This window comes from Microcaecilia unicolor, chromosome 2, assembly GCF_901765095.1.
Source record: "Microcaecilia unicolor chromosome 2, aMicUni1.1, whole genome shotgun sequence".
In the NCBI taxonomy this organism is placed as follows: domain Eukaryota; kingdom Metazoa; phylum Chordata; class Amphibia; order Gymnophiona; family Siphonopidae; genus Microcaecilia; species Microcaecilia unicolor.
Window position 1 is genome coordinate 452,951,683 of NC_044032.1, and position 235,320 is coordinate 453,187,002.

The following is a 235,320-nucleotide window of genomic DNA, read 5'->3' on the forward strand; positions in this document are numbered from 1 at the left end:
GGGCTCCCTGTTGCATGGCCATGCATTAAGAGCTCTCTTACCACATGGCCATGTGTGCCTAGACTCTTTTTACCCGCTGGCAGTAGCGCAGGGCCCTTTTTCCCGAACCTTGGTAAAAGGATCCCTAAATGATTCCTAGAAGCATGTGGTGTTCTTACATTAGTCAACAACTAGAATAGAGGAACTTATTTGATGAGACTGGTAATGCTCCTTTTTTGGATTATTATTTTTAATATATTGTGATTTTGTGTTATATATATAATTTAATGTTTAATTCCCGATTGTAAAAGATGGTATATAAAATTAAAAAAAAAAAAATAATCAATAAATCAAATCAAACAGGATTGTTTTTTAAATAACATTTTATTTTAGAACATTCAACTCCTTCTGGCTCTATAGCTTTATTTTCCGTTGTGCCAGAATACCGACTACTTCTTCTTCAACAAACAGCAATGGGCTCATCCTACAGTCCCCCTTCTCATATCCTCACATTTAGTCTGCAATCCTCTCATGAACACTGAGCAAAAGTAATTAAGATATCTGCGTTCTTCCGACTCAATTTGACTAATGCTCCATCAACTCTATGGTGAAGGACAGCAACAAGGCTGGTTCAGGAATTTAACAAAACATACCACAAAAATTATTTAGCAGAATCTAAGGAATCAACATGACCAGTAACAAAGTGAAACTGGAACAAGGCTGCAGGAATATCAGAGTCAGAAGATGATTTTACTGGCTGTTAAAAATAGGAATCAGCCAAGATGTAGTGCCATCAAATAGCATGACACCTCTTTAAAATGTGGGCCAATATTATCAGCATATTGGTGCAACAGCAAGAACAGAAGTGCTCAAATTCAATCCTTTGTGTTCTTAATACTACTGACAGAGTAAGGATAAAGTGCCAAATCTCCTTACAACTCTTAACACATATGATTTCTATTTGTCAAAACAAATTATAAACAGATGTGAACAGTTTAAATTTGTGTCTTGTTTAGAAAAAAATCCAATAAATAGAGTAACCAATTTAAGAGGTATTCCTTTCCATCAGCTTAGAAATGCTACAGTGTATGATGGGGTTAGGATGCCAGTGCTATGCATGAAACAAGTATCCTACGACTTTTTCTGGATGTTTAGCTTGTTCAAATGAAATTTTAAGTGACCTGGTTTTAATTAGTGACTGTGCCCCATTCTTAAGCTTAAGACTGAAAAATGACAGTTTTCAGTGGTTATGGGGTCTACCCCTGCCTCTGCCAGCTGCAGGAGCATCTACAGTTGACCGAGGGTTCTTAATGGTTTCATCCACAGACATGATGAGGCAAGCAGCCTCAGATGCAGCAGTTAACGCATTAATTCGTACAATGGCAGGCTCCCATACACAAGCTTCAAAATTATCTGCAATATCTTCATTGTTGACATCAACTCCATACCACATTTCACCCTAAAAACAACACAAAAATATAGTATTTTAAAACAGAGCATAAAGGATCAGTTCAAATTAGAGACAAAGATCAATTCTTACACTACAAAGATATGACCTGATCTAAGTAACTTTGGTAATAATCCTCACTTGGCAATCTGCAAGCCACAAACCTGGTTAAAATATTACATCTTGAACTTACCCACCCATTAAGAGGCACATCAAAAAATAAAGAATTTCGTTAAAAATACTTGAATTTTTTTCTTTTTTGTTACATTTGTACCCCGCGCTTTCCCACGCAGGCTCAATGTGGCTTACATGGGGCAATGGAGGGTTAAGTGACTTGCCCAGAGTCACAAGGAGCTGCCTGTGCCGGGAATCGAACTCAGTTTCTCAGGACCAAAGTCCACCACCCTAACCACTAGGCCACTCGTCACAACAGCTGACCCTAATCCATAAACTAGGCTATATCTATTTTGTAAAACTAATAGATCTTAGGACTTCTGGAAGAATCAGTAGGTAAATACATCAGTTTGCAGTGTGCATTCTCACCTGGGCATCTGTAAGTGGAAAAATCCCCTGACAAGCACAGTTGTTTCAAAATGATTTAAATTAACAAAATATGATAAAATGATAAAAATCCCTTAAGAACTACTATGCCAATTTAAGTTAAATAAAGCTTCACTCTATGTACTTCCCAAGCAGCATATGTAACAATGAAGTCTATAAAATACTAAGTGGAGTGGAACAGGTAGATGTGAATTGCTTGTTTACTCTTTCCAAAAATACTAGGAGTAGGGGGCACGCAATGAAGCTATTAATTAGTAAATTTAAAACAAACCGGAGAAAATATTTCTTCACTCAACGTGTAATTAAACTCTGGAATCTGTTGCCAGAGAATGTGGTAAAAGCAGTTATCTTAGGATGGTTTAAAAAAGGTTTGGGTAATTTCCTAAAAGAAATGTTAATAAGCCATTATTAAGATGGACTTGTGAAAATCTACTGCTTATTTCTAGGATAAGCAGCATAAAATCTGTTTTACTGTTCTGGGATCTTGCCAGGTATTTGTGGCATGGACTGGCCACTGTTGGAAACAGGATACTGAGCTTGATGGACCTTCGGTCTGTCCCAGTATGGCAACGCTTATGTTCATATGGCAGAATATGCTGGTTTATACTTCGCTGGAACTTTTTATGCATTATGCTCATATCAATGTAGACGCTTAGATGCTTCCAAGAAGTTTTATAGGGTTTATGAAGTATTACACCCAAGTTTATAGAAATACAAAATTTAATTCTCTGAGAACACATACTAGCTTTTTTTTTGGGGGGGGGGGGAATTTTGGACTCTAGAAAAATTTATGACAGTAATTCACTGAATTTGGGAAAAATTATCGGATCTCAAGCAAAGAGAAACATAAGACTTTTCCTCTATCTTTTCTACTTAATAGAGCAAATAAGTTTCTCTGTTTTGGATCTGAGCTTACTGGAGAATAAATAAAAGTACTAACATAATGAAGTAAATGGCATGGACAGGACCCCATGATGAAAAGGATTGGCTTGCACTGTGAAAGGGTGTATGGTACCAAAATGGTCTAACAGGATAATTGATTCATTGATTGCAGAGCACAAAATGCTATAGCATGGTGGTTATTGGTGCCTCACTAGTGGTCACTAGTTTTGCCTTTATAAAAACTTACACCAACTCCTGGCGAGAGCATGAATGCAATTTAAGATTTTGTTCTTGGTCTTCAAGTGATGCAAGGGAATTGCCCACAGTATTTGGCTAAGTGAGTCGTATATACCAGATAGGCTTCTGTGGTCTAATACAAGAGCACAGTTATCCCCTCTTTGAAGGACATTTAAAAAGAGGAAGACTTGGTGGACAGGCCTTCTCAGCAGCAGCCACTAAATTATAGAACAGTCTCCTGAAGGGCATAAGATAAGAAGTAAACTGTAAAATCATTCATAAAGGGTTGAAGATATAGCTCTTCCCATGACAAGTATGGTATCAGTTGTCACTATGTAAAGTTTGCTGTATTTTTGTTGACCAGCAGTCAGTCCACTGGATTTCCTTCATTTCCCTCCTTCCTAAAAATGAACTGCTCATTCACTACTGCCCACTAGAAAACTGGTATCTTACCCCCCCCCCCCCCCCCCTCCTTCTCGCTGACAGAAAAAGTAGTGCTTTCTACATATGTGCCTCTTCTGGCTTCAATCTGATGTCCAAGCATAAGGTCCTAAAATCTTGCAGGATATATTCAGACAGTACATTGAAACTAGCAGAATGAAGCATGAAGTTTAAAAAGCAAAAAAATAAAAAAATAAAATAAATGCTGCTACCCTTCTACTGGTAGGAAGGAGTGAGTTCACACAAAATTTGGTTTTATGTGCCTTGAGGACTGAAGGGAAAAAAGAAAAAAAAGGTTGTGACGTACAATGTCCAGCTTCCTCATGAACCACAATATTTGATATTAGTCATGGTCATATGCTGATTAAGCTATGCCCTTTTGGAAGCTTAATGAAGTCTTACCACTATTTGTGAGGGTTAACTGTTCTATATATAGCTTACAATGCAAAACTTAACATTTTAGATCTGTAAACCCATCTGACAGAAGAAGGAAACAGCTCACCTGTGCATGTTTGGCTCTCAGTTTGTTCAGAATATTGGTGGCATCAAAGCCTGCGTTGTCACACAGCTGGCGTGGAATGATCTCCAGGGCCTTGGCATAAGCACCAATGAGGAGCTGCTGTTTACCAGGAATGGTCCTGGAGTAATCTCTTAAGTACTTGGATAATTCCATCTCTATAGCACCACCACCTGCAACAACCGAGTCATTCTGGAGGAAGGCATTCAAAGATGGGAGAGAATGACTGAGAAAGAACTATAAAAATGCCATATACATTTTAATCAACAGAAGGTGAAACTTTAGGATTACCTACCAAATTCTAATCTCTTTCTGCACTGCATAAATGACTATTAGCATCTCAGGTCTGCAACTCCCCTAGCCCTGTGGCAAGAACCCTCCTTGACACTTTTTAAGTCATACCTTAAGGCCCATTTGTTCAATCAGGCCAAGTCTCACACTGCCTAGTGACCGCTGGCTTGGCTGGTCCATCTGATGGTGTTCTATTCTCCTCTTCGCTCTTGTACTTTTATCCCCTCCCTCCCTCCATTTCTAAGACAATTACTCCTCTATTTTTCTTGCTGTCCTGTCTAATGGAATTCTTTTATTTAACTACTTTTTATATATTGTGCAAACCGTTTTGATAGTTCTACCATAGGTGGTATATAAAATCTCTAATAAACTTGGAACTCTTTGAATCTTGTCAGATCACTCTAGACACCTGAGTTATGTCCCCCTACCAGCAGGTAAGGGCAGAGAACTAAAAATGCCACCACTGGTATCATTACTATATAAAGGAGTGGTACCACTGAACAAATCTGAATATATTATTCCCAAAGGTAAAAACCCACCACAAGTCTTAAAAACAACCACAAGATAAAACAGGAGAATATCTGAACTCAAAGCGAGGTTACTTAAATGTAACCAGAGGTTCTCTATGGACAGAATAATTCAGCCACATATATGGGTGATGTCATTCTTGATGGTGCCAGGAGGGATCTACTTTATCAGAGCCCAGAAGAGTCTGGAAACACTCCTGGCTTGTGCAAGTGCTCCCTCTTGTGAGACTGCTCCTCCTTTCCCTTAATCTATTCCATTGCTTAGACAACTTCAACCAAAAAGGGACGTGGGAAGGACTGTATGGCCGATTTATCCTGTGGTCTACAGAGAACCTCTGTTACAGGTTAAGTAACCCCATTTTCTCCACAAACAAGCAGAATATAAAAATCAAATCAACCACACACAAGCTAAGGATGCAAGTAGTTCAGTCTTTGAATATGGGCAGGTGACCCTTGCAACACTGGTGTAACTGCGGTGGTAGGCTGAATTAGGAAAAAGTGTGAACATAAGAGATATAGCTAAAGCTCAACTGAAGCCCTTTAAGAGGAGACTATGTAAAAAGAGGGGAAGCAGACTGAGCTCACTGGTTCAGAGAAAGGAGATTCTGCAAAATACGTACGTTTCACAACCAATGGTACGAGTTTCAAGAAATCATTGTTGTGATATTCTACATGGAATACAATTTGAAGTTGTTTTACAAAAACAAACAGATGGATGATTGTTAAGCATATGATCCTGATCCACATAATGTGTGTACTACCATCCAGATGTACTGTAAAACAGCCATTTAATAAGTGATATCCTTAGGTCATGAACTGCAGAAATCTCTATAATGCTGGAAATAGACGTGGATGTGAACTCTGCTCACAAGTAATGGATTGAGACAAGATCTAGAGATGAGGCACTAGATGTCTCAGAACCAGAGTCAGTGCCACTGTGATATTAGTAGTCTGTATGTTTAGACTGATATGTTGCTGTGTTAGTGTACAAGAAAAGGCTAATGAGTGCCAAGACTAGCCAGCGGATAAGAGCAAAGTCTTGGGAAATGAAAATCAGAAAAGTATCAAAGACATGAATGATTTACTTAGATGAACACCTAACACCCCCTTCCCCCTCCAGGTTAAATCTTCCCGTAAGCATGGAGCTGTACTCCAGACAGGAAGAGTCCTGTGACAGGAGGAATGTGAGGAGTTGAACTCAGTGTACTCAACTGGATAGAAAAGAGCAAAGAAAAGGAAAAATGAGCAGAAAAAGACATTTTAATGAAGACTGAATCCGAGTCTCTCAGCCTTAACTGTTGAACCCAGTACCCCACTGAATTGTGATTAAGAAAGCTGCAGATAAGTTGTGTAGTTAAAGTTTGATATACCGCCACTGGAATTACCATCAGAGTGGTTTACAATTAGTAATCTAAAAAATAAATCAGAGGAGGACAGTGGGAAGAGAAAACAGGGGATGATGAAAGAAAAAAAATGGGGACAGTGTTTACATTATTCATAATATTAAATCCTGACAGTAATCGTATCCATCTCAGAAAGGATTTAAGATCCTTCCTAAATTTCTGATAAGAATGGCTCCATCCTTAAATACAATAGAATTCAAACCTGTGTGTTGACAAGATGATACCAAGAACAGATTCTTTGTTGTGTAACAGTAAGGTATAAGATAGCAAGATAAGGAGACTAAATACTATCCTATGCAAAACTGGGAACTAGTGTTTTGCTTGCATCAGAAGAGTAACATGATCCCACTTTCTTACCCCTAACATAAGTTTCACTGCTGTATTTTGGAGCAGATGATGACAAAGATCAACTGGAGTCCTTTTAAACAGTGAATTATAATAATCAAGATTACTTTACGGTAAAGACACATAGGAATTTGATTATTTCTACAGGGATCAATAAAGGCCTTACTGAACAGATTTAAAGAAGCATTTCTTTGAGAAGAGTAAAGCAAAGTTACTTACCTGTAGCAGTGTTCTCAGAGGACAGCAGGCCAATCATTCTCTCGACTGGGTTATGTCATCAGATGGAGCCTGGTACGGATACTTCTCAGTGCTTTCTCTTTAAGAGGCCTTTAGGAAGGCAACAGTGAAATTAAATGCGCCAACATCAAAACCATGACCTCTTTTCCACGGAAAAACAAAGACTGCTGATCCCACGCTTGTATATCGTGTGGGAAGGCACCTGCATGTGGGATGCAGCCAAAGCCCTCTTAAAGAGATCGAGTGGTGGGAGTGTTCGCATCAGGCTGCATCAGATGACACCACCCAGTTGTGAGATGATATGGCCTGCTTGTCCTCAGAGAATTCATGTTGTCTAAAAGAAATCATCATCTAAAACTACCCCCAAGGGTTTTGAGGAATGAAACTCATGTTATTAAAGACCCAGATATACAATGTGGTAAAAATGGAATGTCAGATTTTCATCTATTGAATATCCTTCCTTTGGTTTTCTCTGGGTTCAGTTTCATCCTGTTCTAGGACAGCTGATCTGCAACTTTATTATGCAACAGTTAATCTCCATCAATAAAGAATCTACAGTTTTCAAGATCTGAAATTCATCTGCATATGTGAAGGCTAATGATTTTGAGAGATTGTATATGTGTACTAGTAGTGGGGACATGAAAATTTAAATAATACAGGAGCCATCAGACAACCTTGAGGGATGCCACCTGTAATTGTATAGGAGTCAAATGTTATAACTACTATTTCGACCATTAATTTTGAAATAACTCAAATATATTCTTTCGCAAAGTCTTTTTTTCAATATACATGTTATTGCTTTTTATTTTTATGCATGTCATATCTCAAAACAAATTTCCCAGTGCTCACTGTCACCAATAAGAAATTCATAATTTTATGAAAAATTAAACATTTAAAAATCACCCTTCAGCACTGTAACTGCAACATATGGCACAGGTGGCTTTTATTCATCCTCATTTAACAAAAATAACAGTGCAGCAAGTAATTCACAATAAAGTTTACTTATTTTCAGCTATGCTTCACATATCCTCAAAGAAAAAATGTTAACATCTTCTTCTGAAGTTTTCTCAAAAAGCAATGATGATGAAAAACACTTTGCTGCAAAGTTGCTGTCCCATAGCATTTCTCACCAATATTAGTTTGAGGGAATTTTATTTGACAATATCGACATTCTCTCGTTGAGGATATGTGAAGCGTAGTTGACATAGGGGGTATACACCACACATCTAGACTGATCTGACAGAATAAAGAAATGGCGATTTCTATGCAAACAAGGTATAATTTTGTGTAGTAAGCTCTGAACAGCTGATTCAAGTACCTTGATAGCTCTCCTGACAATCATGATGGCATCGTGGAGGGACCTTTCAGTCTCTTCCATGAACTGCTCTGCACCACCTCTTAATATGATAGTGCATGTTTTTGCTTTAGGACAGCCTGTGAAAAAGTTATACCTGCCAAAGTGAAAGTAGAAAACAGCAAATTAATTCACACCATATGGAAAGACAACAGAGCAGTAAATGTTTTCTTTCTAGAAGGACATAAAAATTGAATTTTACTATTAACAGCTGTCTGTTAACTTGTTTTCATATGTTTAGTGATGTTTTTCTACTCATCCTTAAAAACACAATTCCTAGGTTCTGATTCAGGAATTATGATGTGCTACATGCATTCCTGACACACCACTGTTGAAAACTGCAGCTGTGCATTATTTAAAATAAACAAACAAAAGCCTTTGGCAGTCCCGACTGTGCATGCGCACGTGCCTTCCCACCTACCTAACTCACATAGGATTAGCAGTTGACTTCTAAAAGTTCAGAGAAAATTCCTCCTATGGGAAGAGGTTGAGTCTGTGATAATACATATCCTGCTGTCCTAAGAGAACACCAGCTATAGATAACTTCACTTTAGAGGACAAGCAGGACATTGATTACAAGCAGGACATCGATTACCACAGTTGGGAATCCCTAGCTATGAGGCTCACGGAAAACAATGGCCAACCAGAAACTAAATTAAACTTGTATATACATCTCTGTAAATGGAGATGCAGTTGGATTGTAGATACCAAACGAATTCTGCATAACTGCCTGACCAAACTGGCTGTCGCATTGGGAATCCTGCTCAAAGCAGTAGTGTGATGTGAGCGTGTTGACTGAAGACCATGTTGCATCTTTGCAAATCTCCTCAATGGAGACTGATCTGGTGCACTACTGACACAGCCAGGGCTTTGACATTGTGAGCTGTGAAATGACCCTTCACAAAGTCAGCCCAGCCTAGGCGTAAGTGAAGGAGATACAATCTGCTAGCCAACTGGATAAAGTGCATTTACTGATGGCTGCCTCCATCCTGTTTGGGTCAAAAGAAGCAAAAAGCTGGGTGGACTATCTATGAGCTTTAGTCTGCTCCAGACAGAAGGCCAAGGCTTGCATACTGTCCAAGGTGTGCAGTGTGCTTTCACCAGGATGGGCATGAGGTGTTCGGAAGAATGTTGGCAAAACAATTGACTTAAGATAGAATTTTGCATAAATGTTTAATGCAATATTAAATACGTTAAGCCGCCAAGCTTGGCAGTGGAGAAACGTGTTTCATTTGCTAATAATACTGGAAGCCAGACTAGAAGAGGAGGTTTCTTACCATTTGGGAACTATTATCTTCAGAACCTCTCACATCGAGCAAGAAGTCTTATTATGAATGACTTGAACAATTAGTCATTGGCGGGGAGAGGGAGGGTGTTGATTTTTGGACGCATGATAGCGGTTTGGGGGGGGGGGGGGGGGGAGTCATAAGAATCCAGACCTTTGTTTAGCTTTGTGCAAAAGGGGGGGTTGATGGGGTACAGATGTATAAACCTGATGCATTTTATTGTTCTACGAGTTGTCTGCACCCTTAGATTTGACTGAAGATAGAATTCAGACACCACCTTAGGAAGGAACTTAGGATGGGTGTGGAGAACAACTCTTATGATGAAACCTCGTGCAAGGTGGATCAGCTAGTAGGGCCTCAAGCTCACTGACTACATGGTGAAGTGACCGCTACCAAAAACAAAACCTTCCAGGGCAGGAACTCCATGTGGCAAATGTCAAGCAGCTCAAAAGAGCTTTCATAAGCTGGACAAGGATAACATTGAGGTCCCATGACACTGAGAGACATTTCAGTGAGGGCTTTGTCAAAAACAAACCTCTAAAAAAAAAACAAACTAGAGGCTATACAGAGATGGGCTTACCCTCCACATAAGCCTTTTGGAGTTGTTTTTTTAACCCAGACTCTGAAAGGTACAGAAGGTATTCAAGCATTTTTTCGGTAGGGCAGGAAATGGTGTCTAGGGCCTTGCCCTCACATCAGACAGCAAACCTCTTCCGTTTAAAACTGTAAGACCTTATTTAAGGGAATCTTTTCTGGAAGCAAGCAGGACCCGGGAGACAACCTCATGAAGTCAGAGGGTTTCAATTTCTAAGCTCTCAACATCCAAGCTGTGAGAGCCAGGGACTGGAGGTTGGGATGTACAAGAGATCCCTCGTTTTGAGTGATGAAGGTTGGAAAGCAATCTAGTCTCCACGAATCTGGAGAATAACTTCAGAAGCAGAGGGAACCATATCTGCCTCGGCCAGTAGGACGTAATGAAGATCACAGACTCTGGTCCTGTTTGAGTTTCAGCAAAGTCTTCCCCTTTTTTGGGGCATTACTTTCTGTGGCAACATTTCTAATCGAGCTTTAAGTAACACAGAAAGTTAATGTCCTAAAGAAGGGTCTGTCCCTTCATACCCACTCCTAGCTATAATGCCTTCAAAACCTGGATAGAGCTGTTTAAATTCACAAGCTAAAAATTATTGACTTTTTCTCCAACAAAACAAAATGCAGTGAAGATTATTCTATTGCTAAAAAAGACAGTAGATGGAATCCTCCAGGTACTGTGAACCCACTCATACAAACATGTGAGACTGTGGCTTTAAGTGAGATCACCAAACTAGAGTAGAAGAGTAAGGTGTTTTACAACATGACAGAAGAGAAGTCATCCATTCACTAAATAATGACTACTCCAATCATCAAATCCGCTGACAAGGGAGGTGCAATTGTGAAATCAATAGACAACTCTGGTGACACCTCCTTTTACAGAAAACTTAAGATAAACCCTACTCCACAAGTTACAGAAAAGAACACAGATCTCACTGGAATAGTTAGGCAAGCAGGACTCATCACCCCTACAATATATATTCTACCAAAAATTCATAAAAACCAGAGACCACCAGGCAGACCCATCACTGCCAGCACTAGGTTCTTTGCTTGAACCTCTTTCTATGTTTGTAGATCAGTTTTTATGACCCCTTGTTTCAAAAATACCTTCTTACACTCAAGATTCAACTCATATTATCAATATTCTTGCAAATGTCCAATGTGAGAGAGAAATCTTTGTTGGTTACCCTTGATATGGAATCTTTATATACTAGCATACCACATCAGGAAGCAATAGAAATCATTATAAGGAACAATTTGGTACAAAGAGAAATCCATTTAAGGGTACCAACAGAGATCACCGTAGAAACTGGCCCCAATAACTCGTACAGAGAACTTTTTTCCCCGTTTCAAAATACATTTTACCAACAAAATCAAAGGCACTGCACTGGGTGCTACTAGTGTAGCAAACTTATATGTTGCGAATTTTGAAGAAAAATTCTTGTCTGACCACCCAAACAGAACATTTTTCTTTGGAAAAAATATATAAGATTAAGTTTTTATGATTTGGTGTATCACTACTGATGATTTGAAAGAATGTTACTAGTGGCTAAATGGCTAGGATGGAAACCAGAAATTTCAAACGTAATCAAATGATAGAAGCATTCTACTTTTAGATACCTTAATGGGATATGATGACAGCAAATTTATTAACGACTATTAGTTTGGGAGGCCTGGTGTCACGCTTCTACCGGAACTTCTAGGTAGTGAGCCCTTGGGCCACTGCCGAGGAGCGGCAGCAGCAGGAGAATCACCCAAACGCAGGACAGGCAGAACAGACTTCCCAGTACCCCGGCCCGGAACTTGCAGACAGAGGCTGCTGCCGAGGCAGCACAGGCTGGCACCAGCTGGACCAGAAATAGCCCAAACTTCACCTGCACCAGACCACCGTTCCTCAGGCGTTGAGCCCCAGAGTGCAGGCGGTCTGCAGGACTTACCGGACAAGGCAGGAAAGCAGAACTGCAGGGACCAGCAGGATAAATGAACCGGAAACCCAGCTGGAGCAGGGCAGGCAGCAGACGGCAGAGTAGGCCAGGAGCCAAGCCGGGTCTGGGCAGGCAGCACACAGTAGAGTAAGTCAGTAAACAAGCAGGGTCAAAACCTAAATCAGGAAAAACTCAGCAGCACTGCAAACGACTTCCACCAAAGGAAACTCCTCTAAGGACCTCTGTTGCAAGGCAACTAGGGACCTTCCCAGGTGGTTAATAAAGGCAGTCCACAAGGGAGTCCAGGCACGGGTACTGCTTAGTTCCAAAAAACTCCCAAAACAATCTGGAGGGCTGGAAGATCCGGACCGGACCGGCATATCTTCTGGAACATGGGAAACGGTAAACCATCAATTTGCAGCATTCCCCGGGTCTAACCCCCGGGGACCGAGGGACTGCGAGCCAGGAACCTGGACACAACCGTGACACCTGGGAAACACATGGCTCATTAAAAAACGCTTTCTAATGATTTGGGACAGTTATTTAAACACATATCACCACGGGCCACGGAAGGAGTCAGATTGGCGATTTAACTCTGATCTCATAATGCAATACCTTACCTTCTGTTTTTGAATCACCAGAAGCCATAAGAAACCAGGCTGCCAGTAATGCTAGCTTTGTTAATTTGGGATGGTGGGGAGAGGGGTAAAGATAAAAATGACGAGACGATTTTGATTATTTCCTGTTCTCTTATGTCTTTAGTACTGTATCCACATTAGGTTCCATGTACTTTACATACTTTGTACTACTTTGCTGTCTCTTCAATAAAAATTGTTTAAAATTCAAAAAAACAAACAAAAAGGCACCAAAAAAGCATGCACACAGCCAGGCTTTTCAGTGGCCACAGAAGGCAAAGGACAGTCGCACGCAGCACTTGCCACCGACTGCACTGTACAGCACAACCAATGGGAGCACTGAATACGTCCGACCCCTGCCCCCTGCAAAACAGAAGAAACGCCATACAGCAATCGGCTCCATATGAAGCTGCACTCCATGCTGTTCCTGCTTGTGGGACACAAACTGCAGACAGCGTTCATGCAACTTAAAGGACAGAGTGGAGGAGTGGCCTAGTGTTTAAAGCACCGGTCTTGCAATCCAGAGGTGGCCGGTTCAAATCCCACTGCTGCTCCTTGTGATCCTGGCCAACCCACTTAACCCTCCATTGTCTCAGGTACAAACTTAGATTGTGAGCCCTTCAGGGACAAAGAAATACCCAGTGTACATGAATGTAACTCACCTTGAGCTACTACTGAAAAAGGTGTGAGCAAAATCCAAATAAATAAATAAATACATGAGGTAAGACAACATAAACAAGAGGAAGTAGAGGCTGACCAAAAGACGAGCTGCCACAGGAAATGTTGCTTAATTATGCTTTATTTAGAGCACCAGTAGAAGGCACAACCCGCCTGCCTCAGGAGTCACAATCAACCTCTCTATGGTCAAAAAAGGTATGTAAAATGCTGGTATAAAAAAAAAAACTTTAAAAACACAGGAAAGCAAGGGTTGTCCCATATTGGGTCCTTCTACTGGTGCTCTGAATAAATATTTTCTGTGGTTCTTCATTTTTTTGGCCAGCCTCTATTTCCTCTTATTTGTGCTGATTTCTCATAGAGGTTCTTCCCTGTTTGCTGTGCCTGCGTGATGTAAGACAACCCCAGAGGAAGGTGAGAGGCCGCCAAAACACCTGATTGTATGCATGCTTTTTGGGTGACTTTTGTAAGACAACTCCGGAGGTAGATTCATAAGTACATAAGTATTGCCATACTGGGAAAGACCAAAGGTCCATCAAGCCCAGCATCCTGTTTCCAACAGTGGCCAATCCAGATCACAAATACCTGGCAAGATCCCAAAAAAGTACAAAACATTTATACTGCTTATAAGCACACCAATAGTACGAGGTTCCAAGCTTTCTGCCTCCTGTCTACCACGTACTATCGGTACTCCAACTGTATAGTTTTTTTTTACCTACTACTACTACTACCTTCACAAGTAGTTTTATAGTAGTGCCCATATTGTATGATTGTTTTAGTTGAATTATGGAACCTGAATTAGTGTTTTACCTTAAATACAGAATGTACAGTTTTTAGAGTTGACAAGGTGTTTTTTTTTTTTTTTTTGGGGGGGGGGGGGGGGGGTAGAAATACCCTTATTGGATCTAATGATTCTTAGTCTTATATGTTCATAGTGAATTGGGTGTAGCATTCTTAATGTTTATTTTTAGTTAGCATGTACTACTTAATTTGAATTGTCCTATGAATTTTAATGGTAGTTTTCTTATAGAATTTTATATATTATAGCTGATACAATAGCACAGTGACTGCTCCTGTACACTATGAGGCTCATCTGCAAAGCACATAGACTTACAAGATTATATATGTTACTATGTTAACTTTGTAAGTCTATGTGCTTTCAAAAAGAGCACCTATGTGTAAAGGTTTTAATGCTGTTTTTATTTATTTATTCATTATGATTTATATTTGTTTTTAACAGTTGGCTAAGTGGGGCATCAATTCATCCCTCGAGTTTGTTTTTGGACTAATCTGGTCTACATTTTGTCTTTTACTTGTGTTCACTGAAGTTCCCCCAGGGCAGGTTTGGGAACCCCTACTTTAATGTGTCCACTACTTTTTAAACTGTTCATCAAGCTCTAATGCTTTAGCATGTAAAGTTAAAATGCACATTAAATCAGAAGCAAAGCAGACAGCATGAATAAATTGCTAATTCACATACCTTTCTCCTCCAACTTGAACTTCTTCAAAGAGCATACACTGCCCCAGAACATCATCAGTTAAGGCACTAACACTAGTCTGGATGGAACCACCACAGGCCTGTTATTGCAAGGGAAAAGGGGGGGGGGGGGGGGGGGGAGAGAAGATAAGAATTCATGTCATTTCTAAATGTACCTCATCCTATATAATAATTCTCACCTCCAACGTTCTGTCTTGCCTGAGACCGTGCCTCCCTCGGAGGTGGTGCGGTAGTCTCCATAGACCAGACAGAGACGTCACTGGCAGCATTATGATGTGGTCCTAGCAGACCAACTCCGAGGTAGTCACGGTCCCAGGCAACACAGAACGTTGGAGGTGAGAATTACTGATAGTGCTGCTGAAGGAGCTCCATGAGGAAAATGTGGAGCGCAAGTCGAACATAATGGCGCCGCAAACACCCCCCTCCCCCATTCCCCCACTGTCGTTTCAGGACCCCCCTCCCACTCCCTGGCCCTCCCCTTCGTAAGAGCCAGCTGCTTAAAAGTTTTTACCTCCTGCATGCAGGAACGCCACTTCAGACAGCCTCTTCTTTCGCTTGTGTTTCAGCTGTTCCTGTGGTCCAGCCCTTGAGGGCGGGACCACAGGAACAGCTGAAACACAAGCAAAAGAAAAAGCTGTCTGAAGCGGCATCACAGCGTGCAGGAGGTAAAAACTTTTAAGCAACAGCTGGCTCTTATGAGAGGGAGGGCCAGAGAGGTGGGGAGGGGGGTCCTGAAACGACATGGGGGAAGGGGATTCCTGGAAATCCACTGGAAGGGGAGGGGCAGGTCCTGGAACTGGAAGGGGGTCCTGGATCAGGGGGTAGCAGGGGGGATGGGGAAGACGGAGGAGGGGGGTCCTGGAACTCAGAGGGGGGGAAAGGCGGAGCAGGAAGGGGAGGGGGGATGGGAAGTGGGAGGGGGTCCTGGCACAAAGATGGGAAGAAGTGGGAGGGGTTTCTGGAACTCGGACAGGGGTGGAAGGGGGGAGGGGAAGAGGAGGGGGAGGGGGTTCTGCAAACTCTGTCTCATACACTCTCGGTCTCACAAAGAGTCTGTGTTATCGCACATACTCTCACACACACTGTATCTGTGTGAAACATACTCTGTCTCACACACACTGTATCTGTGTGAAACACACTCTCTCTCTCTCACACTCACTGTGTCTTACATATGCACGCGCACACTATCATTCTGACACACACACATTCTCTCACAGACACACTCACGCCCAGTCTCACTCTCACACACACTGTATCTGTGTGAAATATACTCTGTCTCACACACACTGTATCTGTGTGAAACACACTCTCTCTCTCTCACACTCACTGTCTCACATATGCACGCGCACACACTATCATTCTGACACACACACATTCTCTCACAGACACACTCACGCCCAGTCTCACTCTCTCTGTCACACACACACACACTCGCACAGTCACTCTCTCTATCTCACACAGTCACTCTCACACACTCTCAAACATACACACTAAAAAGGAAAACCTTGCTAGCACCCGTTTCATTTGAGTCAGAAACGGGCCTTTTTTACTAGTTTAATATATTTTCTCAACATCAGATGGGTCAAACATTTAGCCTATGAGCTATATACAGACCAAAGTGCCAAGGCCTAGCTGCTCTAGTAACTTATGCTGCACATTAAGTTAGTGCACAAAAAACACTCCCTAATTTCACAAATTCCTTCGCTGCTATTAACACAAGTTTGCACTGAAGCACTCCATATCCTAAAAGTATTTAAATTTTTGGACCTGGGATTTGTAGTTGAATACAGCAACCCAATCCCATTCCAATACTTCTAAGTTTGTTCCTAGGGAGTTAGTTTAATTTACTAGAGAACATAATTAAGCAGATTTTCTCTGTAGTAAGGTAAAATATATTCTACAAATGTTTCAACATTTATACTTTTTCCTTTTGTAAGCTTAAAATGGTTAGAATTTATCTAATAGGTGGGAAAATGTGGGATACAAATGTAATAAACAAGCAAATAAATAAAAATCTATTTTAAAATTTCATTTTCTTAAACAAATAGCTCCAGAAAAATAAGTCATACATTTAAAGTTAAAATGCATGTCATGAAACACCTAGCCACCCACCTGGGGTTATCCCATAGCCAATTAAAGGGTCTATCCCCAGCACAGCTCAGGTCCACCTGCACTCTACACTAGCACCCTCTTTCCACCGACTCGGTCAAAACCGCCTCTGGGCGAGTCTCCCGCTCTCCAATTATCCCCAGTGATTTCTAGGTTACTGTAGGCCACACTCCCAGTTGTCCCTCAGTTCCCCGAAAGCACTCACAGACCCAACACACAAACCACCAGGATTCTTTATCAGTCCAGACAAACAGGGCGAACAAACAATTGTGTTTATTCTCTTTAAAAAAATATTGAACAGTGGAACAAAATAGAGCAAATAGCAAACAATAACAGGCAACTGAAATATGGATGAATAAAAACACTAACTAAACATCTATATACTGTCCAAACAGTACCCAGGAAGGTCAGGACACATAATTCTCCGAGCATCAGCAAAAGGGATCTGTCTCTCTTTCCTCCCGGGCAAAGACTGAAGCAACAACCAGCAACAACTTCTGGGTAAATTCAAACTCCAGGCCAATCAGACCCCAGTCAACAAGATTTCAAATATATACTGCTTCTTGCTTCCTGTTTGTGTCAAACTAAAGAAAAAACACTGTTCTCTATAACAGCTGTACAGTAAAGAAACACCACCTGCTGGCCAAATAGGAGAAATACACTTCAGAACATAATCAATGCAGGAAAATATTCAATACATTTTACAAGCTTAAAATACTGTTTCTTCGCAATGCACAAAAAAGCGTATTTTATACATTTCAAATTCCCTGTTAGCAATATGAGTTTGTACTGAAGCACTTCAGGTCTTAAAATGTTTTTAAATTACAAATAAGCTTCCTTTACAGCTATATTTTTCAAAAGTAGCTGTACAAGATGGCAACCACCATCAACTTTCTAAACTAGACTTCTAGACATCTCTTTTCTGCATCTGACAATCACAAGTTTACAAAGTATGCCTCTGTTCATAATCTGGTACATAACCTATACATTTCATATGGAATCTTCATAAAAATATCTATAAACAACTGATTTTGAAGATTATATGCAAAATAAACTTATGCATTAGACCTCAGGACACTTTCTTCAATAACTGTCACCAGATCAACTAAGGGCTCTGTGACAGAACAGTATGTTTTAAGCCTGTGACAATTGTTTTGATATTTTCCTGCAATGTATTTCTCTAGTTTGGCAAGTATGTGGTGCATGTTTATACTTAATGCTGTTACAGAGAACTGACCATTCCTTCTTTTGTTAAAACAGAGAAAGGGGAAGTGCCTGCAGTGATGTAGCCAGTTACTTTTAAAACGTTGTTGTTCTGGGCTCTGATTCGCCTGGAGTTTGAAGTTGCCCAGGAGCTACTGGCTTTTGCTCCACTCCTAGCCAAGATAAAAAGAGTAGGATCTCTTTGCTGACGCAAGGGAACAGTTATATGTACTGATCTTCCTAGGTACTAATTAGATAGTACTCAAATGTTTAGTTAGTCTTATAATTGATCCATATTTCAATTACCTGTGATTCTGCTGATTGCACTTTTTCTGTTTCACTGTTCCTCTATGACAATAAACACTATTAGTTTGATGACTCTGTTTGTCTGGACTGATAAGAAACCTGGTGGTTTGTGTGTTGGGTCTGTGAGTGCTTTCTGGGAACTGAGGCAACTGGAAGTGTGGCCTCCAGTAACCTAGAAATCACTGGGGATAACTTGAGAGCGGGAGACTCACCCAGAGGCAGTTGTGACCCAGTCAGTGGGAGGAGGGTGCTAGTGTACAGCACAAGCAGCAGGTGCAGGCGGACCTGAGCTGTGCTGGGGATAATGTGGAGGAATAGCTTACCGGTTAAAGTAACCAGATGAGCACCAGAGCTGTGCTTTGGATAGACTCTCTAAGTGACCGTGGGGTAACCCCAGGCGGGTGGGCTAGGCGTTTCATGACAGGCTCCTTTTCCAAAGCTGCGCTACCGATTAGGGAGCTCTGAATGCGAAGAAGCCCATGGGAACAGAATGGCTTATTTGCATTTAGCGCACGCTAATCGTTAGTGCCGCTTTGTAAAAGGAGCCCTAAGTTACTTTCCTGTAGTAGGTGTTCTTGGAGGACAGCAAAGCCTTTTGGGAAAAATTGCTGGGGTTAGTGTTTCCCGTACTGGGTTCCGTGACATCACCCGTGTATGGATTCAAGTCCTCGCCAGCTACCTTCACCTGCCCTAGTGGTCTAGTTGCCTCACCTGAACTACATCAGTCCTCTTTGGAGCAGTATTCTACTACTACTACTATTTATCATTTGTCTAGCGCGCTGTACACCATACACAAAAAAGACAGTCCCTGCTCAAAGAGCTTACAATCTAGATAAGACAGGTAAACAGACAGAACAATTAATAGTAAGGGAATAATAGGTGAGGTTGAAAGACAGGACATGAGTAGTGGTTAGGAGTCAAAAGCACTGATAAAGAGGTGGGCTTTAAGTTTGGACTTGAAAACGGCTAATGACGGGGCTAGACGCACAGGCTCAGGAAGTCTGTTACAGAATTACCCTGATGTGTGTGTGGATGTGCCCCCTTGCATCCACACTATGTTTTTTTTCCCCAGCCCCCTTGCAGACACACCATATTTTTTCCCCAGCCCCCTTGCAGACACACCATATTTTTCCCCAGCCCCCTTGCAGACACACCATATTTTTCCCCAGCCCCCTTGCAACCACACAATGTTTCTTTTCCCTGTCCCCCTGCATCCACAACATTTTCCCCCCCCCCCCAGACCCCTGCATCCACACCATGTTTTTTCCCCAGCCCCCCTTGCATCCACACCGTTTTTTTCCCAGCCCCCTGCATCCACACCATGTTTTTTTGCCCCCTGCATCCACACCATGTTTTTTTGCCCCCTGCATCCACATCATGTTTTTTTCCCCAGCCCCCCTGCATCCACACCAGGGGGCGGAGCACCCTCACATCACAAACAAAGGTCTGGAGAAGACCCTGTAGGCCCAGGCCTCATCGTAGGAGGAGGGTGATCAGCCCTCAAGCTCCAGCAAGGGAAAAAGGTCTGTGGATCAATCCTTGAGAGCACTCTCAGGGAAGGTTTTCTTCAATCATTTTCCTGCACAAGACCACCTGCACCATCTGCTGGAAGCATGGAATACTGGCAAGTTCCAAGACTGCACCACCTCTTACTCTAATCATGTCACTGAAAAATCAGTGCTTTCTGCCTCTATCTGCTCGTTGGGAGATATATCAGTCCACTTGTCTGGACTGATCTAGCAGGATGACAGGGAATAAAAACTTTACAAATTTAACAAAAACTCTAAGAAGCTATCAGGGAACCCGCAAAAGTAAACTAAACAACTTACTGTAAATACAAAGAGTGAATATTGCACAATTTCAGGCCAAGACAACCATGACAAGAAGGTCTGATGAATGCCACAGAAAAGTTAAGATTGAGGAGGTCCCGCATGACAGAAAGAGGCAGGCAGACATATGCAGTGAGCTTACATGAAGGCTTCTTTAAAAAGTGCTGGTGTAGTTCATACTCCACTGGGCTTCATCTGTATTGTAACCCATATGTGAAGATTTAGCAGTTCTATTATGTTAAGGAAAAGCAGTTATTACTAAATACTGAAATTAGTCTGTATATACAATGCCCAGTGTGTAAAAAAAAAAAAGTCTTGTTTCATTCTGCTCTCTAAAAAATAACATTTAAAAGCAGCACACATTTTGTTTCAGTGATATATATAAACATACTCTTAGAATAGACTACAACAAGGAAGAAATCACATAAAATATTCAAAAATGAGTAAGAAATCAAGAAGTGTTGACTGCAAACATCTTCACACACTATCACAGCCAAGCCAAATTACCTCTGGTTCCAAAAATGCCTTAACAAGGTCCATACTAACTTGAGTCCAATCAGAGTGCTAGAGCTGAACTGAAAATCCCAGGATGAAAAATTAGGCTGTTGACTTCACTCAGGCTACTATTAAAGAAACAAACACACGATGTGCATCTTAACCTTTGCAAAAAAAAATACTTGAAATAACCCAATGCACATGGGAAGTTTTGTGGTCTACTGAGATCAAAATAGAACTTTTTGGTTTCTGTGCTAAGAGATGAATGTTATAAAAACAAATGGTTTCAGATTCAGGATGCTAGTTCCAATCCCAAAATGGTGGCCGCCATTTTTACAACACAGCCAGCAGGGGCAAGAGCAACTCAGAATGCTCCTGCCCCAAAGAGGCCACTAGACCACCAGGGTTTTTAAAAGGTAGGCCCGGGGAGGGTCTATGGGCGGCAAGGGCCCGGGGATGGGTTTTCTGGTGGTGGAGGGGCCACAGTTTCGGTTTCTGGTGGGAAGAGACAGAGGGGAGGGGTCACAGTTACAGCTGAAACCAAGCAGCAAAATTTCGGCCATGGATTTGGTTTCAGCCAAAACCAAACCACTAGTTTTTGTCTGCCTCTAAAGTTGACTGGTGCAACGTACAGGCAGATCCTAAGAAAATCTGTTTCAGTCTGCCATAAACTTCAGACTGGAGATAATACCCACATTATAGAACTGCTTAGCAAAAAGTTAATGTGGCCAACTCAGACCCGAACCAAACAGAAGGTGACTACAGTCCACAGACAATTCCCAGCAGACCTGAAAGACCCTGGGTAATTTTACCAATAGGAATGGGTACAAACTGCATCAACTCACTGTGAAAAGCTAGAAGACACTTTTGTGCCAAATGGTTTGAGGCTGTTGTTGCTGCAATAGGGCTACCCACTGAGTCATGAGGTGTGAAGACTAATGCAATCAAACTTTTGAATTCTTATTCTGAATCATGTCTTGAATATTCCTTTCACATTGAAAGTGTAGGGTATGTTGCGCAGATCAGCAAAAAAAAACTCATACAGCTCAAAATGCATTAAGTTATATTGCAGATTGCATAATGTGATAAAATGAACAAGGATGTGAATATTTTTTTTATTAAGGGACTGTATTTAAATGCAAATATTAAAAGATGTGATGTTAGCACTAAATCAGTTTCGTTCTCAAAGACTTAAGGGGAGATGAATTATGCACATTAACCTAATTCTTAAACCAAACATATCAATATTAATTGCTCTTATTATCCTAAAGACCAGGTTTGTCCGTAGCCCTTCAAATAATGAGTTGTGTATTCCCTCAGTTTATCCATCCCAATTCTATACGTTTGAGTTCTACCTGTAGAGTTGTGGAACTCTACACTAAACACTAAGTACAAGGATGTCATTTCTTCACCTCTAATCCCACCAATTGTCAACTTTGTTTTGTAAAATGCCTCTGGTCAAGCTTGTGAACGAAACAATTGTTATGTTTCAAAACAAACTCCCCTTTTCCTCCTAAAAAAAAGGAAAGAACATTCATTCTACTCAAGCTTTTATGCCCCAATGATCAATTTCCCCAAACTATTCCAAACAGCGCTGTAAAATTAGTGCTGGAACAGCATGGGGAAATTTAGGCATGCTATTAGCTCTGATCACTGGGGTACTTCTGAGGGAGTACTGTGCCTGGGCATGTGCCCAAGGCACAATCCTCCCACAGAAGTTGATTAACAGGTCTGGGCTATCAAAAAAAAAAAAAAAAAAGAAAAATAAAGAAAAGCCCAAACATTGCCAATGCAAGGGACTAGAGGTCTAGTGGACCTCCAAACTGCCCACCTTGGACAGGCTAGAGCCCTCCACTCTGGAACTGCCCCCCCCCTGAACTCCAACCTGACCCCACCCCACCCAATGGAAGACCCCCAGCTCCCTGACAAGGTTTGGTGGACCTCTAGCCCCTTAACCCCCCCCCCCCCCCCCCCCCCCCGAAACCAAAACAAATGTCTCTGGTGGCCCAGTGGACAAACTTAGCCCCACTCCTTACCCGCTCTGGTGGTCTAGTGCCCCCAACCCCCCATAGCTTGCAATGAGAAAGGAAGGAGTAACACTCCCTTCCCCTTTCAGCGCCGCCTCCAAAATGGCAGCACCATGCACTGGACAGTAAGGGAGTTTCTCCCTTATGTGGTAGGGAAGCCTCACCCAGCACATCCCAGGATGCACTGAGCAGAGCAGGGTGCTGGAAGGAGGAGGGAGTGCTACCCCCTCCTCCGTCATTACAAGGCATTGGGGGTGGGGGGTGGGGAGGGGAGGTAGGTTGGCCCACTGACCACCAGGGACATTTTTTTGGTGTTGGGTGAGGGGGGATTTAGGGAGGATAGAGGTCCACCGGACCTCCAGACACTTGTGCCCTTAGGGTCTTATCCACTGAGGGGGTGGGGGTCCAGTTGACACCCAGGACCGATGATGACAGCCCGGACTGCCTGGCTTGGACAGAGAGGGGTGCGGGAAAGAAGAGAGGAGCCTTAACCCAAACGTCAGCTCCAAGCTGGCATAGGGTTAAGGCAGTATTCCGCCTGCACAGTCAGAGCACAGTGCTTTGATCATAAGGGCAGATACTACACAGCTTACTTAATATCATTTAAATAAACTCTGCAGTATTCCCTAGCACGCTCGTTGTTTGCTGCACCAGGGCCCTTTGTTCATACTGCGCTGGTAAATGCAGGCGCTAGTTGGCATCTAGTACTCGCATTTACCTTTGATCATTGGGGCTTTATTGAGGAAGATTAGATAGCTTTCTTTAAGACTGGAATGGCTGGTTTGGAAGCAGAGAGATGGTTTTGATGGAGCTTTTTATTTGCACATCTATGTTTGCACTGAATGTGGTTAATGTGTTATTTTAATTTGACAATGTGTTAATGCGTTTATGAACTATAGTTTATTATGAATGTTTTTAGTTTACACTATATAGTACATTTTTGTGGATTAGGATAGCATAAAAAATAAAGGAAATTACAATTTCTTACAGTGAAATTAGGTTAGTCTTGCTTAAGACAGCATGTAGGTTTTATCAAAATATAAAAAGGTTACCATCATGGTCCTTTTCAAGTCTTCTTCAGGGACTCTACCAGCACAAAACAGATCCCTGTCAGCAAAGTACTGAGTCGCAACATCGCCAATGGGTAGTTTAGACAGGACAACCTTAGCACCCGATTTGTAGATTCTTTCCAACTTGTCATACAAGATGTTCCATTCTGCATCAACAATGGCTTGATAGTCCTAGAGAAAAAAAAGACACATAGTCAGTTCAAATTTAATACTCGATACATCTTACATGGTACAACAAAAGCAGTTGGCATTGCTGCACGAGTATTGAATATGCTCCTAAAAGAAACTTATTTTCTCAAACAGAATAATAGCTTTTAAACACCCTTCTTTCTGGAAACTGGAACCCCCACTCATGAGTAACTCCACAGTGCTGGCCATGCATTTCCAACTGTAAATAATCTGGAAAATATTTTTATCTTCCTACACACTGAGAGGCCCCAGAAAGACTTACTATTCTTGTTCACAACATAGTAAATGATAGCAGATAAAAGATCTGCACAGTCCACTGTCTGGGGAAAACTGAAGTGTCATGCTCACTATGGCCAGAATGAGCTGGGCCTCTGCAATATACTATGGGGGTAGTTCTAAAAAAAAAAAGTCAACTAAAGTTAGGTGACTAAAGTGTGTAAGCCAAGCACAAATTCTATTTTACATGTGCAATTGCCATTACAGAATACTAGCGTAAATCCGCAGTTAGGCACCTAACTTTAGGCTTCAGCACAAACTAGCTCAATGGCACGTAACTGATAGTATTCTATAACCTGAAAGTGCTAGGTGTGCCGCTGACACTCCATCCACACCCCCTAGCAGTTGTGCACTAAGGTTATAGAATACTAAATAACTGCAAATTAGCACCAATTAACTCCCAATTATAACTAGTAACAATTAGCAACTAATTTTAACATTTAAATTATATGCATAACTGGCAAAAATGGGTATGCAAGCTTATTTAACTAGGAGGAATGAGTTAGCTACATATCACTGATAAAACAACTAATTTTAAACAGCGACATGTGCCAGAAATGCAAGGAGGGAACAAGCACACATTATGCTAGTTCTTATTCCACATCAAATTCTAAAAATCTAAAGTGAGTCTAAAGTGAGCCAGAATAAGCCCAACTAAGAGCAAAAAGTAAAGCACCTTCACATTTACCCACTGGGCCACTTGTAATTAAAAGTCAAATGCCCCGACACAGACATTTGAATTTAGAAAAAGGGTCCTTGAATTTATTTTCAGTCTATCCTACTCCATTTCACTGCTCTCAATATATCAGTATGTGAACCAGCTAACTCACCTCTACACTGTTGACTCTAACTTCAGCATTATCTTTCTCAGCTTTGAGCTCCAGCTCAATGTTCAGTAGGGCAATCTTTGGAGACTCATACTTTTTAGGCTGCATCTCAAAGCCAGCATAGGAAAATGTTTTCTTGAAAGCAACTCCAGCCACCAACCGAGATTCCTGAAAGAAGAATTTTGGTATTTTGAAATCTGTCTTATGCAGACTTCTAAAGGCACCATAGTATCTCTCAAATCCTAAAATATTTTTTTTTATTTAGGAGTACAATAAAGATAATATTTATGACAGATAGTAACCCTAATTAAATTCAATTAACAAATGCCTTTTAACATGATCAACAGAATAAAATACAATACAGGTGGATCAAAACTATAATCTAATAATCAGTACAATAGGACTATGTACTTTAACCACTTCTAAGACACTGAAGAAAATCTGGACTTTCCTGTCTGTGTGTGTTGAGAGGCATCCCTGAGACATTCCTAAAAATGTAAAACAATTAATCTCCAAAGACCCATTTTGCAAAGGTATTTCAGACGCTCAAGCCACTCAGACAATTTCTAAATTCAGATATAAAGTACAAAGGGGGGGAGGAACATACTTCCAGAGCACCTCCCTGAACCTTCTTGATGCCAATCATTTTGAGCTGAAGAAGATCATCAAGCATGGTGACTGCATCTACCACCATGTTGGAAAAGAAATCCTTTTGTAAGGCAATCAACTTGGAGCTCAGGGCTGTGGCTGCACATTTCTCCAGCAGACGCCTCTGTTCTCTGAGAAAGTTAGTGAAAATAGTAAAGTTTAGACACTTATCAAAAGTACTTTTCATCATAGGTAACAGAAAAATTAAAGTACAAAGCTTTTTGTCTGCCCAGAAAGAACAGAAAACAAGTCCAGCAATTATCCAGAGCAGATGGACATACTTGGACTTATTTGTTCAGATTCAAGATTTACTAACTCTCTTAACTTGAGAGCTGTGGCGGGGCATTTTCAAAAAGGGACACCCATGTTTTGATATGGACGTCCTTGCAAAATGTCCCGATCCAGGGCGGGGAAACCCGTATTTTCAAAACAAGATGGATGTCCATCTTTCATTTCGAAAATACCATCAGGGACGTCCAAATCCTTAAATTTGGTCGTCCCTAGATTTCGTCATCCCTAGACTTGGTCGTTTCTGATTTTCGGTGATAATCGAAACCAAGGATGTCCATCTCAGAAACAACCAAATGCAAGCCATTTGGGCGTGGGAGGGGCCAACAATTGTAATGCACTGGTCCCCCTCACATGCCAGGACACCAACCGGGCACCCTAGAGGGCACTGCAGTGGACTTCATAAATTGCTCCCAGGTACATACAGTGGTGGAAATAAGTATTTGATCCCTTGCTGATTTTGTAAGTTTGCCCACTGACAAAGACATGAGCAGCCCATAATTGAAGGGTAGGTTATTAGTAACAGTGAGAGATAGCACATCACAAATTAAATCCGGAAAATCACATTGTGGAAAGTATATGAATTTATTTGCATTCTGCAGAGGGAAATAAGTATTTAATCCCTCTGGCAAACAAGACCTAATACTTGGTGGCAAAACCCTTGTTGGCAAGCACAGCGGTCAGACGTCTTCTGTAGTTGATGATGAGGTTTGCACACATGTCAAGAGGAATTTTGGTCCACTCCTCTTTGCAGATCATCTCTAAATCATTAAGAGTTCTGGGCTGTCGCTTGGCAACTCGCAGCTTCAGCTCCCTCCATAAGTTTTCAATGGGATTAAGGTCTGGTGACTGGCTAGGCCACTCCATGACCCTAATGTGCTTCTTCCTGAGCCACTCCTTTGTTGCCTTGGCTGTATGTTTTGGGTCATTGTCGTGCTGGAAGACCCAGCCACGACCCATTTTTAAGGCCCTGGCGGAGGGAAGGAGGTTGTCACTCAGAATTGTACGGTACATGGCCCCATCCATTCTCCCATTGATGCGGTGAAGTAGTCCTGTGCCCTTAGCAGAGAAACACCCCCAAAACATAACATTTCCACCTCCATGCTTGACAGTGGGGACGGTGTTCTTTGGGTCATAGGCAGCATTTCTCTTCCTCCAAACACGGCGAGTTCATGCCAAAGAGCTCAATTTTTGTCTCATCTGACCACAGCACCTTCTCCCAATCACTCTCGGCATCATCCAGGTGTTCACTGGCAAACTTCAGACGGGCCGTCACATGTGCCTTCCGGAGCAGGGGGACCTTGCGGGCACTGCAGGATTGCAATCCGTTATGTCGTAATGTGTTACCAATGGTTTTCGTGGTGACAGTGGTCCCAGCTGCCTTGAGATCATTGACAAGTTCCCCCCTTGTTATTAGGCTGATTTCTAACCTTCCTCATGATCAAGGATACCCCACGAGGTGAGATTTTGCGTGGAGCCCCAGATCTTTGTCGATTGACAGTCATTTTGTACTTCTTCCATTTTCTTACTATGGCACCAACAGTTGTCTCCTTCTCGCCCAGCGTCTTACTGATGGTTTTGTAGCCCATTCCAGCCTTGTGCAGGTGTATGATCTTGTCCCTGACATCCTTAGACAGCTCCTTGCTCTTGGCCATTTTGTAGAGGTTAGAGTCTGACTGATTCACTGAGTCTGTGGACAGGTGTCTTTCATACAGGTGACCATTGCCGACAGCTGTCTGTCATGCAGGTAACGAGTTGATTTGGAGCATCTACCTGGTCTGTAGGGGCCAGATCTCTTACTGGTTGGTGGGGGATCAAATACTTATTTCCCTCTGCAGAATGCAAATAAATTCATATACTTTCCACAATGTGATTTTCCGGATTTAATTTGTGATGTGCTATCTCCCACTGTTACCAATAACCTACCCTTCAATTATGGGCTGCTCATGTCTTTGTCAGTGGGCAAACTTACAAAATCAGCAAGGGATCAAATACTTATTTCCACCACTGTAGCTCACTTACCTTGTGTGCTGAGCACCCCAAAACCCACTACACACAACTTTACACCACTACCATAGCCCTTACCGGTGAAGGGGGGGCACCTAGATGTGGGTACAGTGGGCTTCTGGTGGGTTTTGGAGGGCTCGCTGTTTCCTCCACAAATGTAACAGGTAGGGGGATGGGCCTGGGTCCGCCTGCCTGAAGTGCACTGCACCTACTAAAACTGCTCCAGGGACCTGCATACTGCTGTCATGGACCTGAGTATGACATCTGAGGCTGGCACAAAATATTCTAAAAGATATTTTTTGAGGGTGGGAGGGAGTTAGTGACTACTGGGGGAGTAAGGGGAGGTCATCCCCGATTCTCTCCGGTGGTCATCTGGTCATTTCGGGCACCTTTTTGTGCCTTTGTCATAAGAAAAACACGACCAGGTAAAGTCATCCAAGTGTTCGTCAAGGACGGCCTTGTTTCTTTCGATTATGGGTCAAGGATGTCCAAAGTGTTAGGCACGCCCAAGTCCCGCCTTTGCTACCCCTCCAATACGCCCCCTTGAACTTTGGTCGTCCCTGTGACAGAAAGCAATTGGGGACGTCTAAAACCGGCTTTCAATTATATCGATTTGGATGACCCTGTGAGAAGGACGCTCATCTTCCAATTTATGTCGAAAGATGGGCGTCCTTCTCTTTTGAAAATGAGCCCGATAGTGTCCTCCACCAATACAGCAGTCAGTTTTTCTCTAGGCATATCTTATAAACTGCCAGTGAATGCAGATCTATAGTAAATTTTATATAACACTTAACTCACTCTTTATCTTCCTTCTTCACAGTAACAGCAATTGCTTTTATTTTGTTTACAGCCTAATAAGAGAAAAAAATTAAATTACCATTTAATACTACATTGGTGAAAAATAGTTTACCTAGCACTAATCTAAAACACATTTTAAACAGATCAAATATCCCACAAAATAAGGACTGCTGAAATTTATGTGATCACAACATACATAAACTAACATTTAGTCTACCTTTTGACATGCTCTCTCCTCCCCAATTCTACACCATACCATGATCAGTACCTCAGTCCATGTCGGAGGCATAGCCACGGCTGTGCCTAGGCCCACCCAGCATCGGAGAACCCTTAACATCACCAGAGGAAGCATGCTGGGCTCCCACAATCCAGCATCTCCCTCCCTATCTCCACTCCCCAGTAGTGGTGATTCCCACAAGCTGCCTGCCCCTAACCCGGAAGCCCCCCCCCCCCTCTGCAGCATTCCCCCCCCCCCCCCCCCCATGTTGCTACTTCTTGTTTCTGCTGGGGCAGGATGCGGCAGAGGGGAGGCTTCCAGTTAGCACACTGCTGCTGTTGGGGAGAGAGGGAGGCAGATAAAGGATTGCTGGGAGTCCAGTCTGCTCCCTCTTGACACCAGTGCTGTTAAGGGTGCTCTACTGCTGAGTTGAAGTGAGAGGGAGAGTTGGGGGGGGGGGGGGGGGGAAGGGTCTTTTTCCAAAAGAGAGATTCTGTAGGGGAGGGGAGAAAGGGAGAATCGTTGGACATGGGTGGAGGGGGAGGACGGGAGAGATGAACCAAAGGGGTGGAGAGGGGCAATCAAGGGAAAAATCTTGGATATGGGGATTGGGGGGGGAAAGATGCTGCATGGAGGGGGAGAGGTGCGAGAGAGGAAGAAATATTGGACATAGGAGTGGTGGGGAGGGACGGAGGGAGAGATGCTGCTGTATGGGGCACAAGGGAGGAAGGGACATGGTGGACAGTGGAAGAGAGGCAGAAATGTTGGACATAGCAGAGGAAGAGAGAGAATGCTGTATGGGGGGAAGGGGAAGAGAGATGTTAGACCCAAGGCACAAGAGAGGGAGAGAGAAAGATAGTGAGCAATGGGAGACAGGGATTGACGTTGAACATGAGGGTGGATGAAAGAGAGGGAGAGATACACAGGAGGTGGAGAGGGAAGAAAGGAGATGTTGGATCCAGGAGCAGAAGGGAGTGATGGAAAGAGGCCAGACAGTGGGAGCAAGGGGAGAGAGAGAGAGAGAAATGTTGGACCACAGGGAAGAGGGCAGGAGAGAGAGATGTCAGGCTATAAGACTGGGGAGGGGAGAAACAGGGAGCAGATATTGGGCTAGAAAGAGAGGGAGGAAGAAACTGGGAATGGTGGAACCATGTGAGGGTAAAAAAGACAAAATGGACAGCATCTGCTTGAAGAAGAATTAGCAGATAGAAAGCAGAAAAGAGAAACTGAAACCAACATGATACAAAAATACAATGTCCAGACCACAAAGGTGGAAAAAAGCATTTTATTTTGAATGTTTTAAATGGAATATGTTAGCTTTGGGAAATGTGCATTGCAAATGTCTTTGTATTGTGTTCAGCAGAAAAGGAAATGCATTTGTTTTTATTTCTCCAGTGTTGCAGCACATGCCAAGTTTAAGTTCCCAGTTCAACTTTTGTCTAAACATTTTTATTTCTAATTTGTAATCCCTTGTTCTGTATTTGGTGAGGGTCTGTCAGTGTAATAGTAATGGCAGATGGGGAAATCAGAGGGAAGGCAGGGAAAAAAGGGGATCGTGGAGGGGGTCCTTCCTTTTTCTGACCTGGGCCCTAGAATATCTAACAATGGTTCTGACCCTTGTAGCTAGTAGGAATCCCAAGCCTCTCCAGCTGAGGACCTCCTCCAAAGATGGCCAGAACTCCCTTCTAGCAAGCTCTGCAGTCAGCGACAGCATCCTTGAGCTACCGACAGCTAAGCATGCATGGGGTGCCAGGATCAGTGGCTTAGGGATGTTGCTGCTGCCTGCCAAGCTTGGTAAAAGGAGACTTTGGCCACCTTCAGAGAAAGTCTTCAGCTGACAGAGCATGAGGATCATTATTAGTCAATGTACTTATATTTTGAGGTGGGGGTAGGGCAGGCCAGAGAAAATGTTGTGCCTACCCACTTTTCACCCAAGCCCAATCAAAATTCACTGTCTGGCTACGCCACTCGTCCATGTTCTCCTCCCACATCCCTGAATTTCCATTCTGCCCTCCTCATCCCGTATCTCCCCCACTTTCCACTCAACATCCCATTCTACACCTCTCCACTGCTTTCCCACTCAGTTCCATTGCCCCCATTTAATCATGCCCCACCTAAGGCACCTCTCCCTCAAGTAGTACATCAGGCCTCCAGTGCTGCTTTTCTCTCAGCCCTCCCTGTCACCTCCTGCCCATAATGATGATCAGATTACCCTCATTCCCCACATTGTAGCTACTACTATAGGCACTGGAAGAGCAGCTGGCTCCATATGCTGGCACTGTACTGGTCTCAAACCAATAAGCTCAACAGCAAAAGAAAGGTGAGGAGTAGGAAAGTAATCTGTCTCAGGGCCCCTATCAAGGCAGTCCATGGGCTCTGATGCCTACAGATAGCCCTGGGAACAAGGACTACTGGCTCTCCCTCCCCCCATAAAAACATCTAGCTCTGACATCATGATGCACCATTTACATAATGTGTCACTGGTCAGTGAAACTAAAGGGAATCTCCATGATATTGCTGAGGGCACACATCACCTATGCTCAGACAGGGTGATACTGGGGCAGGGAACTGGGAAAGTGTTGTGGGCATAGCTTGCCAGGCACCATATTTTATATCCTTGTAGTAAATAATAGTACTAAGAACTGCATGCATCAGGTACTGGCATGTCCTACTAAACTCACACTAGGATATTAGTGAATTCTGCATTCCCCAAAGAGACCAACAAGGAGCTCAATACCCCAAAACCTGCCAAAAATGTATGAAGATTATAGGTTCCCATACAGCATAATTCAACTGACATCTAGCCTGCCATTTTGACATGCTGCTTTACAAACCACATATGTGACAGTAGAATGCCGACATACCAGCTGGGTTGCAGTATGAAATGCTCTGATGATAACCTGAGGATGCAAGCCTTCCTCTACATAGGGTTTCACCTGTTTCAAAAACTCAGATGCGAGGAGAGTCACAGATGTAGTGCCATCACCAACCTGAAACAAGAATTTCACTTTTAGGTAGAATACTTACATTGATTTTGCAACAGTGGAGAATATGAAATATTGAGTTCATATTAATCAAAAACCAGCATCCAATTTCCATTAATATGAACCCAATATTTCATACATGATTTCACAAAAATCCAGAAAATAAACCCTCATTCCCAGTAATTCTATATGGACTACAAGATACTAGTATCACTGACAAAGCCCTTGACTGGTTAAATCCTATTATAAAATAGAACCTATACCATCCAATAGCAAGACACAAAAACAACCCCCTACTACCCTGGATGCAGTGTTCCCCAAAGTTCAATACTCACCCCTCTTCTATAACATTTTTATGATCTATTATCTCTAATATAGTCTCTCAAACTCATGCCCTATGTCTATGCAAACAATATGCAGGTACTTAACACTGACAGCACCAACCCCAAGATATTCACACACTTAACAGCAAAATAACTTGATTCACGGATTGGCTTTAACTTCACTTCCTTAAGCTGAACTCAGAAAAATCAAAAGGCCTCCTTCTAGAGCCCGCCCCCCCCCAACACTGTCCACTCCAGTCCTCATAGCTGACAGACTGATAGGATCAACCCAAAATGTTTTAGAAAACATCCTAAATAATAAAACGCACCTCCAACGTTCTGAAGCCGAGAAAGTGAAGCCTTCAAGCCTTGAAGCATTCCTGCAATGTTCTGGAACTTTTAGAAGGCTTCACTTTCTCGGCTTCAGAACGTTGGAGGTGCGTTTTATTACATAGGATGTGCTCGGTGCTTTTCTGTAGCACATGGGGGAATTTAATATATGTTGATTAAGTGGAGGAGTGGCTGGAGTGGGGCAGGGGAGAGAGGAGAATTGTTGGGTGGCTGGAGGGGAGCAGGGGAGAGGGGAGCATCAGTGGGTGGCTGGAGGGGGGGGCAGGAGAGAGAGGAGAATCGCTGGGTGGCTGGAGGGGGGGCAGGGGAGAGAGGAGAATGGCTGGGTGCCTGGAGGGGGGACAGAGGAGACACACTCGCACCCAGCAGTCTCACTCTCTCTCTGTCACACACACACACTCGCACATTCACTCTCTCTCTCTCACAAACAGTCAATCTCACACATACTCTCTCAAACATTCACATTCCGAGGAAAACCTTTGCTAGCGCCCGTTTCATTTGTGTCAGAAACGGGCCTGTTTTACTAGTTAAACAATATTTCAAATTTCCACCATCATTTCTTTAATATAGTCAAAGGCTCCTTCAAGCTTAAAATGATAATATTTGTCACCTTTTCTCTATAGCTGCTCTCCGTATTCTCACTCACTCTCTCTCATGGTCTCTAAACTGGACTACTGTTAACGCCCTCCTACAAGGTACTTGAGCCAGTGAAATCCAATGCCCACAAACTGCCTAAAATATAGCTGTCAAGCTGATCACTAGAGCAAGAAAATATATCCACATCACCCCACTTCTTCATGCAGACCACTGGCTCCTCATCTCTCACAGGATTTCATTCAAGATCCTCACTCTGACCCATAAATGGTTGCCTGTGTAACATGATTCCAGGCTTCTTTCTGCATATGTAGGGAATCCAACAGTGATAGATTACGAGCCAGTTCAACAGCACATTTATCCTTGCCAGTCTGGTCATCCATAATGCTCATCAGACAACGTAGCACAAGAGCCCGAAAATGTTGTTTGAAATTGGCTATTATGCCCTGATCCATAGGTTGGAGAGAGGTAGTGTTTGGTGGCAGGAAGACCACCTTGACGTTAGACAGCCTGACATCATCCCTGTGTGCAGCACAATTATCACAAAGCAACAAAATCTGACGCTTTTGTGCCCGCATTCTAGTGTCTAACTTCTTTAGCCACTGCTTCCAAATTTCCCCAGTTATCCATGAATTTGCGTTAGCCTCGTATGACACAGGAAGTCGCTTAACATTCTTGAAGCAACGGGGCTGTTTCCTCTTTCCAATGTCATGGGGTTCCAACTTCTCACTCCCATCCATATTGCAGCAAAGGAGGATCGTCAGTCGGTCCTTCGATGTTTTACTTCCTTTAGTTTCGGCTTGTTTGAATGCAAGTGTTCCACCAGAAATCGCTCGCCAGTAGAGCCCCTTTTCGTCAGCATTGAAAATGTCACGAGGTGCAAACTCGTTCAAGATGGTAGGAAGAACTGAAACAGCCCAATTTTCAGCACCAAAGTCATCAGCTTCTTGTTTTTCACCATGCTGTTTCTTGAATTTTATGTTGTTCCTCTCCTTCCATCTTTCCAACCATCCAACAGTGGTTTTGAATTCAGTTAGTCCAAGACTTTCAGCTAGCTAATTAGCTTTCTCCATAAGCAGTGGACCACTGACAGGAAACTGTCTGCTCCTGACTTGAGAAAACCACCGAAGAAGAGCATCTTCTACATCCTCAGCTTTTCCCGTCCGTTTGCGTTTCCTGTGTGGATTTGTATTGTTTTGCCAGTCTTCCAGAAGCTGGTCTTTCTGCTTCAAGATATGTGAAATGTGACTGGGATTGACACCATATTCTTTAGCAATAGATGCTTGACTTTGTTTGTTTTCTAATTTTTTAAGAACTTCTATTCGTTCAGCCAGTGTTAAAGTCTTACAGTTGCGTGACGATGACGACTCCTTTGTACACTCTAACAACATTCTTTCACTTATTCTGCCTGTGGCAGTTAACCGAGATTTTAAATTTACCACCCCTTTGTTACGCGCCAATCAGTTTCCATATACCGTGCGTGCGATTATGCAGAGTCTTTCCTGCAGAGGAGCGGTCTTAAACCATGCATATAAGCGAATTTTGCACTTATCAGTGGTGCGCTAAACCGACGTTTGTCCCCATAGAAATTGATGGCCATGCTCTTATCCGACGTGCACTTAAATGGAGTGCACTGTATGTGTGTGTGTGAATATATACATATATATATATATATATATATATATATACAGTGGTGGAAATAAGTATTTGATCCCTTGCTGATTTTGTAAGTTTGCCCACTGACAAAGACATGAGCAGCCCATAATTGAAGGGTAGGTTATTAGTAACAGTGAGAGATAGCACATCACAAATTAAATCCGGAAAATCACATTGTGGAAAGTATATGAATTTATTTGCATTCTGCAGAGGGAAATAAGTATTTAATCCCTCTGGCAAACAAGACCTAATACTTGGTGGCAAAACCCTTGTTGGCAAGCACAGCGGTCAGACGTCTTCTGTAGTTGATGATGAGGTTTGCACACATGTCAGGAAGAATTTTGGTCCACTCCTCTTTGCAGATCATCTCTAAATCATTAAGAGTTCTGGGCTGTCGCTTGGCAACTCGCAGCTTCAGCTCCCTCCATAAGTTTTCAATGGGATTAAGGTCTGGTGACTGGCTAGGCCACTCCATGACCCTAATGTGCTTCTTCCTGAGCCACTCCTTTGTTGCCTTGGCTGTATGTTTTGGGTCATTGTCGTGCTGGAAGACCCAGCCACGACCCATTTTTAAGGCCCTGGCGGAGGGAAGGAGGTTGTCACTCAGAATTGTACGGTACATGGCCCCATCCATTCTCCCATTGATGCGGTGAAGTAGTCCTGTGCCCTTAGCAGAGAAACACCCCCAAAACATAACATTTCCACCTCCATGCTTGACAGTGGGGACGGTGTTCTTTGGGTCATAGGCAGCATTTCTCTTCCTCCAAACACGGCGAGTTGAGTTCATGCCAAAGAGCTCAATTTTTGTCTCATCTGACCACAGCACCTTCTCCCAATCACTCTCGGCATCATCCAGGTGTTCACTGGCAAACTTCAGACGGGCCGTCACATGTGCCTTCCGGAGCAGGGGGACCTTGCGGGCACTGCAGGATTGCAATCCGTTATGTCGTAATGTGTTACCAATGGTTTTCGTGGTGACAGTGGTCCCAGCTGCCTTGAGATCATTGACAAGTTCCCCCCTTGTAGTTGTAGGCTGATTTCTAACCTTCCTCATGATCAAGGATACCCCACGAGGTGAGATTTTGCGTGGAGCCCCAGATCTTTGTCGATTGACAGTCATTTTGTACTTCTTCCATTTTCTTACTATGGCACCAACAGTTGTCTCCTTCTCGCCCAGCGTCTTACTGATGGTTTTGTAGCCCATTCCAGCCTTGTGCAGGTGTATGATCTTGTCCCTGACATCCTTAGACAGCTCCTTGCTCTTGGCCATTTTGTAGAGGTTAGAGTCTGACTGATTCACTGAGTCTGTGGACAGGTGTCTTTCATACAGGTGACCATTGCCGACAGCTGTCTGTCATGCAGGTAACGAGTTGATTTGGAGCATCTACCTGGTCTGTAGGGGCCAGATCTCTTACTGGTTGGTGGGGGATCAAATACTTATTTCCCTCTGCAGAATGCAAATAAATTCATATACTTTCCACAATGTGATTTTCCGGATTTAATTTGTGATGTGCTATCTCTCACTGTTACCAATAACCTACCCTTCAATTATGGGCTGCTCATGTCTTTGTCAGTGGGCAAACTTACAAAATCAGCAAGGGATCAAATACTTATTTCCACCACTGTACATACACATACACATATATATACATATATATATACATACACACATATATACAAATACATATACACACACATCACTTTTTTAGTTTATTTTTCAATTTACTGTTTAAGTTCATATTTTGTATCCTAGACCATTCTTTCTTATGAATAAATTTATATAATTTTTCAGATTAAAAATTCCCCCTTTGGATGTATCTCTCATGCTTTTCAACCAGTAGGCTATTTTTATTTACCTTTTTTTTTTAAGTTTTTTTTTTCTGCTACTGTGACAGGCTCCGTACTATGAGCAATTCTCGTGAGACTGAGAACTATCTTAATTTGGGATGGTGTCAGTGTTACACCATCTTGTACACTGTTCACTGAGCTGCAGGTTTTCCAATAATGGGTGAGACACACTGAAGTCCTTTGAAGAAGACATTTAGGGGGCCCTGTTTACTAAAGCTCGCTAGCGTTTTTAGCAGAGCTAACGCTAGAGACACCCATATATTCCTATGGGTGTCTCTAGTGTTATCTTAGCGCGAGCTAAAAAAATTAGCACGTCTGGCTAAGTAAAGGCTTTTAATCTATTATTGTATTTAAGTGCTTTCCTTTTTCTATTTGGTAGTTCCCTAAAGCAGCCTTTTCAGGCTAAACAAGGCACCCTTGTCGGGACACCTGTTAGTGCAACAGGTTGCAGTGATTGGAAATGGCTCTGAGTGTTGAATTGCTTCCTATTTTTGTTTTTTTTTGCAGTGCTGGATTGCCACAGTGTTTTGGAAGAACTTTTCCTGAAAAAAATAAGTGTATTTTTTAATTTTTACTTTGAAGAACAATTTTTTCTGAGACTGTGTTTGACAAAAATTGTGTTGTGAGACTACTACTGGATGTAATGCTACAGCACGTTAAAATTATGGCGTTTTTTAAGGATCACTGAAGTATGTTTGTTAGTGGTACCCTGTTTTTTTTTAATTATACTTTATTAAAGTCACAAAAGAAAACAATGAAATATGCATAGCATACAATACAGAAAAATTGCCCAACGATTTGGTGAACACCACATTCCCCCCCCCCCCCCACCGACTCCCTGCACCCCACCAAACCTAAAGCTACCACCCACCATATCTGCACAAAAACAAATACCATCCCAACCTGAGTCAACTATTCCTTCACAATGACCCAGAGGACTAAACAGCTGGTGCACATATAACAAGTCCCTCCCACCCACCCCTTCAGAAAATATGCTCTATGTTACAAATTCAATAAAGAACTCCAGGCTCGATGTAGTAAGTAGTCTCAAAACAAAGACCAGCTTTGTTGAAATTTGCACCAGGCCATCAGAGAGCCAAACCTGGCATCCAACTGTTCCAGTTTCAAACAAATAAAATAGTTAATTCCTCCAGAAAGTCATTGACGGTGGCTCTTGTTGTTGCCAATGAAACAAAAGACATCTCCAGGCCACAAAAAAATGCCTTATGGAACAACAGATTAGGTCCCCTGGTTATGCATCCCTCCCTTTAAAATACATTACCTCTGCATCCTGGGATTTAGCAATGTCCACCAAAGTTTTAGCAGCAGGATGCACAACATCAAGAAGCTTCAGTATAGTAGCACCATCATTGGAAATTGTTGCTTTACCTAAAATTATGAAATTAAATCAGTGAAACACTTTACAAGACTAAACTTCCATTTATGTAGTCAAGGATCTTCTTTTAAAAGATTATGCCACATTTTGTCCCCTTCAGAAGTTCGAGATAACAGCTGATCAACTTCCTGCATGCAGTTAATTACCTCAATTTATGGGAAAATAAAATCCAGACAAAAGATTCTCTTCTAGGATCACACACTAAATTGTCTGTGGGTCCTATGATACCTTTGTGCAGTGAGAGACCTCCACAATTTGTTCAGATGCACAGCTGGCATCATTAGATGCAGGACCAAGTGTTTCTGGATTCAGTTTTCAGGTCTTATGTCCATCACCAGCTGAAACATTGAGGGGCTCATCTCCCACTCTCCAAGGTCCAGAAGCTGCCAGCTAAGAAACTCCACCTCAATATTTTTAACACCTGTGATATGTGCCACCAAAATTACTAGCAAACTAGTGTTTTTAGTGTGCGCTAATATTTAGGGCACACTAAACGTTAGCGACGTTATTCTCAGATCTAAGACTACATTATCTGTCAACTTCCATTCAAATAAAGGTGCCCCAAATTTTAGTACAACTGATTACATTTAGTATGTCTTCTCTTGCAAATTTCAGGATACAGAATTTGCTCCATTTTTACTTTGGAAGCCATTATAAAAGGGCTTCCTAAAAACAAAACAAATTTTAAGCTATACCCTGTGAAATAACTTGCTGAATCATTTTAGGGAGGCAGGATTTCCTATTATGTCTTTCTAGGTCCACATTCAAGGATAGGCAGATCTGCAGATGTCTCCAAGGTCCTAGTTCCCTTTCAGTTTCTGTTTGAAGCGGGGAGCCTCTGGCGATGGGGCCTGTCCCTTCCCTCGCTCGCCCCCGCTGGGGCTTGGTGCGCATGCCCGTCGGGGCACGGCGCCATATTATTTTTGGCTCCGTGCACCCTACGGGGCACTGCGCCTTGCATTTAGTCCACTCTTAAAGGTAATCAATAGAAATCAAACAAAATTAAAACATGGAAAAGAAAATATGATGATACCCTTTTTATTGGACATAACTTAATACATTTCTTGATTAGCTTTCGAAGGTTGCCCTTCTTCATCAGATCAGAAATAAGCAAATGTGTTAGCTGACAGTGTATATAACAGTCCCTCATAGATGGTCTAGCAGGGTGGGTAGGAGATGTGCATGGGGACTTCAAAGCATTCCATAGTCTAGCAGGATGTTTGTGGGGAGGGGAGGGGAGGGGAGGATGATCAGCAGTGAAGTGGGCTAGAAAACCCAGATCCTTGTTAAGTCCTGTCCGTTGGGTGTCAAAATATTCAATCATTCTGATCAGAATGATTGAATATTTTGACATCCAATGGACAGGACTTAACAAGGATCTGGGTTTTCTAGCCCACTATAAACCATAAGTTGTATTTCACTGCTTATCACCCTCCCCTCCCCACAAACATCCTGCTAGACTATGGAATGCTTTGAAGTCCCCATGCTTTGAAGTCCCCAGCTAACACATTTGCTTATTTCTGATCTGATGAAGAAGGGCAACCTTTGAAAGCTAATCAAGAAATGTATTAAGTTATGTCCAATAAAAAAGGTATCATCTTATTTTCTTTTCCATGTTTTAATTTTGTTTGATTTCTATTGATTACCTGTTTGAAGCAGTAAATCTGCTACATACTCTTTACAGGAGGCATAGGTATCTTAGAAGTGTCCCTTTTAAACCATCGCTTGTGGCAGAAGACAGCACCTCCAAGTTTATACTTTAGGATTTGGTTATTTAAGCTCCCTGTCACACGGTTTAAAGACACTGAAGTCAAATGAAGTCACTTCCTATCTCCGGAAGTCTTAAGACCCAGACAGAATTTAATTGCCAGCATAATAATTACATGTCCATTCCTGGAGAGTACCTATTTAGACTGTCTCCATCCCTTTAAAATCAGCACTTATTCTAATGCCTTAAGAGAAAATATTCATGAGATCACTCCTCTCCTCACAACACAATGATTCCAGATGTCAGTTGTGAGATCGTAGGGCTCAATTTCGAAACAGAAAAATGTCCAAAAATAGCACAAAGCAGCAGAGACTTTTTTTTTTTTTTTTTCAAACACCCAAATCGCTATTTATAAAAATAATTTTTAAGGTTTTTTTCTGTGCAGTTCATCTAAATCTCAAGGGGGTGTGTTGGAGGCGTGTTTCGGGCAGGACTAGGTGGGCTTACGATTTGGATGTTTTTCTGCAATAATGGAACATTGTAAAAACATCCAGGGCAAAGAACAGAACATTTTTAGCTAGACCTGTTTCAAGAATGACTAAGTGCCAAAAAGGTGCCAAAAAATTGACCAGATGGCCACTGGAAGAATAAAGGCATGACCTCCCCTTAATCCCCCTGTGCTCACTGACCCCCTCCTACCCCACTAGGACATAAAAGTCATGCACACCAGGCTCTATGACAGCTGCAGATATAAAGGCCATTCCTCAAACAGCAAGCAGGTCCCTGGAGTAACCTAGTGGTCTGTGCAGTGGATTGTAGAGAGAAACCTGGGCCCAAATCCCACTCTAACAGGTACACTTGTAGTGGAAAGTGCGAGCACCCCAAAAGGTACAAAATACCAACTGAACCTACATATAGGTGACACCTGCAGGCATAAGGGAAAATTAGGTTCTTACCTTGGTAATGTTCTTTCCTTTAGTCACAGCAGATGAATCCATTAACTGATGGGTTATGTCCACCTACCAGCAGGTGGAGATAGAGAACATTGAAAAACCATAGTGCTCTATGGACAGCTAGCTCCATCTGCCTTCAGTATTTGAAACTTCCAAAGCAGAGTGTACCCTCAAAGTAGAATAACATGAACTTTCTTCACAGCGAACGAATGCCCCAGAACAGGAGCAATAATCACACAAAGGAGGGACGATCTCAACCTCCTGTAACAGAACAGAAATCCTGAAGACTGTTTTCCAACTTCTCCCAATGAGGGAACATGTCTGCAGGAAACAAATGAACAAATAAACAAACAGGGAGGGATCATGGATTCATCTGCTGTGACTAAAGGAAAGAAAATTACCAAGGTAAGAACCTAATTTTCCGTTCCTTGTCATCAAGCAGATGAATCCATTAACTGATGGGATGTACAAAAGCACTCCCTAGTTAGGGCGGGAATCTGTCACTCCCCGAGCAAGCACTTGCTCTCCAAACTGCGCATCCCACTTCGCTGCAACATCCAGCCTGTAATGGCGGACAAAGGAGAGCTTAGAAGCCCAAGTAGCTGCACTACAGATCTCCTGAAGAGAGTATGCTCCTGTTTCGGCCCACGAAGAGGAAATCGCTCTCGTGGAATGCGCTTTAAATGCATCAGGCGGAGACTGTCCTGACAGCAGATACGCAGAAAAAATGATTTCCTTGAGCCAACGGGCTATAGTGGCCTTAGACGCCGGAGACCCTCTTCGAGGACCTGACAACAAGACAAAAAGGTGATCAGAGGTCCTGAAGTCATTTGACATTTGCAGATACTGCAAGAGAGCCCTGCGAACATCCAGAAGATGTAACTGCCCCAAAAGATTCCGGAAACTCTTCCCTAGTAAAGGAGGGCAGATAAATGGGCTGATTTAGGTGAAACACTGAAACCACCTTAGGCAGGAAGGAAGGCACAGTATGCACCTTAACTCCGGACTCTGAGAATTGCAGAAAGGGGTCTCGACAGGACAGAGCCTGGAGCTCAGACACACGTTTCGCCGAGGTTATGGCCACCAAAGACTGTCTTTAGAGTCACATCCTTCTCTGAAGCTCGCCTCAGCAGCTCGAAGGGTGAACAATGGACAGCCTTCAACAACAGCCCCAGGTTCCAAGCCGGACACGGCAGCCGCACTGGCAGGCGGAGCCAGAGCACCCGTCTTAGAAATCGGGCAACGTCCGGATGAGCGGCCAGGGAAAGGCCAGAGACCTTCCCTTGAAAGCATGCCAATGCTGCCACTTGCACTCACAGGGAATTGTAGGCCAAGCCTTTTTGTAAACCATCCTGCAAAAACCCCAGTATCGGTGAGACTGTAGCCCTCGTGGGTGTTATCGGCTTTGAAACACACCACACCTCAAATTGGCGCCAGATCCAAGCATAAGCAACGGAAGTGGACCGCTTGCGGGCCTGCAAGAGAGTGGAGAGCCCTCTCAAGAGCCATGCCATAAGACCAAAGCGGCAGGGATCCTCCATGGTCACCGGCCCCTGAATCAACCAGAGGTACCAGAGGCAAAGGAAGAGGGGCCTCCACCAGCATCCGCCGGAGGTCCGCATACCACGGCCGCCTGGGCCAATCCGGGGCAATGAGAATTACCACTCCTTGATGTAGCCGAATTCGCAGGAGGACTTGCGCTATCAAGGGCCAAGGAGGGAACACATACAGGAGGCCCGGGTTAAACCAAAGGCATCCAACCCCGCCGAGCGAGGATCTTTCCATCTGCTGAAAAAGCACGGGACTTTGGCATTTGCACTTGACGCCATTAGATCTGCTACGGGCATTCCCCATTTGGCACAGATCTGAAGAAACACTTCGTCTGCCAGTTCCCACTCCGCTGGGTCGATTTGATGCCTGCTTAGAAAATCGGCTTGCACGTTGCTCTGACCTGCTATGTGAGCTGCTGACAGAAGCTGCAGATGTAGCTCGGCCCAGTGGCAAATCTAAGCTGCCTCCACGGCCAGTGCTCTGCACTGAGTGCCGCCCTGTCGATTTATGTAGGCCACAGCTGTCGTATTGTCCCACAGAACTGTGACAGCCAGCCCCTCCAGAGTCTTGTGAAAGGCCAGAAGAGCCTGGAATATCGCTCTCAGTTCCAAGCAATTGATGGACCACCCCAATTCCGCGGGTGTCCACAGGCCCTTGCAATGTGCTCCCCAGCCGACCAGGCTGGCATCGGTTATCACCAGGCACCAAGAGGGAAGCGCCAGCGGCATTCCTTGCCGCAGCATGCTGTCGGAGAGCCACCACTCCATACTGAGCCGGGCCGCAGGGAGCCACGTGAGTCTGCGTTGATAATCCTGGGACACTGGAGACCATCGTTGAAGCACAGCAATCTGCAGAGGTCTCAAGTACGCTCTCGCCCATGGCACTACCTCCAAAGTGGCCGTCATCGACCCCAGCAGCTGGACAAAGTCCCAAGCTCGCGTGTGAGGCATCCGCAGGAGCAGATGGACCCGATTCTGAAGCTTGCACCGCCTTTGATCGGGAAGAAATACAAACCCCGAGGCTGTGTCGAACCAGACCCCCAAATATTTGAGAGATTGAGAGGTGGTCAGGTGACTTTTGGGTATATTGACGACCCAGCCCAGAGATTGCAGTACTGAGACCACTCTGGCTGTGGCCAGACGACTTTCGTCTGCCAAACCCGCTCTGATGAGCCAGTCGTCGAGGTACGGGAGAACCCGGATACCCTGTCGCCTGAGAAAAGCAGCTACTACCACCATAACCTTGGAAAAGGTGCGGGGAGCTGTGGCGAGGCCAAAAGGCAAGGCCCGAAACTGGAAATGCTTTCCCAACACCGCAAACCGGAGAAACCGTTGATGCGGGGGCCAAATAGGAAAGTGCAAATAAGCTTCTTTTAGGTCCAGAGAAGTGAGAAACTCTCCTGGCTGTACCACCGCAATGACGGAGCACAGGGTTTCCATGTGAAAATGTTGCACTCTTAGAACCTCATTGACTGACTTTAAGTCGAGGATCAGTCGGAAAGACCCGCCTTTTCGAGGCACCACAAAGTAAATGGAGTAGCGACCGCAGCCGCATTCGGCGGGAGGCACAGGGATCACCGCTCCAAGATGCAACAAGACTTGTAAGGTCTCCTCTACCACCGCCCGTTTGACGGCAGTACCGCTTCGGGATTCCACAAATACTTCTCTCATCGGGGCGCTGAATTCCAATCGGTAACCTTCTCTGATGAGGTCCAGGACCCACTGATCAGAGATAATCTTGGTCCATTCCTCAAGAGGGAAAGACGTCCTCCTACTGCAGGAATCGAGGAATGGACCGGTGCCCCGTCACTGAGGGGGCCGCCCCCGAACCGGCCGCTGCTGAAAACGAGCACGTTGAGAAACCCAGCAGAGCGCCCCGGGCGATACTTGAAAGCTTCACGGAAGCGAGGTCTGGAAGAGGAGGGCCACACAGAACCCTTGGAAGAAGGCCTCGGCCTTTCCTTGGGTAAGCACTGGGGTTTAAGGTCCCCCAGGTCTTTCACAATCTTCTCCAAATAACAGGTAGCCCCAAAAGGGAAGCTTCACCAGCCTGTTCTTAGAGGCCATGTCAGCCGCTCAATGCCGAAGCCATAGAAGGCAGCGGGCCGCAACCGCCACAGACATCTGTTTAGCCGAAACTCTGACCTGATCATAGAGGGCGTTAGCTAAAAATGACAGGGCCGACTCCATCTGCGGTGCAACCTCAGCGAGGGACTCCGCACCATCTGCGGGCTGTTCCACTGCCTGTTGTAACCAAGAAAGGCAGGCCCGGGCAGCATAGGAACTGCATATAGACGCCCTAAAGGCGAGGCCCGAGATGTCAAAAGACCGTTTCAACGTGGATTCAGCCGCTGGACCTATATGGTTTTCAAGGCAACCCCTCCCTCTACGGGGAGGGTGGTCCTCTTAGTCACCGCCGTGACCAAGACGTCCACTTTAGGCATCCCCAAAGGGACCAAGTGCTCCTCACTTAAGACAGTAAAGCTGACCCATAGCCCCCTGCTTGTTCATATAATACATCACAACCTGACTGTCTGTTTGAATTAGGATAATTTGATTGGACAACCGATCTCTGAAAGCCTTCAAGCACATTCCAGATCACTCGCAATTCCAAAAGGTTGATCTGTAGATACGTCTCCTGGAAGAACCAAACTCCTTGAGTGTGGAGCCCATCCACATGAGCTTCCCACCCCAGAAGGGATGCATCTGTCGTCAGCACTTTTTGCGGCTGAGGAATTTGGAATGGTCGTCCCAAGGTCAGATTGGAGCGAATGGTCCACCATTGAAGGGAATTGCAAAAATCGGTGAAGAGATGGATGACATCCTCTAGATCCCCCGTAGCCTGACACCCCTGGGAAGCTAGAGTCCACTGAGCTGATCTCATGTGTAGACGTGCCATGGGAGTCACATGAACTGTAGAAGCCATGTGGCCTAGAAGTCTCAACATCTGCCGAGCTGTGATCTGTTGGGATGCTCGAGCTGAGGACACTAGGGCCAGAAGGTTGTCTGCCCATGCCTGGGGAAGATAAGCTCGAGACGACCGTGTGTTCAACAGAGCTCCTATGAATTCTAATTTCTGTACGGGAATCAGATGGAACTTGGGATAATTGATGACAAACCCCAGCAGCTCAAGCAGTTGAATAGTAATCTGCATGGATCGTAGAACTCCTGCCTCCGAGGTGTTCTTCACCAGCCAATCGTCGAGATAAGGGAACACATGCACTCCTAGTCTGCGTAGCAATGCTGCGACAACTGCCAAGCACTTTGTGAACACTCTGGGCGCAGATGCGAGACCAAAGGGCAGCACGCAGTACTGAATATGCTGAGTTCCCAGGCGAAATCGAAGGTACTGCCTGTGATCTGGAAGCACCGAGATGTGAGTATAGGCATCCTTTAAGTCCAAAGAGCATAGCCAATCGTTTTCCTGAATCATGGGGTGCCCAGAGAAAGCATCCTGAACTTTTCTCGGACCAGGAATTTGTTCAGGCCCCTTAGGTCTAGGATGGGACGCATCCCCCCTGTTTTCTTTTGCACAAGGAAGTACCTGGAATAGAATCCCAGCCCTTCTTGCCCTGGTGGAACGGGCTCGACCGCATTGGCGCTGAGAAGGGCGGAGAGTTCCTCTGCAAGTACCTGTTTGTGCTGGGAACTGAAGGATTGAGCTCCCGGCGGGCAATTTGTAGGTAGCGATTCCAGACTGAGAGCATATCCGGACCGGATTATTTGAAGAACCCACCTGTCGGAGGTTATAAGAGGCCACCTTTGGAGAAAAACTATCAGCCTCCCTCCAACAGGTAGATCGTCCGGTACAGACACTTTGATGTCGGCTATGCTGCTGTGGAGCCAGTCAAAAGCCCGTCCCCTGCTTTTGCTTTGGAGCCGGAGAAGCCTGTGGCGCACGCCGCTGATGAGAGCGAGGCTGCTGGGAGCGAGCTTGAACAGGCTGCCAAGAAGCAGGAGTGTACCTACGCCTGCCAGAGGAATAGGGAGCACTCCTCCTCCCTCCCAAAAACCTCCTAGAAGAGGAGGTAGTAGCAGAAGGCATCCGGCGGGCGAGAGAATCCATAGCATCATGATGCTTCTTGAGGGAATCAACCATATCCTCAACCTTCCCCCGGCAAGGAACATCCGCCATTCAGTGCTGGGTCTTCTGATCCAGGTCCGAGACACGCAGCCATGAGAGTCTGCGCATCACACAATACCCTGAGCAGCCACCCGGGATGCAGCGTCAAAAGTATCAAAAGCTCCCCTGGCCAGTAATTTGCGACACGCCTTCTGCTGCCTGACCACCTGGTGAAAAGGTTCAGCAAACTCCGGAGGGAGAGCTTCAACTAAACTGGACAGTTATCGAGTTCCATAAGTGAATGCTGGTGTACAGCTGGTATGTTTGAATCTTGGCCGCGAGCATTCCAGCTTGATACGCCTCCCAAAAGAATCCAAAGTCCTAGACTCTCTGCCCGGGGGCGCCAAAGCATAGTCCCTAGTACTCCTGGATCTTCTGAGAGCAGAGTCCACCACCATGGAATCGTGAGGAAGTTGGGCCTTCACCATCACAGGCTCACCGTGGACTCTGTACTGGGACTCAGACTTCTTGTTGACAACTGAATTAGATAGAGGGCAAGACCAATTTCGCAACATCACTTCCCTGAGTGTATTGTGCAAGGAGGCTGTTGCAACCTCTTTTGGTGGAGAAGAATAATCCAGGACCTCGAACATCTCGGCCCTGGGCTCATCCACAGCCTCCATAGGAAATGGAATGTCCCTAGACATTTCCCACACAAAAGATGAAAAGGAAAGACACTCAGGTGGAGATTGTCTAACCTCAATAGGTGGAGTAGGATCAGATGGAAGCCCCTGAGAATCTTCCTCCGAAAAATATCTGGGGTCTTCCTCCTCTCCCCATGAGTGCTCCTCTTCGGTATCAGACAGGAGCTCCTGAAGAGAAGCCTAAACCTGAGCCTGCCTCGACCTCGAGGATCGATGTCCTCATGAGGGACGTCAAGAAGTGGACCCTTGCCTGGACTCCGGCGAAGCTTCCTCCCCCGACGTCGAGGGAGAGTCAACCCAGGTGGCAACCAGCTCAGGTACCACAAGCGGCACCGAGGGCGGAGACCTCCGCGCAGGAGATGGGCCAGACGCCGTCTCAGTAGTGAGTACCCGAGGCGCAAACACCTCTGGTACTGAGGCAGATGGACGCATCATCCCTTCCAGGAAGCCTGGAAGCATGGCCAGAGACACTCATTGAGGGCTGCCATCGGAACAAGCTGTGGGGCCGGTGCAGGAATCGGTGCCTGAATCTGAGGAGGTTCGAGAGCCAGTACCTGGCTGCCAGATGACCGACGCATCGGCATTTCCTGAATGGAGGGCGAGCGGTCCTCCCGGCGCCGACGCTTCTCGGGTGTCAACCCACTTGGCTCCCCAGAGCTCTCGGTACAGTGACGGGAAGGAGATCGATGGCGATGCTTCTTCTTAGCCTTCGCCCGACATCGACACTCCTCGGTACCGATGAGGAGGACGTGGAATCCTCACACCTCCTCGGGGCCGGGTCCGATTCAGGGCGGTCCTGGGGGGCCTGCATAGCAGTAGGTGCCGAGACGGGTGGAGACCCACTCGATGCCTCGCTGCTCCCAGCTCTGAATGGTCTCTCGGCAGCCATTACCTGACCTCTCGATGCTGCTTCCCTCGACGTCGATACCGCCGACCTCAGTAACGATGTCGATGCCAACGTCGAAGGACCAGACCGATCTGAAAAACGTTTGTCGCGCTGAGCGTCTCTAGCCACCTGGGTCCTTTTTTTCATCAATTTACACAGATTACAGGAAGCTGGCAGATGGTCGGGCCCGAGGCACTGGAGACAACAAGTGTGAGGGTAGGTAGACGAGATGGTCCGGTTGCAGTGGGAACAGTGCTTGAAGCCGCTGGGAGTCTTCGATGACATGGGAGGAAAAATAGCGGTCAAAAAATCAAACGACTCGATGGTGCCAAACAGAAAGGCACGAAAAAGGAAAAAAAGGAACGCGACCGAGCAGCCTAAAGGCGGCCACAAAGAAAAAGAAAGGAAACCTAAAGAGAATGAGAAAAAACTAAAACAAGGATTAAGGAAACACTTTTTTTTTGTTTGTTTTTTGTTTAGAGAAATGAAGAAAAAGGGAAAAACTGGAGCGCATAAACGCGACAAAAAGTCCCCTGGGCCGAAAACACGAGAAGCACTGAAAACAACTCCTCACTAGCAAAGCGGAAAAAAAGGAACTGAGAGAAGCACGCGGGCATCGCGGGCGGGAAGTCACTCGCGCATGCACGGTGCGTTGCCCCCGCACCCGCTCTCGTCGCTTCTAGAATTTTTAGCTTTGATTCTTTCAAATCCGGAGCTCCTGGGCCGTCGCGGACGACGACCCATGCGTGATGATGTCCAGCCTGCTTGTCCTCGGAGAACATTAACATTGATGGAGAGCGGCGCTTGCACCAGATAGTTTCAGCACTGCAAAGTTGAACTTTGAGGAGTTTCAGAGCTTGCGAGAACCAAGACTCACTTGGTGGTCCACCAAGAGGACGAAGAACACAGTGGAGCCACGGAATCAAGTGCCTAACAAAGGGAAAGATTAAGACACTGGAGAGAGGGGACAAGAAAGGGAGAGTGGAGTAGAAGAAGGAGGGCAGAAAGAAAAAAAAAAAGATTTTTCATCGGTAAGAAGACAGCAGGGGGAGGAGTGGGTAGCAACAGAGGCAAGGGAACGGCAAGAGGGAGAAGAGAAGAGCACGGTCCGTCCACGGGAGCCAGTGGGAGAAAATGGGGGAAGGGGAAAAAGGATGTGTATGTAAGATGGAAATGAGAGTATATATTATGTGTATGTGTTCAGCATTCTACAGTTTGAATGCTCCAATAAAAGGCCATAAGGATATTTCTAAAAGGCTCTGTTCTGGAAACACTGATCTAACATTTCTGGTTTTTCCATTTGACAGTTACTTTGTTCATACAACCAAGTTGTTTATGTCAAACTACAGTTGTTGTAAACCACCTTGAGTAAAATCTCTTTGTAAAGACAGTTAATAAATACTAATTAAAAAAAAAAACTTTCACATTTTCTTCCTGCATGCCGTTGGACAACCTTCTGACTCTTTTTTGGAGTTCTTGTGCCTACAGTCAGGCTCATCAAGCTCATACTTTGTTTATATAATTTTAACAATCCACTTGTGAAGTATAAAAGCTTGAGAGGCCCAAGACTGTGTTGGAGCTAGGATTTAATACAAAGAAGTGTACCACCATGCATATGAAAAAAAACAAAAGCCAAAAAGGTGTATATGATGTGATGAGGAAAAATGGAAGACTACTCCAAGCAGTTTATGTCTGCCATCGTATTTTGAGTTCCTCAGATATATAAAATATACCTTACCTCTATTATCAACAATAAGCTTATCCATTCCACGAGGACCCAAAGTAGTGCGAACCGCCTCTGCGATGACCTGGCAGGCATTGATGTTACTTACAAGTTGAGGGATCCCTTGGGAGGTATCAGTCCCTTCCTTCAGCAGAATAACTGGGGTGGGCTGAAAGAAACACATATCATGTCAGTTAGTTTTGTTATATAGTATACTGTTAAAGCAATAGCAAAAGTTAAAGAACCAAAGAAGCTACAGTCACAAATTAGATTTTTTTTTGGGGGGGGGGGGGGGGGGGCAGTTTAAAGTATTTTACAGTGTCTAGATCTAATATATACTATTATCAGGGATGAAAAATTATAGGAAACTTGGATGCCAGCGAAACTTTAGGAGTATGAGAAAATGATTTCCTTGTCACTTTTATTCTTATGTTTCCTATTTGGTATACCTTTTCTTTTTTCTCATCTTTTTTAATTTTTTTCCATCTTTGTTCATTTTAATTAATTTGCTTTTGTTCAGTTCCATTTAACAAAGTCTAGTCAAAAAATATATTTTTTTTCAAATCCACAGCCTAACCCAAAAACTTTGGACCTCACCCCTCCCCACCAATCCTGAACATTCAAGAGCTGAAAAGGGTGTTTAAATCAACCTCTAAAGGAAGTGCAGTTATTAGCACTATTCCCCCCCCCCACAATTCTTTTCTATACCACAATATAAAATTGTTGAAAATACAAAAAATATGTATATAGATCCAAAATAAAATATTACAAAATTATACTTTATTATAACATATTCAAATTCCTTTTACACACATCATCTAAAAACCCCACCAATCCCTAAAGCCTACATAACAAACGTACATAAACACCCCCTGGGATAAACACAGCCAAAACACAGACTGATCACAAAGCTCTAAATAACACATCAACAAGTAATTACGATCAAGGAGAAATTAGATCTTACCTGCTAATTTGCTTTCCTTTAGTCCCTCCGGACCGGACCAGTCTCCACCTGCTGGTAGGCGAGCACAACCCATCAGTCCAATCCTGGTCCGGTCCGGAGGGACGCTAAGGAAACAATACTTAAACACTCTCTCATGATGCTCATAATCTTTTTCGGATCTGGAAAACATAATATTGGATTGCAGATGGAATGTTTCCCTCTGTATGATGAGAGCAGCACCACATCAGACATGTACTGTGAGGCCCTATCATGAAAGAAGATCATTCTACACAAACTTAAACCTCTCTCTGGCTGAAATAGGTAACAAATGGAGCTTAAACAGAGGTGTAATCAAAATTTATGACCTGAAAAATTAGACAAGCTTCAGTATTTTGTACTGGTTGCAACTTTTTAAGTATCCTGAATACACAATGCTACAATAATCTAGCTAAGATACTACTAAAGTCTGTACTGCTAATCAGAATTGATGATGAACTACATACTTTCCAATTCAACTCAATTTCCTCATTAATAATAAAAGATCTTTTAACCACAATATTTACTTGTGCTTCCATAGATAAGACTACTGTCTACTCAGACACTCAAAATTAATAAGAGCTAACTTATCTTCATTCACTACTCCAAGCTTCTTGGTGTTTTTTTTAAATAAATGTTCATTTTTCTAATTTTTTCCGTAATTTTTTAATTTCATTTTTCAGTAGCTGTCCATTGCTCCTGATTCCTATTGCTCCAACAACGGACTGTATAGCCTAACCCTCAATAAACGTTATCAGATACTAGTAAACAAGGCCCGTTTCTGGAACGAATGAAACGGGCGCTAGCAAGGTTTTCCTGTGAGTGTGTATGTTTGAGAGAGCCAGAGTGAATGTGCGGGTGTGTGACAGAGTGAGACTTTCTGTGTGACACTGTGTGTGTGTGAGAATGAGTGTGTGTGACAGGGCCCCCTCCCCTGTTCCTAATGCCCCTCACCGCGTTCCCTCCCCTCCTTTTCCTCCTCCTTCCCACACTTTGGGTTCCTTAAGGCTTTCAAAAGTCTATGTACCCCTGTGGCCCTAACGCCCAGTATCCGGATACCCCACCGCTTTCCTCCTCACCCTTCCCCAAGATGTAATACTTTCACGTCCTTCATTTTTTTTAAAAAAGTGTCCTATCTACCCTGTGTACAAATGCCCGCCATTCAGATTGTGTTCCTCTCATAAATTTTCATTTTTTTCATTCATTCAGAACTTGCCACCCCCTGAACACTTTTGGTTCCTTCAGTCTTTTAAAACTGTCCTATGTACCCTGTGTGCTAATGGCCAGCATTGAGATTGTTTTCCTTTCCCAAATGTTCATGTCTTTCAGTCGTTCAGAACTCCCCCCCCCCCCCCCCCCCAATTTAACACTTTCAGTTCCTTCAGTCTTTTAAAACTCTCCTATCAACCCTGTGTCCTAATGGCCAGCACTCAGATTGTTTTGCTTTGCCAAATTGTCTGTCACTGAGGTCAGTGCGTGCCTGCCTAGCAGACCACTTCAGGCAGGCACGGTCCCAAGCACATCCTGTTGGAGGTGAGAATTATTATATAGGATGGTGGGTAATTCCCATGCAATACTTAAACTAGAAGGCAGGGGCGGCATATGAGGCAAGTCACACCCAGTAGGCACCACCAGATAAGACAAGATGTGACAGCAGTAAAGATAGCAATGAAAACAACAATCTTAGCAAATCACTTCTTACCAACACAGCAGGAATTGAGACCAAAGAAAAAAAACTAAACAGAAGATGAGACTGCTACTGAAATGTAGCTGGAAATGCTCACAGTCTAAGGAACAAAGTTCATGATCTGCAAGCTCTGTGTTGGCAACAATGTCTAAGTCTGCCTCTATCACGGAGACATGGTTCAACGATTCCCATAAATGGAATGCAAACATACCAGGCTACAACCTATTTAGGAAGGATTGAGATGGAGGAGTAGCTCTGTATGTGAGAAACAATATTGCAGCGACTGAAATGCCAGGGGCCCGGGGAAAGGAAGAAGCAATATGGATCACCTTGAAAAGAGATGATGGCACCTCTGTCCATATGGGTGTTCTCTACAGACCTCCGACACAATCAGAGGAACTAGATAAAGATCTGGTTAAAGATATCCAAAAGTTGGGAAAGAAAAGAGAGGTGCTGTTGCTGAGAGATCGTGGATGCCTTTCAAAGTGCTCTGCTCAGACAAATGCTGACAGACCCACGAGGGAGGAAGCAATGCTGGATCTGGTACTCAGAAATGGGGAAGGTGTGTCTAATGTCCAAGTGAGTGCCCAACTAGGCAGCAGTGTTGGTTTGATACAACAGCTGAAGGGGAGGGCAGCCACTCAAAACTCAAAGTCCTGGATTTCAAAACATGCTGACCTTAGTAAAATGGGGGAAACCTGAAGAAAGAGCTGATGGGCTGGGAGAATATACGAGAAGTGGAAAGGCAGTGATCCAAGCTGAAAGGAGCTATAAATATGGCTACTAACCTTTATGTAAGGAGAGTAAATAAAAGCAAGGGAAAAAGGAAATCGATATGGTTCTCCAAGAAAGTGGCTGAGAAAATAAAGGCTAAAAGAGTTGGAGTTCATGAAATACAGAAAAACTCAAGAAGAGGAACACAGACAGGAATACTGGATGAAACTGAAAGAAGCCAAGAGAGATATACATCTGGCAAAAGCGCAAGAACAAATAGCTAGAAACGTAAGGAGAGGCGACGAGAATATTTTTCAGGTACATTAGTGAAAAAAGGAAGACTAAAAACGGAATTGTCAGACTGAAAGATGCTGTGAACAGCTTTGTGGATAATGATGAGGAAAAAGCAAACATGCTAAACAAACACTTCTGTCCCTTGAGAAGGACCACGATTGATTGGCAAAGGTACATATAAGAATGGAGTGGATATAGCACCACTCACGGAAGAAACTGTTTATGAACAACTTGAAAATTTAACAGTGTTCAAAGCCATGGGACCAGACGAGATCCATCCCAGGATATTGAGGGAGCTCAGAGAGGTTCTGGTGGGTCCTCTTAAAGATCTGTTTGATAAATCCTTGGAGACGGGGTAGATTCCGTAGGATTGGAGAAGAGCGGATGTGGTCCCTCTTCACAAAAGTGGTGACAGAGAAGAAGCTGGAAACTACAGGCCAGTAAGCCTCACTTTGGTTATCAGAAAAGTAATGGAACTGATGAAAAGGATAGTGAAATTCCTGGAATCCAATAGATTACAAGGTCCGAGACAACATGGTTTTACCAAAGGTAAATTGTGCCAAACAAATCTGATTGAATTCTTTGACTGGGTGGCCAGAGAATTGGCCTGAGGATGTGCCCTAGTTGTAATCTACTTAGATTTCAGCAAAGCGTTTGATATGGTTCCTCATAAGAGGCTCTTGAATAAACTTGACAGGCTAAAGTTAGGACTCAAAAGTGGTGAACTGGATTAGGAGCTGGTTGATAGACCCAGACGCCACGGGGTGGTGGTTAATGGAATTCACTCGGAAGGAATGGTGAGTAGCGGAGTGCTATCTGTGCTGGGGCCAATTCTGTTCGATATATTTGTGAGCGACATTGCCGAAGGGTTAGAAGGTAAAGGTTTGCCTTAGTGCAGATACCAAGATTTGTAACAGAGTGAACACCCCGGAGGGAGTGGAAAACATGGAAAGGATCTGAAAAAGTTAGAATGGTCTAATATTTGGCAATTAAAATTCAATACAAAGAAGCGCAGAATATTGCACTTAGGAAGCAGAAATTCAAGGGAGACGAACATGTTAGGCGGTGAGAGGCTGATATGCACAGACAGGGAGATGGGACCTCGGGGATGATAGTATCCGAGGTTCTGAAGGCGACGAAGCAGTGTGACAATGTGGTGGCTGTAGCCAGAAGGATACTAGGCTGTACAGAGAGAGGTGTAGAGAGGAGGTGTTGATGCCCACCTGGAGTACTGTGCTCAGTTTGGAGACCATATCTTGCTAAAGATGTAAGAAGACTTGAAGCGGTCCAGAGAAATGCAACAAAAATGATACGGGGATTGTGCCAAAAGACATATGAGAAGAGACTGGAAGACCTGAATATGTATATCCTAGAGGAGAGGAGAGGAGGGATAGGGGAGATATGATGCAGGTGTTTAAATACTTGAAAGGTATTAATACAGAGACAAATATTTTCCAGCAGAGGGAAAATGTTAAAACTAGAGGACATGAATTGAGGTTACAGGGTGGTAGACTCAGAAGTCATGTCAGAGAATTCTTTTGCAAGGAGAGGGTGGTTGATGACTGGAATGCCCTCCCAAGGGAAGTGGTCGAGAAAAAAAAACTGTGGCAGAATTCAAAATGGCATGGGATGAACACAGAGGATCTCCAATTAGAAAATGAATGGTATAAAACCAAAACTTGAAGGTTTGTACATATGTTTGTTTGTCAAGTGGTGCTTAGATGGCAACTTTGGCTGTATCAGCTAAGGTCAGTGCTTGGCTGGTTTGTACGGTCTGAGTCCCACATATAGCAATCCAGTTTAGGACTGCTGTAGAGAGCATCAACGGAAACCAGTAATTTGGAAGAGGGCAGTGTCGGGCAGAGACTTTCACAGTCTGTCTCCCACAAATGACAAGACAGATTTGGATAGGCTGGAGGGGGCTTTGACGGCAACTCCAGTAGTTGGAACATAAGGACAGAGCCAGATGGACTCCTACAGTCTATGTCCCAGAAACAACAAAGAAAGACCATGAAAAGTATAAAATATCACGTTCATTGTTGATTTAATCTTGAATTGAGAATTAATGTGACTGTTGGGCAGACTGGATGAACCAGTCAGGACTTTATCTACCATCACTATGTTACTATGCAATACCTTAAAGAAGGGGTTCTCAACCCAGTCCAAGCCAATCAGGTTTCCAGCATATTCAAAATGAATATGCATGAATACATATGTATGAACTACCTCCACTGTATGCAAATCTATTTCATGCATATTCATTGTGGGTATTCTGAAAACCTGACTAGCTAGGTGTGTCTTGAGGACTGGGTTGAGAACCCTTGTCTTAAAGACAAAGCATTTTTAATTCAATAGAGTGGACACTGGATTTAGTTCACACCTTTTTTTCCCCAAGTAGCAGCTCAAGGTGAGTTACATTCAGGTATGTTAGATATCATCCTGTCCCCAGAGGGCTCACCATCTAAGTTTATACCTTGCTCAAGATCACGAGGAGCAGCAGCTGTGGCATTTGAACCGGACTTCCTTAATTGCTAGCCAAGTGCTCTGTTAGGCTACTCCTCCACTCTACTATACAGCCAGGTGGTACAAATGGTCAGGTCTAGGTCAGCAGAGGAGGATGTGGCTTGATGCGCAGCTGTGCACCTCTTCTTTATGCAGCATGATCTCTGAGGGGGGGTGGGAAGAGACTGAGGAGAGCCATGGATACCAGTGCAGTTGCACCGAATTCCTCCAGGAATAGATAATATAGAATGCAGTTGGCCACACAACATCTGGAGGTGTAGTTAACTACATTATCTATCATGTTTAATGAAGAAATGAACGCTCCATTAAAGGCAAGGCATAGGCTGTACCCAAAATATGCTCCTACTAGGAATTTCTGTATTAGGGGGCTGATGCAGAAAGCTATAAGCAGAAGCTTGCAGTTACTATATGCTCATATTACTGGGTGCAGATACAGAGGGGTTCACTACAGAAGTTGACTCACACACATGGGTGCACAGCATATTAAAATGGATGGTAATTAATTCATTAGGTACTCAGCCACACTACACAGACAAACAGGGAATTTAAAAGCATACAAACCACGCAGGCAATTTACTGCCACATCCAGGGCAGCACAGGGTTAGTTGAGGGGATTTAATGACCGTTTCATCTTTTCTTTAATGTGCGACCCTAACAAGCGCCTACAATTTTAAGTTTTTGCAAGGCAAATATTTATGCACAGAATAGCTTTCCAGTTCACATGCAGATGTGTGCTAGCACTTTCATTTTGTTTGAACATGCGTACAGTGAAGCTACCCTCACCAATAAACCTTTGTGCTCATGTGTCTAGCAGACCTTCCTTGATTAGTGCTCAAGTTCTGCATATTTTGAAGTTACATCTCATTAGCTTACTGCATCACTGAGATTTTCTTGTTAATTTTGCAGTAGAACCCATATGCTCAAGCATCAGCTCTATTATGTGGCTTTCTGCATTGACTCCTGTTTAATGCAATAATTAGGATGCACTGACAGTTAACATGCTGTATCAACTAACAAGCTGAACCATGCACAGTATTAACGCAGCAGTGGTGTTGAGGCATTCAGCATCTCCTGGACCTTCCGGAAAGAACTGTCTTGTTTGACCCCTAACAACGTGTTGGGATGCACTGCTAGGGGCGCTGCCATTTACAAGATGGTGGTGAGAAGGATGCCACTGGATGCCTCTCCCATCCAGGTATTATTGGTCCAGTAGAGGGAGGGGGAAGAGAAGAAGATTCTAGCAAGGACCACCCTGGGATGCCATGGGCCATATAGCCTAGGAGTGGCTACCCTGACTCACTTGGACCACTAGTCTTTTGAGGTGAAGTGCTGCATTTCATCTAAGACAATCCTGCTGCTGCTCCTGCTTACTTCAGCCCTGAGCTGTGAGTAAACTAAAAAATGTCAACATTCAGATCGAGCTGGAGTAATTTCCAATTCAACAGGTTTGCAAACTGACCATACCACCATGTATTAGTTCTATTGTGGATTTTTCTGTACTAAAACCCTTAGGGGCCTTTTTGCAAAGCTGCAACAAAAGGCAGCATTAGAACGTCCTTACATGGGTCTTTTGTGCACACTACAACCATTTCTACATCAGTCTGAAAATGGCCGATTTTCCAATTTAATGGCCATGCATTAATGTTCAAACAAACTATATAAGTTCGCTGTACATGCACAACTTGTAAGCAATGAGAATAATTAAAATAATGAGGAGGAAAAAGCCTCAAGAAGCTCCTAGGTATCTGGTGGTCGAGCAGGACTTCATCATCAGCAGAAAAAAAAACCTGCCAAACAACAAAACATTTAATTCAAACTAAACAGCAAAAAGATTTCAAAAAGTACTTAGCTGCATAATCTTCCAGCAAGGCAAAAACCAGACTGTGACCATGCTGTAGAGTTTAAATCAACCTCTAAAGGAAGTGCAGTTATTAGCACTATTCCCCCCCCCCCCCCCACAATTCTTTTCTATACCACAATATAAAATTGTTGAAAATACAAAAAATATGTATATAGATCCAAAATAAAATATTACAAAATTATACTTTATTATAACATATTCAAATTCCTTTTACACACATCATCTAAAAACCCCACCAATCCCTAAAGCCTACATAACAAACGTACATAAACACCCCCTGGGATAAACACATCCAAAACACAGACTGATCACAAAGCTCTAAATAACACATCAACAAGTAATTACGATCAAACAATACTTAAACACTCTCTCATGATGCTCATAATCTTTTTCGGATCTGGAAAACATAATATTGGATTGCAGATGGAATGTTTCCCTCTGTATGATGAGAGCAGCACCACATCAGACATGTACTGTGAGGCCCTATCATGAAAGAAGATCATTCTACACAAACTTAAACCTCTCTCTGGCTGAAATAGGTAACAAATGGAGCTTAAACAGAGGTGTAATCAAAATTTATGACCTGAAAAATTAGACAAGCTTCAGTATTTTGTACTGGTTGCAACTTTTTAAGTATCCTGAATACACAATGCTACAATAATCTAGCTAAGATACTACTAAAGTCTGTACTGCTAATCAGAATTGATGATGAACTACATACTTTCCAATTCAACTCAATTTCCTCATTAATAATAAAAGATCTTTTAACCACAATATTTACTTGTGCTTCCATAGATAAGACTACTGTCTACTCAGACACTCAAAATTAATAAGAGCTAAACTTATCTTCATTCACTACTCCAAGCTTCTTGGTGTTTTTTTTAAATAAATGTTCATTTTTCTAATTTTTTCCGTAATTTTTTAATTTCATTTTTCAGTAGCTGTCCATTGCTCCTGATTCCTATTGCTCCAACAACGGACTGTATAGCCTAACCCTCAATAAACGTTATCAGATACTAGTAAAAAAGGCCCGTTTCTGGAACGAATGAAACGGGCGCTAGCAAGGTTTTCCTGTGAGTGTGTATGTTTGAGAGAGCCAGAGTGAATGTGCGGGTGTGTGACAGAGTGAGACTTTCTGTGTGACACTGTGTGTGTGTGAGAATGAGTGTGTGTGACAGGGCCCCCTCCCCTGTTCCTAATGCCCCTCACCGCGTTCCCTCCCCTCCTTTTCCTCCTCCTTCCCACACTTTGGGTTCCTTAAGGCTTTCAAAAGTCTATGTACCCCTGTGGCCCTAACGCCCAGTATCCGGATACCCCACCGCTTTCCTCCTCACCCCTCCCCCAAGATGTAATACTTTCACGTCCTTCATTTTTTTAAAAAAGTGTCCTATCTACCCTGTGTACAAATGCCCGCCATTCAGATTGTGTTCCTCTCATAAATTTTCATTTTTTTCATTCATTCAGAACTTGCCACCCCCTGAACACTTTTGGTTCCTTCAGTCTTTTAAAACTGTCCTATGTACCCTGTGTGCTAATGGCCAGCATTGAGATTGTTTTCCTTTCCCAAATGTTCATGTCTTTCAGTCGTTCAGAACTCCCCCCCCCCCCCCCAATTTAACACTTTCAGTTCCTTCAGTCTTTTAAAACTCTCCTATCAACCCTGTGTCCTAATGGCCAGCACTCAGATTGTTTTGCTTTGCCAAATTGTCTGTCACTGAGGTCAGTGCGTGCCTGCCTAGCAGACCACTTCAGGCAGGCACGGTCCCAAGCACATCCTGTTGGAGGTGAGAATTATTATATAGGATGGTGGGTAATTCCCATGCAATACTTAAACTAGAAGGCAGGGGCGGCATATGAGGCAAGTCACACCCAGTAGGCACCACCAGATAAGACAAGATGTGACAGCAGTAAAGATAGCAATGAAAACAACAATCTTAGCAAATCACTTCTTACCAACACAGCAGGAATTGAGACCAAAGAAAAAAAACTAAACAGAAGATGAGACTGCTACTGAAATGTAGCTGGAAATGCTCACAGTCTAAGGAACAAAGTTCATGATCTGCAAGCTCTGTGTTGGCAACAATGTCTAAGTCTGCCTCTATCACGGAGACATGGTTCAACGATTCCCATAAATGGAATGCAAACATACCAGGCTACAACCTATTTAGGAAGGATTGAGATGGAGGAGTAGCTCTGTATGTGAGAAACAATATTGCAGCGACTGAAATGCCAGGGGCCCGGGGAAAGGAAGAAGCAATATGGATCACCTTGAAAAGAGATGATGGCACCTCTGTCCATATGGGTGTTCTCTACAGACCTCCGACACAATCAGAGGAACTAGATAAAGATCTGGTTAAAGATATCCAAAAGTTGGGAAAGAAAAGAGAGGTGCTGTTGCTGAGAGATCGTGGATGCCTTTCAAAGTGCTCTGCTCAGACAAATGCTGACAGACCCACGAGGGAGGAAGCAATGCTGGATCTGGTACTCAGAAATGGGGAAGGTGTGTCTAATGTCCAAGTGAGTGCCCAACTAGGCAGCAGTGTTGGTTTGATACAACAGCTGAAGGGGAGGGCAGCCACTCAAAACTCAAAGTCCTGGATTTCAAAACATGCTGACCTTAGTAAAATGGGGGAAACCTGAAGAAAGAGCTGATGGGCTGGGAGAATATACGAGAAGTGGAAAGGCAGTGATCCAAGCTGAAAGGAGCTATAAATATGGCTACTAACCTTTATGTAAGGAGAGTAAATAAAAGCAAGGGAAAAAGGAAATCGAAGTTGTGCATATACAGAGAACTTATACAGTTGCTTATGTTTGAGCATTACTGGTTCTCTTACCAGTCATTTTTCTTTTAGCATGTATTAATGTTGTCATTAGCATGCAACCACTAACAAAAATTAGCATCTGAGCCATTACTGCCACCTTTTTTGTAAGTGATAAGGGCTCATGCAAATTCTGCACTAATCAGTTAGCGAACGGAAATGCCAACACACTGAAAGGCGCAGAAATGCCCACTCTCTACCCTCCACCACCCAGACATGCCCCCTCTGCTTTTAGCATGTGAGTAGAACGCACACATTTGCAACTTAGCATGGGACACCTCATAGCACCCCGCAATATACCATTTTAAGCTGCGGTAAGCACAAATTAGTGCTTACTGCAGCTTATTAAAAGGGCCCCTTACTGCTTCACGAGCAAGGTTAGCATTAGAAAAAGTTATCTGCATTTAAAAGGACAACGCAGTTTATTACATGGCCTGACCTATCAAGACAAATTTTCTTCACATTCTGAACTTGTTACCCTTTGACAGTTTTATGGAAGATTAATTGTTCAAAAATGTTGTACAAGCTAAAAATAAAGACACAGAAGCAATGAGGGGTTTTTTCAGCATTTGAATCACACCTTGGACTTCCCCTGAAGAAACAGACCTGAAACGGGTCCCCGTTGGGATAGTCTAAAATTAAGATGTCTCCTTAAATTACTCTCATGCTCGCACAATATATTGAGTGTAGTAAAGAAGAAAAGTTTTCTGTACTCTCAGCAATGATGTTAAAGTCAACTTGACAAGCTATTTTGATCCATGTGGACATAATACAACATCCTTATTGGTCATCAAAAATTTAAAATTAAAAAAATTAAAAAATAGAAAGAAGTCTGTATAAGGATACATCACTTTACACATTAAATCAATAGTGGAGGTTTTTTCAGAAGAGCCTATGATCGAACAGCCGTTCACAGTCGATAGTTTGAAAGTTCATTCAGAACATAATTTTGTTAGTGCCCATTTTTCCTTCATTTTTTAAATGTAGAGTGTTGGTTTGTTATGTCTCCATAGACTCGCTTGTCTTTTCAGGATCACTATCCTTTTGGGCTTAAGTGAAAACTATTAGTTTGTGATCCTTTTCTTCACTGTTCACTGAGATATTACACTTATCTATAAGGACACATACCAGACGTTAAAAAAAAAACAGTCATTCTGGTGCTATCAAGAACAAACTATGGAAGCACATACAATTCTTCTAATAATGAGACAAATCAGAAAATGTATTTTTTTTTTTAAGGTTTAGCTTTGCCTGAAAACAGGCAAATTTAAGATACCAAACATTTCATGTACATAAATAAACGTTAATAAAGATAGCAACACTTTCTACTGAAAAGGTTTCTTGACTAGTTTCCAACATTTACCACTCTATAGAAACATGATGGCAGATAAAGGTCAAATGGCCCATCCAGTCTGCTCATCCTCTGTAACCCCTAACTCTTCCTTTTCCTAAGCAATCCCATGTGCTCATCCCATGTCTTTTTAAATTCTGACACAGTCCTCAACTCCACAACATCCCCCGGGAGGCCATTCTACACTTCCACCACCATTTCTGTGAAGTAATACTTTCTTAGATTTCTCCTAAGCCTATTCCCTCTTAACTTCATCATATGCCCCCTCCCTCGTTCCAGAGTTTTCCTTCAGTTGAAAAAGGCTCACTTCCCGTACATTAATGCCCTTGAGATAAACGTCTCTATCATATCTCCTCTCTCCCTACTTACTCTCTTCCAGACTATACATGTTGTGGTTCATAAGTCTGTCCCTATATTTTTGGTGTTCCAGATTGCTTACTAATTTTGTACCTGCCCTCTGGATGGACTCAATCCTGTTTATATCTTCCTGTAGGTGCGGTCTCTAGAACTGCACATAGTACATACATAAGTACATAAGTACTGCCATACTGGGACAGACCAAAGGTCCATCAAGCCCAGCATCCTGTTTCCAACAGTGGCCAATCCAGGTCACAAGTACCTGGCAAGATCCAAAACAGTACAAAACATTTTATACTGCTTATCCCAGAAATAGTGGATTTTCCCCAAGTCCATTTAATAATGGTCTATGGACTTTTCCTTTAGGAAGCTGTCCAAACCTTTTTTAAACTCCGCTAAGCTAACCGCCTTTACCACATTCTCTGGCAACAAATTCCAGAGTTTAATTACACGTTGAGTTAAACATTTTCTCCGATTTGTTTTAAATTTACTACATTGTAGCTTCATCACATGCCCCCTAGTCCTAGTATTTTTGGAAAGCGTAAACAGACGCTTCACATCTAACCGTTCAACTCCACTCATTATTTTATAGACCTCTATTATATATCCCCTCAGCCGCCTTTTCTCCAAGCTGAAGAGCCCTAGCTGCTTTAGCCTTTCCTCATAGGGAAGTCGTCCCCATCTCCTTTATCATTTTTGTCGCCCTTTTCTAATTCCACCTTTTCTAATTCCACTATATCTTTTTTGAGATGTGGCGACCAGAATTGAACACAATATTCGAGGTGCAGTCGCACCATGGAGCCATACAAAGGCATTATAACATCCTCATTTTTGTTTTCCATTCCTTTCCTAATACCTAACATTCTATTTACTTTCTTAGCCGCAGCAGCACACTGAGCAGAAGGTTTTGACGTATCATCAACGACAACACCTAGATCCCTTTCTTGGTCCATGACTCCTAACGTGGAACCTTGCATGACGTAGGTATAATTCGGGTTCCTCTTTCCCACAGGCCTCACTTTGCACTTGCTCACATTAAACATCATCTGCCATTTATATGCCCAGTCTCGTAAGGTCCTCTTGTAATTTTTCACAATCCTCCTGCAATTCAACGACTTTGAATAACTTTGTGTCATCAGCAAATTTAATCACCTCACAAGTTACTCCCATCTGTAGGTCATTTATAAACATGTTAAAAAGTAGTGGTCCCAGCACAGACCCCTGGGGAACCCCACTAACTACCATTCTCCATTGAGAATAGTGACTATTTAACCATACTCTCTGTTTTCTATCTTTTAACCAGCTTTTAATCCACAATAGAACACTACCTTCTGTACCATGACTCTTCAATTTCCTCTGCAGTCTTTCATGAGGTACTTTGTCAAACGCCTTCTGAAAATCCAGATACACAATATCAACCGGCTCCCCTTTATCCACGTTGTTCGCCCCTTCAAAGAAATGTAGTAGATTGGTGAGCAAGATTTCCCTTCACTAAATCCATGTTGACTTTGTCTCATTAATCCATGCTTTTGAATATGCTCTGTCATTTTGTTCTTAATAATAGTTTGTACCATTTTGCCCGGCACTGACGTCAGACTCACCGGTCTATAACATCCCGGATCTCCTCTGGAACTTTTTTTTTAAAAATCGGCGTTACACTGGCCACCCTCCAATCTTCCGGTACCACGCTTGCTCCGCAAGCTCATTTTTCAGTTCTATCAGTACTCTGAGATGAATACCATCCGGTCCAGGAGATTTGCTACTCTTCAGTTTGTAGAACTGCCTCATTAAATCCTCCACATTTACAGAGAATTCATTAAGTTTCTCTGACTCGTCAGCTTCGAATACCATTTCCGGCACCAGTATCCCACCCAAATCTTCCTCGATGAAGACCGAAGCAAAGAATTGATTTAATCACTCCGCTACAGTTTTGTCTTCCTTGATCGCCCCTTTTACTCCTCGGTCACCTAGCGGCCCAACTGATTCTTTTGCCAGCTTCCTGCTTTTAATATACCTAAAAAAAATTTTTACTACGTGTTTTTGCCTCCAACGCAATCTTTTTTTCAAAGTCCCTCTTAGCCTTCCTTATCAGCGCTTTGCATTTGACTTGACATTCCTTAAGCTGTTTCTTATTATTTTCAGTCGGTTCCTTCTTCCATTTTCTGAAGGATTTTCTTTTAGCTCTAACAGCTTCCTTCACCTCACTTTTTAACCATGTCGGCTGTCGTTTGGTCTTCCGTCCTCCTTTTTTAATACGAGGAATATATTTGGCCTGGGCTTCCAGGATGGTGTTTTTGAACAACATCCACGCCTGATGTAAATTTTTGACCCTCGCAGCCGCTCCTCTAAGTTTTTTTTTTTCACTGTTCTTCTCATTTTATCAGTCTCCTTTTTTAAAGTTCAACGCTAACGTATTTGATTTCCTATGTATACTTACTTCAAAGCTAATATAAAATCCAATCATATTGTGATCACTGTTATCAAGCGGCCCCAGCACCATTACCTCCCGCACCAGATCATGCGCTCTACTAAGGACTAGGTCTAGAACTTTTCCTTCTCCCGTCGGCTCCTGTACTAGCTGCTCCATAAAGCTGTCCTTGATTTTATCAAGGAATTTTACCTCCCTAGCATGCCCCGATGTTACATTTACCCAGTCAATATCAGGGTAATTGAAATCACCCATTATTATGGTGTTGTCCAGTTTGTTTGAGTCCCTAATTTCCTTTAACATTTCTGCATCCGTCTGTTCATCCTGGCCTTCGGACGGTAGTACAGTCCTATCACCATCCTTTTCCCCTTTACACATGGAATTTCAATCCACAGTGATTCCAAGAAGTGTTTTGTTTCCTGCAGAATTTTCAATCTATTTGATTCAAGGCTGTCGTTAATATACATTGCTACCCCTCCACCAATTCGATCCACCCTATCACTACAATATAATTTGTACCCCGAAATGACAGTGTCCCACTGGTTAACCTCCTTCCACCAGATCGCAGAGATGCCTATTATATCTGTCTAATTTTTCATTTAGTGCAATATATTCTAACTCTCCCATCTTATTTCTTAGGCTCCTGGCATTAGCATATAGACATTTCAAAGTATATTTGTTGTTCCTATTTACATCATGCTTAGTACTTGCCAGTATTAATTTGTAATCTTTTGTGTGATTTTTATTTAAGGACACCTGATCTACTATGGTCTCTTCTGCAACCTCACTATCGGGAAACCCTATCTTCCCCGTTTTGGTGATAGCTTTGAAAGATACCTTATCCTGAACCATGCGTTTTTGAGCGACTTGTCGGTCTTCCCCCCCCCCCCCGCTTTTAGTTTAAAAGCTGTTCTATCTCCTTTTTAAATGCCGATGCCAGCAGCCTTGTCCCATCCTGGTTAAGGTACTGTAAATGGGGCCTCACCAGAGACTTATACAATGGCTGGTCATTATTATTATTTGTTACATTTGTATCCCCCATTTTCCCACCTATGTGCAGGCTCAATGTGGCTTACATATCACCGTTAACGGCGATAGCCAATTCTGGTATGAACAAATACATGGTGTGAATAATACAAAGTGATACTGTGGTGGGATGAAGTACATGTATGGTAGGTTGGATTGGGGGTCTTAGAGAGGGAGAGGGGAGAAGAGTCAGGTAATGTTCATTAGGGTCTTTGGTTTTATTATGACGTAGGTGAAAAGGTATTTTATGTTGAGACGGTGGGGTATGCTCTTCTGAACAGGTCTGTCTTTAGTGCTTTCCGGAAGTCTAGATGGTCGAGCGTAGTTTTTACTGCTTTTGGCAGTGCGTTCCATAGTTGTGCGCTTAAATAGGAAAAGCTGGTTACATAGATGGATTTGTATTTGAGTCCTCTGTTGCTTGGGTAGTGGAGGTTTAGGTATGATTTTGTGGTGTTTCTGGCTGGCAGATCGATGAGGTCTGTCATGTATCCCGGTGCCTCCCCGTAAATTATTTTGTGAACAGTCGTGCAGATTTTGAAAGTGATGCGTTCTTTGATTGGTAGCCAATGCAGTTTCTCTCGTAGTGGTTTGGCGCTGTCATCCCTCTATTTATGCACCCAAGCATCCTTATGGCTTTGACTGTTGCTTTTTCTGCCTGTTTGGAAGCTTTAAGGTCATCAGACAATCACCCCCAAGTCCCGCTCTTCTTTCGTACACTGAAGCACTTCACCCCCTATACTGTGCCATTCCCTCGGATTCTTGCGACCAAAGTGACCCTGCATTTTTTAGCTTTAAATCTTAGTTGCCAAATATCTGTCCATTCCTCCATGCAGCCAAACCCAAAGTACTTTATGTGGAGTTTTTTTGTTTGTTTGTTTTAATAGGAAGCAAAAAAAATTAAAGTAAGTCAAAACAAGTTTCATAAGAAAATTAAGGTTAACTGGAGTCCTACCAGATGTTGTATTGTATGTGTACAACTTTACTTTAACAATATTAAGTTTTCATCATAAAACTAAATTATTATCTAGATAGAGGTGGAGAGAATTCCTAGTAGCTACAATAAATTGGTCAGAGATGTCCACTATTCAAAATAGAAAGACTTGGCAAACTATGGGGCCCTTTTACTAAAATTTATTAAGATCTAGAGTTAACATGGCTTAACAGGGGCTTCTCCAGCACATTAAATGCAAATCTAACAGCACTTTTTAGGATATTTTCAAGTTTGTTTGGTTTTTTTTTATTCAGGTGGCACACCAATGTTGTCATTTACACACTAGGAATTACCATCTATTTAGGAGGTTTTGAGGGACCCTTTTTCAAAAGGGTTGGCATGCCGCAATGCGGAACTACTGCCGGGCTACCACAAGAGCCTGTTAGAAGTTTCCACCCCTAGCGAGCTATTTCCAGAGATACAAAAATATATTCTATTTTTGTAGCGCTTGTGCTTACCCAGCAGTAACTCAGGTGGCGCTAAGTGCTCCCCTCCCAGAAATGGCCACGCAGCAAGAAAAAGCCAGCCCTTTAAGTGCTCCTGCATTAACTGTGCTATCCAGTTAGCACATCAAACATACAAATTGCGAGTGACCATACTCACCCGCAAATGCACAGTACAGACTTTCCCTCTCTGTCCCGCCCCCGCGTCAAAACGTGATGATGGGGGCGGGACAGAGAGGGAAACTGCGCGAAGGGGAGGGAGGGAGGGATCCGCCAAGGTCGCTACCGCTCCCCCCCCCCAACCGGAGTCACTGTCGCTGCCCCCCCTCCACCAGGGCCCTCTCGTCGCAATTCAACTTACAGCGCCGAAAACGCAGCAGGCAGATCAGCTGAGCTGCCGTCGGCCTTCCTTCCCTGCCTCTGTCCCACCCTCGCCGATGTTACGTCACACAAGGGCGGGACACAGGCAGAGAAGGAAGGCCAACAGCAGCTCAGCTGATCTGCCTGCTGCGGTTTCAGTGCTGTAAGTTGAATCGCGAAGAGAGGGCCCGGGCCGGTGACTCCGGGGGGGGGGGGGGGGACGGGGGGGACGGTAGCAACCTGGTGAGGAGGGTAGCTGGAAATCTCGCCGGTTTTAACGGTCATAACGGCTAGTTATTATATATAAGGAGTAGCTGCATAACATTTCCACATTCATTCCCCTTACTTACCATGCCTCATCCCAGAAAAATTCTTTAAACCAAAAAAAAAAAAATTCTTCAATACAAACTTTACCAACACCTTAACACTATTCAGCTCTACTCTATTAGAATGTGTTAACAGTGTATTAAGGGCTTAAAACCCTTTAGTAAAAGGGCACCCAAGGTACTGACTGCACTGCAAAGTTTGCAAACAGGCATTTTGATCTCATTAAAAATGTTTTAAGAATCAGATCTTTCATCAATAACCTCATTCGTTAACAGACCATATTATAAACAGATTATAAACAGACCCAACATAAAAATACATGGACACCTGCGACACAATGCAGAGAACGTAAATGACATTACCTGACTCTTCCTCCCCCCCCCTTTCTAAGTTCCCCCAACTACACCAACCTTACATGTACCGTATCTATTACAGCATCACCTTGTATTCATTCGTACCATGTATTTGTTCAGACCGGAATCGGCTAACGCCGTTTACGGCAATATGTAAGCCACATTGAGCCTGCTAAAAGGTGGGAAAATGTGGGATACAAATGTAATAAATAAATTTGAGCAAGGATACCTCTCAGTTACTTTAATATATAATAATCCTTACTTGAATATATAATACTCCTTGAGCTCTGATTTGGAACAAAAAAAAATATTAATACATCTAAACTCCAAATACTGAGGGATGCAGCTATCAGAAGCACTCTCACCAGTACTAAATTATACACACAACAAATTAATTTATCTACTTTCTGTCAAACAGATCACATTATGAGACCTATTTCCAAAGCACTTAGATTTACAAACAGGCTTATTTTCGAAAGAGGACACCCATCTTTCGACACAAATCACAAGATGAGCGTCCTTCTCACAGCGTCGCCCAAATCGGTATAATGGAAAGCCGATTTTGTGCTTTCCATCGTGGGGATGACCAAAGTTCCCGGGGGCGTGTCGGGAGGCGTAGCAAAGGCGGGACTTGGGCGTGCCTAACACATGGGCATCCTTGACCCATAATGGGAAAAAAAAGGGCGTCCCTGACAAACACTTAGATGACTTTACCCGGTCCTTTTTTCTTACGACCAAGCCATAGAAATGTGCCCGAACTGACCCGATGAACACCGGAGAGAATCGGGGATCACCTCCCCTTACTCCCCCAGTGGTCACTAACCACCTCCCACCCTCAAACAAATTTTTTAAAAATATTTTTTGCCAGGCTCAAATATCATTCCCAGCTCCATGACAGCAGTATGCATGACCATGGAGCAGTTTTAGTGTCTGCAGCGCACTTCAGGCAGGTGGACCCAGGACCATCCCCCGTATCTGTTACACTTGTGGTGGTAAATGTGAGCCCTTCAAAACCCACTGTACCCACATCTTGATGCCCCCCTTCACGCGTTAAGTGCTATGGTAGTGGTGTACAGTTGTGGGTAGTGGGTTTTGGAGGGGGTTGGGGGGAGCTCAGCACACAAGGTAAAAGCGCTATGCACCTGGGAGCAAATTATGAAGTCCACTGCAGTGCCCCCTAGGGTGCCCGGTTGGTGTCCTGACATGTCAGAGGGACCAATGCACTAGGAATGCTGGCTCCTCCCACGACCAAAGGGCTTGCATTTGGTCGTTTCTGAGATGGGCATCCTTAGTTCCCATTATCGCAGTGAATCCAGACTGCCCCTATCGGTCTGACCGTTCATGTGTCTATTAGATTGTAAGCTCTTTGAACAGGGACTGTCTCTCTTTGTGAAATTGTACAGTGCTGCGTAACCCTGGTAGCGCTTTAGAAATGTTAAGTAGTAGTAGAAGTAGAAAATCAGAAACGACCAAGTCTAAGGACGACCATCTCTAGGGATGACCATCTCCCGTATCTGTTACACTTGTGGTGGTAAATGTGAGCCCTTCAAAACCCACTGTACCCACATCTTGATGCCCCCCTTCACCCGTTAAGTGCTATGGTAGTGGTGTACAGTTGTGGGTAGTGGGTTTTGGGGGGGGGGGGTTGGGGGGAGCTCAGCACACAAGGTAAAAGCGCTATGCACCTGGGAGCAAATTATGAAGTCCACTGCAGTGCCCCCTAGGGTGCCCGGTTGGTGTCCTGACATGTCAGAGGGACCAATGCACTAGGAATGCTGGCTCCTCCCACGACCAAAGGGCTTGCATTTGGTCGTTTCTGAGATGGGCATCCTTAGTTCCCATTATCGCAGTGAATCCAGACTGCCCCTATCGGTCTGACCGTTCATGTGTCTATTAGATTGTAAGCTCTTTGAACAGGGACTGTCTCTCTTTGTGAAATTGTACAGCGCTGCGTAACCCTGGTAGCGCTTTAGAAATGTTAAGTAGTAGTAGAAGTAGAAAATCAGAAACGACGACCATCTCTAGGGATGACCTGAATGTCAAGATTTAAGCATCCCCAACATTATTATCGAAACAAAAGATGGGCACCCATCTTGTTTCGATAATACAGGTGTCCCCGTCCCTTCGCCGGGACGTCCTGCGAGGACGTCCTCAGGAAAACTTGGGCGCCCCTTTCGATTATGCCCCTCAAAGTAACCTATGGAACTTTGTATGTCTAAATGTTTTTAAAATTAACTAAAAGAGTCTGAAACTGAGCTATATTTCACAAGAACAATGCTGAACTCAAACACAGCTTACAGATATGTACGTACTAATAACACAAACAGTTTTCAGTAGACCCAATCTACTTCCTATTAAACTATTGCTGATAATTCCAGGTAGTCCTTTCATTTCTTTGTGCTTAAATTTATCCCAGGCTTCTTTCTCCATTACCGATTGTTGTTTCATGTATCCACCTTACTTTTCCAGAGGAAATAAGGAACTGAGACCTTACACCAGCTCGCACACAACAAGGAATACTGTCAGCGGCTCCGGGTGAAGCTAGCTGAAAGACAGAGCCCACCTACCCTCCTCTACCGGGAGAGAAAACATCCCACCACTAAGAGCCCACGGGGACCATCCTGCAGCCTCACCGGAAACAGGCCCGGACACAGAAAATACGGGAACGAGACTCTTCGCGCAAAATGCGGAGAGAAGATACAGAACAATAACAGCAAAAGTAAGCGGACACTAATTAAAAAAAATCCTGGGGTTGATACGGCAGAACGAGAGCGGATGGAAACAGATCTACTCCCGTGCCCCCCACTCACCATCATTTTGCCGGCTGCTCCGAGGACAACGCGCGCCGCGAACCCGCCCCAAGCTCCCAGCGTACTCTGCGTCGACGTCTCGCATACGCGCACGTGAAATTTCCGGAACTTTCCCTAGACAGGAAGAGGAACAACCAGGGGCGTCGCTTGGTTTCCTTGGTAACCGTACTACTGCTCCAAGGAGAGTAGATTGAGAACAGGAGACGGTACGAGACTTTCTGGACCATTATATGGGTGGAAGCCAGTAGGCGGAGATTGCCTCCACACTGGTTCACCCAAAACAATAATAGCAATCTTTATTGAAAACAATACTAAAAGTATTACAAATAAGGGACTGTCTATGCGTGGTGACCCGTGGTCCATCTGCAAAAAGTCGAAAGCTGTTCCAGTTGGATAGGCAGTGCCTTACAAGGTGGAGGAGAAAAGATTATTATTTTTTTACTTGACAGCTTTTTAATTTATTTAAAAGCTTCCCATATGTAGATATAAATATCATTAAATCAAAACTGAATATCACTAAAACTTCAAAATGTATTGTAGCTGTTGGAAACTGCACTAATAAAGGCTGTATTTTGTGCTCATTTTTCTACACTGTCCTATACAATACAGTAATACATGGCCAAATTTCGGTGAGGATATCCTGTTTACTGATGGGTTCATCTTAACTGTTGTAATCTGCTTTGGGAAGCCTGGTGTTATAAAACTTGGAAGTAAAATTAAACTCTCATTGGGGCACATGGAATCACATCTTCACCTCATCTCTTTTGTACAAATGGATTATTCTGTTTTGAGCATGCTTCAGGGACAAGTGGTTTTCATAAGTCTAAATAATAAAAATAAATATTTTCTTTCATGCAGATCTCTCATTTGTTTAAACATAACTAAATGGGCTATAAGCCCCTAATGCAGTCCATTGGTTTTCTTATATGTTGTTCTTGTAATGACTTATACTGGAAGTACATTGAGACAGAATAATAGAATTCAGTAACATCCAAAACATATTAATATTATAATTGTGTTCACATTTGGGGCCCTGTTTACCAAGCTGTGCCATAGGCACACTAAAAATCAAACCTTCTTGTATTGCTCCTGTCCTGGGCCCACTTCTTCCTTAACAGAGAACCAAGTACAGTATTAGACTGTAACCCAGGTCTTACCCATGCACTAGCTCCAGCTCCGGGACACAAAACAAATCTCACATTCAGGACCAATCTCCGCTCACTCATTGATTCCAGCACACATGCAGTCGAGCTTGGGAGTGGATCTATGGTCCAGAATAGCAATCTGGAGGTTTGGGAGACACTTTTCCAGCTCTGGGTTCCAATCAGTTCTTCAGTCCAGGAACCAAACAATACTCCAAAGGATTTAGCATCAAACTCAGAGGCCCTTTTACTAAGCCATGGTAGGCTCTACACACGTGCAGTGAATGCTCAAATGAGACTACCACCAGGTCAGCGCGCCCTCCTGGCAGTAACATAGAGGGACATAATTGAACGTCGCAGGCGAAATAGGTCGCCGGCGATCTATTTTGGTGGCGGCGTAACAGCTGGCCGGAACCGTATTTTCGAAAAAGATGGCCAGCCATCTTTTTTTTCAATAATACGGTTCAGCCCAGCCAAATGCCAGAGTTCGCCGGGTTTGTTTTTCAGCGATAATGGAAAAAAACTGCCGGCCATCTCAAACCCGGCAAAATCCAAGGTATTTGGTCATGGGAGGAGCCAGCATTTGTAGTGCACTGGTCCCCCTGACATGCCAGGACACCAACATGACACCCTAGGGGGCACTTCTAAAAATGTTTAAAAAATACACAAATAGCTCTCAGGTGCATAGCTCCCTTACCTTGGGTGCTGAGCCCCCCAAATTCCCCCCAAACCCACTCCCCACAACTCTACACCATTACCATAGCCCTTATGGGTGAAGGGGGGCACCTACATGTGGTTACAGTGGGTTTTGGGGAGGGTTGGAGGGCTCAACACTTAGCACCACAAGTGTAACAGGTAAGGGGGGGATGGACCTGGGTCTGCCTGCCTGAAACTGTTCCAGGGACCTGCATACTGCTGTCAGGGAGCTGGGTATGACATTTGAGGCTGGCATACAGGCTGGTAAAAAAAGGTTTTTATTTTTATTTTTTTAGTGTGGGAGGGGGTTGGTGACCACTGGGGGAGTAAGGGGAGGTCATCCCCCATTCCCTCTGGTGGCCATCTGGTCAGTTGGGGCACTTTTTTGAGGCTTGGTCGTGAAAATAAAAGGACCAAGTAAACCCGGCAAAATACTGATTAACGCCACTTTTTTTTTCCATTATCCGTGAAAGCCGGCCATCTGGTAGCCATGCCCACGCCCGCCCATATCCCGCCTTCGCTACGCCACTGACATGCCCCCTTGAACTTTCGCCGGTGCGGCGACGGGAAAAAAGCGATGGTGTCAAAAAAAGCCGCTTTCAATTATACCAATTTCACCGCTTTTGAGAGATCGCCGGCCATCTCCCGATTTATGTCAGAAGATCGCTGGCGATCACTTTTGAAAATAAGCCTGATAGTAACATAGTAGATGACGGCAGAGAAAGACCTGCACAGTCCATCCAGTCTGCCCAACAAGATAATTCATATGTGCTACTTTTTGTGTATACCTGACCTTGATTTGTATCTGCCATTTTCAGGGCACAGACCGTAGAAGTCTGCCCAGCACTAGCCCCGCCTCCCACCACCGGCTCTGTCACCCAATCTCGGCTAAGCTTCTGAGGATCCATTCCTTCTGAACAGGATTCCTTTATGTTTATCCCACGCATGTTTGAATTCTGTTACCGTTTTCATCTCCACCACCTCCCGCGGGAGGGCATTCCAAGTATCCACCACTCTCTCCGTGAAAAAATACCAACTCGTGAACAAACTCCTAGACACCAACTTGGTCACTACATTGAATACAGACATCCCATCTGCAGACAAACTTGCCAAGTATTTCAATTAAAAAATTGCAAACCTACGCAACACGCTACCTCAGGACAACACTGACATTGAAATCTTCCTTAATGAGTTGGACCCAACCACTGGAGAATACCCAGCTGACCGAACCTGGTTAGAATTCGCCCTCCTTACCGTCGATGCAGTTGAACAGGCGATCAGCAGGTTCTCCAACCCTCACTGTAAACTAGATACCTGTCCCAACTACCTAATGAAATCCACCCCTGACCACTTCATAGCAGACCTCACATCCCACCTAAACTACATGCTTCAGCAAGGTCTCTTCCCTAAGGAAAATGGCAATATCCTACTCACTCCAATACCAAAAGAAATCAAGAAAAAAACTAATGAAATCACTAACTACCATCCAGTAGCATCCATTCCGTTGTCAGTCAACCTGATGGAAAGCATGATAGCCAAACAATTTACAAATTATATCAACAAATTCTCAATATTACATTAATCACAGTCAGGTTTTTGCCCCCTCCACAGCACAGAAACAGTACTCCTCACTCTCCTAGCCAAATTCAAGCAGGAAATAGCAATAGGCAAAAACATCCTCCTCCTCTAATTCGACATGTCTAGTGCACTCGACATGGTTAACCATAAATATATTAATAAGATTACTATATAAGTTCGGGATTGATGGAAACATACTTAGCTGGATCAAGGGTTTCCTAACCACAAGAACATATCAAGTAAAATTAAACTCAAACATATCATCATCGTGGAAAGCAGACTGCAGAGTACCACAAGGATCACCGCTATCACCGATCCTCTTAATGACCCCACTAGCCAAGTCCTTATCCAACCAAGGCCTTAACCCTTTCATCTATGCAGACAGTCACAATATTCATTCCTTACAAATCTAAACTGACAGAAATCACCAACGAAATCAAGTTCAGCTTGAACATCATGGACTCTTGGGCAAATGCATTTCAACTAAAACTAAACAAAGAAAAAACACAGTATCATCCTCTCATCCCTACACAGCGTGGATAACCCCACAATTATCAACACCCCTGATTACACCCTCCCTATCTCAGACAGCCTGAAAATCCTCAGTGTTACAATGGACTGCAACTTAACACTAGAGAGCCAAGTGACATCCACAACAAAGAAAATGTTCCACTCAATGTGGAAACTCAAACGTGTGAAACAATTCTTCCCGAGGGGAACATTTTGCAACCTGATACAATCAATGGTACTAAGCCATGTAGACTACTGCAATGGAATTTATGCGGGATGCAAACAACAAACCTTAAAGAAACTTCAGACCGCTCAAAACAAGGCAGCTAGGCTTATCTTCGGAAAAACGCAATTTGAAAGTGCAAAACCCCTTCGCGAAAAACTACACTGGCTCCCAATCAAAAACCGCATTGGTTTCAAAATCTGCACTCTGGTTCACAAAATTATCTATGGTGAAGCTCCGGGATACATGACAGACTTGATCAACTTACCAACTAGAAACACATCCAAATCAACATGAACATACCTAAATCTGCACTACCCAAGCTGCAAAGGACTCAAATACAAATCAACTTACGCATCCAGTTTTTCCTACATAAGCACACAACTGTGGAACGCATTACCAAAAGCCTTGAAAACTACGAACAACCACCTAAACTTCTGGAAAACACTAAAAACTAACCTGTTTAAAAAGGCATACCCTACCGATCCAACATAAATGCCTGATCTCTGCAACACAACAAAACTAAAGAACACAATGGACATAACACAACTCTTCCGTTGTACAATTCCCTAGTGTGGCTGTGCCACATGAGCTTTATCTTACCACAACATCACTTTGTATTTGTTTACACCAGAGTCTGTAACACCTCTCCGGTACTATGTAAGCCACATTGAGCCTACAAATAGGTGGGAAAATGTGGGATATAAATGTAACAAATAAAATAAATATATGTACAAGAACGCCTGTCCATGCCTATCCTACTAGCCAGTTGTAATCCTCAAAGCTGGTCTACTCCTCCACCAAGTCACTCTGGTATCACCAGGCACTGTCCCTTATGGATGTCCTCTTTCCACGGGTGCACCTCATTGGGTCACACCCCAGCCTTGAGCAGGCCTCCTCTTGTCCTAAACCCTTGCTTATGGGCCGAACTCCCCAATCCACCCAAAGCTCTTGCTCCCTCACAGCTACTACAGAGCAGCCAAGGGGTTCCAATTTTTGAGAGGGAGATTTTAGTACGCGCCCCAGCCCCGCCAACTCTTCATTGGCTCCGCCCACACTACCTCTTGCCATCTTTTTCTTTTGATGTAGACATAAGAAAAAAAAAGGTTTTAAATGTTCCCAGGTTTCAACCCAATTCATGTTTAATGTGAGATATAAATGACATAAAGAAGTAAATAAATAGATAGAAACTCTGAATGTTGAGCACCTGATTCTCATAGCATGATGTCTGTTTTAGAGGCCCTTTACCTTTAGAAAAAAAAATCTTTGCACAAATATAACAGTATCCCCAAAACCAGCCCCTCCAAATGACACACATTACAATTTCTAACAAATTACTACTCTACCTATGAAAAGTTATTCCCTTATTATCAGTGCTTTTTTTGTGCCGGTACGCACCGGTACGGCGTACCGGCACCTTTTTTGTTCATCCGGTGGTGTGCTGGAGCCGGCTCACACCGGCTCGCAAGAGCCGGTTGTTCTTCAGGGCGAGCCGGCTCTCCTCCCTCCCCCGAGCTAGAGGGTCCATACCTGAAGAAGGCAACGGATTTTTCGGGGCAGGCAGGAAAGATCCCCAGTCTTGCCTGCCCGTTGCATGTGCTGACCCTCCCCCACTGCCAGATCGCTCTTTAAAAATGGCCGCCGAGACTTCCAGCAGTGGCCTCGCGAGACTTCTGCTGAAGTCTTGAAGGCCGCCCTTGTAAGTCTCGATGGCCATTTTGAAGAGCGATGCAGTAGCGCCGCAGAAGAGTCAGCGCGGGCAATGGGCAGGAAAGACTGGGGATCTTTCCTGTCTGCCCCAAAGAATCCACAACAGCCTGTTTAGCTGGAGGGGGGGGCAGGGGAGCGAGGAGAATCGCTGGGCATGGGTGGCTGGAGGGGGGGCAGGGGAGTGAGGACAATCGCTGGGCATGGGTGATGGCCATGGGAGATGGGAGATGGGTGAATGTGGGGGACTTGGCAGGTCTGCTACTGCGAGTTGGACAATAGCTGTTCCTTGCTTCCAGCCCAAGCTTTAAAATGGCGCTTCAGGATCCCCTTTCTTCTATTAGAGGTCACTTGGCAGGGGCTTGCAGGCAGCCAAAGAACCTTCCTGCTCTTCTTTTTTATTTATTTATTTATTGCATTTGTACCCCACATTATCCCATCTTTTTGCAGGCTCAATGTGGCTTACAGAGTAAGGTTATGATGAGTCAATTTCCTCCTAAACTCCTCCCAAAGTTGTCCCTCTACAGAGCAGGGCACTATACTTTTTCAAACTCATTCCCCATGGGCTGGGCCTTCTCCCACCCTGGGACCTCCCATTCACTCCCCCCAGTGACTCTCAGGGGAGCTATCTCCTAAAGTAATACCTGTATGATAGGAGATTGCACTAGTAATAGCAGAGGTTGGAAGTCACTGGTTCAGCAGTATTTGTTGTTGTTGTTGTTGTTGTTGTTGTTGTTGTTGTGTTGTTGTTGTTGTTGTTTTTCTTTATTTAAAATTTTATAGCCTACCAATCTACAATTCTTGGTTAGTAACAAAAAACATACATAATAATTTTTGTTATTATTTTAAATTATGATAATACTGTTGTCTCTAGATGCATAAGGATGTTTCCAAATTTGACACTGCACAGCATTTTTTTTTTGTTTACAAAGTAACTTGTGATCCGAGGATTCTACTTATTGTGGGGGGAAAAGAGCATGTTTGACTGGCTTGTGCAAATTAAACCCGCCTAGGTGTATTCTGTAAGGTGTGCCTACATTTTATAGGTTTACATTTTTGCGCAGTTTATAGAATATGCTGAGCAGCTCTCCAAGCGACCAAATTTGGTTGCATCCATTTAGGCTACGTTTTAGTTGGTGTAAATCCCGATGGCTAAATTAGGTGCAGATTGGGTGTATTCTATAATAACATGCATAGATAGTAACGCCCATGCCCAGCCCATGGCCATGCCCCCTTTTCACCTATGCGACTTAGAATTTAGGTGCACCACATTATAGAATACACTTAAGGCCCTGTTTTTAGCGAGCTAATACTAAAGACACCCATATATTCCTATGGGTGTCTCTAGCATTAGCGCATGCTAAAAACACTAGCGTGCCTATAGTAAACAGAGCCTTTAGAGAGCTGTGCGCGTAAATCTCAATTAATGCCAATTAGTACTGATAATTGCTTAACATCCAATTAACAGCACTGATTAGCTAGTTAACCAATTAAGTTATGTGCATTGTTATAATATATGCTTCGATTTCCACACGGAAATTAAGGCGCCATATATAGAATCCGGGGGTTAATGAATGGTTTATGCTGCATTAACTGTTAGTGCAAAGACACATTTCCAGGCTTTGTGGTATTGAGCAGGGACTGTCTCTCCATGTTCAAGTGTGAAGCACTGCGTATGTCCGGTAGCGCTATAGAAATGATAAATAGTAGTAAGTAGTAGTAATTTTCTGCATCAGAGCACAGTAAACTATGTGTTAACTGCTTTTTGTGATGGGTATAGCATGGGCAGAAAGTGGGTATAAAAGGCATTTGGCAATTAACATGCAGCAGTTACCGCACACTGTCAAACGCAGAGTTAATGTGGGACTACTTACCACCTCCTAAATTGGAGGCACTAAGGGCTCTGTTTATTAAGGTGTGTTAGTGTTTTTAGCGTGCATACGCTTAGCACACATGCTAACCATGTAGGCAGCTATAGGGATATTGTAGGCACATACATGGTTAACGCGAGTTAAAAACGTTAACGCACCCATAACGCTGCTTAGTAAACAGGGCCCTAAGTGATTCTGCATTAATCCAAACATTAACATATGACCTGCAATGGAAAATGCAGGGAACGCCCCCACTGGATGCCATGTTAGTTTTGCACTTTGCATGCACTCATTTCCTGCATTAAAGTGTGTTGAGTGCAAAATCTAGCACACTTATTTGGCAGGTTGACAACTATTGTTATGTTCTGATGTACTGCTAGAAATCAAGTGGCACCATTTTCTAAGATGGCAATGGAAGAAGAGGATGCCACAGGTCACTTTTTAGGCCCAGGCGAGTATTACTTGTCGATAGGAATGCCATAGCATCAGCGACTCATTGGTTGGGGGCCTCCCAATGACAGGTGCCTGAGTTGAGGTAAGATAGCATGATGCAAAAAACTGTGGCATGTTACAACGGTTTATACTGTTTTTTTTTTTGTTCTTTTTCTGCCAGTGCGCATTTTAAAATACCACAGTAATTTGCATGCCATTAGTTTACTGTATTTGGAGTAAAACCTTTTCAACATACGTATTATGAATCGGAGCACTGAAGCTTGGTGCACAGTTATTATATCAGCCTCTAAGTTGTTAATATATTCTCCAAAGAATCCAAGTTAGACTGCAAATAAGAATTGTCCTTACTCAACACAGAACTGGATTCCTCTAACATAGGCCCCCTTTTACTAAGGTTCACTCATGTTTTTAGCACGAGCTAAAATTGTAGGCGCGTTAAACATTAGAGACACCCATATTCTCTAACATTTAGTGCACCTACAATTTTAGTGCGCGCTAAAAATATGAGCGCGCCTTAGTAAAAGGGGGCCATAATGAGGCTTCATTTTTGTCGCCTACCTTTTTCAGAAGATATTACAAAATCAAAGGAAATGTATAGAAAAAGATGATTCCTCAAAGGTTCACGCTAGCAGCAGCTCTAAAACTAATATGTTTTTGCCTCAACCAACCCAGATTTTGCCAAAATATATATTTTTAAAGCAGACAAATTATTTTATAACTCGGAAAACCAAACAGATGAGTAAACCAAGCAAGCCAGAAGTTCTCTATCTTGTTCCCTGTCTCCCAGTGGGCAAATTAAAGATTTGCATGGACATTGTAGTAGGTGGTAATTTCATTTTTTATGCACTAACCGGGCAGTAATCGGCAGTGTACATGTGCTGATGATTACCGTCCACTAAGTCAATGGGTGGTGGTAAAATCTCAGGCCCAAAATGGACGCACGCCAATTTTTATTTTGACACACATCCATTTTCAGACAAAAAAAATGCCTTTTTTGCAGGTGTGCTGAAAAATGGACCTGCACGCATTCAATACATGCATCTACACCAGCGCAAGCCATTTTTCAGTGTACCTTAGTAAAAGGACCCCTAAAAGTATTGCTACGCCCTGTACGCAGGCTGTAAAGAACAGACCATTAAAAAACTCCAAACAACCCAAAACACGGCAGCCAGACTCATCTTTGGAAAACCTAAATATGAAAGTGCGAAGCCCCTAAGAGAGAAACTATATTGGCTTCCACTCAAAGAATGAATTGAGTTCAAGATCTGCACAACCGTGCACAAAATCATTCACGCAGATGCCCCACTCTATATGCTAAACCTAGTGGACCTACCACCCAGAAACGCCAAAAGATCAGCCCGCAAATTCCTTAATCTGAATTTCCCCAGCTGTAAAGGAGTGAAATACAAACAGGCTTATGCTACGACCTTTGCATACAAAAGCACACAGTTCTGGAATGCGCTACCCAAAACCCTGAAAACCATGAACAATCTAACCAGCTTCCGCAAAGCTCTGAAAACACACCTCTTTAACAAAGCTTACAAAAGTCACCCTCAATGATACAATTAATTCCCAAATCACCCGAACACACCTAAAACACTTCGCCCACAATTCATTCCCCAAATCACCCGAACACACCAAAACACTTCGCACACAACCTACCCAACACCCGCCCATCTACTACCTCTTTTACCTCAGCTTATGATCAACTGTATTTAAATCATGTATCGACTTTATCATAACCTTACTCTGTAAGCCACATTGAGCCTGCAAAAAGGGGGGATAATGTGGGGTACAAATGCAATAAATAAATAAATACAATAAATTTGACAGCAAACAACTCAACATATATAATAAAATATAATAACAAAATAAAAGTATATCACATCACAACAAAAAAAATTATATACATAAAATATACTCACTAGACTGTAAATATAATGTTCCATCTCAGAGATATCCCTATGTAAAATCAAACTGATGTTATATTATTCTTTTTTTTTAATTTACATTTATTAGTTTCATACAATACAAAGATATCATCTTTGATAAGATACAACCACATCACATATTTACAAAGGAAAATCTTTCCAATAATAAGAATAATATCTTTAGTTGATTATAGTCCACTAAAATAAATGGGAGATTCAAGATGGTTAATAAGAAAACCAATGGAAGTTTGGATTAAACAATATAAACCTTAAGATTGGCAGGAGGATAACCCTTAATTATACAACCTTTCTTTATATGGATTTAACTCTTTTCGCCTTGTGCATCAAGGAACGTACGTAATTGGTCAGGTTCATAGAAAATATATCTTTACATGGAAAGCGTAGTTGATACTTTGCCTTTATAGCCAAAGATTCTGGTTTCATCTCTAGAAATTTCTTTCTCCTCTGCTGAGACCAACGAGATATATCAGGAAAAATTGAAATTTTAGCACCCTTAAATTCTGGGTATATGTTTTTAAAGTATAGTCTCAACAGAGTTTCTTTGTCTTGTAAGAAAACAAATGAGACAATTAAAGTAGCTCTAGTCTCAATAGTTTCATTTGATTGTTCCAGAATGTTTGTTAAGTCCAATAGTTCAGGAGTCTTGTCTGAAGTCCCTGGAACATTCTTATTGGATCTTGGCAAAGTTTTAAGATAGTATATTCCCTGTGTAGGTGGAAGGGCTTGATCTGAATAGTTATACACCTCCTTCAGAAATTTTACAAACATATCTCTGGGCGTAGTATATTGTTCTTTTGGAAAGTTTAAAACACGCAAGTTTAAATTTCTTGAAAGATTTTCTAGGTTTTCTATCTTGCGGTGTATTACCATTCTATCTCCAGAGATTTGTGCTTGTTGTTCTTGTAGTTTAGCATTTATAGACTCAAGTTTGGTTTGTTTCACTAAGAGTCCTTCCATCTTATCTTTTAAGTTCTTAATTTGAGAGGAATTATTTAAAGATACTGAAATAAAGGCATTACAGACCTTGTGCATGGCTTCTAGGGCCGTCCACATAGAGTCCAAGACACCTCTTGAGGTTTAATTAACGGTTGGATCGCTAAAGAACAAAGCAAGGCTTCTTGTGGATTAACAATCCCAATCGCATCCTCCGTTATTCCCCCAGTTGCCATCTCCGGTGTGCCTTGGTAACCCGCAGCCTGCTCTGATTGTATCACGAGTTCTGCTCCTTCCGACGGAGTTCGCCGCCCCTTCGAGGTTCCTGCTTCGGGCCTCGGAACAGAATCTCCATCAAGTTGCGGAGGCGGCGGGGTCAAAGGTCCTAACGGTCTGAGCGAGAGATCGCTCTCCTGGACGAGGCTCTTCCCGGCCTCGTCAGCGGAAGCGCCCGGAGTTGGGGTCGATACCAAAAATGAAGACATCGGCCGCTGTCCAGGTAAGGGAGGGATCTGCTTAGGGAGAGGGAGTCCCCTAAGTTTACTCTTCCTTTTCGGCATGATTTGAGGAAAAAAGAAGAATCACCACAATTATTTAGGAGCGACCGACGTCTGCATCCTGCCGTGACGCCATCTTGAATATTGCCTACCGATGTTATATTATTCTACTCGTTCCATTTGCTCCTTAAGGTAACCTCCAAAGGCCTGTTGAAACAGAAAAGTTTTAAAACTTTGTTTAAACTCTGCACAGTTTTGCAGTGCTCTGAATGAAGGTGGTAATCCATACCAAAGTTTTGGAACGCTAACTTTAAACACTGAAGATCAATATTCTTCAAGTTTAATGTTTTTTTTTTAATAATGTTTTTAAAAGATCGTATTTCCGGTAAATTCAAGGTAGATGGCCTAAGTGTCCTGATAGATTGATAAATTCGCAATGTTGTAGCAAAGATAGGAGAAACCAGATTATTCAGCACCTTAGACACCAATAATTCCCTGATTCCTCTTGGTCGCAAGTTCCGATTTCTTGTGATTCGGCGAGTCAAGATCTAATTCAACTCTGGACTTCTTCCTCCTTCCCTTCTCTTCTTTTGCTTCCTTTCCCCTAACTGCAGTCTGTCTGCTTAAGTATTGTATTTCTTTTTTCTTCCCTTCCCTTATGCCCTCTTCTGTCATTGTAATTGTTTTTCTTTAGTTCATTGTAAGCCGCTTTGGGGCTGCTTTACATGGCAAAAGGCGGGGTATAAATGTTCTAAAAAAAAAAAATAAATAAAAATAATATTTTGAATATAATTATTTTTCTATCCGAAGCCAATCAAGTTATTTCAATATAGGTGTGATGTGACAAAACTCTAAGACAATTCCTGCTGTAGCATTTTGAGCTATTTGTAAACCTTTCAACAGATTTATATTCAGTCCCACCAATAAACCATTACTGTAGCTGAAGCTTGGGATTACCACACCTTGAACCGCAAATCTAAAATTGGAAGGACTAAGAAGATCTCGTAATCTTCTGATCATCTTCAATTTGAAAAATACTTGCCAAACCATTTTAGTAACTTGTGGTTTCCTAAATAAGGATCGAAAAAGACCCCTGCGTTCCAGATTGTATTAATAATAGGAACAAAATCTCCAGGCACATCATCACACGGATAACTAGTCAATAAAAGTATATTTGTTTTTGCAATATTGAGCTTTAAGTGATTTTCGTATAGCCCAGTGGTTCCCAACCCTGATTCTGGAGGCACCCCAGCCAGTCAGGTTTTCAGGATATCCATCCACAATGAATATTCATGAGAGAGATTTGCATGTAGTAGAGGAGGTGCATGCAAATCTCTCACATGAATATTCATTGTGGATGGATATCCTGAAAACCTGACTGGTTGCAGTGCCTCCAGGGTGAGGTTTAGGAACTAGTGGTATAGTCATTGATTCACTGCATTCAAGCAAAGTCTTAGCATTTGAAACGCCTCTACAGATTTATCAATTTAAATCAGAAAGTGAATATCATCTGCATACAATCTAACAGCTGTTTTTACTAAGCTTCAGTAGTGATTCCCGGCACAGCAAATGCATCAAAGCCATTCAGTTTCTATGGGATTTGTCACATTTACTGCGTGGGAATCATTACTGTAGCTTAGTAAAAGGATCCTTAAAATTCAGACCTAGACAATTCAACAATCTGCAGAGTGGTAATAAAACTATATTAAACGTTATTGCTGATAGACAATAACCTTAAGGAACTCTTGATGTACGCTCTACTTCAGTGGATTTAGCCTAGTTCTTTAAAACAATGTTCTCCTTGTTAGAAATTATGAAAACCATGTCAGCATTCATTCAAACCTATGGATTTCAAACAATTAAGCAGTATATTATGATCAGTTGTATCGAATGCTTCAGAAATGTTCAAGTTCACTAGAAAAAGCATTTTCCCTTATCAAAGCCCTCCTCGGCCATACCAGCAATTTAAATTAACAATTTAAATATGAAGACCAAAGTTGAAGTAGAAACCCCCAGAAATTATAACTCGGCAAGTACTGCAACACAGGAGAAATAAAAACTGAAATGCACTTCCTTTTGTAGTGAACTTAGTAAAAAGGCATTTGAAATGCACATATTCCAAAGCTAACTATTTCAGTTAATACATTCAAAACAAAACACTTTTTTTCTATCTTTGTCTGGATATGTTATTTTCTCATCATGTTTGTCCCATTTTCTCTTTTCCATTTGTCTTCTGCTAATTCAGATTGTAGTGGCTGCTGTCTATTGTTTTTTTGCTCCTCTGCCCTGTCTTGTTCCACTCTGTCGCTACATTTATCTCTGACACCGTTCTATGCCTTTCAGCTCTTTCCTCTCGTTTTTTATTTTCTGCCTCTCTGACCACTCATATTTTCACCCTCTTTCTCACCCTCCCATCTCATTCCTTCTGAGCCTCCTTTTCCCTTTAATCTATGCACCATTTTCACATTTCTACCCTCTAAACTCATCCTCCTCTCACTCCTGCCACCCCCCACCCCCAGTCTCTCCCACATGGTTCCATCATTCCTGGTATCTCCCCTTCCTCCTCCAGCATCTCCTCTCCCTACCCCTACCCTTGCAGCCTGACATTTCCCTGTTTCTTTCTATCTCCCAGCATCTTTCTGACCCATCTCTTTACCCTTGTACCCCCCTCCCATGGTCCAGCATCTCTCCATCTCTCTTTCCTGTTCTCCTTTCCCTTCCCCCCCCCCACCATGATCCAGCAAATTCTCCTTCTCTCTTCACTTCCCTCCTTCCCACCCCTGGGTACAACATCTCTCCTTCTCTCTCTTCCTTCCCTGCCTCCTGTTGTCCAGTAGCTCTCCCTCCTTTCTTTCCATCCTGGGGTCCAACATTTTTCTCCCTCTTTCTTCCTTCCCTCCATCAATTTGTCCACCATCTTTCTCACCACCCCAGGGTCTGACATCTCTTCACTCTATTTCCTCTCTCCATCCCATTGTCCACCATCTCTCCATCCCTCCCTTCCTCCTCACCATCCCAGGGTCCAACATCTCTCCCTCTCTGTTCCCTTTCTCCATCCCATTGTCCATCTCTCCCTCCCTTCATCCTCATCGTCTCAGGGTCCAACATAGTTTGACTGTTTCATTTTTTTTTTGGGGGGGGGGGGGCGGCGGCAAAGGATGGGCGGAGCATATTAGCATATTCATTTGCATATATACATATGCAAATGAATATGCTAATATGGAGGAAGGAATTGAAATTTACAGGCAAAATATCACAGATGCACATTTCAAAAAGCTGACATTTCAATTAATAAATTCTGAATAAAATACTTTTATCTACCTTTGTTGTCTGATCATTGACTTTTTCTATTCGCTTTGGTCCCAGTGTCTTCTGTTTTATGCAGTGTCTTCTTTCCAGTAGGCTTCCCTCTGCTCCCCACCCTCCCAGTCCCATCCATCTCTTGCTCCTTCCCTCTGCTCCCCACCCCTCCCAGTCCCATCCATCTTCTGTTCCTTCCCTCTGCTCACCATCCCTCGGTCCCATCCATCTTCTTCTCCTTCCCTCTGCTGTACCTGACCTCTCCCAATCCCATCCATCTCCTGGTCCATCCCTCTTCTCCCCACCCCTCCCAGTCCCATCCATCTTCCCTCTGCTCCCCACCCCTCCCAGTCCCATCCATCTCTTGCTCCTTCCCTCTGCTCCCCACCCCTCCCAGTCCCATCCATCTTCAATCTGCTCCCCACCCCTCCCAGTTCCATCCATCTTCCCTCTGCTGAACCCCCCCCCCCCCCCCGCAAGGTCCAGGATCGTGGACTCCGTTTACTCCCTCTCTTCCTCCCTCCCTCCGGCGCAGGCAACAGTCTTCTTCAGTTTTCCTGTGTTCCTGGCAGCGGTAGCGACGTACACGCTGCCTTCGGTCTGCCCCGGAAGCCTTCTCTTCAAGTTCCTGTTCCCACCTATGCGGGAACAGGAACTTGAAGAGAAGGCTTCGGGGCAGAGCCAAAGGCAGCGTGTACGTCGCTCCCGCTGCCAGGAACGCTGAAAAAGACTGCTGCCTGCGCCGGAGGGAGGGAGGAAGAGAGGGGGTAGACGGACACGCTCGTCTCCGTCCGCTTCACTTCCCTACCCTCTCTGTCTGCGTTCCGCCCGAAAGGAAATGATGTCAGAGGATGGCGGGACGCAGACAGAGAGGACAGGGAAGCGAAGCGGACGGAGAAGAGCGCGTGCCTGCTTTTTGTTTTTAACTACTGGAGTGCCTCGTCGTCGTCTGGGGAAGCATTGCCCCCCCTCGCCCCCCCAGTCTACGCCCATGACTCTCTTTTCTCCCTTCTTCCTACTCTCCACCATCTCTCTCCCCCTCCTTCCCTTCTATTCCCAGGCCATCATTTCTTTCTTCAGTCCCCTCTCTCCATCCCTAGTCTGGCATTTTCCCATTTCAACCCCCCCCCCCCCCCATGCCCCCTCTGACACAACTTCCTGTTTCCACCTGGGCGGAACATGACAAAGGGAACAGTTGGGACAGACAAACTATTGGAATCACTGCTGCACCAGCATGCTCTGTAAAGAAAAATGCTTTTGTAACGTAGACTGGGAAGGGAGAGAGATGTTGGATGATGCAGGGAGAAAGGGAGGAGATGCTGGACCACAGGGGCCCCCTGGAGCTGTGGGGCCCAGGGCAGCTGCCTTGTTTGCCCACCTCATAACACCAGCCCTGTTATATATACATATTTGAGACCCCCTATAATTCAGTCTGCAGATGTGAAGCGGAGAGAGAGGTGAAGGTCAGAGACAGACAGTGAAAGCAAATACAGCCTTTAGGCTTGTGTCTGATAATATTATAGGAGCAGTCTGCTTACTTACCTACCTAGCTTATAGGTCCTCAGGACTAAAAAAAAACAACAACAACCCTAAGAGGAATACAAAGACCACTGCCTATTTGTCACTTTATTAAGTCTCAGCATCAAGTTCAGCCAAGGGACCAACTCTGTACAGTGAAGGAAGATATTGCTAGAGTAAAAATCTATAATGCAGGGCCAGCTCAAGGGATAGTGGCACCCTAAACCAACTTGCTTTGGTAGCACCCTCTCCCCTCCTCCCCTCATGGGTCCGGCATTGCTCTCTCACCTCTGTCACTCCACTACAGCCCTGTAACATTTATATTGGTGCCAGCAGCAGCAGCATGACAGGCTACCTTCGACCAGCCCCTGTGTCTTCCTTCTGCCGCATCCTGCTCACAGGAAATTGAATTAGAGGAGGCAGGATGTGGCAGAGGAAAGGCCCAGAGGCTAGCCTGTTATGCTACTACTGCTGCTGCCACCACTGGCGACCAATATAAACTTGAAAGGAATATGTGAGAGTGAGAGAGGTGAGGGAGCAGTGCCGGACCCATGGGCCAAGGAAACAGAGAAGGGGAAAGACCAGGGAAGGAAAGGCTTAACCTGTAGACCAGGTGAAATTAGAGGCTGGGCATTTTGGCGCACTGGCCAGAGCCTCATCTGATCCAATGATTAAGCCAGCTCTGCCAGAATGTAGATCTGCAATAAGCTAATTAAAAATGGACTACAGCTCAACCAGTTGATGGTTCCTAAATGTAGGGTGTTGTGGAATTATTTTTTTTGTTTTTGTTGTGGGGGGGGGGGGGGGGGGGTGGGAAGGGGAGAAATGTAGCTGCTTAAATGTTGTGTACTATTAAAGGATACACACCATGAACGCCTTTGAAATGAACTATATGAAACTTAAACCACACAGCTAGGAGTGGCTGGACTTACTACTGTTTCTAGCCTGTTTAGGAAAGCAATCCAGCATCACCTGCAGAGGTCTAGAATAGCCTTAACCAGTGTAGATCAGTCTTTAGAAAGTGTACTATTTAGATTTCATCTACCAATACAGGGTTACACTTAAGTTTTTGAGCATTGAGTATAAAGAACTCTAACATGTAAATAGAAACACTACTAATATAATAGTTGTATTTCATTGTCTGTTGGCAGTCTGCTTATACAGTCTCTGACTCCGACTCCCTTCCAAACTGCCCTCTGATTTTGTCCTGCCATGCTCCCTTGCAGTACAAATCAGTTACAACCACTTTTTTTAATTGCAGAGGTTTATTTGAACGTACTGCACTTTCAATATCTGTTTAGCTAATTTGACTTCCTCTTTTGGGTACACACCTGCGTAATATAAAAGCCCGGAAGTGTTGTGGCCGGCTGTTTGATTGACATGCAGCTGCTCCACTAGATGCCGGAGGCACTTTCTCCACCAATGAGTAAGATGTGGAGGCGGAGCTTAGCTTCTGCTCTTTTGAGAGTATGTGGAGGCGGCGGTGAGTGAGTGGTCGTTTGAAAGAAGCCTTTCACCGAGACATGGTTTTAAGTGTGTGGACGTGGTCCTGGTTGTTGTTGCTGTTGTCGCCCTCCCTTCTTGTGTGCGGTGAGCTTTGCATTGCTTTCAATATTGCATTAGAAATGCAGGGAGATGTTTGGGGTCCAAAGCATTCGTTTTCCATTCTCTTTTCCCCTTCCACCGTCCAATTCTTGCTGGCAGATGTACGGAGATCCCGGGAATTGGTTTCCTTCTCTAGCTGTCTGGGAGCTCGCGATCGTGCTAAAATGTCTCACGAAAGGGGGACGGTCAGGTAGATTATGAAAGACTACAACAACAGAGACGCCGTGTTTGGTGTTGGAAGCTATAGATGAAAGGGAAAGAGACTTGGGAGGTATTAGTCATGTTGATTAGAACGGAACCATATTTCTTTGCTGGTAATTTGTGGCGTACCTAGCTAGCATATTTGACGCCCGAGGAGGACCACTTTTTTTTTTTTTTTTTTTTTTTTTTTTTAATCCCCCTAGCGGTGATTTTGGTAGGCTGCCAAATAGCCACCAGGCTTCAGCTCTGCAAGCCTTTAGTTTACTGTTGAGTTGTCAAACGTTAGGTACGGCTCATATGTATTATTCTTTATTAGCTGTACTCAATAGAGCAGCAAGCTAAGAACAAATGAAGCCAGGATTTAAATCCTTTGATTTTGGACAAGTCACTTAACCTTTCACTGCCTCAAGTACAAAATATAAATTGTAGCCCCTCCAAGGACAGGACATGATTACTGTACCCTGAATGCAGTGGTGTAGCTAGATGGGGGCCTGAGCCCCCCAAATTTGTTCTGGGCCCCTGGTTTGCTGGGGGGGGTCCCAAATCTCTGCCAGCTGAAGACTTCATCAAGCGCTGATTTGTGGCAGCACTGCCACATTGCCTGCCCTGCTATCTCTTCCCTTCACGTTGGGCACGCTCCTTTTAGTGAAATTGAGTTTCACTAAAAGGAGTGTGCCGGATGTGAGGGGAAGAGAGAACAGGGCAGGCAATGCGGCGGCGCCAGAGACCAGTACTGGATGAAGTCTTCAGCTGGCGAGGGCCCACAGCCAAGATGTACAGCGTCAGCAGTGGTGGGATGGCAACCAAAATGTCTCCCCCCCCCCCCACCTTGGTCTATGGCCCCCTCCCACCTCGAGGTCTGGCTATGTCCCTGCCTGAATGTAATGTGCTTTGAGCTACTACTGAGAAAGGTGATCTAAATTCAGTACCAGGCATACTGTGAAGTAATACAAAACACTACAAATGTCACTCGGGACCTACAGAACAATTCCACTATATCACAGTAGTAGTAACTTCCACCATATCATAATAGCGGTAACTTCTACAAGTCACACAAGATCCAATCTAGGAAAAGGCAGCACCATAAACATTGCAGTGGGTACTAGAACATCAGTACATTTACTGGAAAACTAAACAAGCCAGACTACTACAGAAAACCCTGTTGAACACAGATACCCCTATAGAATAAGATTCAGTAACAACTGTCCACCCATCCCCCTCCATCCAGCATCTGCTCTTTCTCTGCCCCCTTCTATCCCAGAGTCTACTCCCGTCTTTTCATAGGTATGTCCTTTGTCTTCCCCCTTGTCCCTGCTGCTTCGCCTCCTCTGGATTTGCAAGTAAAGGCATTGTAGTGCCGCACTCTCCATACTCTTGAGCCTAGACCATCTGATAACTTTGGATATGCTCTGGGTTAAATCCATGAGGACTGAATGATAGTATCAGATGAATCTGGACCCAGTACCTCATATCAGTGGGAAACCTGTGGGTTGCTTTGGCTGTTGATTACAGAATAAGATTGTAGGCATAGCCTGAATACGAAATGACACTGTGGGCTGTTCAGCCCTTTCAATCTGTACAATTTTTCACCATCAGTTACACTTAATATTAGGAAAATCTGTTCCAGTAATATTGCCTCTAGTTTCAATGGTCACCATATTGAGGGCTCCTTTTACAAAGCTGTAGTAGTAATTCCTGGTGTGAAAAATGCGACGTAGTAGTGTTAACTGGTGCAGAAAATACGACAAAGCCCGTTTAATTCCTGTGGGCTTCGTCACATTTGCTGTGCAGGAATCACTACCGTGGCTTTGTAAAAGGAGCCCTGAGTGTTTTAATAGTTTTCTATCCTGTATTTTAATGAGTCGTCTGATCATACTGCTACTGTATTGCTTTTTCCTTTACTCAAACTTTACTATTGATATTGGCATTCTCTCCAATTTGTTTTAATTTTAAACTTTTTTTATATTCTACACCACTCTGTTATCCTTTTTAAGGAAGAGTGGTATGTCAAATAAAATAAACCATATATAAATATGCCAGTAGCAACAATGAATGAGTTGACCAGCATTGCTTGTGGTGGTCTCATATCCCCGATGAGAAGTACTGACTTCTCACCAGAAGCTCTGTTCTCATTTCATGATGTATAGAACGCGGGAGTTCTAGGATAAGCCAGAGATTATTTGTTAGTGTGTATTCTTATCAGAGGAGCGGTAGCTTTTATTAATAAAAATAAGGTAGTATATGTAAAACCGCATTGCAAGTCTTCATGGCCATGTACATTTTTTTACATTGTTGTCTTAAAAAATATATAATTCAAATGCATTAAAGTAAGTTTGTTTCAGTAATCTACACAATGTACTCTATGCTTTCAAGAAAAGAAGAATCGCCCAAAAAGGCTTGATTGCTAATGTCAAAGGGTGTGACGACTTGGGCTCGGTTTCCAGTAATTGTCTTAACGGGCCTATAACTTATCTAGATCCTACTTATGTCCAATCACAATAGTTGAGTGGATTCAAATACTGGAAGAATAATCTAACCGCTTCTGTTTCTTTGTGAATTTGAGGCTTAAGTCTAAATATGTTGAGCAAGTAAGAGAACTGTTATAAAGTGGTTTACAGGATGTATGCTATACCAGCATACGTAAACAGTGGAAACCAGGGATGGGTGGGCTTTGTGGGAGGGGTTGTGATCAGGTGGGTACATCTGACAGATGTGGTGGGCTTGTACTGGTATAATTGAGTTAGGGGGGAAATGGTGGCCAAAGTGAAACAGGAAATAACTGGATGGGCTGGTACTAAGCCCTGTGTCTTGGTTTTTGACATGCCCATTCTGAAGGAAGGTGACCAATATACTTGGATGAATTTATTTCATACTGTATTCTAGTGGCTAGAAGGAATCATAGAAAAACCCCATGAAAACAAGGAATTGAAGGAATGTTTGGCTCTTAAGCATCCTGAAGTACAGACTTATGGGAAGATAGGGGGTTATATGAAGCTTGAAGTGGGAGATCAGACATAAAAGTAACCGGCCTGAGATAAGATTAGATCACTTGGGGGGAGGGGTGGCAGCAAATAGATAAAATTTCTGTTCACATGGTTTTTATTCTGTAAAGGGTCTAATAGAGAGAGGTGGATCACAGAGTGGATGGAATATTACATAGGAAAAACTTAGGATGGTGGGGGGGGGGGGGGGTGGAGAGAGATGGCAATAAATATCTGGGGGGCAGGAGAGAGATAAGTCCTGGGAAAATTCAATATCCGCAGATTGAATCTTTGAAAAATTATAATAGCTTAATTTGCCAGTGCACAGCCAATCTGTCCACAGTTGCTACGTTTGAAATTCTTGTAAACCTCTAACCTCTGAATCTGGTCACTTTGGCCCATGAAATCCATTTTTAAAAGTCTCCGCAGTCTTAGTTAAAAAGTCAAATGTAGCAGTGTCTTCATTACAGTGATATTCACAGCTTGCAGCGCTCTTCAGATGGACCCCAAAGTTGCCACCACTACAGGGGCTTCCAAACAGCCACCAGCTGGACCTTCCCCCAGCAGCTCTCCACCTGGTGGTCCATCCCCCACCGGTGTCGCTGTCGCTTAAAGTACCCAAGAATGTCGCCTTCGCTGCTGGACACAGCGGACTGCCCACTAATAGTGGAAGGAGATGCCTTGTGTTCTAGAGGGGGGAGATGCTCCTCTGCCTCCCCGCTAGGCAGAACTCACACCCCGATGCCAATCTTTGAGTACCTAATGGTAAACTGGTTGATCCGAAGATGGGTAGGGGACCTGCACGAACTGGTGGGGGTACTGTTCTGGCAATCCCTTCCTTTTTGTGTGAGGCATTTGGCAAAGAGGCAGTAAAACATAGGAAAAGGCCAGTACGGATCAGTTAGGGACCTGTTGTCATCTTGACTTCCCTCCCCCCCCCCCCCCCCCCCGCCTAAAATAATTTTAAAAGAACTACAGAAGTCTTTGGCCAACACCTAGAGTAGAGCTGCACGGGAACGGGGTTTGTGGGAATCCGCGGGATTCCCGCAGGGACAGAAGCAGTTCTGCGGGGTTCCCGCGGGGATGGAAGCGGTCCCTGTGGGGTTCCCGTGGAAGTGTAAGCTACACCTGCACCAGCCTCTCATCTACCGAGTACCACGTTCTTTGAGTGCTATCTCCTCCTCCTCCTTGCTTTAACAGCACAAATGTGGAAAGCCTTCCATTAAGGAGGCGGTAGAGACACAAATGATGATGGAATTCAAAAAGGCGTGGGTTGAACACAGAGGATCTCTAATTAGAAAATGGAAGTTATAAAAAAACCTAACCTTAAATGGCTGCGTGTGTGTGTGGATATGTGATGTCATGCTTAGATGGTGACTGGCTGTGATTAACTACGGCCGATACCGAGCAGACTTGTATGGTCTGTCTCAAATATATGGAAGTCTGGTTTAGGATGGGCTGGAAAGGGCTTAGCAACTTTAGTGGCTGGAACATAAGGACAGTTCTGGACAGATTTTTACAATCTGTGTCCCACAAATGAGAAGATGCATAGACTGGAGTGGGCTTCAACGACAACTCCAGCAGTTGGAACGGGCCAGATAGACTTCTATGGTCTATGTTCCAGAAACACGAAAGAAAGACCATAATCAAGTATATAATATCACACTCATTGATTTAATCATGAATTGATAATGAGTGTGACTGTTGGGCAGACTGGTCTTTATTTGCTGTCACTATGTTACAATTAATCCTCTTTGCTCCCAGGCTGATGAGCAGACCTCAGCTCTGACACAGGCATGAGCATCAGATGTTACCTGACCTACTGGCGCATGCATGTGGTGACCTCTCAGCACACAGTGCCAGTAAATCAGAGACAAATCTTACGTGTGCACACCAGAGTGTTCCAAGTTTCAGCTTCCATTCCTTCCTTGCCTACAGTGCTGTGGCTCAAATCCAGAGAGTGACTGAGGGAGCTGACTGGAATCTACTTTTATGTACCATTAAATTCTTTCAGTGATGGGTGGGGATGGGTAAAATTTTTGCGGGGACGGGTTGGGATGGGTTATATTTTTGCGGGGATGGATGGGGATGGGTAAGATTCCAGTGGGGACGGGTAAGATTCCAGCAGGGACGGGCGGGGATGGGTAAGATTTCTGTCCCCGTGCAACTCTCTAACCTAGAGTATGTTGACTGCTCAGCAGTGTCAAGATCACTTCCAAACATGACCTGTAAGGGAAAGTGTCAAGAAGAAACCTACTCGTGAAGAAAAAGCCATATGATGTGTGAAGAAATGCTTATGGGACATTATGCACATAGGAGACTTGTGCTCTGAAGAGACAAAAGTGGAACCTTTTGGTTTCAGTGCTGAGTGATATATGTGAAGTAAAAAAAAAAAACCACATAGAACATCACCTTTCTCCACCTTCCGTACACTAAAGCAATGAGGTGGCCGCATTAAGTTGTGGGAATGTTTTGCAGCAGTGGAGAAAGGAAGGCTTGTGAAGATCAAGGGGAAGATGGATGATGCAAAAGACAAGGCTGATCTGGAGAAAACTCTTTTCAGTCTGCCTTAGACCTAGGATGGGGAATAGATGAACCTTATTTTATGTAAGAATCTCTATCAGCAGGAAACAATCAGAGCAATTCTAGAACCAGATTCAAAGTGTTGAGAATTAACATTTAAATGTACCTAATTGCACTATGTACTGTTCCATAAGGTAGCACATGTGCCTTAGCACATAATTGCAAGGGGGGGAGGTGTACACGAGCGGAGCATGGGAGGGGTATGAGTGTGTTTTCAACTCATACATGTAACTTATAGAATGCTGAAAGTTATGCGTGTTGCATGGCAACTTAGGTGTGCCCATTTACGCCTGCCATAAATGGTCATGTCCTGGGGTGCACTGACCATTGGAACTATAGGGCAGCAGTAGAGGGCCCATTCCAGTTTGGGTTTATGCTAGTATTCTATAACAGCATTTTGGTACACAAATATTATTATAGGAACATAAGAATAGCTATACTGGGTCAGACCAATGGTCCATGTAGCCCAGTATCCTGCTTCCAACAGTGGCCAGTCCAGGTCACAAGTACCTGGCAGAAGCCCAACACCTAACTGGAAGTGCCAAGTTAGAATATTCATTCTGTAAGCTCAAAGGAAAGCCACAATGTTGTGGTTCAGCAAGAAGAATTTGATTGTCCTTGAGTGCCCACTCAAAGCCCAGACCTGAATCTAGTAGAAAATCTGTGGACAAATCTGACTACAGTCCATGTACAATCCTCGGTCCTTCAACTCACTATTCCATTAAGACGCTTATCCTAAGTGACTCGGTGCTATTACTGCTGCAAGCTGGGCTTCCACCAAGTATTGAGTCAAGGGGTGTGAAGATTGTTTTTAGTTTCTTCTTCATTCTTGAATATTTTCTGTAGAGGAATGTGGTAGCCGTGTTAGTCCACTCTTAAGGTTATCAATAGAAATCAAACAAAATAAAACATGGAAAAGAAAATATGATACCTTTTTTATTGGACATAACTTAATACATCATCTTATTTTCTTTTCCATGTGTTATTTTGTTTTCTATTGAATATTTTGTAAAATTGTTTTTACATTGTAAGTGTAGGGTATGTTGTATGGATCACTGAAACTAATTGTCGCTTAATAAAAGACAAATTAATGTAGACAATGTGTAAAATGTACAAGGGTGTGAAGACACCCCCCCCCCCCCCCGTTTACTAAGCCGTGCTGCATCTGTGGTGTGCTAATGCTGACACAGCCCCATTCACTGTGAACGTGCTGTCGGCTTTGCCATGTAGCAGCTGCTAGCATGACATAGTAGACGGGAGTTAACTATTTGTGACCCTCTGAGTGAAATGGTACCAAAAGTGGAGTGTGTGACGTTATACATCATGATCCTGCAAAATTTCAGCCTCAGCTATAGACTAATTATATATTTATGAAATGAGAAATGTTAGTAAAAAAGAAAAAGCATTTGAAAAATATCAGACTTGCACTCTGGTTTACTAAGCAGCGCTAGCAGCTGCCCATGCGCTAGTGCCGCTTTGTAAACAGACCCTTTAAACATCTATATCTGTCATAGGAAGTTACTGATAAAACTTTGATAATGTTTGTATAGACTGTGATCAAATTTAAAAAATGGAATTTGCCCAAATATACCCCTCCAAAACTTTGTAGCCTTTATCTCTGTTTGTAACCCCACTTTTGGTACCTTCACTCATTGGAGGAGTGGCCTAATGGTTAGTGCAGTGGGTTGTGGACCTACTACTACTACGTAACATTTCTAGAGCGCTACTAGGGTTACACAGCGCTGTACAATTTAATAAAGGACAGTCCCTGCTCAAAGGAGCTTTCAATCTAAAGGACGAAATGTCAAGTTGGGGCAGTCTAGACTTCCTTAATAGAGGTATGGTGGTTAGGTGCTGAAGGCGACATTGAAGAGGTGGGCTTTGAGCAAGGATTTGACGATGGGCAGGGAGGAGCCCTGGAGTATGGGCTCAGGGAGTTTGTTCCAGGCGTGGGGTGAGGCAAGGCAGAAAGGGAAGAGCCTGGAGTTGGCGGTGGTGGAGAAGGGTACTGAAAGGAGGGATTTGTCTTGAGAGCGGCGGTTACGGGTAGGAACGTAGGGGGAGATGAGGGTAGAGAGGTAGGGAGGAGCTGCAGATCGAGTGCATTTGTAGGTTAGTAGGAGAAGCTTGAACTGTATGCGGTACCTAATCGGAAGCCAGTGAAGTGACGTCAGGAGAGGAGTGATATGAGTATATCGGTTCAGGCGGAAGATAAGACGTGCAGCAGAGTTCTGAATGGACTGAAGGGGGGATAGATGGCTAAGTGGGAGGCCAGTGAGGAGTAGGTTGCAGTAGTCAAGGCGAGAGGTAATGAGAGAGTGGATGAGAGTTCGGGTGGTGTGCTCAGAAAGGAAAGGGCGAATTTTGCTAATGTTATAGAGGAAGGGAACCTGATTCGATTCCTGCTGCTGCCTAACAGTCGGCAGTGGGTTAAGATCTGGGGAACCAGGTTCAGTTCCCTCTTCAGCTCCATGTGATCCTGGGCAAGTCACTTAGCCCTCCATTTCCCCAGGCATAATATGTATTACGTAGGTTGTGAGCCCATTAGGGACAGTACTAGTACCTATATAGAAAATTGTTCTTTTTAACCGCTGTATGCCTGTGTGAAGGCCTCAGCAGTATATCAAATGCGATTAAATAAATAGCATGTGATAACATGTAATTGCAAAGTAAGTGTTACACTTTTATATAGAAAATACCAATTACCTATTTTCATTCTTTGAAATTTTCAGGCCTGCGTGTTCATGAATTCTTATATTTTCGAGTGCTGAGTCCAGGGGACATCCGTTACATCTTCACAACTACCCCTGCCAAAGACTTTGGGGGAGTATTTGTAAGTATAGACTGCAATTCTGATTGCTCACAGTGTTCAGGTTATTATTTTTTTCCAACCTAACAGAAGCTGGAAAGACTTGTACAAAAGGGGTCGAGAATGTGAATCTGTCTATTCAAGGGCAAAACTCTCCCAAAATTTAACAGGATAGGATGAAATTTAGAATGACAGAAAAACTGTCAAGAGTACAAAAGTAGTTAAAAAAAAAAAAAATGAGCCAAATCTAGGCCTCTCCCTTCCAAAAAAAAAAAAAAAAAGTCCTAATGCCTTTGGGTGGGAGAAGGAATTCCAACTTTTGTAGCCTAGTTACAAAATTAACATCCCACAAAAGCCCCACTATATTGCAAACTGCCCACACCTCTCCCAAAACAACCCCCACAACTACCCAACACCCCAGAAACTTCTGCTGCCCCCAAAAACTACCATTGCAACTTCTACACTCCTACGTGACGTTGCTTCATCCCCCAGAATACTCCTCTGCACATAACTGCTCCACCCCCAAAAACTATACAGTGAGATTGCCCAAAAACCCGCAACCTCTCCCTACAACTTTACCACTGTCCCACAAACTGCCCTACCCTTTAAAACTACCTCCCACAACACTTCCACCATGCTGCCAATTGCCCTGTATCCAAAAACTAGTCCCACACAACTGCCCCAGCCCTGCAACTGTGCCATCACCTTGCAAAGTGCCCAACTCACAAAAACTGCTCTTCCTGCTTCCCAAAGGTAGACACTATTCCAGAAAATAACCCTTCAAACTGCACCACCACCTCCAGATACCCCCACAGATATAACACATGAAATGCACACAACATACACACACACACATGCTTTCCCCACTTTTTAGAAGTGTAGTAGGTGTTAACCAAGTGAAGGACTGTAGTAGCTATGGTAGGCGTCATATGTTTGTTTATAGTGTGACAGACCTCGGTTTTTTTTCTTACATTTGTACCCCGCGCTTTCCCACTCATAGCAGGTTCAATGTGGCTTACATATTATATACAGGTACTTATTTGTACCTGGGGCAATGGAGGGTTAAGTGACTTGCCCAGAGTCACAAGGAGCTGCCTGTACCTGCAGTGGGAATCGAACCCAGTTCCCCAGGACCAAAGTCCACCACTCTAACCACTAGGCCACTCCTCCACTCCAGTCCTTTCTTACTAGATGGGGCCTGATGGATCTGTGGCGGCAGTCGCATATGGACTCACTGTGATATATAGGCCTTTCATTCACTTTTGGGGGGGGGGGGGGAAACAGGACTTATATCCATGTTCAAACCTGGTCTGATCATTCCCCTGTTGTATTATTGGGTTTTTTTTGTGTGTTTTGAGCTGATTTTTAATGGTAATTTTGTTTCAGTTCCTTTTAAGATTATTGGCAAGAGTGAACTGTGGTTGTATATTAATTTCTCTGAATATTTTTCAAGAGTCCAATCTTTTTGTAAGACCATTTGACCATTTTCAAAAACCGTATTGTCACTTTTGCATTTTCACTCACTGTATTCCTACTGAATCTTTTTCTTAAATACACAAAGTACGCTCATGTCGCAGAACATGTGCTTACTCTGTCTCCTGTTCCTGTGTGCATTTTATCGCTTTAACTATGCTCTGCCAGCCACTGGTCCTTCTCTCCGCATCCCCTTCCTCCTATGGGAAGTACTTCATATAGGAGGTGGGACATAGTCGGCAGAGCAGAGTTAACGCGATAACTCGGCACAGAGGAGCAGGAGACCAATACAGCCTTCTGCCTGTGCCTGCCACCAGAAGCCTGAAGAAAGCAGCTTTTCTATTGCTGGTGACGGGCAACCCTTGGAGGTGGGGCTGGGGGAATCTTGTCCCTCCCCCCCCTTTTGATGGCCCTGCTCTCAAGTCCCACTTCTTTTCATGCACAAAGGGTTTTCACCCCGTAAACTGTACCATTCCCTCTGGTTTATGCATCCCAAATGCCTGATCTTGCATTTTTTAGCATTAAATCTAAGTTGCCAAATTTTAGACCATTGTTTGAGTTTTCCACTGGATCCAGAGCAGCAGTTGTGAATTTCCTACCGGTTCCCTATGTGATACAGCTAACTGTGGTGCAGTACCAGCTTGGGCCTAATTGTTCAGCATACTGTCAATCACAGAATTAAAATAGATTAAAGATTTTTATTTAGAGGCAATGCTCTGGATGTCTACTTAAAAAAACAGGAGTTGTACAGATTCAGCTCTGTTTTCTGAGGAAATGAGCTTGTCAAAAGGCAACATGTTAAAAATCTGAAACAATGCACATACCGCACCGAAAGATAAACCTTTATTCTTATACCGCATTGGCCTGAAAGATTAAACATTTATTTATTTTAACAATTGACCAAAACTGTCCTGGTTAATCTTTAAACTGCAAACGTAGAATGGAAAAGAGAAACGATCTGGTTCTGTGTCTTCTTTCCTCTGTCTACTTGGTTATTCTGATATTTGCAGGGTTAATGTATAGCACAGCTTCCTCATTTGCGTATGCTCTAAGGACAAATGCGTTGTGCTTCTATACCTTTCAAATCAGGGTTTGTTTGTTTTTTTAGTTTAGAAAATGTTTATTGAAAAGAGAATTTTTGCATTCCCAACCATGAAATATGATCCAACACAATCTTATTACAGCAAACAAACATTTCTACGATTACAGTTGAATGAAATTCTTTCAGAACATATTCCAGAACCCCCCCCACCCCTCAATCCTCTGACAGCACTAAGCCAAACAAAGCTAAAACAGTGCACCATATTTCACAGTACTGGGCAGGAATTTCAGCATTAGTTAGAGCCCAGTTTACTAAGGTGCTCTGGCGTTTTTAGCTCGTGGTAAAAATTTGCATGTTCTAACCCATAGGAATATTATAGGCATCTACATGGTTAGCGCGTGCTAAAAACGCTAGCATGCCTCTAGCATGGCTTAGTAAATAGGACCCGTAGTGTTGGGCAAGAGATTATCAGTAGATTTGGACATGCCATATTCCTGTAGAGGGGACCATATGGATTTGTATTTATCCATTCTTCCACTCTTCTCCACCATGTTTGCCTCATATTTAGAAATTAGACGGTATTCCACCAGAAGTGGAAACTCAGTAAAGATGACTTTTTCCAATTTTTGCAGGATTGATATTAGGTGAGTTTGGGCATCAGTGACATTCCAGCGCATTCTCAAATAAATACATAAGTAATGCCACACTGGGAAAAGACCAAGGGTCCATCGAGCCCAGCATCCTACAGCGGCCAATCCAGGCCAAGGGCACCTGGCAAGCTTCCCAAACGTACAAACATTCTATACGTGTTATTCCCGGAATTCTGGATTTTTCCCAAGTCCATTTAGTAGTGGTTTATGGACTTGTCCTTTAGGAAACAGTCTAACCCCCTTTTAAACTCTGCCGAGCTAACCGCCTTCACCACGTTAAACGGGCTCCTCCATATGACAGAGGAAGCTGAATGTGTAAAATCTGTTGTATAAATAACCAGACCTGTTGCCAGAAACTTTGGACATTAGGGCAAGCATATAGCATATGTTCCAGAGTTCCTATATGCTGTTGGACCAACATAGTGCTGGGTATGTAGGATCCAGTCTATGAAGTTTGACAGGAGTCCATACTATCTGTCTTGCCAGCCAGTATAAGGACTGGCGTAAGGCAGCCGAGACACTGCATTGCACACATTTAGTCCAAAAATGTGACCGTTGATCTTTGGTAAGAGTCAAACCCATTTTGCTCGCCCAGATTTGAGTCCGTCCACATGACTCTGAGAGGCTTTCAATTGCACCAGCACCTTGTACCAATCGGAGGCTTCATGACCCAGTTCTTATTTGGCTGCAAACTGAGGGAATAGTGAGTGACTTGTGGCACTTTGTGTGTGACTGAGTTGTGCCCATTTAAAGCAGTGTGCAAATGGTGTACCATATTTCCTCCTAAGATCAGAAAAGGAGAAAAGGTGCCCCTCAAATGAAATATCCAGCGTATGAATGCTCTTCCGGAGCCAGTCCATCCATACCATCATATTGCCATGAATCCAAAATTTGGGATTCCTCCATAATGGCATGCGTCAGGAACTTGAAGTCGGAGTGGACATCTTCATGTCCAGAGAGGTAAGAGCTGTCTGCGTTGAAACCAGCACCAGATTATCTCTTGAAGTAGAGTCCAAGTTCAAACCAAGAAGGTCTCAGGTATGAAAGAGGTTCATCATGCATTTCAATCTGAGCTGACCAGGAACATCATCAATTTGATACATCAGCAACCACTGCATGCCCTGTCTCAATATGTACGCCCAGTGATAGCCATAAAAATTGCTCCCCCAAACTCCTTGGGCAGCTGAAGTTTTGCCATAGCACTTCTTGGTGGTTTGCCTTGCCACAAAAAGTTTGCAATAAGTTTTGTAATTCAGAACCGGTTTTTAAATAGTTTCAAAATAGTAAGAGGGGGGAAAAAAAGCATTGAGGATTGATGATCATTGCAGAGCTTTATCCATGGGCCTCCAGAAATTGGTTGCAAAATTTTCTGTCCTTTTTGTTGGAGAGCTGCAGGTTTAGCAGGAGTCTTGAATATATTAAATGGCGTTAGAAAAAGTAAAAATACTGGAGATGTTGGTAAAAAAACACAGGGATATAAGAAACAAATACTGAAGGCCCCAGTATGGATAAAGAATGGTTGCAATGTTTGTCTTTTTAAAGTTTATTACAAAATACAGTATAAGGTGTTACCTTTTTTATTGGATTAACTTAAGTCACTTTTTTAAAACCCCCTTCCTCTGGTCAGGAGAGTTGCAGACTTTCTAAATCCCAATATGCCATGCTCTCCAAGTAGGCAGCTGTTCTGGTCACTTTGCAGTTAAGAGCCAACATTCCCGTGCCCTCCCCCTCAAGGTTTGCACGGGTTGCAATTCCATCTATTTCATTGTTCTCAAGAAGGGGGACTATTCTCAATCTCAGAAGGGTAAACCAATTTTTGAGGGTTTGGCACTTCTACATGGAGACCTTGCGATCCGTCATTGCGGTGGTTCAGCCCGGTGAGTTCTCAACAGCTTTCAATCTCTGTGTACTTGCATATCCCGATTTGGCAGCCTTAGCAGAGATTCCTACGGATTGTGGTCCTGGTCTTTGCTTTCAGTTTTGTGCTCTCCCTTTTGGCCTTGTCTCCACTCTGCGCATCTTCTCCAAGGTCATGATGTTGGTGGTGACAGCATTCCTGTGGAAAGAGGGGACCCTATCTCGACAACTGGTTGATCTGAGCAGGAGAGTCAGTTGGCAGCCAATCATGTCATTACCCTCTTACAATTGTTGGACTGGGTGGTCAACAGGGCTAAGAGTCACCTTGTGCCAACTCAGGCCTTGGAATATCTGGGAGCGCAGTTTGCCACGAGGCAGGGGGAAGGTGCTCTGGTTGGCAAATCAAGTTGATGTCACAAGTGTGCAGTCTGCTATGGATGTCCAGTTCCCACGTTTGGGATTATGTTCATGTTCTGGGTTCCATGGCGGCCACACTGGAGGTGGTGCCGTGGGTGAGGGCGCACATGTGTCCCCTAAAACACTGTCTGAGCAGATAGTGGTCGCCGACTTCGCTGGACTATCAGCAGCATCTTCCCTGGTCGTCCAGTGCCAGGAGCAGCTTGGTGTGGTGGCTTCTCCCCATCCCCCACCCCCTCCAACTTGCAGAAGGGCATGCCATTGGCCTCCCTGCAATGGGTGGTTGTAGTTATGGATGCCAGCCTCTCAGGATGCGGAGCCCATTGTCTCAACCAAGTTGCACAGGGTTGTTGGACAATGCTCGAAGCAGCATGGCCCATCAATTTGGAATTGAGAGCAGTGGTAAATGTCTTGACAAGCTTTCAGGACTTGCTGGAGAGCAAGGTGGTTCGAGTCATGTTGGACAACATGACGGCAGTAGCCTACATCAATCAGCAGAGAGGCACCCACAGTTTGCCTTTGGTGACTGAGGTGCTCTGCCTTCTGGACTGGACAGAGGCTCACGCTATTTGTCAGCAGCACACATCGTGGGACAGAGCAACACGGATTTTCTCAGACTCTTCTGGACGCAGCGTAGTGGGAGTTGTCTTCTGATGTGTTCCTCCTGATTTGTCAATGTTGGTGGACTCCAGAGATCGACCTTATGGCTATGCAGGAGAATGCCAAGGCACCCAGATTCTTCAGCCAAAAAAGACAACCTGAATCAGCAGGTTTGGACGCCCTGTTGCAGCCGTGGCCAGGGTCAGCGCTTCTGTACGTGTTTCCGCCTTGGCCCCTAATAGGGCGAGTCCTGCAGTGAATCAGTCATCTCCGGGAACCACTTGTCTTGGTGGCTCCAGTTTGGGCCCAGCAGCCGTGGTATGCGGATCTGATTCGTCTGCTCGAGGGCCCCCAGTTGCGTCTGCTGGTGATCCCAGATCTTCTCCATCGGGGTCCTGTCCGGATGGAAGATCCTTCCTGCTTTGGTCTAACGACCTGGTTCTTGAGAGGAACCGCTTGAGGAAGAAAGGTTACTCAGAAGTGGTTATAGCCACTTTGCTTTAGGCTAGAAAGCTATCTACTTCCACGGCTTATGTTCAGGTGTGGAGGACCTTTTTCGGCATGGTGTTTTCAGTAAGCCAGGTCTTCTTTTACAGTGTTGGTGTTTCATGTTGGCTGGATGGATTGCAGAAGGGGTTAGCCTATAATTCTCTTCAGGTTCAGGTGGCTGCTTTTGTGTGTTACAGAGGACACATGGCCAGTTCTTTTTGGGCAGGTCATTCAGATGTGGCTTGTTTTCTGCGGGAGGCTCTCCACCTTTGTCCGCCGTCCTGCCTAGTGGTTAATCATGGTGCTCCAGGCACTGCATTTGGCGGCCATTTGGGCCCTTATACAAGACAGAGAAAGATCTTACGCTGAAGACGTGGTTTTGGTGGCCATGGCATCTGCTCGCCGGGTCTCAGAAATTCAGGACTTGTGTTGTTGAGGCAGTTCTATGAGGTGGGCAGGGGCTTCTATTTGGACCATTCCCTTTTTTTTTTGCCTAAGGTCGTTTTGGTCTTTCATCTTGATCAGATGTTCTTCCTGCCTTTTGTTTCTGAAGGAGAACTATCCATTGGAGTTTGTGTCCCTTCGCCTTTTGGATGTTGTTTTTTGGTTGCCTCTGCACACTGGGCAGAAGATTTAGACGTATTGTCTACAATGACAACTAGATCTTTCTTGAGCGCTGACTCCTAAGGTGGACTCTAGCATTAGGTAACTGATTAGGATTATTCGTCTCAATGTGCATCACTTTGCCTTTGTCCACATTAAATTTAATCTGTCATTTGGATTGCCAGTCTTCCAGTTTCCTTAGGTCTTCCTGCAATTTTTCACATTCCACATGTGCTTTGATAACTTTGAATAGTTTTCTCATCTGCAGATTTAATCACCTTACTCGTTATTCCAAATTTTAGATCATTTACAAATTGGATAAATAACACTGGTCACAGTACAGATACCTGCGGCACTCCACTATTCACCCTCCACTGAGAAAAATGGCCATTTAACCATACTCTTTATTTTCTGTCCAATAACCAATTCCTAATCCACAGAAGGACATTGCCTCCTATCCTATGACTTTTTAATGTTATCATGAGGAACTTTGTCAAAAGCTTTCTGAAAATCTAGATAATCTAGATACACTACATTAACCAGCTCGTCTTTATCCACATGTTTAGTCGTGCCTTCAAAGAAATGAAGCAAATTGGTGAGGCAAGACTTCCCTTGGCCAAAACTATTCTAATTCTGTCCCATTAAACCATGTTTGTGTTCTATAATTTTATTCTTTGTAATAGTTTATACTATTTTGCCTGGCACTGAAGTCAGGCTTGCTGGTCTGTAAATTTCTTGGATCACCCCTAGAACCTTTTAAAAAAATTTGCACTACATTGGCCACCCTCCAATCTTCAGGTACTATGGATGATTTTAATGATGGGTTTGAGATTAATAACAGCAGGTCAGCAGTTTCATTTTGGGTTCTTTCATTACTCTGGGGTATATACCATCCGGTCCAGGTGATTTATAACTCTTTAACTTGTCAATTTGGTTTAGTACGTCTGCCAGGTTCACCAATATTTTTCAGTTCCTCCATATCGTTGTCCTTGAAAACCATTTCCAGTACAGTTAGATCTCTTACATCTTCTTCCGTAAAGATCGAAGCAAAGGATTCATTCAATCTCTCCTCTCTGGCCTTGTCCTCCCAAGTGCCCCTTTTGCTCCTTCATGATCTAATGGTCTCACAGATTCCCTCACAGGCTTTCTGCTTCTGATGTACTTGAAAAAGGTGTTACTATGAATGTGTTTCTAAAAGTTTTTCTTCATTTTCTTTTAGCCTTATCAATGCTTTGCAGAATTCTGCAAAATAAATGTAAAATTCTGCATTGCACAGAATTCCCCCAAACAGTCATTCTCAAGGTGAAAGTAGTTTCACTTTTGAAACTTGTTGTGGATGCAAAGCACTCAGTTTTGGTTGAAAAATACTTGCACAGATTTAAAAATGTAGTGTGTACTTTTGCTTCCAATACTTACTTGAGAACATTGCTATTCAATGTGGTTAATGTATACATGTGGCATTGAAAGTCGAATGACTTTTTTCATATATCAGATTTACTTGGTTAAAATACTTCTCTGTATAGATACATTTATATTCGTAAATCTATAATAAATTAATGCTAATATTGATTTTTTTTCCTCCCATTGATAAATGCTGGTCCATTCTGCTGGCACTTGGATAGGAGGTCTTGGACTTCATATTCTTCGTGCCAGGAAGGTTTGGGAACGTGTTGGTGGTGTTTCTCATACTCTGAGATGGATGATAAGAGCCATAGAAGTAGTTTTCTTTGCTTAGTTTGGAGGGAGGGGAAAAGAGTAAGGTTATATTAGCAGTGCATCAGTGGCGTTCCTAGGGGGGCGGCGCGGACCCCCCCCCCCCCCCCGGGTGCATGCCGCTTGGGGGGGGGGGTGCCGCAGCGCGCACCTGCTCAGAGTTCCCTGACTTCGCGCTTTCGCTGCAGCTCCCTCTGACCCGGAACAGGAAGTAACCTGTTCCAGGGCAGAGCAGAGGGAGCTGCAGCGAACGCGCAAAGTCAGGGAACTCAGAGCAGGCGCGCGCCGCGGCACCCCCCCAGCAGCGTGCACCCGGGGCGGACTGCCCCCACGGCCCCCCCTTGGTACGCCACTGCAGTGCATTGAGATGGCTGCCAGCACCTCCCAAATTACATCTAAGGGGAGAGCAGACTGTATTACCTAGCAGTGTAGTCTGGGGGCTATGTAAGAAGTATTACAGCCTCAAGAGGCCCTCATCTGTCCCCAGAGTGCAACAGGATTAGGAATCGGGTTTGGAAGAAAGACAGGAGTAACCTGAGTTTTTAGTTCTTCTGGCTTCTGAATCTCCATCTTCACAAGCCTGCCTGACCAGTTTTCTCCCTCCTGACCTGCTCTTGTATGAGCAGTGTTCAAAAGGATGGTGCTAAAGAGGCTTCTATGGGTTGGGGTATTATGACAGTGTTAATGGTTGGGAGTTGCGGGTGGGGGACAAAACATGAACAATTTTATTTAAATCTGTGCACCCTCTGATGCTGTAACAAGATTGTCCATTGCCATTTCACTGCACAAGGAGACAAATGTTAACATTCATATTCGTGCACATTTGTCCTGAGCTCACAGTTTCTGTTGTATTCTTTCTAGAACACGAGATATGATCAGATACACCTGGTCCCAGCAGACCCTCCTGAAGCATGCGAAGAGCTAAGTAATGGATTTTTCATTCAGGGTCAGATTGCTTTGGTGGAGCGTGGGTAAGCCTACAATGTATTTAAATGAGAGCAGGAAGAAATCCATCTCCTCTCTTTAATTCTGTAAATAACTATTTGATCTTATACTTGTCAGTAATTCAGTAGTAATTAGCATTGCAAATTACTTTTTTTTTTTGTAAGTAATAGTGGGCAATTCCACATTTAAGGTTCAGGAAAATACATCTTATCCGATCAGTCCGATATCTTTCTGGGCCTTCATAAACTGGTTTCGCGCATTCATACATATAACCAGGGCCAGCCTAATCATTTTATTAAGAGCTGATCGCGCAGCATCAGACCACAAAATACTTATCTTACAAATGTACATAAGTAATAATGTAAACAATATTTTATCTTGTTGGGCAGACTGGATGGACTGTGCCGGTCTTTTTCTGCCGTCATCTACTATGTTACTATGTTGAACTTAAGAGTAGCAGTACAAGATAGGATCACACTAACAGCCCATGAAGTTTGTTAGCAATCAAAATCACTCTCGTAGGGTAAGGCCCTGGGAATGGGTGCATATAATAAATTCTACAAGATTTTCTCTAACCAGTTAGCATTTATCTTATGTGTTCTAGAAGCAAATTCCATTCCATACTCTCTACCAGCTGTGGAGTTACACTTCTATGTGAAGAGTGAAAGACCTGGCCAGCTGCAGTTCTTGCAGACCAATTTCCCTCCTGAGAATCAAACATATAAACGGCGAGTGACCGACTCACTGCAAATGCGCAGTAGAGACTTCCCTCTCTGTCCCGCCCCCGCGTCAATACGTGATGATGAGGGCGGGACAGAGAGGGAAACTGCGCCGCCGAGGTTGATACCGCACCCGCCCACCCGAGGTCACCGTTACCCCCACACACACACACACACCCGGCCCGGGCCCTCTCTCCGCTACTAAACTTACACATCCATTCGCCGGAACGCAGCATGCACATCAGCTGAGCTGCCATCGGCCTTCCTTCCCTGCCTGCGTCCCGCCCTCGCTGACGTTACGTCACAGGAGGGCGGGACACAGGCAGAGAAGGAAGGGCCGATGGCAGCTCAGCTGATGTGCGTGCTGCGTTCCGGCGAATGGATGTGTAAGTTTAGTAGCGGAGAGAGAGAGGGCCCGGGCCGGGTGGAGGGATGGCGGCGACTCCGGGGGGGGGGGGGGGGGGAACGGTAGCGGTGGCAACCTCGCGGGGAGGGAGGGAGGGGGAAGGAAGGAAGGAAGGAAAACCCCAATACCAGCCCGTTTTTACGGGCTCAACTGCTAGTTAACTATAAGATGATAAATTATAGTGGGAAGATTATTAACTTTTTATCAAAACTGGTTTGAGCTTTGGCTGAGAGAACCTTTAAAGGGAATGTTTGAGGTGTGATGTGACAGTGAATTGGGAATTTGTGATTGTTTTGGGGTTGTTGTGGGTTGGGTAGACTAGGGATTAATGCTTATTTGTTTGTTTAAAATAAGTTATATTGTGGCAGAGCACATCTAGAAGGGAGCACACACCCAGGAAGTGTTTTTTTTTTTTTTACTGAGCTTTTAAAGTAAGGACAATAGGGTGAAGAGAACCCTGAGATAAGTGCTGGCCAACACTAGAGAGAGAGCTCGAAAAACCGCACTGCCTTGGATAACAGCTAAGTGACTCCTACAGAGAAATAGGAAAGTCATACTTGCCTAATTCTGGTGTCCTCATGTAGAACCCAATGAACCTAGGAAATAAAATATCACAAAGAATCAATTTCAAGAAAGAAAAAACAAAGTAATTAGTTTTCTGAGAGAGAGAGCAAATACTTGATGATTGTTTCTGAAATGTTGAAATGGTCATGGGCTGTCGGTGGTCCAGTTGTTTGGGGAGGCTAAAGGGGGTAGGTGGTGGGGTCAGGGGCAGGCCCTACTCCATAATTGTCTTACAACACGCAGAAAAGAGCAAGTAAAAGGGGAGAGAAGGAAGATGCTGGACCAAAGTGCAGAGATGCTAAGGGTAGTCTTTCCCAAACATTGAAGAGTACTATTCTAATTAGTAAGATTAAAAGCTAGCAAGTGAGGATTTTCTTGCAGTGCATTCGGTGTATACAATTTGTCAAGGTGGAGAAGAGATTTGAGTCCTAAGGAAGGTATTGAGAAGTAGTAAATGCCTTCATGTGCATGTAAAAATGGATTTATGTATTATAAATGACATATCATAAGGATTACACTAGGCAGTAGAACATTAATACACCTAATGGGAAAACTAAACAAGCTTGATTAGTACAGATCAATCCTACACAGAATCAATACTAACAGCATGCCTGGCCTTTTTCAAACACAGGTAGACCCTCAAGTATAGAACAAGTAACCACAAACTGAAAATAGAAATATGTAGACAAAAATTAAACTGAAACCCCAAGAAGCTACATCCTGCATAAGGTGCAACACCAGAAAAACAGTGATGCATGTCCCTCTGTACTATGCAAATATAAAAAGAGCAGATACAAAATGTAAAAAGCCGACAGTCCAATTGCTCATTATAAATTAACAAACCAAAAACAGAAAATAAGATAATACATTTTTTTTTACTAATTTATTACAGTTTTTAACTAGTTTTCAGAAGCCAAAACATCCTTCCTTGATTTAGGACAAGCATACCTTTTAACAGCAGTATAGTGTCCAGACCTGAAAGAGGGTCTAGCCTCCGAAAGTTAGTAAAAAAAAAAATGCATTTAGTCCAATAAAAAGGTGTCTCCTTATTTTCCTTTTTATCTTTTATTTATGTTTATTAACTTTTTAAGTGGACTAACACAGCCAGCACAGTACTTCATCCTACTAAATTAAAAGGAAAATTATTATTTTTTACCTTTTGCTGTCTGGCCATTTATTTTATTTTATTTTTTAATTGTGCTGACCCCAGTCTCTGGTTACTGCTTTTCTGTCTTTTAACTCTTTGCAAAGGTCTCATTTTTTTCTCTTCTGTCTTCACCTCCTCCACTACATCCAGCTCCAGCACTATCTGTTCCTTTCAGCTTTCTTCCATTTTTTTTCCTGCCTGTCCATTCTGACTTCATTCATTCATGTTATCCAGATTTTTAATCTCCCTCTTTTTACTGTATCTACCTACAGCTTTCCATTTCTTTCCCCTACTCTGGCTCTCCCATTCTCCTTCCTCTTACTCCCCAGTCTTTCACTAACTCTTTCCTCTCTTCCCCTTCCATCCAGTGTCTGCTCACTCTCTCCCTCCCCCTACAACCATCCAGCGTCTGCTCACTCTCTCCCTCCCCCTACAACCATCCAGCGTCTGCTCACTCTCTCCCTCCCCCTACAACCATCCAGCGTCTGCTCACTCTCTCCCTCCCCCTACAACCATCCAGCGTCTCCTCTCTTGTCTTCTTCCCCCTGCCAACCATCAAATCCTCTCCTGACTTTCTCTCTCCCTCCTGCTAGCCAGTATAATGCATCCTCTTTTACTTTGTGTGTGTGTGTCTCTTCCCCCCCCCCCCCCCCCCCGCTAGTCAGCATTTCCTCTCTTGTCCCTAACTCCCCCATCCAGTATCTCCATTGCACCTCACCAGGTCCGCGCTAATAAACAAGCAAGGCAGAGGCGCAGGACCGTGGCTTTCTGCCTGCTGCCACTGCTCCCTGTGCTGGCTCGGAAGTTTACCTCAGATGAGGCAAGAACGGCACAGGAATTGGTAGCAGCAGGCAGAGAGCCATGGTCCTACGCCTCTGCCTTGCTTGTTAGCGCAGATCCAGCAAAGTGCAGCGGGAGGGATATTGTGCTGCATGGTGGGTTGATGAAAGGGGAGAGAGAAACGGGATAAGATAGGATGGGAGAGGCAGAGGGGCTGGGGAGGCTCTTATTTGGGGTACCTATGGAAATGGGTTTTAAAATGTTCTTGCTTGATATGTAATCAATATGATCTGAAAACTTAGATATGGGTATAAGTGACTGTTATGTTGTTTAAATGCTAGCAAATAAAACTTACATTTTTATTGTTAAATTCAGGAGTTTGTCTGGAGAAACGCTGTGGCAACTTTCTAACATCGTTGCCAATACCTTACTCTGCCACCAAGGGGCGTACAGTAGGACTCTACCTTGGTGCCCTTCAGGGCATGGACGTGACTCCACTGAGCCAGGATAGGCACAGGCTCACTCAGTCCAGTCTGGGACCACTCATGGTACTCTGAAGAAGACCCTTATTACTTCTTGGAAGAGGAGTCATGTGGGGTCCCTTCTGATCTGCCTCAAAGATATAAATCATCTGAGGGTCTCTCTCACTGGTTTTGCCAAGGAGATGGCTTTGGCATGTCCCATTTAAGTTGAAGACGGAGGAGGAGCCCAGGGCGGAGATGTATTTATTTGCTCTGGACTGAGTCACCTCCTAAGCAGTACCATTGAACCCTATCCTTAAAGGTTGCACCTAAGAAGGTGGATACACAGTATTATATCCAGAAGGTTCCCAGATTTGAGAGGGCACAACTGCTTTACCACTCTTTGGTTTTGAATGTGCCCTCCAACAAGCTAGGAGCTCCAGAACCCATGCCCCGGCTCCCCCAGGTAGAGAGGCTCAGACACTAGACTTGTTTTAAGAGGAAGGTTTATCAGGCCTTGATGCTTATTGCCTGCATTCAGTCTTAACATCTCTACACAAGCCTTTACTTAATCTTTGCTGCACAGTGCACTGTCATGTGGATTCTCTCCCTCAGGAGCAGGCCACAGATATTTTGCCAGTTGGCCAGTAAGTAGATGGAATGCAGAAAGTATCTGGCCAGGGGCATTTACCGTTCTTTTAATATTACGTCCAGACTCTCACAGCTGCATGTCTGATCTAGAACTAGTGTTTTGGGAGAGGTTGGCAGATGTACCTTGCCAAGGAGATGATCTTTTTGGGGACATGGTGGAGGAGGTCGCTGACTTCAAACATATGGACACCATCCCATTCCTTTCTCAGCAAACCTCCAGCTGCAGTCTTTTAAGTGGGCCTAGGTGGCTACCCTACTAATCTCAAAGGTGTAGGTTTCTGCTGCCGCCTTGCTTTGTCCGGCAGGCCCAGCTCTCTCAGCCTCATTAGTCATCCTTGGAAGCCCCAGCTGCCTCCTTAGTCAAAGCAAGGGATGAGCTTTTGACTGGCTCCAGGAGAGCATAGCTGCAGTCCAAGTAATCATCTTGGATGACCTTCCAGAACGGGTGAGGCTGAATTTTTCCAGCAAAGATGGCCCCTTGTAACCTCCGATTCATAGATTCTTCAAATAGTCTGTCTTGGTTATGCCCTGCAATGAAAATAAGAAGCAACATATCTACTGGCAAGTTAGATACAAAGCATTTATAAAGAAGGATAAAAGAATATGAAGAAAAACTTGCAGCAGAGGCAAAATCTCACAGCAACAACTTTTTCAGATACATCAGACGCAGAAAGCATCTGTGGACCATTAGATCATGAAGGAGCAAAAGGGGCACTCGGGGAAGACAAGGCCCTAGCAAAGAGACTGAGTGAATTCTTTGCTTCTGTCTTTAGGGAAGAAGATGTAAGAGATCTAACTGTACCAGAAATGGTTTTCAGGAGTGATAATGCGGAGGAAATGAAAAATCTCTGATCCTGGAAGATGTACTGAGCTAAATCGACAAATTAAAGAATAGTAAATCACCTGGACCAGATGGTATGCATCCAAGGATACTGAAGGAACTCAAGCATGAAATTGATGATCTGGTGTTAGTGATCTGTAATTTGTCATTAAAATCGTCCGTAGTACCTGAAGATTGGAGGGTGTCCAACGTAACACTGATTAAAAAAATTTTTTTTTAAAGTTCCCCGGGTGATCCGGGAAATTATAGACTGGTAAGTCTGTCGGTGCTGGGTGAAATAGTGGAAACTCTTATTAAAAAAAATAAATAAAGTTACGGAACACACAGATAAAGTATAATTTAATGGGACAGAGTCAGCATGGATTCAGCCAAGGGAAGTCTTGCCTCACTAATTTGCTTCATTTCTTTGAAGGCGTGAATAAATGTGTGTTTATAGTATCTAGATTTTCAGAAAACTTCATCAGAAAATTAGTCATGGGATAGGAGGCAATGTTCAGTTGTGGATTAGGAATTGGTTATGGGACAGGAAACAGAGGGTAGCGTTAAATGGCCATTTCTCTCAATGGAGGAGGGTGAGCAGTGGAGTACTGCAGCATGCTATTTAACATATTTATAAATTATCTGGAAATTGTAACGTCAAGTGTGGTGATTAACTTTGCAGATGACACAAAACTATTCAAGTTTGTTAAAACAAATGCAGATTGAACATTTGCAGGGAGACTTTAGGAAATTGGAAGACTGGGCATCCAAATGGCAGATTAAATTTAATGTGGACAAATGCAAAGTAATGCACAATGGGAAGATAACCCAAATCATAGTTACCTGATGCTAGGGTCCTCCTTGGGGGGTCCGCACCAAAGAAAAAGATCTAGGTGTTGTTGTAGACAATAACTGAAATCTTTTGTTCAGTGTGTGGCAGCAGCAAAAAACAATGCTAGGAATTATTAAGAAAAGGATGGTAAATAAGACCCAAAATACTATGCCTCTGTATCACTCCATAGTGTGACCTCATCTTGAGTGTTGCGTTCAATTCTGGTCGCTGTATCTCAAAGATAGTGGAATTAGAAAAGGTTCAAAGAGGAGCAACCAAAATGGTAAAGGGGTTGGAACTCCTCTCATATGAGGAAAGGCTAAAGAGGTTAGGGCTCTTCAGCTTGGAAAAGACTGCTGAGGGGGAAAGGTGATTGTGGTGTAGAAGTGAATCATGTGTTTTTTTTTCTCCCCCACTCTTTCAAAAAGTACAAAGACTAGGGGACACTCAATGAAGTTACATAAATAGGAGGCAATATTTTTTTTACTCAAAGAATAGGTAAGGTCTGGAACTCATTGCCAAAGGATGTGGTAACAGCAGTTAAGAACATAAGCACCGTCATACTGGGAAAAGACCAATGGTCCATCAAGCCCAGCATCCTGTCTCCAACAGCGGCCAATCCAGGCTTCAAGAACCCGGCAAACCCCCCCCCCCCCCCCCCCCCAAAAAAAAAAAAAAAAATTTAATTAATTTTTAATAATGTTCAATGGACTTTTCCATCAGTTAATGTGTCTGGGTTTAAAAAAAGGTTTGATACAGTGGGGGAAATAAGTATTTGATCCCTTGCTGATTTTGTAAGTTTGCCCACTGACAAAGACATGAGCAGCCCATAATTGAAGGGTAGGTTATTGGTAACAGTGAGAGATAGCACATCACAAATTAAATCCGGAAAATCACATTGTGGAAAGTATATGAATTTATTTGCATTCTGCAGAGGGAAATAAGTATTTGATCCCTCTGGCAAACAAGACCTAATACTTGGTGGCAAAACCCTTGTTGGCAAGCACAGCGGTCAGACGTCTTCTGTAGTTGATGATGAGGTTTGCACACATGTCAGGAGGAATTTTGGTCCACTCCTCTTTGCAGATCATCTCTAAATCATTAAGAGTTCTGGGCTGTCGCTTGGCAACTCGCAGCTTCAGCTCCCTCCATAAGTTTTCAATGGGATTAAGGTCTGGTGACTGGCTAGGCCACTCCATGACCCTAATGTGCTTCTTCCTGAGCCACTCCTTTGTTGCCTTGGCTGTATGTTTTGGGTCATTGTCGTGCTGGAAGACCCAGCCACGACCCATTTTTAAGGCCCTGGCGGAGGGAAGGAGGTTGTCACTCAGAATTGTACGGTACATGGCCCCATCCATTCTCCCATTGATGCGGTGAAGTAGTCCTGTGCCCTTAGCAGAGAAACACCCCCAAAACATAACATTTCCGCCTCCATGCTTGACAGTGGGGACGGTGTTCTTTGGGTCATAGGCAGCATTTCTCTTCCTCCAAACACGGCGAGTTGAGTTCATGCCAAAGAGCTCAATTTTTGTCTCATCTGACCACAGCACCTTCTCCCAATCACTCTCGGCATCATCCAGGTGTTCACTGGCAAACTTCAGACGGGCCGTCACATGTGCCTTCCGGAGCAGGGGGACCTTGCGGGCACTGCAGGATTGCAATCCGTTATGTCGTAATGTGTTACCAATGGTTTTCGTGGTGACAGTGGTCCCAGCTGCCTTGAGATCATTGACAAGTTCCCCCCTTGTAGTTGTAGGCTGATTTCTAACCTTCCTCATGATCAAGGATACCCCACGAGGTGAGATTTTGCGTGGAGCCCCAGATCTTTGTCGATTGACAGTCATTTTGTACTTCTTCCATTTTCTTACTATGGCACCAACAGTTGCCTCCTTCTCGCCCAGCGTCTTACTGATGGTTTTGTAGCCCATTCCAGCCTTGTGCAGGTGTATGGTCTTGTCCCTGACATCCTTAGACAGCTCCTTGCTCTTGGCCATTTTGTAGAGGTTAGAGTCTGACTGATTCACTGAGTCTGTGGACAGGTGTCTTTCATACAGGTGACCATTGCCGACAGCTGTCTGTCATGCAGGTAACGAGTTGATTTGGAGCATCTACCTGGTCTGTAGGGGCCAGATCTCTTACTGGTTGGTGGGGGATCAAATACTTATTTCCCTCTGCAGAATGCAAATAAATTCATATACTTTCCACAATGTGATTTTCCGGATTTAATTTGTGATGTGCTATCTCTCACTGTTACCAATAACCTACCCTTCAATTATGGGCTGCTCATGTCTTTGTCAGTGGGCAAACTTACAAAATCAGCAAGGGATCAAATACTTATTTCCCCCACTGTAAGTTCCTGGAGGGAAATTCTATAGTCTGCTATTGAGACAGACATGGGGAAGGCACTGCTTGCCCTGGTATTGATAGCATGAAATGTTGCTACTATTTGGGTTCTCCCAGGTACTTGAGGCCTGGATTGGCCACTGTTGGAAACAGGATATTGGGCTAGATGGCCCATTAGTCTGTCCCAGTATGGCTATTCATATGTAAATTGCCCACTGAGAGCATCGTTCTTCAGCTCTCAGAACAAGCAGGAACTTGTGGAGGAAATTTCCACCCTTCTAGTGTAAATTTTAAAGGGCTTCAATGTTAGCTTCAGAAATTTTAGTACAAGAACAGTGTTGAGCACACTACGGTCTGTGCCCTGAGAATGACAAGGACAAATGAAACTCTGGTATACATATAAAGTATCACCATGTAAAATGAGTTTATATTGTTTGGCAGACTGGATGGACCGTTCAGGTCTTTATCTGCTGTCATTTACTATGTACTATAGGCCAATGCGGTCAAAAAAGATATAGTGGAATTAGAAAAGGTACAGAGAAGGGTGCAAATGATAAAGAGGATGGGGCGACTTCCTTATGAGAAAAGGTTAAAGAGGTTAGGGCTCTTCAGCTTGGAGAAGACAGCTGAGGGGAGATATGATAGAGATATATAAAATATTGAGGGAAGTGGAATGGGTAGACGTGAATTGCTTGTTTACTCTTGACAAAAATACCAGGACTAGGGGGCATGCAAATAAGCTACTAAGTAGCAAATTTACACGTTGAGTGAAGAAATATTTTCTCCGATTTTGTTTTAAATTCTGGAATTTGTTGCCAGAGTATGTGGTGAAAGCAGTTAGCAGGGTTTTAAAAGTTTGGATAATTTCCTAAAAAGTCCATAAGCCATTATTAAGATGGACTTTGGAAAATCCGCTGCATATTCTAGGATAAGCAGCATAAAATCTGTTTTACTGTTCTGGGATCTTGCCAGGTACTTGTGACCTAGATTGGCCACTGTTGGAAACAGGATACTAGGCTTGATGGACCTTCGGTCTGTCCCAGTATGACATTGCTTATGTTATGTTTAATCTGTGCCACCAGGGGAAGAAGGGAAGCAATTCTATTGCAGGTACTTCTTGTACCCGAAAAGATGGAGAGGGGAGGATCTTTTCCCATCCTAGACCTAAAGACTCTGAACAAATTCCTTGTCAGAGAAAAGTTCAGGATTTCCCTGGGCACCCAACTTCCCATGATTCAAGAAAAAGATTGCCTATGCTCTCTGGACTTAAAGGATGCCTATACCCACATTTTGATCCTTCTTAGTCACAGGCAGTTTCTCAATATGGTGGTCTGCCATTTGGCCTCCTTTCAGCTCTGAGGATATTCACCAGATGTCTAGCAGTAGTTGCAGTGTGTTTGTGCAGACTGGGAGCAAATACTTCCCTATCTGGACAATTGGCTGGTCAGGACGCATTGCTGGAGGGAGTGTCAGTCAATATTCCTAACTATTTGAGTGTTGAAGTTACTAGGGTTTGTGATACTCTCCAATTCTTACTTTCTCCCAGTTTAGTGACTGGAGTACATAGGAGCCCTGCTCGACATGTTGCAGGCTCGGGCTTTTCTTCCCCAAGCGAGAGCAGAGATCTTGGTAATACTCGCCTTGCAGGTGACATCACAGCAAATATTGAGATTAATGGGCCATATGGTCTCAACAGTGCATGTCACTCCCATGACACATCTCCATTTGAGAGAGGCCCAGTGAACCCTAGTTTCCCAGTAGTCTCAGGCGGCTGGGAATCTAGCAGATGTAATCAAGATTCTTCCAGAATTGACTATGTCCTTCTCTGGTGTCCAATTTGGGACTGTTCCAAATTCCACCTCAATGTTAACAGATGCATCCAACTTGGGTTGTGGAGCTCATGTGGATGCCATTCACAACTAGGGTACTTGGTCTGCTTAGGAAACAGCTTACCATATCAACTTCCTTCAGCTCAGGGTCATTTGGAACGCTCTAAAGGCTTTCAGAGATTGGCTACAGAACTAAATTGTTCTCATTCAAACACACAACCAGGTTTCAATGTTCTGTGTGAACAAGCAGTAGGGTACGGGATCTTATCCCTTGTGTCAGGAAGCAGTGGGGATGTGGCAGTAGGCCCTTAACAGAATGGTCCTCTCAAAGGACAACTGCCTGGCAGACAGACTGAGAAGGGTTTCTAAACCGTACAAATGGTCTCTCAACATGGGCATAGCCTGCAAGATCTGTGAGAGTGGGGCAGCCCCTCACTAGATCTTCTTGTCACTCATCTCAAGGTCCTCCAGTTCTGTTCCAGGATCAGATCACACAGCAGACTAGCATCAGATGCCTTTCTCCTCCATTGGGGGGAAGGTCTTCTGAATGCTTATTCTCCAGTACCTCTTCTAGAGAAGACTTTGAAACTTGAGCAAGACCAGGGAACTATGATTGTCCCTTACTGGCCAAGGTAGATCTGGTTTCCTCTTTTTCTGGAGTTGTCTTTTGAAGATCTGTTCAGATTGGAATGTTTTTCAACCCTCATCATGCAGAACAAGGGATCCCTTCTTCATACCAACCTCCAATCCCTGTCCCTTATGGCTTGGATGTTGAGAGCATGGAATTTAAATCCTTAGATTTGCTGGAGGGTGTCTCGCATCTTGGTAGCTTCCTGGAAAGACTCCACCAAGAGGTATTTGAAGTGGAGAAGATTTGCCATCTGGTCTGAGGCATTCCCTCATCTGTCCTACACACCTATTTCAATACCTCCTGCACATATGAGTCTGATTTGAAAACCAATTCTGTAAGGGTTCATCTCAGTGCAATTAATGCTTACTTCCATGTAAGAGTTAAGCCCATATCTGCACAGCTCTAGTTCGCTTCACGAGAGGTTTGCTCTTTTTAAAGCCCCCTGTCAAACCTCCAGCTATGTCATAGGATCTCAGTGATGTCCTCACCCAGCTGATGAAAGTTCATCAGCCATGTGATTCCTGTCATCTGAAGTATTTGACCCAGAAAGCTATGTTTTTGGTGGAGCTCACTTCAGCTTGCAGAGTTAGTGAGCTTCAGGCTGTACCAGCTGATCCACCTTAGACTAAATTTCACCACAATAGAGTAGTTCTACACATGCACCCTAAGTTCCTTCCTAAGATAGTGTCGTTCCGCCAACATTTTTCCAGAACCGCATGCCCGTCCTGGTGAAAGTGTGCTACGTACTTTAGATTGCGAGCGAGCCTTAGCCTTCTATTTGGAGCGGACTAAAGCCCATAGACATCCCACCCAGATTTTTGTTTCTATTGACCCAAACCAGATGGGAGTAGCCATTGACAAAACGCATGATTTCCAATTGGCTAGCAGATTGCATCTCCTTGACTTCCAGGCTGGGCTGACTCTTAAGAGCATCATGTCAAGGCTCATAATAAATAAATTGTCAGAGCCATGGCTTTGAGCCCATTGAGGTCAGTCTCTATAGAGGAGATTTGCAAAGCTGCGACGTGGTCTTCTGCCCACACATTCACATCTTATTACTGCCTTGAATAGGATATCTAACGTGACAGCTGTTTTGGTTAGGCAATCCTGAATTTTTTTTGGTGTCTAGAATCCAGCTCCACCTTCCTGGGCTCTTTTTCAATATATATCAGACATATTTACACTTTGACCAGAAATTCTGAATACAACAAAAGAAAACTATCTTAATATCTCAAGAAATAAAGCTTGGTAAATAGTCCTCAAGAAAAAGGAGATCCAAGAGCAGTAATTCCATGGAAAAATGGAAAATGAAAGAAAAGTTACAGGAAATGGAATCAATCAGACCTGATAGCAGTCCCTGGAAACAAAACTAAGGATCAGACTAACATTACACCCTTTCCTTCACGAAAAAAGTCTCAGTTGAGATGAGTCATAGAAAATGTACAGAACATTCTGATTTAACAATACAACATTTACAAGGAAATCTAAGTTGGAAAGTGGCTCCTAAACCAATTACCATGGATCATAGCTCCAAAAACTTCTTCCATCTAACCTGTATCCATTTGGAGACATCAGATACTAATTTATCTGCATATTTAAAATAGAACATCAGAATGGAGTCTGTTTTGATGGAAAACAAATGTATATAAGTTCATAAGCACCGCCATACTGGGAAAAGACCAAGGGTCCATCAAGCCCAGCATCCTGTCTCCGACAGCGGCCAATCCAGGCTTCAAGAACGCTGCAACCCCCCCCCCCCCCCCCCCCCAAAAAAAAAAAAAAAAAAATTTTTTATAATGTTCAATGGACTTTTCCCTCAGGAATCTGTCCCAAACCTCCTTTAAATTCCGTAAGGCCAGCTGCTGTCACTACATTCTCCGGCAAAGAGTTCCAGAGTCTGTCTACACGCTGAGTAAAGAAAAACGTTCTCCTATTTGTTTTAAATCTACCATATTCTAGCTTCATCTTGTGTCCCCTGGTTTTGTTGTTGTGTGAAAGTGTAAACGCTTCACATCTGTCTGCTCTACTTTGCTCATTATCTTGTAGACTTCTATCATATCACCCCTTAGCCGCCTTTTCTCCAAGCTGAAGAGCCCTAATCTTCACAGCCTTTCTTCGTAGACAAGTCGTTCCATTCCCTTTATCATTTTTGTCGCCCTTCTCTGCACCTTTTCTAATTCCACTATATCTTTTTTGAGATGCGGTGACCAGAATTGGACACAATACTCGAGGTGCGGTCACACCATGGAGCGATACAACGGCATTATAACATCCTCTTGTTTGTTTTCCATCCCTTTCCTAATAATACTCAACATTCTGTGTGCTTTATTAGCCGCCGCAGCACACTGGGCAGACGTTTTTAACGTCATATCAACGATGACTCCCAGATCCCTTTCTAGGTCCGTAACTCCTAACGCCGAACCTTGCATGACATAGCTGTAATTCGGGTTCCTCTTACCCACATGCATCACTTTGCACTTGTCAACATTGAACTTCATCTGCCACTTGGACGCCTAATCCCCCAGTCTCGCGAGGTCCTCCTGTAATCTTTCACACTCCTCCTGCGATTTGATGACCCTGAATAATTTTGTGTCATCTGCGAATTTAATTACCTCACTAGTTACTCTCATCTCTAGGTAATTTATAAATATGTTAAAAAACAGCGGTCCCAACACAGACCCCTGCGGGACCCCACTAACTACCCTTCTCCACTGAGAATACTGACCATTCAACCTACTCTTTGCTTCCTATCTTTCAACTAGCTCTTAATCCATAGTAATACCCTACCTCCGATCCCATGACTCTTCAGTTTCCTCAGGAGTCTTTCATGAGGCACTTTGTCAAACGCCTTTTGAAAATCCAGATACACAATATCTACCAGCTCCCCATTGTCCACATGTTTGTTCACCCCCTCAAAAAAATGCAGTAGATTGGTGAGGCAAGACTTCCCTTCACTAAATCTGTACTGACTTTGTCTCATCAGCCCATGTTTTTGTACATGCTCTGTAATTTTATTCTTGATAATAGCCTCTACCATTTTGCCCGGTACTGACATCAGACTCACCGGTCTATAATTTCCCGGATCTCCTCTGGAACCTTTTTTAAAAAATCGGCGTAACATTGGCTACCCTCCAGTCTTCCGGTACCACACTTGATTTTAGGGATAGATTGCATATTACTAACAGGTCCTGGTGATTTACTTTCTCTTCAGTTTGCAGAACTGACCCATTACATCCTCCAAGTTTACAGAGAATTTGTTTAGTTTCTCCGACTCGCCTGCTTCAAATATGCTATGTAATCAGTAAAGTAGCTCTAGCATACAGTTCTGTATCTGATGATTCCAAAATCTCAAATATTTAACTCTGAGTGGGTCTTGATCACGTCTTTTCTAGCAGGTCGCATAAATTAATTGTAAGGGGGACAAAGCTGCTTCCAGAAACTTCAATACTGATTAAAAAAAAAAAGTAGAACAAATCTTTAACCAGAGTTGGCCTGGTCTGAGAAATTCAAAAATCGTAAATTTTAAGCCTTTGCTTATTCTTCAGATTCTCAACTTTCCTTAATATCACTAATTTATCTTGTATCAATAAAGCTTGAGAGGATTTTAAGTCTGTGACAGTTTTTTTTATCCACTGTCAGTCTTTACAATACAAGCAGTTACCTGAGACTCGAAATCCTTCATTTTAGATGAAGAAGCTGCAGAAATAGACTTAATGGAAGTGCAAACCTGGTATAAATACTGGATGGCCTCCCAGAGTGTGTCCAGGGTCACTGTAGCTGGATTCACCTGAGGGCTCAGAGGAGCAATGCCAGCCAAAGACACAGGTAAAACCCCTGTTGCTGATAATACAACTCCAGCCATCAACTCCGCTGACAACACTGGAGCTCCAGGTTCATTCTCCTTCGATTGCGGCGAAGAGGATAACATACCCACCACCAGAGATGACAAAGATCCTCTGGAGTCGGAGAAGTCAAGCGCCCTTGCAACGCTGTTCCCTTTGGCGCCCTCCACTCCTTGCGAGGGGGAAAGACTGAACGAGACGTTCGGGTATTGGGGGAGTATCAGGTTCTCATGGGCTCAATGAGACCACCATCCAAGCTGGGGCTCTTACCCTCCCCAGCAACGGATGCACCCAGTAACTGAGGGGTGACTGCAAAGAACGTAATTGTGGTCTGCCACAAGCTGCCAGGAACCAGAGGAGGTGGAGGAACTTCACACAGTTCCCCCCACCCCCCCCCCCTTTGTTTAGGCATAAAGTAAGGCTGAAAATCAAGAAAATTAGAAAAATAATCTGCCAACGCGGGAGCTCTTACCTCAACACCATCTTGGATCTAGTCCCTAGGCTGTTTTCTTCGGTTCCTATACATTAGTTGCTGATTGGATACCTAATCATCACTTTAACTTGAATGGGGAGTAAACCAAATTCTTATGGCTGGGTCAGCCATGTATAACCATTTCTTTAAAGTAGTCAGCTTTAAATGTTGTGATTATGTCATGGTGTATTTGTTTGAAGGTCTTGGGGAGTGTTCTTAGATTCTGCTGTGACATTTGATATTCCAATATCGCATGTACAGGATTTTTAATTTTTTGTCAAGGTATATAAGACAGATAACTTACTATAGAGCACTGCTTCCCAATATTTTTCTGGCTGTGACCCCATGATTGCAGCAAAATAAAATGTAGAATAATGATGTGCCTTTGGAGAGCCCACCTCAGTCTTGACCCCAAATGTAGGTTTTGTGACCCCATTTGGGGTCCTAACCCACAGTTTGGGAAGCTCTGCTATAGATCTTCTGAGAAGATTGATGCAGGCCATTATTCTAATTCAATAAATACTTCATATTTTGGTTTTAACAGTGAAGCAAAGATTTAGACTCAAGTATTACAAAACCCTGCAGCAAAATTGATTTTTTTTTTTTTTTAAGGGGACATGTAACTAATTATTTTTCTTTCCTTTTTTTTTTCTTATACACTTATACCGGTTGTCAGTACAAGATATGGTTCCATTTAAACTGCTCTGCCTCATTCTAATTATATCAGATGGTTGGATTTTGTTCTATGAATAAAATTATTATGCTTAACTGGAAGTACAACACTGTCTTTATCTACAAACGTTCATAATAAAAACATCAGGCAGGCTTGTTTTCATTCCAGGCAGTGGTAGAGTAGAACACCTTAACTGCCATACTTAAGTCAGTAAATATTTGGTTTTTCACTATCACTTAGGTTATTTGATAAATTCCTGCAGGACTAATATAGGCTGATAATGCATTTGATAGCTTGCTTTGTTTCTGGCTTTTGTTGGCTATTAACAGAATTATTTAATAAATCTTTACAGGATTATAGTAGACTTGCTAATGTATTAGCTATAGTTTGGACTTTAATTTGTATTATGTTATATTGATAATTGTAATTTGATCAGTTTAAATTGTAATCTGCTCTGAATAGGTACGGAAAAAGTGGATTAGAAATATGGAATTAAATTAAGAGATGCTCTCTAAAAGACACACGAGTCCTTGGCATTGGGGGGAAAAGCAAGCAATTCAGATTTTCCATATCATCATGCTGATCAATCCATAGACTGGTGGGTTGTGTCCATCTACCAGCAGGTGGAGATAGAGAGCAATCCTTTTGCCTCCCTATATGTGGTCATGTGCTGCCGGAAACTCCTCAGTATGTTCTCTATCTCAGCAGGTGGTGGTCACACACAGCAGCAGCTCTGGCTAGGTCTCCAAGCCTAATTTTTAGGTTTTGTTGAGTACCCTGGGGTTGAGGGCTCTTCTTGAGCAAGTGCAAACCTGGTGGCGCCAGGTCCCTCCTTTTCTCCCCCCTCCCGCTGGCTCCGTTTAAAAAAAAAAAAAAAATTTTGGACGTCCTTAAGGGCGTTTATTTCGACGTTTATTTAAACGTTTATTGCAGCTACTCACTGGGACACCAGGTCGTTACAGCTCGGAGCGAGAAGCAGGTAATTTTTACCTTTTTATAGCGGGCAGGGGGTTCCCCGATCGATCTCCACGTGGCCTATGGCGTCGGAGGGCGAGGGCGCGAAGAATCGCTCCCCGGACTGCGTGTGCGCTTTTAGCGGGGATGCGGGGGTCTTAAAGTCTGATTCGCCCTTGTTGGGTGTCAGTTCGGAGGCCGGTCAGTGTCCCGGGTCTTCCTCCGGTGCGGCGGTTTTTCCCGCCATAAATGCCCATCCCCCGCTGCTCGCCTCCGCCATCTTGGCCGGCCACTCTGCTCGGACGGCTTTTTCTTGGGCCGCCCTTGAGCTGGGAGACGTTAATGCCATGGCCGCACTTGATTTGGGCGACGGCAAAAAAGCGGCTAAAGTTAAGCGCCATTCTTCCCGCGCGGCTCCTTTACGGAGTGTCGCGCCGGACGCCATCTTGGATGCGCAGCATGTTTCTCCCCCGCTCTTGCGAGCGCCGGTTGAGGGTGTGTCTAGGGCTGTGGCCCAGGCTGCTGAAGTGCACAGTCTGGGGGGTTTCTCCCCCGAGTTTATTTTGCTGCTGCATCAGGCCTTCCTTATGCAAAACGCTGCCCCTACTCCCTTGTCCGATAAAGGGGTTGAGGCCCCCGGAAGTAAACGCCCTTGGGTGGATTCCCAGGCCTTAGAGGACTCTGTTTCCTCTGATGTAGATGAGGGCAGCGTATTTGAGTTCTCCCAACGGTCCTTTGGGGATTCCTTGGAGGAGACTGATTCCCGCTCGGATGGAGCGGATGACCCCTCTGCAGCGCGGATCTTTCGCTCAGAGGATTTGCCCAACCTGTTAGTGCAGGCCATGAGCATTTTGAAGATTTCCTCTCCAGAGGACGTCTCTCCCTCAGCCCCTGTTGGCTCCGCCATTATGCTGGGGACGAAGCGCCCACCTAGAACCTTCCACGTGCATGATGCCATGCACACCTTAATTTCGGCTCAATGGGATGTCCCGGAAGCGAGCCTCAAAGTGGCTAGGGCTATGTCCCGCCTCTATCCTTTGCCTGAAAGTGAACGGGAGACCTTTCTTTGGCCTACCGTGGATTCTTTAATCACTACGGTGACTAAGAAAACAGCGTTGCCGGTGGAAGGTGGCACGGCCCTAAAGGACGCCCAAGACAGAAGATTGGAGACGGCCTTAAGGTTGTCCTTCGAGGCGGCTGCCTTAAGTTTGCAGGCCTCAGTTTGCGGCTCCTACGTGGCCAGGGCGTGCCTGACGATTGTGCAGCAGGCTTCCCCCTCGGATCCTTCCTTGAGGGCTGATTGGCCGGCCCTGGAATCGGGCTTGGCTTATTTGGCAGACTTACTGTATGATGTCTTGAGAGCCTCGGCTAAAGGTATGGCTCAGACAGTCTCTGCGCGGCGGTGGCTTTGGCTGAAACATTGGTCTGCGGACCACGCCTCTAAGTCCCGCCTGGCTAAGTTGCCTTTTAAAGGCAAGCTGCTCTTTGGGGTCGAGCTGGACAAAATTGTGACCGATCTCGGCACGTCTAAGGGCAAGAGGTTACCAGAGGTCAGGGCTCGGGCCAGTGCTCGCCCCGGTATCTCCAGAGGACGGTTTCAGGAAGCCCGTCGGTACCGCCCGGGCAAGTCGGGCTCCTCTGCCCCCTCTTCTTTCAAGAGGAACTTCTCCCCCAAGCAGCATTCCTTTCGCAGAGACCGCCGTCCCGGAGGTGCGCCCTCTGGTCCTCCCCCAGGGTCTCGTACCCAATGACGGGGTCCTGGTCCATGGCCCAGTGCAGATTGGAGGACGCCTGTCCTCGTTTCTGGGCGAGTGGACCAGGGTAACTTCAGGCGCTTGGGTGCTGGAAGTCATCAGAGACGGCTACAAGCTAGAGTTCTGCCGACCCTTAAGAGACGGGTTTGTACTCTCTCCCTGCAAGTCTCCGGTCAAAGCTGTGGCAGTGCAGCAGACCTTGGACAATCTGATCCGCCTGGGTGCGGTCGTTCCGGTGCCAGAAAATCAGCTTGGCAAGGGACGTTACTCCATTTACTTTGTGGTACCAAAGAAAGGAGGTTCTGTACGGCCTATCCTCGACCTCAAAGGGGTCAATCGGGCCTTGAAAGTTTGGCACTTTTGCATGGAGACTCTCCGCTCTGTTATAGCGGCAGTGAAGGCAGGGGAGTTCCTGGCATCCCTGGACATCAAGGAAGCGTACTTGCATATTCCCATCTGGCCTCCTCATCAACGCTTTCTGCGTTTTGCAGTCCTGGGCCGACACTTCCAGTTCAGAGCCCTCCCGTTCGGGTTGGCTACTGCTCCGCGGACCTTCTCCAAAGTAATGGTGGTCATCGCGGCCTTCCTGCGAAAGGAAGGCGTACAAGTCCATCCTTATCTGGACGACTGGTTGATCCGAGCCCCCTCTTATGCAGAGTGCGGCAAAGCTGTGGACCGGGTGATTGCTCTTTTGAGCTCCCTGGGGTGGATCATCAACTGGGAGAAAAGCCAGCTGCGCCCGACTCAGTCCCTGGAATGTCTGGGAGTTCGATTCGACACCCAAGTGGGCAGAGTGTTCCTGCCGGACAATCGGATTGTCAAACTTCAGGCTCAGATGGACCAGTTCCTAGTAGCCTCTCCGCTTCGGGCTTGGGACTATGTGCAGCTGTTGGGCTCTATGACGGCCACGATGGAAGTAGTGCCCTGGGCCAGGGCTCATATGAGACCACTACAACACTCTCTGCTGCAGCGCTGGACTCCGGTGTCGGAGGATTATGCTGTGCGCCTTCCCTTGGACCCAGCAGTGCGCGAGGCGCTGAGCTGGTGGTTGAAGACAGACAAGTTGTCTGCAGGGATGCCTCTTGTGACCCCGGAGTGGATTGTCGTCACGACGGACGCCTCTTTGACGGGCTGGGGAGCCCACTGCTTGGGAAGGACAGCGCAGGGGCTCTGGTCTCCTGCAGAGGCAAAGTGGTCTATCAACCTCCTGGAACTCAGAGCCATTCGGTTGGCGCTTTTGGAGTTCCTCCCGGTACTGGCGTTGAAGCCAGTACGGGTCCTGTCGGACAATGCCACGGCTGTGGCCTATGTCAACCGCCAGGGAGGTACCAAGAGCGCCCCTCTAGCCAAGGAAGCCATGAATCTATGCCAGTGGGCGGAAGCGAACCTGGAACAGCTGTCGGCGGCCCACATTGCCGGAGTCATGAATGTCAAGGCGGACTTTCTCAGTCGCCATACCTTGGATCCCGGAGAGTGGCAGTTATCGGCTCAGGCGTTCTTGGACATCACGAAGCACTGGAGCCAGCCGAGCCTAGATCTGATGGCGTCATCGGCCAATTGCCAAGTGCCGCGCTTTTTCAGCAGAGGACGGGACCTCGATCTCTGGGAGTAGATGCTCTTCTCCAACAGTGGCCGACACAGGAGCTTCTCTATGTGTTCCCGCCCTGGCCCATGTTGGGCAGGGTACTAGACCGGGTGGCAAAGCATCCGGGCCGGATAATCCTGGTGGGTCCGGACTGGCCCAGACGTCCCTGGTATGCGGACTTGATCAGGCACTCAGTGGACGACCCTCTGCGGCTGCCAGTGGAGCAGGGCCTGTTACATCAGGGTCCTGTGGTGATGGAGGATCCCTCCCCCTTTGGTCTTACGGCCTGGCTATTGAGCGGCAGCGTCTGAGGAAGAAGGGCTTCTCAGACAAGGTCATCGCTACTATGCTGAGAGCGAGGAAGCGCTCTACTTCTACTGCTTACGCCAGGGTTTGGCGTACCTTTGCAGCGTGGTGTGAAGCAGGCTCACTTTCTCCCTTCACTGCTCCAATTTCTTCAGTGCTGGCGTTCCTGCAAGAAGGTCTGAAGAAAGGCCTGTCGCTCAGTTCCCTTAAAGTCCAGGTAGCGGCTCTGGCTTGCTTCAGGGGCTGCCTGAAGGGTGCTTCCCTGGCTTCGCAGCCAGATGTGGTACGTTTTCTCAAGGGAGTTAATCACCTGCGCCCTCCTCTGCACTCAGTGGTGCCTGCGTGGAATTTCAACCTGGTGCTAAGAGCCTTGCAGAAGCCGCCTTTTGAACCCTTGTCGAGGGCATCTCTGAAAGACCTGACGTTGAAAGCAGTCTTTTTGGTGGCTATCACTTCAGCCAGAAGAGTTTCCGAGCTCCAGGCACACTCATGTCGAGAGCCTTTTCTGCAGTTCACTGAGGCAGGAGTGACTATTCGCACAGTGCCTTCCTTCCTGCCCAAGATTGTTTCTCGCTTCCATGTGAATCAGCAGCTCTGTCTCCCTTCCTTTCGTAGGGAGGACTACCCAGAGGAATACTCTGCTCTCAAATATCTGGATGTGAGACGAGTCATCATCAGATACTTGGAAGTGACCAATGATTTCCGGAAATCGGATCATCTGTTTGTCCTGTTTGCAGGTCCTCGTAAGGGTCTGCAGGCTGCTAAGCCTACAGTGGCAAGATGGGTCAAGGAAGCCATTGCAGCGGCTTATGTGGCCGCGGGGAAGGTGCCGCCTATTCAGCTGAAGGCTCACTCCACTAGAGCTCAGGCGGCCTCGATGGCAGAGGCCGGGTCCATCTCCTTGGAAGAGATATGCAAGGCGGCAACTTGGGCATCGGCCCATACCTTCTCCAGGCATTACCACTTGACTGTGGCTGCTCGGGCGGAGGCCCGGTTTGGAGCTTCAGTGTTGCGGTCAGGGATTTCAATGTCCCGCCCTGGGTGAGTACTGTTTCGGTACATCCCACCAGTCTATGGATTGATCAGCATGATATGGAAGGTAAAATTATGTATCATACCTGATAATTTTCTTTCCATTAATCATAGCTGATCAATCCATAGCCCCTCCCAGATATCTGTACTGTTTATATTCTGGTTGCATTTCAGGTTCAAGTTTAGTCTTCAGTTCCTGTTCAGGAGGACTTCGTGTTCAAGTTTTTTCAATTGGATTCAAGAGTTGAGACGAGTTTGTGTTACAGTGAGCTGCTGCATTCCTCTCCCCTCCGTTTTACGGGGCTGGATTGAGACATAAATTCTGCCGGCGCTCCCTCCCGCTTCGTGCGGCTGTAGGGCAGCTTTGTACCCCTCCCGCTTCGGCGGTGTTAGGGTCAGTCAGCTCCTCCCGCGGTTGCGGTTGTAGGATAAGCCAGATCCCCCCGCATCGGCGGGGTGGTGTCCCTCCCCCGCTCCACGGGGATGAGCTGGACGGATTTCCCTCCCCCACTTGTGTGGGGATGAGCTGAGTTAATTCCCCTCCCCCGTTTCGGCGGTGGTGAGCTGGGCAGAGTGTCCCTTTGTGGGTGTAATTCTCTAAGTGCTGAGTCCTGCGGATGGAGCTTGGATATCGACATACTGAGGAGTTTCCGGCAGCACATGACCACATATAGGGAGGCAAAAGGATTGGTCTCTATCTCCACCTGCTGGTAGATGGACACAACCCACCAGTCTATGGATTGATCAGCTATGATTAATGGAAAGAAAATTATCAGGTATGATACATAATTTTACCTTATGTGTGCTGGTGTCTGAGAATGAGAGCAGCATCAGGGTTGTACACAAAAGTATGTAAATGAACTGTACAGTATTGAAACAAAAATCTTGATTTTCCTCCCTCTTTGCTGGCCCTAGGGGTTGCTCTTTTCTGTCCAAAACGCACATCATCCAAGAACATGGGGGACTGGCAGTGATAATTGCCGACAACGCATATGACAACGACAGTTCCTATGTGGAAATGATCCAGGACGACACTAGAAGAACAGCAGAGATTCCAGCCCTGTTTCTACTAGGAAGAGATGGGTATGAACTTGAGATTTGATATACCTGGCATTTGTGTAATTTGTTTACTGGCTGTTTCTTCATATCTTAACTCCTATTGTGGATTAAAAACTGGTTGAAGGATAGGAAACAGAAAGTGGGGTTAAATGGGCAGTATTCACAATGGAGAAGGGTAGTTAGTGGAGTTCTTCAGGGGTCTGTGCTAGGACCGCTGCTTTTTAATATATTTATAAATGATTTAGAGATTGGAGTAACTAGTGAGGTAATTAAATTTGCTGATGACACAAAGTTATTCAAAGTCGTTAACTCGCAACAGGATTGTGAAAAATTACAGAAGGACCTTACGAGACTGAGAGACTGGGTGGCTAAATGGCAGATGACGTTTAATGTGAGCAAGTGCAAGGTGATGTATGTGGGAAAAAAAGAACCCAAATTATAGCTATGTCATGCAAGGTTCCACGTTAGGAGTTATGGACCAAGAAAGGGATCTGGGTGTCGTTGTCAATAATACACTGAAACCTTCTGCTCAGTGTGCTGCTGCAGCTAGGAAAGCGAATAGAATGTTGGGTATTATTAGGAAAGGTATGGAAAACAGGTGTGAGGATGTTATAATACCGTTGACTGCACCTTGAGTATTGTGTTCAATTCTTGTCGCCGCATCTCAATAAAGATATAGTAGAATTGGAAAAGGTGCAGCGAAGGGCGACTAAAATGATAGCGGGGATGGGATGACTTCCCTATGAAGAAAGACTAAGGAGGCTAGGGCTTTTCAGCTTGGAGAGGAGACATGATAGAGGTATATAAAATAATGAGTGGAGTGGAACAGGTGGATGTGAAGCGTCTGTTCACGCTTTCCAAAAATACTAGGACTAGGGGGCACGCGATGAAACTACAGTGTAGTAAATTTAAAACAAATCGGAGAAACGTTTTCTTCACCCAATGCATAATTAAACTCTGGAATTCGTTGCCGGAGAACGTGGTGAAGGCGGTTAGCTTAGCAGAGTTTAAAAAGGGGTTAGACAGTTTTCCTAAAGGACAAGTCCATAAACCACTACTAAATGGACTTGGGAAAAATCCACAATCCAGGAATAACATGTATAGAATGTTTGTACGTTTGGGAAGCTTACCAGGTGCCCTTGGCCTGGATTGGCCGCTGTTGTGGACAGGATGCTGGGCTTGATAGACCCTTGGTCTTTTCCCAGTGTGGCATTACTTATGTACATATTTAAGCTGAAGGTCAATCAAACTCATGAGTGTGAAACAAATTCATTCTTGCCACTCAATATATTCTTCAGAGGGCAAGGAATATCACACTTGTAGTAATTAAACAGTGCTAGAAAAGGTTTGAATCCCTAGGATGGTTATCTATACTTGACACAATTTATACTCAAAACATGATTAAATCCTGAGAGAATGATCTATTGAATATGTTTAGAAACAACTATGTATTTCAATTACTTAACCAACAAAAGCATTCAACCTACGTATGTAAATATGTCATTCAGCACCTGATGGCATCTTCTTGAGCAGCATATTCAGCTTAAACATCTTCCGTAACCAGGGGCGTAGCTATGTGGGGCCACGGGGACATGGGTCCCCACAGATTACGCCTTGGCCCCCTCTACATTTGACACCCCGCCGCCCCCCCCCCCCCCCCCCCCCCCCCCACTGCCGCATCAGGTACCTTGTTTGCTGGTGGGGGACCCCAAACCCCACCAGCTGAAGAGTCTTCTTCAGCGCCGGTCATCTGTTTCTGACGCCTTACATCCTGCACCTTGCATGTAGCCCCATGCAGGACGTAAGGCGTCAGAAACAGATGATCCCACAACGAAGGCGCCGGAGTTGGCCGGCGCTGAAGAAGGCTCTTTGGCTGGCGGGGATTGGGGTCCCCCGCCAGCAAACAAGGTACCTGATGTGGCAGCGGAGCAGGGTGGCGGGGGGAGGGTTTACGGTGGCGGGCCAAAGTGGTGGCGGGGGGGGGGGATTGCGGTTGCGGGGGAGGCAGCTAAACAGTGCCCCCGCACCTCGGGCTGTGTCCCCCCTCCCGCTGAGGTCTGGCTACGCCCCTGTCCATAACTGCTAATCAATGTTTTACATCTCTGTAGGAATGGTCCAAAATTCCTCCAGTGAACTGTTTTAGCTCTGACTTTTGCATGAACAGCTTGCTTTGACAGTCTTGCCACTTTTCAGTAGGTTTGAGTCTTTTTCTTTCTGTCTTTGTCTTTCTCACCCCGCATTATCCCAAACAAGTTTGGGTTCAATGTGGCTTACATCAAACTTTTAAAGCAAATTGCAATAAGAGAACTATAACGAAAATACAAAATAATAATAGGTAAAAACATCCAAGCAGTAAGAGTGGCCTAGTGGTTAGAGTGGTGGACTTTGGTCCTGGGGAACTGGGTTCAATTCCCACTGCAGGCACAGGCAGCTCCTTGTGACTTTGGGCAAGTCACTTAACCCTCCATTGCCCCAGGTACAAATAAGTACCTGTATATAATATGTAAGCCGCATTGAACCTGCTATGAGTGGGAAGGTGCGGGGTACAAATGTAACAAAAAAAAAAATTTTGAACTAACAAAAGCATAACAACCAACAGTGGCGAGGAAGTCACTAAATAAGAATGCTTTCAACAATTTTATGAAATTTCAAGTAGTCAGTAGCATATCTGAGTGACTTTGGAAGGGAATTCCATTTCCTAGTAGCTTGGTATGTGAAGCTTTCATGATGAATACATCAGTAACGAAGATTTTTAAAACACTTGGCAAGTCCAAAATATACTACACATTGTGTGAAGAGGGTTTTATATTTGCTGATGACTCCCAAATCTACCTTTCTACCCCTGATATCTCACCTTGCATCCAAACCAAAGTTTCAGCGTGCTTGTCTGACATTGCTGTCTGGATGTCTCAACGCCACCTGAAATTAAATATGACCAAAACCGAGCTTCTCATGCTCCCCCCGTTTTCTATTTCTGTTGATGGCTCTCTCATTCTCCCTGTCTCCTCAGCTCGAAACCTTGGGGTCATCTTTGACTCTTCTCTCTCCTTCTCTGCTCATATCCAGCAGATTGCCAAGACCTGTCGTTTCTTTCTTTACAACATCCGTAAAATCCGCCCCTTTCTTTCCGAGCACTCTACCAAAACCCTCATCCACACCCTTGTCACCTCTCGTTTAGACTACTGCAATTTGCTTCTTGCTGGCCTCCCACTTAGTCACCTCTCCCCTCTCCAGTCGGTTCAAAACTCTGCTGCCCGTCTCGTCTTCTGCCAGGGTCGCTTTACTCATACTACCCCTCTCCTCAAGACCCTTCACTGGCTCCCTATCCGTTTTCGCATCCTGTTCAAACTTCTTTTACTAACCTATAAATGTACTCACTCTGCTGCTCCCCAGTATCTCTCCACACTCGTCCTTCCCTACACCCTTCCCGTGCACTTTGCTCCATGGATAAATCCTTCTTATCTGTTCCCTTCTCCACTACTGCCAACTCCAGACTTCGCGCCTTCTGTCTCGCTGCACCCTACGCCTGGAATAAACTTCCTGAGCCCCTACGTCTTGCCCCATCCTTGGCCACCTTTAAATCTAGACTGAAAGCCCACCTCTTTAACATTGCTTTTGACTCGTAACCACTCGCCTCCACCTACCCTCCTCTCTTCCTTCCCGTTCACATTAATTGATTTGATTTGCTTACTTTATTTATTTTTTGTCTATTAGATTGTAAGCTCTTTGAGCAGGGACTGTCTTTCTTCTATGTTTGTGCAGCGCTGCGTACGCCTTGTAGCGCTATAGAAATGCTAAATAGTAGTAGTAGTAGTAGTAGTAGTACTGTGTGACCCACTTTGGACTCTGCGTCAACTCGTGGACAGCAGGCCTTTCTCATCTAGAATTTTCTGATATGAAGTAGAATTCATGGTTCCATCAATGATGAGCAACCTGTTCAGGTTTTGATGCAACAAAGCAACTCCACACTATATCTCCAATAGCATGCTTTAGAACTGGGTTGAGGTGTCTGTTTTGGAAATGCTGCTGTGATTACAAACAGGGTTGGCCCTATCACTAGGTGGACTGGCGTATCAGAATTTGGGGAATAATGACACAGAAGATGGGGCCTGCTCTCTCCCCTGCTGCTACTGCCACCACCACCCTACTTCTGCATTGACTGTCTTGAAGGACTTGAGGTGTGCCAGAGCTTGGAGATCCCCATGCAATGCACACCATTTAAGGGTCTCCTGGTTCTCCTAGCACAGACTTTCTATCATAGGGGGTGGGATCCAGCAGACCTCGAGTACATAACCTGCACTCAGAGATCCCACATAGAGCATGTATGTTCATGAGCAGTAGGGTAGAAAGGAGGGAGCAGGACCTGTAAGGGAAAGGGTTGATGTGGGAGAGATGTTGGATAAGGAAGAAATGGGGAAATGCTGGAAATGGAAGTGGGGGAGAGAAGAGATGCAGAACAAATGGAGAGAGATGCTGGAAATGAAGGTGGGGAGAGGAGAGATGCTGAAATATAGTGGAGTAGGTATACGACCTTGAGCCACCCCTATGGGGGGGGGTCTATATGCCTGAAGGTTCACCTAGGGTAATATTGGGATATATTAACTGCTTTTATGAAAAGATTCACTCTAATTGGATATCCTTAGACCAGTCCTGAGCAAAGTTCAGTATTTGACTCATCTGGCCAGAGAACATTATTCCAGAAGTCTTATTGACCATCTAGATGAGCTTTGGCATATCTGAGGCAGGCAATAATGTTTTATCTTTTCTTTCTACCTATTCTCCTATGAGCATAATTCCCATTCCTGTTTTTCTTAATGTTTGAGGCAGCAGTCCTCACATCAGCCATAGCGAGAGAAGCCTGTGGAACTTTAGATACTGTTTTTGGTTTCTCTGACTTTGTGAATGATTATCTTGTTTGCTCTAGCTGTGGTCTTGCCTGGGCAAGCACCTCTGGGCAGAGTCTGTGTTGTCTTGAGCTTTTTTTCATTTGTAGGCTGACGGTGGAGGGGTGAAGCCTCAATGATCAGACAGTCTTAAAATTCTGTCCAAAAAGACTAACATCAATTACTCGTCTAATTGGCACTACTTACTTAACTCATCTTATGCAACCTATTCTTACCTTGGATTTGTTTGGTATTTGAAACCTTGAATACTTGTTAATATCTCCTGATGGAATCAATTTAGTGGTCCAGAAAAACGTACGGGCGCGTTTCTATATGTTACACTGGGTGTACAAAGGTTAGATGCATCTAGTTTAATTCTGTCTGTATAGTTTGATAGCTGCACAATCCCAGAAGACTTCGTCGTCTTCCTGCAATTATTGTAACAACATACATGTAATTCCCTATTTTAAGCTACTTTTTTAAATTTACCTTTATAATACGTTTAGACATCAATGTCACTGATGTTCACTTTTAACAATATAATTTTTTTGAGCTACACCAAAAGATGTATGGTTACTCTCATTTAGCTTTTTATTGTTTAATTTTTTTTATATTTAAATATATCAGTGTTTCCAACAGATGTGCAATACATTCCATATCATCATGCTGATCAATCCATAGACTGGTGGGTTGTGTCCATCTACCAGCAGGTGGAGATAGAGAGCAATCCTTTTGCCTCCCTATATGTGGTCATGTGCTGCCGGAAACTCCTCAGTATGTTCTCTATCTCAGCAGGTGGTGGTCACACACAGCAGCAGCTCTGGCTAGGTCTCCAAGCCTAATTTTTAGGTTTTGTTGAGTACCTGGGGTTGAGGGCTCTTCTTGAGCAAGTGCAAACCTGGTGGCGCCAGGTCCCTCCTTTTCTCCCCCCTCCCGCTGGCTCCGTTTAAAAAAAAAAAAAAAAATTTTGGACGTCCTTAAGGGCGTTTATTTCGACGTTTATTTAAACGTTTATTGCAGCTACTCACTGGGACACCAGGTCGTTATAGCTCGGAGCGAGAAGCAGGTAATTTTTACCTTTTTATAGCGGGCAGGGGGTTCCCAGATCGATCTCCACGTGGCCTATGGCGTCGGAGGGCGAGGGCGCGAAGAATCGCTCCCCGGACCGCGTGTGCGCTTCTAGCGGGGATGCGGGGGTCTTAAAGTCTGATTCGCCCTTGTTGGGTGTCAGTTCGGAGGCCGGTCAGTGTCCCGGGTCTTCCTCCGGTGCGGCGGTTTTTCCCGCCATAAATGCCCATCCCCCGCTGCTCGCCTCCGCCATCTTGGCCGGCCACTCTGCTCGGACGGCTTCTTCTTGGGCCGCCCTTGAGCTGGGAGACGTTAATGCCATGGCCGCCCTTGATTTGGGCGACGGCAAAAAAGCGGCTAAAGTTAAGCGCCGTTCTTCCCGTGCGGCTCCTTCGCGGAGTGTCGCGCCGGACGCCATCTTGGATGCGCAGCATGTTTCTCCCCCGCTCTTGTGAGCGCCGGTTGAGGGTGCGTCTAGGGCTGTGGCCCAGGCTGCTGAAGTGCACAGTCTGGGGGGTTTCTCCCCCGAGTTTATTTTGCTGCTGCATCAGGCCTTCCTTATGCAAAACGCTGGGGTTGAGGCCCCCGGAAGTAAACGCCCTCGGGTGGATTCCCAGGCCTTAGAGGACTCTGTTTCCTCTGATGTAGATGAGGGCAGCGTATCTGAGTTCTCCTAACGGTCCTTTGGGGATTCCTTGGAGGAGACTGATTCCCGCTCGGATGGAGCGGATGACCCCTCTGCAGCGCGGATCTTTCGCTCAGAGGATTTGCCCAACCTGTTAGTGCAGGCCATGAGCATTTTGAAGATTTCCTCTCCAGAGGACGTCTCTCCCTCAGCCCCTGTTGGCTCCGCCATTATGCTGGGGACGAAGCGCCCGCCTAGAACCTTCCACGTGCATGATGCCATGCACACCTTAATTTCGGCTCAGTGAGATGTCCCGGAAGCGAGCCTCAAAGTGGCTAGTGCTATGTCCCGCCTCTATCCTTTGCCTGAAAGTGAACGGGAGGCCTTTCTTTGGCCTACCGTGGATTCTTTAATCACTGCGGTGACTAAGAAAACGGCGTTGCCGGTGGAAGGTGGCACGGCCCTAAAGGACGCCCAAGACAGAAGATCGGAGGCGGCCTTAAGGTCGTCCTTCGAGGTGGCTGCCTTAGGTTTGCAGGCCTCAGTTTGCGGCTCCTACGTGGCCAGGGCGTGCCTGACGATTGTGCAGCGGGCTTCCCCCTCGGATCCTTCCTTGAGGGCTGATTGGCCGGCCCTGGAATCGGGCTTGGCTTATTTGGCAGACTTACTGTATGATGTCTTGAGAGCCTCGGCTAAAGGTATGGCTCAGACAGTCTCTGCGCGGCGGTGGCTTTGGCTGAAACATTGGTCTGCGGACCACGCCTCTAAGTCCCGCCTGGCTAAGTTGCCTTTTAAAGGCAAGCTGCTCTTTGGGGTCGAGCTGGACAAAATTGTGACCGATCTCGGCACGTCTAAGGGCAAGAGGTTACCAGAGGTCAGGGCTCGGGCCAGTGCTCGCCCCGGTATCTCCAGAGGACGGTTTCAGGAAGCCCGTCGGTACCGCCCGGGCAAGTCGGGCTCCTCTGCCCCCTCTTCTTTCAAGAGGAACTTCTCCCCCAAGCAGCATTCCTTTCGCAGAGACCGCCGTCCCGGAGGTGCGCCCTCTGGTCCTCCCCCAGGGTCTCGTACCCAATGACGGGGTCCTGGTCCATGGCCCAGTGCAGATTGGAGGACGCCTGTCCTCGTTTCTGGGCGAGTGGACCAGGGTAACTTCAGATGCTTGGGTGCTGGAAGTCATCAGAGACGGCTACAAGCTAGAGTTCTGCCGACCCTTAAGAGACGGGTTTGTACTCTCTCCCTGCAAGTCTCCGGTCAAAGCTGTGGCAGTGCAGCAGACCTTGGACAATCTGATCCGCCTGGGTGCGGTCGTTCCGGTGCCAGAAAATCAGCTTGGCAAGGGACGTTACTCCATTTACTTTGTGGTACCAAAGAAAGGAGGTTCTGTACGGCCTATCCTCGACCTCAAAGGGGTCAATCGGGCCTTGAAAGTTTGGCACTTTTGCATGGAGACTCTCCGCTCTGTTATAGCGGCAGTGAAGGCAGGGGAGTTCCTGGCATCCCTGGACATCAAGGAAGCGTACTTGCATATTCCCATCTGGCCTCCTCATCAACGCTTTCTGCGTTTTGCAGTCCTGGGCCGACACTTCCAGTTCAGAGCCCTCCCGTTCGGGTTGGCTACTGCTCCGCGGACCTTCTCCAAAGTAATGGTGGTCATCGCGGCCTTCCTGCGAAAGGAAGGAGTACAAGTCCATCCTTATCTGGACGACTGGTTGATCCGAGCCCCCTCTTATGCAGAGTGCGGCAAAGCTGTGGACCGGGTGATTGCTCTTTTGAGCTCCCTGGGGTGGATCATCAACTGGGAGAAAAGCCAGCTGCGCCCGACTCAGTCCCTGGAGTATCTGGGAGTTCGATTCGACACCCAAGTCGGCAGAGTGTTCCTGCCGGACAATCAGATTGTCAAACTTCAGGCTCAGGTGGACCAGTTCCTAGTAGCCTCTCCGCTTCGGGCTTGGGACTATGTGCAGCTGTTGGGCTCTATGACGGCCACGATGGAAGTAGTGCCCAGGGCCAGGGCTCATATGAGACCACTACAACACTCTCTGCTGCAGCGCTGGACTCCGGTGTCGGAGGATTATGCTGTACGCCTTCCCTTGGACCCAGCAGTGCGCAAGGCGCTGAGCTGGTGGCTGAAGACAGACAAGTTGTCTGCAGGGATGCCTCTTGTAACCCCGGAGTGGATTGTCATCACGACGGACGCCTCTTTGACGGGCTGGGGAGCCCACTGCTTGGGAAGGACAGCGCAGGGGCTCTGGTCTCCTGCAGAGGCAAAGTGGTCTATCAACCTCCTGGAACTCAGAGCCATTCGGTTGGCGCTTTTGGAGTTCCTCCCGGTACTGGCGTTGAAGCCAGTACGGGTCCTGTCGGACAATGCCACGGCTGTGGCCTATGTCAACCGCCAGGGAGGTACCAAGAGCGCCCCTCTAGCCAAGGAAACCATGAATCTATGCCAGTGGGTGGAAGCGAACCTGGAACAGCTGTCAGCGGCCCACATTGCTGGAGTCATGAATGTCAAGGCGGACTTTCTTAGTCGCCATACCTTGGATCCCGGAGAGTGGCAGTTATCGGCTCAGGCGTTCTTGGACATCACGAAGCGCTGGGGCCAGCCGAGCCTAGATCTGATGGCGTCATTGGCCAATTGCCAAGTGCCGCGCTTTTTCAGCAGAGGATGGGACCCTCGATCTCTGGGAGTAGATGCTCTTCTCCAACAGTGGCCGACACAGGAGCTTCTCTATGTGTTCCTGCCCTGGCCCATGTTGGGCAGGGTACTAGATTGGGTGGCAAAGCATCCGGGCCGAATAATCCTGGTGGGTCCGGACTGGCCCAGACGTCCCTGGTATGCGGACTTGATCAGACTCTCAGTGGACGACCCTCTGCGGCTGCCAGTGGAGCAGGGCCTGTTGCATCAGGGTCCCGAGGTGATGGAGGATCCCTCCCCCTTTGGTCTTACGGCCTGGCTATTGAGCGGCAGCGTCTGAGGAAGAAGGGCTTCTCAGATAAGGTCATCGCCACTATGCTGAGAGCGGGAAGCGCTCTACTTCTACTGTTTACGCCAGGGTTTGGCGTACCTTTGCAGCGTGGTGTGAAGCAGGCTCACTTTCTCCCTTCACTGCTCCAATTTCTTCAGTGCTGGCGTTCCTGCAAGAAGGTCTGGAGAAAGGCCTGTCACTCAGTTCCCTTAAAGTCCAGGTAGCGGCTCTGGCTTGCTTCAGGGGCCGCCTGAAGGGTGCTTCCCTGGCTTCGCAGCCAGATGTGGTACGTTTTCTCAAGGGAGTTAATCACCTGCGCCCTCCTCTGCACTCAGTGGTGCCTGCGTGGAATCTCAGCCTGGTGCTAAGAGCCTTGCAGAAGCCGCCTTTTGAACCCTTGTCGAGGGCATCTCTGAAAGACCTGACGTTGAAAGCAGTCTTTTTGGTGGCTATCACTTCAGCCAGAAGAGTTTCCGAGCTCCAGGCGCTCTCATGTCGAGAGCCTTTTCTGCAGTTCACTGAGGCAGGAGTGACTATTCGCACAGTGCCTTCCTTCCTTCCTGCCCAAGATTGTTTCTCGCTTCCATGTGAATCAGCAGCTCTGTCTCCCTTCCTTTCGTAGGGAGGACTACCCAGAGGAATACTCTGCTCTCAAATTTCTGGATGTGAGACGAGTCATCATCAGATACTTGGAAGTGACCAATGATTTCCGGAAATCGGATCATCTGTTTGTCCTGTTTGCAGGTCCTCGTAAGGGTCTGCAGGCTGCTAAGCCTACAGTGGCAAGATGGGTCAAGGAGGCCATTGCAGCGGCTTATGTGGCCGCGGGGAAGGTGCCGCCTATTCAGCTGAAGGCCCACTCCACTAGAGCTCAGGCGGCCTCGATGGCAGAGGCCGGGTCCGTCTCCTTGGAAGAGATATGCAAGGCGGCAACTTGGGCATCGGCCCATACCTTCTCCAGGCATTACCGCTTGACTGTGGCTGCTCGGGCGGAGGCCCGGTTTGGAGCTTCAGTGTTGCGGTCAGGGATTTCAATGTCCCGCCCTGGGTGAGTACTGCTTCGGTACATCCCACCAGTCTATGGATTGATCAGTATGATGATATGGAAGGTAAAATTATGTATCATACCTGATAATTTTCTTTCCATTAATCATAGCTGATCAATCCATAGCCCCTCCCAGATATCTGTACTGTTTATATTCTGGTTGCATTTCAGGTTCAAGTTTAGTCTTCAGTTCCTGTTCAGGAGGACTTCGTGTTCAAGTTTTTTCAATTGGATTCTTCAAGAGTTGAGACGAGTTTGTGTTAGTGAGCTGCTGCATTCCTCTCCCCTCCGTTTTCGGGGCTGGATTGAGACATAAATTCTGCCGGCGCTCCCTCCCGCTTCGTGCGGCTGTAGGGCAGCTTTGCACCCCTCCCGCTTCGGCGGTGTTAGGGTCAGTCAGCTCCTCCCGCGGTTGCGGTTGCAGGATAAGCCAGATCCCCCCGCATCGGCGGGGTGGTGTCCCTCCCCCGCTCCGCGGGGATGAGCTGGACGGATTCCCCTCCCCCACTTGTGTGGGGATGAGCTGGGTTAATTCCCCTCCCCCGTTTCGGCGGTGGTGAGCTGGGCAGAGTGTCCCTTTGTGGGTGTAATTCTCTAAGTGCTGAGTCCTGCGGATGGAGCTTGGATATCGACATACTGAGGAGTTTCCGGCAGCACATGACCAAATATAGGGAGGCAAAAGGATTGCTCTCTATCTCCACCTGCTGGTAGATGGACACAACCCACCAGTCTGTGGATTGATCAGCTATGATTAATGGAAAGAAAATTATCAGGTATGATACATAATTTTACCATCTTTAACATTACCTCTTTTTATTATTTTTTTAAATCTTTGGTTGACGTCACCATTTGCATGTTTGTAACAGATGATGACCAGGTTGCTCCTGTTTTATATTTATACTAGTAAAAAAGGCCCGTTTCTGACACAAATGAAACGGGCGCTAGCAAGGTTTTCCTCGGAGTGTGTATGTTTGGGAGAGTGTATGTGAGAGTGACTGTGTGAGAGACAGAGTGAAAGTGTGAGTGTGTGTGTATGAGAGAGAGAGAGAGTGAGTCTGGGTGTGAGGGTGTTTGTGAGAGAGCGTGTGTGTGAGAATGAGAGTGTGTGCAAGTGTGTATGTGAGACACAGTGTGAGAGAGAGTGTGCGTGTGTGGGCGAGAGAGAGAGTGTGTGTGAGACACAGATTCTCTGTGAGAGTGAGTGTATGAGACCAAGCGAGTGTGTGAGTGACTGTGTGGCACATAGAGAGTGATTGTGATACAGTGTGAGACAGAGTGTGTGAGAGTGAGAGTCAGAAAGACATTGTATATGAGAGAGAGAGTGTGAGCCGTGCCCTCCCAATCCATGGCCATCTGTCCCCTGCCCCCTCCATTCATCCTTTTCCAGCAATTCCCCTCTCTCCCTGAGCCCTGCCCTCCCAATCCATGGCCATCCATGTTTCTCTGTCACCTGCCCCCTCCATTCATCCCTATCCAGCATTTCCCCTCTCTGCCTGAGGCCTGCCCTGCAATCCATATCCATCCATGCCCATCTGTCCTCTCCATTCATCCCTATCCAGCAATTCCCCTCTCCCTGAGTCCTGCCCTTCCAATCCATGCTCCTCTGTCACCTGGCCCCTCCATTTTTCCCTATCCAGCATTTCCCCTCTCTGCCTGAGGCCTGCCCTGCAATCCATATCCATCCATGCCCATCTGTCCCCTCCATTCATCCCTATCCAGCAATTCCCCTGTCCCTGAGTCCTGCCCTTCCAATCCATGGCCATCCATGCTCCTCTGTCACCTGGCCCCTCCATTTTTCCCTATCCAGCATTTCCCCTCTCTGCCTGAGGCCTGCCCTCTCAATCCATGGGCATCCATGCTCCTCTGTCCCCTGCCCCCTCCATTCTTCCTTTTGCTGCAATTCCCCTCTCTTCCTTCCATGACCCCCCCTCGCATCCATGCTCCTCTCTCTCCCATGTCCCAGCCTGGCCCGCCCTCTTGTTCCCCCCCCCCCCCCTTCGCATCCATGCTGTTGTTTTTCTCCTACCCTCCTGCTCCCAGTGTTCAACTTTGCTGCTCACCCTCTTCTATCCCTCCAACATCCCTTTTTTTTTTTTTTTTTAATTTACCTCCGTGGTGGCGGTTCCGGCAGCGCAGCGTCAGGGAAGGGGGCGGCGTTTCCGACGTCTAGCCTTCCCTTCGCTGTGTTCCGCCTTCTTCTGACGTCATCATTGACGTCAGAAGAAGGCGGAACACAGGGAAGGCAAGGCTACAGACGTCGGGAGCGCCGCCTCCTTCCGTGACGCTGCGCTGCCGGAACCGCCACCACGGAGGTAAATCTAATATACTGAAACGCACCGTGCGTGGGTGCGATCAGTTTGTTTGTTTGTTTTTTCTGCCCTCGCGATCCGTTTATTTTTCCCCGCCCTCGACGTCATGATGTTTGACGCGAGGGCGGGGCAGCGAGTCTTGGTCAGTGGCTTCACCACCACGAACTTACGAACCGTCTGGGAGTCTGAGTGACTTCAGAACGTTGTCCTCAGAACGTTGAGGGTGCCTTTTATTATATTAGATATATATATATATATATATATATATATATATATATATATATATATATATATATATATATACACACACACACACACACACACTTGTTATCACTGAAAGATCTACACATTTTATGTACTAATTTTTTTTACTTCAATTATTCATTCATTTTTTTAAGACACATAAAAGTAGTCTATGCGTATATATAATTTTTATTTACAAGTTTAATTTTAGTCTTTTCGCTTATAATTGTACTATTTAGTATTATCTTGTTCTATCTCATATACGTTATATATTTTTTTATAGTGTATATCACCCCATGTATATGTTGTGTATTGTTTGTAGGGACTCCTGAGGCAGGCCTGAGTGTCCGAAACACGACTCGTGTCGAGTCCAGATCGTTTCAAATAAACCTTTGCTGTGAACTTTCTAGAGTCCAGTAGAAGTTTTTTTTTTTTTTTTGAGCATCATCTTTTTGTCTCCTTTGCTGTGACTTTGCTTTTTGAAAATTTTATAGTCATTCATTGCAACATTTGAAAGTTTGCACGTAGTTTATACTTGCTCTAAGGCTATTTTAAATGGCCTCATTTGCTACTTAGGCTAATATTTTATAAAGAAAAGTGACTACTTAAGGTACTATCCCTCGGATCCTATATAGCATGCCTAGAGATCCACGCTGAAATCCAAGTGTATTGGCTTAACAAGCTAACCAATGTTGATATGGCTCTTAAGTAATAATGAGCACTAATTGACAATTAGAATTTATGCGCGCAACTCACTAAGCACATTCTGTAATGCTGTGTGCCTAACTTCTAATGTGCGCAGGCAAAAGGGGGGCATGGTTATGGGTAGGAAAATGGGTGTTTCATGGGTGTTCCAAAATTTACACTCGTAATTATAGAATATGGCCCAGTGTGCCTAAATCTGTGCTGGGATTTACACCATGTTTTCATTGGTATAAATGAAGGTGCATAGTTGTAGGTGCTGAGATATAACTAAGCACATTCTATATACCGCTTTGCATTGATTTCTGCGCTGATTTTTTTACACCTATATGTAGTTACAGTAGGTTTCTGGTGGCTCACACTTTTCCACTACAAGTGTACCAGTTTAGAGTGGAATATGGACCTGGGTCCCCTTCTCTACAGTGCACTGCACTGACTACTAGGCTACTCCAGGGACCAGCTTGCTGCTCAATAGGACTGGCCATAACATTTAACAGAGAATGGAGTTTGGGGGGGGGAAAGCACATTTCTCTCTAATCCAGCCTTTGCCTGGGTTGTATATACCTAAATCCAAGCTTAGGTCCCTAGATATGTAGTAAGTATTTTGATAAGCAATTTTATGAAAGGTCTTTGAGCTATAATGCCACACAAAAATAATTGTTTTTTTGCTTTCTAGATATATGATCCGTCGCTCTCTTGAGCAGCATGGTCTTCCATGGGCTGTGATCTCTATCCCTGTGAATGTTACCAGTGTGCCAATGTATGAAACGATGCAGCCTCCATGGACCTTTTGGTAACCAAGCACCATGAGTAGGGGAGGTGTTTTCACGGATTTCTGATGGAAACTTTTTGTACCTTCTGGAAAGGTCCCAAACTTCTGAGAAGCATTTTGTAAAGACTTTTATAACTTTCAGCACTTGTTGGCTGACCCACCAGGGCTCACATTTTGCTTAAGTATTGTGCCCAAGTGTCTGAATTGTCATAAAATTCCGAGCACATATTATGTAGGTATCTGGTTTCTTAACATCTTGGTGGAAATCCTCTATCTTCATCAAGTTCTCAGCCATGATTCATGAAACATTCTACCAAGGTGTGGGATTCAAAAGCTATTGAGACAGTTGTACTAGTATTAAAATAGATAGTATTGTACTTTAAGTTCTTGTGTGGGTTTTTGTTTTTGCCTTGATTGCTAACTATTGATGAAGTGTAATTAGTATTGTAAAGCTCATGCTGCCTTGTTAAGGGTTGTACTGCTTTTGTTCTAGTCTTTGTTCCAAGTTATAAAACAAGAAGTCTCTAGAAATAAAATAAGAACTTTCAGATTTTTTCTAATTAATTTATGGTAGAAATAAAAACTTTATCTAAAAAAAAAAAAGGGGGGGGTGAAATTATTTTTGTTACATTTGTACCCCACATTTTCCCACCTACTTACAGGCTCAATGTGGCTTACATAGTACCGTAAAGGCATTCGCCAAGTTCGGTTGAGAAACAAATACAAGGTTATGTTGTGGTCGAATGAGGAGGGAGGAAGTGAAGGTTGTATATTTTATTTTTATTTATTTTTGTTACATTTGTACCCCGCGCTTTCCAACTCATGGCAGGCTCAATGCGGCAGGCAATGGAGGGTTAAGTGACTTGCCCAGAGTCACAAGGAGCTGCCTGTGCCGGGAATCGAACTCAGTTCCCCAGGACCAAAGTCCACCACCCTAACCACTAGGCCACTCCTCCACTCTATTGTCCAGTACGATCATTGGTATTGCTGTGTTGCCTGGTGTGGGGGTTTACGTTGGATTGGTGGGGTAAGCCTTTTTTAAGAGGTTGGTTTTTAGTGATTTCCTGAAATTTAGGTGGTTATGGATTGTTTTCATAGTTTTGGGGAGTGCGTTCCATAATTGTGCACTTATGTAGGAGAAGTTAGATGCATAATGCATTATGGCATTGTACAAATCTAAAGTACTTGACAGCGACAGGAAAGGAAATACAAGAACATACCAGGCTTGCTCCTTAAGTTAACAGGCAGTAGTTTTTCGTTTAAGGTGGAAATGTTAGCTATTCAAAATACCAGCTTCTGAATTTGACTTACTTCTTTCTTGGTTTTTATTGTTTGAGTTTATTTTTTACATTTGTATCCCACATTTTCCCGCATGGCAGTAGGCTCAATGTGGCTTACAGGTTCCAGAGAGGAGAGTACCAACTCTGGGAATATATACAGAGTGGAAAATAGAGTAACACTAGGTGCAAGGAAGCTGATAAGGTTCCGGAAGAGAGAATACAACTCTGGGACGAATATATAGTAGCATATAGAGAGAAGTAATCCCAATGAAGCTGAAGTCTCCAGGAATGGAACTACAGCTTCTAGTAAGCAATACAGAGTAGGATAAGGGTAGAAGTACACTTAATTATAACTGGAGTGGTAAAATTCGTACATAGGATTATGTGGAAGGGTTATTGTTCATTTCTTAGTTCGATAGATGTGATGTATTGTTAATGAATTAGTTCGGGTCTGCTGGGTAGGCTTTCTGGAAGAGGTGAGTCTTGAGGTCTTTTTGGAATTTTAGATGGGTGTTCACAGTTCTAATGTTTCTAGGTAATGTGTTCCAGAGCTGGGTGCATAGTAGATGATGGCAGAAAAAGACCTGCACGGTCCATCCAGTCTGCCCAACAAGATAACTCATATTTGCTGCTTTTTGTGTATACCCTACTTTGATTTGTACCTGTGCTCTTCAGGGCACAGACCGTATAAGTCTGCCCAGCACTATCCCCGCCTCCCAACCACCTGCCCTGGCACAGACCGTACAAGTCTGTCCAGCACTATCCCCGCCTCCCAACCACCAGTCCCACTGCCCACCACTGGCTCTGGCACAGACCGTACAAGTCTGTCCAGCCCTACCCTACCTTCCAACCACCAGCCCCGCCTCCCGATCCTGACTAAGCTCCTGAGGATCCATTCCTTCGGCACAGGATTTCTTTATGTTTATCCCACGCATGTTTGAATTCATGTGTGCAAATGTAGGAAAAGCTGGATGCATATGTTGATTTGTATTTTAGTCCTTTACAGTTTGGGTAATGGATGTTTAGAAACGTTCTTGATGATTCTAGTTGGCAAGTCGATAAGTTCTGTCATGTAGGTCGGGGCCAGACCATGGATTATTTGGTGGACCAGAGTGCAAATTTTGAAGGCTATTCGTTACTTGATTGGTAGCCAGTGCAGTATTTTGAATAGAGATTTAGCACTTTCAAATCCTGTCTTTCCGAAAATGAGTCTAGCTGCCTTGTTCTGCGCAGTCTGGAGTTTCCTTAAGATCTGTTCTTTGCATCCCGCATAAACGGGCGTTACAGTAGTTAACACGTACCATTGTTTGAATTATGTTATGGAAAGTTTCTGTAGGGAAGAATTGTTTGATCCGTTTGAGTTTGCACATTGCATGGACCATTTTCTGCATGGTGGCAGAGGCTTGGCTCTCCAGGGTTAGGTTGGTGTCAATAGTAATTCCAAGAATCTTCAGTTTGTCTGATATTGGGAGAGCATGTTCCAGGGTTTTTATGAAAGGAGGTTTGTTTTGTGGTGAGAAGAGAGAATAAGGCAGTGAGTTTTTTTTCCTGGTTGAGTTTGAATGCCAATGCCCAGGCATCCATTAAGCTTAAACTAGTATTTCTTGCAATAGTGATTTCTGTTGGATTAGTTGCATTTCTATACAGATTTTGAAAAAAAAAAAAAAATTAAAATTACAGTGCTGTGGTTGCTGACACCTAGACATACATTAAAGAAAGCTTGGGCCTAGCACAAGTATTTTGTCTTGTACATGATGGGAATGCAAAATTGAGTAGGAGCTGTGCTAAATGGTATGGAAGCTCAAAATGGATAAACTGCATGGCTCTTAAGTTTATCTGCCAAAATGTTTTACTGCACTTACACTGATGCACGTGCACTACAAGTAAGGGTGGCAGGGGATCCTGAAAGTGGGCAGCATCCTCTACTTGTGTGTTATAATAGGTGAGACAAAACTGTGTGAGCTTTTCAGAATAGCTGACCATGGGCTTTATATGATACAATCTTAACGCACCATCTTGCAAAAGATAGAGGCTAGCTGTTGCAGAGTATAATGTGACACTCATGCTATCAAAACTACTTATGATGTGTTTTAAATCTCAGAATCCCTGCTGTGGTAATTGTGGCCTAGTTCCTTGTATGTTGGTGAACTTCAGGCTTTCAAGTTCCTCTCCTGGACACATGCTCTTGAGGAAAACTGTAGAGATGATCACTTAAAGGCCATGGTTCAGCATATCACAGCTATTCAGCCTGTACACAGTGTTGTACGTTTCTTAAAAAGGTGGTAAACAAATCCTCATGCCTAATCTTCCATACTAACCACCTCTGCTAGGTGTACCTTATTCAACAACTACTGCTGTGGCTGTTAATACCAAATTACATAAACCTACACTAATTGGGAAAGCCCACATGAGGTAGGTGACCCCCACCCCACCTGCACAGTAGCTGTCTTTGACTGTGCTCATGTTCAAGTCATGAATCCTGCTCTACAGGTGGGAGCTAATGTTCTGAACAGCTTGGCAAAAACTTACCTTAAATGTATGTATTGCCTTCTCAAAGTTATATGCTCAAGGTGCCTATAGTAAGAATCAACAGGTGCTACCATGGTGCAAAAGGGCACATTTGGTGTTAGGTTTACATATTCAACATCTTAGACGGTAAAGCCAAGGATGGATTTGGGAAAAATCCACTGTTTTATTTCTAGGATAAACAGCATAAAATCTGTTTTGGGATCTTGCCAGGTACTTGTGACCTAGATTTGCCACAATTGGAAACAGGATACTGGGCTTGATGCACCTTTGTTCTATCCTAGTACAACAACACTTGACTTTAGTAAGAGAGTTAAGAGTAGACAGAGGAAAGCAAACAAAGAACCAGAGCCAAGGTTCAACCTCATTTGAAAAAAATCAAATGACCTAATCACAAAACAGAAAATACATCTTGCTGCCTTTATTGACAATGTTTTGGAATGTACATCTGCAAGAGCAAATTGCAGCTCAAGGATATTTGGTTGAAATATGTTTGAGTAAGGAGGTACTTGGCTTGAAGAAGTTGAGAAATGCTGTGCTAGGCCACTCCTCCACCAACAGAGCTATTTCCTATTCAATAAATTTAATCAACCAAGCTGTTTGCATCTCAGCCTCCTTGTCCCTGCTCTGGATTTTTTTCTATAACAGCATTCCTTTTCTTAGGATAGTCTTCCCACTATGACATGGTGGTACACAGTTGGCTCAATTACATGAGTATAGTATCACCATAAAACATCATCAAATGTAGTTTCTTGAAAAATAACATTTTTATTCAATCTGTTTTCTAGGTCAAAATGCCTTTACAGGCATCTCACCTTAAGAGGGCCTCGCTTACACCAGGGCTTCTCACCCTAGTCTTTGGGGCATACCAAGGCAGTCTGGTTGCCACAAAAGATAAATCTGCATACATGCACATCTCTCTCTGGAGTAAACTGAAGGTGTCCTGAAATCCTGAATTGCTTGGTGTGTCCCAAGGACTAGGCTGAAAGCTCCTGGCCTATACCAATGTTTTCAGACATGCTGCTGTATCCTGAGTTCAGAGGTGTGTCACAAAAACTGACAGCAAGCTGTAAACAACCACATGTGCCTGCAGGCTGGGGCTAGTGCAAAGTAGCATCACTCAATCCTGAAGGTACTTGTACTGCCACTGCAACTGCAACCACCAGTCCAATATAGCATCCTGCTGTGTCCTTGGTAGCCAAGAGCACTGCTGCCCACCAAATGAGGTCCTGCTCTCTTCTTCTGTAACTATGATCACGGACATAGCTAGTTATAGAGAAGGAAAAGAAAAGATGACTTGCATTCTTTCTCTTTCTGCCAACTCTGATTATTGGGTAGAAAGGGCAAGGTACAGAAGGAAGACTTGTGTGAGAGTGAGGAGGTTCAAGCCGGAAACAGTGGTCTTTCTACAAGAGTGGAACTCTATGGATGGTAAGTGCTCCCCTAGGGCTTTCAGGATTGAGATTATGTAGGGATGTTTACATTTAAATTTATGTATTATATACTGTCTGCAAGTGCAAAAGTAATAGAAAGCAGTGTAGGTATTTATCTTTCTGTCACTGGAGGGTTCAATCTAAGGGAGAATAGATTCAGGGGATCTGGCTAATGGTGGCCTAATGACATGCAAAGTACCAAAGCATAACCCCCCCCCCCCCCCCCCCAACACACACACATCAAATGCAAATGTCTCCCTTCCTATTTGTGTGAGCGTAGAGACTGGCTCATGCATTGACCTTTGGCCTTGTGCTGAAGAGCCTGCACTAAAAGGGAAGAAACCCTCCCCCCCCCAACCAAAATTTAGCTCTGCATTTTGATTATTAGTCAACTGATGAGAAAGGAACTACCACTTGTCATGCATGGCCTTATATTTGGGAAGGATGAAGCCTTATGTAAACAGAATATAGTTATTCCTACACCAGAGAATCAATCCAAATGCTGCCACTGCCAACAGTAACTGCACTGAATCCTCAAGCCCTGACCTTTTGCAAAGTATTACTTGGCAGGTTCTTTAGGCGATTTTTGGCTCAAAAACATGTAGCCATCACTTTCTTATATACATAATTTTTGGCATCAGTTATATCACCTACAGCTTTCATACACAACCAGCAGCAAATCCCCTTCTTAAATAAAACACTCATGTAGTCACTCATCTGAAAATAGGAGGGGACCTGGGTTAGTAAGAATCGAGGGGGGAAAAAAATGCTTTTACAGACGATGCAGTCTTACTTCAATAATTAACAGCTTAAACAAAATTTTCCACATTTGAGAAGTGTAGCGAGGATAGAGAAACTGGCAATAGCTGTTTTTCGATATTGTTTTAGGTGCTTTCCCCCAGGCCTGCTTCTTCACTACTGGTAAATTTGTGGTTCTTCTTATTCTTCCCTCCCATATCAATTTGCCTATACCATACAAAAACATAGAGGGAGCAGCGCATAGCACCTAAGCTGAGCAGGAATCATCCAACTACACTGATGTGAGGGGGGGGAGGGAGCAGTGCTTCAATATTTTGTTTTCAATCACTAGAGCCAGGTAGATGCCCTGGAGTCCTGCAGTTTGCCAGTCCCTCACTATTGAAAATGCAACAGTGAAACAGCACCCCCACCCCCCCTGGCAGGACTGTAGGTGAAGGACTCCTGCTCAGCTTAGAGGGAACAGTGGTGATATGTTATGAGCAATTTTAAGCACCTACTCGAGCAAGTACAGCACTCTTCTGTCTGCTCAAGTTATTTAAAAAAAATTACTCCCATGAGCTCCAGGCAGTTTTGCCTGGTTTGGTTACCCAGAAAAAGCAGACTTGTTTGAGGGCTTTAACAGCCACTGCTCTACAAAATCAGGAAACTATTGACTGAAAGGGGACGCACAGAGTGTTCTTCATTATAAACAAGATCAAAGTGCCTGCTTTAGTAAAGTATGTAACTGTACCTGGCTGGACATGAGAACAAGAGCGAGTTTCTATCTTCAGAAGTTAAAGCAACAACCATCTTGATTTATCAACAGGTGAATATGAAACAACTCATACAAGAACTTAGAAGCATGAAAAAATAATTTTTTTTATAGTAATCGGAAAGTCACCAGAGGTGCACTCCAATGTATCTCTTAATTCTAAAAAAAAACCAGAATAAAAATCTTAGAAAACAGGTGAGTGGGAGAGATGGACATGCAGTATATTGTTCAAAGAACGGATGGAAGTAACTTTTACATGCATTTCCCATGACTTGACTTACAAAGGCCTCCGAAAAATTCAAAAGGGCAGACTCTAGCCTTCTATGAGCCAGGCCTACCAATCCGATCCTTTTATTTTTTATACTGTTTGGAGAGCAGATCCTGCTACTGAAGCATGATCAGGTGTTATCAAAAACAAGTACTCAGCTGTGCAACTCTACCAGCTGAGGCTAGACAACAGTGCACAAACATAACAAAAAACTCAAGCCCCATGTTAATATGAATCAGTCATTATATCAGGCAGGAATTATAAGGAATACAAGACTCAAAGTCCTATAGCTCAAGGATTCAGGGAAGCAGAAGTAACTTAACACACAAAGAAGAAAAAGGCCAATTTGTTCTGCAGCACTTCTGGTAACCTTACAATAAAGCAGCAAGTAACATTTAATTCCATTAGAGAGCCGAGTTGACATTTGTCCTAGGTTTTGTGAAATGTAGGAGTGCTGCTTTATACTGAACAAAATATATCAGTGTGCACAAAAAAAAAACACTGCCACGATCTACACACAAGGTCGTTTTATAAATGGTGCTGAAATATTGCGCACTGAGCTAGTATCCTGTAATGACATCTTGAGTGCCCAGATCTGGTTATAGAACACTATTAAGTAGGCAGCAATGTGCCTAAATTTAAGCATGACCACTTACACCATCTCTATAATGGGCGTCAATGTGCATGCTTAAATGTTGGTACTCAACATGCTCAACTTGCAATATTCTGTTTTTTGCATTGAAGTGTGCCATCTTCCCATGTACCTCCCATATCAATACTCCAGGGGCATAGCCACAGGCGAGCCTGGATGGGCCCGGGCCCAGCCACTTTCCCTCGAGGCCCGCCTGCCCGCCAAACATTCTTTGCTGTCCCTGCTTTTTCTCCCACTCTAGGTACGGCCGTCTGGAGCGTTCAGCATTGCCTGGCCCTGCGTGCCTGAACTTCTTCTCCTCCCCAGGCCCTGCCACTGCCTCAGTCCCTGCAGAATTCTTCTTTTCGCCCATCGCCGCCATTCATACAGGCAGCTCCGCACACCCTTGCTGCGTCCATCTGGCAATACGTAAACAGGAAGTGCATCAGAAAGGGCCGGATGGACGCGGCAAAAGGGAGCTGAGCTGCCTGTGTGAGTGAATGGCAGCGCTGCCGGCGACGGGCAAAAAAAAAAAAAAAAGAATGCTGCAGGGACCGAGCCTGGACATTGATTCTGGACCTGTCTACCCATAAAACTACCCAGCACTTGCCCCTGCAACTTCAACTCTTCCGTTTTGCTGATTTCACACTTTTGGGTTCGCCCATAGTTTAAAAAAAGAAAACAAAACCAATGATGACATTGGCCTTCATGGCTGTTTTGATTAATTGGAGAGTGCCTGATGCCTGCTTTGCTATTTTTATTCCTGGTTCTGGTTTAAGGAATCCCACTGAAGAGAAGGTCACAGCTATTTTGACCATGCAGCGGTGGATAAAGCATTTAAGGGAGGGATAAGGAGATAGAGGGGAAGGGGGTTAGAAACAGGGGGTGGGTAGGGAAAACAAAGGAATTTAAAATTGTTTTTCATACTGGTTTATTGCAAGTTCTGTTTCATTAATGCCTATGGTATTATCTAAGTGATTTGTATCTTATCTTTAATAAATAAGAATTTAACAAAATGTTAAATGTCTCTACAGCTCCAAGGAGATTTTACAAAACTCCCTCCCCCCCTTCGCAGAGGTAGCTTAAGCTGAGCTCTAGTTCCAAGTACCAAAGCCCTACCCTCACTGACACCCCTGCAGTGGGCTTCTCCCACCCCCTACCCTGATCTTCCTTTAAATGCATCTTTCCCCTCCACAGAAAGCTGGAAAGGGTAGCAATTCACATATGATGCCAGCAGCTGGCCATTGGCAATATGTGAAATCATTACCCCTACCAGCAACATCTAGAGCAGAAAGATGCAAATAAAAGTAGACTGGCCAGGTGCATGGCAGGGGTTAGAGGGAGAGGGGGAGATAGCAGAGCTAGGGAAGGAGAGATGCTGGATAATAGGAGGAAGGAAAGAGACAGCAGGAGAAGAGGGAAAGGAGCAGCGGTGGGGAGAATAATTTCAGGGCAGGCACGCAGGCAACGCTGAACGCTCCTGGACGGCTGTACCCGGAGTGCGGGAGAAAAGGCAGTGACAGCGAGGGATGATGGGTTGGGGCAGGATCAGAAAGGCAGAACGTGCTGGACTTGTAGGGAGAGGACCGTGGCTCAGTGGAGGATGAAGAGTGTACCCCTCTTATATTTCCCCCAGCTCTCAATATGGCCTGCAGCCATTGAGACCAGCACTGCTACTCCCATTGAAGTTAATGGGAGTGTGGTAGGTGTGGAGTAGGGGCATGGCCAGGTCATATCAGGTGGCAGGTGTTTCTCTAGTGCCCATCCATCCAACCTGTTGGTTCACCCAAAAATTGCCTTCTGGCTACGCCACTGACCCCATTGCAGTTGGGCGCTATAGAAATTAGATGCTAAATTTATAGAAAAGCCATAAGTCAGCTACCTGCGTAAAACCAGGTTTCAGCAGTCACATCAAAGAGTTTCAAAACTCTATGGAAACTGAGAAGGATCAGAGACTATTTCCCCACACATTCTGTCTAATAGCACAATCTTTAATATTACCCAAACTGGACTACTGCAATGCAGCATACGTAGGATGTAAAGAAAGGACACTGAAATCACTCCAGACAGTTCAAAACACAGCAGTAAGACTAATATTCAAGAAGTCAAAATACGACACAGTAACCCCATTACTAGTCATGTTACACTGGCTCCCAATAAAGGCCAGAATATTCTTTAAAACTGGCACATTAATTACCAAAATACTATTCGATATAATACTGTTCGGTATGTCTCCTGACTACATGCTAGACTTAATTGAACTATCACCAAGAAATGCATGTCCAGGAACCAGAGGATACCTACGGCTCCATCTACCCAAATGCAGAAAGATAACCTGCAAATCCGTTTATACAGCTGGATTTAGCTACCTGGGCTCCAAATGGTGGAACTCAATTCCCAAGGTCATAAGAAGCATCACTAACTACCTCCAGTTCAGAAAAGAACTAAAAACCTGTCTTTTCAAGAAATCCCTTGGCTAATCATACCATTAATTACTGTTTCATACCAATCATAATTGTATAGCAATGTAATCCTGAATGTTAAATGTAAGTCACATTGAACCGAAAATTGTTTTTGGATAATCGTGGGATATAAGAATGAATGAACGACTAAATAAATACATGCATGCTAGTGCTAATAAACCCTCGTTAAAGCCAATTTGGTACTTATTGCCAACTGAGTGCCAATTAAGCAATTTATGAACATAACTGATGCTATTCTGTAAGTGGACTCTATAAAGAATGATGGGAATAAGGTGGAGATGTTTTATAAATCACTAAAGGTCTGACCCATTAAGCATTTTTACCTCTGCAGACACAGCTTTGTTAAGTGTTTTATGAGGCGTGCATTATAGATGCTGGGAAAAGGAATTACTAACTCCTCTGCCAAACAACTACAGGCTCTCTCATATTATACCGTAAGACATACTATTAGCGCACCTTGCATGCAGCTCATTAACCTGAACTTTGTTCCTAGTTAATTATTCCTATATTGGTACAGCAAACTCTCTAAATGTCAAAGAATAAAAGCAGAAAAAAAGCCTCCAAGGTTGGGATAGCAAAGCAGTTAAGGAACTGCTTTGCTATCCCAACCTTGGAGGCCTTTGGTGCTTTTTTCCTACTGTGTACTTTAGAATCCCTCTCTTCTGCTGCTAAAGAATAAAAGCATGCAGATGTTTTTTCTGTTAAGTGCTATTTTAACCTTTAAATTTACCATATTCAGGGACCTGAAACGCTAAGCACATGTAAATGTTTCAAACCCAATTTTTTCTATGTCTCACCTGCAGCAGAATTCCTTTCAAGGCAAGTTATAAAACTAAGACTATATGTCCCTCCTGAGCACCATGAGTTAAGTGTCACTGGCCAACAGTAATGTACCACTTTCAGATTCTTCCATGCCAAGTTTGCTTTAGTGCATCAGCAGGTCAACTGCAAAGTACGGAGGTGACCAGCATCCTTGCTAAAGATGGTCCTACTGCCTGATCTCCCAGCCCTGGATGCTTACATATATGAGTTTGCAGCTATCTCGCTATATATGTGTGATACAGCCTTGCATATTAATTTTCATGACATTCTTCATAAGTTTCCCTTCCCATTAATAACGTCCAGCATCAAAGGGGGAAAAGAAGATAGAGCACCTTAGGTATGCAAATCCCTGATGGGCAAAGAATGTAAATTGTGACAGTCTGAATCAGAACTTACATTAGCATCCAAAGTCACTGAACCCTGACAATGGACAGATGGCATAAAAGGGAGAATGTGCTCAGAGCAGATTCCCACTGTGGATGGAGTCTATAAGGGCAGTTCAGCCATGTTGGAACTCATGTGCTGTGCGCCCTGGGCCATAAAAGCTGTTGCTACCTGGGAAGAGGAGCTCCCAGAGAAAAAGCCAGAAAACTGGTAAAACAATGTGGCAATGCCAAAGTCCTCTGGAAAGCTTCTAAGAAGCTTCCCTTTCCCCCAGCTCTGAAATAGCTGACAAACCTGTCATTCTACAACTGTGTCTGAGAACAGAGCAACAAGCTTGCTTAGTCATTAGGAGCCATATGCACAAGGATAGGGTACATTTCTGTAGAGTTAGGAAATCCTGAAAGGACAGGAGCTAGAATAACTGGCATAGGCTCAGCTACGAAGCTGCAGCAGTGCTCAACTACTGAACCCTAAGATTTGCAGCAACAGTATAGGACCACCTCACATTTTAACTTTTCTTACATTTCATTGAATCTTTTCTTAATAATACATGCAATTCGGGAATGAGGTTCAAGTTCTGACTGTGCTATTTTTTTTTGTTTTAACCCAGCTGCCTTCCTTTCCCTGTCCCAAGGTCAGATCTGATTATGGGCAGGAATGTGGCGAGCAAACGGCACAGGGTTCACCGGATTCTGCAGGTTTATCCCACGTTGGGTAGGTGACAGAAGTTGTGAGTAGAAACAGCAAATGGGTATGAAAGGGCTCCCCGCCTGCCGTTTCCAAGATATGACCACTATCCCTGCAGATCCTGTGTGCCACATTGAAGCCATCTATCAGTGGTGCTTCCTCATGCAATATCACACATCTGTCATTTCGTCCTCTAATTCAGCATCATCTGTCTCTCCCTCAGGTTCCTCCTCCTCCTCTGAGGTTACACTGGCATCTTCGGCCTGCTCCAGGCATTTGGGACAGGAGCAAATGAACAGGTAGTTCTCCCTGTGAATGAAACAAAAGCAATAACTTTAATTTGGCTGTTTTTGGTTCAGCAGCAAGCCAGTCATGTGACTCAGAGTGAAAAAGTCAGTAATTGTACCAAGAATAACATTCCCGCTATTAAAATGTGTGTCAGTTACAGTGGATTAAGATTACAGAAATCAGTGGTCAGTTTAATGAGATAAAAAGAGGTGAATGACAAGGTTAATGCAGCATCACTCTAAAGCAGCAGAGAGAAGAAAACAGCTACAGAGATGAATGCAGGGGTCACATACAGAGCACATACACTAGTAACTAAAGAAAGAATGAGCACAACAATAGTTGCTGAAAGTCCCTACATTGAAGGGCTTATAGTGCAACAGTGTATGATAAAGTGAATAAAAAAAAAGACTGAAACAACAGCACTGTGAGAAAATAGGTTCTATCAAATACTGGCATGGAGGTTATCGCATTTCCAGCTTCACAAGTTTATAATCCTGCAGCTGCCAACAACTGCGCAACTGACAGGCTCTATTATGGTCAGATCCACGCATGAGTCTTTAAGAGCTGTTAACTCCAGTCATGAGCAGATCTTTGATTTTCATGGTAACAAGCCTGTGCAAATTAGTATGGTTCCTGAAACAAATATCTGAAAGTGTTTCATGTATATGACATTGGTTCATGTTCCTTAATCTATTATGTCATATGCTGAATCTGGAATCCACCAATAACCACTTGTGATAGTGGAACAAAAATGGAATAAATACAATTGTGACTGTCCTTAAGATCTAAGACTCAAAGACTAGAACTGAACAGCACTATTTTAGGTCAAGACTAAGGTCTTCTTCCACTGCATTTTTGGTACATGTTCAAAAGCAGCAATACAGAGAAGCCAGGCCAGTCTGAAATGTCCCTCATGGATCTAGCTGAGCTCAGAGTCTTGGGGTAGTGATGGAAGAAGGGACCAGTATGCAGCACTAGAATGAAACGGGGGGGGGGGGGGGGGGGTGAAGGAACAGCAAGTATTTCTAAAAGACTGTCTACAGATGCGAGGGAGGGGAACAGACAATTACACAGAAAGAAGGAAGGAGCTTTGCTATCTTACTAGCACCTAAGCAGATGAACCAGTGTGACAAACTAGAAAATTCTCTCTACCCTACTTCCCTTACCTGAGTATTTTGTGGCGGCTGTGTCTGCTGCGTTCCCTCTGGCAGCAATCGAGATAACTGATGCAGATTTCCTGGACAGTCAAACAAAAACACAAATATAGACTATTAGTGCTAAAAGAACATCCTTCAGAAAATAGAAGGATCTGACTGAAGATAATATGAAACAGCATAAGGAATGGCAAGACTGGAGGGTGATGAGTAACGCCAATTTTTAAAAAAGGTTCCAGGGGTGATCCGGGAAATTATAGATCGGTGAGCCTGACGATGGTGCCGGGCAAAATGGTACAGACCAGTGGCAGAAATGGTATTCAATGCTGATGAGTCAGAGAAACTGAAACAAATCTCTGTAAACCTGAAAGATGGAATGGGAAAATTTGACAAACTGAAGAGTAGCAAATTGCTTGAACCGGATGGTATAAATCCCAGAGTACTAATAGAACTGAAAAATGAACTTACAGAGCTATTGTTCGTAATATATCTTTAAAATCAAGAATGGTAGCAGACTACTGGAGTGTGGCCAATGTAATGCCAATTTTTAAAATGGGTTCCTGAGGTGATCTGGGAAATTACAGACCGGCAAGCCCGACATCAGTACTAGGCAAAATGGTAGAGACTGTTATAAAGAACAAAATTACAGAGAATATACATAAGCATGGATTAATGAGACAAAGCCAACATAGATTTAGACAACGGAAATCTTGCCTCGCTAGTCTACTAAATTTCTTTGAAGGGGTGAATTAGCATGTGAATAAAGGTGAGACAGTCGATACTGTGTATCTGGATTTTCAAAAGGCATCTAACAAAATACCTCATGGAAGACTCCTGAGGAAATTAGAGTCATGGGATAGGAAGCAAAGTCCTTTGTGGATTAAAAACTAGTTAAAAGATAGAAAACAGAGAGTAGGGTTAAATAGTCAGTATTTTCAATGGAGAAGGGTAGAAAGTGGGGTTCCCCAGGGGTCTGTGCTGGGATCACTGCTTTTTTACATATTTATAAATAATCTAGAGATGAGAATAACTAGTGAGGTAATTAAATTTGCTGACATAAAAAACAGCTGCTCTAATTTTTAGGTGATGTAAGTTTGATAATTCAACACCCTTGTTGAGAAAACTTCACTGGCTCCCAGTTCATGCTAGATTAGTGTTAAAGTCTTCTTATATCACTTTTAAGATATTACATGGTGCAGCTCCAGGCTATTTGACTCAGTTTAACTTTGTCCCCGTTACAATTCATGCCAGGTACTTGTGACCTGGCTTGGTCACTGTTTGGAAAACAGGATAATGGGCTAGATGGACCATTGGTCTGACCCATTATAGCTACTCTTATGTTCTAAAGTTTTGGAATCACCCTCTTCTTCTTTCAAGCTGTGCAACTTTGAAATAATCTGCCTATAGCTTTGAAACACAATTTGTCTCCTTTCAAAAATGTTTAAAAACTCATCTGCTTCAAAAATATGTTTGTACTAATGTTAGTAACGGTATTGTATGCCATCATGTGTCATCTTGACAGTGATTGATTTTTTACATTGTTTTAAATGTAAACTGCTTTGGAAAGTGGTTGATAAATACAGAGATTAAATTAGATTAGATATCTATTCTACTTTTTTCACTTTCATGACTGCCAGTGGAATTCTTAAATGGCCGCCAATGCTGCTGAACTTGCATATACAAAACTATGTTATAAAAATTGATCAGGCTCTGTTCCTGGCCAATAGTGCATGGCCCCAAGTGGTTTAAATTCAGCTGTACGACTTCTCTGACAAGCATCTACTGTTAAAGGCCTCAAGGATCTACCTAGACTTCTTGGCTGACCTGCAGCAGAAGTTATCAATGTTTCCTCGAGGCGAACACACAACCCTGCGAGAAGGGGATTCAATATGCCATGCTCTACCCTGCACAACTCAGAATCTATCATGAGAGCACAATAATGGTGGTTAAGGTGGTTCAACAATTTCTGATACCACTGTCAGAATCTGAATGACTGTGGATGGACTTCAAGTTGCAGCAGGAGTTGTAGGATGATGCTGATTGTGGGGCCAAGTCATCTCCACTGGCTACCTGGCTGCGCTTGCAGAGAGCCCAGGCTTATACCTTGAATTTGGACTCATTACTATTTTTACTGGCATGTGGTGCGAGGGATTGGCAGGGGCACTCTCATACTGGCTCATGCTTCGTGCGTATGGAGGGCAGCTTGTAGGTTTGTGAAGTGCTGTCCAACAGCAATGTTGCCTCTGGCATTGCTGTGGGAAAATGTTTTACTGTGGATTTTATTTATACTGGAAATTGAGAAGTGGTATTTTAAAGGGTTAACGTTCATGTGGCCACTCTTTGAAGCACAACAATGGTTGTCTTTTGATAAGCTTTGGAAGAATTGTGATCTCTCTGACCATGATATGCTTATTTCCAGGGCCACAGAGATTCATATGAAGAAGTGCAGATCTATGGGAAATTGTAGCAGGGTGAACTGGGCAGAGAGTCAAAGCCAGGAAGTATGATGGGTGAGGGATGCCACAGGCTCTGATAACAGCTTGGAATAATGATCTGGGGGCTGAATTTGGATGGACGTGATTGGACAACGATATGGCGGCTAGCACCAAGCCTCCCTATGTCTGAGGAGAGCTGAACTTACGATGAAGCTCTTGCACAAAACATATACCACCATCTTTTTTTTCTTTTAAATATGTGGTGGGAGTGTTGCCATGTAGCTGTTTTATGAGGGAAAGTAGAGTCAGAAATCTCCTTAATACACCATTTCCTAATTCAATTATCTTATGGAAGTTGGGTGGCAGACCCTGCCTAGGTGCTATAGTTGGCTGACAGGTGGAGTGCTACCGGCTGCTAGATTTACAATAATTCGTATGTGGAAAGATATTCCTTCCTTTCAGTCCTGGCATGTTCAGGCATGCAAGGTTACAGCCACTGAGAATCTGGCCTTCAAGCCCCAAGTAGAGGGTTAAAGTGTGAACGTGTTCAGAGTCCATTTCTCTGCTATTATTCATTGCTTGAGTGAAGTTTTTTTTCTGTTTATTGTACAATTGCAGTTTTACTATGCAATATTAGACCGAGCTCTCCTGTGACTCATGAATGTATTATGATTTTGCAATATGTGACTTTTTGCCATGTTCCCTAATTGGTAATGGTTTAAAAAAACAATTTTTAAAAAGATCAAACCATTTTGGGTTCTTACCTCTCCAGGTTGGATGTCTTCAAGGGCTGTGAGGTGCAAGAAGAAGTTATTGTCCGGGAAGGAGGTCTCAGCATTGGGGATACAGCTATGGTTGCCTAAGAAAGGAATGAAGGCAGCCTGTTTCATGACAAAAAGCTAGGTACAGGAGATGCTATTTACCACATTTTACCGGTCAGTGTTAGCCAAGATTTAGAGCCAGGTCTCATAAAAGCAAGCAGTACAGATCTCTCTACTGCTAATAAGGGCTTCCTGACAGCCAAGGGGTTCAGAAGCAACAGACTAAACATTTTGTACTTTCTATTCTTTCAAGAATCCATGCTTCACCCACACAACACATACAATGCCACGCCCAAATCTCTGCTACGATCTCCTGCAGCAAAAGCAAACTGCAACTACCATTCAGCTTACCAGCTGGCATCGACAGTGGCACCCAGTGCTCATGCTCCTCTGACAGATGAGCAGGATAGCATGACAGACAGGAAACCAGGCTTCCTGCTTGCCTTTCACATTCTACATAGTGGTTTTCTCTCAGAGCGCAAGCAAAAATAAAATACTCCTGGCCACTCACTGCTCTGGCACTCCCAAAGATCACCAACATAAACCTGCTGAGACCTCAGCAGTAGCGAGTGTATCATCTCCCAGCAAATGACTGCATTCATGTGTCAGTGCTCTGATCCTAAGTGGCCAAGGCAAAGGATGCAGTGAACCTCCTCCAGCTAAGATGTCTCTGTACCACACACTACATTCTGGGTGGTGAGAACTGGTTCCTGAAGGGAGGAGGTGTTAGGAGTATACTACCAACCAATGGAAAGTATTGTTAGCCTGTTAAAGTAAACCAGACAACCAAGCATAAGCTGGCATTTGCTGAAGGAAATGTGCTAAGATGTTGTCGGCAGCTTCTGTATGCTGTGCTCAGTACACTGCAGAACAGAAAATGTACAGGATGTTAAACTAGCTTCTAGCGGTCTCACTGGGCTCTTCTGAGTCACTTGGGAAGAGAAAAACCATGTCATGGAAGGAGTGGGTAGCAGAAAGGATGGCAGTTTCCTTTTGCACCTTTGGGAATCCAGCTGAATCAGAACCATGTTGGGATCCTGGCATCATGAGCCTTCATTCAGAATTACTCAGGAGTTTTTCTCCAATTGTATATCCCTTCCCAATTTATTTCAGTCCTTGACTGGGGACTGGCACTAGGACTCCTTTCAGAACCCTGCAATCATGGGCCCTAAATCCAGCCATTAGGTGTCACAGCTGCAGTTCGACCATGACTCCAGGAGCGTGAACGCTGCATCCACACCATTCCTAACACTAACAGACAAGAGTGATGGTAGACCCAAGCTGGGAATTGAGCCCAGGCCTTCCCCCATACGGCAATGTGCAGGCCCTGCCACTGAACCACCAGGCCAGTCTTACAAATTTGTATCTCATGCCTTTATATGACCAGGACTGGACCAAGAGTAAATGAGGATATGGAAGGTGAATAGCAACAGTAGTAATGAGTCAATAAATATTAAAATAAACCTGGGCAGCTCAGTGGCTCAATGACAGTGCTGCATGGAGGGTTCCCAGTTCAGTTTCTGGAGCAGGCCATCTCCACATGCACAGTTGCTAGAAAGGCAATCATTGTTAAAGGCAACACCTACTGGCCAGTTTAGAGCTCAGGATAGTTACTGCAATGAACAGACTAGAAATACTGTGAGGACAGGCTTATTAAATAACAGAAAAAATTCCCAGTTGTAGATACAGACCCCCACTGTACCAAGATTCCAAACACCAGTTTCGAATGACCAGAAATTTTTTTTTAAATTTAAAATTTAAAGGAGAAAGGCGAAACTGTTGGGCCAAAAATGCAAAACCCACAAATCACTATTTTGTCAATAAGTTCTAAAAGCAAAGACTGGCAGGTCAAGAAAAGCTGCAGGTATTTTTCAGAAGCATAAAGCCTAAAAAACATGACTGGAATCTCTTAGGATGAACCCTGGCCCACTGGAACAAATCCTGGTTGCTATTCATTACTTACAGCAGCTCTGGAGTACGAATAAGCCTGATCCTTCACAGTTCAAAAACTCGCCCATTTCTGCAGGAGGAAGAGGAGGCATGTCATAAAAAAGAAACTCGGCTCACAGTTACCTCACTTCCAGTCACCAGACACACTCTGTGCTCTGTCTGCATCCACTGCACAGACACTAGCTGCTCCCTTTACAAATGAACTCAGGGCTGTGCTTGCAACACTTCAGATGGGATCCGGCAGCACATGACCACATATAGGGAGGCAAAAGATTGCCCTTTATCTCCACCTGCTGGTAGATGGACACAACCCACCAGTCTATGGATTGATCTGCTTGATGAAATGGAATGCCCTATTGCAGTCTCAACATGCCCCTCACATGAGCAGAACTCCACAGGGTACAAAACGACAACCATGACAACTGTGTTTCTACATAAATACTGCATTTTAAAACTTTATTTATAATTCAAAATGCTGGGGGGGGGGGGGGGGGGGGCAGGGGAGTGTCTAACAAAAATGATAAAAGGGCATGGAATGGCTTTCTTATGTAAAAGGCTGAAAAGGCTGGGGCTCTTCAACATGGAGAAGCGATAGCCAAGAGGGGATATGACAGATGTTAACTGGCATCAACTCCTTAGCCATTCACAAGTGTAATAAAACTAGGGGACACTCCGTGAAGTAGTATTTCAGACAACACACAATAAAAGGAGAAACAGGGGTGATATGATATAGACGTTCAAATATTTGAAAGGTATTAATCTGCAAACGAACCTTTTCCGGAGATGCGAAGGCGGTAGAACGAGAGGACATGAAATGAGATTGAAGGGGGGCAGACTCAAGAAAAATGTCAGGAAGTATTTTTTCATGGAGAGAGTAGTGGATGCTTGGAATGCCCTCCAGCGGGAGGTGGTGGAAACGAAAACGGTAACGGAATTCAAACATGCGTGGGATAAACATAAAGGAATCCTGCTCAGAAGGAATGGATCCTAAAGAGCTTAGACGAGATTGGGTGGCAGAGCTGGTGGCGGGAGGCGGGGATAGTGCTGGGCAGACTTATACGGTCTGTGCCAGAACCGGTGGTGGGAGGCGGGGCTGGTGGTTGGGAGGTGGGGATAGTGCTGGGCAGACTTATACGGTCTGTGCCAGAACCGGTGGTGGGAGGCGGGGCTGGTGGTTGGGAGGTGGGGATAGTGCTGGGCAGACTTATACGGTCTGTGCCAGAACCGGTGGTGGGAGGCAGGACTGGTGGTTTGGAGGCGGGGATAGTGCTGGGCAGACTTATACGGTCTGTGCCAGAACCGGTGGTGGGAGGCGGGGCTGGTGGTTGGGAGGCGGGGCTAGTGCTGGGCAGACTTATACAGTCTGTGCCCGGAAAAGGACAGGTACAAATCAAGGTAAGGTATACACAAAAAGTAGCACATGTGAGTTTATCTTGTTGGGCAAACTGGATGGACCGCGCAGGTCTTTTTCTGCCGTCATCTACTATGTTACTATGTAAAAACTGTGAACTGTCCATGGATGTTGTCAAGGTTAATAACATAGTAGGGCCTATAAAAAAAAAAAAAAAGTTTTGACAAGGTGGAGTATGGTGATTTCCACATCCTACATCTAGAAATGAGCAACAGGGAAAGATCTCCTAGTTGTTCCTGGAGACCTAGAATGACCACTGCAGGAGACAGGGTGCTGGATGCAATGGACCACTGGTCTGCCCAGCACAGCTCTTATTATATGCTGCTGAGAGAAACTGGCTTCAGCTCTTACCTTTCTCAATATCCTTGTAAAGCTGGTCTATGAAAGTGTCCAGCTTCTCCCGTTCTTGAGGGTGGAGGTCCAGGGAGTCACATCCATGCACCCACTGACTCAGGGAACTGCACCAAAAAAAAGCGAGAGATACAAAGAGCTAGCCATAAAGTCCAAAACGACTCAAAATTAACCACATCCCCAGGTCCAAAATCCTCTGCCACAGGCCCCATTAATCCACAGGCTTCTCATGTGCAACACTTGTTTCAAGAAAGGTGTCTATCCTTTATATAAAGGGTAAGCTGTCCATAAAGGATACATTCCCATGCAGACTATAGTCCTTTTGGAATTCAAAGACTTCCTGCAGGCAGGTTACTCAACTCCAACTGGTCTCGGTGTATCTTAAGCCACCTTTAAGCCAAGTACTCAGGCTGGTATGATGTGTTCATGTCAGCGTGCGTGCGTGTTCCTCTGTAATGGCCCAGAAAGCTTCCATTTGTGAAGTGGACTGTACTGAGTAGAAGTTATCTTTGGGTGATGCAAGTTTCTGACCCTTGTAGATTTGAAGTGGACGCAGGCTGGCCCTTCCGCTATCCTTTTCAGTGTAAGGCCTATTTAATTGGTCCCACACCATAATGTTCTCATTCCCATGCTCTGCTCTCTTTTGCCTAGGCACTCTTCTGTGCCTCTCACAGATGGAATCCACCCAGAGTGCTTGTGGGACACCTGGGGCTTGTTACTCCTTTTTTGCTGGGAAAGTATCAGAAAAACTGTCTCCCAGCTACAGACGCATCCTTCATTCCTTTAGCATAAAAGATGGTGAAAGATCATCCTTCCTGGATTCATCAAACAATGAACATCCTTCTTTCAGAGCGATTGATACCTCTTCTTGATGTAACCTCAGGGTCTCACTTACTTGCCCTACCATGGATTTTTTAAAATCTATTTTTGTACTTTGCTGCAGCATTTGGAAGAACGGTGCAGAGGGGACAGGGAGCTGCCTTTGATCTTATTAGTCACTTTCTGCTTCTCTACCAACTTCAGGCTATTGGGGTTAGGGGTACTGTTCTTGACTGATTCACTTTTTATGTATCTGACCGCTCCTTTTTTGGTTTCCACTAAGCATTCCCTATCTAAACAATTCTCTCTCTCCTGTGGCGTTCCACAGGGCTCTGTACTATCACCTCTTGTTTAATATTTTTCTCAGTCCCCTAGCAACTTTTCAAGACTTTAATATTCGTTTCTTCTTCTACGCTGATGATATAATTTTTCCTACCTCTTTCTCAGCCCCCAAGCTTGGTCCCTTACAGATCGCCCTCAAGGCACTTTCTGATTGGCTTTTTTCCCCATGAACTTGTCCTTAACACTTCAAAAGACCACAGCATGTTGGATCACTGGCCCCCATACTACACCCTCTTTTTAATTCAGCACTACAACCAGTTTCTTCCTTCTGCTACTTAGGAGTCATACTTGACTCTACTTTATCTTTTGAGCACCAGGTGTCTCAAGTTGTAAAAAAGGGTTTCTTTTGGCTTCACCATCTCCGTGTTATTAGTCTTAGATTTCCTGTCTTTACACACTCTTCTTCTTGCTTTTGTCATCTCACGCATTGACTATTGCAACTCCGTTTATGCAGGAATTTCTCAAATACAGATATGTCGCCTTCAGACACGTCAGAATTCAGCTGCTTGTCTTGATTTCATTTATTAATATTTATATTCCACTCTTATCCAGAGCAGAGTACAAAACACCACACATAATAAAAAGAAATATACAACAAATAAAACAAACTATAACTACGTACAGCACACAAAAAGCTATTCACAAATTAAGTCCACTGGCACCTGAAATAAAGTTCAGTTTAGAGACTGCTTCAGCAAGTGCTGTTTCAATAATCTCTTAAACATTTTTCTGTTTCCTAATGATAACAGGCAGTTTGTTCCATTCAGCAGGACCAACAACGGAGTAGATTCTCCACCTGATGGATTGCAAATGAACAAATTGAAAGTCAGGAACCTCTAGTAAATGCAAGTTCTCAGAGTGTAGAGCTCACTTTGGGCGATACCAATGTAGACAGGCTGATAAATACTGAGATGATTCATGATAAACACTTTGATGCACCATAACCAGCAGTTTAAACCTAATCCAGTCAGGTACAGAGAGCCATTGTAGCTTCTTCAAAAAAAGGAGAAAGAAGTTCATATTTAGACAGGCATACATCAAATGAACTGTAGTATTCATTTTCACTTGCAAAGAATGAATATGGGTAGCAGGTAAACCTAACATAACCAATGTTGCAATAGTCAAGACCTTACAACACAAAACTTTGCAAAACTTGGAGAAAATAGTCTTGAGGAATCAGGGGACGCAACTTTTTAACTACATACTGAATCCGAGTTGAAAATGACAATGTTGAATCCAAATAAATTCCTTACTACAGACAAGATTTTAACCTTAGAACCTGACATCACTTCAGTTTGTACAGTATCAAGTGAATCAGTTCACTACCAAGATTTCAGTTTTCGATACAAAAGAGTTAAAAGATTAGAAAACATCCATTGGTTCAGCTCATCAAGCACTGCTTGATGATAGGCTCTGTCAAAGGCACAAAAAACTGAAATGTCATCAGCATAAATATGATATGCATATCCCTACAACTAACACCTTACAGACAGGTACCATGCTAAGAAAGTCAATCACGTTACTCAATTTTTTCATTCAGTTGCACTGGTCACCGATCACCTTCAGGTCCTGGTTCAAGATCATCATTACTGTTCATAGGGTTCTATATTCTGGTACTTCTTCCTGTCTCTCCTCTCTTATTATCCCTTACACTCATGCTCGCTCACTCCATTCCCTTGATGCACACCGTTTGGTTCTTCCTTCCCCAAGGTTTGCTCACTGTGAGTCCACATGTTCTGCTTTTTTCTTCTTGGCACCTAAGCTCTGGAATGATCTTCTCCCCTCTCTTACATATGTTTAAAGTTCTTTTTAAAGCCCACTTCTTTTAACATTTCTTTAGATTAATTTCTCCAGTGGTGACTCTTGGTATCGACTCAAAACACAGTTGAATCCATCATTCTATTTAATCCTATTTAAAAGTTTTTTTTTTATTATTTTAAAGGTGTGTTTGCTTCTTGTGTGAGTGTTCTCTCCTGTACAATTTGTAGCTCCTTTCCATATTTATTTGCTACATTTGTATCCCACATTAAGAAACAAACAAGCAAACAGAAATGCCAGAACCGGAAGGGGTTGTGCCTTTTTTTTTTCACCCTCACTCTGTCAGATTTTCCATTTGTCCTATTGAAATTTGTAGTTTCTTTGTCTTTTCAGTTTTATTGTAATCCGCCTTGATTTTATCTGAAAGATGGTATATCATATTCTCAATAAACTAAACCGTGTACGTTTCTTCCCGATCAAACTCTTCAGTCAGGCCATACTTAACGTTTCAGCCCTGGTCAAACAGCAGTACCCTAACTTGAAACAATTTTTATTGATAACAGTAAATGGTCTTCAATGAACATGGCTCCCCTACAATCTGGGGAGTATACATCAACTGAATGCAAAACAACAATGATCAACTGTTCACCCAGGGTACATAGTGCTTGTAGTACATCGTCAAATTTTCTCTCTTAACCCCTCCGTCTTCAGCCCTCCCATTCCCATCGAAAATCGCAAACCCTGCATAAACAGTACCTCCAAGAAGGTAGGCAAGCGAGTACCCTATCCTGACCCCTCCCTCACTACAACATCTTAACAAGATCAACACTGGGGAGAGGGCCCACACTCTTTAGGGCCTGACTTCCCAATTTGTTAATCTGAGCTTCTTAAACCTTATGCCCCCCACCCTTCCCTCCCCTGTGATGCCTGGTCTCAAACAGCAGTTCCCTAAAAGAAGCTTTCAAAATTAAAAATTATCTGGTGACTGGGGGGAGGGGGGGCTGCTGGCAGCATTGTGCACTGCCACATGGAGGGACTGGGACTCAATTCTCAGGCTCAGCCTCTGCTCATGGATTAGACCATGGCTGGGAATATTACAGAGGCCCGAAGAAACAGTTAGGCCCAATGTAAGATATAGTGGTACCTAGGGTTTCCTTCATAAAGTTTAAAAACAGCCAAGCCCTGTTGCAGGTAAGGACATTAAAGTTCCTTACAAAAGAGGCACTATCAGTACAATTTTGTAACAGGAGCCTATGTAGGCACCTCCTTTACTTTACAGAATACTAGCTGAACTGGGTATACATATGTGTAGCATTTAGGCACAACCATATATGGCAGCCATAATACTGGAGCAAATGCTCACGCCTAAATGCCAGAGATATGTGTGTAACTTATAGTATTCTACAAGTTATGCACATAAGGGTGAATGCCACTCCTGTGTACACCACTTTGCAAATATGTATTATGCAAGGTAAGCACATATTTTCAGAACAGTGCTTAGGCAGAATATTGGCATGTGTGTCTATGCTAGAATTCTAAACATTTGTGCATGTAAGTATTAGCACCTGTGTTATAGAATTACCCCCTGTATGAATACACATATGAGAATGTGCACCTTTCATGTGAAGAAATGAGAAAGCACTTAGTGACTTGAAAAAGTTATTAGCAATCTCTCTCTTCCTAGCAAATCCTTCCCGATATTCATAACTCCATGCAGACTCTAGTGCGCACCTTGGAACAATGTCCTCCCCTTTCCCCACAACAAAGAATAGCTTATTTTAGCTTATAAATCTCTGAATTTTTTAGAAGGGTTTTGCTTTCACCGATGGCTGGGGATGGTGGGATCTGTAATTGAGGGGGGGGGGGGGGGGGGAGGGAGAGGAACAGACACGCCATGCAAGCAGTTACCTGGTTCCTATTCCTTGTCCATTGGTCCCAACCAAGGCAAAGAGAGACTGAAATCCTCCTGGAGTAAACCACTGCAAGGAGAAAAGATGAAGTTATAGAAATGAAGGGATAATTATTGTTTTGGTAAAAGTCTCTACCAAATGAAAGGTTCTGCTCAAACCTGTATATATAGCTGTATTGTGATTTTCAGACTCCACCACTGAAGTTGTGAGACATTTAAATTATGGCAGCCATACGGGCCACTGACAGGATGGACAAGGGCCTACGTATCACACTACAGAGAATAGTTACCACTAAGTGATCCCAGCAAAATGCTCAGAGCCACCTAACATTAGGGGCCACCTGCAGTTGATCCTTCCTACCCCACAAGTCCAGCATCCCTTTCTTCCTGCACCCCTCTAGCCCCCCCGCCTGGCCAGTCCTCCAAATTGTGCACCAGTGAAAACTGGCTGTGTCTGGCTAGCAGAGCCTTTCCTCTGCTGCTTCCCGCCTCTCTGATACAACTTCCTGTGGGCAGGATGAGGCAGAGGAAAGGGTCTACCAGCCAAAGACAGTTTTCACTGCTACAGCATTTGGAGGACCAGCACAGAGGAGGTAGGACGCTAGAGAAATGCTGGATCCATGCAAAAGCGAGAGAAATGTTGGACTGGGGGGGGGGGGGGGGGAAGAGAGAGAGAGAGAGAGAGACTTGGAGCAAAGGGGACCCGGGGGCACAAGAAAGGGAGAGAGAGAGCTGGAGAAAAGGGGAGGGGGAAGAGAGAAGGCAGATGCTTGGCTTGGTAGGGGAGCAGAGGGAAGAGACGGAGCATAGATGATGGGCTTCGGGGCAACATTTCCTCCAAGGACTGAGTTTACGTGAGCAAAAGGTTTTCTTTGCGAGCAAAGGACAAAAAAAAAACAACTTCCGTTACATTCATTACCTTCGAGTACTCCTTACAGATACATGCACAGATGTGCACACACACACACACACATATATATATATACACACCCACTTGCATGGAGTTTGGAAAGAATTCCGTGATCCATACTCTGCATGCTTTCCCTATTTGTTTGCCTGTAGTTTATAGCTACTCTGAACAAGAAAACATGAACTGAAAATAGAAATAAGAATTAAACAGAACTTCCAAGAAGCCAGACTCTGTATACAGTGCAACACCAGAGAAAGAAATGTGATGCAAGTACCCCTCTATTGTACAAAATATAAATACAGCAGATGTAATTTCAAAAACTGACATATTCCAATCACTACATTATAAACTAATAAAAATAAAACAAAAAATAAAAAATATGATGCCATTTTATTGGACTAAATACATTTTTCAATTAGCTTTCAGAAGCCAAAACCTCCTTCCTCAGTCAGGTTGTCCTGACCTGACCCGAGGAAGGAGGTTTTAGCCTCTGAAAGTTAGTCAAAAAAGTATTAAAATTTAGTTCAATAAAAAGATAACACCTTATTTTCATTTAACACAGCTACCACACTACTTTATCTTAAACCAAAAATAAAATTCTTTTTTCTACCTTTGATGTCTGGCCATATACTTTTTTCCAATTGTGTTGGTTCCAGTCTCTGGTTTCTGCTTTCCTCATCTTCGCTTAACTCTCTTGCCAGGATTTTCTGTTCATTTATCATTTCTCTCATATCCTTTTTTCTTTTTCTTAAATTTATTTTTTGCTTCTGTCCAGATTTAATTCTCTTACTGTATCCATCTACAGCCTGCCACCTCGTTCCCTCACCCCAGCTCTCTTATTTCACTTCCACGTATTCCCCCAGTACCTCACTAACTCTATACTCTTCCCCTCCCCCATCCAGCATATGCCCTCTCATCTAGCATCTGCCCTTTTTCTTTATCCCCTCTTCCATCCAGCATGTGCTCTCTTCACTTAACCTTCCATTGTCCCAGGTACAAAAAAAAAAAAAGTTTCTGAGCTGACTAGGAATATAATAAATTTCTGTAAATATAATATGTAAACCGATTTGATTGTCACATAGAAAGGCGGTATATCAAATAAGAACATAAGAATAGCCATACTGGTTCAGACCAATGGTCCATCTGGCCCAGTATCCTGTTTCCAACAGTGGCCAAGTATATCAAATCTCTTCCCCACTAGTATCCAGTCTTTGCCCCTCTCTCTCCTCTCTTCCATCCAGGTGTCTGCCCCCCCTTCCATCCTACTTCTGCCCCTCTCCTCCCCACTTCCATTCAGTGTCTGCCCTCTCTCTCCTCTCCCCACTTCTATTCAGCATCTGTCACACTCTCCATTCCCCACTTTCATCCACAGTATCACCTCCCCACTTTCATTCAGCATCTGCCCCCTGACACCCCCACTGCTGCTTCCCCAAACCAGTAGCAGCAGCAAAACAAAATACAGCCACTCTGGGACCTCCTTGTACATACTTGCAGCTGCTGGGTCTGCCCCAGAATAAGAAGTGTTGTTGGGGAAGGACTGGTATCTGTGGGTATGTACAGGGAGGTCCCTCAATGGTTGTATTTTGGTTTGCCGCTGCTGGTTCTGGAAAGCAGTATCAAAGGGTGGTAGGGTGGGGTGCAGGAGAAACCAAGCCGGTCCTAGTATGTCTGCTATGCGAGGGGGGCCTGAACAACTGCACGGCTGTTTACCAAAATATGTGTGACTGCGCAGCCGCACAGCTTATGGAGAACAGTGCTGGGGGGGGGGGGGGGGGGGGGGAATGGCCCAGAGGGAGCACAGATGCTAGGCTTGGTGAAGGGGAGAGGGAGAAAGCAGACTGGACCAGGGGAGAGACGAAGAGAGTCGGGGAAAAAGGAAAGAGGAGAGGAACTGGACATGGAGAGAGAGAGAGAAATGTGCATCTCTTATCTTGTATTTCAGTTTCTATTTCTATAACTAAGACAGGTTTTCTATATAGGGCTGGAACGTGTTTGCTTTTTGCAGGGTTGTTTTTTGTTTTTTTTTACTGGAGCTCTGAAGGGGTGTCCTCTCCCAGTTCCTACCAACTTGAGTGATATGGTATTATAAGGGGCCCGTCTCAATTTTTCTCCCCGGGGCCCATTCAGTCCTAGCTACATCACTGCCAAGAACATTCATTTCCAGGGCTTATTGGGAATAAGGTTAAACTGCTCAGGCCTTATTGATACACGACCAGTTTACCTCACCCCATCCTGACTCCCGTAGTTTTCTCACAGAAGAATCCTGGGACATGCAGCACCGTACTCACCCGACTGAGCCGTTCTTCATACAGGGCTTCTATGAAATGCTGCCGTAATATATCCAACTGACCCTGCAGAAAAAAGACCAGGGGATGGGAAACTCATGCACTGAAAAGAGAATGTGTACTTGAAAAAAGAAAAGAAATAGAGGACCAGCACTCTCTTGCTCCAGCTGGGAATGATCAGCGGTGCTCTTCAAGGCCTACAGGTTGTACAAACCCTCTTGATCTTCCACATCTATCCAGCAGGCTGGCTGCGTGTACATCTATATCTTCTAGGCATAGGTGAGAAGTCTCACCTACACAGCAATGCACACCCCAGGCAGAATGTAAAAAACTAAAAAACACACACTAGCAGCTTGCAGATTTGTTTTGCTTTACTTTACTTTACAAACATCACACAGTTTGGCTCCCAAGCTCTCTTGTACATGGTTAGTTGAATTTGTTTTTCATTGTTTCTCTTTAATCTTCTCTCATTTCAGCTATCTTCCCTTTGATTACTCTTGCTTTTCATCCTTTTTTTTTCTTTTTCACTCTATCTTGTTATTCTTAACATAGTATTCTATTCACCCATCCTACTTCTGCCCCTCTCCTCCCCACTTCCATTCAGTGTCTGCCCTCTCTCTCCTGATGATTACTTAGCTAGAGGGTACAAGATTGCTATAGGCCTCAGCCAATTTAGACCAAATCTGAGGGAGGTGGCCACAGGCCAGTGCAAGTATCCTTGCTACTTCGTGTCCTGAAGGAACCTTCCTATATACAGCCAGACCTTCAACCCTCAGCTTGCTACGGCCTACAGGAACATGGCAAGCCAAGGCCCCACTATCAAACTAAAAATACACAAAAAGAAACAACCTTCACAGATTCTTCAGGAAAAAAAAAAAAAAAAAAAAGTAGTGAAAGAGAAACAAAATGGATGACGAAGTAAAGAAGTTTATATTAAAAATAATCTTAAATATTTCCAACAAGAGATGACACACAATATAATAACTCAGCCACAAATGATGGTGGCATAAAAGATAAGACTCGACATGGTTTTTTGGTTGCTGTTAAGGCTTGGCAGTACTTTGTTATGTGCTTCCTACAGTTTAGCCTGTCTTCAGCCAGGCGAGATTTATACCATATCCTTTCCAGTTTCCATCCTTCGCTTTTAAGGATCCGAAGTTCTGGAGAAAACCAAGGTAAGCGTTTGTTAGTGGGGCATAAGACCTTTTTTAGTAGTGCCATTTTCTCTAAGGTCTTTGCTAAGTATAAATTCCAAATGTCAACCTGTTCTGACACTGTAGTTGTCTTTTCATCCACCTGTGGATAGCCTAAGACCTCTAAGAAATTCTGTTGTCAGCTTTTTTGTCTCTGATCTCCTTCCAAACTCTGGGAGGTGCCATTTGTTTCTGGTGGTCACTTAGGGAAAATTTAATTAGAAAATGGTCAGACCATAGCGTTATTCCAGAATTCTGGGATGTCAACCCTAGAATACCAGGTCTAGTATGTGACCCTTTTCGCGGGTTGGAGAATTGATCACCTGTGTGAATCCTAGTGCTGTCATCGAGTTCAGAATGTCAGCTGTGGTGGTATCTGGGGTTTCGATGTGTAGATTGAATCGCCCATGATCACCAGCCTGGAGTAATTCAGGGTCACTTGAGTAAATCAGGTCTAGGAGTTGTTGCACAGGTGATGTGTTCTTACGAGGTGCTCAGTATACCATGAACAGCTAGATTGGTTTCTCCTCTTCAAGCTGGATTAAAAGAGATTCTGATTCACTTAGCTAGGGAATGGGTATTCTGTGAAGTTTGATTGTTTCCCGAATCAAGACTGCTACCCCTCCACCCCGTCTTCCTGGTCTTGGTTGATGCTGTATGTTGAAACCTGTTGGGCATAGTTCAGCCAGTGGTAAACACCCACTTTCATCTAGCCAGGTTTCACTTATTCCTAGGATGTCAAGATGCTGTTCAAGAATACATCATGGATCACTGAAGATTTCTTTGCGGCTGATCTGGCATTACCCAATCTTACAGTTCCCAAAGGTAGTCTGGGGGTAGCTTTGGTGTGGCAATGAGGTGATCTTTTAAGTACTGTTATGTAGGTGCTAGACCTCTTGCATTTTTACCTTCTCTTTGGTTGGTGGGGATTATAGTTTCCTCTCCCCAAGATCTCTTGGTCTGCCGGTCCAAGGCACATTCTTTGTGTCAGAAGCTAGTTAGGCAAAATTTCACATAGGTTCAAGTAGTGAGTTCCTAAAAATGGCAGTTCAAAACAGAAACAACTGCATGCTTCTTTATCTTCTTCCAATCAACTCCCTGTAATCAGGTAAAAAAGAAAGCATGAGGGAGGGGTAGCCTGATTTCAGGAAGTTGACTGGAAAAAGACAGAGGAGCATGTTTTGAACTACTACCTTTAGAAACTCACTACTGAACTTGTGGGTTACATGTCTCCTGATGCAGGCATCTTTGTGGAACACGGCCGTGCCAAGTCTAATCTTTTACGCCACCATCATTTGTAGCTGAGTTATTATATTATGTATCATCTCTTGTTAGAAATATTAAAGGATATAAGGGTTTTTTTTCCTTCATCATCCATTTTGTTTCTCCCTCACTCAAGGCCCCTGAAAGAGCCAGCCCGGGGCAGGGCTGCTACCATAGCCACCACTACTCCCCTGACACAAAGGAGCAGGAGAGAGAGAACCTTCTGGTACTGGGTCCCCCTTGGAGGTCAGGTCTGGGGAATCTTGCCCCCCCCCCCCACCCATCCACTCTTCTTGACTACCCTGCCCTCACTGCTCTGTTTTTTTCTCCACTATCACTGTGCCAAAAACAGAAAAGACGCTTATTAAGCATGATCAAAGCCCACCTTAAATGCATCCCCCAGAAGTTTATGGACAATCTCTTTTTCTTCATTGGCTGTTTTACTGCAGAACTGCGAGAACAGATTCATCCACCAATCCTTGTCCTTTGCCTGAAATCAGGAGGGGAAAAAAAACTATTAAAAAAAAAAGTAAAAATAAAAGCCATCATGTTCCAGAGGAGGGAAAAAAAAATCACAGCAGTTTTTATTGGTTGAGATGATTATGTTATTTTAGAATGTTTGTGTGCTTGACACACACAAAATCTTGTTAGCCATGGTGAGCCACAACCTCCTTGAATAATGCAGAGATGCCAAGGGTGGCCCATCCCAATGCTGGAGATTTACCACCGCAATGCAGGAGATTGACGGCCAAATGAGTGAGATTTTTCTTGCAGGCCCCAGCCATGTCTAAAACTAGTTCTGGCAAATCATGCACATTCAAAAAACTGACATATTCCAATCAATAAATAGAAAATAAAGTTCTTTTTTCTACCTTTGTCTGGTTATTTAATTTTCCTCATCATGGTGGTCCAAGTCTCTGGTTTCTGTTTTATTGTCTTCTCTTAACTCTCTTGCCAGGGCCTCTTGGACCATTTGGCATTTCTTCTCTCTACATGTCGCTATCGCAGTTTAGTATTTCCTGTGTCCCTGCTCCTATCTTCCCACCATGTTAAGTATTCCTCTTCTCTGTTTCTGTATTCTTGCCCTATCCAGTATCACCCTTCTGTGTCCCCATCCCTCCTCATACGTCATTATCCCTGTGTATCCCTATCCTCCCACCCACCTGTCAAGCATCTCTCCCCCTTCCTTATGCCTTTCTCCCAAGGAAAGCAAGAAAGGTCCCTCTCTATCCTGCCCCTGATTCCACTTACCATGGGTCCACTATTTCTCTTCCTCCTTCCCTCACAGATCCCAACCATATTTCATTTCCTTCTCTCTCTCTCTTCTACCCCACCATCCTGTATTTCCCTCCCTTTCCCTGCAGGTCCTGCATCCTCTAGCTCTCCCCCCTCTTTCATGGTATGACACGTCTCACTCCCTTCCCTCCTTTCTCCTCCCCCCCCCTTCTCATGGTCTGGCATCTCTCTTCTTCCCTTCCCCTGTTTGGTACCTCTATCATTCCCTCCCACCCCAGCGATAATGTGGTGGCTTTCTCCCTTCCTCCTCCAAATCCACCTTCCATAACCAGAATAGTCCCCAATCTCATCTCCCCATTCTTCTGTGCCCAGCATGCCCTCAAACTCCCCTTCCACCATATCCAGCACGTTCCTCCAATCTTTCCTCCAGTTCCATCTTCCTCCGTATCCAGAATGTCACTCTGATCTCCCTTTCCCACCTTGCTTCCTGCCTGGTATGTTCCCAGATCTCCCTCCTCATCATGCCCAATGTGTCCCTCCAATTTCCCCTTCCCACCTTCCTTGCCGTTGCTTGCTGAGATGCAATGTATTGAGCAGCAGTGAACCCCAGCTACTGCTGCCTGTGCCGGCTTCACAGTTTAAAATGGCGGCTGCGAACTCTCACAGTTGTCTTGTGAGAGTTTGTGGCCACCATTTTAAACTATGGAGTGGAGCCAGTAGGGGCAGTGGTGGCAAGGGAATTGCTGCCACCTAACCAGATGTCAAAGACGCCTCCTCTCAATATGTGAGAGGGAATTGGCATGTGAGCTGGAGTCGGGGGCCCAATGTGGGTGTCACACACAAAATGCATGCGACTTGGTACAACTGCCATGTGGGCATACAAGGCACCTCCCATCCAATGAGCTCTCAGGACTCTGCACACCCCACCTACTTGAACAATGTCCTGTTAGCAAAGAAGCTGGAGCCAAGTGCCCCCCCAAAAAAAAAACTTAGTACAAGTTAGTCAGCTGAGCTGGCTGCCTTCCCCAGAAAAACAGTAACCTCCCTTTGAGTCCCAAAGCCTCTCAGTACCCTCCCCCCTCTCCACAGGATATCTCCCCAATTCATAACTCTCATTATCACTGTCATTAGTGTATGAGTCTTCAGTTTTCCTAAAAGAGATGACAGCCCTCATGCTGCTTCTTGAGCTCTCCCTCCTCCCACCCTGCACCTTCAGCCTGCTTTTTTTTTTTTTTTTCTTCACAACCCTCCCTTCTCCCAGCTGGGCTCCCACCTTTTTTAGTTGTTGTTGTCATTGTCAAGCCTATTTTTTTTTCACAAGCCCTCCCCTCCACCCAGCTCAACTCCCAGTTTTTTCTTCTTCAGCTTAGTTTTTTTTCACAGCTCTCCCACCCTCCCTGCCTTTTTTTTTTTTCACAGTCCTCTCTCCTCCCAGCTCAGCTCCCACATTGTTTTTTTTTACATAGTCCTCCATCCACCTAGCTCAGCTCCCATTTTTTTCCAGCTTAGTTTTTTTCACAGCTCTCCAAGGCTGCTTCTTCAATCTGCTTTTTTTTTTCCATAGCCTTCCTGAATCCCAGCTCTGCTCCATTGCTTTTTTTTTTTTCCTCCAACATTTCACAACTGATTGCTGCTTCCCTAAGATGGTAGACCCTGACCAGGGCATCTTCAGGTGGGGGGGGGGGGGGGGGGGGGGAGGGGGGGGGCTAGTAGGAACTTAACTCCAAACCATGCAGCAAGGCTCGGCAGCGTTTGGTAGTCCCATGTCCGTCGGGGGGGGGGGGGGGGGGGGGGGGAGGGGGGGGAATCATATGGTAGATTCCAGAAGGAAGTTAAGTTACTAATAGTGTCATCTGGTAGCCAGCTACTTCTTAGTGAGGCAGCCAAGAAAAATTCCTCCTCCACCGGGCTCCGATAACTCTGACACTCTCACTGTACCCTCGTGCTGGAGGACAGAAGAGCCAGCAAGCTTTATCTAAGTCACAAAGTGCCATGCGCAGGAGACAGAGTGCGCCTGCACAATTAGGGAAAACCCAGCCTCCCTGGATGAATGAGAAGAGGAGGTTTTGGCATGTCAGCTGGAGATTGGGGCAAAATGCATGTGACTTAGTATGTCTGATAATGTGCACAGCTCAGACAAAATTGTAAATATTTTCTCATTATTTGTAGGCCTAGATAAGAGGCATATAATATCAGGTGACATCAGGTGCTGTATTCTAGGCGGCCACATTTAGTGTTCAGGGAACCTCTCCACTGCTACTGTGTACATAGCAGCAGCAGCAGAAGGACCTGGTGCAAAATCATGTATGGCAATCAGAGCATCAAGGAATCCAACTGTAAAATAATTCACTTGAAATTTATGAATGAAAACAAAAATAAGTAAACTATGAGTCATCCTTTTCTTAGGAAAGGTCCTGAATCCAGATATACACCAAGTCCAATACTTCACACAGCCTTTTACACCTAGCAGAGTCTGCAAATAAATGGTGTCTGAAAAATGTAAGCATCTGAAAACCCTAGCATTGTAGCCCTAGAATCACTGCCTAAGCTTGAGGGATCCCCATGGCTGGATCCTTAACTCCAGACCAATGCTAATCATAGGACAGTCACCTGTTATCTTACACAGGCTTTAGCAAACATGTAGGAAAAACAGTTAGACCACAAGAAGAGATCTAGGGCAACAACTTTGGCCAACAGAACACTGAGGGGGTGATTTCCAAAGCTATTTAGGCAGGTAGAGTGGATTTTATTCACATAAATCAAGTGCCTGAAAGCGGCATTCTGTAAGGGTGACTGAAAGCACACATATACTTTCAGCTGCATTGAAACAGAAATTTTGGAAGTGTGTTTAGGCCAGGGAGGGAAAGTACATACGCAGATGGTTTCTTCATATCTTTGTGTGTACTCTTTTTGTGCCAATAGGATGTTGGCTGGAAACTGGTGCAATTGTTTCCAAGTACTCTATACCCATGGAAAATTTCAAGCCAATTTCTGCTCTGAAAATCAGGGCAAAGTCTGTGGATAAAATGTACCCATAGACTTTGCCCCAAAATGGATAGTTTTAATATTGTGCCCATCGATGCATGCTGGTGAACTAAAGGGCTCATATTAAATAAACACACACACCATATACATATACTAATGACTCGGGCTACAACAAGCACTGAAAAGCTCAGAATACAAACAAAGCCACCTTATATCTGGGCATGGTCCCAACACTTGGGCAGCCACTGTTTGCCCAGTGGAATTGGTATGGATTTGACCCTCTTCCAGCCTCTGATTAACTTAAGGGTTTAGCCCAATCATACAGGAGAATCAGCAGCTAATCCCATGACCTGGTAGCAGTGCTACATACTACCATGCAGGAGAGCTGGGTTTAATTCTCGCACCTAGCTTCTCCTCAAGTTGGCCAATGGGGATACTGCAATGTAGTGTTCAAATCTCATGGGTGTGGAAAGGAGCTTCAGGAAGTGCACAACATCAAAACCTAATGGTGATATTCAAGAAGCGGTGGCCTGTGGCTGCAACGAGTATGAGCGAGAAGAGTGAAAAACACAAATACAGATGAGGAGAACCCAGGGGTAGCAGAATATGAAGGCACCTGGTGCCTGAACCCTAATTTGAGCAGGTTCCCATTGAGAGATGGGAACCCAAAGCAGGGGCCAAAGGCTCTTAAAGGCTGAAGGATTCGCTGCCTGCCTTCTAAACTGTCCCTTTCCAGAGTGACCTCAATGTACGCTCAACTAACCTCCTCCCCCCCACAGTCCTCACTAGTTTATTCTTCTTTGTCCTGCTCCCATCCCAGTCTAATATTTTAATTTAAATTTCCACTTTGCCTCAATAAGACCTGCAGCAGAATGGCCAGTTGTAGTCTATAAAGCTGCTTGTATGAACAAAATAAGCACTGTATATACAGCACTGTATGTTCCTATATAACTGATATATGGGATTATAATACATGGCACTATTCAGCATTAACAACCTGACTTTAGAATACAGACTCTGACTTATTTCATCTTTCACTGCTACATATGAGTTTATCTTGTTGGGCAGACTGGATGGACCATGCAGGTCTTTTTCTGCCGTCATCTACTTTGTTACTATGTAAAGCCTGTTCAATGGCATTACATACAGACAAGAGAACTCTGCCAAGGGTGCCAATGTACCGGAATGATAATGTTATTATCAGTTATCCAGATAAGACAAGGATTTTACAGCCAGGATTTTGAATATACTCTTGTTGTTAAGCATTTCCACTAAAACATCAGAGGTACTTTTGGATTTTTTTTGTATGTTCTTAACACATTATTTCCTTACCCACACATTATATTTAATATGATTTATGCTCTTTCTATAGATCGTAATTTCATGTTTTTACAATAATTGCTTCTATGAACCAATACTTTCTGTAAACATTTTTTGTCACTTTTTCATTTTGAATTTTATTTTCGATTTTTACTTTATGCCCCGTTTTATGCATAATTAGTACACTATTGTTTTAATGCTCTTTTGTACATTGATTGCTTCACTCAATTATTTATTGTTTTTTTAATTTAAAAAAAATTATTTGATGATATTCGGTTACAGATACTACATATCTATGTCTGTTTCCATGCAGATTCATCAGACCCCTGAGGCAGGCCTTCGGGCCGAAACACGGCCGTGTCAAATGTTGCTATCAGTACCAACGTCATGGCCAGACCAGCCAAGGACTCTTGGAATTTCCCTTGCAGCCAGAGAGGCGCTGTGGCTGACAAAAATGAACATTGTTGATGAAACCTAGGCTCATTGTCAAGGTGACCCCTTCAACATGGTGCCAGCAAGACAATATTGGGGTTTCTCAAATCAAAACATTTGGATTAAACTAAGTTAGTCAGCATCTACAACAAGGCCAGAATGCACATGAATAACCCAGCTGCAGCTCGTGAATTCTATATTTAAAAAAAAGGCTCATATCTGAGGCAAAGGGCTGCTGTTTTGTATTTGACTGACCATCTGAGGAACACTCTTGCCCATCTGCTGGACGTCTGCACCAAGTGTTGTGGGTTTAGAGTAACTGACTGAATGATAAACCTGTCTGGGGTAAAGTGCATTTACTCTCTGCTGTTTTTATGATAAGGCAAGAATGAAGACAATAAAGGTTTTTCATTTTGTTCTTGCTGCTACTGTAAATAAATCTATTTTTATAATACCCTTGGGTGTGGAGTTAGTTCTGTTATTATTTGGAAGTTATGAATTCGGGTATATAGATAAAATTATGAGTGGAGGAGTGGTCTAGTGGTTAGGGTGGTGGACTCTGGTCCTGGGGAACTGAAGAACTGAGTTCGATTCCCACTTCAGGCACAGCTCCTTTTGACTCTGGGCAAGTCACAACCCTCCATTGCCCCAGGTACAAATAAGTACCTGTATATGTAAGCCGCATTGAGCCTGCCATGAGTGGGAAAGCGCGGGGTACAAATGTAACAAAAATAAACAAAAATAAAATAAAAGGCAACACAATTGCTTTGCCAACTGCTACAACATGGCAGAGTCACGTTCTTCTATAATCTATACAAAGTGTCACATTCCCCAAAACACCCCAAGACAGTTATCTGTGTATGCACCACACGCCAACCCTTTTGTTGAGTATGAGAAGAGAAATGCCTGCTGACGTCAGTGCCAAGAAGTACAGGGTGGACCATAGAGGGAATACCCAAGGGAGAGAAAAACAGAAAGAGCACCTGATCTGTAATGCGCAGCTGCAGGCAGCACACGCAGAAGCTCACAGAAGCTCCCACTAAGCCCTTGTCCAGAAGTAGGCTTTATGTACTGTAGGCTGCTAGCCTGGAAGATATTAGCTGTTTTCGTTCACATGGGCTGTTATCAATATCAGTGGAAAGAGACCTGTGCTGAATCTCATACAAAAATCGTTCAACTCACCTGTCTGAAGGTGGCAACCATACGAGCCATCAGCATGATGCTAGCAGTCTCCGGAGGGTAATGGATGCTTCTAAACGAGGAAACACAGACAGAGACAGAGAGAATCAGATACTTTAGTGACAAAGGCATAAAGATCATTTCTTGCAGAGCAGTCCAGGCTTCAGGAAAACCATTAGCCAAGAATAATGTCTAACAAGCAACAGAGTATCATATTATCGCACCTAGAGTATTGTGTTCAGTTCTGGTCGCCTCATCTCAAAAAAGATATAAGGGAATTGGAGAAGGTGCAGAGAAGGGCGACAAAAATGATAAAAGGGATGGGACGACTACCTTATGAGGAGAGGTTAAGAAGGCTAGGACTCTTTAGCTTGGAGAAAAGGCGGCTGAGGGGTGATATGATAGAGGTCTACAAAATAATGAGTGGGGTAGAGCGGACAGATGTGAAGCATTTGTTTACGCTTTCTAACAATAATAGAACCACGGGACACAAGATGAAATTAGAATGTGGTAGATTTAAAACAAATCAGAGAAAGTTTTCTTTACTCAGCGTGTAGTTGGACTCTGGAACTCGTTGCCGGAGAAGGTAGTGACAGCAGCTGGCCTTGCTGAGTTTAAAGGGGGTCTGGACAGATTCCTGAAGGAAAAGTTCATTGATCGTTATTAAATTTTGGGTTTTTGTCAGGTTCTTGGGGCCTGGATTGACCACTATCGGAGACAGAGTGCTGGGCTTGATGGACCTTTGGTCTTTTCCTAGCGTGGCAGTGCTAATGTACTTATGTACTGCACATCTTACCATAAAGTTTTGTGCTTTTGGCTCTTCCACCAGCATTGTGGTTTCTACAACTTTCAGCTCCTTTCTACAGTCTGCACATGGTCCAGACGTTAATCACATCAGAAAGCAGGTAAAAGGGGTCTCCTATGACTAAACCTAACCATGCGCCACAAGTTCCTCTCAGAGGATTTCAGCAGTTACTGGACTGTACAACCTGTAATATGCTTGTAAGTTTGGCACGATGGGCCTGGAAACTTTACAGAAATGCACAGACCTCTGGTGCTATAAGAGAAACACCGGCTCACTAATGAGTCAGAATTACCAACCAATGCTCAATACTAACAGCATGCAAATTATACGCACACTGTTAGCATTGGTCGGTAAAAGGGACCGAGCACAGCTCTTGCGGGCATGTCCAGCGATGATCGGACCCCTCCCAACCTGGTGGTAAAGCGAACCCCCTCCCAACCCCCCTGGACCCAAAAATATCCCCCCCCCCCCCAAAAAAAAAAAAAATCTCCATGGTAGTCACCCCTCCACATACCTTGTGACGGAGTTTATTTTCCCTTATAGGGTGCACTGGGCAGGTGCTGGCTGCCGCCATTTTGAGAAGAGTGGGCCCAGACTCGAGGCAGTAGGTGTTACTCCTGCCCTACAACTGTTACAAGGTATGTGGATGGGAGGGAGTCACTAGACCACCATGGAGTTTTCTTGAGTTGGGGGGGCATAGAGGAGGTCCGCTGGACCACCAGGGCGTTTTAAAGGTATGGGAGAGGGAAAGATATTCTTAGGATTGAAAGCAACGGTATCATGGTATGTTCCAAGAATGCATCATATAACTGCACATATGAGGTTGGCAACTGCCCTGTTGCCAATTGCCAACTGCCCTGTTTATGATGCCAGTGTTTAATCATGAAGAAGTGGATACTGCGCAGTGTGTCAGATACAACTCTGGATACCTTGATGGGCAGACTGGATGGACCATGTAGATCTTTATCTGCCAACATTTACTATATTACTATGTTACCTTAGGAACTCCAAAAGGAGGTTCTCTTTAAGACAATGCAAGAGTTGAGAATGCATTAACTCAAACCGATCTCTTACTTATTGGTTCTACTGCAGCAAGAACAAAGATGGATATACCATTTGCAGACGATTCATCCTAAAGGGTTCAATACGAGGATTGAATGGAATCAAATTTTTTGAAAAGATTGGCACAGAAAGAAAATGATGAGAAGAGGCGTTGCCCTTCCCTTGATTGGTGTGTTCATAGCCTATAGGGAGGTGCTGTGTTGAAAGCGAGTGACGTCAATGATATAAAAGCCACGCGCCATATTGAGTGCTTAGCCAGATGAACGAGAAAGGATTAAGCAGTAAAAGTGAGGCGTTATGAGGCAATGTGTGGTGAGAGAGAGAGTTTGAATAAGGAACCGCGTGTTGAAACAAATATGCTCTCTTGCAGATATCAGTCGGCAGACGCCACGGACCCTGATGCAGGAGTCGAAACCTTGGCGAATGTTGGCCGTCGGCAGCGAGCAGAGACTGAGCAGCTGCAGAGATAAGTTTCTTTCCTATTACTAGAAGTCTAGATAAAGTTGAATTAAGTGCAACTTACATGAAAGAATTATCTTATAGTAAAGAATAACTGGAGGTTTTTCAGCCTGTGATGAATGAATGGGGCTCCCTAAGGTTGATAGACAAAGGAGTACCTTATTTTTTTAGGCTTTTCCTGCTTTTGGATGAGACATCACCACATCATGAACCAATAAGTAGAGATCAGTTTGAGTTGATGCGTTTAGTGTGTGAAAAGCTCATAATTCTGTCTCCTTCACCTTAAATATGTATTTCTCTTCCGGAATTGGTGATCACCATTATGGAAAATGTAAGCCACATTGAGCCTGCAAATAGGTGGGAAAATGTGGGATACAAATGCTACAAATAAATAAATAAATAAAAATAAAAGGGGATGGTGGGCTGGATGTGTGTGCGGTGAATGCCATGCTGGATGATTTTATTCAGGAGAAGACTGATGAGCTTAGTTTAAAAATTTTATATTCATACCTCTATACAGTTTACTTAATCAAGTTTACAATCATAATATATGAGAAACTTGTCAGTACCAAACAAGTTGCCCTGGCTAGTCAGCAGTTTGCAATTTCACTACTTCCACTGCTTTCTCTTTCATACAGTGAGTACCTACCTCCAAGTGTCCTGAAGCTTGTTCAGGGGGTTTTCGGGATCTTCCTTGGACGGTCCCAGGCATAGCATCTGGTGGTACTGCTCATAGGCTGCCTTCCGACACTCAGCGCTACAGTACTGTACCTGTGTGCGACAGCAGAGCTCCAACTCAAAAACCCTCCACAGCTCTCACCTCTGCCTAAGAGCAGTAAGAACCCCTTCAGGGGATAGAAGATCCAATTTTTGTGTCTAATCCATATGCTACCTTCCGAGAAGAAGGTAGAATGAGCGATCTTGTTTCTATTAGTTACCCCAACACAAAAGGACCCCCAAGACAAGTTAAGCCTAACTTTCCCCTATTGTTCCAAGATGCATGTATACATGGCTGCACAGCATAAACTAGCAGCCACATATGCAAAGTAAGAGGAGCGTTAGCTAAGGGAATCCTTCCTGCCAGTAATGGTTGCTCTGCGCCATAAGTATGTTCAAAACTCACAGGCCAGCACGTCTCAACTCCTGATCTTACCAAACTGGAAGACTGGCTGCCAGGAAGTACCAGCCCGTGAGCTCTGAAACTGCACAGTGATGGGCAACCTTTTGAGCTTGGTGTGTCAAAATTCACCAAAAAACCGAGCATAACTCGGGTGGTGTGTCACTTCAAGAAAAATCACTGCTACTAGGACCACCCCCGGGCCCCCCCTACCCGAGATCGCTGCCCACCCGAGGTCGCTGGGCCCCCCCTCCACCCGCTACCGGGCCCGGAACTAACCTTAAAGCCTCCTTTCACGTTGCAGCAAGCAGCAGCAGGGCAGACCTCTCCTCCTTCCTTCTGTGCTCCGCCTTCGCGGAAGTTACGTCAGGCAAGGTCAGGACACGGAAGGAGTGGCCTGCCCTGCTGCTGCTTGCTGCGACGTGAAAGGAGGCTTTAAGGTTAGTTTCTGGGAGCGAGGCGGACCACACTGCGGCGGCACTGCGTGTCATCGAAAATGGCTACGCGTGTCAGTGCTGACACACGTGTCATAGGTTCGCCATCAGGGTACTAGCACAAAATACAGAGAGGTCAGCAACAGCAGGACAAGCTTTCACCATTCGATTAGGTTTTGCTAAAAAAGGCAGGAAGAGAGGAAAAGCTGAGGAGTTCAAGCAAAGGGAAGAAAAGAGATAACAGAGGAGACGAGAGAGGAACAGTTACAGGAATAGCTAAGGAGAGCACGATCTTTAGGGCAGGGTGTGAGAGGGAAAGGCCTGTCCTTAAATGCTTGGTATGTGGTGAAGGGGGGTGGGAAGGAGGGTGAATGAGAACAACAGATGTGGCATGATGGGAAAGGAGGCATTACAGAGATGAAGTGGGGATGGAGGAGCAGGAGAGAAAAATGGAAGTCATGCGAGATAGAGGTCGGCCAAATTTCAGTTTAGGAATCGAAACCAGACCAAAATCCAGGTTTGGGTTTTGAGCTGGTTTCGATTCCTAAACTTAAAAAATCTGTACCCTCCCTCCTGTCGATCACTTTCAGCCCCCCCCCCCCCCCACCCTACCTCATCCATAAAGATGATGAGTTCACCTACTGATCTGCCCACCCCCAACTATCAGTAGGCTCTCTCCAAGCCCTGGTGATCTAGTAGCCTCTTTGGGGGCAGGAAATAACCTCAGTCATTTCTGCCCGGTACTATTGCTGGTTTAAAATGGCTGCCTAGACTGCTATGGGAGGTCCTGGCAGACATATTGAGATTGGCACCGGCATGTAGGAGCACGAGCAATCTCAATGTGGCTGCTGGGATCTCCTATGGCAGTCTTGCGAGGCTGCCACAGGCAATCTTGGCAGCCATTTTAAAAACAGTAGCAGCACCAGGCTGAAAGAGTGGGGGGTTTTTCCTGCCTCTGAAGAGGCCATTATACCACCAGGGCTTGTTAAGATAGGCCGAGGGAGAGTCCACTGATACTTGGGGGACCTGGGCGGGTGTGTGTGTGGAGGCAGCAGCCCAGGGGTACCCGTCTTCCACTTGGGGGGGGGGGGGGGGGGGGGGGGGGGGGAAGAGGCGCAATATTTTTGGTTTCAGCTTCAATTGTGGCCGAAACCAAGCTGCAAATTTCTGCCATGGATTTGGTTATGGTCGGCCTCTAATGTTAGAAGAGATATCAATGAAGCAAAGAATTGGATGCTGATAGAACAAGTGGTAAAAGGGCCACTGACGAGTTCTTGTGACAGCTGTGGTAAGTTACAGCACTACTGCAGAAACAGTACACAAGATGAGGGTACATCCCTCAACTCCTGAACCCTTCCAAAATGTGCTCAGCTATAAAGAAAAGAAAAAAAAAATTCAAAGAACAGCACCTTACCTGGCAGTATGGGCATTCTCGATGGAAGTCTGGCTTGATGTGGCATTGCTCAGGGTAAGGCAGAACCAGAGAAGGATTTCCAGACAGCCTCCGGGCATTCTCTTGGGCCGTCTCCAAAGCTCGCAAACAGTGGTCACAGGCTGGGGATTCACACAGCACAGAGTCAAGGACAAGCAATAACTCTACAGCTGCATCCACAAATACAGCAGGAAAAAAAGAGAGATAGAATACCGTGCCAGAAGACAGCTCTTTCAAAGGCTGCTCAGCAACTTAAAAGGGACCTTCCTGCTCAGCACTGAAGCCATTTTACCATCCAGCCAGTTGAAAGGGCTGCCCTGCCTCTACAGTAACTTCTCAATAGCAGAGCACTCATTGACATCACTGTATTATTTCAGGCACAGCATTGGGACATGCAGCCATCACCACTCTGCTACAATATGGCCAAATATCTGCACCCAGCAGAATCTTCTTTGGTGTCAGCTAGTTCAGGACCCATTTAGATTTAACAATTTACCGGCCAATAATTAGATGATTTCATGCAATTAAACATGCTTATTCATGTAAAAATGCAGCTTAATTATGGACAGGTTTGTCAGGAGAAGAAAGCATGCACAGTGATGCCTCTCAGCATGCGTCGTCCACCTGCTTTGATGTGGACGCAGCCTACAAGAGCATGTTTGTGCTCACAGTGTGAACACCAGCTCTTAATTTCAGTGGGAAACTACATGGGGTTTGCGAGACCAGTGTGAAAATGCAGACATCTCTCAGCTCAGAAACAAAGAAACAGATTGCTGAGCAGTGGGGCAAGATGGGAGGGTAAAGGAAAAAGGAACGTCATTCCAGCAAGCCTTAGGGATATCACAGATGAACTGGGCAGACAGAGAAAGAAGTAAGATAGTCCCAGATCTTAGCAAAACTGAACAGAGAAAAATGCCTGAAAACTAAAAGTATAAAAAGAATCTAGAAAAATTCTGGAATTGGAGACACATGGTTTTCTGCAGGTGTATCCAGGAGATACTGCCATTATAAAAGATTTCTGAATCCCGCCTGTAGTGAATTCTTTTAGAAGACTGGAAATATATTATTCCTCTAAAAGAAAAAGAAATCCAAAACTATCTGACAATCCACCTGTTGGCTGGACCTCAAGATACTCCAAATGCAGTAAGCAGAATAAAAGCAGGATTCACCAGGTGCCACAGTCAGATCCAGAGGGGCAGGAATATATATCACTCATATCAGGCACCTGCACTAGCCCTCCCAAGGCTCCAGAAACCCTGGGATTGGCCAATCAAAAACATTTTTTTGTCCAGGTCAACATTTTTTCTCCCCACAATAAACGGCCCAGCAGCAGTCTCTTTCTGCTCCTGAGCTTCCAGTTTAGTTAGAACTGGGGCTGGAACCCATAAGTAGGAGCCTGCCTGTTCACTACTAGTTAGGGACATTTTTCCTGCCTGGACAAACAGAAGGTTTAAGCCAAGAATCAGGTCCAGGTCCCTCCACATACATCCGAGCTGCCGCTGGCCCCACCATCATGCTTAAGCACAAACACACACAGTCTGCATAAAGCAGCATCCACAGCACTTGAGGGCAGAAAACACCCCTCCCTCCTCACCTCTGTATCTGTATAGAGCATTCCAAAGGAACTGGGAGGCCACCACTGGCTTCTCCTGGAAAATGGTCTCTCCCTTTCGGATGCTTCTCCTAGCAAATAGTCCTTTACCCTACAAAAGATCAAAAAAGCAGATGTAGCTCTCTCAGAAGCAAGCTCTCTGCAATTATTTGGGTGTAAGATGACACTTTTCCTTCAGACAACTAAATATGGAATCAACTTTTTTGGACCAAAATCCTTCCATTCCCCCCCCCCCCCACCACCAAATCTCCCTTGCTTCCACTGAGAAGAAATCCTAGGTGGTCATGGAAGGTGAGTGTATGAGAGGGAAGGAAGGCTCAGACAGCAGTTCAGAAGCAGTGTTCACCCTCTGCAGTTGCCAAGAGAGATTGTTGCTGTTTCACATGGTTGTATGAGGTTATCAGGGTGTTCATAACATACACTGGCCCAATCTTTTCACTCTAGCATTAGGACAGTCAGCTCTGCATGAAGGACCAAGAGTAGAACCAAAGGAGACAAATGGAAGTATGGGAGACCCTGAACGATTTTATGTTTCAATGATTTTTATTGGAGAACTCACAACAGAACATTTACATTTAGAACTTATCTGCTTGTTTATCTAACATTAGTGGCCTAACACTTTATGCACAGAAACACAGTGCATATCACACACCCACAAGTATCTTGTGTCATTCATCCTTTCTGATTGTCTCTCCAGTAATTTTTACATTTTCATCCCCTTCCCTCCCCGAACAATTTTAAAAGGACTATGTTCGTGAGAAGCTAACTAAACTAAAGGTGGACAAAGCAATGGGGCCAGGTGGCATACATCAGAGGGTACTGAAGGAACTTAGGTAGTTTTGGCAGCTCTGCAGTGGTTCTTTAGTCTCTAGAGTGGTCTTAGGAGGACTAGAGAAGGCCGGATACGGTCCTTCTCCACAAAAGCAGAAGTAATGAGGAGGATGGGAATTAAAGGCCAGTTAGTCTGACCTCTGTAGTGAGTAAATTAATGGAAACACTTCTAAATCAGAGATTACACTTTATCCTCATTAGCTTACATATTCCTCCCCTTCACCCTTGAGCTTAAAAATGCCACTTTTATACTTCCTTCTATCGCCAACACATCTTCTTGTCCCTTCATTTTACTGTGGCTATTTTTTTTCTTGTGCATCTTTGCTTTCCTGAATACCAGCTTCTCTTAACTTTTCTAAGTGTTGTTGCCTGTGTTCTTCTTTCTGTGATCTAGGGTTTTAAGGAACCCTGACTTAAAAATTAAGCTCATTACTTACATAGTAAAATAGCATATGACGGCAGATAAAAACCTGCATGGTCCATGCAGTCTGCCCAATTAAGTGGCCAGGGCCACACACCTGTCACTCTGTTCTGGTTATACTCCAATATGATCAAACTAGTAAAAAAGGCCCGTTTCTGTGAGGAATGAAACAGGCGCTAGCAAGGTTTACCTGCGGCAGAGGGGGGAGGGCGCAGGACGGCAGCGTGGGGAGGGTGCAGGTGGGTAGGTTTTTTTTGGAGGGCGGCAGCTTCAGGGTCCCGGCGGATTGTTCTATTGCCTCCATTGTCCGTTTCGGTTGCCCACAGCGAACGCCTGAAGGACCTTGATATGCTTCAGCTTTGGAATCACGGCTGTTATACCTACCACGACCTTTGTCGTCACCAAAAAGGCTGTGGTAATAAAATGCGAGCGGACGGGTTGAAATGTCGAAGGGCTGTACCGTATGGCTTCCTCTTTCCTTTCAGGCGGCAGTTAAGGAACGGCCGGGAGAGAGGACCCTTTTCTGAGTAAATCCCTCCAGTTCCTGTCCCTCGTTCTCATTAGGTTGGTGCGGCGGCAGCGGGGTGGAGTGGCTGTGTGTCGTCCAATTACTTAAAAAGTAATAGGGTAAAAGTAAAATATTCCACTAGATTTTCAGTCTGTGTGTATCGGAAGGACTCAGTGTTGGTCGCTGTGCATCGGGGGGAGGGGGTGGAGGCCCTGCGCAGGTCGCTGTTTCTCGCTGTGCGTGGGGGGGAGGGGAGCGTCGGAGGGTGGTGGACGTGGCGATTGGCTGAGTGTCATAGCCCCGCCCGCCACGTCATTACGTTGTGACGCAAGGGCGGGGCAGACACTCATGGGATCTTGCAACTACAAATTTACATTTAGAATGTTGGGGTTGTGAATTATGTGTGGATGGGGCATGGCTGAGGGCGGGGCTATGAGTGAGAGTGAGTGGTGCTGACAGCCTAGAAGACTACAGGGCTTCAGTGTTTCCCTGCCACACAGTGAGGTTCAGAACGCTGGAGGTGAGAATTATTTATATAGATACTGGCACCACAAACAGGGCAGTCATACAGTCATGGAACAGTGCTTTTATAGTTCTGGTTGCAGCACTGTCATTATTCTTATGGTATGCACATTTGGAGACATTATTCATAAGAAAAATGGAAAGAACACCTTTGATACCAGTTATCTTCTCCATGTATTGAGATCTCATATGGCTTGGGATATGGCAAAATTGATTGTGTATTTTGTTGTCTTTTATTATTTTGTGCCCTGACGTATAAGAAATCTTCACTTACAATAGATACGCCTATAATTTCATAATTAAATTTTTTTTAAAATCATCTTGCCCATCAAGTGGATGCAAAATATGCAGCATAACTTGAATTGAAGAAAAGTTCTCTTTAAATCCATGTGGATACTCCATAGTAACATATATAGTAACATAGTAAATGATGGCAGATAAAGACCTAAACGGTCCATCCAGTCTGCCCAACAGGATAAACTCATTTTACATGGTATGCGATATTTTATATGTATACCAGTTTCATTTGTCCTTGCTTTTCTCAGGGCACAGACCGTAGAAGTCTGCCCAACACTCTTCTTGTACTAAAAGTTCTGAAGCTAACATCGAAGCCCCTTAAAATTTACACTCCAGCCCATCCATATCTATTTAGTTATGATCATGGCGTACACTGTAGAAGTCTGCCCAGCACTGGTTTTGCTTCCCAATTACCAGCGTTGCCACCCAATCTCCGCTGATTCTGTAGATCCATTCCTTCTAAACAGGACTCCATTGAAGTTAATGCAATACCTTCTAAGTTTTACATTTTTAACACAGCAATACTGATGGACTTTGAGCATCACAAGGTGTAAACTTCTTTAACATCTGTATCAAATGCCTCGGAATTTAATTCTGGCCTTGCACACAATAGTATCTATTTCCAGCATGGAATTCATATTGCACAGCTCAGTGTTTTTCAAGTCCGGTCCTAGAGTACCTCTTGCCAGTCAGGTTTTCAGGATATCCACAATGAATATACATGAAAGAGATTTGCATATAATGGAGGTAGTGTAAGCAAATCAAGTTCACGCATATTCATTGTGGACATCTTTAAAACCTGACTGGCAAGGGGTACTCCAGGACTGGATGGGAAACACATTAATATAGCTGAATATTGTGTCGCATCCTGTAACAGCATGTGTAGCTGGACAATTCAGTAGTGTTAAGCTCTAAATTTTTAAAAAGCATATCTACTGGAACAAATTCCCAAGACTGACCGCTGCTGCATATAACCCCTTCAGACCTTTGACTATTCTTGAAAACATACATCTATATTTGAACATGCCACAGCTATATATTCAAACAAGAACTAACATTATAATTCAGATGCACAATGAGTTTTTTTCATCAGTCTCTATTTTAGAGCACAAGCTTCAGGTAAATCTTCTTTCCACCAAGGCCCAGTCCCCCTACACAAACTGACCTCCCAGGAACTGATTTATTCTTGTAGATACATTTCAATGATAGATCTATAGCTTATGTAGACCAAGGGCTCTCAACCGAATCCTAAGGACACACCCAGCCAGTCAGATTTTCAGGATACCCACAATGAATATGCATGAGATAGATTTACATACAGTAGATGCAGTGCACATAAATATATTTCATGCATATTCATTATGAACATCTTGAAACCTAGACTGGCTTAGTGTATCCCGAGGACTGGGAAGCGAATTCCAGCTGTAGACAAATTGCAACAAACACTCACCTTTTTTACCTAATGGAGACTACGCAAAACCATGGCACTTTTTGTGTGTGTACAAGCGTTAACACTGAAATCATTGTGTGCATCAGGCAATAAGCAGCCCTTTGGTTCTACCATGCAATGATGCTGTAAGCTTTGTCATAAACTTATAAGTCAAACTGCCAAAAGTTTTCAGAGTCTGTAATGCACTTCCTATCACATGTGCACAGAAGCATGAAATCAAATATCACACTTGAGTTTAATATGGTTTCAGGAAGTTCATATGAAGCTGCTTCTGGTAACACTTCTGATTCTCAAACCATTTCCAATTTGTTAGGTTTTCTCAAGTATTTATCTTTGGAGAGGTAAAGCAATAGTGAAGTCAATTCATGTCAGCAGAGAAGCAGTCAAGACAATAAGGGGGAGATGCATCAAACTTACCTGTTCAGTAACATGCTTGCTTGACTGGTTCCAGCCCGTTTAGCAAGCACTTTATTCAGGAGGAGATGCACAAAGGGCTGTTTTCCGTTCGTGGCAGCAGACAACGGGAATGGTATGCAAAGTTATTAAAATGAGCTGATTACCATTCAACTGTGCCTTCCGAGTGATGCACAGCCGTTTCTGAACGAAGCACAGACTGCAGCCCCTGCCTTTTACGACAAAACGTTTACGGGATGTCAGAAGCTGTCATCACAGCACAACAGTAAGCTGAAGAGGAAGTTTCCCATATGTTGGAAGGACCCTACTGGATAGTGCTGCTGGAGAGGAGCAGAAAGGGATAGTGAATTCTTTCCCCCTACTCTCTCGTCTTTGCCTTCTTTTGCGGGCAACTGAGCTCAGGAGGTGCGAGGGATCTCTGCTTTTCTTTTTTGCTAGATAACAGCATTGGCTGCTTCTCATCAATCCTGTTATGACGTTTCTCCCCCCCCCCCCAGCTGTAGTAGTCTTTACGTTTGAAAAAAAAAAAAAAAAGCTACACACGGTGGTGGGAGGCGGGGCTAGTGCTAGGCAGACTTCTATGGTCTGTGCCGTGAAAATGGCAGATACTACTCACGGTCAGATATACACAAAAAGTAGCACATATGAGTTATCTTGTTGAGCAGACTGGCTGGACCGTGCAGGTCTTTCTCTGTCGTCATCTACTAAGTAACTATCCAGCTTATTTTCGAAAGAGAAAGACGCCCATATTTCGACCCAAATCGGGAGATGGACATCTTTCTCCCTTGGGCGCCCAAATCGGTATAATCGAAAGCCGATTTTGGGCATCTTCAACTGCAATCTGTCGCAGAAACGGCCAAAGTTGACGGGGGCGTGTTAGAGGCGTGGTGAAGGCGGGACTAGGGCGCGTTTATCGGCCGAGGAGAGATGAGTGTCCTCGGCCGATAATCGAAAAAAGGTATTTTTAGCACGAATTTGGGTCACTTTTTTTTTTTTTTTTACCCTTTTTTTCCACGAACAAGTCCCAAAAAAGTGCCCTAAATGACCAGATGACCACCCCCAGTGGTCACTAACCCCCTCCCACCAAAAAAAAACAACTATAAAAACTTTTTTTTTCCAGCCTGTATGCCAGCCTCAAATGTCATACCCAGCTCCATCATAGCAGTATGCAGGTCCCTGGAGCAGTTGTTAGTGGGTGCAGTGCACTTCAGGCAGGTGGACCCAGGCTCATCCCCTCCCTACCTGTTACATTTGTGGTGGTAAATGGGAGCGCTCCAAACCGCCCCCAAAACCCACTGTACCCACATCAGCCCCCTTCAGCCATAAGTGCTATGGTAATGGTGTAGAGTTGTGGGGAGTGGGTTTTAGGGGGGATTTGAGGGGGCTCAGCACCCAAGGTAGGGGAGCTATGGACTTCAGGGGTAGTTTGCTTTGTTTTTTTAATTGTTACAAGTGCCCCCTAGGGTGCCCGGTTGGTGTCCTGGCATGTCAGGGGGACCAGTGCACTACGAATCCTGGCCCCTCCCACAACCCAATGCCTTGGATTTGATCGTTTTTGAGCTGGGCGCCTTTGGTTTCCATTATCGCTGAAAAACGAAACCGCCCAGCTCAAATCCGCACAAATCCGATGCATTTGGCTGGCACAAACCGTATTATCGGAAAAAATATGGACGCCCATTTTTTTCAAAAATATGGTTTGTCCTGCCCCTTCATGTACCTGTTCTCGGAGATAGACGCCCATGGAGATGGTTGTTCGCGTTCGATTATGCCCCTCCACGTATTACTCTTCTTCTCTTGATTCTCTAATGTGACTGTAACAACATCACTCTGTATTTGTTTCATCACCGGAGGTGGCTAACACCTCACGGTACTATGTAAGATACATTGAGCCTGCAAATAGGTGGGAAAATGTGGGGTACAAATGCAACAAATAAATAAAATAATCACATAAAAGAACCTGAGAGCACTGCAATAAAACAGATGCCAAGTTACCCAGTTCCAGGCTGAAGACTTTTTGGGCAGTTCTGGTTTTGAACTTACAACCCAAAGCCGTGTGGGATTTGTAGTGCTTGATTGCTGCCTATTAAAATCAGTGCAGCACATTCCATAATACACCCTTTTGGTGTAGTCAGAAATCCAGGACCAAAAATCTCTAACCTGGAACTAGGTAACTTGGCAGAGCTGCAATAATTCAAGCGAGTCGTTTGAGAACAGTCAATCAGTGCAAGACCTTTCTCAACCCAGAATGGCCGGGGTTGGGGGGAGGAGAAATTGCTATTGTTTGACTGTGTGGAGCGAAATTATGCTTTTGTTGATCATTTTATGAAACTTCGATAAAGTCGCAGATCCCACAGGACAACAGAAAGGTAAGCCCCTGCCACCGTAGGGTCCAAAGAAAAGCTTCTAGAAGCACAGCGCCCAAACCTACAGAGAAAATTCCCCTCCGAGGGTTGTCTTATATTAGTCGACAGATGGCACAGAATAGGGTCGGATAAAGATGGCCCATCTCGAAAAAGTTAGCTAAGGTTCATTTAATATACAGCCAGCAGAACCATCAGCGGAAAGTTAAAAAAGAAGACCAATCGTGTAATCAGATTACACAGTAACACCACACCCAGTACAGTAACGGAAACCTCTCCCCTCCTCTGAGACCCCAGTTTTTTAGGCGCAAGGATAGAAATCGCAGTACTGCGAAAGGAAAAAGAAAACGGAACACTTTACCTTTTGGCTATTGATGACACGAACCTCTACCGTATCACGGACCGGCGCCGCACACAGAGAGAACACGTCGCACATGGAGGTCGCCATATTGAATCAACCTCTAACCTTCGAACGTTGAACTCTGCAGAGAAAACCCCGCCCCTCTGGCTGGCTCGCGCAAGCTAAGTTAAGCGGAGCGCCGTGAGAGGGTGAAGTGAGGACAAGGAGGTGGATACAACACAGGAGACGGAAGAGCCTGTCCCCAGTAGTGTAAGAGTTGAAGCTAGTAGGCGGAGCTTGCTGCGGTTTTAGTACACCCAAAACAATAACAAACGCTATTGAAAACAATAGCAAATGATCAGCGCTATACAAATGTTAATAATAATAATAATGTTAATAATAATAATTATTATTATAAAATCCCTTATTTTTAATAATAATAATAATAATTATTATTATTATTAAAAATAAGGCATTGTCTTTGCATGGCCCATCTGTAACAAGTCTAAAGCTGTTTCAGTTGGCTAGGCAGTGCCTTCAAAGGTGGAGGTGAAAAGATTTTTTTTTTAATCATCTTTACTGAGGTTATTTAGCAATACAATAGTACAACATCATATAGAGCCGAATTGTGTGGCCCTTTTACTAAGCTGCGTAAGCATCTACACGTGCCAAAATCGCCAGAATACTTGTCACTTGGCGCTCGTAGGTCATTACCACCCAGTTACTACGTGAGTCTTTACTGCCAGGTCAATGGCTGGCGGTAAGGTCTCAGACCCAAAATGGACGCGCCAGTGGCGTAGCCAGACCTGAGATTTTGGGTGGGCCCAGCGCTAATATGGGTGGGCACTATATATATATATATATTGCCCTAGGCACCGGTACGTCTACCCCCCCCCCCCCCCATCCAGAAGCCCACTACCAGACACAGCCATCATTTTGATTACAAAAAAGAATAATCAAAATGCTGGCAGGTCATGGAGGTGGGCTTCGGGGTGGGCTCTTCACTGCAGGGCAAAAGATTATGATGAAAAAAAAAAGCATTTACAATTTTATTACCTGTCCTGCTGGCTGCTGCTGGGCTGGGCTGGGCTGCTGGCAGCTGCTGCTGCTGCTTACCTTGGCAGTAAAGTTATGGATTGGAGAGTGGAGACACTGCTGGAGCCTGGAACTCGATTCTGGAATGATCTCTCCTCGAACTTCCTTCCCAAGCCAATTCCCACGTCCAGGCAGGGCCAGGCTGAGGCTCGCCTCGCACCTGGATGATGGGAAACTACGACGCGCTGCCTGCGCGGCCCTGCAAGCCAAGTGCATTCCCGAAGCTGAAGGTAGGCACCGGCCCGGCGGGCTGAAGTCGGAGGCGGAGCCTGCCCTGGACACCTGAGCGGGTGCCTGGCTGCCCACGACAACATGGTACGCTAGCGCTAGGCTGCCGCTGCTGCAAACTGCAGCAGTGTGCGCTTGGGTGGTGGTGGGCCGGGGGCGGGCCTGAGCAAGCGAAATCGGGCTGGATTGTGGCCCGTCGGAGCCTGATCAGCTGAGCCACAGCGGGTGCGTGCGGGTGCCGTCCCCGTCGTCGTTCCGTGCTGCTGCTGCAATTTGGGTGGGCGGGCCTGGGCCCACCCAGGCCCACCCGTAGCTACGCCCCTGGGACGCGCAGCAATTTTTATTTTGCTGCATGTCCATTTTTGGCAAAAAAAAAAGGCATTTTTTACAGGTGTGCTAAAAAATGGATCGGTGCGTGCCCAAAACCCATGCCTACACCACCATAAAATAAAACAGACAAGTTAGAATTATCTCTCCAATGTTGAATAACCAGTTTTAGAGCTAAGGTGATTAGAAAATCAAACAGAGAGGCTTCTTCTTCTGAGAGAGAATAAAAGGTTACAAGAGATTTCCAAATAATGTGTTTAAATGCCAAGGGTTCTGTAAACGCTATAATTTCCTGTATTTTGGACCAAATATCAATCCAAAAGGTGTTTATATTATTACATCAAACAATATGTTTAAGTGATCCTTTTTGTTTGGTACAGGACCAGCACAAATCGGTAGGAGAAAATATGCCTTTAAACGATTTAATAGGGGTCTATAAGGCTCTATGTTGAAGGAAGAAAAGAGATTGAGGGGTCCTTTTACTAAGTGCACCGAAAAATTGCCTGCATTGGTGTAGACACGTGTATTGGATGTGCGCAGGTCCACTTTTCAGCACACCTGCAAAAAAGGCCTCTTTTTTGGCCGAAAATGGACGTACGGCAAAATGAAAATTGGCACGCATCCATTTTGGGCTGAGACCTTACCACCACCCATTGACTTAGCAGTAAGGTCTCACGCATTAACCAGACAGTAATTGTCAGCGTACGTACAATGCCGATTACCGCTCGATTAGTGCCATGCGCCGGAAAATTTTCCAGTACGCATAGCGGATGCGTGTAAAAAATGAAATTACCATCCGGGCCACGTGGTAGCCAGGCGGTAGTTCAAAATTGATGTGCATAGGATGCACTACGCGCCTGCTTGGCTTAGTAAAAGGGCCCCTAAGTGATGGAGGAAGAGAGGGAAGATCTGGGGCCATAGAGCCAGAAAAGAGACCATTGTTTATCTGACAATTGCTTGCTAGAATCAGTTTCCCAAGCTTTCTGCGAAGAAAAGCATAATTTAGAGTGAGTTTGAAATATCTTATAAAATACTGAGGTGGCGTATTTACCAGAGTGGTGAGAGGCAACGAGAGATTGAAAGGGGAGAGAAGGAAATAAAACAGTAATATTCAAATTAGTATGAAGTATAGCCTTTTGTAGTCTGTGCTAGTTAAAAAAACTGAGAGTCAGGGTGGGAAAATTCTTGTTGCAATTGTGCAAATGATTTAAATTTTCCATTAGATATTAATTGAGAGAGAAGCCATAAATTATTTTCCTTATACCAAAGGGGCCATCCAAATGACTTATTATCAGTCTTTATTAGAGGATTATTCCAAATTGGCATATCATAAAGAACTTTTGGTTTGTTTGAGAAGTAAAATTTGAATCTTTTAATAACATCAATAGTGGCAGAAATAACTAGTAAAGGCTTGATCTTTTTAAAAGTAATCATCTCAGATAGGGAATGTAGTGGTATAGGGTGTATTAAATACCTCTCAAAGATAAGCCAAGTAGGAAAATAGGGAAGAGAGGATTTCGAATCTAATTTATCATCCATAAATAGAAACCACTTTGAGGCATGATTTAGAATGAATGATTGGTGCTATTGCATGAAATTTGGAAAACTGACTCCTCCTTTTTCATTTGGAAGATATAATATTTTTAAAGAAATGCAGAGAGGTTTTTTCTTCCATAAGAAGCCAATTAAAATTTTATTTATTGATTTATAGATATGATTTGACAAGCGAAGAGGTAACATGTTTAATATATAATTTATTGTTGGTGTGAGGGTCATTTTAATAGATTCTAGTCTGTCCCACCAACTAAGAAATAGAGAGGACAAATGGGAAGTTATATCTTTCAGAAAAAATAAAAGAGTGGTAATACTTTTATTAATGGTAGCTTCAATAGATTTATTGAAAAAATACCTAGGTATTTCATAAAATCTGTTTGGATTTTAAATGGGAAGGAAGCTAAATTTTGAAAGTCAACTAAATTATTAAGAGGGAGACATTCTGTTTTATCCCAGCAATTCACTTTGTAGCTTGATATGGGGGAATAATCTTTAATTAAGTTTAATATATGAGGAATTGAATTGGGGGTGGTATAAAGAAGTCATCTGCAAAAAGGAATAATTTAACTTCAAAGTTATTCGTTTTGTAACCTTCGATTAATGTATTTTGTCTAAGGGCAATGGCTAAAGGTTCAATCGCTAGATTAAACAGCGGGGGGATAGGAGACATCCCTGCCTTGTACCCCTGGATACAGAGAAGGCAGACGAGAGCATATCATTTGCAAAGATTCTGGCTTGGGGGTTTAGATATAGGATTTTAATCATATTAATAAAAGGAGTGTCAAAACCAAACCAGGATAGAACCTTAATTAAACAAGACCATTCTACACCATGAAATGCCTTCTCTGCATCCAGGGATAGTACAACAAACGGTTGTGAGTAATTAGATGCTAAGGAAAATATATTACAAAAAAAGTCTTGAGTTATCGGAGGTGAATCTATTTGGCATAAATCCATTCTGATCTGGATGGATTAATGACAGGAGTATGGAGGACAATCTTAAAGGTAGCAGTTTGGCATGTAGTTTACTGTCAAGATTTATATGTGATATAGGTCTATAATTCGCTACATAAGCAGGATCTTTTCTTGGTTTAGGGAGAACAACTATTTTGGCCTCTACAAAAGCCAGAGACTTTTTAATCAGTAATAATATTATTATAAAAGGAATGCAAAAGGGGACAAAGGTCTGAAGAAATGACTTTGTAAAATTCATCCGAGAGACCATTGGGTCCTGGCACTTTATAATGGCTGACTTGATTTCTGTTATAATGGGGGAATTAAGGGGCCCTTTTACTAAGCCGCGTAAGCGCCTATGCGCACCCAATGCACGCCAATTCCGAGTTACCGCCGACTACCGAATGGCCCTTGCGGTAATTTCATTTTTGGCATGTGTCCGCTACGCACATCCAAAAAGTATTTCTATTTTCTGATGTGCGTTAGGTACGTGCGTCAAGTGGCATTTGATGCATGTAGGTCATTACCGCCTGGTTAGCGCGTGAGACTTTACTGCTAGGTCAATGGCTGGTGGTAAGGTCTCAGACCCAAAATGGACGCACGGCAATTTTCATTTTGCCGCATGTCCATTTTTGGCAAAAATTTAAAACAGGTGTGCTAAAAAATAATTTTGCTTGCACCCAAAACACATGTCTACAGTACTGCAGGCCATTTTTCAGCGCACCTTAGTAAAAGGACCCCTAAGAGATTTAATTTGAGATTCCGTTAAAGTTGGGTGGGAAAACTTTGAGAAAAAGGTGTCAAAGTTTTTATAAGAGGGAGAAGATACTCAGGAATATAATGACTGATAGAATTTTTGGGAAAGATTGGCAATTTCAGCATCTTTAGCAGGGGCATAGCTACGTGGGGCCACGGGGACATGGGCCCCCATATATTTGGCCCTGGCCCCCCCACCACCAACCCCTTCAACCCCCCTCCCGCCGCCAACCCTCCCCTGCCGCCGCCGCCATTGGGTACCTTTGCTGGCAGGGGTCTCCAAGCCCCGCCAGCCGAAGTCCTCTTCTCCGGTGTGGCCACGTTACTGATCTGCAAGGGCAGGCTTCTGATTCTGTGAGTCTGACGCCCACCTGTAAAAAATGCCTTTTTAAATTTTTGCCAAAAATGGATGTGCGGCAAAATGAAAATTGCCATGCATCCATTTTGGGTCTGAGACCTTACCGCCAGTCATTGACCTAGTGGTAAAGTCTCACGTAGTAACCGAGCAGTAATGACCTACGCGCGTCAGATGCCACTTGGTGCGTGTCCAATACGCACGTCTGAAAATAAAATTATTAAGGACATCTTCCTTAATCTCGGGTAGAGAGTCACTATTTTCAATGATTAGATCTTTAAGTAGTCTCAATTCCTGAATGATGGAAAGCAGTAAAATTTCTTCTTCTTTATCTAGCTTCTTTTTGCATGGTGATGGAGGATCATATTTTTGACGATTAAACCCTTGATTTTGTAAATAAGCATGATCAAGTTTGGTATTTTTTTGAAGCAGCCATTAAAGTAGAATCCGGATATCTATGGATTGAAAAACTTCAAACTGACCACAGGATGCTGAAAATAAAGTAGGAAGAAAGCCGAGCTAAAGCTCTATGCTGCTACCTTCGGTGCTGCTCATGAGCGCCCCCTATTGGACAGCTTTTTAATTTGAAACGCTTCCCATATCAAGATATAAATATCATGAAATAAAAATTGAATATCACTAAAACAGCTTCAAAAACTGATTGTAGCTGGTAGAGAAACACAGTTATAAACTCTATTTTGTGCTCATTTTTCTACACTGTTCTATACAATGCAGATGGCCAAATTTCAGTGAGGATATCCTGATTCCTGATGGGTTTATCTTAACTGTTGCTATAATCTGCCTTGGGAAGCCTGGTGTTATAAAGATGGAATATATTGAAATTAAATGGAAGTAGAATTAAACTCTCCTTTCACTGGGTCACGTGGAATCACATCTTCATCTGTTTTGTAGAAGTTTACCTTTTAGATACACAAATGGATTATTCTGTTTTGAACATGTTTCAGGAGCAAGTGGTTTTATAAGTCAAAACAAAAATAAATATTTTATTTCATGCAGATCTTTTTTGTTTAAACATAACTAAACTAATAAAAGAGGCCCGTTTCCGAAAGAAATGAAACGGGCGCTAGCAAGGTTCCACGCCCCCCTCCCTCCCTCCCTCTCTGTCTCTCCCCTCCGAGTTCCATGCCCCCCTCCCTCTCCTCCGAGTTCCAGGCACCCCTCCCCTTTGAGTTCCAGGACCCCCTGCCCCTTCCCTTCGAGTTCCAGGACCCCCCTTCCCCTCCCCTTCCAGTTCCAGGACCCCTCCCCTTCCAGTTCCAGGACCCCCCTCCCCTCCCCTTTCAGGTCCAGGACCCCTCCCTCCCCTCCCCTTCAAGTTCCAGGACCTCTCCCTCCCCTCCCCTTCGAGTTCCAGGACCCCCTCCCTCCCCTTCGAGTTCCAGGATACCCCTCCCTCCCCTCCCCTCCGAGTTCCACACCCCCCTCTCCTCTGAGTTTCAGACCCCCGCGCCTCCCTCCCTCTTTCTCTTTCCCCTCCGACTGTAAGCACGACCTGTCCTCCGGCAGCCCCATCTTCTTCCTGCGTGCCGGCTGTAATTTAAAAATTCTTACCTTGGGGTCTGGCGTCTGCAGTGAAGGCGAGCGGTGCTTCAGACTGCCTTCCCATGTGTCTCAGCTCTGCCTTTGGTCCCACCCTCATTTCCTGTTTCCGGAAGGGCGGGACCAGAGGCAGAGCTGAGACACATGGGAAGGCAGTCTGAAGCGCCGCTCACCTTCACTGCAGACGCTGGACCCCGAGGTAAGAATTTTTAAATTACAGCCGGCACGCAGCAAGGAGAGGGGCTGCCAGAGAACAGGCCGTGCTTGCAGTCAGAGGGGAGAAAGAGATAGGGAGGTAGGCGCGGGGCCGTGGAACTCGGAGAGGGGTTGGGAGGGGGCGGGCATCCTGCAAGTGGAAGGGGAGTGTCCTGCAACTGGAAGGGGAGCGGGGGCATCCTGCAACTGGAAGGGGAGGGGGGCGTCCTGCAACACGAAGGGGAGGGGGGCCGTCCTGCAACTGCAAGGGGAGGGGGGCCTGTAACTTGGAGGGGAGGAGAGGGAGGGAGGGGGCATGGAACTCGGAGGGGAGGGGGCTGGAACTTGGAGGAGAGGGAGAGGAGGAGAGGGGGCCTGCAACTCGGAGGGAGGACGGGGGGAGGGAGGAAGGGGGTCAATTCTCTACTCAACTCCGCTGGCTGGTGCTGGCTTCCCTTCCCTCTCATTGATCCACCCTCTGACGTCATCGCCAGGGCGGACCAATGGGAAGTGTGTTACAAATCCAGCCATCAAGACGCTATAAGCTCCTAATGCAGTCCATTGGTTTTCTTATATTTTGTCCTTGTCCCAAAACTGAAAACTCTTATCTCTATCTGGTCAATAAGAAAAGGAGCTCATTGTGAACACTATCCGCCCTAAAAGGTTGTTTTGTAGCTGTACATGAGGAATTGTGATATTGAATAAATAAGTGTATGTCTGTTTCTCTAGTCATGCATCCAAAGATTATATAATCCTTATATGGTGTTTAGCCCTGCCCAGAGCATCCCAGAATGCACTGGGCAGGGCTTGGGAGCTAGGATTTTGTTCCGGGTGGGCCTGAGGCAGGAGGGAGGAGCCGTTGCTCCTGTCCTTCTGCCTGCACCTTGTTGTAAAGGTACAGGGAGGGGCAGGGTGGTGGTTGGGTACAGGAGGGTGTGTGTATGCATGCGCAGGGGAAGGGTTCTGTCCACTGGACCACCATAGAAATTTTTAAAAAAGGTTTGTAGGGTCACGGGGGGGGGGGGGGGGGGGTTGCTGGGGGAGGTCATGGTCCACCGGAAAAAATGATTGGGGTGGTCAGGGTCCACTGAACCACCAGGGTAAATTAAAAAAAAGTGTGAGGTCAAGGAGGTCAGTACATCAGAGTTGTCAAATGAATTTGATAGCAGTGTCAAAGCCATTTGACAGCTCAAACTCGCAAACAGTGAGGATGTACAAAGGGAGATCTGTGCAGCTTATTTGCATGTGATCCCCTTTCTGCATCGCTGGCTGTTAGTGATTCGCTAAATTTTAGTGACGGCTGCCTTTGTGAATCTGGGCCTCAGTCCTATCTTCATCCAATTTCACTTAAGGAGTTAAGTGCTGAATATTACACTTAACCAGATAAGTGACAGGTAGCTGTAAAAATGTGGATGTGCAATGCCAGTGCCCATACATGTCTCAGCATTGAATATTTGGCATAATGTCACAGGCAGTCAAAAAAAAACACTGACTGCCACCCGCTAAGTATTTACCCCATAAAGTTTTCCATCATCAAAACATTTTTGACTGTAGAATTGGATGAAATGCTTGAGTGCCCTAGACCCAGCACTGCCACAGGTTATTACAACATACATCCAGAATTCCGGAAACATCCCAGACCAAGTACTAGAACCTGGCTGTGCTCTCTCTTCACAAAGGTGCTAAATAATCAAGCCCTTGGAAAGATTTGGCAGCAATTGAATGCTGTAGCACTGATAAACCGGGAAGGATGCTGCTCTAGCATCTGGTTACAGGCTGCTGGACATACTCATCCTACAAAGAGTCTCACCAATGGTGCTGTCAGTCCAAGCTAATTTTCATAAAAGTCGTAGCACTGGTAATTAGGTGCTGGCCTTTACAACATTTATCAAAAATGCATTCCAGAAAAACCTCAAAACTGGTAAAGTCTTTCCTGATCTCACAGCAGCCTAAGACAGCAATTGTCACACTGATCTTCTGGGTACATTTTGGTAACAAAATGAGTGCCTGGAAACGTCAGAAGAATGGATTGCCTGAAGGACTGGTGCTTTTTCCAGTACTTTTTAATTTATAAACTAACAATCTGCCAATTACCCAGTCTTGATCATTCATTTATGCAGATGACATATGCCTTGGCTTGTAGGCATGCAGCTTTTCAGACTTAGAAGATGGACTAAATGCCAATATGGCCACAATTCAACAATACTGTAGAACCTGGCAACTTACTTCAAGTTCCAAAAGAACAGTCTCCTCAGTGTTCCATCTACATTATGGAAATGCAGCAAAAGAATTAAATTTTTTTTCTTAGTCAATGCCTGTGCCATGAATCACATCCAGTGTACATCAGGTTCAGTTTAGACCACACCCTCACTTTAAGCTAATGAAGTTGTCAATTAAACTAAAAATAAAGCAGGAAAGTGCTTCCACAGCAATCCAAAGCAAAGAAAAGAGTGAAAGAGATAATTCCAAGGACTACCAGAAGTCCAATATTTTCAAATAAAAGTTTATTCTCCAATAAAAATAACAGACACTGTCAAGACCCTACACGGGCCGTGTTTCGGCTGTGTGCCTTCTTTAGGGGTCACAACTATATAATGATAACAAATACATAAACACAAATAAATATACAACCAAGAGGCAAAATATAAGAAACGTTTCACGTGTGAAAATGTAAAGTGACACAATAAAGTGAAAGCAAATGGTAAAAAACTGGCAAGGAGCATATATGTTCTGAGCTACAAAAAGGGTCATGTCCTAGTCCAGGAAGTGCGCTTTCTCCAAATTCCAGGCCAACAAGGTGGTTATAGATTTATAGTACTGTGGGGATTCCACCTTCAACATCTGAAGAGCTCCAACAGAGCGATGTAAAGGAACAACAATTTAAACTGTTGCAAGAGAAATTGAACGTGTTACATGAATCATTGAAGAAGCTGGCAGAAGAACAGAAGAGAAAGAATGAAGAAAAGGAGGCAGGTCAGAGTGATCTAACAGTTGTCTGGGAGGAAGAAGAAAAGACCAAGGTGATGCAGTCAATTGAGGGGGTTGTGTTAACGAAAGTCAATGATATGCCTGTGGAACAAATAACACAATCGAGAAAAGAAGTGGTACAAATTTCCATGCAAAAAGAATCTTCAGAGTTGTCATCAGGAAAGTCTACTGAAGAGCAATTGATAGAAGCAGTGATAGAAAATGGAGACTATTCTTCTGAAGAACAGCGGCTCCATGAAATTTCTCCTCTGACTGAAAGCCTCTGGGAAGAGGATTCACAGTATAAGGAAATGGTGAAGTCACAGGGAAAGCATTCAATGGTACAGTTGAGGGTGGTCCATTCGGTGTATTAGAAAGAGAACCAGTGGTTGAGAATGGGGTTGAAAGAAATATAGCCAGTGCAGAGGAGGATAAGCCTGGAAATTTGGGAATTTTGAAAGAAGATGTGATCAGCAAAGAAGAAGAAAATAAGTGGAAAAACTGTTTAAAGGAAAAGCCCTTGGTGATGGAAAAGGTACAGCAAGGGAATGGGAAAGGATAGAAGAATAACTTAAGGAAAACCATGACAAAGGTACTGACAATTGTAAAGAAAATGGGAACTAACAGAAAAGTGGAAAACTACAAGGATAATCATACAGAGATGTGGCTGAGACTGTCAAAACACACCACTCATATTTCCCTACTTGCCATGGGAGATGGGTAGAGTTGGGAAAATGCAGATGTGCAGAATGGGAATTTTCTCAGTGTAAGTCACGGGAAGGTGAGGTAGAGATGACTACAAGAGAACAGAATAAAAAGAGCAACTAGGACTTTAAGAAGAGGAAAAAGTATTCAGTGGCCTGGGTGAGAGCTCTGATTCCGAGGGAGGATTCGGGGATTGCCCGGACATAGCCTTACAAGAAAATTCTAAAGCTTGTGAGGAAAATGGTTAACTGTAAGACTTATAGAAAAATGTATTATGAAAAATGTATAATTTTTTTGAATTGTAAATATTATTGGTTGGAAAGTTTGCAAGCAAGAAACAAGTTTATGTTGTGTGGTATGAAAAAGGTGTATGTGGATATGAGGTGATGGGGAAAGGCACATCTGTAGATTAACTGGGGGATATAAATATAAAAGGAGTTTGCATGACAGGATGCCGGATTTAAAAAAGTGTTTTGTTTTGTTTTTGCAAATATTTCTAAACAAACATTTTTTCCCCAGGGTGAATGTAACCCAGTAGGGTTAAAAACATTTTTTTTTAAATTTACCTGGTTGCTTCGAAGTCCAGGTTTAGTGAGAAAGCACTGAACCAGCGCAACTGTTATTCTGGTGGCAGCGGAGACTGGGCACATGCACAGGGGGGCCGTGTCCCTGGCAACAGAGGAGTCGGGCAGCATGCATCAGGCTGTCTGTGCATGTGCACGGTGTCCCATGCATGAACAGTGGCTGTGAGGGGCAGGCTGTGCTATGCCTGCTTGGGGCTCTTCTGCACAGGTGCGATTTTTCTTTGCTCATGGACAGAAACACCAAGGTTCGGGCCTGAGCAGCAACAGCCCTATTGGAAAGTGGGGCCAATGCTGGAGAAAAAAGACAGGTATGGTTTCTGAGAGCATGTCGCCAGGGGGGGTGGGGGGTGGGAGAGAGAGCTGCTGAGAGCCTCCTGGAAGGTTTTTGCTTTAAAAAAGTGTGTTGGGTCGGGTTCGCTATGTGCACTTGTGCACTGGATTTGGTGCCATGGAAACAGCGTCAGGGGCTGCTGGCTCTTGATTAGAGCCATGCGGCACAAGTTGCCCTAAAGCAATTAAAAATTGTGGAGTTTCTGGTAAAGGAGACCCTGACATGGTAAGAGGAGCAGGGAAAATTATTTTGGGAGATGTTCTGATTAAAAATTTGGTCTGAGATGTTAATAGGGAGGGAGTTTGAGGCAGCATGCAACACGAAATGTGTCCGTGCTGTCAGAACTCTCAGGTCCAGGAGGATTCTAAACTGTCGAGTTGGGCAGTTGGGTGTGAAATGTTAGAGAGGTTATATGGAGAAGCATTGTGTGTGAAAAATGACTTTAAGTGATTAAAATAGAGGTTTGTCTACTATGATTGAGATGAGAGTGTTCTAGTTAAAGTTATGAAGCCCCACAGAAGTTTTGGCTTCAGGAACTGTGAGTCTGCTTGTGGATTAGGAAGAGGGACTGGGGCATCAGAGTGTTTCTTTCTCATCTGTATTTCCTAAGGTGTCAGTGAAGTTGACAGCTGCTGATTGTGCAAAACAACGTGCTTCAAAGGTGATTTGTAAAGAGAAGCAGTTGAAAGCTGCCTAAGAAGCACAGAGATATTGTTTTTGCAAGCTGAATGTGGGAAACCCTGTGAGTGAAATGAAAAAGGGCAACCTGTTATGGATAAAAGAAAGACCAATGCGATTGTTTCTTAGAAAGGTGACTGGTAACTGTCAGATCAGAGCTAACAGTCATTGAGTTCACTTTGTTCAGAGTCTGACACTGTACTTATTGTTTCTGTTAAGGGCTAATGTGAACTTGTAAAGTTAGGCTATTTTATGCTGCAGAAGTATTGAGAAGCAGTTAAGTGAAACAATTCTGCATGTGTGCTGAATGTGGGATGTCCTGCAGGTGGGTTAGCAGGGAACCTAATTAACATTTATTTTTCAACTAGTTCGTTTTAGGGACAGTGACAAGAAATATCTTGTGCTTACTTAGAATAGGAGTAGGGTATTGCTTCCTTTTGATTTAGTAAAGATAGGCATTAGGTACCTCCAGCGGAGGAGAACCTGGAGAGGTGAACAAGCTCCAACATAAAAGAAAGAAGAAGACAGAAGAGAATCAAAAAAGACCGGTGAGACCGAAATAGAAAAGACAAACAGACATCATAAAGACAAAGGGGGGAAAAAACAGAAAATGCTTAAATGTAGCTTTACTTACTGGGTGAGGTCCTCAGTCTTGAGAAATTGCTGTACCTGTTAAAGGAGAGTTTGACACAAAGTATCAACAACAACAACAACAACTTATCATTTCTATAGCACTACTAGACGTACGCAACGCTGTACACTTGAACATGAAGAGACAGTCCCTGCTCGACAGAGCTTACAATCTAATTAGGACAGACAAACAGGACAAACAAGAGATAAGGGAATTACTAAGGTGGGGATGATAACATAAGGGTACTGAACAAGTGAGTAAGGGTTAGGAGTTAAAAGCAGCATCAAAAAGGTGGGATTTTAGCTTAGATTTGAAGACGGCCAGGGTTGGAGCTTGACGTACTGGCTCAGGAAGTCTATTCCAAGCATATGGTGCAGCAAAATAAAAGGAACGGAGTCTGGAGTTAGCAGTGGAGGAGAAGGGTGCAGATAAGAGAGATTTACCCAGTGAACCGAGTTCCCGGGGAGGAGTGTAGGGAGAGATGAGATTGGAGAGGTATCAGTCCTTTGCTGAGATACATTTTTGCCAACTTTAGATTTCTGATAGTAGAAAGTTAAGTTGTAAAAACCACTTATCTGATATGTTTCTTGTTGCGCTAATGTACACTGGATCCAGTTTAGGTCACTAAAAAGAAAGATAAAACATTTGATTATATTTCTGTGCCTCTGAGTATTATTCAAGTATCTGTGTAGATTAAGAAAAAGAGAAATTTACCTCATCCCCCCTGCATCCTAGATATTCCCCTTACTTATCCTACTTCCCTTTTGCCATCCTCTATTTTATGGACTGTTGTCTCTCTGAGAGTAAGCTGGAGCTGAGGTATCAGCCTTAGCAACTACAAAGTTATAATAAAAGTAAGCTGTGGCTGACTCTCAGGCCTTCATGATCAAAAGCAAACTCTGGCGCTAGAAGCTGTTAACGTCATACTAGCGCCAGAGTTTGCAGCCGACCCATGATCAGAGCCCTCGAGCGCCTGAAACAGCGCTCCCTTACATGGTCTGTAGCCCCGCCCAGTGCATCCCAGGATGCAGTGGGCGGTGCTGGGCGCCGCCATTTTGGGCTTCGACTGACTGGAAGAGGAGGGAGGCAGGCAGGCTGCATCCCTCTTCCAACACAAGGTAGGGGGGCCGGGAGGGGGCCGGGAGGGGGCCAGGGGGGTGTCACAACACCACGGACCACCAGGGAATTTAAGGAGAATGCTGGGGGGAGGATTTGGGGTGGACTGGAGGTCCACTGGACCTCCAGCCCCCCCCCCCCCCGTCAATGGAGCAACGATTTCTGGGGCTGGAGATTCACCGGACCTCCAGCCCCCCCCCCCCCCCGTAGCTGGGTGGGAGGGTGGGAGAGGGTTTGGCCGGCGGCGGCCACGACGTTTTCTGGGGGTTTGGGGGGGCCTCGTTGTTCGGGCCTCGGGGCAGGCTGTTTGACAGGTTTGGGCTTTTGACAGCCCAGACCTGTCAAACAAGTGCAGGAGGATTGTGCTGAATGCATGCTCAGGCGCAATTCTCCCGCACTTCAATATGATAATCAAAGATAATAGCGCTGCTTAGATTTGCATGCATTATCTTTGATCATCGATGCAGAAAAGCCCTGCACTGTCCTGGCGCTATTTTTAGGGCGCTGTTTGGAACAGCGCAGGGCTTTTGATCATGAGGGCCTCAGAGAGCAGAGCTTACATTCTCTCTTCTCCTTAGCCTTCTCCCAAAGCTCAGCTGGCTGACATGACATGTTGTGATCAGTGTAGTTCTTTTTCTATCCTCTATCCTATCCCCCCCCCCCCACACACCTATACTGTGATTGATTGTTCTTTTACCCAACTTTTTTGTAATTGACACTTTGTAAACTGCCTTGATTGTTCTAGTGAAAGGCAGCATATCAAGCCTGAAATAAATGATAAATGAAAAGGAGAAGCCTGTTCAGCAAGGGAGAGAAAAATTGATTAAAGAAAATAATGACTAATAGCATTTCCTCAAGGTCCTTTCCCTGTTCTATCTGAAGCTGCTACTGGGGAGTGAGCCTGGAACCATTTTGCAGACAAGGCAGAGCCTCTTCCACAGATCTCACACTGCTGGCATAAAGAGTGCCCTCACTTCTGAATTTGCATGGACTGAGAAAGGGAAGACTGTCCCCAGAGGCATGGGCTGAAGAAACCAGGTCTAGCTCTTATCAAACAAAAAACTGTACCATATTTATATGTGACTAAAGTCAGCCAGAACTAAAGTTACTCGTATGAATATGGACCCCTCTCCTTCATTCAAGTGTGAAAGAGAGACTCCAGGACAGAGACGAGGAGCAGCACAATAGTTAGAGCAGCAGGATGGGAACCAGAGAGACCAAGGTTCAAAACCCATTGACCCTGTCCCCATATTTTATAAATGGTACCCAAATATCCACAGTGTGTCCAGAGATGTATGTGCAAACTAATTGATTAATGAGCCAGCTAACATCAATAATTTGGATGCTAATAATCAATTATTAAAGTTAATTGGTGCCAATTAGGGGCTTCATGTGCTGCTGGGCTCGATGGACCTTTGGTCTTTCCCAGTATGGCAATACTTATGTACTGTTCTATAAGCCTGGCACACAAATCCCATAGCATGCAACCCAAAAGGGACATTCCAGGGGCCTGTGTCCAACTTAAAAGGCAGGGTTTACATCAGATTTCAGCTGGCATAAGTCCTCAGACCCAAAGTTGGGCATGGGAATCCCTGCCAGGTGCTGTTCTATAAAGCAGTGGCGTAGCCAAGGGTGGGCACAGGCCCACCCACTTTGGGCTCAGGCCCACCCAGTACCAGCATGGCTATAATGTGGCTGGCAGGAATCCCCAAGCCCCACCAGCCGAAAACTCCCAACAACTGTCCCTCCTGCATACCTTGTAAATAACAGATCTTTGCCTGCAGTGAGCAGTGACTGATGCATACTGCTCACACCGGCCCCATAGCCTTTGCTCTGATGTATTCTTGCCTAGGCAGAAACAGGAAGTTGCATCAGAGGGAAGGGTATGGAGCCAACATCAGCAGTGTGTATTAGCTGCTGCCTGTTGCTGGTGAAAATCTGCCATTTAAAAGGTATGCAGGAGAGGGAGGATATTTGAGAGACCATATGGCATGCAGGTGAGAGGAGAGACCACATCATCTGTGGGATGAGGCGGGGTTCTTCTGCCCACCCATCTTGGGCCCAGGCCCACCCAAACTTTGGTGTCTGGCTACGCCCCTGCTATAAAGGGCGTTCATCCTAGAGCATCCCTTACAGAAAAGCAAGTGCTGATTTTTCCTGGCATCTATTTTTCAGTGCCATTTACTGAATCTGGATCTCTGTGCAAGCCCTCAGGGAAAGGGAAATACCTACGGCCCCTTTTTACCAAGCTGCAGCAAAAGGGGGCCCACAGCGGGTAAAAGGTAAGTCTTTCTTTTTTTTCAGGAAATGACCATGCAGCAAGCGAAGCACTTGCTGTGCAACCATTTCAGGGGGGAGCCCTTACCACCACCCATTGAGATGGCGGTAAGAGTTCCCCCGCTAACCTGGCGGTAACCAGGCAGTACCCAATTACCGCCAGGTACACACTGGTGCTACAAAAATAAAAATATTTTTTAGTGACGGATATGATGGCGCACTGGGGAGTGGGAACTACTGCCAGGCTGTTGCAGTAGCCTGCCAATACTTTCTTTTTAGTGAGAAGTACCTGGCCATAACTCACCTTGAACTACCACTAGAAAGGTATTTACTAAATAAGTAGAAATTACCTCAATTTTATCTAGCTATCTATCTATAAAACATGCATAATATTGTGTGCATATTATGAGGGAAATTTTCACAGCCGTTTATATAGTAATAATGATTGAACCTGCATAAAAGCACTGTGTAAAACTTTCTATGTCTTAATCCAACCAATAGTAGACACAGCATTCCATAGTATGAGTTACTTTTAACTGTACTCAGGATCTTCCTAGCAGGCCAGTTCAGGGCATGAGTCAGGTGATGCACTGGCTCAGGGCACTGGCTCAGCCTTCAAAGTGGTGAGAGTGTGTTTTGCTCTCACCACTGTGCTCTGCATGACCACTGACACCACTGCAAGTTTAAGCATGAGAAAAGGTATTTCCTGTTCTCCTGTTTAAACCTGGGGCAGTGTCAGTGGCCAGGTGTGGAGGAGAGCAGGAGAGCAAAGAGACATATTCTCACCACTGTAAAAGAGCAGGTAGAGACATTGCCAGCATAAAGGGGGGGGGGGGGGTCTGGGCTGGCACAGATGCAGACAGGGAGGGGAGAGGGTGCCAATTCAGATGAGGGAGGCACCAGAGCAAAAGCTGACTTAGGGTGCCACAACCCCTTCGGCTAGCACTGCTTCCTAGGGGCGTGTTTTAGCCACTATTAAAAAACAATATGCATAGAGTGTATTTCAGATATTTCTATTTATCTGTGTAAAAGGCTGATGCAAACGTCCAAGGAATACATCATACTCATGGCAAGTTTCAAAACGAAAGTGTGTGCACAATTTCACTTTCAAAGTACCTGGGTCTCTGCAGGAGGATGGAAATTTTGAAAATGATCTCCCACAAAATATTTCAGTGATTGGTTTTCTAGATATTTTGAAAACTGAATTTGGTTCATTAAACCAAGTTACCACTGAAATTAATTAATCTTTTTAAAAGTCATATTCAAGACTCCACACAACTTGTTAGCTATCCATTGACATGCACCTTTCAGGAAAACAGACTGAGATTTTTCTACCTTATCTGATATTGACCCCACCCAGCTATCCTGTAAATACTGTTGAGCCTCAAGAGACAAAGAGGAGCCTGGAGGGGACCTGGGGGATCCTGGAGAGAGGAGGGTGAAATGGAGAGGAAAGTACTATCTTTTAGTGGAGATATGTGACCTTGCATTTCTTATTGCTGGCCCTGGTCTTTGAAACTCATTGCTAGTGTAACTTACCCAGTTTCCTTCAGAAAGTGGTTGAAGGCCCATTTATTTCAACAGGCATTATTTCCAATCTGAGGAAGAAGGGCAACCTTTGAAAGCTAATCAAGAAATGTATTAAGTTATGTCCAATAAAAAAGGTATTATCTTATTTTCTTTTCCATGTTTTATTTTGTTTGATTTCTATTGATAACCCTTAAGAGTGGACTAACACGGCTACCACACCTCTCTACTTAACAGGCATTCCGTAAGAGCAGTTAAGTGCTATCAGTTATACCATCTTAACTTCTTGGCTGACAATAGCTTATTAAATGTTCCTTCAGAAACATGTCTAGACCTCTTTTAAACCCAGCTATACTCAGTTCCTTAACTACATCCTCTGGCAGCAAATTCTACAGTTTGTGCGCTGAGTGAAAAAAAAATACTTTCTCCAGTGTATTTTAAATTTGCTACCCATTAGCCTCAAAGAGTGCCCCCTAGTCCTAGCACTATCCGAAAGGGTAAATAACTGTTCCCTATTCCTTTATACCTCCCCACTCATGGTTTATTGATCTCTGTCATATCCCCTCTCAGTTATGTCTTCTCTAAGCTGTAGAGCTCTAACCTGTTTGAAAAGAGCCATTTCATCCCCTGTAGCATTTTTTTAAAATCATCCTTCACTCTCTTCTTGTCACAGTAAATAGGCATCACCTACAACTTGTTTGGAAATATCTGGAAAGTTACAGAGGTTACTGTAATAAATCCAAATAAATAAATAATGCGAGCAATGCTTGCCTGTGACTGCGCTAACTCACCAATAGATGTCGCCATTGCACCAACATTACACTGCAAAAGTGCACATGCTGCAGACCCTGGAATGAAATGCTTTTGTTTTCTGCTAGATTTTAAGAGGCTCATTTTAGAAAGCATTTTCATGTGTAAACCCTGTTTACATGTGTAAAAGGTATTTTATAAAATTACTCCACGGGTTACACATGTACATGTATACGTGGTGACCAGAAGGTGCATACTTTAATGTAAGTATGTTTTGGGGTGGCGCACAGCCGAGACATGAAGTACATGCATAGGTTATAAAATATTGCACCTACAGTCATAGTTAAACTGCTCCTAATTGTGCAGGTTTAGTGAGGTTATTTTATAAAGACACATTGACGTCTGTCTATAACATAGCCCCAAAATAGGTGCCTACTTGTCCTTCCAACCTGGGTATCCTATTAACAACATACTCCCCATGGGATCAATTTTGTAATACGCCACCTATCCTGTGTGGTAGGAGTGCACATAAGTAGGTGTGTATACTTTCCCTTTGAAAATTACCCATCAGGAAATACCCCCACCAGTGGCATAGCCACAGGTGGGCCTGGGTGGGCTGGGGCCCACCCACTTAGGGCTCAGGCCCATCCAGCAGTAACACATGGTAATGAAAATGCTGCTCTCCACAATACTGGCACCTTCGCATGCTCAGTTTTCAGCGCATGCCAGCTGCAGATTACCAAGGTGGAGACTGGAGAGAAGAATTTTCCCACCAGCTGAGATATTTTTTTGATGTGGGGGTAGGGGAGAGAACATTTGATGCCCACCCACTTCTTGCCTAGGCCCACCCAAAATCTGCTGTCTGGCTATGCCCCTGACCCCCACACATTTACATCTTTTCATTAAGCTGTGGTAAGCACTGACGCAGTGGTTCCCAAACCTGGTCCTGGAGGCACCCCAGCCAGTCGCGCTTTCAGGATATCCACAATGAATATTCATGAGAGAGATCTGCATGCAGTGGAGGTAGTGCTTGCAAATCTCTCTCATGAATATTCATTGTGGATATCCTGAAAACATGACTGGCTGGGGTGCTTCCAGGATCAGGTTTGGGAACCACTGCACTAACGTGTGCTTACTGCAGCAAATTGTGGCTTACTGCAGTTCAAATTATAATTAGAAAAATCTTTGAACATTTTAGGAGTATTTTTAGATCACAATATGTCATGAGAATCTCACATTAATTGTCTTGAAAAAAAAATGCTTCTGGATGATGAGCAATCTACGACGTATTCAGAAATACTTCTCTCCGGATCCTTTTCAATTGTTAGTATAAGCTTTGATTCTTTCGAAAAGTGAAGACTGTAATATTATAAGTCTTGGTTTTCTGAAATAATCTTTTAAGAAAACGTAGAACCAACCAGAATACTGTGATTCGCCTTATTTGTGGTTTAGGTAGATTTTATAGAATCTCCCTATGCTTTGAAAGACTCCATTGACTGCCCATGGAAGCTAGGGTCTTTGTCTCGTCAATATGATTTTGTGGGGAATGATTGATGTGTACTGAACTCTAAGTATGTTACTTGAAATAATTTAAATCTGTCTGTCCCCTCTTATAGAGGCCTATACTCAAAGACATATTTTTCAGCTTTTTTCTCTAATTAAGCCTCTCAAATTTGGAATTCCCTGCCAACTTTGGTGAAAATTCAGTCACATTACTTAGCCTTTTGAAAGTTCTTTAAAAAATCTATTTAGAAAATATGTGCTTTCTAATTAGTTATTGATGTTTTCTTTATTTGGATTGGATTGGATTTATTATTTTCAACCTGCCCTGATCCGGGGTGGCTTACAAAAGTACATACATAAAAATTGTAAAAAAACACACAAAAACAAATACTTCATAACATGCAATCAAGAAAAGGATAAATAATGTCTGGGACTATATTGTGAGCTCCTGGTCATGTAGACTGGTTTTAGTTTAAATTGTAATGTACTCCGACCCTACACCAAGGTGTTGAGGGGAATATAAGATTAACATTAACATCCCACAGCAATTTTTGGATGTGCACCTGCTACCCACACACTACAAAATAAAATGGATTTTTTAGTTAGCGCAGCTACATTGCCGTGTGCTAACTGATTAACGTGTGGTTAGTGTATGAGCTCTTACTGCCTACAAAACAGGTGGTGGTAGGGGCTCATGCATTCATGGCCGTGCGCTAATGGGAAAATTAGTGTGTGCTCAACCATAGAAGTGGGGATGAGATACCTAAATCAGTCAAGTAAATGTAAATAAGTAAAAGGTTCTCAGTGCTTATCCTATATAATAATTCTCACCTCCAACGTTCTAATGTGCCTGGTACCGTGGCTCCCTCGGAGGTGATCTGCTAGGCAGTTTAGAATGCACTGACGTCAGTGATGTCACTGACAGCTGATTCCAAGGCAAGGGGAGGAGTAGGGAAACACGCAGAGCGTGTTTCCCTACTCCTCCCCCTGCCTGGGAAACAGCTGTCAGTGCCCCCCCTCGGTGCAACACCCAAACCCCTGCCCTGCAAAACTGCGAGCCAGGCAGGGGCAGGAGTAGGGAAACATCCCTACTCCTCCCCCTGCCTACCAATCAGCTCTCAATGCCCCCTCCCTCGGCGCAACACCCAAGCCCCTCCGCCCCGGCGCAGCACCCAAGCCCCTACCCCCTCTCGACGCATCACCCAAGACCCTCCCCCCTCTCAACGCATCACCCAAGACCCTCCCCCCAGCGCATCACCAAAGCCCCTACCCCCCCCCCCCCTCTCAGGCACATCAACTCCCTCGCCACCCGCAGTCGCCAATACTAACACTGTCCGGCCGCTGCTGCTTCTCCTGTGGACCAGCAGTGGCCGGTACAAAAAGAAAAAAGCCAAAAAAAGATTTTTAACCTGAAATGTGGCTCCGTAGACAGCGGCTGTCGTCACTGCAGCCGCTCCTCCTCTCCCCTCCATGTCACTGCCCCTGCAGGAAGACCCCGGAGGAATGAAGCGACGTCAGAGGGGAGAGGAGGAGCGTCTGCAGAGATGACAGCCAATGCAAGATGGCTGTCTACGGAGCCGTGTTTCAGGTTTAAAATCTTTTTTTGGCCTTTTTCTTTTTGTACCGGCCGCTGCTGCTCAACAGGAGACGCAGCAGCGGCTGGACAGCGTTAGTATTGGCGGCTGCGGGTGGCGAGGGGGTTGATGTGCCCAAGGAGGGGGAGTAGGGGCTTGGGTGATACGCTGAGGGAGGAGGGGAGGGTCGCTGGACATGGGTGGCTGGAGGGGGGCAGGGGGAGAGGAGGGTCGCTGGACATGGGTGGCTGCAGGGGGAGAGGAGGTTCGCTGGACATGGATGGCTGCGGGGGGGCAGGGAGGAGGGAGGTGGGGAGGGGGTCCTGAGACCAGATGGGTGGCTGCAGGGGAGGGCAGGGGAGACAGAAAGGACGCTGCAGGGGGAGAGGAGGGTCACTGGACATGGGTGGCTGCAGGGGGGGCAGGGGAGAGAGGTGGGTCGCTGGACATGGGTGGCTACGGGGGGGGCAAGGGGAAAGGAGAGGAGGGTCGCTGGACATGAGTGGCTGCAGGGGGGCAGGGGAGAGGAGGGTTGCTGGACATGGGTAGCTGCAGGGGGAGAGGAGGGTTGCTGGACATGGGTGGCTACAGGGGGAGCAGGGGAGAGAGGAGGGACACTGCACATGTGTGGCTGCAGGGGCAGAGGAGGGTTGGTGGGGAGGGGGTCCTGAGACCAGATGGGTGGCTGCAGGGGAGGCAGGGGAGACAGGAAGGACGCTGCAGGGGGGGATTACTTTGCTAGCGCCCGTTTCATTGCCTACCGAAACAGGCCTTTTATACTAGTAGTAAATACTCTTAGGAATCTTCGGAGGAAAAGGCCTCGAGAAACCCCTTGACTTATAAGAAAGTCTATAGGGGGTTGGACTTCCTCATCATCGGCCAGAAAAACCTCCGTATGAAATGCTAATTTGTTATAGTTTCAATTCAAACTTTTAAACTTAGCAAGTCAAAGATTTAATGAACTTAGCTCAGATAGTCGATCTCTGTAATCTCTTGTTGACTTTGACCGTGATCAACGGCGGCCAGTGTTTCGAATTTGCATGTTCTGCTTCAGGATCACTGGACAAGCAATCTGAAAATCAGCATAAGAAAACAACTTATAATAAGGCTAGTTCATGTTGTTCAAAATTATCTTAACATCGTACTTACTGCTGCTCAGTATTGCCGGCGGACGCAACAGAGACAACCCCTGGAAAAAATGGCGTGGCTTTTAAAGGCTTAGCTGACGTCAGACGATGAAAAACGATTAATTAATGGAACAATAGAAATCATTGATCTTATTAGTCTTATTAGTGTGTGGCCATTAATAGAAAAAAATAGTAGTCCACCATTTTACTCCAGCGATAAAAATGGTCTTAATGTGCAGGAATGACCCATGTAAGAACGAGCTAAGGCCACTTTTTACTTGGTAGAAGCACTCCTTAATAAGTGTTTGCAGATTTTCGAAGGAGTCCTTTTATTAAGGGCCCTGTTTACTAAGCTGCGCTGTAGGCGCGCTAACTTTTTAGTGTGTGCTAAAAATTGGCATGCGCTAATGCCAGAGACACCCATATGGGTGTAGCATTAGCACCATGCTCATTTTTAGCGTGCACTAAAAAGTTAGCGCACCTACTGTGTGGCTTAGTAAATAGGGCCCTAAGTTGCGGTAAGCACTACTGCATACTTACTGCAGCAAAAAAAATGCATTACTGCAGGGCACGCTGAGGTATCCTACGGTAATTTCTGGATAAGTGTGCTGGGGATGGGTCAGGGGCAGAGAGTGGGTGTGTTCAGTGCTAATGGGCTAGCATAGTTACGTTGCCACACGCTAACTGATTAGCATGTAGTTAGCTTGTGAGCCCTTACCACCTACAAAATAGGTGGCAGTAGGGCCTCACATGCTAACAGCCATGCGCTACTGAGAAAACTGGCATGTGGTGGCAGAGCCGGTGGGGGGAGGCGGGGCTGGTGGTTGGGAGGTGGGCCTTGTTCTGGGCAGACTTCTACGGTCTGTGCCCTGAAAATGGCAGAAACAAATCAAGGTCAGGTATACACATAAAGTAGCACATATGAGTTTAAATTGTTGGCCAGACTAGATGGACCGTGCAGGTCTTTTTCTGCCGTCATCTACTATGTATGTTACTATGTAAGGAATGGCAAGTCAAATGCAAAGCACTGATAATGCTGTGGAGAAGCCCCCCTGTCACGATTGTGACTGTATACCATGCCTGCACTCACCTTGCCCCCGGGTGACCGGGCCCTGTGGTTGCTGTGGACTGTTTTTTCCTGTTTCTCAGTCATCTTCCAGGTTCCATTCCTGTCCTGATGTTCCAGCACTCCAGACTTGCCCCAAGGTTTCTGCTGCCAAGCAGCCTCACCTGTGACCTCATCTGTAATTGCCTTTATTAAGCTCCTGGGAATTGTCAGACTTGCCTTTGCAACAGAGGTCTTCAGATGTGCTTTCGTCTGTGAGTGCTTGTTGCAGTTCTAGCTCTGCTAGTCCTGGTCTAGTTTGTCTTTAGCTTCAGTTCCTTACCGTTTATTTCTGTCTTGTTTGTCTTCAGTTCTGTTTCCTTTCTGGCTTCATTTGCCCTGTGTGTCTTTAGCTTCTGTTCCTTACTGCTGTATGTGCCCTGTGTGTCCTCAGCTTCTGTTCCTTACTGTTGTATCTGCCCTGTATGCCTTTAGCTTCTGTTTCTTACTGTTGTATCTACCCTGCAAGTCTTTAGCTTCAGTTCCTTCTGTGAGTCTCTGCCGTCTGTTTTCAGCTTTAGTTCCCTTCCTGCTTGTTGTATCCTGCTTGTCCTTAGCTTCTGCCCTACCCTGTTTGTGTCTGCCTTGTTTGAAAGTCCCGAATCCAGTCCAGCCAAGCCAAGTCTGTTCCGGCATCCGGTTCCAGTTCAGCCAAGCCAAGTCCGTTCCAGCATTTGGTTTCAGTCCAGCCAAGTCTGTTCCAGCATCTGGTCCCAGTTCAGCCAAGTCCGTTCCAGCATTTGGTTCCAGTCCGGTCAAGCCAAGTGTGTTCCAGCATTTGGTTCCAGTCCAGCCAAGCCTAGTCTGTTCCAGCATTTGGTTCCAGTCCAGTCAAGCCAAGTCTGTTCCAGCATTTGGTTCCAGTCCAGCCAAGCCCAGTCTGTTCCAGCATTTGGTTCCAGTCTAGCCAAGCCAAGTCCATTCCAGCAGTTTGGGTGGTTTTCCTGCTGTTGCCGGTCTCTGGCAGCAGCCCAAGGGCTCACTATTCCAGATCACCCTCAGTGGAATGACACCCCCTGCATGGAGAAATGGCCCTAGAGGCATTAGTGGTGCTAATGCAAACTGGACTGGGACTTCATGTGCATCCATTCAATATGGGCCATCCCGCCTCTGACATAGGGGCAGTGGAACCACTGCACAGCTCTGTGCAAAGAGGAAACCTGTCCAGGGAGCTGCTGTCTTCACAACAAACCAATTAAATCTGATTATGTAATACTTATCAGCAGCTGTGCTAGGCATGTCATAGAGCAAGAAGAAACAAAATCTGTGAACCCCCCCCCCCCCCACACCTAAAACAGAAAAACTGGGTAATAATCAAACCAGATTCACCGTGAAGTATCAGCACAAGATCACATCACTGCATGGAATACAGTACCTGATAAAACAGGGATCCAGTAATATGTGCTGGGCTTCTGACAACTCTATGGTTTTATTGGTCCTTTTACTAAGCCGCGCAAGCGTCTACGTGCACCCAATGTGTGCCAAAATGGAGTTACCGCCCGACTACCACGTGGCTCATGCGGTAATTTCATTTTTGGCGCACGTCCGATACGCACATCTGAAAAATATTTTTTATTTTCAGGTGTGCGTAACGGACGTGTGCCAAGTAGCATTTGGCGTGCGTAGGTCATTACCGCCCGGTTACTGCATAAGTCTTTACTGCTAGGTCAATGGCTGGTGGTAAGGACTCAGACCCAAAATGGATGCACGAAAATTTTTATTTTGCCGCACGTCCATTTTCGTCAGAAAAAAAAGGCCTTTTTTACAGGTGCGCTAAAAAATGATTCTGCATGCACCCAAAACCCACGCCTATACTACCGCAGGCCGCTTTCAGCGCGCCTTTGTAAAAGGACCCCTTAATTTTGTAACTAAGTAAACATGCCAGGGCATGCATGGGCCACTCTGCACCTGGACTATTAGCAAGGTATCTCTTTGCTATCCTTGGGAATGGCATCCAAACAAGTTAACTGAGAAAATAAGAGCCTAATTAACATACCAATAAAGTCACCCATCTTGATTTGTGCATCATGTACATAGGAGCCAGCTTCTAAAATGATTGGGGGTGCTAAGTGGAACACAAATGACTTCTTACTGGACACACTGGAGGAGTTTTCGCAGTGCTGGGAGTGCCAGAGCACCCACTGCACCCACAGATTAGGTACTTATGATTATAGTAGAGTCTCAATGATCTGTAGTAAGTGGGGCCGAAGGTTGTTGGACAATCAAAAAGTTGGATAACAGAGAAAAAGAGGATGAGGGATAAAATAGAAATGTATTGCATGTCTGTTTCAAAACAGGAAGCAGTAAGAGTTTAAAACTTAATGGGGACGATATTCAAAGTGATTTAACCAGCCAGAAATGGCTCCTGGCTGGTTAATCACCTGATCGGGGCTAATTGCTAATTTTCAGTTGTACTTAACTGGTTAGTGCCATTGAAAAATAATCGGTTAGCAGTAAACTGAAACCCAGATATTTTGGGGCATTCCAGGGGCGAGGTTGGCACTTGGCCTGTTAAGTGTTGATATTCAACGCTTAAATGGCTAGGTTAATCCCTCAAATAGGACCATATAAAAGTCATTACTATCTAACCAGTAACCCATCTTTTATTACACTGCAAGAAATAAAGCTGATGACACACAAATGACATTGGCTTGAAACAGGCTTTAGGATAAGGAGTTTGAGCGTGTGCAGCATTTTTTTCATTTTGTTACTAGAAGGCACCTCGCAGTGTCAGACAGGTTCCATAAGGTACGTTCTAACTTGTTATTCTTCATATTTTGTGGCTATTTAGAATGGTACAGTCTGTAAAGTTTTTTTATTTGATTTAAGTGTTGTCACATTTGGTTTGGTGCAATTCTTGAGCATGAAGGTTTGGCGCATTTTGAAGCTTTTCGTGTATCACGTGAATGTTGACCTCATTTTGCTATTTATTTGTATAGTGGGAGTTCTTAGAGCGTCTTTTATCAAACCACATTAGTGGTCCCCTGTGCGGCAATGCCGACAAAGCTCATTCACTTTGAATGGCCTTCGTTGGCATTGCCGCGTGGGAACCACTAGAGCGGCTTGATAAAAGAGGCCCTTATTGATTGAATATAGCACATTTTTTACAGTGTTTTCGTTTCCATGCTGCTTTCACATAGTGCCCTCCTCAAAACACTACTTTAGTACAGAAAATATTCATTGTCAAATGATGTAATGTTTCTCTACAATTATTTCAGGAGTGATGAATGTTTTCTGTCTGGATCATGTAACTTGAGTACCGTAGAAATTTGAATGGTAATTTTTGATAATATATGTGCATGTGCTTATATATGCAGACAGAAGTCCAGCAGCGAGACAGGTACTATCCAGTTTTTTGCAATGAGTGCTATGTGTATGATTATCTCCCAGTTGGTAAGAAGTTGTATTTGTGTGCTCGATACAAAGAGCTCCTATCTCTCAGAGAATGAGTCCATTCTCTTGAGGCTAGAGTAGCAGACTTGGTGGAGCTGAGGGAGACAGAGAGGTACATAGAGGAGGCCTACAGGGATGTTGTAGAAAAGTCCCACCTCCAGTCTGGCAGCCCCTGTGCTGCCTTGGAGGGGGAGGTCTTCTAAAAGGAAAGCATCACCCTGGTGCAGCTGGAAGTAATCCTGTAGCCAGGGATGCAATATCCTCTCATACTGAGGATGTGTCTTCTGGAGCTTCTGGCCAGGAGTGAAGAGTTAGGACTACTGTTGTAGTTGGTGATTTGATTATTAGGCATGTAGATAGCTGGGTGGCTGGTGGACATGAGGATCACCTGGTCATTTGCCTGCCTGGTGCGAAGGTGGCGGACCTCACGCATCACCTAGATAGGATTTTAGATAGTGCTGGGAAGCAGCCGGTTGTCTTGGTACATGTGGGTACCAATGACATAGGAAAATGTGGGAGAGAGGTTCTGGAAGCCAAATTTAGGCTCTTAGGTAGAAAACTCAAATCCAGAACCTCTAGGGTACCATTTTCTGAAGTGCTACCCGTTCCACGCACAGGGCCCAAGAGACAGGCAGAGCTCTGGAGTCTCAATGCATGGATGAGACGATGATGCAGGGAGGAGGGTTTTAGATTTGTTAGGAACTGGGCAACATTCTGAGGAAGGGGGAGCCTATTCCGAAAGGGTGGGCTCCACCTTAACCAGGGTGGGACCAGGCTGCTGGCATCGGCATTTAAAAAGGAGATAGAGCAGCTTTTAAACTAGAAACGGGGGGAAGGCCAACAGTCGCTCAAAAGCGTATGGTTTGGGATAAGGTATCTTTCAAAGATATCACCAAAACGGGGAAGATAGGGTATCCCGATAGTGAGGTTGCAGAAGAGACCGTAGTTGATCAGGTGTCCTTAAATAAAAATAAAAATCAGACAAAAGATTACAAATTAATACTGTCAAGTACTAAGCATGATGTAAATAGGAACAACAAACATAGTTTGAAATGTCTATATGCGAATGCCAGAAGCCTAGGAAATAAGATGGGAGAGTTAGAATATATTGCACTAAATGAAAAATTAGATATAATAGGCATCTCTGAGACCTGGTGGAAGGAGGTTAACCAGTGGGACACTGTCATAATGGGGTACAAATTAAATCGTAGTGATAGGGTGGATCAAATTGGTGGAGGGGTAGCATTGTATATTAATGAGAGCCTTGAATCAAATAGATTGAAAGTTCTGCAGGAAACAAAACACATCTTGGAATCCCTATGGATTGAAATTCCATGTGTAAAGGAGAAAAGGATAGTGATAAAAGTGTACTACCGTCCACCTGGCCAGGATAACCAGATGGATGTAGAAATGTTATCAGAAATTAGGAAGGCTAACAGACTGGGCAACACAATAATATTCTCATTCCAAACTTGTAATTCTATTTACTATGTAAGCCGCATTGAACCTGCTATGTGTGGGAAAGCACAGGGTACAAATGTAATAAATAAATAATAATAATGGGTGATTTCAATTATCCCAATATTGACTGGGTAAATATAACATCAGGGCATGCTAGGGAAGTAAAATTCCTTGATAAAATCAAGGACTGCTTTATGGAGCAGCTGGTATAGGAGTCAACAAGAGGAGGAAAAATTCTAGACATAGTCCTTAGTGGAGCGCATGATCTGGAGCAGGAGGTAATGGTGATGGGGCTGCTTGATAACTGTCACAACTGTCAGGAATGGTGAGCCCTTGAACCAAAGCTGTAGCTTTGGCAGACAAATCACCTGGGCTGGCACAGGCAGGAATCAGAACAGACTGGACTAAGATAAACTAACAGACTCAACAAGGCAGGACAGAGGTAACTAAACACAATGGACAAAACAAGCACCGGATCCAGATGAGGCAAAGAAAGGAAGGCAAAGGGGCCAGAACTGGAACCCAGACAGGACAAGGGAAGATTCGGAACTGGATTAAAACTGGGACTGGGACCCAGAAATGCAAGACAAGGCAACACACGGAAGTAGATTAAAACTGGGTCCAGAAAAGGGCAAGACAAGGACAAGGCAAGAACTGGATCCAGACAGGACTAGACTGAAAGAGACAAAACAAAGCAAAACTAGACAGGCAAGACAAGGCAGGAGCTAGGCAACAGAATAACAGAAGCAAGACAATACACAAGGCAGGAACAGGATTCAGGATACTCGAACAGAATTCTCAAACAGGATTCAGGATTCTCAAATAGGCTTGGCTGGAACAGAATTCTGGAATGGGCTTGGCTGGAACCGGATGCTGGAACGGGCTTGGCTGGAACTGGATTCTGGAACGGGACTTGGCTTCACTGGAACAGGAGTCTGAAAGGGGTATGGCTTGACAGAGAGCAGGGACAGAAACTAGCTCAAACACATAGCAGGGGCAGAACCTGGCTCAAACACACAACAGGAACAGAACTTAGCAGAAACAGAGCTCAAGAGCCAGGAAGCAAACATAGCAGGCAAAGGATTAAGCAGACTAAGGGAAGACAAACAAACAAACAACGAAGCAATGTGCTTACCAGCATCCACAGCTGGAAGGGGAAGGGCAGGCAGATTGAGACAGGGGCGTAGCCAGACACCCAACTTTGGGTGGGCCTGGGCCTAAGATGGGTGGGCAGAAGAACTCTACCCTGTCCCACAAGTGATTTTTGTCTCTCCCTCTCTCGCCTGCATGCCATATGGGCTCTCAAACATCTCCCCCATCCCACGCATACCTTTTAAGTAGCAGATTTTCACCGGCAGCGAGCAGCAACTAATACACACAGCTCATGTTGGCCCCACAGCCTTCCCTCTGATGCAACTTCCTGTTTCCGCATAGGCGGGAATACATCAGAGGAAAGGCTGTGGGGTCAGTGCGAACAGTACGTATCAGTTGCTGCTGCTATTTACAAGGTATGCAGGAGGGACAGTTGTTGGAAGTTTTTGGTTGGTGGGGCTTGGGGATCCCTGCCAGCCACATCATACAGTGGGGGAAATAAGTATTTGATCCCTTGCTGATTTTGTAAGTTTGCCCACTGACAAAGACATGAGCAGCCCATAATTGAAGGGTAGGTTATTGGTAACAGTGAGAGATAGCACATCACAAATTAAATCCGGAAAATCACATTGTGGAAAGTATATGAATTTATTTGCATTCTGCAGAGGGAAATAAGTATTTAATCCCTCTGGCAAACAAGACCTAATACTTGGTGGCAAAACCCTTGTTGGCAAGCACAGCGGTCAGACGTCTTCTGTAGTTGATGATGAGGTTTGCACACATGTCAGGAGGAATTTTGGTCCACTCCTCTTTGCAGATCATCTCTAAATCATTAAGAGTTCTGGGCTGTCGCTTGGCAACTCGCAGCTTCAGCTCCCTCCATAAGTTTTCAATGGGATTAAGGTCTGGTGACTGGCTAGGCCACTCCATGACCCTAATGTGCTTCTTCCTGAGCCACTCCTTTGTTGCCTTGGCTGTATGTTTTGGGTCATTGTCGTGCTGGAAGACCCAGCCACGACCCATTTTTAAGGCCCTGGCGGAGGGAAGGAGGTTGTCACTCAGAATTGTACGGTACATGGCCCCATCCATTCTCCCATTGATGCGGTGAAGTAGTCCTGTGCCCTTAGCAGAGAAACACCCCCAAAACATAACATTTCCACCTCCATGCTTGACAGTGGGGACGGTGTTCTTGTTGGATTATTTGTAGTAAATAATTAGCAGATTTTAGTACACACAGCTTCAGCTTTAGAAATGTTAATTTCTTTCTTCATCTCTCTCTCATTCACCCCTGAATAATTCACTGCTGAGTCTCTTTAAAGTTGAAGTAACAAAACATCTGTTTACTCACAGTTTGTAGTTAGATTATAATCAGACAGGCTTATATATACATATTACTATACATTTGTATTATCAGCTCCTTCCATGTGCTTAGATGGTAATGGATGCTCACACCACCATAGATCCTCTCAGGTTAGGAGAGATCATGAGCTCCATGTGCTCCATGTGCTGCATGTGCTGCATCTGCTGCATCTAAACCCCCACAGGAAGTTACATAGCTGTGTGACCTCTCTAAGTAATTCACATCAGAGGTCACAGAGTAATCACAGAGAAATAATAGGTGACAGGCAATGCATGTAAAATACAATTACATTCCAACAGTTCTTTGGGTCATAGGCAGCATTTCTCTTCCTCCAAACACGGCGAGTTGAGTTCATGCCAAAGAGCTCAATTTTTGTCTCATCTGACCACAGCACCTTCTCCCAATCACTCTCGGCATCATCCAGGTGTTCACTGGCAAACTTCAGACGGGCCGTCACATGTGCCTTCCGGAGCAGGGGGACCTTGCGGGCACTGCAGGATTGCAATCCGTTATGTCGTAATGTGTTACCAATGGTTTTCATGGTGACAGTGGTCCCAGCTGCCTTGAGATCATTGACAAGTTCCCCCCTTGTAGTTGTAGGCTGATTTCTAACCTTCCTCATGATCAAGGATACCCCACGAGGTGAGATTTTGCGTGGAGCCCCAGATCTTTGTCGATTGACAGTCATTTTGTACTTCTTCCATTTTCTTACTATGGCACCAACAGTTGTCTCCTTCTCGCCCAGCGTCTTACTGATGGTTTTGTAGCCCATTCCAGCCTTGTGCAGGTGTATGATCTTGTCCCTGACATCCTTAGACAGCTCCTTGCTCTTGGCCATTTTGTAGAGGTTAGAGTCTGACTGATTCACTGAGTCTGTGGACAGGTGTCTTTCATACAGGTGACCATTGCCGACAGCTGTCTGTCATGCAGGTAACGAGTTGATTTGGAGCATCTACCTGGTCTGTAGGGGCCAGATCTCTTACTGGTTGGTGGGGGATCAAATACTTATTTCCCTCTGCAGAATGCAAATAAATTCATATACTTTCCACAATGTGATTTTCCGGATTTAATTTGTGATGTGCTATCTCTCACTGTTACCAATAACCTACCCTTCAATTATGGGCTGCTCATGTCTTTGTCAGTGGGCAAACTTACAAAATCAGCAAGGGATCAAATACTTATTTCCCCCACTGTAGGTGTGCTGCTACTGGGTGGGCCTGGGCCCAAAGTGGGTGGGTCTGGGCTCACCCGGGCCCATCCTTGGCTATGCCACTGGATTGAGAGGCAGCAGACACACCTGCATAGCAGTGAGATAATTAGGGACAATGCTGGCTTCTACAGACTCTCAGAATTAACAGACAAGAACTACACAAACAGGAAACAGAATAGGGAAAACTGAAAACAGGAACAGAGCTTGGCTAAACACAGAGATTGGCTTTAAACATGGAGCTTACCTATAGCAAGAGTCAAAAGCAGGGCTAGACTAAAAGCAGAAGCCAAGGGAAGTCAAACAGATACAGACACCAAAGGCAGGGTGTGGCTCTAGAGCCAGGCCTTCAGGATCAAGGTTCAAAAGCAAACTCACAGAAACAAAACAAAGCATTGAAACACAAGACTCAGGGAAACACAGAACAGATCTTCAGGAGCAAGACTCAGGAACAAAGCCAAGCAGGGATATGACCTGTACAGAGGCAAATTAAGAGACCCCATGCAAAGGCAACATAGGAAAGCTCCCTGGAGACTATGGTAAAATGAGAAGAATGGTAAAAAAAAAACAACTTAGAGGAGCAGCTGTGAAGGTCAAAAATTTACATCAGGCATGGATGATGTTCAAAAATACCATCCTGGAAGCTTCACCGAGGAAGATTTAGGAGAGATACCATTGCCAGAAAAGATAATCAAAGCTGATGAGTCAGAGAAACTGAATGAAATCTCTATAAACCTGGAAGATGTAATGGTGCAATTTGACAAATTCAAGAGTAGCAAATCACCTGTACCGGATGGTATTCATCCCAGAGTATTGATAGAATTGAAAAATGAACTTGCGAACTATTGTTAGTAATATGTAATTTATCTTTAAAATCAAGCATGGTACAAGAAGATTGGAGGATAGCCAATATAACGCCAATTTTTAAAAAAGGTTCCAGAGGTGATCTGGGAAATTATAGACCAGTGAGCCTGATGGCGGTGCTTAGATGTTCTATTTAATGTGGAAGCTCAAATGATTAAAACCTTTCTTCCCAAGAGCAACTTTTCGATACCTAATACAATCAATGGTCCTAAGCCATGCAGATTATTGCAACGGAATCTACACGGGCTGCAAATAACAACTCATAAAAAAACTCCAGACCACCCAAAATACAGCAGCCAGGCTGATATTCAACAAAACATGCTTCGAAAGTGCCAAACCCCTCCGAGAAAAGTTGCATTGGCTCTCAAACAAAGAACGGATCATCTTCAAAATCTGCACCTTAGTCCACAAAATCATATACGGTGTAGTCCCAGAATACATGACAGACCTCATAGACTTACCAATAGGAAACAAAGTCAGATCATCAAGATCCTACCTAAACCTACACTACCCAAATTGCAAAGGACTGAAATACAAAACAACTTACGCAGCCGGCTTCTCCTACATAAGCGCACAACTATGGAATGGGCTCCCAAAAGCTGTGAAAACAATCCACGACCACTTGAACTTCAGGAAATCACTAAAACCCAACCTCTTCAAAAAGGCCTACCCCAACGACCCCACATAACCCTCTTCACCTACCAACACAGCATGACTATGATCGAACAGGACAACACGCAATCTTCATCCATTCCGATCCTCCACTTATACTCATACAATCACTATACAACTTTGTATTTGTTATCCACCGACTGGGCAAACGCCTCTGACGATACTATGTAAGCCACATTGAGCCTACAAATAGGTGGGAAAATGTGGAGTACAAATGCAACAAACAAATAAATAAATAGATTTGAAGACGGCCAGAGATGGAGCTTGAAGTTCTGGCTCAGGAAGTCTATTCCAGGCATATGGTGCAGCAAGATAAAAGGAACGGAGTCTGGAGTTAGCGGTGGAGGAGAAGGGTGCAGATAAGAGAGATTTACCCAGTGAACTGAGTTCCCGGGGAGGAATGGAGAGATGAGAGTGGAGAGGTATTGAGCAGCTGCAGAGTGAATAAATGTGAATAAATAAAAATCTCATGTGGTTGGCATGTGTATAAATTTCCTCTGAAAGTGATGCACTAAATCAGTTTTAAGTTAGGGATCCTTTTACTAAGCTGCAGCAAGCACTAAAGCGTGCTTACAACAGTTTGAAAACCACTACTGCAGGGCACACTCAGGCACTGCATGGTACTTTTGCCATCTTATTTTTTAGCGCTGGAGGTGTGCTTGGGGGCGTAAAGTAGGCATGCCTAGCGCTTATCAGTTGGTGCAGCTACATCACTGCCCACTAACCAATTAGTACATAGTTTGCATGTGAGTCCTTAATGCCTATAAAATAGCAGTGGCGTTCCTAGGGGGGGGCAGTGGGTGTGGTCCACCCCGGGTCCACGCCGCTGGGGGAGTGCCATGCGCCTGTCGGCGCTGCTTGTTCTGTGCTCCCTCTGCCCCGGAACAGGTTACTTCCTGTTCCTGGGCAGAGGGAGCATGGAACGAGCGAAGCCGACAGGCGCGCGGCACCCCCCCAGCAGGTAAAAATGCACCCGGGGGGAGAGGTGTCATTTCGCTGGGGGGGGGGAGGTGTTGTTTTGCCAGGGGGGGGGGGGCGCATCGGCGATCCGCCCCGGGTGTCAGCCGCCCTAGGAACACCACTGGAAAATAGGTGTAGTTAAGGGCCATGCGCTAATGGGAAAATTGGTACATGGCTGTTATTGCTACAATGGGAAATGCAGCCATTTTATAGCTGCACTAAAAGTGGCCTCAGCACAAGAGAAACCCACATGTTAGTCATAGTGCAGGCCACTTTTTAACGCAGCTTAATAAAAGGGCCCCTTAATCACCTGGTAACCAACCATTCTGAAAACAAAAATTTGACTTGACAGTGAAGTGACCACTGAATAAGATTTTTTATTTTAAAGTTTAATTTTTATTTCAGTTTTTTGTTGACCTGGTTTCTTATGATCTTCTGGATGGGTTTTGTTGTAAATAAAATAAATGCTACATATTTGTGCTTTCCGTTCTGAAGCTTCAGATCTTCTCCTCACAGACTGCATTTTGTGCTGCATTGTACCATAAGATCATATATATCTCTTTCATTATCCACTTCATAGCGTGCTAGGGATTTTTACCAAAAGACATCTTCAGTGTGTAACTTCTGTGGCACAGTGGCAGTTAAATGCCAAAACAGTGGTGAAATGACAGGTACGTGTGTGACTTAACATAGTAAGATAGTAAATGACGACAGATAAATACCTGAACGGTCCATCACTCATTATGAAGTCATGATTAAACCAATAATTAATATGACATAAAATACTTGATGGTTGTCTCTCTTTGGCATTTCAGGGACATTATAGACTGTAGAAGTCCGCCCGGCTCTGTCCTTAAGTTCCAACTGCTGAAGTTGCCGTTGAAGCCCACACCAGGCTATCTGAATCCATCTTGTCATTTGTGGGACAAATTTCAATTGAGCATCAGTTAGGATCACCTTATCAATGCACTACCTTAATCAAATCCTAACAATAAACTTTGCATATAATGTGTGCTGACACGGAGGAAAAAGAGCAATTAAAAGAGCTTTATAGCCAAAAGTAGGAGTCTGTTGAGGCTTTTTCCTCCGTGTCAGCACACATTATATGCAAAGTTTATTTTGGGGATTTGATTAAGATAGTACATTAATTTGTGGGACAAAGACAATAAAAGTCTGCCCAGCACTGTCCTCACATTCCAGATTACTGGAGTTTCCATCGAAGCCCTCTCCAGCCCCTCCTAAACCAGATTGCCATATACGGGACCCCAAGTCCACTCAGCACCAGCCTTAGACCTTCACTGCTGGAGTCGTCATCTAAGCACCCTTCAACACGTCAAACACACATGCAGCCATTTAAGTTTTGGTTTTTTATACCATTCATTTTCTAATTAGAGGTCCTCTGTGTTCATCCCACGCCTTTTTGAATTCGGTCACCATTTTATTTCTCCGCCACCTCCCTCTTTTCTTCACCACCTCCCTCCTAAGTGTTGTGGCACGTAATTGCAAGGGGGGAATTCACGTGCAAGGAGCATGGGCAAGTCACTAGGTGACACATGCAGCTTATACAATACTATGAATTGTGTGCACATAGATTTAAACCTGCTATTGACATGGTGTAAGTGGGAGTGCCTGAATATTGGTGCATAACTGTCAATTTAAGTTAGTATTCCATATCTGAAGTGGCATGCAAATTTGCAGTTATAGCTTATCACTCAGATTTTCACTCCTTTTCTAAAACTGCATTCCTTATGGGCAGGCTCTGGCTGTCTGTGACCTACTGTCAGCAGAGAAACCAATGCAACACATCAAAAACAAATTTGAGATATGACAATTACAGATGAATAACACTTGATACTTTTCAAATCTCCAAGGACCCTTGGCTCAGTGCTACAAAATGCATGAAGACTGTGTACAGCTTTAGCTATTGTGCATTCTGGTCAGGAACAGATGTAAAAGTATGGTGGGGGGGGGGGGGGGGAACCCTTCTTATTATCAAGGTAGGCTCTGGGTAGCAGCCTACCTGTACAGTTTGGTGGTTGTGTTTTTCAGGAACGTGATAAATCTATTTATAAACTCTGCTGAAACCCTGATGTTTACCATTTATTAATGCTTATGCCAATACCTTATAACACTAACAGTAACTTGGACGTTATATGTGTACTTGTATAAATTTAAAACTCTTTCACAGTTGCATGTATATTGTGTTCCTTGTGTTATGGATAGTAAAACCAGTGCTTTTTTGTGCCGGTAAAACTGAAAGGAGCTATTGTAAGGGCAACAAACCTTCCTGTAAAGCAAGTGAATTAAATAGGAGGAAAGGGAGGCTGTTTTGGTTCTCAAAAGCAGTAGCTGAAAAGGTAAGGAAAAAGAGGATAGCCTTTATAAACTGCAAAAGATTGCAGAAAGAGGAAGACAGGCAACAATATCTGGAAAAGCTAAAAGAAACTGGTAGTTAGGAAAGCAAAGATTCAAATGGAAGAAAAAAATAGTCCAAAGCGGTAAAATGGGGGCACAAGACATTTTTTTAGATATGTTAGTGATAGGAGGAAAAGTGGCATTGTGAGACTCAAAGAGTGCACTGAGTCATGAATATCAGTGTGTGTCTCTTGCCACAGTGCTATCTAGTCACAGACCACTGTGGTAGTCTGCTTGGTCTACCACCATTATGGTACTCATAGAATTGTGAACATCAGATCCAGGCCCTCCTCACTCCTACTTATTGCCATGGATACAGGAAGTAGATTGGCAGAGACAGAAACCCAAAGATTATTCTAGAAACAAAAAGTCCAGTGCATTATAAATGAGAATGATCTTTCTAAAGGCAGAAAAACAAAGCCTCAAATGGTAATCAACCAATCAAATCCCAACCAGCAGCCAACCCCTTCCTGAGTGTCCTTTTACATACTATGTGGTCTTGTACAAGACATTTTTTCTTTATTTTTCAAAAAGGTTGAAAATCACTTACAAATAGGAAAGTTGTAGGTGTTTTCTAATAAATTAATAGGTGCCTCTGGCAGAGGTATATAGAACTGCTCGGCTGTGTCTCACAGTCCTCTCATCCAGTTATTAGACCATGTCCAGATCCACAAGAGTTCTACAAATCTGGACAAGCAAGTCCTTAATACCACCAGCAAGAGACAATGACGGGTACAGGAAAACAACAGAGGGGAAAACCCTGTAGCATCAAATACTCTGATAAACTCATACACTCCTCACTCCCAGCTCTCTATTTTAGTCTCTTGCATTTTGAGTTTATCTTAGCACAGATCAAAAAGTTCCAGCT

General features: G+C 44.4%; 3 protein-coding genes across 3 annotated transcripts; 1 reads left to right on the top strand and 2 right to left on the bottom strand.

The window, feature by feature from the left end:
- Positions 1-343: 343 nt before the first annotated feature.
- CCT7 (chaperonin containing TCP1 subunit 7) lies at positions 344-71,280 on the bottom strand. Its single transcript, XM_030190953.1, has 12 exons — positions 71,180-71,280; positions 49,872-50,025; positions 38,156-38,262; positions 31,982-32,107; positions 28,901-28,953; positions 25,767-25,938; positions 25,163-25,327; positions 23,850-24,038; positions 14,811-14,908; positions 8,186-8,318; positions 4,050-4,256; positions 344-1,438 (listed from the first exon to the last, which is right to left on the bottom strand). Exons 1-12 carry the CDS (start codon positions 71,183-71,185, stop codon positions 1,220-1,222), a joined length of 1,629 nt encoding a protein of 542 aa, XP_030046813.1. The 5' UTR covers positions 71,186-71,280; the 3' UTR covers positions 344-1,219.
- Positions 71,281-89,000: 17,720 nt separating this feature from the next.
- On the top strand, positions 89,001-145,548 carry PRADC1 (protease associated domain containing 1). The gene is made up of 5 exons (XM_030190954.1): positions 89,001-89,149; positions 97,662-97,762; positions 107,444-107,553; positions 130,244-130,411; positions 144,905-145,548. The coding sequence occupies exons 1-5, from the start codon at positions 89,083-89,085 to the stop codon at positions 145,023-145,025; spliced, it is 567 nt and encodes a 188-aa protein (XP_030046814.1). The 5' UTR covers positions 89,001-89,082; the 3' UTR covers positions 145,026-145,548.
- Positions 145,549-151,448: 5,900 nt separating this feature from the next.
- Positions 151,449-197,244, bottom strand: SMYD5 (SMYD family member 5). The gene is made up of 13 exons (XM_030190955.1): positions 197,151-197,244; positions 189,969-190,077; positions 188,357-188,496; positions 186,041-186,162; positions 183,069-183,138; positions 176,299-176,403; positions 173,461-173,523; positions 170,262-170,332; positions 165,435-165,541; positions 163,686-163,742; positions 161,666-161,760; positions 158,479-158,549; positions 151,449-157,333 (listed from the first exon to the last, which is right to left on the bottom strand). The coding sequence occupies exons 1-13, from the start codon at positions 197,235-197,237 to the stop codon at positions 157,195-157,197; spliced, it is 1,236 nt and encodes a 411-aa protein (XP_030046815.1). The 5' UTR covers positions 197,238-197,244; the 3' UTR covers positions 151,449-157,194.
- Between the last annotated feature and the right edge of the window lie 38,076 nt (positions 197,245-235,320).

Coding starts and splice junctions, on each gene's coding strand:
- SMYD5 (XM_030190955.1), bottom strand. CDS start 197,237: ATGGCGACCTCCATGTGCGACGTGTTCTCTCTGTGTGCGGCGCCGGTC. Junction 188,497..189,968: donor TGCTCTATACAGATACAGAG/GTGAGGAGGGAG, acceptor GTGAATCCCCAG/CCTGTGACCACTGTTTGCGA. Junction 183,139..186,040: donor AAGCTTCAGGACACTTGGAG/GTAGGTACTCAC, acceptor TTCCTCGTTTAG/AAGCATCCATTACCCTCCGG.
- CCT7 (XM_030190953.1), bottom strand. Junction 8,319..14,810: donor GTTCAAGTTGGAGGAGAAAG/GTATGTGAATTA, acceptor TCACTTTGGCAG/GTATAACTTTTTCACAGGCT. Junction 4,257..8,185: donor TTGTCAGGAGAGCTATCAAG/GTACTTGAATCA, acceptor GCCTTCCTCCAG/AATGACTCGGTTGTTGCAGG.
- PRADC1 (XM_030190954.1), top strand. CDS start 89,083: ATGGTTTTAAGTGTGTGGACGTGGTCCTGGTTGTTGTTGCTGTTGTCG. Junction 89,150..97,661: donor GCCCTCCCTTCTTGTGTGCG/GTGAGCTTTGCA, acceptor TGAAATTTTCAG/GCCTGCGTGTTCATGAATTC. Junction 130,412..144,904: donor TTTCTACTAGGAAGAGATGG/GTATGAACTTGA, acceptor TTTGCTTTCTAG/ATATATGATCCGTCGCTCTC.